Source organism: Phyllostomus hastatus, unplaced genomic scaffold (assembly GCF_019186645.2).
Source record: "Phyllostomus hastatus isolate PE091 unplaced genomic scaffold, TTU_PhHast_1.1 phas_contig_210, whole genome shotgun sequence".
Lineage (NCBI taxonomy): Eukaryota > Metazoa > Chordata > Mammalia > Chiroptera > Phyllostomidae > Phyllostomus > Phyllostomus hastatus.
In genome coordinates, this window is record NW_025333737.1 from 21,162,660 (window position 1) to 21,448,564 (window position 285,905).

General features: G+C 46.9%; 5 protein-coding genes and 4 pseudogenes across 8 annotated transcripts; 3 read left to right on the top strand and 6 right to left on the bottom strand.

The window, feature by feature from the left end:
• Window positions 1–19,280: 19,280 nt before the first annotated feature.
• Window positions 19,281–20,644, bottom strand: LOC123816887 (annotated as a pseudogene).
• A 2,880-nt stretch (window positions 20,645–23,524) lies between these two features.
• SCPEP1 (serine carboxypeptidase 1) lies at window positions 23,525–49,175 on the bottom strand. Its single transcript, XM_045837568.1, has 13 exons — window positions 49,054–49,175; window positions 45,877–46,025; window positions 43,307–43,396; window positions 40,950–41,105; window positions 40,534–40,608; window positions 37,320–37,392; window positions 33,664–33,701; window positions 33,104–33,232; window positions 32,424–32,517; window positions 31,413–31,526; window positions 28,569–28,706; window positions 26,394–26,557; window positions 23,525–24,107 (listed from the first exon to the last, which is right to left on the bottom strand). Exons 1-13 carry the CDS (start codon window positions 49,118–49,120, stop codon window positions 24,045–24,047), a joined length of 1,350 nt encoding a protein of 449 aa, XP_045693524.1. The 5' UTR covers window positions 49,121–49,175; the 3' UTR covers window positions 23,525–24,044.
• Window positions 49,176–50,243: 1,068 nt separating this feature from the next.
• Window positions 50,244–50,536, bottom strand: LOC123817756 (annotated as a pseudogene).
• A 3,705-nt stretch (window positions 50,537–54,241) lies between these two features.
• Window positions 54,242–69,377, top strand: COIL (coilin). 2 transcript variants are annotated; one of them, XM_045837595.1, is made up of 7 exons: window positions 54,242–54,491; window positions 59,936–61,046; window positions 61,173–61,259; window positions 61,684–61,731; window positions 63,834–63,903; window positions 66,464–66,552; window positions 68,467–69,377. In XM_045837595.1, the coding sequence occupies exons 1-7, from the start codon at window positions 54,247–54,249 to the stop codon at window positions 68,548–68,550; spliced, it is 1,734 nt and encodes a 577-aa protein (XP_045693551.1). In that variant the 5' UTR covers window positions 54,242–54,246; the 3' UTR covers window positions 68,551–69,377. The 2 variants fall into 2 exon arrangements, 1 of the variants encoding a protein (XP_045693551.1); XR_006785483.1 differs by lacking the exon at window positions 63,834–63,903 and having other exon boundaries at window positions 68,467–68,485.
• A 20,980-nt stretch (window positions 69,378–90,357) lies between these two features.
• On the top strand, window positions 90,358–153,770 carry TRIM25 (tripartite motif containing 25). 2 transcript variants are annotated; one of them, XM_045837574.1, is made up of 10 exons: window positions 90,362–91,030; window positions 94,989–95,084; window positions 95,889–96,122; window positions 98,562–98,724; window positions 100,253–100,318; window positions 103,196–103,222; window positions 103,555–103,638; window positions 103,719–103,817; window positions 104,447–104,979; window positions 153,672–153,770. In XM_045837574.1, the coding sequence occupies exons 1-9, from the start codon at window positions 90,437–90,439 to the stop codon at window positions 104,977–104,979; spliced, it is 1,896 nt and encodes a 631-aa protein (XP_045693530.1). In that variant the 5' UTR covers window positions 90,362–90,436; the 3' UTR covers window positions 153,672–153,770. The 2 variants fall into 2 exon arrangements, with proteins under 2 accessions (XP_045693531.1, XP_045693530.1); XM_045837575.1 differs by lacking the exon at window positions 153,672–153,770 and having other exon boundaries at window positions 90,358–91,030; window positions 104,447–109,658.
• DGKE (diacylglycerol kinase epsilon) lies at window positions 151,553–174,576 on the bottom strand. Of its 2 annotated transcripts, none has more exons than XM_045837577.1 (12): window positions 174,434–174,576; window positions 173,402–173,874; window positions 165,091–165,250; window positions 162,510–162,629; window positions 159,675–159,818; window positions 159,222–159,379; window positions 158,792–158,843; window positions 156,403–156,516; window positions 155,320–155,391; window positions 154,063–154,190; window positions 153,729–153,840; window positions 151,553–153,166 (listed from the first exon to the last, which is right to left on the bottom strand). In XM_045837577.1, exons 2-12 carry the CDS (start codon window positions 173,854–173,856, stop codon window positions 152,987–152,989), a joined length of 1,695 nt encoding a protein of 564 aa, XP_045693533.1. In that variant the 5' UTR covers window positions 173,857–173,874; window positions 174,434–174,576; the 3' UTR covers window positions 151,553–152,986. The 2 variants fall into 2 exon arrangements, with proteins under 2 accessions (XP_045693533.1, XP_045693532.1); XM_045837576.1 differs by having other exon boundaries at window positions 173,402–173,877.
• LOC123816791 lies at window positions 157,699–158,724 on the bottom strand (annotated as a pseudogene).
• On the top strand, window positions 174,208–210,391 carry CUNH17orf67 (chromosome unknown C17orf67 homolog). The gene is made up of 5 exons (XM_045836106.1): window positions 174,208–174,219; window positions 184,900–184,927; window positions 187,864–187,964; window positions 206,945–207,080; window positions 210,147–210,391. Exons 1-4 carry the CDS (start codon window positions 174,208–174,210, stop codon window positions 207,059–207,061), a joined length of 258 nt encoding a protein of 85 aa, XP_045692062.1. The 3' UTR covers window positions 207,062–207,080; window positions 210,147–210,391.
• A 2,936-nt stretch (window positions 210,392–213,327) lies between these two features.
• Window positions 213,328–222,272, bottom strand: LOC123816889 (annotated as a pseudogene).
• Window positions 222,273–285,905: the final 63,633 nt, after the last annotated feature.

A 285,905-nucleotide genomic window follows, 5' to 3' on the forward strand; every position in this document is an offset into this window, starting at 1 on the left:
TAATAGAACCAAAGTCTCTATTCTACCTAAGAAGTCAAATAAATTATAGTGAAAACTTCTGTGGAGAAAATTAAAGTCTTCGCTGAAATACAAAAAGAATTCCTAACCAAGTGGAGAAAGCATAAACTCTGTGGTTGAGAAGATGCAATGCAGTAAAGAGGTAATAGTCACTGTTTTTCACTATCTCTGCTTCCTGTGTAAGACTTACATTTCTCCTCTTACCCTCTTATTCTCTTCTTTCTTGTAAAGTCCAAAAACATAGATAGTATCAGCTCTTTCACTGTCAGAATACCTTCTGCCTGCATTAGCCAGCCTCCAGAGAGACATGTTTTATCCATCTAAAGATGGCCAATAATATCCTGGTGGTTGTTTGTGAGGTTTCCAGGATGGTGCAAAAAGGTCTTAAAGCATATTAGTATAACATCAGAGTCTATGAGCAGCCTATGTAACTTATTTCTGTCTTCCAACCACTACAAACATCTTGTATACCTTAACTAGAAAGGGCTTTTCTTGTGCTCAACTTGCCCAATTTAATTCACCAAATGGGGTGCATGTGTAACTGAGGGTAGCTTCCTGGCTCACCACAATGCTGCCAGTGGCCACATTTGTGCTACATTTCCTCTGATAACAACCCCAAGGCACAGAGGTGGGCCAGTCATCTCGGCTGGGTCAATTATAATGCCTCCTTCCTCTGGACAGATGGTAGACACGTGACCCACACTGGGGTGATTGATTTTTCCTGATAGAGGACACACTAAAGCTAACAGGAAAATAACAGAAAAGATAACAGGCTGACAGTTTTTGAACCTCTGGCTCCAATCACCCCTGCACTTTCACGGGTTGGAGATATGAGCCAACAAAGGTCCCCTTTTTTGTTTCATTTAGTTCAGTGTGGTTTTCTGCCTCTTGCAACTGAAGAATCTTCACAATAAGTAAACATGTGGAAGCTTCCATGCTTCTATGTCCCAGGAGTCTACACAGGCTATTAGTAATGCAGGGAAGCAGAAACACTACAAGCCACGGGACAAGGACTTTAACTTACACAATGGTGGGAGGAGCTGGGGAAAGGAAGGACCGGGCATAGAGTTGGGGATCAGAGAAGAGGTCACCATTTTGGTCAACCTGAGAAGCCAGGCACATCCAGCACAGAAGGGATGGCAAAGGCAAGGGGCGTGGGAGGTCAGTGGGAAGCTGTGGCTCTGGGCAGCCTTAACCTTCGTGAATTACTGTCCAGCATCCAGCAGTGAGTCAGGGGGCTATGGTCAGCAGGGTCAGCAATTGGTAAGAAAGGGTGGATGGGGAGCAGAGAAGAGTGTGGATGAGCTGGAACCCACAGGCTCCTCTGCACTTGTCTGTTAGGGCTTCTGACCATTCACCTTCAGAGGGTAATTCACCTCCACCTTACACACCTCATGGAAATTCCTCTTCCCACCAGCTCCTGCCTGAGCAATATAGGAAAAGGGATTCTGGGAAATGTAGATCCCAACTTATTAAAATTGACAAACTATACACTGCCCTACCCTTTATTTAAGCAGCCATTTCATGGAGAGGTTCTCCAGTAAAGAAGGGGACCCAGGTGTTACAGCACGTGACTTGACCAGGGGTTCTGCAACAGTCTGCCTGGAGCCACGAGTTACTCTTCTCACCCCCCGCCCCCAAGTTCCTAGCTCTGCAGCCTTCTTCTCTATGTCTGAGAGCCCTCGGTCCCCCTCCCAAATCTGCAGGTTCCACCCTTTAGGACCAATAGGACAAATTCTAACTTTAATTTTTTTTTATTGATTCAAGGGGGGGGAGCAAGAGACATAGAAAGAGGGAGTGAGGGAGGGGGAGAGAGAGAGAGATTGATTTGTTGTTCCATTTCTTTACCCATTCATTGGTTGCTTCTTTTGTGACCTGACAAAAGATGGATCCCACAACCTTGGCATTGGAGGATGAGCTCTATCTAACCAGCTGAGCCACCCAGCCAGAACAGACCAATGGTAACTTTAGGAAAGGAAGATTAAGGATGTTCATTTTGCTGTTCCAGGACATGGCACAAAGCGAAGCTTGCTCTGCAATTAGCTTCGACTTCTTGCCCCTGTACTAGCTTCTGTTGGCTGACTTCTGCCTTGCTCCTGGAACCACAAGTGCCCTTCTGATTATCTACTGCACACTCCCTCCAGGCCTCCCAGAAGTAAGGCTGTGCCCTGCTTCAGCACCTCCCCAAGCCCCACCCAAGACCTGCCGCTGAACTATAGCCGGAGCAACGGCTGCCACCTGCAAACATGCTTTGCTGGTATCAACTCCTACACGTTTGATTTCCAACCACAGCAAACCCATGACAGGCTTGAACAATACTGTTTCAAGCCATTAAAACAATTTTTTTTTATTTACTGATTTTTAGAGAGAGGAAAACATTGACTTATTCCACTTCTTCGTGCCTTCATTGGTTGACTCCTGTATGTGCCCCCACCAGGTAGCAAACCTGCAACCCTGGGGCATCGGGATGAAGTTCCAACTAACTGGCCTACCCAGCCAGGGCCTTCCAAGCCATTTTGAACCCTTCTGTTGTTTGTCCAGGTCACTGTCATCCAGAATCAGAGTCATCTGCTTGTTCTGCACAGCCTCACATCACGTATCCACTTCCTTTTCAAATTTCACAAAAATGGCATTCTCGCTTGATGACCAGTTTTTGTGCCATACTCAGCTTCTTTAATTTCCTCCTCCTTCTCCTCCTCCTCCTCTTCCTTCTTTTCTGTTAGAGCCCAGCGAAACTGAGTTTGATTTTCAGTTACATTCCACTTTCTGACTTAATATCTCTTCAGCTTAATACCAGCATCAGCAACTCACTTTCTTTTCCAAAGGAAAAAACCCACTGCAGTTATCATTATTTTGTAATTACTAAGAAAACATTCTGCACACCCAGCTATTATCAAAAAGCTATAGTCATGCCCCATGAGATGGAATACTGGTCATTCACTCAACTAGTTTCCACATGCTCAGGTGTTTAAGATGTTTGTCCTGGCAAAATGACAAGTGATTGCATGTCATGGATCTTTGGGGTCACTCAGAAGTATTTTAAGTAGTGATTGTGGCACCCACAATGCCAAGGGTGATAATTAATTACCTGCCCTGTTGCTACCCTCTAGCCACCTCTTGTCATGCCTCCTATTACACGAAACAACCACTTATTATCATCGCCTTGCTCCACACAGTCCGTGTGCTGCCTGCCAAACTGGACAGCCTCCCAACGCCCACACGCGTGGGCTGCCTTCCCAGGGCATACCCTGGGCAGGTGTGTCAAGTTCCAGATCCCCACCCCTTTCAGTGCACCTTGTGTCCTCAATGCTCTGGACCAGGTTAGCTAGGGTGGCTGCTATTACCAATAATGCATGAAGCACTGGGTGTACTGACTCATGGAAGCAGTTTTAAATACCTCTGCTTGCTCCAGGGAAATAGATCAAGGGGAAAGAAAGGCATCTGTGAGATATCTTGGGTCATTAAATCAACTCGTATGGGCCATCCTAACCTCTAACAAGTTGAGCGAGATTATCATTGACCACGTTAAAGCCCTCAGATTAAGCTGTGGTTCAAATGCTTGATTCAATGGCACTTTCAGGCACACTATCACTCATTGGACCCCTTGTGTAACCATCGCGTACAGGAGATTTAAGTCCATTTGAATGAAGTTGGAGTGGAACACTTTTATTGTTCTAAGTGATTACAGATTTTATAATCTTTTATCTTAGGATGCATTTTGGTCATATCTTTGACTTACTGTGTGCTAATTCTTTGGTTGGGAGCCCACTGTCCCATTTTAATACTATTCCTTTAAGAAAATAAAATATGTACTTATTTATTTTTCATTGAATACATATTTTAATTTTTAAATGATCCACTCTATCACATCATGAGAGTCCCACCCCTGATGTGGGCACTGGGGCTGTGTGTGCATTGCAGAGAGGGAGGGAATGGGTTTTGTGGAACAGATATGATCCTTGGAAGAGAAGCTCTGTTCTAGGACTTACAACTGTGACAAGTTTCCTAAATGGCAAATAAAAAGGGGGAATCCTGCTGGTTGGGATGACCTTGAGCCAGGTTTCGCCGCAAAGACTCAACGCCTTCAGCTTCCTCCAGATTTCTCCCTATGCAATTTCAGCTCATTCTTTTTTTTTTCTTTTTGTTTTAATCCTTGCCCAAGGATATGCCCATTGATTTCAGAGAATGGGGAAGAGAGGGGGAAAGAGAGAAAGAGAAACATCGATTTGTTGCCCTTTTGTACGTGCCCTGACTGGGAATTGAAACTGTGACCTTCTGATTCATGGGATGATGCCCAATCAACTGAGTCATGCCACCCAGGACTAGGTCTTTTTAAAAAAAATTTATGGAATTGTACACTTTAAGATTTATTTATTTATTTTTAGAGAGAGGGGGAGAGAGGGAGAAAAAGAAGGGAAGGAACAGTGATTGGTTGCCCCAACCGAGGACTGGACCTGCAATGCAGGTCTGTGCCCTGACTGAGAATCGAACTGACAACCTTTGGGTTTGTGGGATGATGCCCAAACAACTGAGCCACACCAGTCAGGGCTCTTGCTTTGTTTTCAATTACAACTTACACTGAACATTATTTTGTATTAGTTTCAGGTGTATAGCATAGGTGTTAGACAGTCACCTACTTTACAAAGTGATCCCCAGTTATTTCATCAGCTCATTTTTGCTCTTACTCTGGACAAAATAGTGCCATTCCTTCTTTTCCTGACCCTGCTTTGACTAGAAGCCTTTTCCAGGGGAAAGATGAAGCCTCAGCCCCTCCTGAGCACCTGTGGTTGGCCAAATAATGCCCTCCAAAGACACGAACATTTTAATTCTCAGAACCTGTGAATATGCTGTCTTACATGGCAAGGGGGCTTGGCAGATGTCATTAAATGGAGGATCTTGAGATGAAGAGATTAATGAGATCCTGGATTGTCTGTACGGGCACAAGATAATCACAAGGGCCCTTCTGCAAAGGATGCAGGAGGGCTATGGTCAGAAAAGCAGATGCGACTATGGAAGCAGAAGCTGGAGTGATGGGACCATGGACCGAGGAAGGTGGACAACCTCTAGAAGCTAGAAAAAACAGGGTAGCAGCGTCTCCGGAAAGAAGGCAGCCTGACCCACATCTTAGCCCGATGAGACCCATTTTGGACTTCTCACCTCCAGAACTGTAAGAGAATACCTCTGTGTTCTCTTCTGCCACTATATTTGGGATGACTTGTTGCGGCAGAACTAGGAAACCAACACAGTGCCACGCAGGCACTGGCTGGGAGGCGGAGACAGAGGGGGTCTCTAGAGCGTGCTGCCCACATGGCAGTCCCTAGCCACATACAGCTCTTGAGCAACTGGGACGTGGCTAGTCTGAACCGAGATGTGCTGCAAGGGTGAAATATGTACCGGGTTTTAGGGCCTTCATGAATATTTTGGACACACTGGGTTAAATATATTATAATTATTTTTACCTGTTTATGTTTACTTGCTCAAAGGTAGCAACTATGAAATTTTAAATGGCCTGTGACTGACAATGTATTGCTATTGATCAGAGCTGCTCTAGAGATTAGCTGAACCTCGCTCCCCCAGCTCATATGCCGCTGCTTCCTGCTGAGCACACCTGCTGAGCACACTGTTGGAAAGGGACCTGAACCTGCCTGGCCTGGGCCCTGGCATCGGGCCTTAAGTTTTTCTTTGTAATTTTTATTTATTGGTTTTAGAGAGAAAGAGGAAAAAAGCGGGGTGGAGAGAGAGAAACACTGATTTGTCATTCCACTTATTGATGCATTCTTTGGTTGATTCTTGTATGTGCTCTGATTGGGGGTTGAACCCCCAACCTTGGTGCATCGGGACAACACTCTAACTGACTGAGCTATCCAGCCAGGGCCCTTAAATTCTGTGGACTGGAGGCCATCTTTAAGAAAAAGAACACAAAATTAGGCTCAGGCCTGGGAATAGTCTGTGCAAATGAGGGAACTTGAAGAGAAACTTCATTGGCCTAATGGGAAATTTGCCTCTGCCCTCTCTGCCCTCTCTCCCAGATCTTCCTCCCTGTCTTTGCTATGCCGGGAATCCCCCTCTCCATAGATCTCTCACCACTTCCTAAGACAACATCCAAAGTGGCCCAGGCAGAAGGGCCCAGGCCTTGAGCTTTAGAAACCTGCATATATCATGGACACAACAGATGGGTGTATTAAGAAATATGAGGGTACCTGTCAGTTGGGATTTGGCACCCGTGCTGGCACAGCACAGCCTATAAACCCTGAGCAACTTTTCTTTTTAACGATTTACACTGTTCAGGTCCTAAGCACTTGCTTCATTACCTTTCTAGCCCCGTGTTCTTGAAACAGAAAAGGGCCGAGACCAGGTGCCGTGAAGATCAGTAGGCTGTGCTGCTGCTGACGCAGAGCCAGACGCTGCTCCAGAGTGCAGGGAGGAGGAAGCACTTAAGAAAAGGAGACAAACCAATTAACTTGTCAAATCGTTCCTCTCAGAATAGATTTTTGTATAGGAGGTATTTCCCTGCGGTATGTGGTTCTGGTGTTTGCCACTGTTGCAAGTGACAGCCAAAAATATTTGTGGCGTTAAATAATTCATGTTACCCTGAATTTTGTGTCTATGTAGGTCTGGGTGCAATAATGGTGGACTCTTATATGAATTGGCCATTAGATGGACACATGTTGGCAACTAGATGCATATGGAGTGCTGGAATTATGAATTTTAATTAAACAGTTAATAAGATGTGAGTTTTCCAAAAGAGTGGATATACATTTCAGCTTTATTTAAATAATTTTGAAAGTGAATACAAGTCAAGATCATCACAGAGACAGACAATACGAAAGTGGAGCTCGGAGAAGACATAGGAAGTGCTTTGCTTCAATTTCAACAGCCTGGGAACAAGGGCGTGAGCCGACCTCTGCTGAGCACCACCCTCATCAAACTTACAGATAGGACTTTCAAACTGTTCGATGAAGATTTCATTACCAACCCGATGAGAATGAAGAAAAAATCTTCCAGCCCACGATTTGAAAACCTCAGAAGAAATCCCTGACACTTCATACTCTTTCAGAAAGGAAGACCTAATTACTGATGAAACAATGAGAACCATTAAAAAAAAAAAGAATTATTCATAAGTCATGACTCAAAGCCAAATGCAAGCCAGGCTTCTCCATTAGCATATAAAGAACACTGCATTTATAAAAGATGCAAATGAATGTGAAAACCAGAAACCTCTAAGCTTATCAGATAGTGATCCTGAAAAGTGTCTGTCACATCCTTCTGACAGTGTGAACAGGTCCCTAGAAAATGCAATCCAATTCAAATTAATGATTACAATGGATTATAATTTTTCCATTGAGCATGGCAGAACATTTAGTACTTAATTTTATAGCAAAGTTATTTTAGCTGGAGAAAGAAATTGTGGAAATAGCTTTTACATGTTTTTATATCCTAAATCCAAAGACAAATGTGTTGTCCCTGCTCTGACAGTTTCACAATGGATTCTGAAGATCAGTCCTGGCCAAGTAAGGTGTTTGTGTCTGGAGACAGGCTCTTGAGCAGAGTGGAACCTCGCTTGCACACAAAAAATACATATGAGCGCTATAACTCATTGTTTAAAAGACTGGATACCTGGCTGGTATGGCTCAGTTGTTTGGAACGTCATCCGTTCACTAAAAGGTTGGGGATTTGATTCCTAGTCAGCGCATGAACCCGGGCTGTGGGGTTGAGGGTTTGATCCCCAGTGGTGGCCTGTATGGGAGGCAACCAATCAATATTTCTCTATCTATCTCCCTTCCTCTCTCTCTCTAAAAAAAATCAATAAATATATTTTTTATTTTATTTTATTTTTTAAAGTCTTTTTTTAAAGATTTTATTTATTTAGTTTTAGAGAGGGAAGGGAGGGAGAAAGAGAGAGAGAGAGAAACATCAATGTGTGGTTGCTGGGGGTAATGGCCTGCAACCCAGGCATGTACCCTGACTGGGAATCGAACCTGCGACACTGGTTCGCATCCAGCGCTCAATCCACTGAGCTACGTCAGCCAGGGCTAATAAATATATTTTTAAAAAAACACTGAATAAACAGCAAAACAAAAATAGTATTTAACAGAGCCCAACAGTGTTCTTATATGATGTATGGTGTTCATATAAAATAATATTAGTGTCCAATTTTTGATCAAGCATAATGATGCTTTTGGTTACAAGCGCCTGGTTTCCCCTGGGATGCTGGCACATCCAGCCCACTCACTAGTGGAGGTTACAGGCAAGGATTCTGTATCCAGCACTGAGACTTCCATAATTACCGTTTGGCTCATGCACTTTGGCTCTCTCTGCCGGGGACCCTTGCTGGTCCCCAGCCACTTGGGAGCACCCTTGAGTTAAGCACAACCCATCCTTCCTCCTGGTGGTTCCCGGCAGCCAACTTCAGTCAGAAGCTTTCACTTTCACAGCTAGGCAAAGCAGGGGAACTGGGTGTGTCCTCTCAGACACCTCAAAGGAAAGCTGGGTCCCAACAGTTAAGAAGCAATTAAAACTGAGGCCACCCCTGCTGGGGAACGGTTTCTAACAGCACAGTACCCCAGCTTCCACCAAGGCGATGCCCAGTCAGATCAGCAGAGATTATAAATGTGATTGGATTAGTATTTCAAAGTTCTGCCTCATCAAATTCTTGGAGGATTCGTTGCACGCTCCACCCTCTGTGACTCTGAGCCCACTCCCTCGGGACCAGAAAACAGGAGGCATAAACAGGACGATTACATGCAAAAGATGCTGCTGGACGAAACAAAGAGGAAGATTGGAAGGCACGCTTGCACGGAAACACCATCCTGTGTTTTTGTCTGTCTTCTTTATGTTTTTAGGACTTCAGTTTTTCTCGTTAGTGTGCCACGAGAATGGGACGGAGTCAGAGGAAATCTGCACTGTAAAATCCTTCTAGGGGGTAACCATTTCTTTCAGTCATTCATCGTTATCTCAAACAGATCTCCTATCAATGATTTTGTAAAGTAATTCTTCCTTATGGAGAAATTCCGAAATATCTAATTGGGGCTTTTTTCTTTTTTAAGAAAAAATGAATTCATTAAAAATTATTTTTCCATCACTATTTATCCCCCCATGCCCTCCACCAAGCCCCCTCCCCCTGGATTTTTTTAATTTTCTTTCCTTTTTTCCTTCTTTATCTTTTTCCTTTATTTTTTTTTCAAGGAGTTTTAGGCTACCAGAAGAATGGAGCAGAAAGTACAGAGAAGGGCCGTCTGCCCCTCTCCCCACATAACAACACACTTTCCCCTCTCATTAACGTCCAGAACTAGTGGGATACAATTGCTACAACGAATGAATCAATACTAATACATTACTATTATCGGAGGTCCACTGTTTACATTAAGCCACATTTTTTGTGTGGCACAGTTACATGGGTTCAGCCAGAGGCACAGTGTCACGCGCAGCATCAGACAGTAGTTCCAATGCCCTAGAAACCCCGTGCTTCCCCTGTGCACTCCTCCGTTCTCGCCCCCACCAAACCCCTGACAACCACTGATCGTTTCGCCGTGTCTTCTATAGTTTTGTCTTTTTCAGCATGTCAGAGAATTAGAATCATACAGGATGTAGCCTTTTCAAACTGGCTTCCTTCTCTTAGCAATACGCATTTAAGGTTCCCCCCTGTCATTTCCTGGTTTGATGGCTCATTTATTTTTACCACTGAAGAATATTTCATGGTCTGGATATCTGACAATTTGTTCATCCGCTCACCTATTGAAGGACATCTCGGTTGCTTCCACGTTTGGGCAGTTATGAGTAAAACTGCTCTAAACATTTGTGTAACCCAACTCATTTGGGTTAGTTCCACGTAGTGTGATTGCTGGATTGTGTATGGAAAGACTATTTACCTTTGTAAGAAATTGCCAAACTGCCTTCCCAAGTGGCTGTACCATTTAGTATTCCTACTTTTTTGGAGTCTCTCTCTTTTTTTTTTTTTTCATTAATGTGCAATGAGAATTTGGAGTCACTCAGAGGAAAACTAAACATAGAGCCCTCCCAGATAATAATTTTTTCTCTGTCATTCAGTTATCTCATACAAATCTAATTCCAATGTTGTTGTTTTTTTAAATAACTCCCCCAAACTGAGAAATTCCAAACTATCTAATTTGGAATCTTCTTCTTTTTTTTCTTACTGTCTTACATTTTCATTATTTTTGAAAAACGTTTTATGATGGAGAATTTTCAACATAGGCAGTTCAAAGAGCAGACAGTCTGCGCGAAGAACTCTATGTGTAAACATCACCTGCCACACCGCCCAGGAACCCCTGGCAAACCCTGTCTCGTCCACACCCCCATCCACTTCTCTTTCCATATTTTCATGTTTTAACTAGTACTTGAACCAAGGTATGTCTTTATTAAATGTATTTCTTTGCTATGGTAAAATTCACATAAAAATAATAAACTGCATTCATTTTAGCATAAAATTCGATAATATTTAACAGATATATACACCATGAAACCACTGCCAGAATCAAAACACAGAATAGTTCTATCCTCCTCCAGATTTCTCGCACCCCTTTTCAGTCCATCCCTCCCTCTGCCTCCGGTCGCGGGCAACCATGATCTGCCCTTTAAATTTTAAAAAAATTTATTTATTTTTAGAGAGAGGGGAAGGGATGGAAAAAGAGAGGGAGAGATACATCAATTGGTTGCCCCTCGCACACGTCCAACTGGGGACATAGCCCACAACCCAGGCATGTGCCCTGACTGGGAATCAAACCGGCGACCTTTCAGTTTAACAGGCCAGTGCTCTATCCACTGAGCCACACCAGCCAGGACCGATCTGCCTTATAAAATTTTTTTTGATAGTATGTATTCCCTCCTGATATTATTTTGAAGCAAATGTCAGATAGCTTATTCTACCTATAAATATTTTAGTATATATCTCTAAGAGAGAAAACCTCCTTTAAACAAATAATGGCGATGCTACTATGCTACAACAAAATCAAAATAATTCCTGAATACTATAAACGAGCTGGTGCAGAGCAGGTATACAGCCTGCACACTAGGGGGACGTCCCCAAGGGCTATGGAAAGGGAGAGAAATGCAGATGGTAAGCAGATCAAACAAGCTTAATCAATTGCTAGCTGCCCCAGGTGTCCCTCCCTTTGCTACACACTGAGCACCCTCCCCCAAGGTTGCCAAATTTAGGAAATAAAAATACAGGATGCTCAGCTGGATAGCTGGATTTGAATTTCAGATAAAATTCAAATGTAATAGGCCTCCAGTATTCTGTCTGGCAACCCTACCTCCCGTCCCTTCCGCCCCCTTGAGAGAGGACAGATGCTCTTCTGGGCCCTAAAGCACACCTCAGCTCCACGTGATCCTGCCTTGGGCACAGGTCTCCGACCCCTAAGTCTAGATACAGAACCGTCATGGACTAGGGGTGTCTAGGGCTGGTAAGTTAGAAAGCAAAGCTCCACTGACCAAGGTGGGACTGGGTACAATGAGTTCAAAGAGACAGAACATCTCCCATTCCCCACCCCATTTCTCCTAGTGAACAGAGACTGGTCTCTGAATCCCTCTCACGTATTTCCAGCTGGCCTGGCTTTGCAGAGCCCAGGCCACAAGCCCCTCTGCCTTTGCCATGGGATCTGAAAGGGAATTTGAGGAACGGGGGAGGGAGCTTTTCCCAGTACTTTCGTGCAAAGCTGTTCTCTGGGTTGTTGGGATCTAAGCGGCTGTTGTTACAACGTGCATCGGGTTTCATTCTGCAGCAGCCCTTTCAGGAATAGGGGGGAAAACCCAGCTTGCTCAGACTCGCTGTATCAAATGGCAACATGTTCTCACCAAGCATGGTCCTCCTCAGAGTTTATTTTGGGTGTGACACACCTTAAGAACCTACTGGTGAGCCCAGCTGCAAAGCCAACTGGGAGATTTGCCAAAGGCAAAAAAATCCTGATGCTCCTTGCTTCTCTGGAAAAAGAGCTCTTTACCTGCCTTTGCAGGTGTCTGCACCTGGCAAAAAGCATCCCATTTGTCACAATTGTTTTAATTGTGACTTTATTTATTGTAAGGTACGTCATTCACACAGAGGAGCAAATAAAGCAGGTATGTACAGTTTAATGCATCATTATAAACTGGCTACCCCATAACCAGCTACCCTGTCTCGAAGAGCACTCAGCCACCCAGAAGCCCCTCCCCATCACATTTCCCTCCTCCTCCAGAGGGCCACTATCCTAACTTGGAGGAATAATGTCCTTACTTTTCTCGTTAGCGTCACTGCTATTTGGGCACTGCTGAAGAAGCCCCTGTAAATGAGATGATATTGTGTGTATTCTTTGTGACTTGTTCCTTCCTCGCGGTTGTTCTTAGACTAGCAATACTTCAGGCTTGTGGATTCAGGAGTCCGTGGTCTTCACGAAGATGACTGGCCTTGAAGTCACACGGACCAGCTTTGGCCCCCTAGCTCAGCCACTTTACTTTCCCATGGTGTGACTCGTCTTTTCCTTCGTTGCCTAATTGGAATGAATTATGCTTCTGGACACGAGCCCCTGGAGAGCAGAGAGTGCACTTCATTTGCCATTCGTTCTGTTCTGAGCAGCTCAGCGGGCCTGGCGCCCGATGAACCTTGGATGGATAAAGCAGTTGTGTTGGGAGGATGTACATGTGAGGACCTATAAGACGACAGCTGACTCAGAGCAAGTGTAGCTAAAATTACTATTGTTATCGGTGTCATTTATTTGAATAAGCACCTGCCAACGGTGGGCAGACTCTAAACTGTCCACCAATGACCCTCACCTCCTGGTGTACTTGTATGTCTCCTGAGTATGGAGTGGATTTATTGACTTGCTTTTAACAAACAGAATGAGGCAGAAGTGATGGGAGGTCACTTCCAAGATCAGATCATAAAAAGCCAGGACTTGTACTTTGAGGCACCCTTCTTACCGTCTCTCGGATTGCTCAGCTGCTGTGTCATAGTCTTATGGATAAGCCCATGTGATGAGGGCCCATGGCCTGCCAATCACCAGGTGGGTGAGCTTGGAAGGTATTCTCAGCCTTCGGATGAGACAGCGGCCCCAGTTACAGCTTGGCTCTAACGTCATGTAAGCTCTTCAGCCGGAGACTCCCAGCCCTGCCTGGATTCTTGACCCCTGGAAACTGGGAGATCACACATGTTTGTTGTTGTTGTTGTTTTAATCTTAAAGTGTGATTTATTTTTTTAAATATATTTTTTAAAGATTTTATTTATTTATTTTTAGAGAGGGAAGGGAAGGAGAAAGAGAGAGAGAGAGAGACGTCAATGTGTGGTTGCTGGGGGCCATGGCCTGCAACCCAGGCACGTGCCCTGACTAGGAATTGAACCTGCGATGCTTTGGTTCGCAGCCCGTGCTCAATCCACTGAGCTACGCCAGCCAGGGATAATGTTTGTTGTATTAAGCTACTACATTTGGGGACAATTTGTTACATAGCAATGGGTAACGAACGCACTGCCTTTTGTTGGGTGAAAGGAGTGCTGGCAATTTTCAGAGCACGGGGCAGGTGAGCAGATGTGCTGTTCAGGTCCCATTTAAGGATGGACTGCTGCCCAAATACAAAGGGTACCGTTAACTGACGGCCTCTGGGGTTCGGCCCAGCTTTCAAGCTGAGATCATGGTCTTCTTGGAGCCCTGTCCTCAGCCAACAGGCGAGCTGGGAGAGTGGGTCCAAGATCTAGCCATACCTGCCCAACATGTGACTGGGCGGGCTTTGCTTCAGGCCCCATGCTGGGCTGGCGGAGACTTTGGCAGGTCTGCTTTGGAGTCTTACCTGACCGTGAGTAACACTTGCCACTAAACCTTCCCATTCTCAACCCCATCATAACCCATGCTTCTTGGATGACCCCTTCTGCCACCAAGGACGGCATCTGCTCTGCAGCAGCCCAAGCTCTCTAGCCATCCCAGACTCCGCCCCTGCTGGCTTTGTGGCACTGGGCAGGTTCTCCCTTCTGAACCTTTTTTCTCCCACGTGAGGTGGGTGATAAAAAGTGTGGGGCTCAGATGGGATGTCGTTTATTGAGTGTGTAACAGAATGCCCAAGTGCTCCTTTTCCATAAAGCTTTATCAGAAGTTAGTTCAATACATTGTCTATTGTATCCATACTAGACTGTGGACATTCATGGGGGACCACACCCCATTATCTTTATGAAAACCCCAAACTACCAAGTGCCACCATAGCACATGCTGTCACACACACAGTACAATTCAAAATTTCACATGACCTGTTTAGACCCTGAGCAGTTCTATAAAGAAGGAGATAAAACTTTGTGAAGCTGTTATGTTATACCAAGGCAAATTGGTGGATTGTACCTCTTCTTTGCATTGGACTTGACCGCATCAGAGGCCTGAACCGCCCCCGAATGCCACCCTTTTCATAAAACCAGACACCAGAATTTTAACATGCCCAAACCTGTCCCTCCCACGGTTGTCTCGCTTTGGTAAATAATTCCAAGGGAAAAAAATGGAAGCCATCCATGGCACCTCCCTCTCTCTTATTCCCTACTTCCAATCCAACATCCTGGTTTATCTATTTGTTCTTCCTTCAAGCCCAAAATCCACCCCCTTTCAGCTCCACCAGTACCACCCCGCCTCTTCTCTCTCCAGCGCCTCCTAATTGGCTTCCTCTTGCATTATCAGGGTTTACAGGCTTTGTGTGAGCTGGTCCCTGCCCTCTCTGCAGTCACACCTCCACTCCCCACACGCCCCCTCCCATTTCAAGCTCCTTCTTGTCTCAGGACCATCCCTCGGGCCCTTCTGTGTTCAGAACTCTCGTAGCCCATCTCTACATTGCAAGCTCCTTTTCCTCCTCCAGGGCTGAGCCTAAACATCACCTGTAACTGCCATCTCAGTCAGGCCGCCTCACTCACAGCCTCCCCAGGACTCTCAACCGCAGCGCCCAGGTCATTTCTTCGGTTGCGTGCACCCCCATTTGTCAGGGCTTATCTGTTTGTGTAGTAAAGGTTTCCCTCAGTTTGCTGAAGCTTCTTCAAGTGCAGGGATCTCAGCTCTCTTGTTCATTCAGTGCCAAGCCCAGCACAGCCTTGGTAAGTATTTGGTAGATGAATGTTCTAGCTAAGAATGTCACTTTTTATTTTTTAAAAGATTTTATTTATTTACTTTTAGAGAGGGGAAGGAAGGGAGAGAGGGAGAGAAACATCAATGTGTGGTTGCCTCTCAAGCGACCCCTACTGGGGACCTGGCGCACAACTCAGGCATGTGCCCTGGACTGGGAATCAAATTGGCAACCCTTTAGTTCGCAGGCTGGCCCTCGATCCACTGAGCCACACCAGCCAGGGCTCACTTTTATTTTTAACAATTATTTTTTCCCCTGTTGCAAAAGCCATACCTTGTTGTCGTATACAAGATTAGAAAGCACAGATTTAAAACAAAACAAAACATGTTATCCCACATTTAGAGAATCGCCATTGGCCTTGACGTGTAGTCTTCTAGGGCATTTTCAGTGCATTTCTGTCCACATACACAGGGACACATGCGCTCCCAAGTCCTTCAGCATTCTGTGATTGCTCTTTCTTGTAACAGCACAGCTAAACTCCTTGGTCTCCAGGCAACGCCCACCGAGGGAAAGCCAGCCATCTGGAGGGGCTATAGGGGCCTTGGCATCCCAGAAGGAGCAACCATTACAAACGACAAAGTCTTCGGGGAGGCCCCAGAGAGCTGGGGAGGGGCAGCCAGCATGGAGGCCTGCCCAAGGCTGGGGGGAAGCGGGAAACGTTTGGCTTGTAGTGAATGTGTTTGGCTGAGTTTATTCGATGTTAGTCAGCTTAGTGTCCCAACAGTTCTCCAAACATCGCTGAAATGACCCAGTCATATTTCAGCCAGCCTCGCCCACAAGATCCCGAGTGAGGCCAGCTGGGCTCCCAGATGACACCCACCGAGTGGGTTTAGCTCCAGCTGACGGGAATGTGGGGAGAACGTGCTGTCCGAGGAGCCCCCAGAGCTGTGTGGAATATGCGCGCGATGCAGCAGAACAGGGCGGGGAGACCCCGGACTGTGTCCCATCACAACGCGTGGACAGGACTGGGCCAGCCAGCTTTCACGGCAGTTCCCCCTCCCAGCAACCCGTCCCGCTGATGAGGTGTGTCTCACCTCTCTCACAGGGAGGGTAAGTGATTCGTCAGCCAGGGGGGCACAGCCAGAGGGGCAGGGCTGGGGGGTTGGACCAAGGATGCTGGGCTCCAGGAAGATGGGGAGGCAGTTAGCCTCGGCACTGCTGAACTTCAGGGCTGTTCCTGACATTGGCCCTGTGTCATTGTTAGGAGACGAGGAAAACAACAACTAACATTCATTGCACTGCGTTAAAATTCTCATGTACGCAGCCTCATTCACTGCACCCATTGACTCTTTAAGGAAGGCACCATCAGTGTCTTGCTTTGGTGGATGAGGAGGTTAAGGTATAGAAACTCTGGATAAGCTGTGTAGGGTCACACGACTAGTAAATGGCCCAGCTAGGATGCAAACCCGGAGAGTCTGACTCCAGAATCCATGTGTTTATGCCCCAAGCTACGCTCCCCCTACCTGAAATAGGGGCTGGCAGCTCTGGGCACTGATTCGACGGTGGTAAAGCCTCGTGCAGGGGCAGGGGGGAGACGGGGTCGCGCTGATAACGAAGGTGAGAGCTTTGGAGTCAGGCAGTGCCGAGTTCCCGTCTGGCTGGCGGCCTGACCTCGAGGACTTCAAGCCTCCTCCTCAGAACAACTCTGGCTGCCATCTCCTTTCTGCCGGTTTCCAGGACTGTGACGTGAACACACGGAGGAACCAAAGGGCCACCCCCCAGCCAGGGCTGTCCTATCTCCTGGGTCCAACTGTCGTGAAGTTTTCAAAGCAGAGCTGGGGGAGGGGACCTATGGCCCATAACTCAAAGGAAATGACAATGCCATTTTATTCTTCAATGCTTCTTTCCAACCAGCTCCCCCTCCCCATGTGTTTGTCACCCCCTCTTTGGTCTTTCCCCCACATTCCTCACCTGGGGTGGCGGGTGGTGGCCCAGAGAGGAACTCCCCCTTCTCCGCGTCTGCTCCTCTCACTGCCCCCTGCCCCGCACCCACCCCCGGGCACACACAGATCCTCTTGGAGTCTTGCCCGGGTTAGCCACCACATTTCTCACCCAGCACTTCCTTTGGTGCCTCCCTTCAACCCAGGCGGCTTGTTAAATTATTTATTCCCAGTAAGTGTCATTCTCCCCCTGTTCCGCTTGGAATCCTGGTTAAGATATTAGGACCCCATTCCCGTGCACCCCTTCCCTGAGGCTTCTTAGAAAAAGTCAGGGAAATGTCTAGCCGGAGCTGTTGTGTCTGTCGGGGGCGGGGTGGGGGCGGGTCCAGCGGCCTGTGCCTGCACTGGCCTTTCCCCCACTTCCCCCTTTTCCAAAGGTCAGACGTTTCAGAGGTCTCAGCAAGTCTGTTTTCCTGTCTGTGGGTGTCTAGCTCCCCGGAACAGCAAAGGGGCTCTGTCTCTGGTGAAGGCTGCCAAAGGTGGGGGGCTGGAATTTCTGAGAAAGCAATTACCTTGAAGGGCCTTCCCTGGAGAACAGGCTCTTTCTCTTCCAAACTGGAAAATTCTCACTTCTTGCCAATTAGTCCAGAGGGCACTTGGAACCCTACCAGCTGAAACACTACAGACCCTTAAAGGGAAAATGAGTAAGGCACAAAGGCAATCTTCCAGGTGCTGCGGCAGCAGGTAAGTGGCTTTTAAAGAAAAAGCACAAGGTAAAAATGAACTGTTACCCTGGTGGAACATACTGGAATATAATGTTAAAACCCACCACTGATGAAAGTTGAATGCAGAACTTTTTTTTTTTCCGCAAGAGAGTGTAGATTTCACTGTCAAGTTCTACAATCATCTTATTCACCCTAGAGAGGAAATAGCCATTCTGAAAAAGACTTATCACACCAGAAACCCTCTGACGTAAATGGCTAATGGGACCTGCTGAAGATTAGCTATTTATCATCATCGTGGAAACGGGTGAGGATGGCTGCATGCTTCTTTTCAATCACATTGGCTTTGGGACACACGACATGTTTCTTTTGAGACAGATTGGCCACCTCTGTCAGGCTTTGCGCAAAACAACGCTCAGCTCCGATTGCTTGCTTTGCCCAGGTGAGCGACAGCCACCAGGAGCCGTCCAGCCTGGAAGGAGGGAGCTCCCTCGGGCTAACACTTTGCCCCCTGTAGTCACAGGCTGGATGCCCCCCTCACCTCTCTTGAAGATGGCTGTGCAAGCACCTGAAGCTTCGATCCGGGGCGAGTTAGGGGGCAGGGAATCTTGCAGAAACTGGCCAGACCCGGGGTTTGACAGAGAGAATGGTGAGAGACAACTCTGGTCCCGGGAGAGTCCTGTACATTAAAGGACATCAAACTAAGCTACACTGCTGATGATATTTAATCCTGGAGAAAGTGGAATCAGCTATTCGCTTGTTGAGCCTGCCCTTGATTTTGACTGCTGACAAACTGTAACGGCAGGAAAGCTCAAGGGCCAGGATTGCAGGTAAACATTGCAGCCAAGTGCTGCTCTCCCTCTGCTGCCCTCTGAAATAACCACTTTCTGAGGAACAGAATAAACCCTGGCTCCCCGGCCCTAACATGCTGCAGATGTGAGCCCCAGAGCGTCCATATTTTCGACAGCTTTGATTTACTGTAAATGACGTATATTCTAACAATACATTCTTTTGACTTGGCACTTTGCTTGCTCCTTTTTAGATCGGCATTTTTAGTTTAAAATATTTTCTCAGTGGTTCCTTTCTCGGGGTTTGACTTGAGCCTTAGCAAATTAAAACAGGTTATTCTTCTCGGAGCAGAGAGATGCCAAACGCCACTTTATTTTCAGTTGCAGCTCTCTCAGGAGGGTCTTTTAGTGGGTCTGGCGGTAGACCCAGTGATCTCTGTTAAGAAGATGAACTGGGAGGTCTTTACCCGGCCCCAACTCCCCTCTCTCCCTTTTCACACGAGGCAACTAAGTTGGAGGTCAGATGTCAGGAACCTGGAGTTTTACTTGGAGTTTCCTGCTGCTGACACTGAAGTTTTATTTTGTGTTGGGATCAGTGATGATTCAGAGGCCAAACTGAAAGGCATGGTCTCAAAGTACATTTGATTTGAAACTTCCCATGGCAGGAATTCTTGACCTCCTGTGTTTATGAAAAAGACTGTAGCAATGCCATTCCCAGTTTCCTTGCTTAGCTGTCCCCCCCCCCCCCACACACACACACAGTTGTATAAACTGTTTATTAGCAGATGAGGCCTTCAGAGTTATTTCTTCATGGGCACACCCACACTGTGACCCCGGGGCCTGCGGTCTTGGTGTGCTGGCCTCCAACACGAAGACCCCAGAGGCGGCGCAGCCCTCTGTGGGCCCGAGTCTTTCCAGCCACTCCAGGTCTTCACGAAGCTTGTTGTCCAGACCCCTGGCCAGGACCTGGCTGTAGTTTCCGTCCTTCCCATCCTGCTGTCTGTGCGAGAACCAGGCTGGGGGCCTGTGCTGGCGCGGGGTCTGCATCATGGTGATCTCCCGTTCCACCTCATCCCCTGGGGGCCTGCTGCCCTCTTGCTGAGGTCGGTGTCTGCTCTCCTCAACACCGCGGAGCACGTCTGCGCCCCACGCCCTTCTCTGCAGTGCTGGCAAAGGCTATTTCCCATCGCCCGTCGATACTGGTGTTGAGTCCTCGCAGAACGTGCTGGCACTTCTCAGGAATCACTGGAGACACGGCTGCAGGGGCGTGGAGGCCTCCCGTGGACGTCTTTTCTTTTCATCGAATTTATTGAGGTGACATTGGTGAATGAAATTATATAGGTTTCAGATGTCCCGTTCTACAATACATCCTCTGTATATTGTATTGTGGGCTCACCACCCCAAGTCAAGTCTCCTTCCAGGGATCCCCTTGACCCTCTCCTGCCTCCCCCACCCCTGCCCTCTGGCAATCACCACACTGTTGTGTCCATAAGTCTTTCTTTCTTTTTGGGGGGGATCTTTTTTTCTCTTTGTTTAATCCCTTCCTCCTTCTTACCCAGCCGCCAACCCCCTTCTCAGTTTCTAAAACCACACTGTGTTAAAATTTTTGAATCCAGTTTGGCTGTACGTGGTAGAAAACCCAAGCGACCAGTGGCGTAAGATAGAAGCTGGTCTTGAGATGGTGCGAAAGTGGTGGCTTCTCTCTTCAACGTTTTCAGGGACCCTCTGGAGTTCCAGTGTCCCCATCTCAGAGAGTCACACAGAAACGTTGTGTGTAATGTGATCTGTAGAATTTGCTTCAAAATAGCACGGGAGGGGAGAAAGTGGCCGAGGTGTGGCTGAGGAGGGACTGGCTGTAGTCAGTGGTTCAGGGGACTGGGCGTTCATCATCTTAATCCTGCTGGGGTGAGCTCCTTGACCCTCCCCCTAGCCTCTCCTCATTCTCTTGTTAATTAACCTAATGTTTTTATTGGAACCTGTAAAACCCACTAGGGGAAGCTGAGACAGCAGATTCAATGTGCTTCTGAAATTATTGCTGATTTTGCAGCGTTAAGGTCACATAGAGTACCCCTGAAAAAGGGGTCACCTTCACCACAGCATTTACCTGAGGAACGGGCATACTCAGCAGGTGAATATCCCGGCGGTCAGAGAGCCAGTGCCACATGGCTTATCCACGGAGCATACCAGCTGCTTTGTGTGGGGTCTTCACTTGACATTCGTGGGGACAGTCAGTTCCCCTTCGCAGAGCTAATGGACCTCACAGCAGCTCTCACCTAGTGCATCTGGCTGGCTGCTTCCCCAGGAATAACATGCTGTGCGTCTGGGCCTTACACAGTTTTGAAAGAAATAATTCAAATGAGTAAATTTGAAGATCTGATTGGCTTTATTGAATGACTCATGAGTCTTGGGCAGCATCCCATCTAGCAAATAGAGAGGTGCTTTGGAGAAGCTGTGCAAGGTGGAGGTTTTGTAGACAAACTGGGGAAGACAAGAAAGTTAGTAGAAATATTCCCTATTTCTTTTGTCCTCAGCCAGCACCATTGTGTAGTAGCAACCCAATTTCCCCTTGACGGTCAGGATCAGTCACCCAGACAGCACTCTGCCTGTTGATTCAATGCCCAGAGAGGCCCAGATGGCAGCTTCATGTTCCAATTCACAGCAATCTTTGACGTGTCTTCTGGTGAGAGCATTTTTCCCTTTGTAACTAAGACCTCTAGAACAGCAGAGGCTGAAGTCACAGGGATGGAAAGCAAAACTTCGGCCATGGATCACTAGGATTAATAGGGAGAGAAATGACTTTTCATTTTTATCCCTTGGTTCGTGGGCTCCCAAATCCAGGGCATGGGAGGAACACCATGCTGATCTGGAGCCTGTACCACTTATGGAGGACATTGCCTCGGTCCTGCCAGGCGTCACCACCTAGCTGGCACTGCAACTGAATCTTCAAAAGGCCATTCAACCATCTGTCAAGGCAGTTGCTTCAAGATGATGGGGAACATGGTAAGACCAGTGACCTCCAAGAGCGTGGGCCCACTGCTTCCTTGCACTGGCTGTGAGTACCGTGATGGCAGATGAGGCATTCTGTAAGGGCACAGATGGTGGTTTCAGTAGAAGCACTGTGGGCAGGGAAAACAAATCCATGTCCAGAGCGAGTGTCAATTCCAGCAAGAACAATTGGCTACCTCTTCCCTAATGAAAGTGGTCCAATGTAATCAACCTAACACCAGGTGGCCAGCTGGGCCCTTTGGGCAATGGCACCATATTAGGGGCTCAGTGTTGTCTTGCCTGTTGGCAGAGCGGGCACTCAGTGGTAGCTTTAGCCAAGTCAGTCTTGGTGAACACAAAGTCCCTGTTGCTGAGCCCATGTGCAACCTATGTCACTGTCACCACGACCACCTGGTACGTGAGTCCACAGGAGCTGCTAGGAAAGAGGCTGATGTCTACAGAAGGGGTCATCTTATGCACCTGATTATTAAAATCTTCCTCGACCCTTTGGGGAGCACTCAAACAGAACACAAGTACTCAGAAAGGCCTGTCATGCCCTGGCTGATGTGGCTCAGTGGATTAAGCGCGAGCCTGCAAGCCAAAGGGTTGATGGTTCGATTCCTAGTCAGGGCACATGCCTGGGTTGAGGGCCAGGTCCCCCAGCAGGGGGCATGTGAGAGGCAACCACACATTGATGTTTCTCTCCTCTTTTTCCCTCCCTTCCCCTCTCCCTAAAAATAAATAAAATCTTGAAAAAAAGAAATATTGGCAACTTTATTTTTTTAAAAAGGTCTGTCCTTATACCTCTTCCTCAGATCTTTCCATTTTCCAGTCTTGTCCCTTGCCGGCCCAACTACCCAGCCAAACCATGATTCGGTGCAGTCTCTTTCCTTCTGGCCACCTCTCCTACCAGGCAAATGAACAAATGGATGCACTGCTCCAAGTTCTGCTCACAGGGAGAATTTCCCTTCATCACTCCAGGTCAGGGCTGTCTTGGAGAGGGACTTCAGTGCTGTAGCTGTCCGCTTTCAGGCCATGCATGCAGATCATGCAGAACCCTCTGTATACCAAGCCTGAGGTTTTCTTACTCAGTCAGCTGATCATAGGGAATTCCTATGAAGGCACGGGTGTGAGCTGAGAGAATGTACAGCAGCAGGAAGAGGGGCCTTGGAAAAATCTGAGAAGTGGCCATAGGACCTTAGGGTAAGAGGTTAACCTTTTCAGGAAAGGATGGAAGGGCTGCCTCTTGCGGTTAAGAAAGGTTTGAGATCCCTAGCTTCATTGAAATCTGCCCTATGGCCCATCCTAATGTTCAAACTTGCATTCCCTCCCAACCAATATCCACCACTTTTAATAAGAGAGACCCTTGGAGACTGAGAACTTAATTGGTGTTGTAAATCAATGCCAGAGGGACTCACAAGACTCAGTAACTGGTTATACTCATAGCTAAAGTGGTTTCCGGCAAAGGACACTCAGCAGAAGCAGCATTGGTCGAGTCCAGGGGGATCCAACCCTGGCCTCTCGCGTTCTTCCTTGTCCAAGGGCACGGAGATGCTCTCCAGCTAACCGCAAACCGCGGGGAAGTGCGCAGGCCCTCTGCCCCTGGAAGCCTGTTTTAGTCTCAGGTCCAAAGGGGCAGGTCACAAAGCAAGGGAATAACTTGCTATTCACCCTTGCCCCATGTTCCGCAGGAGCAGGCTTGTATGGTTTTTAGAATCTCAGCCCCACAACCTATAGGGCGTAGCGTTCCTTTCACAGCGTCATGGAAGCTATCCAATGCCTCATGCAGACCCTGAGCCACAAACGAGAATGTCAAAGTCCTGAACACATCATTTTAATTTTAAAGACATGTAGGAATCCTTTGACTAAACAATTATGCATTTAGGAATTTACTTTAAGAAAACAATGTGTAAAGGATGTGTATAAACCTTTAACTACCAGGGTGGATCACCAGAGGACCGCTTATAATAGCAACAAACTAAAAACTGCTTGCCGGAAACAACTGGGCACTTGGTACACAAATCATGGCACATTCATAAAATGGAATTCTCAGCAGCCATTAACAATGTTATAAAAGAACATTTATTGACATGAAAAGGTGTTGATTGTGTGATGTGTGGAGGAGGCAGTAAAATGATGATTCAATTTCTGTAAAAAAATGTATTTATAGCAAAAAAAAAAAATAATACTGCCAAGGACATACACTGCAGTGGTAGCAAGTGCACATCCCAGGGAAGAGAGTGTATGGGTGTTTATTTTGTTCTTTGTTTGCCAATGTCTGCTCCCCACTTTTAATATAAATCACGTAAGTTGCTTTTATAACAAGAAAAATGTAATTCAACACCTTCATTTTGATTAAAACAAGTCCATTTTAAAAGGTCCCAGGCTTTTGCAGAAGCAGAAGTGATTTCGAGGTTGCCACGCAGGCAGTGAGTCTGTTCTCGGCGGAAGCCGGCGGGGACCTGCACAGCGACAGCCCAAGTCAGGTCTGCGGGGGGAATGGGCTTCCTGCAGCTTCAGTGTGCTTGCCTCGGCTCCCCAGCCCTGAGGCCGAGCAGCTCCCTCCAGCCCAGGGCATCCTATTCCTGCCCAGTCACCACCTTCATCATCTTCAGAGCCATGTCCCCTTGGTCGGAAGGAACCTAGAACCAAGCAGGATCCAAGTTAGTTCTCCGGGTTCTGTTCCTGGGGCTGGGTTTGGGGGTGGCATCCTGAGACCCAGAAGAGTGCCCACTCCATGTCAGCAACCTGGGAGGACAGATGCCCCTGGGTGTGGCCCTTAAAGAGACGGTCATTTCTGTGAAACGTCCACTGTGCCGGACAAAAGCTCTCCTGGGCCCCAACCTTGTTGCGTGGCAGAAGCCGGGGGCCTGCACTTAGGAAAGGACTTTCTCCACGTGGGGCTGATCTATTGATCTGTTCATAAGGCCTCTGCGGATGTGCTAGGGCCCAGCCTGTTCCAGGAAGACAGAAGACTCCAAACACTTTACAGCAGGGGTTCCCCAGCCCCCCCCCCGGCCTCGGACCACACTGGTCTGTGGCCTGTTAGGAACCAGGCCAGGGGCTAAGCTCACCTGAGCTCCGCCTCCTGGTACCCACCACCACCTTGTCTCCCATGAAACCAGTCCCTGGTGCCAAAAAGGTAGGGGACCGCTGTTTTACAGAATTCTTTGTGGAGGAAGCATCGGAGACCGGGAGTGGAGTAAAGAAACGGCCCAAGAGGGAAGCTAAGGGCAAAACTGTAAAGGACACAAACCAGCAAACGAGACCCTTTGTGTGGGTGGCATCCCTATTTTTATGTTGTGTTCAACTTTGTTTCATTTCTCGCTCAAGAGTTTCTGAATAATTCCTGTAAAAAAGAAATCTTCCCGCACGCCACTGAAAGGGGAAGGGGCAGAGGTCCCAGCTTCTCCTCCACGAAAGACTGGGTCAGCCAGTGAAGGACGCCAAGCCCTGAAACCCCACGACTCCGCGCTTCTCCGCGGCACACCGCCCACGGTCCCGATGCTCCTGCCAAGGCCTCCCAGGAATGGTGGGGTTACCAGAATGGCATTTAACCAGCTGAAGGGGAAGTGGTCGGGGTGTGATTTCAGAACAGTCTCCAAGAGCTATTTTAAGGCTGCCCCCAACCGATCTCTTGTTCCTTCTGTGACAAACCAAGAGGAAATGGGTCTGAACTCCAGTTCACAGGGAGCGACCAAGCATGTGGCCAGTCCCTCCCTCCTTCCTTTCCCACGTGATTTCTTGTGTAAGTGCTGAGCTCTGAGACACGTGTGCTCAGACACTCAGAGCCATTAACAAAATGCCCTCTTCGCCCTGTCTTGCTGCCTCCATTCTCTCTTCATTCCTCTTTCTGGTTTCTTTAAAAAAATTTTTTTTTAATTTATTTTTAGAAATGGGAAAAGGAGGGAGAAAGAGAGGGCAAGCGAGACACATGGATGTTTGAGAGAAACTGATTGGTTTCCACTTGCAAGGCCCGAGCTGGCTGGGGACACCACTGGCACCTTGGCAGGGGTGGGTGTGCTTGCGCACACGTGCGTGGCAGCAGAGGATTCAGCCCTCCCCCATCTCCTTCAGCCACTCAGCCAGCTCACAGCATGAGGGAAAAGAGAGGGCTCGGGCCCTGGCTGGTGTGGCTCAGGGGACTGAGCACCCACCCGCCTGTGAACCAAAGGGTCACTGGCTTCATTCTCAGTCTAGGGCACAAGCCTGTCTGTCCTTCGACAAATGACTGGACAAAAGCCTGGGTTGCAGGCTAGGTCACCATTTGGGGGCATGCGAGAGGCAACAGATTGATGTTTCTCTCGCACACTCATGTTTTTCTCCTTCTCATTCTTCCTTCCTTCCCTTCTCTCTACACGTAAACAAATAAAATTTTTTTTTAAAAGAAAGGCTTGCTCTGCAAATGCAGGAGTGTGAGAGCCTCCCTGCCCAGGTCTGCAGGCAGAGCCTCTTCCAAACCGGAATTGTGGAGCCCGGGGAGCCAACGCTGCTCGAAAACACTCCTGCAGCATGTGGCGAGCACTGGCCACTCGGCTTCGCCAAGCGCCAAGCACCAAGCACCACACTCTGGTCTTCGCTTCCTGAAAACATCACGGAAAGAGACTTTCTCCCTCCCTCCCCCTGGGCAATGCGTTCCTTCGGAACAGTTAAGAGGGAAACAACAGTAAATTCATTTAAACTACAGAGTACAGTACAGAGAGCCCAGCTTAACACTCTGAGCAGAAATTAGTCCTTTACATGACAATTTCTAGATTCAAAGGAATGAAGCGCTAATGGCAGAATTTTGTAAGAGGCCTCGAAACACTTCCAATCCCAAAGCGCTTCTCGTTAGACCACCCCGGGCGGTGCGCCCACTGTAACCCACGGCCGGCGGCTTCCCTCTGAGAACAACTCAGAGTCCGGAGCAAAAGCAGACTCCCTCTCACCATGTGTCCAGCTTTGAGAATCCAGTAGAAAGCCAGGTTCTTGTAGCTCTTGACGAAAGCCGCCGTTTCAGAAGACAGAGGGTCTCTGTACAGGGGCTGCCACTTCACCTGAGTGAATTTGGGCAGGTCTGCCCACTTGAGTTTCCGCACCCAGGCCTCCTGACCTGGCGAGAGACACAGAGAAGGGCCTGTCATTAACTGCTGGGTGGAGTAGAAAAAAAAATCTACGTCCTAGAACGTGGCTTTTCCCAAAGTACATGATGTGCACAAAAATTCACCCTTGTAAAATTCAAATCAAAACCACAATGAGACACCACCTCACACCTGTTAGAATGGCTATCATCAACAAGGCAGGGAATCGCAAGTGTGAGAGAGGATGTGGAGAAAAAGGAAATCTCATCCACTGCTGGCAGGAAGGTCAAGTGGTGCAGCCACTATGGAAACCAGCATGGCGATTCCTCAAAAATTAAGGATAGAGTTACCATGTGACCCAGCAAAACCCCTCTTCTGGGTATCTACACCTGAAAAATTTGAAAACATTTGTTCATAAGGATATACGACCCCTATGTGCACTGCAGCATTATCCTTGGTGGCCAAGACACGCCAACAATGGGAACGTCCTTCGACAGATGACTGGATAAAGAAGATGTGGTGCATGTGGGTGAGGCACTACTGCCCAGCCTTAAGAAAAGATGAAGTACTGTCAACGGTGACAGGGATGGATCTGGAGAACGTCCTACTAAGCAAAGTCAGTCAGACAGAAAAAGTGAAGGACCACATGGTTTCACTCGTATGTGGGACATAAAACTAACAGCAGCAAATAAACAAAAACTCACAGACACAGCAGTGTGGTGGCTGCCAGAGGGAAAAGTGGGAGGGGAGAGGTGGAAAAGGATCAACGGGGTCATATATACGGTAGTGAAAGGAGACTTAATGTCAGCTGGTGAACACACAGCGCAACGTACAGATGGTGTTACAGAATTGTACACTTGAAACCTATATAATCTTATTAACCAATGTCATACCAATAAATGTTGTAAATTTTTTTTTTTTAAAAAAAGGCAATAGATCCCTGGCTGGTGTGGCTCAGTGGACTGAGCGCTGGCCTACAAACTGAAAGGTTGCTCATTTGATTCCTGGTCAGGGCACATGCCTGGGTTGTGGGCCAGATCCCCAGTTAGGAGAGTATGAGAGGCAACCAATTGATGTTTCTCTTCCTCTCTGAAAATAAATAAATAAAAAAGCAAGCAAGCAAGAAAGAAAGCAAACAAGCAAGAAAGAACCGCAGCCTTGTAAATATGCAAATTCTAATTCAGTAGGTCTGGGTGGGGCCTGAGATCCTGCACTTTTAGCGAGTTCCTCGTGATCCCCAGACTGACGGAGACACACCTAAGAGCTGGGAAGCCCGGCTTGTTTCTGCTGTTAGCTCTCCTACTGCCGCATGCTCTGTAGAAGGAAATCGGGGACCTCTGGCGGGGACAGGGCTATCAGAGGACTGAGAAGTCTTGGGGTTAGGAGATGGAAACGTCGGTTACCCAAACAGTGTGTAGAACATAGAACTTTTCCATGTTGTCCTTAGTGCCCTGAGTGAACACGTCACAAAGGCCTGCTGACTTTGAGAAACACGTCATACCCGCCAGACCATGTGCCTTGACCGCCTGCTGGTTCTGAGAACCTGCTTCTGTGCTTCTTCGTGGCCCTTCTGAACCCAGAAGGGGGCATGTGGAGACAGCCAGTGTGACAGGGACTCCCCAAAGACCACTTCCCCTGGGTTCTCAGGTTTAGAGTCGTTAGGGTTTAGTCTTAATTAACCCTGCACGATTTTCCCTCAATTCAATAGTCCATCTGTCCAAAGGTGAGAAAAACGTCTTCCGTTTCATTTTTGTGGTGGGGGTAGGTGCTGTTCTCTTTTTTACTTATACTTAAGGGCCTCAAAAACTGGATGGGCCTCTGAGGGGTCACAGCTGCATGCAGTTCCACCGTTTTCCAAGAGTCAAGGTCAGGGGTGGATGGATATACCAGCAAGTCAAGGTCAGGGGTGGATGGATATACCAGTAAATGTTATATCCAAGCATTTCAATGTCACCAGCCCCAAGGAGGACACATCCGAGACCAGTTCCCTTCCAGCTCAACCCATGACACCACCTCCACGTGCCACCAAGAGTGGGTCCCTACCCATGGTGTCCACGATGAGATCCAGCTGTCCGTTATACACGGTCACGTTGACCCCGGCTTCCAGCAACTCGTCCACGATGCTGATGGCGGGCTTCATGAAGTCCCCTTCCATGTTCAGGAAGACGCTCTCAGCCTGGCCTACGTGAGAGGAAGCAGAAAGGGGTAGCAGCTTGGAATCTGCCAGAACGAGAGACCCCATTCAGCCCAGAGCCTCCTGGGCTCCGGCACCCACACGTAAGCCCTGGGCAGCACCTAACATGGTCTGAACCACAGATACCTCACCAGCAGGGGCTGACTGGCCTGGATTCCCCGGACCCTGCGCTGGTCACGCAGAAGGGAGGCACGAACAGCACACGTGCTCTGTTCACTCAAGTGCAGTGAGGACAGCAACGGCATTTTTAATGAGCAACTGTAGTCTAGAGAAGGCCAATGCCCAAGGAAAACAGGGAGGCTCCAAAATACTCATCAGGGCCCTGGCCAGGTGCTTCAGTTGGTTGTTGCATCATCCTGTACACCAAGAGGTTTCGGGTTCGATTCCCAGTCAAGACACTTGCCTAGGTTTAGATTCAATCCCTGGATGGGGCACATGCGGGAGGCAACTGATCGAAGTTTCTCTCTCACATCAATAAACATAGATTTGGGTGAGGACAAAAAAAGTAAATACCCCGTATTTTGCTGTGTATAATGCATACTCTTTTGCCCAAATTTTTGAGGGAAAAATAAGGATGCATGTTATACATGGGTAGTGCTAATTCCTTAATGTACATAAACATTTTTAATTCTTTTATGTTTATGTGTTAAAAGTGTAACTCTAGAAAGCAATGATATCTGTATGCAAAATAATACCTTGGAATACAATAATTGGTTTTGTTTCTAAATATAAACAAATAAATAATTGAATTAAAAAATTAAAGTGAAAGATTTTTCTTCCTCAAAGTCTGGGTCAAAAACATGGGTGAGCATTATACATGGCAAAATACGGTAAATAAATAAAATAAAATACTCATTAGGCTGGTCCTCCCAGGGAACCTATACTCGGGCTGACCTTAGTCTTCCTCCTTTCCCGGGTACCACTAGGGCCGAGTGGTAAGTTCTGAACAAGTGGGGCGACCCAAAGCAATGTGGAGCTAGCCCTCAGGAAAGCTACACAGAGGACCAGGCCCAGGCAAGACCCGGTGACCGCATGGAAGACTAGCCCCAGGCGACAGGAGACGGCCAGTTCAGCATTCCCACTGGACTCCTGACCGCTGCCACCACCACCACACTGCACAATGATGGCAGTAGCAGGTACACTTATTTTCATTTGCCAGTCACTAAACTAAGTACATACTTTATAAGCAACACCCTGTTTCCTCTTCATCACTGCCTTGGGAGGTAAGGTCTCTTAAGTCTCTTGCACAGTCGTTAAAGCAAATGAGGCTCAGAGAGGCTAAGAAACACATCCAGGCCGAAACAGCTGGTCTCGACAGCGAGCTGGGATAGGAACGCAGGCCTGGCTGACGCTGAAGCACGCAGGCTGAACCACCACCAGAACACAAGACACTTGTAGTTATCGGCCAGGAATACTTGGTTCTTTCCACTCCATATACAGACACATATAGGGTCAAAGGGAGTTCTCAATGAGGCACCATCTGAGAAAAAAAGGAGTCACCTGGCTTGTCCAGCCACACTGGGCAGGGAGGGAGGGTCCCTGTCAGCAGGGACGCTGCCCCTGGAAAGCACATCACAAAGACAAACACAGGAGCTGAGCTGAAAACTCGAGCTGGAGCAGGCCCCCGCCTCCTCAGACTGCTCACACCTCTCTCCTCTCGGCGCTGAGACAGGTCCCCGCGGTGGTCCCCACCCCTTGCAGCTCCGACACCGCGATCTTTTTATTTGACCTAATTAACTGTTTTCTTCATTTCTAGAAAACTCTAAGGGGTGAGGAGGAAATGAAGACACCAGGTCCAGGAGGAGTCTTCTGACTGTGGGCTCAGAGGACGGCCCGTGTCCCCCAAGGAAGCCAAGGCCCAAGTCGAGTCTTAGCCTCTCAGCAGCCGACAAGGGGCCACCCTAGAAAACCATGAGTCACGAGCATGACTCTGGGGTGTCTCAGACACAAACAAAACCCTCTTCAGCCTGGAGTGTTTCCCCTCCAGGGGCCTGGGCGTTCCGCTAGCTCCCAGCCTTTCCATAGGATTAAACAGGAACTTAGCTAAGATTTCTACCTGGCCTGGTCTCTGGGGACCCCAATATTTCCTCACTATGACCTCCGGGCCAGAATGCAGCAAACACCTGGGCTCCACAGAGGGCTGCTCGAACCTGTCCAAAAGGACTTCCGTCTGGAAGTCACACCTGTGGCCAACTGTGGCCTTGGGCATGGCTTTCCTATTTTTTATTTTTATTTTTTAAATTTAGAGACAGGAAGGAGGAGAGAGAAACATCAATTCATCATTCCACTTATTCATGAATTCATTGGTTGATTCCCGTATGTGCCCCGACCAGGGATCAAACACACAACCTTGGTGTATCAGGATGACACTAACCAACCGGGCAACCTGGCCAGGGTCGGGCATGGCTTTTCTAGACCTCCACTTGCCATTACGAAAAACTTCAAACTGATAGAAAAGGCAAGAGTGTGACGATCCCACACACCCACACCTGGCTCCAACAATGATCGACTCCTAACCAACAACTTTATTTCTCCCCCAACCAACCCCTTCCTTGGAACCAAATCTGACCCCTAGCTGATGTTAATCACCGCCGAGGAAACCCGTTCTACAGACGAAGGCCTCTGAATTTGCACCTTTCTTCTCGCCTCCCTTCAACTCTATGGGTGGCACTGCGTTAGGGCACGGCGGTTACCTCCCCAGGAGCAGTCCTCAGGAATGATTTTGAGCTTCGCTCTGATGGGGCCATTCATGAGCTGACTCAAGTTGTCCTGGTTCAGGTGTCTCACGTGGCGCTGGTAGAGGTGAACTGAAACAAACTGGTACACAGTGAGTCAAAGGAGTGCGGGTGACACCACAGGGACGTCTTTTCCAAGCTGCCGGGGATGCGGCGGGTTGAGAGGGGGGCTTTCAGCTGCAAAATGAAAAGCGTCACCCTGATTCACCCCGGACAGAGGAAGAAAGCCAGAACCACGGAGACAGTGGAGAGGATTTATTAGTGATGACTGCTGCACTTTTAAAGTACTTCGGGGCCGTGGACACTGTCCAGCACGGCCAAAAGGAATCAGCTGAAAAGCAGACTCTGGAGGCCTCCCGCAGCCTTTACACGCACGCCTCTCACAGAGGGGAGATGACAGCACCTGGCTGGCACCCACAGCGCAGCTGTAGCAGCTGAAAGACAGCTCGAGCCAGCCTACAGGAGGACTGCCGTTGAGGCTCAGTGCACAAACGCTGGTCTGCAAACTTCAAAGCCAAGATGTTCAAAGACTACCTACTGCACGATGCCATTTCTGTGAGAGGCCCTGGAATGGCAAGTCTGGACGAACAGAAAGCAGAGGCTGCCTGGGGCAAAATCAACTGTGGACAGCCACGAGGGATCTTTCTGGGAAATGCTCGAGAACTGGATTGTGGTGGTGGTTGCACAAGTCTGTGAATGTACTAAAAACCACGAAGAGACACTTGAAATGGGTGGATTCTATGGTACGTAAATTATACATCAATAAAACTTCTCAGTCCGGTGACAGACGGTTACTAGACTTGCTGTGGTAAGCACTTTCTAAGGTACACAAATGTTGAGTCACTGTGCTGTACGCCTCTATAATATTGTATGTCAAGTATAATTTAAAATAAATAAAATAAGGCTTTTATAAGGAAACTGGTTTCCTTTTGCACAAAAGATGAGACAGCAACGTCAAGGTTCACTCACCTAGGTGGCTCTGGGTGAATTCTAGGCTTGACTTCATTGCAGACATGGGAGCACTTTTGGTTAAGATGTTATAGAAGTTCACTCCATCTGTGTTCTGAAAGAGAAGTTCACATGGCTGTTTGTTTTCTTTATTTCTCCATTATCAGTGTTGCAAAACCAGAAAAGCACCTGGCCATCCATCTTATTCAAGGACAGCTTTGTCTTTGCAAATTTGCTCGGAACTGGAAAGAAATGCATCTCGGCAGGCTCAGCCAGCCCAGCCTCCTCGGGGTAGGGAGCAGCTCACGAGTGGAGCTCAGATGCTGCAGGAGAAGTCATGAGCCCGTGTGTTCATTTACAGGGAGAAGAGCTGCAGAGGGCCCCGCACCCTCGAGTCTGCAGCCAGTGCATTCTTCCCTCTGGCTCACTGGGGTCAGAAGGCTGCTTGCCAGGGACCCAAACACTCACCTCTGTAAGCTGTATTGTTTTTCACAGAATCCATGCATTCAGTCAAGGGACAAGCAAGTCTTGCAAGGCCTGGGTGGCTTTCTGACCCTGTCACTGCTCATATAGGTCAGATTATCATTTAGTGTGATCTCTGGGGAGTCTCAGGGTAGACTCCAGTCCTGGCAAGACCAACCAGGGACCCTATATCCACGGGCAAAACCCCCCGGACTACCGCAGAATGTGTACCCTTTTACCTGTTCAACGACCATTTCTGCTTGTCCCCACAGCTGGGTGGCCTCTTTGTAGAGTCCTTTATTTACGGCATCCAGGACCTGCTCTGCAATCTGAGACACTTCTTCTAGACCTTGGTCATCCAGAAGAGACTGCAATGCAAATCAAGAACACGAATCTGGCTTTGCTAGAGTCAGGGACGGGAACAGAACGAGTGGGAAAGAGAAAGGGGAGTTCGTAGACGAAAGCGTCTGTCACAAGACACATCTTTATTATGGAAGAGATACAGCAAAATGTTAACTTAGTCTAGATGGTGGTACATGGATGTTCACAGTGATCTTTCAAGTCTTCTGCACAGTTGAACATTTTTACAATAAAAAGTTGGGGGGATTTGAAAAATTGTGTTTCTTGTACCTGGATAAATGGGATAACTGTGCTGATGTTTCTTTAAATTTGCCTCCAAGGGGCAGTGTCACCCACACAGGTGCACTCAGCTAGCTTGGTCCTTCCTGAGGACAGAGCCAGAAGAGGTCTGCTGGGCTGAGACCACAGAGGGTGCAGAGGCGAGGTCCCCCCTACTTACCATGCTGTACAGGTAAGGTCCCCAAGAGAGCACCGAATCTAAAGGAAACCACACAGGCACAAAGTAAGTTCCTCATGGCTCTGTCCTTCCAAGGGAAAACCTAAGCAGTCTCTCTCCCAAAGCAGAAAGAGCCAGAAGCAAGAAACCATGCGGCTTTACATCGAAAGGCTCTGTCATGCCCCAGGGCCCGTGCAGGCGAGGAGCTGATGTCTCCCTGGCTGGAGGGTGGCACGAGGGTGTGGACGCCCGTGCTGACTCAGGGCTAATGGCACATGAACCTGGCCCAGTGGGTGAGTCACGGCCAGGGATGGCATCCCCACAGACAGGCTGTGTTTATGCAGCAGGGGCTCGTCCCTGCAGACCGAGAGGCTTTTTGACAGCTGACAATACTTCCCCCGCCCTCACACTTCTGCTCTGCTTCCTGCCTGCTCCTCCAATCTGGGGACACTAGCTTCTGCCAAGTTGCTAATTAAGGAAGAAGACTAATGATTTCATAATTCGAGTGTCTGTGGTTACACTACCAATCAGTTCATTTCCATTCCACAAATATACTGAGAATTTACAAAGGGTCTGAAGCTGGTAAGGAACTTTATAAGACAGAAATATGAGTAAGACAATGCCTGCCCTCAAAGAGAGCAGTGGGGCTGGCTTTAGACAAGTTCACTACCACCATCAAGCTAGGTTAGAGATGTGCCAGCCAACACAGTATCGAAGTTCCCAAGTCGTGAAGTACATTTAAATATGCCCCTCCTTTGCTTGAAAGCCTTCCATGGTAACCTAAAGCCAAACCTCTCAAAGTATCTATGTTTCAAATAACCTCAGTTCTGCAGAATTTTAATCTATGTATTAAAAGAAAAAAATTCTTCCGTGAAATATCTTTGGGGTTATGCAAAATGTAACACATTCCTTTACTGCAGGCCTTCTCAGAGCCTTTAGTGTGCCGACCAAGGAGGTAGAGCCCGTGGTTAACACTTCCAGAACGCAGGTGACCACAGAGCCCTTTGCATAGCAACGCACTGGACTGGCATTCCTAAGCACCCCCTGAGACATGCAGGTGCACCTGGCTGCACCCACCTACCCACTGCCCTCTCCAGCCGACCTTTAAGCCAGAGTCTTAGTTTCTGGAAACACAAAACTGTCTGAAAGTCTCCACTGCAACCCACTCCCTGCTTGCCCTACACCAGGAATGACAAACTTTTTCTCTAAAGGGGCAGAGAGTCAATATTCTTGACTTTGCAGGTCTCTGTCACAACTACTCAACGTTGTTGTGGCAGCCTTCAAACAATATGTAAATCAATGGGTGTGACGGTCCTAATAAAAACTTATTTAACAAAGCAGGGCCAAGGCCGACATGACTTGTAGGTCATGGTTTGTTGACCTCTGACGTAGGCCTGAGATGTCCAATTAAATTTTCTGCAGTGACGGAAATGTTCTATGTCCGTGTGGTCCAACAAGTCTCATAGCCATGTGTGACTACTAGGCACTTGAAATGTGGATAGTGCAATTGAAAGACTGAAAATTTTATTGTGCCCTGGCTGGTGTGGCTCAATGGACTGAGTGCTGGCCTGAGGCGAATCAGAAGGTCACTGGTTCGATTCCCAGTCAGGGCAGATGCCTGGGTTGTGGGCCTGCTCCCCAGCGGGGGGCATGCGAGAGGCAACCAACTGATAGATACATCGATGTTTCTCTCCCTCTTTCTCTTCCTACCTTTCCCTCTCTCTAAAAATAAATAAATAAAATTTTTCTAAAAATGTTACATGAGTAACTTAAAGTCTTATAAAATCAACTAGACTTTATCAAAAAATTTTTTAAAATTTATTGTATTTTAACAAATTGAAATAGTCACAAATAGTTCTATGGTTACTATGTTGATCTGCGCAGACCTTCTGGAGGACATGGAAACATGTTTATAGCTTTCCTAGCGCCTAACTACCTAGCAAGCAATTAATAATTGTTCATAAAATTAATAGTGCTCCCCCCTCAAAGAGGGAGTACTTCTGGGATGCAGAAGTGATACAAAGTGGATCTGGAAGGAGGGAGTAAGATCTGGACGAAATTTCGTAAGGGGAGGCAGGTCATGACAAGGTGGAGGGGATTTTGGACAAGACGGAAAGCACCTCCTGTGAAGCCACCTCCTGTGAAGCCGTGAGGTCACACTTCCTGGTCTTCTGGAGGCCGGGCAGCGCAGTGGTTACATGCATGAATTCCAGTGGCTGCTGCCCGGATTCGAGTCCTAGCTTTAGCTGTTTGACTCTAGAAAAACTGCTTAACCTCTCAGAGTTTCACCATCTCCCAAATCAGGATAATAATAGCACCTCTCCCATGGAGGTGTTATAAGGATTAAATGAAATTAGCACATGCAAAGTGCTTCCTGTAGTTTTGAAACTGTGATGAGACCCCAGGAGGAAGTGTGGGGGCCGGTGTGGGAATTCTGAGTGAGGCACCTGTCAAGAAACCTGCTGGACCCCCTGCCTCCTGCCTCCGATCAAGGCACCCGCAGCTTCCTGATGTCCTAGGAGGTCCACCCAGGAAGGACAAACAGGAGGCAGCCCTTTTTTCAATGATGACTCAGACTCTTGGTTATGCCATTATTCTCTGAGATGCCAAGAATGAGGGCAAGAAATAACCATGCAAGTAGCACCAGCATATCCTGAATCTACTGGGGACACGGTTCTGTAATCACATATACTCCCAGGTCACAACCACCCCAATCTAGAGACAGCACAGACAACCTAGAAAGTTCCCTCATGTCCTGTTCCAGCTTATTTCCCCCCTCCCCTCTGCAAGCAACTCTCTTCTGATTTCTAACTTTACAGTTTGTTTTGCCTGTGAAGTGTCAGCTTTTGATAGGTAAGAACAGTAGTTCTCAACCAGGGGCAGTTTTGTCCCCCAGGGGACAACTGGCAATGTCTGGAAATATTTTGGGTTGTCGTGCTGACTTGAAAACACTAGCATCTAAGGGGAGAGATGCTGCTAACACCCTACAAGGCACAGCACAGCACCCCACAACAAGGAATCAGGTGACTCAAAATGTCAGCAAGGCTGAGATTTTGCATCCTGTGTTAACAGTTAACTACTAAGATGGCTGCTGCCAGTGTCTCAAGTCACGCCCCTGATGTCTGCAACATAAACAACTTGTATCTGCACTCCCAACAAGGATGGGAATGCTCGGGTTATGCAACTGTGAACCTGAGTGGCAGGGCCTGATGGTGACCTTGTCTCATCATTGACATGAGCAACAGATGGGAATTTCGCCCCAAATGCTCATGCTAACACCCGGTAGGGGGAGGGGACAAGATGACAAACAGGCCTGGGTTTGAATCCTGGCCAGGCCATTCGTTCTGCATGCCAGAGGCAACGTCCACCACCTCTCAGAGCCTTTAGAATGTCTTTTACTGTAAAACTTGATTCTTTTGTTCTGAGAATCCAATGAAGAGAATTCGGTTCAGTCCCCAGCAGCCCACGGTAGGTGCAGTGTAAATGAGTCCTCATCTCCAAATTTCTTGGATGGCCCTGGCACACACACATTCCGTGTTAACGTCTCCAAGGACCCAGAAAACTCCACTGCCTTGACCTTTGATCTGGACACCACAGCCCGAAGTCCCAGGGAAGGCCGGAGGAAGGAAGGAAAGGAATGTCTAAAAGTCGGTACTCACCAACAGGGGAGATCCAGGAGTCACCCAAAGCAACCCCAGAAAAGTTGCACTTGATGGTCCCTTCCTGAATGGCCTGAAACAGGAGGAGCCGAGAAACATCCTTGACAAGAGGACTCACAGGAGGCAGCCCGCTCTTTATACCGCCTTCACGAGCACCCACACTTCTGCCCACCCACCCCAGACTCTGCCGGTCTCCGAAGACCTCAGACGCCCACTGGAGAACAAGAGTAACTCCCTTTTCTGACACCATTTACAAGATGGGTGGGAACTGCTGAGTTTCCCTCTACTCTTTTCACAAGGGTGTTGGCAGGGTGTGTGTGGGGTCTGGTGCAGCACCGGTGCTTTAGGAGGGGCACGGCCACCCCTCTGCCTCGAGGTCTGGTGTCCCACAAGGTGCCCTGGGACCCTCCTCACTGGGTACGCTGCAGTCGCTGAGGGGCTGGGAGGCTCCTCGGGAGGCCCTCGAGGGTGGGACGATGACGTCGGCCTAGGACCGCACGCTCTTCTGCCCCTCTTTCCTCTTTTTTCATTTAACGGTAATGCAGTAGCAGAAAATTGGAAACAATCTGAATGTCATAGGATTGACTACATGAATTATGGCCATTTCCATGGTACATGATGCAACTTAAAAAAAAAATGAGGAGGCTCTTTATGAACTGATATGAAAAGATCTCCAAGGTATATTGTTCAATTGAAAAGAGACATAGAATAGTGTGTACCATATACTATCATTTGTATAAAAATGGGAAAATAGAAAATAACGTGAATTGGCTTCTACAGGCATGACATACTTCTGGGAAGATACAGAAGAAGCTAATAACGGGTCACCTTAGGGGAGGGGGACAGTGGCGAGAGAAAGCATTATTATAGTATGCCTTTCATATTTTTGGAATTTTGAATTATGTGACTGTACAAGCTATTCAGGGACCTAAAATAAGAAAACGCCCTGGCTGGTATGGCTCAGTGGATTCAGCCCTGGCCTATGAACCAAAAGGTCACTGGTCGATTCCCAGTCAGGGCACATGCCTGGGTCGTGGGCCAGGTTCCCAGTTGGGGGTGTGTGAGAGGCAACCCGGCTGAGGTCGATGTTTCTCTCCCTCTCATTCTCCCCCCTTCCTCCCTCTAAAAATAAAGAAATAAAATCTTTAAAAATAATAATAAAAAATAAGTAACACCATGAAGATGTTCCCTGACAAATCCATAAAATGGGACATTTATGCAAGTTTAGTAGTCGGTTCTCCACCAAGTCAGGATCACAGAAAAGGGACTGTGCTAGGCGAAAACACACTTCAGGGACATCATAGCGAGAGCTACAAACAAACTGGCCACAAAGGGCATGTTGGGACCACCGAAGAGGCCTGAATACTTGAGATGAAAATTTTATAAAATGGAAAGATGAGGACTAGTGACTGAAGAAAGCAGGCTGCAGACATTATGTATAATATGCTTTGTATTGGCTAAAACATGACTGATTCATGAGAGTGCAGAAAAAGATTTCAAGGCTATATACACTAAGGTGGTAACAGTGGAGAACTCCATGTGGGAAGAAGGCGAAATTTAACTGCTGTGTTTTCTAATTTTCTGTGACATACATATACTGCTTTTGATTAAAGGTTCATTTTTAAAAATAACGAATTAAAAGTAAAACTCATATAAGCTCACTATAAAAAAAAAAAGAATTTAAACACAGGGCCTTGGCTGGGTAGCTCAGTTGGTTAGAGCATCATCCAGATACACCAAGGTTGTGGGTTCGATCCCTGGACAGAGCACATGCAAGAATTAGCCACTGAATGCATAAACGAGTGGAACAACAAATGGATGTTTCTCTTTCTCTCTCTTCTCTCTCTCTGTCTAAAATCAATCAATAAAATTTTTTAAAATTTTAAACACAGAAAGACACTTCGGCCCCACTTCCACCCTCACATTCACTAGTGAACCAGAGTGAACATGTTATGTATCCTTCTAAACACCCCTTTCTTTGCTTTCACAGGCTATGCGCCTGTGTGCACATATGTGTAGCATATATGTGCACACATGCACATATATAGACAAAGCTATCCTTTCCTTTTTCCCTTCAGGACTATCCGTCTTTGTGAAGGCTGCAGAGTGATCCGTCCTGGAAAGACACACCCATTTTGTTTAAGGGATCCTCTACGAACAGCCATGCGTGTGTTTCGAGTTTGGCCTCACAAGCAGTGCTGTCCGAAATCTCCTCTGACACACACACACACGTGTGTCAGTATTTCCACAGAACAGATTCCTGGAAGCGAAATGACTGGGTCAAAGGCCACATACATTTTAAAAGTTAACAGCCTCTGCCAAACTGCCTTTTTAAAATGATTTACCGATTTTCATACTCACTGAATAGGCGTGAGAGCATTTACAAAACTGGATGTTACCAATCTTTTAAATATTTTCAAGTCTCATAAGTTTGGCTTACTAAAACATTTTGAACATTTTTTCATATGTCCATAGGCTATTTGCATTTCCTCTATAAATTGCTTGTCTGTATTTTTCATCAAATTTCTAGAAAGTTATTGTCCTTTTTAAGTGGATTTACTGATTCAAATACTTTTCCTCTTAAAATTACTTAGAGAAACTTGTGCGTGGTCTACACATGTCAAACTTATCCTTTTTGGCTTCTGGGCGCTTCATCTCAGGAAGGAAAGGTTTCCTACCCAAGACTGTAAAACTTTTCTCCTATAGTTTCAAGTTCTTTTACAGTTCAGATGTTAATCTATCTAGAATTGATGTTTTATGCAAGGCAGGAATTCAACTTCACTATTTTCCAAAGTGACAACCATTTAGTGGATATTCTACCTGTTCCCCAATGACGTGAAATGCCATCTCATCTATACACAATCATATGGAATTATGACACATATGTGTTCTGAGTACCCATATAAATACATATATACACGTAAACATAAGTATACACTAAATCTGTCCCTAGATGCTTCACCCTGGTACATCCCACCTACTTGTCTGTTGCTAAGCCAGCACCACGCAGTTTACACGCTGTAGCTTCACAGCTTGTTTGGTGTCTGGTGGGGCAGCCTTCACTGTTCTTCTTGAAACCTTCCCTGGCTACTCTCACAGACTTGCTGTGCGTGCAACGTCCCACTCAAAGTCCATTCAGTATCAAGTGAGCACGAACAGTAACACACTCAGCTTCCGTCTGGAACCAGAACACCACCGTCATCTTCCTCCTTACCTTATGGAGTTCCAGAGCAATGCCGGCGGCCATTTTCCCTCCGTAGGACTCGGAGAAAATGTAGAACGGAACCGTCTAGCAAGACAAGAAATTTACAGAGAACTAAGCATCCTGCACACCTTTTCATTCACACAAATCCATTTCGAATTTCTACGGCATGTCACAGCCAGACAAATTTGCTTCTCATTGTCTTTCTCCCTCCCCATATCTGAGTATTCCGTCTGATTAGAATCTATCTCCAGGGTCATTCCTTCAAGCTGAACACCCTCTTCAGTGATGACTGAGACAAAACCCCACAACCCAGTCTGGGGCATAAAAAGGCAATCGGCTGGGCCCTGAGCTCTTGGGGAAGTTTATTCCGGCGGATGCAGTGTTACTACTGTCAACCTCTTTGCTGGTCCCGAGGCTTTGCTTACCTGGAACTCCGGGCGGCAGTTGAAGAAGGACTCCAGGAGAACCATCATGTCTGATGCCACCGTGGCGAGGTCTCTGGCATACATGCCGTCCTTCTTCACATAACTGAACCCAGTGCCCACGGGGTTGTCCACAAACAAGAGGCTGGCAGACTGGAGCTACATGCCACAGGGGGAAGTCAAACGTCACAGTCAGACAGTCGGTCACCAACTACCTTTCATCATCTTGTATCCGCACAATAAAAACTACATGTGCACGATGTCGGTGTGCTTACGGTTCCCTTGTTAAAAGGGACTTGAGAAAACAAGGGGCAGGGACACAGACTACTTTGGCCAAGAAAAGGAAAGGCAAGAAGGAAAGATGAACATATTCTTGGGGATCAGAGCATCTCAGCTGTCACTCTTCACACGGCACGAACGTCCTCAATGTAATGTATTAGTGCAGGTGGAGCCATGCAGTGAGTCAGAGCAACAGGGGACAGGACAGCCAAGGTCTGACTACAACACATCAGTTTTCTTCCAGACAAATCCAGTTCCCACACTGGCCTGCCTTCCCTGTGGACTATGAGAACAGAACTTACTCTAACGCCTTCTCCAAAGAGGCTCAGAGTTACAGAATTTTCCATCTGGAAGGATCCTTAGTGACGACACAGTCCAGCCATGTCCTTTACTGATGAGGAATGAAAACCCAGAAAGGGCCCAGGACTAGTCCAAGGTCACAAACTGGGACAGGCAGTGGCAGCATCAGGACCACGACCCAGGTCTCCTCACTCCTCATTCAGGCTCTCTGCCCCAGTCATGTTACCCTCTTAGTTCTGGGAGGTTTGGGGACAAGCCAGTGAGGCACCCTGCTACTGCAAGTGGAAGCGGTATGTCAGCTGGAAGTGAGCACAGGATGTTCCAGGCAGAGGGAACAGCATGTGCAAAGACCCTAAAGCAAGAGTAAGTAAAAGGAAAACCAGTGTAGAGACAAACAAGAGGATCAAAGGACTCCGGGGTCATGCAGAAGAGGTGATCCTGCGGTACATCTTAAAGAACAGTAGGTGTGAATATGGTGAGCTAGGCTGTGAATGGGTGGCCACAGGAATGGCGTCCAGGCCAAGGAAGCGGCCCATGCAGAGGCCTGAAGGTACAGTGTGTGTGGACAGATGTTGGGAGAGGTGGCTGGAGGTAAGCAGAAGCTAGCCCACACCCAGGAATCTGGACCTGGTCTTTGGGGTAACTGAAAGATGGTAAACTGAGAAATTATTTGCACTGGAGAGTTCCACTCAAGAACATGTGGACAATGGACAGAGAGCACAGGAGCACCACTAGCAGGAATGGATGGAGAATATTAACATCTGGGCATCAAACACAGTGCTACCACATGACCCAACAATTCCACTATTAGGTATATACCCCGAAACTGAGCACAGGAGCTCCCCGCACTGATATTCACAATAACCAAAAGGGAAACAGTCCAAACGTCCATCAACAGGCGGGTGGATGCACAAACTGTGCTCCTTCCCTGGAAGGAAGTATCACTCAGTCTTAAAAAGGAAGGTACCTGGCTGAACCCTGTAAATACTAAGCTAAGTGAAAGAAACCAGACACCAAAGGCCACATGTTGTGGGATTCCAGTCTTATTAAATGTCTAAAATAGGCAAATCTATGGAGACAGAGGGTAGATTAGTGGTTGCCTGAGAAGGGATTGGAGGGGTATGAGGTTTTTTTTTTGGGGGGGGGTGGAGGACAAAGAAAATGTTCTGAAATGGATTGTGATAATGTTTACAAAACCCTAAATACACTATAAGCCATTAAACTGTACACTTTAAATGGGGACTTGTGTAGTATGTGAATCATATATTTTAAAGAATTCATGCTCAGATGAAAGTGAGGACAGTGGGCTCCAGCAGAGGCTGGATGTGGGAGGTTGTGGGGAAGGAGGGTAAGGGAGCCAGGGAGCGGGGGTGGGGCGCTGACCGAGAGAGCTCCGGGAGGAGGTACAGCTGGGGGTGAGGAGATGGAGTGGAGATGGAGACCAGAGACACCTCAAAAGGGCAGAGAACAAGGGGCTGGAAGTCCTGGAGAAGTCAAGAGGCAGGGGTGGAGGGGAGGACAGAGGGGAAAGGATGGGGACACCATGGTCAGAGGGTGGGACGCAGAGTCAGATCGCAGACTCAGTCAACATGTGGGTGATGACAAGGTCCCGGGTGTCTGCTGGAGGAGGGTTCTGTGGACAAGTGGAGAAAAAGGTCACTAGAGGCAGGAGAGGAAGGGGGGCAGGCAGTACTGCTGAATGTGACCCCGCCCAATATGGGGTGGGCCTGGAGGGATTGAGCCTCAGAGAGCAGCTTCAGTGGGGGCCACCCTCACCGTACCCAGGTAGTTTTTCGTGGTTTGAGAGTACTGTCAAGGGGCCCGATTTCCTCAAAGTTTCCAAATCCAGTGCTGGATCCGCCCGGACCGCCCTGTGGAAGAGGGAAGAAACAAAAGTTAATCCCGAGAACATGTGAATTAAATCTTAGTCATCACCATGATGACCACACTGGCTATGAACGATTCATGATTTGGTGGTGGCTGTGTCAACCCGGCACAAAGGCACAACCGACCTGGTCAACCAGGGGCTTCTGCGCTCACAGAGCCCCCTGCTAATGGCTGAGGTCTTTCTCAAAGGAACAGACCTGGGCCAAGAGCCCCCAGAGGGAACATTCCTACCTCTGATTCTCCAAACTGGAATCCTGGCCTGCCATGGACCATCAGTCCATCTCGTCCAGCTCCTCCCTCCAAGACAAGCAATAAGGCCCAGGGACGGGGCATGGCAATTAGGGGCCCTACCAGGACTAGACCTGGGGCCTGTGACTGTCCACCCTGGAATAAAAGAGCACTCTCATTCCTACACCCTGCTTTTGCCACGCCACTGTGCCACCAGGAGACGCCCACCCCACCCCCAGCCAAAGGCAATGAGAAGCTCACTGTGGGATACTTCTCTTCCATGCAAAGACGTCCTACTACAAAATCAGTGTCTAGAACTTTGGCAAGGGGTGCCGTCAATGCCAGGGGCAACCCAGTGACTCTGAAATATGGTAAGCATGTCGTCTGCCATGCTGAGATGGCTTGAAAGTACAGCTAAAAGAGCTCACTGCTGCAATCAGACGAAGTGACCTGGGTTCCCAAAGACCTGCCCGGGGAAGTCAGAGTGCATTTCCTCAGTGGGCTGCTAAAATACAACAGGTTTCCTTTTAATCTAAATTAGTAATTATTTCTTCCTTAATCATGATCTTTTTTGGGCCTCTGAGGAAATGAAGAGCTGGTTAGTTAGTTAGTTAGTTAGCCAGCTAATAACCCTCCAATAGCATCTCAGCTCTGAAGGTTAACCTAACCTTGGTCACACACCAGACTATGAACCACGTAGAGAAATCAGGCACCTGTCTGAAGGGGGACCACCGCCACTCAGCTCTGGGATGGAGCATGCAGGCCCCATGTAGCTGCATCTCCTGATTTGGGGGAATGTTGGCAAGTTACTCAGATAAAACAATGACCCTGCTCTGCAATCAACCACAAGAAAGGTTTGCAACTTCTATACATGGGTTTTCAACTTATTTTCTTGAAAACCCAGGAAGTGCCGGAAGGCAGCTTATGACCAAGGGGAGGTTGAATGGGTGGAACTCGGCAGGAATGCCATCTGGCCCTCGGCACTTGTGCTTTTGCTCCTATGTAAGCTTTCACTTGAGGGTGAAAAAACTCTGCTAGTTAATGAAAAGTTAAAGCAAAATCCCCTAGATGAGAACGCCAAAACCCAGAAAAGGGAAATGTCTTGTTATGGCTCTCAGGGGCAGGAAGGGCTCGAGTACCCAGGACCCCAGATTGACAGGCCTGGGTTTGTCCACTGCAGGGCACTCCCTGACAACCTGCTGCCGGGGTGGACAGAGGTTCCAGGGGCTACACATACGGGTTCTTCTTTTGTGGCATTTTCAGATCTACACCCTTGGTGGAGCCTCAGCTCCAGCTCATCACGGGAGCTGCTCTGATAATCCTGAGAGAGAAAGTCCCCTTCTAGCAAACTGCTCATCTTCACTCCATCCCGCCAGACAGGCCACATGGACCCAAGGTACTGGGAAGCTGCTGATGATTACCGACATTTTCACAGGAAGTGACATTGCATCCCATGCAAATGAGGACCTGGGCGCCCTATTAACTGGTGAGCAACCTGGAGCCCCAGCTGGGCCAGGCCTACAGTTTCCAGAGGCTGAAGCAAGACCATGCACTTCAACCCCTCCCTAGAGATTGGTCTTCCAGGTGGGTGTGGACCACCTCTGTGCAGGTATTTCAGGAATGCAAGGAAGAAAATCCTCTGCCTGCCCCCAAATACCTCGTAACCAGTCCCAAGCCTTCATCCCACCATCAGAGCTCACGATTAGAATGCAAACACATGAAAGGAGGAGAAGGCCCCACATCTAATACTAAAATACAAAAGGCTGAGTCCTTTCAAAAGATCAGTTTTCTGGGGGACGAGAAGTTAGGGCCTGGGAAAAGATTGGGGAAAGAGGAAGAGGAGGGACCAGCCAGTGGCTGACTCATTCCATTATATTGTGAAAATAAGCCAGGGTACCTCGGTCTTTGCTGTGGAACCATTCACAGCATTTCCCATTGGTATACAGTCAAACTTGTCTTTGGAAGCTTCTGGTAAAGGTTCCTACCACTGATTGGGCTCATTACACAAACAAGCAAACCGGTAAAAGGCTAGAACCCCTCATTCTCTGATTTGCCCTTAGTATACCACTGCCTCTGCCTGCCTCTGCCTGCCTCAGCAGGATGCTGGACCCCCACCGGCTGCTGGATCAGATCAGTCCTTCACCACTTGCTGAGCTGCGAGCCTTTAGGAGTAATTAATGTGGTAAGTGGGGGAATCTCGGCCTCAAACCTAGCAAAGAAGCGAAGCCACTTTTACCTGAAGCCACATGACCAGGGGCAGTTCTGAGAAGTTCTTGCAGGGGCTGGTGGCATAATAGAGCCACCAGAACATGTGGGCATCCTTCCGGACAGTCACATAATCCCACACTTCTTTGCCCTCGTCTGCGGGCAGGTCGAAAATGGCTCCTGAAACAGAAGCACAGGTTTGATTTTCCCGAAGGATGTCTAACATCTGGATAAATTCCAAGTCCAATACAGGTGGCCATGCCAGGCCAGAGATGATTTGGTTTATATTTTAGCCAACTGACTCATTCCATTATATTGTGAAAATAAGGAAAAAACCTCAGTTATGAAAACAAACGAACCAAACTTAATAGGAGGATGGAGTCTTCTACTTTTCCCTCTATACCCTCTGCAATGTTTGGATTTTTAACAATAAGCATAAAACACTTTTGCAATTCTGGTTTTTTTTTTTTTAAAGAAATTTAGCTCTGGCTGGTGTGGCTCAGTGGATTGAGTGCCAGCCTGCGAACCAAAGGGTCACTGGTTTGATTTCCAGTTAGGGCACATGTCTGGGTTGCAGGCCAGGTCCCCAGTGAGGGGTGTGTGAGTGGCAACCACACATTGATGTTTCTCTCCCTCTCTTTCTCCTTCCCTTCCCTTCTCTAAAAATATGTAAATAAAATGAAAAAAAAAAAAAAGATTTACATTTTGGGGAAAGAGGAAAATCTCAAAATGCAACATGCTGGTTTTTACATCTTATTTAATATATGATTAAAGAGACAGCACAAATTAGTGGGCTCAGATGATTCACTATATTATCCTGGGGCAACTGTTAACTTTTTTGAAGGAAAAAAATAAAATTGCAGGTCCTCTCTTAACACAATAAACCAATATAGGTGTGAAGTGAATCAAGTATTTCAATTTTATTTATTTAAAAAATTTTTTTTATGTTTCTTGATTTTAGAGACAGGGAGAAAGGAACGATGGGAGAGAAACATTGATTTGTTGTCTCACTTATTTGTACATTCACTGGTTGCTTTTTGCATGTGCCTTGACTAGGGATCGAACCCACAACTCTGGTGTACCAGGACGATATTCTAACCAATTGAACTACCTGACCAAAGCAAGTATCTCGACTTTAAATTTCAAATACTAAAAATAATATGAAAATATAGTAAAATGCTTTTTTCTGACCTCTGGATGGGGAAATGATGATAAAGAAATCGTTTATAAACAGAAGAGAGACTATTAAGGAAAATATCAACAGAGTTGAAGATAAAAACTTGTTACATTTTTGTATGACAAAATTCCTGTACATCTAAAGTAAAATGAAAAGGCAAACAACAAAGAAAGATCTGCAACAAATATGAAAATGGCTAATTTTCCTCACTCATGTAGATCAATTTTAAAAACAGAAGACCCTAATAGTTAAATGGATAAAGCCCACGAGGAAATAACTTATGAAAGGGGAATATGAACGTCTGATAAGTATGTGAAAGAATGGTTAACGTTACTAATATTCAAAGACACGAAAATTAAGGCAATAATGAGGTCACTAAAAAAAAATCTTCGCTTATCTGATAAAAAAAATGATGGCACTTGCTCAGTGTCCACCAGGAGACTGGCTCAGGTGCAGTCACCCCAGGTGACTACTGTCAGCAGGTGTAACTTCTAGCGAAGGCAATTTGGCAAAAAAAATGTACCAAAAGCTGTGTGTTTGTGTCCTTTAACCCTACAACTCCAATTTCCTTAATTAACTTCTCTAACACCAAAATACGTATTAAAAAAGAGTATGTTAAATACATTTCTTTTTTTAACAGATTTTTTTTAGAAAGATACTTTTTTAAGATTTTATTTATTTATTTATTTATTTTTAGAGAGGGAAGGGAGGGAGAGAGAGAGAGAGAGAGAGAGAAACATCAATGTGCGGTTGCTGGGGTTTATGGCCTACAACCCAGGCATGTACCCTGGCTGGGAATCGAACCTGGGACACTTTGGTTCCCAGCCCGCGCTCAATCCACTGAGCTACGCCAGCCAGGGCTAAATACATTTCTTATGTGACCTTTGCTAACACCTTTCAGGATACAGTATTTTTTTTTTTAACACCACTCTGGGGCAAAAGGACTGATGTTAAAAGGTGGCTTAGGAATTACCCTCGGTGCCTGGAGTTTTCTGCCTTTTACTTCCTCCTTTCTTGAATTTCAAGCCTCTGCAGCAAGTAAAAGAACCAAAAACTGGTCTCAAGAGGACAAGACAGTAGACGAGGAGACTATGCTCTTTGTGAATGATAAGGCTGCAGAGCAAGAAAACCAAAGGTGGCTTAAGGAGAAAAAGAGAACTGCTAGAATTTAAATGTGGCTCTAAGAGTCTATATGCAAGTAACCCAAGAGTACAGTGTCCTTGAAAATGACAGATGAGGCTCTGGTCCCTTTTGACCTAACCCCTGGCACTCCTCTCTTCCCTGGCCATGACCACTGTTCAAGTTTCGGGGCAACACACTGGACAACACTTCCCAAACACAAACTGAAGGGCGGATGGTCCCCACTTTACGAAAGGGGAAAAACAACTATTAAGCAACCTGCTTAAGATCACAAGGCAAGTTCGTGGCCACTTTGAATTCTCAGTTGATTCAGAACAGGAAACATTTTGCTAGAAAAAGACGACTGAAAATCAATTTACAAGTCACTCTTTAGACACGAATTTGTTTTTGCCAAAAAAGCCTCGGTGCGGGGAGACATATAGTACATGTTCTGATCAGGTAGAGGGAAAAAGACCTTCTCTCAATGAAACGTCCCATTCGCGGTAGGATTTTCAGGGTCTTCGGATGTCAGTTTAAAATATAAAGGCCTCCTAACCCCACTGATCAGCCAATGACGGCAGCAAAACGGAGGTAGGTGGCCTGAAGACCGCGGAAACCTCATTGATCAGCAGTTTCTCCAAATCATACATATGCACAACTGCTTCTGCCTAGATGTAGAAGAAGCACCCTTCTACCCAAGGAAGATGGGAGCATCAGACCACCCAGAGCTAAAAAAGGGTAGAAAAAGCACTTTCACTTAAAAAGCAAAAGACCAACAAAAAACCCAGTGAGGTTCAAAATCACAAAAGAAAAGATATTTCCTTTAAATAGCACAAACGCACTAACACTCTCAGCCCTGGAGAGAGAAGAAGGCATCGGTCACTGACACATACATCTTTCGCCCGAACCTACCTGTACTGAGGCCCAAAAGCAGCAGCAGTACCACCGACACGAGACAGAACCGCGGCGCCACCTCCATGACGAATGCCGTGCTGCAGCATCAGCAACAGGCAGGAGCCAGTGCCTTACCACATGACTGCAGCAGGCGGAGCCTGGACTGGACAGGGTGGGGGCGGGGCCTGGGAGGCCAGGGGCAGGGTGGAGGCGGGGCCTGCGCGGTGTGGCCACTGGCAATGCCCGAGCCTCCCTCTGTGGACCGGGTCAACCAGGACCCCTGCAACGGCTGGGAGGAGAAAGAGGGTGGCTCTGCCCGCCCCATGTTGTCCTTCGGCGTTTTGGGGACAGAATAGAGAGGAAGAGACGTTTGACTTAAGTTGTGTGGCAGGACTGAGACGCTATAGAGAAACAACTGGGAGGACAGTCCCTCCTGCCCATCTCTTCCTTCCCTAACAAAAGGCCTGGCATTTCAAAAACTCCTGCGTCTGCCCCAAATCAGATGAACCCTGGAGCAACCAGCTGGTCCTTGAAAACTATGGAATTCCACTTTCGAGATTTTTAAAAAGTGTTTTTCTTATAAACTTACGTATATTATGGACATTTTGGAAATTTTAGGAAAATGTTAGATCCTACATACCATTGTTTATATTTGGCATATTTTTTCACTGGCCTTCTACTTCATCTTTTTGAATACAAAAATACAAATTTTTGTAGTTCTTTTTCCCCTTGTTAATCTGTCATCAGCATTCTGTGTTGTTAACACTATCTTCACAAGTTATTTTATTTCTTGAGGTCATATAAGATTTTAATATAGTATATTCCGCTCAAAATTAGCAGATATTTTCCATCATTTCTCTGAAATATGCAACATTGCATTTTCTTATATAATATTGTAAGTTACAGTGTGAAGGTTGCTAACCCTTAGGCACTGTTGACCTGGCTTTAGGTGAAGGTATACCTGTTAAACTGCTTAAATTAAATATCAAAACAAAACGATCAGTTTTGGTTGGGAACAATAGGAGTCCAAAAAGATATTAGATTCCTGGAGCTTCAGGTTGAAGAAAGGGCTGAGATGCTGTTTATCACGTACTTTTTCATCCAAGTTGCTTCTGTTTGAAGAACTAAGGAAACACTACATTTCATAATGTGTCCTTTGTGAGAATTTTATAAAGCTTAGGTTTGACATCATAGCATAAGGGTACATGCTACAGAGGAGCTAAAATCCATGAAAAGGAGACCACCACTGCACAAGACGTCTGTCCAGTGCCCAAGGTGAGGGCTTCAAAAGGTATCATTTCTTTTCTTGCTGCTCAGTACGCTGCAGCAATCGCTGTACTTGTCAAGATTCCAGCAGTAATTGGCCCCAGGATGCCCATCAACAGGATGCTTGCAGACATGGACCTACCATGTTTGCGATGCCTGAGGGTGAAGAGGGCCAGTAATCCAGCTGGGACAGAAGAGAGAGGACGCCAGCCCACAAGAACATGCGATAGCACATCTCTGGGCATTAGGTCTGAGTCGCTCAAGAAATCAGACAGATGCAGTGAGCTAAGCAGCAGGGTTTATTAGCGGGGAATGAGAGGAAAAGTGGAGCCAACCTAGGGAAGTTAAGACTCGCTCGATTGCTCTTAGGGCAGGGTTTTTAAGTGCAAAAACCCATGAAGGGTAACTGGTTGGGATGTCAGAGTCTGATTGGCTAGAGCTGGTTGCTGGGTGCCATTTCTGCTGACATTGTTCTCGATATATCTTGTCAGGCGCAAGTTAAAGCTGCATCCTGTTATGCCGGATTGGCCAACCCCAGACCCCAGTCTTAGACGGGCATCTGTTTGTCCTGGGTAGGGTTGGTAGGCAATTTCCCAGGCAGGCATTTTCCCAGGCTTCAGTTTCCCATGGTACAGTTTTACCGCCTGGTGATTTTCAATTTCTCCTAGGCCTACCTAGGTCTGTTACTGGGAAGGAGCAGAAAGAAGGGGAGGTGGGGCACAAGTCCCGTTGCCCAAGGAGCCTGACAGCTTCAGGCTGAGGATCTGCTTCAGGAGCCTGGCTGCCGCCGCTGCTGCTGCTGCTGCTGCAGCACCCCTGGGGTTCTGCTCCCCTTCACAAGAGTCATTTTAAAGAGGGAATTGGGGGTTTTGGAAGGGGAAGAGAGAAAAAGGATGGCAGAGGTGTGTGTGTGTGTGTGTGTGTGTGTCTAAAGGTTAGATTTATCTTAGGGTGCACAGAATAACTCATCTCACGGAGCCAGGAAATAAGAATATGCAGGAGTTGTATGATGGTCAGGTTATACAAGCGGGGACCCCCAAAAACACTATAGTTGGAATTTATCTATAAAAATTGTGTATGTAGTCTTACATGTTTAAACTCCAGTCACCTTCAAAACACTCTCCATTTGATGTAATACACCTATTGAGACATTTTTTCCACTGCTCAAAACAGTTTTTGAACTTGTTGGTTTTGATGCCTTTCAAGTGCTTCTGCTGTTTTTTGTTTTACCTCTTCCACATTGGAAAAATCATTTTCCTTTGGGGACTTTTTAAATTCAGGGAAACAAAAAAAAAATGTAACTTGAGGTGAGATCAGGTGATTAGGGAGGGTAGGACATGGGGTCGTGACATTTTTGGTGAGAAAGTGCTGAACATTCAGCAGTGTGTGGACCAGTGTGCTTGTAAATCACCCATCATGAAATGGACAAATGAGTTGAGTCTTTTAAAAGTTTTTCACTGAAGCTGAACACAGCTTCTCACAACAATGCCAGCTGGTACACTGATACAGATGGGTTCCTGGAAGGCTCACCTAGCAGGGGAAGCCTGTACTACAAAGGGCCTGCCCTCCAGAAGATAATTCCAGGTTCTTTTTTTGTCCCCCCTTGTACTTCTAAATATTGGCTACTATTTCAAAAGTGCATGATGACCCCTGGCCAGGTGGCTGAGTTGGTTGAACCATTGTTCCATACACCAACAGATTGTGGGTTTGATTCCTGGTCTGGGCACGTACGGGAGGAAACCTACTGATGTTTCTCTCACATTGATGTTTCTCTCTTGCGTGCACTCTCGCTCTCTTTCTTCCTCTCTCTCTCCCCACCTGCCTCTGTCTTTAAAATAAATAATAAAAAAACGTTCATGAAGAAAACCACAAAACAGAAAAACAAAGTACATGTGACAAGGCCTCTCCCTGTCCTGTTCTCCTCCGTAGTCCTCCTCATCCCTGCCCCTCATAAGTGGACAGATGTTTTCACCTGAAGCCTTGGGAAACGGCAGTGTCCTGTGAGTGAAGGGAGAGGGCACGGAGATTTCAATTACAGAAAGAACTAGGTAACCAGCTTAACACGGGTGGTGCACAATGCATAAAGTACCAGCAAGTGTTTAAAATGTATACTACTCCATCTGTTTCCTAAGCCAATCTGATTTCCAGGGTAGAAGTGTTTGACCGTGTAAGCAGAGGCTGAGTTAAGGAATACCCAAATGTTCTTGTAACACTAGAATCATCAAACAATGAGTCACTTACAGTGGCTAAAGATGTTGATAAGTGTGGTGTGTGACAATCGGTAGATGCCCTATAAGCTGCATTATAATTTAACCTTTGACACTAGATGGTCCTTCACTAGGGCAAAGACTAAATTTTCCTTTTTCATTACAGCTTATAATCATGGGGCCTAAACCAAATACACACACACACACACACACACACACACACACCTGGAAAACAAGTAAAAGCTGATTATTCCAACAGCAAAGTTCCTCTTAAAGACTGGAATGATCTTTGTTTAAGAAAAATGCCTTATTGATTCCTTGAAGTTGGGAGAGGGAAGCTGAGAGTATAGAACATCAGCTAAGGTAGCGAAATTGCTCACCTGTGCTGCACAGGACCATCAGGGCATTTGCTTTGTTCTCAGGAGAGGGAAGAATGTAGATAAATGAAAAGGAGAGACACCGTGCAGAGAAAAAGACTAGCCGAAGAGAGTCAAAGTTGAAGAGCCAGTGGAAATTTCTCTGATGAGGGAGTGGCTATTGAATATTAAAAGGTGATGCTTGTGGTTTAATTTGAACCTGCTTGCATTTCTGGGATGTAAATCTGTCCTCTTGGGGGCAGGTCAAAAATTAATAGGGCTTTAAGGGCGGCAATAGGATTAGAAGAAAGATACTGGGAACTCATCTTAAAACTGTACTTCTAATTTTTTTTGAATTTTATGAGTTTTTTGAGGGGGAGGGGAAAGGTTTGAGAAACTGATGGAGAATGGTTGGGGCTCATTAAAGGCTCTCCCAGTGAGCTCGGGGTGCAGACGGTTGGCGCTACATAGCTGTCTTCTCCGTGTGTGTCCCCACAACACTCCTCCTCTGTGTGTCTTTCTCTGTGCGCTCACATGTGCTTTTTCACCTTCATGGCCGTTCTCACACCTTTCCTCCCCCTGCACCTGGCTAGTTCCTGTGGAACCTGTCAGTTGACAAGCTCCTTCCCAGGGAAGCCTTTCCCAACTCTGCAGACTTGACTGCGAGGCATCAGCCACTTACTGGTGCAGTGACCTTGGGGGAGTTGCTTAACCTTTCTGAAATGTTTTCTTTTTAATCTCCAAAATGGGAATAAGAATGCTTCATAATTCATATCCTTGTTATGAAAACTAAAGGAATTAATGTGTGGGAGAATGGAATGGGAATTCAAATGATGTAAATTTTGTGATTTAGAGGTTAATATGAGGGCTTATTTTTATATTTTCATGTGGACAGTGCTAGGTTAACACTGCTAAGGTATTAAAATTTTACTGGATACATTTAAGAGAGTGACTAATTTTTAACGTTAATATTTACAATACATTAGGAATAATATCTTTTACAACTCTTTATTATGAGAAATTTTGTCAACTAATGTATTGGGAATTTTTTAAAAAAATTCTTTTGTGAATATAAGCTAACCTCTTAGAAGACAACTGCTGAGAATTGCTTTATCAGAGAGTTTATCCAGAGAGTTGACTACGTTCTCACCCTATATAGTGCCCAAAGGGAAAGTGAAGGGACTTATTTATACGTCCTCTTCCCTAGCACTGTCTAGAACAGAATTGAATTCAATCAACCCCGCTCCGCCACTCACGAAGTCTGTAGTAGCCACTGGCGACCAATAGGTGGCACTCATTAAAATGCTCCAGTGGGCGGGCCGCCTGATCACGCCTTTCAGGAGCGCGGCGGTGTCTCTCGGCTTCCGTAGAGCACGAGCAAGATGGCAGCCTCCGAAACTGTTAGGCTACGCCTTCAGTTTGATTACCCGCCGCCAGCCACCCCGCACTGCACGGACTTCTGGCTTCTGGCAGACTTGAACAGATGCCGAGTAGTTACGGATCTCATTAGCCTTATCCGCGAGCGCTTCGGCTTCAGTTCTGGGGCTCCCCTCGGCCTTTATTTGGAGGGGGGTCTGTTGCCCCACGGCGAAAGCGCACGTCTGGTACGAGACAACGATTGCCTCAGGTGCGCGCGGTGCGGGCGTGGGGTGTGTCAGGGTGGCGGTGGACCGGGGATGCGCCTGCGTACGCCCGGGTTTGGCTCAGGCCCCTAGAGACCGCGAGTGGGTGGGACTCTAAAACTGCACTTTGATTACCCGCAGAGATTCTAATTAGTCAGTTATGAGGTTCAGGAAACTGCATTGTAACGTGCATGCTTCCCCGGGTGCTTCTGATGTAGGTGGCGAGCAGAGCAAACTTGGAAAAACCCTGATTTTCGTGTGTGGGCAGGGCCCAAGTTTCATTCAGCCTTGGTCTAGCGAGCGCTTCTGTAGCCTGGCACTACCTTGCGTGTGCACGATGCAGACGTGCCGGAGACTCGGCCATCCCCTGACGATGGGTCGCAGGGTCGGGCGCGAGAGATCCACGCAAGCACAGGAACAGTCATGTTCTCTTCATAACGTTGCAGCTTGTCCAGACTTAGTGCCCCTGCGAGATCCCCTGAAACTTCTGACGGGTGTCATTCTGCGTCTCACCTGGGTCTTTGGGATCTCTGGATTGTGCATTGGGAAACAACGGTTTTAAATATGCCTTTGGAAATTTTAGAAAAGTGATACTGAGATGAGTATCGAGGAGCAGTTGTGGTATAAATTGCTCACGTGTGGTTTTGTCACAATGAAATGGGTTATTATCTTGTTCTAATTTATTCAGGGCTTTTTAAATGGTCACCTGAGGATATATTTATTGATTTTAGAGGGACAAGAAGGGAGAGAGAGACATAGAGATAGAGGGGCATCTATGTCAGAGAGAAACATCGATCAGTTTCCTCCTTTATGCACCCTAATGGCGCGGGGGAGTGGGGGAGGGCCCGGAGTCAAACCAGCATCCTAGGCATGTGCCTGACAGGGAATCCAACCCAAAACTTTTTGGGGCACCTGAGGACGCTTCAACCAAGTGAACCACCCAGCCAGGTCTCAGGGCTTCTTTTTGAAGCTCTAGCTGCATTGAAACAATTCTCGAGTTGTGAACCAGGCTACTTCCTCTTGCTTGTCCTTTGTTGAATGTTCTTTTCCCCAGAGCATGTCAGGTTCATGAGATTTCTTTAAAACGTCAGGGAATTCAACTTGGGACGATTACTCCGTGTGTGTGTGTTTGTGTGTGTGTCTCAAAATCAGTAACACTAAGATGTATTAACATTTAGCCGTTTCTAATGACAATTTGAAATAGTCCAAATTATTTTTCCTTTTTATTCACTGTGAAATAGATTTTTCTTTTCTTTGCAATTCAGGGACTATTTAAATAGTATTAGAATTGTGAATTCTAAGTTTAGTGAATTCTCTCTTACTAAGAATTTAAGTGAATTCTCTCTTACTAAGTTTACTTTGATAACTATCCCTTGCCTAATGAATGAATAACTTGCTCCTAACTAACCACAATTATACTTCAAATAATGAATCATCTGGGAGTTATGCTTTTTATAGTGATGTTAACAATGTCAAAAGCAAACCATAAAAGTGTGATAGGAAATAAATATAGTACAATGGCAGGCAGAATTCCTTCTAAATGTTTCAGATGAACAAACATATAGTAAATGCCTCTGCAGCTGGCTTCATTCATAAATGGGGCAGACCTTAGGAAAAAAGTGAATTTGGAAAAGTTTTTGTTAGAACATTTTTGTGGTTTCATGTCCCCAGTCAGTCTCTGTCTTCCCCTGACAGACTCACTCTTCTTCAGAGCTGCAGAGGAGAACAGTCTCTTTTTTCAGAGGCGCTTAATATTGTTGGAGTAGACTCTGATAACTAGTTTTGTGCTTTCGCACGTTGTCCTTGGGTGTGGCACAGGCAGCAGGACTGGATCACCATATTGGGCTCTGCCGCTAAGCGCAGGAGTTGGTTCGGGAAGGAGAGATCACTCGGGGGACAGGAATGGCGAGGGAAGGGAGAAGTATCTTGAAGGACGGGTGGGAAATGTTGGCTGGCCTGACACCGGTGAGACAAAAACCAGCCTGCTATGGTGAAGAGAGCAGTCTGACCAGCAGCGGGGTTCGGTCGGGGTGGCTGGGGGTGCTGCTGAGAGAAGTCTGATGGGGAAGGTGGTGCCGACTGTGGGAATCCTGAGGGACAACCCTAGAGGCCTGAGGGGCGTTCTCCGACCTGTAACCAGGGGTGTCCAACTTTTTGGCGTCTCCGGGCCACACAGGAAGCAGGAGCGTCGTCTTGGGCCATACGTTAAATACATTGCAACACATAGTCACAAAAAAATCTAATGTCTTAAGTAAATTTCCAATTTTGTGTTGGGCTGCGTTCACATGCATCCTGGGCTGCACGTGGCCCTCGGGCCCCTGGTTGGACACATGGCTTAAGCCACCCACGGCCCTTTCCTCGCTGTCCATTCTCTGAGGCCCTCAGAATCTGACTCCTTCTCCTCCCAGGCTCTGACAGTGAGCTAGCTCCTCACTGATTATCTCAGGGAGTACTATAGTTGGTATTGTTACCCCATCTTTACAGATAAGAAAGGTTGAGGTAACGGTAGTGGCAGAAGGATTTGAATCCAGACGATCACTGTGGCCTCGACAGACAGTGATAGGGGGTGTCAGGCAGGGCAGATGGGCACGTCTTTGCTTTTTTATGATAGGTCCTAAAAGTGAATCACAGATTTAAAGGGAACACCTTGTTTCTTTCTTTCTTTTCTTTTTTCTTTTCTTTTCTTTTCTTTTCTTTTCTTTTCTTTTCTTTTCTTTTCTTTTCTTTCTTTCTTTCTTTCTTTCTTTCTTTCTTTTCTTTCTTTCTTGATTTTACTTATTTATTTTTAGAGAGGGGGAGGAAGGGAGAAAGAGAGGGAGGAAACATTGGTATGCGAAAGAAACACTGATCGGTTGCCTCTTGCATACCCCCAACTGGGTGCTTATCCCGAAACCCAGGTGTGCCCTGACAGGGAATTGAACCAGTGATGATGCCCAACCCTGTGAACCACACCAGTCAGGATGGGAGCACCTTGCATTTTGATAATACTACCCAGTTTGTCCTGCAAAGAGTTTGAATGAACAATGGAGGTTCTGTTTTAAAATTTCCTTGGAATCAAATCTCCTCCATCACTGATTACAAGGTAATTCATTTCTCTTTGTAAAAGGACAGCTACATCTGTTATCTGACCCAGGTAGAGAAACGAACGTTGCCAGGGAAAGTGCATACCCTGAAAGGAATGGTAACTAAGCAGGCCCAGGGGAACCATTCCTCATTCTCCAGATAGCATTTTGTCTCTCGGTCTTAACATGTTCCATAAGGAAACTGTTCTCTTCAGGAATAGCAGGGAGTGAGGCTGTCGCGGTTGCAGGTCCTGCTTTCCTGGCAACTGTGCACAGATCCATTGTCTTCAAAGTGAGTGCCGTGCTGCCACGAGCTGCTTTGGAAAGCACGTGGGGCCGCAAGCTCCTCTGAAAGGCAGGGGTCCTGTGCATACTAGATGCAGCACGTGCTGTGCTCCAGGATTTTAATAAGCCACAGTGACAGAATGTCTTGCAGCCGTTTTCAAAGTGGATGGAAGGTTTGGTTCTAGTTGGTTGTCTCAGAATTGAAACTCGAACCCAAACAAATTGATTAAGAATAACAAGGAACAGTCGGATGTGCTGGAAGTTCCGCAGTACTTCCTAGAAGCACAGGATGCCAAGCTCGCTTTTGCCGGTTTAAGGAGCACTTCCTTGCTGCTTGATGCTGAAGGTTGCAGCTGGGAACAAAGGGTAAAATGTTTTTGTAATTTAAATCCCTGACCTTTCAGAGTTTTATTTCTCTCTTCATTCTATTCATGATATCAGTACCTTTTACCTTGATGTGTATGTGTCTGTGCATTTGTGTAGCCTGAGGATAATTGAGGGTTTTTTCCAACTATACATTGAGATAAATCTACAGGATTGCTATTTCTTAAAAAATGTATGGAATACTTATACTATGTCTTATTATTCACCAACTGTACCTTATTTTCAAATATGATTGTTCACATCTTTTCCTGGTCACTAAAAAAGAAAACCTCGATGGAATATATAGCTAGATGTAAATGTATTGAAAGCATAATGTGTGTTTTTAGCAGGCATTTTTGAGAACCCACTATGTACTCGACATTGGGGACCCTCAGCTCTCTGTCATGGGGCTGCACACACTAGACTTAGCTGTTTCCAGTTAATGAAGGAACAGAATTCCTTTCCTGTAGTGAAATAATTTTTGATGCGTGTATTAGGGTTCTCCAGAGAAACAGAAGCCAATAGGAGATGATATAGACATAGGTACATAAATATAGATATGAGATTTATTATCAGGAATTGGCTCAGATTACGGAGATTGAGGGGTCCCAGGATCTGAAGTCGGCAAGTAGGAGACCTAGGAAACCTATTGATGTAGTTCCAGTCCAAGTTCAAAGGCCTGAGAACCAGGAGAGTTGACAGTGTACGTTCCATTCTAGTTTGAGTCGTAAGGCAGGAGAAGATTCCTGTTTCCTCTCAAAGACCCTTGGGCAGAGAGAGCGAATTCTGACTGGTTCAGCCTTTTATTCTACTCAGGCCTTCAGAGGATTGGGCGAGGCCCACTCGCTTTGGGAAAGGTGGTCTGCTTTACTCAGTACACTGCAGGTGTTAATCTCACCCAGAAACTCCCTCACAGACACACCGAGGACAATGTCTGACCGAATATCTGGGCACCCCAGGGCCCAGTCAGGTTGACATACAGTTAATAATCACAAAGTGTGATGGAATTTTATGATGCTCCCACTAGCCCAGAGAACATAAATTGTTCAGTCCTTACCCAAATTTAAACAAAATAAAAATAAAATCTGATTTTAAAAAGCGGTCCACATTTGAAAACAAAGTGGATACTTGACATTATCACTGCTGGGGGTTCGCAAGTAATAGAGTGGAGAGATTGCGAAGTTAGACCAACTGAGGTTTGAGTCCCATTTCTGCTATTCTTAGGTATGGATCTTTGGCAGCTTGCTTCTCTGAACTGTAATTTTGTGATTTTTTTTTTTAAGGATTTTATTTATTTATTTTTAGAGAGGGAAGGGAGGGAGAAAGAGAGAGAGAGAAACATCAATGTGTGGTTGCTGGGGGCCGTGGCCTGCAACCCAGGCATGTGCCCTGACTGGGGATCAAACCTGCGATGCTTTGGTTCGCAGCCCGCACTCAATCCACTGAGCTACGCCAGTGACTTGTTTTAAATGAGAAATACATACTTCATGGTGTTGTTTAGAGAAAATGTATAGAAAATGTTTGGGACATAGTAGATATTCAATAGATAAAATTATTCATTTGAAAGTTGACTATAAGTGATACTATATAAGCCATTTTGTCCAAGTGAGTCTTTTGTCCTTAAATGATTTGATGATTTTTAATTGACAGAGAGCAGTGACAGTTTGCAGTCATCTCAGTATGTATGACGATGTCCTGGAGGCATAGTTACTCAGTTTTCTCTCTTGTTCTTTTGATAGAGTGAAATTAGAAGAGAGAGAAGTCGCTGAAAATCCTGTAATAGTCAGTAATGGTGATGGTACTGATTTCTTACCAAGAAAAGCAAAGAAGCGGTCATTTAGGTTGGAAGAGGATCAAGAAACTGATTACAGACACTCAAAGAAGCCCTGGAAGAGGCAAGAGAACAGCAACGAGAACACCTTGGATCTAGAACCGAAAGCTGTCACAGATGAGAGTGTGAAGAAAAAAAACAAGAGGAAAAACAAAGCCACATGTGATGTGGTAGATGATGACGATGGTGATGGTGAAGAGATGAAAAAAAAATCACCAAAGAAAAAGGAGAAACGTGTAAACAGAAAACAGACAAAGAATCCCAAGTCTTCTAAAGCACAGACGGCGAAAGAGTGGACCGTCCAGAAGGGTAGTCCTCCAAGAGGTTCTCCCGCCAGAAACAGCCTTGTTAAAGCCAAAAGGAAAGGTGGCGTGGACATTCGTGCAAAAAATAGTCCCAGTGCCTCCTCAGAGTCTGAGTCTTGTCATGAATCCACCAGTGATGGTCTCAGCAATGTCACCTTAGAGGTCAGGAAGTCCTCAGAGAAAATATCAGCTGCATTATCACAGGAAGGGCCCTCTATAAAAAACACAGCGACAAACAGAGTAGCCACAAAAATTACTTTTAACTCCATCCCCATCGAGGACAAGACAACCAGAACATCATCTTCTAGTTCAGACTCTAGTTCAGAGTCAGAGGATGAATCCGTGGTGCCCAAGAGATCCCTGAACAAGGCTGCGGGTCTCTTAAAGGCAGCAGGCCCGTTTGCGGGGAGAGGCTGTCCAGGCCCAGGGCTGTTGTCACAGACTCCACATGCCGTGGGGTGGAAGCACAGTGACTCAAACAGTGGCAGACAGGCTCCTGGCCCTCCTCCCAACGTGACTCTCCCCTCCAGTCTGGGAAGAGGCTGGGGTAGAGGAGAGGACCATCTTTCTCACAAGGGAGTCAGGGGCCGGGGCATGCGGGGGAGAGGTCGAGGGCGAGGGCTCGCTCTTCCTTGTGCTTTAAATAGAAATGCTGACTATCAGAAGCAGCAGCATTTAAATGAAGTGTTATCAAACTCATCTACTATTATCCAGGCAAGTAGTATTCATTGTGAGTTCACCACTTCCCCCTTCCCCAGTCGTGTGTCTGCAGTTGATGTCATGGGTTCACATTTTCTTGCCAGTGACAAAGTTACATGACTAATATACATTGTTTTTCAGAATCCAGTAGAAACACACAAGAAGGATTATAGTCTGTTACCGCTGTTAGCGGCTGCCCCCCAAGTTGGAGAAAAGATCGCATTTAAGGTATATTTTAAAACAGCAACAGGTACAACATAAAGATTATCCCCCCCTCTAAGCAAACGTACTCATTAGCAGTGTATATACACATGTATGAGTATATGTATGTACACATGTGTATATGTGTGTGCTCGTATACATGTACACACACATCCTTCCTGCCCAGATCATCTCTCATGTTCCCGTGCCTAGCGTGTGGGAGGTGCCCAGGAGTTGTTGTCTAAGTGAATAAAAATGGCTTAGCCTGGTGTCTGGAACACAGCAAGTGCTCAATAAAAGAGAGCTATACACATCACCCCCCTCCCCCAACCACTGGAACCCCTGTTTAGCTGCAGGTTCACGGTCGGCTCCGCATGTTTTCTCAGAGATGGAGGAAAGGAGCCACAGAGCTTGTATATTTGTGGACTTTTCCTTTTTCTTTTCTTTTTAGCTTTTGGAATTAACATCTGATTATTCTCCTGATGTCTCTGACTACAAGGTAAGACTTTGTATTTAAAAATAATTGTCAGGCCCTGGCTGGTGTGGGTCAGTAGCTTGGATGCAGCCTGCAAACCAAAAGGCCGCCGGCTGGGTTCCTGGTCAGGGCACTGGTCTGGGTCTCGGGCAGGTCCCTGGTTGGCGACGTGCACCGAAGTAACCGATCGATGTTTCTCTCGCTTTCTTTCTTCCTCCTTTCCCCTCTCCCTAAAAATAAAGTCTTTAAAAAAAAACAGCAGCACTTTAAAAAAAATAAAAAAAATAATTGTCAGTATCTTAAAGAAGCTAAAGTCATATTTAATATTGCTATTATGCATAATACAGATGTTTTTGAGTAAATGTCATAAAGCAGAAAATGAAGACATTACCAAACTGTAAACTTTTTAATAGCATTACTATGAAGTCTCCCAGTGTTATTTTCCTTACATTTGGGGAGAATGAGAATTACAAGTTTCATTTTTATTTTACTCAGTTTTTTCCTAATCATCTTAGACACACAGATTTATTTGAGGACCCTTCCCCCATGATCCTACACTTTGAAAGAAAATAATAAATAGCCCTTAGCCAGAAAAAGTGATTGTTTTCATCATTGCAATATATTTTATGCTTGTAAATTACTACTGCTTAGTGTAGTCTAATAGGGTTTCTTTTGCACTGTCAGTTATTCACACGTAATTCACAAATACTGTCTTTGAAATGTACTCACTTCATACCTGTGCTGGGCTTCCTGCTGGCACCCGTGAGTGTCACCACAGCCGGTGGGAAGACAGAGCTGCCTGTTCCTCCCCTTCTCACCCAGTCAGCATTGTGTTGACCACCTGGTGAAAATCCATACTTTCTTATTTTGGTGTAATATGCCGAATGTAGGTTCATTTTTTAAAGGTAATACTTGATCATTTTAATACAATATCAAAGATAAAGTACAAGGAGATTTGATTTAATCCAAGTTCGTACCTTGGAAGACTTTTAAAATCTTAGTAGAGGTTTTCCTCAAACACAGGTGAGAAGAAGAATCAGTTCACGAAGGGAGTAGGTGGGTTGCTTCTGGGTATTTGGTGCTTTATCATATTTTCATCTTCTTAGTCCCTTAATACAGATCACCATGTAATTTATCATCTGAGGGCACTTGTGATTGGAAAGGATTAATATTGTACAGATGATTATACAAGAGTGAAATGTGAATGGCCCTGTTTGGGGCAAGTACAGGATATTTTGTCACCCTACATAAGTAACTAATTTAGTTCCATGATATATGAGGAAATGGAAATATAGAATTGATATATCCCACAACCTCTACAAACTAATTCTAGAAGATGCTAATTTTTTAAAATTTCCATTAAGGTGATGATGGTCATCGTAGTTATTACCTTGGAAAGCTGTTTGCTTACTGATTTCCCAGTAATGTTAGAGCTTTTTTGAAATTGCTTTCAAAACCGTTTCGAGAGAGAACATGGGTCCCACTCTCCTGCTTTGCCCACAAGCACTGTCCCCCTGCTCCTTCGCTGGCTTTGCTTTTGTGGCTTGCCTTCGGAAGTCTGATCTCTTCCAAGAGTGCAGTCTCAGCTCAGCTGACTCGGCCGCATTTGTACCCGTGGGATTTTAATTTATGGAGGTGACTGAGTGACGACACAGAGAAGCCAATGCTACCAACAGAGGGATTCATTACGTTTCCTGAAGGGGGGGGGGGCAGTGCCCCGCCCCGTGGAGCCGAGGAGGAGAGCACCTGGGTGTGGTCAGGAGGCCGAGCAGGAGTGAGGGGCCAGCCTGGGCTGGAGCCCTCCCTGGCCTCCCCTGGGGGTAGGCGAGGCAGGGTGCAGGAGACAGTTGGCTAGTGTCAGTAATGATCAGGCTTTGGTCTGTGGGGCTCGTAGATGTGGTACCTGACCCTGGGGTAATTAAGATCAGGGGAAATACTAAATACTGGCTTGGTGTCTGGGAGTTTCATTTGCTCTCTATTTTTAAAAAGGTTTTTCTTTATTGAGATAAAATTTACATCACATAAAATTCACCATTTTCACAAATTTAATTGTTCGATTCAGTGGTTTTAGTATATGCATAACGTTCTGTGTGTTGATTTTTGACTTGGACTTTTATTTTTGAAAGGAGGGAAAAATACTAAGCCAGAATCCAGAGACCCAGCAAGTAGATATAGAAATCCTTTCATCCTTACCTGGTGAGTCTTTTAAAAAAGAATTTTAGAACGTAGTCTTTTCGTATCTGCACTGGTTTCTTAGTAGCTGTGTCCGCAGGGGCTGCGGTCCTCAGCAGCCTCGGTGACTCACTGGTGCCCCCGGCTGGTCAGCACAGAGCACCCGGGGCCTGTGCTCCGTGCTCTGCGGTGGAGAACTGCATCTGCTAATGGTGTTGGATTTGCTCCCAAAGCTGTTAGGCAACTTGTTCTTGTTACTGTAACTATGTAATTTCATAAAAGTTGTATCAACTGATGAGAATTGATTTCAGAAAGAACTGTTTGTATGAAACCTAAGTTGAATGCTGACTCAGGAGTGTGCTGCTAGAAAACTTGCCCTGCCATTGAGTTTCGTGTGGGTGGGTCAGCTATATATGGGGTTGGGAGAAGTTCGATAAGAATGGGGGAAGATTTTGTACTTAATTTGCCTTGCTAGTGTTTGCATTCTTGTATCACTTTAAAAAAACTCAAAACTGGAAATGTGCAAATTGCAGATGTGCATTAAGGGTGTAATTTGTAAAAGAAAGACAGCTCTTATTGGTGGATTTGTAAGATCTATTCAGCTCTATTTCCAAAGATTGACAAATGAACATATTTTTGTGTTAAGTTGAAATAAAGTGTAGAGTATTTGTGTACACACACTCTTCCACCATTCTTCTGCTTTATGCCGGATTGACCCCACCCGTTATCGGCTCTGAAATCCTGGAATGAGAGGGCTTTTACTGTATAAGGCTTAACTTGGGTCGTGCTGTACAGGTCACTGGCCAGAGACCAGGGGAGATCCCCCCTTTTTTCAGCAGACTCTTGGGCAATTAGTTTCTGTTTGCGTGTAAATAAGATAGTAAAATAATCAAAACCACAGTTCTCAGAAGTTAGTTGAAAGGGTTTTTCAACAAAGTTTCTTTATGATACGGAGTAAATGATTAGATGTAACCTACACTGGTTTTCCAACTTTATTCTGATTAGTCTTGTTTGAAGGGATCCCCCTTGGGCATGGTGGACAGAGAAATTTGCCCATAGTCACATTCCGAGGGCATGGCCTGACCACTGCTTGTCAGGTGATTGACATTGAATTAGATATCATCAAATCAGATGACGTTGAATTGGAACTTTTCGTCTTTGGGGCATCAAGGGACAGCTTTATCTGTTTCCTAATAGAAATACAGGTAGTGCTTGCTTTGCAGGGTTCTGATGTCCACGTACTTCAGTGACCGTGGTTTAGGTAGATAACACAGTCCCCCACCGATGGGGGGATATCCACTGAGAGTAACCACATCATGTCCCGCCAGCTCTGTGGGCCGCACATCATTCCGTAGTAACAGATGCCCACTGTGATCAGTGACCAATCATGTCACTTCCTTCAGAGTCTTGGTGATCGGTCACTGTGCTTGTTACTCAGTTCAGTTCCCACACACACAGCGAAGTGTGGAGTTTTGTGCTTCCTTGTCCCTCAGTGATACACCCACATGATGTTTACAAAGTGGATGGTGTTGAAATAGGGAATTGATCAGCAAAGATGAAAACACAACAGAGAAGCAAAAGAGTGACCTCTGAATCAAGTTGAAGTAACATTATAGAAAAAATCGCTAACTCTGGATGCACTGATACCAGTTTATATGGACCTCTCGACATAAATGAGAAGGCTGGTTGTGGGAGAGGGATGGCGGTGTCCTAGAAGTAATAGCAAACAATTTCCTAGGACTGTGAAAAAAACAAACTCTCAGAGCTATTTCATGACATTAAAGGCTCGAAGGGTAAAATATTGAAAGCTGACCCAGACTTAGAAATGAGCGTGACAGCTCTGCAGGGCAGAGAACAGGTGTTTGCTCCGCACTGCTGTCGCCTGGTGAGGCGAGCACTGCGCAGATGGCCTTGGCGGGGGTCTGACAGACACACAGAGCGCTTCAGTTCTCAGTGTTTCTCATGTTTTCGATTACTGTGGGCTCCGTAAACACTGGCTTTACTTCTTTTCATTTCCTTATGCAGGAAAGGTTTTAATGTTTTTGTTAAAAATGTTTTAATGATCGTGAAACAACCATAATTTTTCTCATTGAATGTTAAGATTGTTTTGCGTGGCTTCAGCTTGCATGGTCATTTTTGGGGTCCACACCGCCGTACAGAGTGAGGGCTGCTATGTCACCAAGCAGTACGCATGTATGATTTCTCAGGACAAAGCAAAATGTAAGGATTTTGCAAAATTCAGATTATCTTCCCTTGTTGAAACACATTAGTTATCCTTTAGGATTATCTTGTCGTTGTACATTCTTCTCTGGGGGTAGTAGCAATAGTGTATGAAGCTGATTTCTCTTTGCTGAAGGAGAGATCGTCTCTGGTAGCTGGCCCAGGAGCTCCGGTCTGCTGGTGCGGGGCTTGCTCAGCGTCTCCTGTCACGGAGCGCTCCGTGCTTGCATGTGCGTACCCAGCCCCTGTGTCAGTGGACAGTGTGTTCGTGGTTGTGTTTCTGACGTTACAAATTCCCTGTGGAGGAACGTCTTCACTCCTGGGGAATGACTGACTGCCTTTCCTCCCTGCTGTCTGCTTTCAGCCATGAAAGAACCGGGGAAATTCGATCTGGTTTATCACAATGAAAACGGAGCCGAGGTAGTGGAGTATGCTGTGACACAGGAGAGAAGGGTAGGTGCGCGTCTCCTCTTGGGATTGGTCCATGGTCTGTTCCCTCTCGACTGGGGACTGACCGCCTGTCTGGAAGGGGACATTGCAGCTTCCTGAACTGCCCAGGTTAAAATCACAGAGAGGGGGTGGGTGGGCTGGAATGGGAGTAAAAGGGAGAAAACTGTACTTGAACAATGATTAAAATAAAAAAAAAAAGTACAGTGGAGTTAAGACATTTGTGTACTGAGTAGTACAGACTGGCAGAAGACGGTTTTGTGAATATGAAAGTTGGTATGAATCTAACCGTCCATTTTCTGGAAAAAAAAAGTGCATTTCTCTCAGAATGAACAATAATGAGCTCTTTCAACATTAGTAATTCACACTGAAATGGGACTCCCTTGAACAAAACAGGTTTAATTAAACATGTTGCACAGTTTATAACATTACTCTATGTATTTCTTTCAGTAAAAGTTGAAATGTCTGGCAATTCTGGTAATACAAAAAAAAAGTCACAGAGAGGGTGTCTGTCCTGTCTGCAGGGTGGCATGTGAGCACCAGGTGTCAAGTCGAGGCCCCACTGTGGGCCTTAAAGAGCCTATATGACAAGATGCACAGATAACACACTCTCAGAGTGTGGAGTTGCATAAACTTACAATGTGTGAGGTTATATAAAAGGGTCTCGGCAGAACAGGCTAGCATATTTTACAAGCTTTTTATTGGCGTTCCAATTCAGAAAAGTGAATATAAGTATAGCCCGAACGATTTCCACACAGGAACTTACGCATGTAGTCAGCACCCGGATGGAGAACCTTCACATCCCCTTCCGGAAATCTCCGTCAGGTCTCCTCCTTGTCACTGCGGCCCCTCCACTGCCACCACGATTCTGACCTAAAACAGCACATGGACAGTTTGAAGAATGGCATAAAATGATGATTCTGCCTTTTGACTTTGTTTAAATTCCTAAGTTGCCATTTTAGGAAGAATATTTTTTGGAGCTTTTTAGGCAGCCAGACTAGTTGCTGGTGATGGGCGTCACTATGCTCTGCTAGCATTAGAGAAAAAAGACTTTATGGGCAAGAAAATGCTTCTTGCTACGGTGTTTATATTTGAAATGTTGTGGATATTATCCTATAAGTTTTAGTATTGCAAACTTAACATTTTATCTGAAATGTAGAAACCCTAACATGACTTTTTGCTTTGATTTGTCTCTAAGATTCATGACATTCTTAGAGATTTATTCTAAAAACACGTTTTTAGGGTGTGTGGTAGGGTCAGCAGATTTTTCCCAGTCTTCTCTGCTTCTTTATTTGCAATGTATTTAACCTCATTGTTTTTTGTTGAAATGTGTTCTTGGAAACTGCTAGAAAATTAAACTGTGGAGGCTTTCCTCTCAATGCCTTTTTAAACAGAGGCCTGAAGCAGAGCCAGTAATGACCTTTTTTGGACACTAGATGGCCCTCATTCATCTGCAGTGTTAGAGTTTGCTTTCTGTCCGTAAAATGTGAGCTGCCTCCTATTGTAAGCAGCACAGCGTTAAGAACTGCAGAGCTGCACAAAAAGGCATCAGCAGTCTAGTAATAGCCCTTTTAGGCCACGTCCGTTTCCGCAGAGGTCTGCAGGCTGCCCATCCACAGGAGCTTGTCTGGCAAACCCTCCCGAACCTTTGCACCAGCTACCCCTCACTCCACCCTGTCCTCCACAAGCCCTACTCTAAACCAAAGAAGGATGAAATGTGCTCCGCACAAAATTTAGCTGCTCCTGCAGGAAACAAGTTTTTAACCCTAATTAAACATAGTTTATTGGGACTGAAATTATCCCAGGTCTTCAACCATTCTGCACAAATGGAAATCTACTTGACTGAAGTTTGTAACTGACTGAAATTTACACGACCTCAAAATGAAGTCTCTGAACTGAATATTTTGTATTTTTCCTCAGATCACTGTTTTTTGGAGAGAGTTGATTGACCCAAGACTGATTGTTGAATCTTCAAATAACACATCAAGTATGGAGCTTGCCTGAGTGTGACGTCTCCACCTCATAGTTCATAAATGCCTCGTTTGTGAGAGTGACTATAACCAGAACTTTTAAAAAAGATCTGAAAGTTGTATGCATTTTTTCTTCTCTTTACTGCATAGGAAAAAATATCTACCTCATCATTTAAAATACATGGGTGTGTTGCTTTTCCAGGTTTAATTTCAGTAACACAAATTTAAAATACGACATTCCCTGTAGGTGTTGTTATATACCAGTACATATGGTTTCTTGTGTTTTTTACTTTATTTTTTGGCCATCAAGTAGCCATTGTCAGAAACAGTTTGTGAATACCAAGTACAAGAAAGTGCTGCACATCTTGTCTCAGTAAGATTTATTAAGTAACGTAAAACATGAATGCATGTTACTTGACCTAATTTTTCACATTTGAGTTGTTCTATTAAATGTGGAACAAATTTCAAGTATTTTCTACTTGTAATTGTCAAGAACTAATGAATAGTGGGGTTTGTTACAGGCAGTAAGTTAAGCAATCCTTTTACTTATTTCTCAACTTTAAAGTAAAGGGCTCTCAGGGCCCCGTGTGGAGCAGTGCACGGGAGGCCTGGTCTGTGCACTGGGGGAAGATCTCCTGTTCTGAGTGCTGAGAGGGTTTACTGTGCGTTCAGGCCAGGAATGTGTTATCTTGCCAGAAGGTTGCAAGCCCCCGGCTGCGTGTGCTGGAGTGAGGATCTTGAACAGAAACTTCCGTTCCTGTGATTATTCAATACGAAGCTAAAATGATTAAATATAGACTGTGAAAATCGCTTTCTTTTAACAAAAGATCAGGTCCCTCCTTCAGCTTTGCAGATTTTTAAATAAAGTTATATTAAACTAAACTTCCATGCTGAGTCATTACATTTAGTTGAGTATTGCAAATCACCGCCATTTAGTGTCATTGTCATTGTTTTACAATGATGTGGGAGAGTCGTTTCCGGAACAGGAAGGTATTGCATGGTTCAGTCACATGGATTTGGTAGATCGGGGGACTGTTGGACCAGTGGAGATGCTGTGCAGTTTTAACTTGCATGACATCTTGTGTGGCAGAACATGGATTTCTTGGTTTGTACTGAGACATGTTAGTCCAGAATGGTGGGATTTTGGCACTGGGGTTCTCGTGCAGCCCACTTTCCAGGGTTTGGACAACAAGATAACTAGTAGATGCCAACAGGTACATGAAGAAATGCTCAACATCGCCAGCTGGCAGGGAGATGCAAATCACAACCTCAGTGAGGCATTACCTCACACCTGTTACAATGGCTTTTCTGGAAAAGGCAAAAAATAGTAAACAATGCAGACGTAGAGAAAAGGGAACCCTTGTGCACTGTTGGTGGGAATGTGACTTGGTGCAGCCACCATGGAAACCAGTGTGGAGGTTCCGCAAAATAGTGAAACTGTGTGACCCAGCAGTTTCACTTTGGGGTGTTTATTTGAAGAAAATGAAAACACTAACGTGAAAATATGCATGCACTCCCATGTTTATTGCAGAATTATTTACAGTAGCCAAGACATAGAAATAACGTTAGGTGTCCATTGATGGATGAATGGATGAAAAAAATAGTGAGAGAGAGAGATATACATATTATTCAGCCATTAAAAAAAGAATAACATCTTGGGTTTTGCGACATTATGGGTGGAACAATAAGTCTGAGAATCACAAATGCCATAGGATACATGTGGAACCTAAAAAAAAAACAGCCTAAACTCACAGACACAGAGACTAGATTGGTAATTGGCAGAGGCATGGGGGGCTGGGCTGGGCCAGATGGGTGAGGGGGTCTAAAGCACAAACCCCAGTTGTACAGGAAGCAGGTCGTGGGGATATAAGTGCAGTGTGGCGACTCTAGGTAATAGCACTGTGTTTCGTAGTTCAGAGTTGCTCAGGGTGCAGAGCTGAAAAGTCCTCATCGTAACAAATTTTGTACCTGAGTATGGTGACTGCTGTTCACTAGACCTTCTGTGGTGATTGGTTTACAGTGTATACAAGTGTCAATTCTGTCATACCCCTGAAGGTCACACGATGTTACGTGTCAATTACACCAGAAAGAAAAAAGGCTAACTAGTTGGTATCTGCTCAACCAAAAGGAAGTGCTGATTCAGGGTGTGTTTTCTTCAAATTATAACCAGTTTATGAGTCACCTTTTCCCTCTACAGTGGTATTTTTTAAACAATGAAGAGCAGTCTACCAGAAAGGTCATTTTAGGGGGTCACGACCTGCCTTTTGAGAGATGCAGTACAGAAGAATAGAAAAACAAATCATGCATCCCCTCCAGGAACTCCATTTTGCTTTATGAAACAGTACACATTGCTGTGTGTGCCCTGGATCACCACGTAAAACGTAAGTGTATCTCTTACCGCTTGAAGTCAGAGACATAACTGTCAGGTGTGGAAATCCCAAACTATACCCTTCATTCTGGGAGTGCGACAGAAGAGGGGAGGTGAGAACAAAGTACATCGGCCAAAAGTGCACAGCTGGCCCTAAGTCTTTGCCCCACCGCCCCAGGCTGACGGTCCAGCACTGTTCCAGGTGGGAAAAACGGCAAGCACTCAGGTGCCAGCCATGGTTATTATTGCTCTGTGGGTATAAAGTAATAACTCATCTAACTCCTCGACTCCGTTCTGAGTAACTTGCCAAAGACCACCCAACTAGAAGAGGGAGAGTCTAGTGTAATTTCAGAGCAGTGTTCCTGCCCCCCAGGACGTTCTGGTGGCTGTCCCTACTTGGCTTTGTGCTGGCCTGAGGGTAAGCAGCAGCAGGGGCCTGCCTCCCACCTCCCCCAGAAAGCCTTTCTCCATGGGAACAGGAACCTTCTGACTACCTTTCTGCCCCCACGCATCAGTGTTGTCCGTCTTCAGGTTGTCTACTCACCATTAAGGTTTTTTTTTTTAAATTGTTCAAGTACAGCTGTCTCCATTTTGCCACCACCACTTCCCCCCGTCCCCCCCACGCCCCCCCACCTCCCACCCTCAATCCTTCCCCCTTCTAGCTTTGTCAGAGTTCCTTCACAACCCTTCCCCTTCTTTCCCCTGTTGTCCCCCTCCCCCCGCCCCTCTGTCAGTTACTGTCAGTTTGTTCCCTATTTCAATGTCTCTGGTTACATTTTGCTTGTTTTGTTTTGTTGATTAGGTACCACTTATAGGTGAGATCATATGGTATTTGTCTCTCACTGCCTGGCTTATTTCACTTAGCATAATGCTCTCCAGTTCCATCCATGTTGTTGTGAAGGGTAGGAGCTCCTTCTTTCTGCTGTGCAGTAAATGTACCACAGTTTTTGATCCACTCATTTACTGGTGGGCACTTAGGTTGCTTCCAGCACTTGGCTATTGTAAATCGTGCTGCTATTGTTACAGAAATGTCACACGGGAAGATGATGAAGCACAAACTTTATTACCCGGGGGGGCTCAGAGGAGAATCCCAAATTCTGGGCCCCAAATCCAGGCTCGTCACAGTTCCTTTAAATACTTGTTACAAGGCAAAGGGGGGGGGGCGGAATTCATCTGCTAAAGCAAGGGAGCATACAGAGGCAGAAGCAGAACGAAGGTCAGCATTTCAGCCTTGAGATAATGTTACTTAGCAACGTCTGCTAGCTGGCTCCTTACCTAAAAATAACTTTTACTCAGCTTTTGTCCCGACAAAACTTGCAGGTGTCACAAAGAGCAGAGAGCCCCTTTATGAGACTTTCTACTTTCTTTTCCTGCCACACTATGAACATTGGGGTGCATAGGTTCTTTTGGACTAGTGTTTCAGGGCTCTTAGGTATAATCCCATCAGTGGAATTGCTGGGCTGTTTTTTTTTTTTTAAGATTTTATTTATTTATTTTTAGAGAGGGAAGGGAGGGAAAGAGAGAGAGAGAAACATCAATGTGCGGTTGCTGGGGGTCATGGCCTGCAACTCAGGCATGTACCCTGACTGGGAATCGAACCTGCGACACTTTGGTTCTCAGCCCGTGCTCGATCCACTGAGCTACGCCAGCCAGTGCTACTGGGCTGGTTTTTTTTAATCGAATGTTTATTTTATTTTTTGTTTGGATTAAAATTTTTTAAAACAGTTTTATTGAGGTACAACCGATAGGCCAAAAACTGTACATACTTAATGTATTCAGTCTGATGGGTTTGGATATACTGTATTTTTAGGACCATAAGATGCACCAGACCATTAAGATGCACCTAGGTTTTAGAGGAGGAAATAGGAAAAAAATTTTGAAGCAAAAAAATGCACTAAAGTATTTAATAACCTGTGCCCCCGCTCCACCACTGCCCCCCCCAACAGCAAGCCAGGTAAGCTACATTCGACCTATAAGATACAGCCCGCTTTCCTCCCAAATTGGGGGGTGTGTGTCTTATAGTCTGAAAAATACAGCATGCGCACACTTGTGAAACATTAGCACAATCAAGGAAATAAAGATCCATCACCTCCAAAAGCTTCCTCGTGCCCTGTTTTGTTTCTGTGGTACGAAGACTTAACGTGAGACCTACTGTCTCAGCAAGCTTCTCATGTGCGCCACACGCACAGTGCCGGGGTGCTGGCTGTGTTGAGCAGCGGACCTGCAAAGCTGAAGTTTTGTGCCCATCGAACAGCGGCTCCCCACCCCCAGGCTCTGGAGCCCTCCGTGTTCTCTGAGATGGAGTGTCCTGGAGACCTTCAGTGGGTGGGGCCATGCAGCATTTGTCCCTCTGCGACTGGCTTCCTTCAGCTAGCATGATGTTCTTTGGTTCATCCATATTGTGGCAGGAGTTTTTTCTTTTTTTAGGGCTGAGTAACATTTCATTGTATTTCTGTACTACGTTTTTTTAATCCATTCACCCATGTGTGGATTCACACCCAGGCTATTGTAAGCAATCCTGCAGTGACCCCGGTTACTGTTAAGTTCTAAAGTGCTTTGCCCCCAGATGCTCAGCTCTGTACGAAGGCTCTGACCCTGATGGAATCAGTGCAGCATCCCACTGGGCCTTTTCCCCTTCTTGTGAGATCCTCCAGCTCTCTGCTTCCCTTCCTGGCACTGACAGGACTGGTGTCCATCTTGGACACTGTGGTGGTAACTTCATTACCAGTTAACTTCCCTCTACCTACGTCCAAACCTGGTATGGATGGACCAGCTGTTCCCTGCTCCTCTGTTCTGAAAGGATGGCACCACGGGAACTTTCCACAGGTGAAAGCACAAATCCACTCAGAAGGTAGGTACTATTGGGTTCTAATTTTCAACTTCTTTATTTATATCTAAAGGCAGTTGTCCCAGGCTCTCTCCTTTAACCCATATACTCCTCCTCTTCGTCAGGCAGACAGCTCCTGCCATTCACAAAGAGGAGGAGGGCCGGCAGGGACACCCTCCCCATCCCAGGAACTGGCTTCACTGGTTGGTTTACTGTGTCAGCCTAGATCCAATTAGGAGAGAGAAACTACACAGTAATTCAAACAGGAAAAGCTTAAGATAAAGAATTACTAAGTATAATAGTAATGAGGAACTGGCTGGTGAGCAATAAAGAGAACTCTAAAAAATACAAGAATAGCAGATAGGTGGATCAGCCACCACCCCTAGGGTTGAGATAGAGCCCCCGACAGCTTTGCCTTGAGCTGTGAGCAGACTGTGTTGGAAGGTCAAAGCCATACCTCAGTGAAGGGCAGGGTTTGGTTTTGTTTTTCAGTTAACAGGAGACAAAGTCAATCCAAAATGAACTGGTGAGGGATTCAGGAAAGTGAATACAATGAAACCCCAGAAAAATTTGGGGTATAATGGGAATGATGATGGCTCTTGTCCTCTGCAGGACACTCTTCCAAAACTTGAACTTGGCCATAAGTCATACAACCCCTTGTGTTGAACGAATCAATTTGGGAGCATCACTTACAGGGTTTTGAAGGGTTTTCCTGCCTGAAATGTGGCTCTAAGGTAATGTCTGATTTCAGTCAAAACAAACCCACCCTGGGCTCTGGCTGCCCCGGAGCCACAGGGACCAGTCTGGGAACGCAGGCGATGTGAGCCAGGTGAGCTCGCTGGAGCTGCACGACATAGTGGTCAGTCCAGAAGCAGGAAGTGGGCACGGCATGCCCTGAGCAGCCCTGCCACCACGCTCACAGTCAGGGAGGCCACCGCTGTCGTTCTGGCCCCACACAGACCCACAGCTGGAGACAAGATCATCATAGGGAGCTTTGGAGAACAGAAATGGTAACAATAGCCATGTGCCAGCTGTTTTCTGAGCACTTTACATTTGTGAATTTCTTCACCTAAGAAACCTGTGCGATAGGTACTCTCATTGTTTCCCTTTCACAGAAGAGGAGGCTGACCCGAGGAGGGGAAGCTCCTTGTCTGCGATCACACAGCCGGTGAAGGAGGGAGCCTGGGCCCAAATCCACATTGCCTGCTGCAGAGCCTGTCCGCCTAACCACCTCTCTGGCAGCAGATCCAGGGAAGGAAAGAAAAAGCAAATTGTAGCATGTTATAGATTTGTAGAGTATATTTCCCATTTGCATTTTTTAAAAAAGGCTCCTGCTATGGGACATGTGTAAAAATGCTCCGGAAGGACATCTGTGAAACTTAATAGCAGTCACTTCTGTGAAGAGGGACTGCTGGACAGGAAGCTTTTCCTTCTTAACATCCTTCCCCATAAATGTCTTGCCACATGCACGGTATACTGGATTTTTTTTTTTTAAGGATCCTGCCTCAGGTTTATTTGTCCAAACACCAGAGGAGGACACCAGCCCCATGCAGGCAGCAGCCCAAGGGTCACACCTGTCCTTCCATCTCATCAGCAGTTAGAGGCCTCTATTATGGAAACTTTGTGGGGGCCTGGGCCCCTTTGGGAGCCTGAGCCTGAGCTGGAGCCTGAGCCTGAGCCGCAGCTGCAGTCTGGGGCTTGGTTTGAGCCTTGGCCTTGGACTTTGGCCATCAGAGCCTGAGACCTTTAGTGATATAGGCATGAATATGTTTCCTGAGGTTGGGGTGAGCAACTTTTTGTAGGCAAGGAGATTGAGCTTGTGACTGCCGCACTTTGGGATCTTGGGCTTGACCTCCTTGGGCTTTAGGAGGTACTTGATGGCCTCGGCACTTGTGCTCATGGCCTTGTGTTGTTGGCCTACATCTCCTTAGACCCTTCTAGTTGTGCTTCTTGGCAAAGCCCATGCTCCTCTGGAACTTGGGGTTCACCCCCTTGTTCAAGAAAACTTGGGTTTCTTGATGCCACTTCTGTGCTGTTTTCAGGACTAGTTGTGCGTGGTTTGGTTCCTGGACTTGGCCGTATCTGCACCGAAGCCCGTGGCCTAAGCACCTGGGACGGAAGACCTGCATGGTATACTTTTATAACTTGTAGGATGTTTTAAAAGGGGTATGGTGTCAGTAGGAGTGTTACTTAGGAAGACATCAGGAAGCAGAATCTTAGGCAACAGGAAATGGAGAGGCAGTAGGGTTGGGTGGTGGGGTGAGAAAAGGATGCAGAAACAGTCCTGACGGGATTCTGGCAAGCAATGGATCGACAGCGGACCTTGGCCATCATCGATGTTTCTCTCTTCCTGAGGCATCGCAGTTCTCCAAAGGCACAGAGGGGAAGGAATGAGAGATCGGCTTATACTCCCAAAGCGTATCTCTTCCGTAGAAGAGGTAACAGGTACGGAGCTGCAGTAGGTACGGAGCCTCGAGGAGTGACAGCCCAGGGCCAGCAGCTGCCTGAGGGGTCAGGCCTGTGCAGACTCCAGACCTGGCAGGGGCCGGCCTGCCAACTGAGACTTTGTCCGCTCCAGGTTCCTGTCCCCTCGTCCCTGGGTTAGTAACGGAGTGAGAGGAAATGAACCCAAAACTCCACCATCAGAAATTGAGCAAGAGGTTTGGAACTGAATCCCTTAAGAATATGTGCTCGTAAAATCATTATGTGAAAAAAAGCCAAACACAGTTGAGAACAGGAATATGCCTTTGGCTCCTTGACAGACAAAACCTGCTGCTCTGTCCATGCAACGTGATTAAGGGTTTTGGTGAATTTTTAAAACATCTTTATGACAACATTTAAAAGCTTTTTTCCCTTTCAATATCAGTTCATATGTACTGTATTTGCCATGTGTAACGCACACTTATTTGCCCAGATATTTGAGGGAAAATAAGGATGCACATTATACACGGGTAGTAACTGAAATACCTTGTATCTGTTCTTGTGTTTTGTAATTTACTTGTTACATAACATTTCTTGTACCATAATATGTTTGAAAATAAATGCTAAAATTCCTTTATAACAAAAAAAACAAGTATCTAAATATAAGGAATTTAAAAAATTGAATTAAAATATTAAAACGAAATTTTTTTTCCCCTGAAAGTTTGGGCCAAAAACGTGGGTGTGCATTAGACATAGCAAAATACGGTATGTTTTTTCATGCCTGGTCATATTAAGATTTTTAACAACTACATACACAACATGTCCCCCTCCCATTCTTAAAAAGCAAATGCAGCCTCACACAACCCTTGGAACTCCAAACACTTATCCCATTAATGTTAGCAGTGCAGCAACCTTCGTTAGACCTCCTTCTGGGCAACAATCTTGAGAACCCTTGTCACATAAGCATAGTAATAACAGTAATAAAAATGGAGCTAATTGGCCACATGGCTTCTCACCCTTTAAGCACAGATTTAATTTCTGGAAATAGCCATGTTTGGTGACTCCTAATCCATGTTGAAAAATAGACTTTATTTCCAGAGCAGTTTTCACAGCAAAGTGGAGCAAGAAGTACAGAGAGTTCCCATGTATCCTTGGCTCTGCATCCCCCCACACAACCTCCACCAGCATCAACAATCTACACCAGAGAGGTACAGCTGTTACAGTTGATGAACCTATATAGATTGACACATCATTGTCACCCAAAGTCCTAGTACACATTAGGGTTCATTCTTGGTGTTGTATATTCTATTGGTTTTGCTAATTTATAATGACACAGAGCCATCATGATAGTGTTATACAGAATGCTTCACTGCTCTAAAAATCCTCTGTGTTCTGCCTATGTATTTATTCTCCACCCCCAGGCCCCTGGCAACCACTGATCTTGTTCCTGTCTCCATTAGTTTGCCTTTTCCAGAATGTCATGCAGTTGAAATCATAGCATGTAGCCTTTTCAGACTTGCTTCTTTCACTTAATAATATGAACTTAAGGTTCCTCCGTGTCTTTTTCATGGCTTGATAGTTCATTTCTTTTTAGCACTGAATAATATTCTATTGTCAGAATGTACTATGGTTTATTCATCTATTCATCTACTGAAGGACATCTTGGTTGCTTCCAACTTTTGGCAATTGTGAATAAGATGGCTATAAATGTCTGTGTGAAGGTTTTTGTGTGCACATTTAAGTTTTCAACTCATTTAGGTAAAATACCAAAGAGCATGATTGCTGAATTATATGTTAAGAGTATGTTCAGTTTTTTAAAAATATATTGTATTCATTATGTTATTACAGTTGTCCCATTTTCCCCCTTCACTTCCCTCCCCCCTCCCCCCTGCCCACCCCCTCCCACCCACATTCCCCCCTTTAGTTCATGTCCATGTGTCATAAGTTCTTTAGCTTCTACATTTCCCATACTATTCTTACCCTCCCCCTGTCTATTTTCTACCTGTTGTCCATGCTACTTATTTTCTATATCTTTTCCCTCTCTCTCCTCCCACTTCCCTGTTGCTAACCCTCCATGTGATCTCCATTTCTGTGGTTTAGCTCCTGTTCTAATTGTTTGTTTAGTTTGTTTTTGTTTTAGGTGTGGTTGTTACTAACTGTGAGTTTGATGTCTTTTTTTACTGTTCATATTTTTTATCTTCTTTTTCTTAGATAAGTCCCTTTAACATTTCATATAAGGCCTTGGTGATGATGAACTCCTTTAACTTGACCTTATCTGAGAAGCACTTTATCTCCCCTTCCATTCTAAATGAAAGCTTTGCTGGATAGAGTATTCTTGGATGTAGGTCCTTGCCTTTCATGACTTGGAATACTTCTTTCCAGCCCCTTCTTGCCTGCAAGGTCTCTTTTGAGAAATCAGCTGACATTCTGATGGGAACTCCTTTGTAGGTAACTGTCCCCTTATCTCTTGCTGCTTCTAGAATTCTCTCCTTCATTTTTAACTTGGGTAATGATATTATGATGTGCCTTGGTGTGTTCTTCCTTGGGCCCAACCTCTTTGGGACTCTCTGAGCTTCCTAGACTTCCTGGAAGTCTATGTCCATTGCCGTATTGGGGAAGTTCTCCTTTATTATTTGTTCAAATAACTTTTCCACTTGTTGTGTTTCCTCTTTCCCTTCTGGTACCCCTATGATTCGGATGTTAGAACATTTAAAGATGTCCTGGAGGTCCCTAAGCCTCTCCTGATTTTTTTTGAATTCTTGTTTCTTCATTCTTTTCTGTTTGGTTGTTCCTTTCCTCCTTCTGGTCCCTTCCATTGATTTGAAACCCAGTTTTCTTTCCATCACTATTGGTTCCCTGTGCATTTTCCTTCATTTCTCTTATCGTAGTCTGCATTTGTTCATCTAATTTATGATCAAAGTCCACCAATTGTGTGAGCATCCTAATCACCAGTGCTTTGAACTGTGTGTCTAATAGATTGGCTATTTCTCGGTCGCTTAAAAAAACTGGCTCTGGGGTTTTTAACTCTGTTTGAGCCATCTTTTTAATTTAGTTTAATTTTTTTCCTTTGGTCTGGTCGCACCTGTTACATATGAGGGGCAGAGCCTTAGGTGTTCACCAGGGCAGGGCACCTCAGTCGCTGGGGTGTGACGTTGTATGTGGGGGCAGGGTCCGAGAGGGAACAATTGCGCTCGCTCTGTTCTCTCTAGGACTTCGTCCCCTTTGCCGCTTCCCACAAGCAAATTGGGCGCCTCTGGTGCTGGCTTCTGGGCGGGTGGGTTTGTGTGCTTTCTCGGGCTCTGTGGGTTTCCCCAAGGAGCCTCCTGTGAGGCTGACAGAATCTCCTGGCCTCAACATCCACAGGTGTTTTCAGTCGGTGCCTTCAGGCTTTGTTTCCCGGTGCTGGGTCTGGGTCACTGCCCGTTTTTGCTTAGTTTGTCTGCACGTGAATGTGTGACTGCAGACAGCCAGCTGCCTTGCGCTCCTCACTTGGTCTGCCCCTTGCCTCCAATGTCCAGGGTCTGCCACTGGTCTGTCAGCTGCCCCTGTGCTTCTGGGGTCCACCAACTGCCGTCTGCGCCCTGCCCACCCGTGTCTGCCAGCCACCACTCTTTCCTGCCAGGACCCCTGGACCCCTTGACCCCTCTCCATAGGCCTCCGACTCCACCCCTCATCGGACTGGATGTATGGTAGTTAGACTTCCGTTCAGTTCATTTCTCTCTGTTCTGGTTGTTTATTGTTTGTAAATTCTTGTCCTTAGTTTTGGTTGTGCGAGGAGGTACAGTGTGACCACCTATGCCTCCATTTTGGCCGGAAGAGAGAGTATGTTTAGTTCTGTAAAAAACTGCCAAGCCATCTTGCAAAGTGGCTGTCCTATTTTGCATTCCCACCAACAGTGAATGAGAGTTCCTGTTGCTGTTCCACATCCTTGTCAGCTTTTGGTGTTGTCAGTGTCCCATATTTTGGCCATTCTAATCGGTATGTAGCTTATCTAATTGTTGTTTTAATTTGCATTTCCCAATTGACACATGATGTGGAGCATCTTTTTATATACTTATTTGCTATCTGTATATCTTTTTTGGTGAGGTGTCTGTTCAGATCTTTTGTCCATTTTTTAATTCAGGTTCTTTGTTTTCTTTTTAAAAAATTTATTTATTTATTTATTTATTTATTTTTAGGCAGAGGGGAAGGCAGGGAAAAAGAGAGGGAGAAAAGCATCAACGTGTGGTTGCCTCTCGCATGCCCCTTACTGGGGACCTGGCTCTCAATCCAGGTATGTGCCCTGACTGGGAATAGAACCAGCAACACTTTGGTTTTCAGGCCAGTGCTCAATCTGCTTGAGCCACGCTATCCAGGGCAGGTTCTTACTGAAGAGTTCTTTGTATATTTTGAGTAACAATCTTTTGTCAGGTATGTCTTTTCCAAATATTTTCTCCCATTTTCTAGCTTCTTATTCTCTTGATCCTAATTTTCTTTTGGGGACAGGGGATAAGAGACAGAGTGAAAAAAAAAAAAGGAAACAAAAAATGGAATAGGAGACAGGAGTGGTGCAGAATTATCCAAATGGTAGACCAGGCCTAAGATCAGTACACCAGTAGAAAGGAGCATCAAAAACATGAGACAAAACATTCTGAAAGTATCCAGTGTCACAAAAGAAGTAATAACATCTGCCTTTGGCAATAACAGTGTAATTGGTACAACATTTGTCCTCCCACTGAATGACCACAAAACTGAACAGAATATACAATGCAACTCTTTTTTCAGGCTTGGGTAGAAGGTAATGTAGGACTGTGATTCTGGAGAGAAGGGAAACACACATGGTAAGCTTCACAATCACCCTGGACTTCTGGTGGGATGTGGAAAGGTGTCTTGCTGAGCTGAGGGGGGTTGAAACTGGATTGGTGGGCTACTGAAGTAGGTAAAAATTGGAGGGGGGGGGCAGATAAATGAAAAAGCAGATGTTGCATGGAAGGAGGAAGCCCACAGAATTCTGCACAGGGATTCACCAGGGGCCCTTGGTTGAGGCCCCTGGTTGAGGGCCTGGCTGCACAGGCGCAGGGCGCGGCTCTGCGTGGCCCAGCAGGGATGATCTGTCCCGGAGTCGAGAGCTGAGTGGGGACACTAGAGGCTGTGTAGATCTGCGAGATGCTGGTTTTCTGACACAGCCAGAGTAAGGGTGGAGGAACCTCCACGAGCACCATGGACTTGCAGGTGACACTCCAGGAAAGGCATGATTTAGGCATCAGGCATATGTCTTAGTTAAAGGGCCAAGTCCTAAGATTAAATAAAAACTAAAATATACTCACTCTAATAAAGAATAAAACCAAGGCTGCAGGGCCAAAACAATATGCCCGTAATTTAACTGCCTACCACAACAAAAAATCAGTACCTCTAAGGGAAGACAATATCATCTAGACTTCTTAAAACATATTGTTCACAATGTCCATCCATCCTACAATAAATAAATTAATGTGGAAAAGCATAGAGATTTGACCCTGGATCAAGAAAAACAAAAAAAAAAATTATAGAACAGACTCTCAGAAAACCCAGATATTGAAACCAACAGACAAGAATGTTAAAATAGCTGTTACAAATATTTTTAAGGACTTAAAAGAAAGTATTGTCATATTGCGTGAATGAATTGAAAATCTAAACAAAGCAATGGCAATCATAAAAAAAAAACAAGTGGAAATTTTAGAATGGAAATGTAAAATACCTGAAGTGGAAGTTTAACTGTAGGAAATTAACAGCAAATTGGAGACTTCAGAAGAAAGGATGAGTAAACCTGAAATTAGATAAACAGAAACTATCCTATCTGAGGAAGAGAAAGAAAAACCATTTAAAAAGATTAACAAAGCTTCAGTAACCTATGGGACAATATCACACAAGCTAACATATTTCATTAAAGAGAGAGAATAGGACAAAAAAATTAAAGAAACAAAGGCGAAAGGATTACCCAGATTTGGAGAAAAACATCAGGTTACAAATCCAAGAAGCCTAGCAAACCCCAAGCAAGATGACGACAAAAGACACCTAGGCACATCACAGTTAAATGCTGAAAACCACAAAGAAATCATCTCAGAGCCCATCAAATAAAATACAGTAGTTCCTCCTGATCCTCAGACATATCTTCCCAGACGCCCCATGGACGCCTGAAATTGCAGACAGTACCGAGCCTTATATGTACCATGCTTTCTTCCTATGTGTACAGACCTATGATAAAGTTTAATTTACAAACTAGGCAAGTGAGAGACTAACAACGACAATAATAAAACAGAACAATTGTAACCGTCTACTCTAACAAAAGTTATGTAAATGATATGCTCTATTAAAAGTTATGTGAATATGGTATTGCTCTCTCTCTCCCTCTCTCTTAAAATATCGATCTGGTAACCGATCTGGTAACCAAAGCAGCGATGAAGTGACTGCTGAGCAGGGAGCACATACAGTGTGGATATCCTGGACAAAGGGATGGTTCACGTCCCAGCTGGGATGAAGCCAGATTTCATCACACTACTGAGAACAGCACACAATTTAAAATTTATCAATTGTCTGTTTCTGAAAGTTTTCATTTACATTTTTGGACCTCTGTCGACTGCAGGTGACTGAAATTTTGGAAAGCAAAGCAAATGACAGTTGACTTCTCATCAGAAACCATGAAGGCCAGGTGGTAATGCAGGGTCTGGTGATGCGTGGGTCACCGGCCAGCCGTGATCACGGAACGCTGCGGATGGCTCGTCGAAACGCGAGAAAAACATACACAGAGACAACCAGGTCCTGTGGGGGAATAGGAACAGCAGGGCCACTCCTCACGTGGGGTGCGCCTTGGCCACCCTCTCTCCTGGAGGGCGCCATGGCCACCCTCCCTGGTGGGGAGAATGTGCCCTTCCCCCTCCGGAGAGGCTTTTTATTGGTTTCATTTGCATAAGAATTCAGGTAAAAGCTCATTACTCATTGCTAGGAAGTAAGGATCAAACAATAGATAACAAGGAAGTCTGAGGGCCTATTTTGAGTCAGGGTCAAAGAGCTGTAAGACTTTAAGGAACAAACTAACTTCCTCCTTGGACCCTTCTCATTCAACTGAGAGCATTCTAAACAAAGAAGGTTTCACAGGATTTTACATGTTCTTTCTTAGGCCTGATCACCTGGGGAACCCACCCTTTTCAGCACAGGGCTTCACCACCCTGTCATTGTTTCAGGCTTAGGTGGAGCAAGGGAGCTAAGGCAACCAAGAGATAAGGAGATTTTCTCCCAGATGATGAGGACTCAGGCTATGTCAAAGCCGAGGAGCGAGGGTCCATCACCCCCTTTTGCTGTAGCCCCCAAAGTCCTTTCTTGGGGGCCTCCCACGTGATCATGCCTGTCTTAGATCGTTCCCCCCTTGGGGAATCTTAGCCCGTCTTTGGCTAACTGACCAAGCTTTGGGGTTCAGTTATGAATGAAGCAGCAGAAGCAGCGCTCCTGCCAGGGAGATAAGCTTTTGTCTCCTTGCTGGCTTACGGTTCTAAGGGCGTTCCCTTAGCCTTAGCTTAGGCAGGGGTTACAGCTTCTGATACCAGGCAGGGCGGTTCCCAACAGTCTGGTGCAAATAACACCCCCTTTTTTATTATAAAATCTTTTATTACGAAATCAAAAGCATGTAATTCCGTAACACGACAATGTCACACTCAAGCACACCATGGGACATTTTAGGTGAAATGTTCAAATTGCTGTCCATCTCATGCGAGACATTCACGTACCCTACCCACCACACTCAAGCAAGCCTTCCTTCTGCCAGGCCCTGTAGAATAACATCTTTAAAATGTTGAAAGGAAGTCAGTCTAGAATTACATATTCCGCAAAATTACCCATTAAAAGGAAGACAAGAGAAAAGCATTTTCAGATAAAAGATGGAAGAATGCATTGCCAGAAGGCCTGCGTCACAGAACATGCTGGAGCAAACTTGTATCCACGGGAAGGACTGAAGAGTTCCGGGAACGGTAAATGTGCGGAGAATGTAGCTCTTTCTGTACCCAACTGTATTTTCTTGTTTCATTTTCTTTGAGAGGTGACTTGAAAGTAAATGTAACTATACAGAGTGATACTGTTAAAAGACAAACTGAGGCACATTACATTTTTGGAGAGCTTATGTAAGCAAACATAAATTCTCATCAGCCAGTGCCACATCAGAGGTGGTTAGGGGTGCTCTACGAGTCAGAGCCGGGGGAAAGTCTTTTATTAACTGGCTATTGAGTAAGCAGTTTCCCTACTTGGGAAAGCCTAGTTTGCTCTTTATGAGTGTTGTTCGCAAGTGTTGCTTTCCTGTCCTCCAGTTATTGATAGGAGCTGACTCTGGCTTAGAGCTTGGCTACTTACGTTGGCTGCCAATGTAAGAGCCACCTCTGTCTACTAACTTCCTTGTTTAATGACTTTCGTAATAGTATGGGGTTTATTATGTATGTACATTTAAAACATGACAATAATAGCCCATGAGGTGGTAAATAAAATTTTAATGTAATAAAATTCTCAATATTATATAAATTATTAATGCAATTCTAATTCTAAATAGACTGATTAGCTTAGAATGCATACTATAATCCCTGGAACCAGTAGAAATACTGTATAATAAAAAGAAGTACAGGTAAAAGGCCAATAAGAGAAAATAAAAACAAAGTGTGAAGTATATTTCATTAAATAAAAGAAGGTGGGGAAAGGTGAACATAAGAACAAATATCAAAGGGACAATTGAAAAACAAATATCAATTTGATAGACTTAAAATCAGGAAGTACATTAAATGCAAAAAGATGAACCACTCTAATTAAAAAGCAGAGATTGTCAGATGGGATAAAAAAGCAAGACCCAACTATATTCAGTCTACAAGAGACACGCTTGATACAGAAAAACAGAGAGAAGTTGAAAGCAACAGGATAGAAAGATACCACACAACAGAAAGATCGGAAACCTAGTGTGATGACAATATTGCTATCAAGATTAAGCAGATTTCAAGAGAAAAACTATTATGAGATATAAAGGGTAGCTTTTCAGAATTATAAAGGGATTAAATATTTTAAAATAGTTAAAATCCTTAAGGTGTATGTAGCTGTATTAGTTTCCAAGGATTGCTATAACAAAATACCACAAGTCAGGTGTGAAAAAAACCAAAAAACCAAAAATGTACAGTTCTGGTGGGTAGAAGTCTGAAATTGAGGAGTCAGAAGTGCCATGCTCCCTCCGGGACCCGAGGGAGGGACTCCTTTCTTGTCTCTTCCTAGCCCTGGTTTGCCAGCCGTCCTTGGTGTGGCTTGCAGTTACAGCACTTTAACCTCTGTCTCCATTGTCACATGATGTCCTCTCTTCACGTGTGTTTGTCTTCACATGGCAATTTCCTAAGTCATACTGAATTAGGGACTACCCTAATGACCTCATCTTTTTTTTTTTCTTTAAAGATTTTATTTATTTATTTTTAGACAGAGGGGAAGGGTGGGAGAAAGAGAGGGAGAGAAACATCAATGTGTGGTTGCCTCTCACATGTCCCCTAGTAGGGACCTGGCCTGCAACCCAGGCATATGCCCTGACTGGGATTCGAACCAGCGACCCTTTGGTTCCTAGGCCGGTGCTCAATCTACTGGGCCACACCAGCCAGGGCCCTAATGACCTCATCTTAATTGGTTACATCTGCTAAGACTCTATTGCTGAAAAGGGTGTATTCATAGATACCAGGGGTTAGGACTTAAACATCTATCTTGTTGTTGGGGAGGGGAGTACAACTATTCAACCCATAAAACTACCTAATAACAAAGCTTCACAATAAAGGAAGAAAAAAATGGGACAAATACAAAGTTAATTATCATATTGAAGAAATTAACATCTCCAGCCAGAAGTTGGTAGAACTAGAGAAAAAATTGGGAAGGATACAGAAATTCCAAACATTAATGTAATTGACATTTATATATTCAACAATTTCAACAAAAGTTTTTTCAAGTGTACTAGGAGTGGCCACTAAGATAGACCACATGCTGAGTCATAAGTCTCAACGTATTTCAAAAGACAAGCATCTTCAATAGTAAACCAAAATGGGATTAAGTTAGACATCAATAACAATCAGGTATCCAGGAAAGCTCCAGATATTTGGAAATTAAGCTCTATCGTTACAAGTACCTAATGTATCAAAGAAATTACAAAGGAAATTAGAGTGAAATGATAATGAAAACCCACAAATCAAAAGTTGTAGAATATAACTAAAGCAGTGCTTAAATTTATAGTTTTATAGATCTATATTAGAAATGAAGGAAGTTTAACAATAGTAATCTACTATTCCAACTTCATAAGCTTGAAAAGGAACAAATCAAACCAAAAGTAAATAGAAGGAAGTAATAAATAATAGAAGGAATCAATGAAAAAAGCAGACAAATGACAGCAAAGATTAAAGTCAAAAGCTGATTCTTTGGAAAAACCCCCCAAAATAATCGAGTAGGTGGATTAATCAGGAGAAAAAGAAAACACGAAATACTTATATCAAGAATGAAAAAGCATTATTGCTACAGATTCTACTGGCAGGACGATAGTAATATGTTGGAATCTAAAAACAATAAAACGAGCAGACAGAACAGAAAGGACACAGACTCACAGATACGGAAAGCAAACTGCTGGTCACCAGGTGGGAAGGGGTAGCGGGATGGGTGGGGAAGGTGAAGGAGATAAAGAAATACAAGTTGCCAGTTATAAAATTAGTCATAGGGATGTAATGTACAGAAAGGAATGCAGTCAATAGTATTGTAATAACTGCATCTGGTGACAGTTGTATCCTAGACTTACTGTGCTGATCACTTCATCAGTTATATAGATGTCTGAACACCATGCTGTATACCCAGAACTAACACACTAGGTATGTCAACTATAATTTAAGCATACATGTAAAAAAATTACAAAAACAAAAGACCTCAGGTGGATGAAATTTTTAGTTTTCACTAGGAAATTTATTAATAATGTCTTTTTTGGTTGTTAACTTTACAGATTTAATAACATGATATTATAAAAGGTTATCCTAGGGGAAAAAAGACAGCAAAGATGGTAAAGTGAGGACCTCTGAAAATTTTGCCTCCATGAAAGAAAACTAACAAAAATGGTCAGGGTTGACTTTTTCAGAACTGTGGAAATTAGCAAAGACCTGGTAACAATTCAGGGAATGCTTACTCAAAACAAAAACAAAAAACCCAAAACAAACAAAAAAACAAAAAAAAACAGTGGCTGAGTCTTGGTGAGAACAGCAAACTCTGTGCTGTTTTAACTTGCTCTCTTTCCATCCCTCCAACACTAGCTCCATGGTGGTCTTGAAAACCAATAATCTGCAAATATTCTGTGATCCTAGAAAACACTGGTGAACTTATTGATTTCTAAGCATTTAAGGAAATCTCTGTCTGGTCATTAGCTAACTGACCACTAGGCTAATGGAGCAGAAACTCAAGTAGCAACATAGGCAAAGAATACTGACTTCACAGAATTAAGTTAGGAAAGTCGCTAAACAAATAAGAACAACAAACGGTCATGAAAAACCCTGGGGAGGGGGGACGGGGACTCTAGTGTCCACAGTACCACACTGTATTATTTTAAATATCAGGTTTTGAATGAAAAATTATATATACAAAGAAACGAGAAGGAATGGCCCATATAAAAAAAAATCAAAAGAAATTATCCTTGAGGTCGTACAGTATTGGAATTATAGACAAAAACTTTAAATCAGCTATCTTAAATACTTTCAAAGAATTTTAGCAAATCATCTCTTAAGAAATAAAGGAAAGTATGAGAATGATGTCTCTCTAGAGAATTCCAGTAAAGAGATAGAAATTATTTTTTTTATAAAGAACCAGATATAAATTTTGGAGTTGACATGTACACTAACTGAAATTTAAAAAAAAAAAAAAATCAGCCCTGGCTGGCGTAGCTCAGTGGATTGAGCTTGGGCTGCAAACCAAAGCATTGCAGGTTCAATTCCCAGTCAGGGCACAAGCCTGGGTTGCAGGCCATGTCCCCAGTATGGGGTGTGCTAAAGGCAACCACACACTGATGTTTCACTCCCTCTCTTTCTCCCTCTCTTCCCCATCTCTCTAAAATAAATAAATAAAATCTTAAAAAATATATTAAGCTTAATTCTAAGCCTTCTATAGCTCTACTCTTTAAAAAAAAATCACTAGAAGGGCTCAGCAGCAGGTCTGAGTAGACAGAAGAAAGAACCAGTGAACCTTGCTGGAGGTCAATTGAGATGATCCCATCTATGAAACAGACAGGGAAAAGAAGAAAGAAAAATGAACGGAGCCTCAGAGACCTGTGGGACACCAATAAGCATGTTGACATACGCATGCTGGGAGGAGAGAGGGAGGACAGAAGAAACTATTTAAAGAAATAACAAAGGAATAAAAATAGTAAGAAGGCAGTAATAGAGACAGAAGTAAGAGAGATGTAACACAAAAATATATAGCAAATGCTGATGGAAATCCTACCTTATCAGTAATTTAACGTAAGTAAATGTTCCCATTACAAGGCAGAGATCTGGAGAATGCATAAAACACATGGTCCAACTCTGTGCTGTCTGTAAGAGCCACACTTTAGATTCAAAGCCACAGACAGGTGGAAAGTGAAAGGATGGAAAAAGATGTCATGCAAGCGGCAATCAGCAAGATAGACCACATCCAGGTAAGAAAACAAGTCTCCATAGATTTTAGAAGGTTGAACTAATACAAAGCATATGCTTTAACCACGAAAGAATGAATTTAGCCTGCTAGGTTTTAGTAAATATCTACTTCATGGAATTTGAAAAACATGAAGTATGCCCCTCCTAGTCATTTTTACTGTCTAACCAGCCCTTCCAAACTGATCCTGGAAAAAAAAATTCCACAAACACTCTGGCATGAGTCACCAGGCCACCTCACCCACAAGAGCTAGGTCATAGGGATTTTGTGCTGTTTATTTCCTGGATGCCAGTATCCATTGTGTTAGGCAAGTTATTTAGTGTCTCTAAGCCCCAGTTTTCTCATCTGTAATTAGATCATTATACCTACCTCAAAGATTTATTCTGAGAGATTAAATGAGATACTATCTATAAATCTTCATTCCTACCCACCTCATCCTCTCCCTGTCTTTCTCCTCCCCACGCAAACAACAGGACTAGCACTGGTCCATGGCCTCTTAGGAACCGTGGAAAAATTGTCTTCCACAAAACCAGTCCCTTGTGCCAAAAAGGTTGGGGACTGCTGTTGGAGGGTGTATATAGACTAGAAGAGATTATAAGCATTGTAAGAGATGACATATGTGACTTGTCTAGCACATAGTAGGTACCCCACAAGTGGTAGCTATTACTTTTTTTCGCAATAATCTACACCTATACCTTTTTCTCATTTTTGTAGCTTAGCTTGTCCCCTGGGCCAACTCCAGGCAAGTCCGCTGTAAACACCATCTTTCCCTTTGCCCCCCCCTCCCCTCTCTCTCGCCTTCTCTAACACCCACTTTTCCTACTTCCTGCCCAGAGAGGGGAAACAAAGCTAGAAGAATGGATGTAAACCTCAATAAACAATTGTGAGAAAAGTGTTTAAGTGCCAACATTATTTTTGTCTGAGTGTATGTGTGAGAGGGAAACCTCTGTTAGACTGGTATGTCTTCAAACCCCAGTGAAATAGAACTGGAATTTTTTTTAAAAAAATCATGTGTCCGTGGTATGGAAAGAAATCACCCAGTTTAAGCATGTGGGAGTGACCGTGGGCTCCAGCCTTCAGGGATCCAGTGCTGAGATGCAAAGCGCAGGGCTAAGGAGGAGGAAGTAAGGATTTAGAAAAATAAAAAGGAAATGGGGCAGTTGTTGAACTGTTCCTACAGTTATTTTTTAAAAGTCCTGTCCTGATAGGACTCCCTCGCTCGCCAAGCGCTGGAGACATCGCTGGTCCAGGAGAGTTCTCCAAGGAAAGAACTCGCAACACGCGCGTTTGTACAGAAGCCCAACCAGATCTCGGCTCTGACTCCCGGGATCTGGGAATTCCCACCCGACGCCTGGGCTTCTGCACCGGCTGAGCGGTGGCAGGAATCCACCGGTGGCCGCAGGAATAACCTGAAGCCCCACCCGGGGCTAATTCCCGAGTCAGACCGCAGCGACCCGGGCTCCCCCCCACCCCCCACCCCAGCCCCCAAGCGCTGACTCCGCCCCAGTGCCCCACGTGACTTCCCGAAAGGCCGCAGGGACTGCCCCCTGCCACTCAGTTTCGTTTCTCCGGCGGCCTCTGGGAGAGCGTGAGCACGAGCCGTCCCAGCGCCACCCGTCCGGTCCCCCGAGGAGCGCCATGGCGGAGCTGTCGCTGGCCGATGAGCTGATGTGCTCCATCTGCCTGGAGCCCTTCAGGGTGCCCGTCACCACCCCGTGCGGCCACAACTTCTGCGGATCGTGCCTGGACGAGACATGGGCGGTCCAGGGTGCGCCGTACCAGTGTCCACAGTGCCGCAGAGCGTACCAGGTGAGACCGCAGCTCCACAAGAACACGGTGCTGTGCGCCGTAGTGGACCAGTTCCTGAAGGCCGAACTGGCCCGCACAACAGTGCCCGACGGCTGGACACCGCCCACCCGCGCCGAGGCCCCCAAACCCACCGGCCAGGTGTCCTGCGACCACTGCCTGAAGGAGGCTGCCATCAAGACGTGCCTGGTGTGCATGGCCTCCTTCTGCCAGGAGCACCTACGGCCGCACCTCGATAGCCCCGCCTTCAAGGACCACCCGTTGCAGCCGCCGGTCCACGACTTGTTGCGCCGCAAGTGTCCCCAGCACAACCGGCTGCGCGACTTCTTCTGCCCCGAGCACAGCGAATGCATCTGCCACGTCTGCCTGGTGGAGCACAAGACCTGCTCGCCTGTGCCCTTGAGTCAGGCCAGTGCAGACCTGGAGGTGAGGGGGTGGCTGCGGAAGGCGCGGAGGGGGCAGCCTGGGCTTGTTGGGTTGTGCAGAGGGCGCCACGGTGGGCATGTCAGTGGGCATGTCGGCGTACCCTGGATCGCTTGCGGTAGGTAGGTAGGGGGGATGGACCTTGCTGGACCTGAGATGGGGCACAAGACACAGGTGATGTGGCTTGCCTGAAGCCTAGCATTTGTCTGATGGTGTTAATAGAGGGTTTTGAAGTCAAATATGAACCCTGGAGGTTACCTCTGTTCCCTCATTAAATCCTGGTGGCACCCAGGGGGTGGGTGTAGTTTGTTCCATGTTTCAGTTGAGGAGATTCAGTTCAGAGAAGTTCATTTAGCCCAAGTAACACGGTAAGCGGCCAGGTAGGCTTCGGGACCCGCGTATTTGACTCCCCAGTTTGCCGTTTCTCTGCAGAAACGGGCCTTATACCTGAGTCAGAGCATGGGGTGCTCCCGGAGGTTTGAAGTCATGTGAGCAACAGCCGCTGGAGAGCTGGAGAGCTCCAGGACTAGGGAGCATCCCTAGGAGCCGGAGGGCTGGCAGAGTCCTAGGAATTCTTGCATACAACCTGTGGGAAGAGCCAGCGCCCTGGCACCATGGCACCCTCCCTCATGGCTGTGTGTGGCTGTGAGCCGGGATTTGGCCCCTTGGCCTGGGTCCTCATCAGTAAAGTGAGGAGGTGGGACCAGGTTGCGTCCTAAGGGGCCTTCCAGGTCTGTGATGATTGTAGTGGTTTGGAGGACTGTAACTTCCACTTGTGGACTTAAGGCAGAGGGGAAAAGGAGTAATCAAACTGCCTTTTGTTTAATCAGTCTAAGTTCCAAAGTGTTCCCTGATGTCGCTTCATTCCCTCAGCACTGTCACGGAGAACAGGACTGGACTGTCCTTGTGTTGTCAAAGCAGACCTGAGGCCTAGGGGAGTGGAGGTGTTAGTGGCACCCGGACCTGTGTTCAGGCCTTGCTTTTTTCCAGCCACTGCCCCTCCCCCATGGGCCTGCTTCTCCCAGTCTGAGCAAGGTTCTTCTGAACTTCTTCCCTGAGTCTCAGAAGCCAGACCTCCAGGCATAGCCTGAAAGTTGACCTCTGACATGCAACAGCCACCTGGGTCTTGGGATAGGAAAAGAGCTGTGGCTCTGGGACAGGCTAAGAATAGCCTGGGATAGGAAAGAACCTTGTAGGTTTTGGAGCCAGGAGACCTGCTCTGCCTTTTATCAGCTGTGGTTGATAGTCACCTGGGAGCCCCCTCCTACAGTTGGATTAGTGGCGTTCCCTCCCCGCCTGCCGTGGAGGTAGGGAGGCTGCCGAGAGAGTTGCTGTGTGCGAAGTGCTTGGTAGGCAGACAGGCCCCAGAGTAGGAGGACTGGCTGGTTGGTTGACAGGGGCTCCAGCCAGAGCTGGATGTTGAGACCTGCATTTGAATTCCGGCTCTGCTTCCTAGCCAGGAAATCCTGCAAGGGGATAATGGCAGTTACTTATCTCAGAAGGTTATTGAGAAGATTAAATGAGGCAACCTAGGAGCAGTGTTTTACATTTCTGTTACCCCACCCAGGGGAGAGGAGAGCGTGCTGGGCTGAGGGTGTCAGGCTGCACAGATCTTTGCCTTGGGAGGGTGTCTGGGCCTGCCCCTGAAGACTGAGGCAGCCCAGCTCCTGCCCAAAGGCCTTTCCAGAAGTTCTCATCCAGGGAGGCAGAAGGCAAGTAGGGGCAGGAGGGCCTTTCTTAGCCTGTCCCAGAGCCACAGCTCTCTCAGCCTCCAGGGCCCACAGCTGGAGTCTGCGCCCCGTTTATCTGTGTGCCACACGTGTTTCGCTTTTTCATTCTTGTGACAGGCCTTCCTCCACCATCTCCCCCCTTTCTCCATTGTCCTGGCTGAGTCCTTTAGCCCCGCTGCTGCTCACTCCTGGTGGCAGAGCCAGCCGCAGCTGGACAGTGCCCCTGCCTTGGGCGGCTGGCCTGTCTCCACATCACTGGTGCGGGGTGGACCCAGGATTCTGTACCTCCCACGTGGAGGACAAAGGTCCCCAGTCTGTTCAGGGATCCTCAGAACTTGGCAAGTTCTCTACCCTCAACTAGGGAATTGTGGCTTCTAAAGTCCTGGGACTACTTCCCTTTTGTCTCGAGCTGTGTGGGCCCCCTTCTGCTGTCAGGGGACTGCCATGTAGGTTTGATTAATGGTGGATAAAAATCTTTCAAAATAGACAGTTTGGGAGTTCGGTACTAAGAGTGGCTCTTGGAGGCAAAACAATTGGTAACCGCCCCTCCCCCGCCCACCCTGTGTTTTGAGGTTTCTTCTAGCTCTGAGGCCTGTTGGGTTGGACCTGCCTGGGCGGGGCCTTCGGCCTTTGGCCTACTTTGTCTTGGCCACTCTTAGGGGTCAGGTCAAAGAGCATTGTCACAGAGTTCGAATCTGAAACATTGTCAGTGACTTGGGCTTTCAGGGTCAAGTTAGTGTGGCCTTGGACTCTGTTTCTCCTCTTACATGTGACCATCACAGGGTTGATGCAAGGTCAGGTTCAGCCTTGAATGTCTTTAGTAGAGTGGGAGAGGCAAGAAAGAGGAAGGGAGGGCCAGAGTACAGTTGAGCGAGCCAGATGGGATTAAAATCTTTCTAGAAATTCTTGGTGTACTCAGTTTGGAGGCTTGTCTGGAACTGTAACACCAGGATCTTGTAACTTAAGTTAATAGTGGCATACCTAGGTCAAATCACTTAATTACTCTGGGCTTCAGTGTCCTTATCTCTGAAGAGTGGGTAACTCTGACCTCCTGGTTTTGTGCTCAGCTTTAAGTAAGCACAGCACTAGAGCAACGCCTGGCTCACAGCACGTATCTCATCAACTCTAGCTGTGATTATTGTGTTAGTGGTGGCTCTTCCTTCTCATTTCTGTGCCCCAACAGTTTGCCTGAGCAGGGAGGGAAGGGAGGGAAGGATCTCCGATATTGATTATGAAAGTTTATAGAACTACTAAGAGGCCTTAGAAGATACTGTCTTCCTTCAGGCATAATTTACCTTTGTTTCTAGATATGGCTAGGGACCTAGCAATTCTGAATCAGGGATTGAGCTGATGGTGGGCTGGTCTATTGCTGGCTCATTCTTTTTAAGATTATTTTTAGAGAGAGGGGAAGGGAAGGGGAAAGAGAGGAAGAGAGATACATCAATCAGTTGCATCTCTCACGCCCCCAACTGGGGACCTGGCCCGCAACCTAGGCATGTGCCCTGACTGGGAATTGAACTGGTGACCTTTGGGTTTGCAGAACGTTGCTCAATCCACTGAGCCAGGTCAGCCAGGGCTTGCTGGTTTAGTCTTAATTCCTTGGGAATGGCCGTTAGAGGTCTCCGCCTGTGGGGCTGACTGAATGAGCCTTGGGCTCTGATTTTTGGCCTCCTGCCCCCCTGAGCTGACAGAGGTTCTCCCAGCTGTCTTTGGAATTGGCAGATGGCTCTGGGAGAACCCAGGCCTGTCTCTCTGGGTTTCCTCCTCCTGGATTTTGGCTTTGTGATCCTTCCTCGCCTCAGTTTCATCCCCTGTAAAATGGGTGCTAGGAAAAAAGCTCGTAATCCTGCAAGCTGTCTCGGATCCAGGCATTGTGCTGAGGACTTCTTTTGTTTCAGTTAATCCTCCTGATAGCTCTGTGAGGTGGAAACAGTTGTATCTGTTTGGTCGCCAAGCAGACAGTAGGTGAGAGACCACTGAACGCTGGGAACTGGGCCTGGACCCCTGGCCTGACTGACTCCAGACCTCTTAGTAGTTACTAACTTCTTTGCAGTACTGCCTCCCTAAAAGGATGAAGGGGGTGGTGAAAACGAGAGTGCTTTAAAAAGCTACAAGCAGGCAAGACCAGAGTTGGCGGAAACACCTGCGGGGGAGATTGGCAGGGAGGGGCGGGGGGATGCTGGTGGGGGCTGGGCCGAGGTCTGTCTCACCCTGGTTTGTTCTCCCCGCAGGCCAAGCTGAAGCATAAACTGACTGTCATATACGGTCAGATCAACGGGGCGTCGAGGGCGCTGGAGGATGTGAGAGCCAGGCAGCAGGATTTGCGGGTGAGTGACAGGGCACTTCCCAGTGCATCCTGACTGCGACCAGCCCCGTCTCAGGTGGTTGGGAGCCGTGTACAGCAAGTGGCTACATACTGGACGGTGCAGTTCCTGTGGACGATATTCTTTAGCAGTTTTCTAGAGCAGCTTCATACCCGTTCTTTAAAAAAAAAAATGCCCATGAACTGCTTCCCAGCTTAAGAAAGAAAAGATCACCAATGCAGATGAAACCCTCACTCTACTCCCTTCCCTTTTTATATCTCCCTTTTTTCTTCTTCCAGAAGTAACTACTTTCCTGAATGTATTCACTTATTTCCACGGATTTCTCTCTACTTCTATTATGTATGTGTGCCTCCCTTTAGCTGTAAACAGGACCCTTCTCTTTGTGTCTAAGCCCTTATGGAAAGGGCGTCAGTACTGTGTGTGTCCTACAGGTTGTTTTTCCCTTGTGGGATTTATCCGTGTGTTGCCCCCGTTGATTAATTTTCATCTCTGTGTAATATTCCATCCTACGAATACGCGGTCTGCGTATACAGTCTCCTGTTTCCAGGGTTTTGTCAATTCAGACAATGCTGCTTGTGAGCATCTTGTGGGCGTCTCTGGGGCAGGTGTGTGAGAATTTTTCCAGAGTACGTTCCTGGAGTTGAGTGGTTGGGTCATAGGGTATGAGCACCTTCGAGTTTCCTAGATACTGCCAGGCTGGTCTCCAAAGTGGTCGTGTCGCTCTGTGCTCCGCATCTCGGCAGTGCTGGTCCCACGGGCTTCGCTGTTGGCCTGTCTGATGGATGCCCTCTTGTCTCGGCTTTGTAGGAGGCCACACAAAGGAAGATGGAACACCTTCGACAAGAGTACTTGGAGATGAAGGCTCTCGTTGACGCCTCAGAGTCCAGCTCCACACAAAAGATCAAGGAAGAGGAGAAGAGGGTCAGCAGCAAGTTCGACACTATTTACCAGATCCTCCTCAAGAAGAAGAGTGAGATCCAGAATGTGAAGGAGGAGATTGAACTTGCCCTGAAGAAGGGGGACGAGTTTGAGTTTCTGGAGGTGGGCTTTTTTTTTTTTTTTTACGATTTTATTTATTTATTTTTAGAGAGAGAGGGGAAGGGAGGGAAGAAGAGAGGGAGAGAAACATTGATGTGCAAGAGAAGCATTGATTGGTTGCCTCTCGTATGTGCCCCCACTGGGGACCAATCCCACAACCCAGGCATGTTCCCTGACTGGGACTCGAGCTGCCAGCCTTTTGCTCTGTGGGATGGTGCCCAACCAATTGAGCCTCACCGGTCAGGGCTGGAGGTGGGTCTTGATGAGGACATTGTTGAACACTCTTCCCGCCTAGCGTGATGCTATTGATATAGGGGCCTTAAGGAGTGGGGTCTGCGAGAGGTCGTTGAAAGCATCCCTGAGATACATGCTGTTTGTTTTTTATGCCCTGTGACAGCTTATCACAAATGTAGTGGCTTAGCACATACATTTCCGGTCTCACACTTTCTCTGGCTCGGGACTCTGGGGGTTGCTTCCTGGGGGCCTCTCACAGGCTGCACTCTGGGTGCTGGTGGGGCTGCATTCCCAGCTCACTCGGTTGTTGGTGAGGTCCAGTGCCTTGTGGTGCAGCACCGAGGTCCCCCTCCCTGCTGGCTGTCCCCTCTCAGTTCCTAGAGGCTGCTGCAGTGCCTCGCCCTGTGGCCCTCTGCCAATGTGGCAGCTCACTCCTTCCAAGCCAGCAGGGGGTTTCTCCGGGAAGGCCCAGCCTCTCTTTTCAGGGCTTTCCCCTGATTAACTCGGGCCCGCAGAGGACACATCTTTCTGATGAACTCAGAATCAACAAATTTGGGGTGTTAACTGCAGCTGAAAAATTTCTTTGGTTTTGCCATGTAAGGTTACCTAACCACTGGAGTGATATCCTATCACATCGTTGGTCCTGCTTATTCTCAAGGGAGGGGATTTTATAGGGTGTGTACTCTAGGGTAGGGGTGGGAGTCTGGGGCGCCATGGTAGAATGTTGCCCACTGCACGCGCCTCTGCTCTCTTCCCCATCCCTTCGTCTCACTGCCCTGGAAGTGTCTTTCTAAAAGCACAGGCCCGCCTCCCGACCCTGGCCTTCCTGACTTCATACCCTTAGCATGGCCCAGAGGCCCCTGATAACCGGGTGGCCTTTGCCAGCAGCCTCCTGTCTTGCCACCTACCCACAGCCCATGGTCTGTGCTCTGACCATGGCAGAGCTCTCGCTGTGCCCCGGGCACACCGGGCATTAGACGGGAATGCCACAGCTAACTTTCTCTGCCTACTGAATCCTGGTCTTTTTCCAGGGTGACTCCAGTTTCCTCTGCCTTCCCTGGATCCCATTATTTTGCCATTATTGACAATCCAGGGCATGTGACACTGCCACTGCTGAAACACTTGATGGCATTGTGTTAGGTGTACTTGCTGTCTCTCTTTCTTTTTTTAAAATAGTTTATTTGGTTTAGAGAGAAGGGAAGAAAGGGAGAAAGAGAGGGGCAGAAACATCTATGTGCAAGAGATACATAGATTGGTTGCCTCTCACACCCCCCCAACTGAGGACCTAGCCTGCAACCCAGGCATGTGCCATGACTGGGAATTGAACCGGTGACCTCTTGGTTCACAGGCTTGCACTCAATCCACTGAGCCACACCAGCCAGGGCAGGTGTACTTGTTTTCATGTCTGTTTGGGCAGTCAACTCCTTTTGGGTGTGGCCCATCCCTTATGACCAACAATCCTGGCATGTCCAGCGCCTAGCTGAGTGCCTGGTACGCAGTGGGTGTTCCAGGGAGCCCAGGGATTGGGCGCCGTGCTGTGACCCCTCAAAGGCCCATACTCCCTGCTGAGGTCCTAGGGAGAGTACAAGAGTGACTGGTTGGTCCATCCTAGGCTGGTTGGCATTAACTTACTTCTCACGTGCTCACTCCTGCTTGTTGGAGTAGCTGCCTCAAGCTCTCAGAACGATTCTGAGTCTACATCTGTGTGACCCGATTTGTGCCTCAAAGTTTGGGATGTTCCTTGAGACCCTTTGTTTTCATTGGACGTGCCCCTCGCTGAGTCCTGCACCTTTGAGACTCCCTTGTCTTTATCCAGACGGTATGTTCAGAGTTGGTCCTTGAGGGATGGGGCTGGTTCTGAGTCTCCCGTACTTCTCAGCCACTGTTGGGGGAGCGGAAAGAGCATCATTCATGGGGGCCCCAGCTTTGTTCTTGCCACTAATTGGCAGAGTTCCTGGCAGATCATTTGTCATTTCTAGACTTTAGTTTCCCCATCTGTCAGGGGAGCGACCTCTGAGGGTCCTTCCAGTTCCAGATTGCTACTGTAAAGTGGCACTTGAACCCCCAGTGGCCTCTGGCCTGTGATTGAGCAGGCTGATTGGATTTCCCACCTGCAGGCACAGGGGAGCTCCTCCTGGGGTTCACGAGGCCCAAACCCAGGCCCTGGCTTCCTGGGGCCGCCTGCACTAACCCCCTGGCTCGTTCCAGAAAGGGGCAAAACTGCAAGCAATCGTGACGAAGCCAGTCTACGTCCCCAAGGTGGAGCTTAACCACGAGCTGATCAAGAGCATCTGCCAGAGCTCCACAGACATCAAAGCCGAGCTGAAGCGGTGCCTCAGGCAGACCCAGGACAAGGAGCCCTCCGACTCAGGTGACGTTAGCAACCTACCCCCAGGTCCCCCCACTGGGACCCTTGAATCTGGATGGGTCCCCTTAGCATTTTGGAGTGCGAGCGAAGGCCTGGATCCCGAGCACTGGAGGTTAGCTTCAGGGGCCCTGACACGTCTGCCCTCCGTCAGGAGGTACTGGGGAGTCTCTGCTTCATATCTTGGGATGGTAGCCATTTTTCCTAAAACATTTTTGCAGGCCTCATGTGATCTTGAGGCTGACTGAGATGGGTTTTGAATGGACTCTGGGTCGTCAGTGTATTTGATGGGGGAATGGTTGGTTTGGGGGTCAGAGAAACCTGGAATTCCTCCCCGATACCCCCTCTTTCTTTCCCCATGTCCAAATGTCTCCTGACTCAGTCTACCTGCCCCACTGCCAGCCACCCCTGCCTGACCTCCGTTGCCACCAGTGGTTGGTGACCTCCCAAATAGACCGTTTGCATCTGTTCCTGCTGTAGTGAGCAAGAACTTTTTGGGATACAAACCTGATGTCCTGGGTCCTTCCCTCCTTACCTCCTCCAGGGGTTTCCATTGCTTCTAGATCACAGACTGGACTCCTGACCCTGGCCTCCAAGCTCCAGAGTTTGATCAGGCCCTGTCTCTCCAGCCCCCTCCTTTGGCGCATCTCTCTGTGTTCAGTTCTTCAGATACGCTAAGCTTCCTGCCACTGGGCCTTTGTCCATGCCCTTCCCACTGCCAGGAAGGCTCAGCACCCACCACCTTCACCAGTTAATTCCTCTCACCCTTTGGAGATCAGTCAAAATATTACATTTCTCTGCAGATCTTCCTGTCACCATTCCCACACCTCAGACTGGGCCCTGGGATCCTCCTTGTTCTTTGGGACCCTTTGCACATCTATCATTTTTCTCTTCCTGGCCATTCCCGGCCATCTTCTTACCAGGCTCTGGTCTGCGTGCAGGCAGGGGTGGGTCTGATTTCATCCACCACTCTCTGCCCAGTGCCTAGCTCGGAGCCTGGCTCAGTGCACACCTTGGCTGTGTAACCTGGGGGTGGGTTTGAATTTCAGCTTGGCCAGCCAGGAATCTCTGCAGCAGGGCCTCTGAAACAGGTGTCGCTCGGCCCCATGCAGGAGGGCAAAGCTGTTGGATTTGCTACCCTGCTACCTCAGTGGTCCCCAGTCTGGGGGAGCGAGGTGGGAGGGAAAGCCCAGAGGGAAGGAACTCCCACGCATCTGTCTCACCGCTCTGAGCAAGGGCCTTATCCCCAGTGGGTGCTGGAAGAAACTGAAGCTGAGAGAGGGTTAAGAGGTCAAGGAGTTGGGTGCTGGTGGAAAAAAGACCTGACCCCAACTATATTTGAAGCCAAGAGAAGAGGGAACACCCCTTCCTGGATTTCTGCTCTTACAATGATGGGGTGGTGAGAGCGGATGGAGTGGTTGGGATGTGCTCCCAGCTGTCTTTGTAAGCCCGCTGCCCGCCTGCCTATGGCAAAGCTGGCTCCTGGCATGGTTCGGAGGAGCCACGTAAAGAAAATCCTTCTTCTTTGGCACAGGGGACCCTGCAGAGCATGCCACAGCGCCCACGTCAAAACCCTCACGTCCTGGGAAGAAGGTCCTGAGTAAGTAACCCTATGTCCCCGTGGCAGTGGCATGGCTGTGGCTGGCTAAGGCTCTGGCTGTGACACTTGGCAGCTGTCTCTGCTCCTTCCAGATGGGCACAGCCCCTCCCAAGTCACTGCACGCCCAGAGTGGAAGTTGAAGGGGCTGTGGCAGGAGCTCTGCTAGGGCACCTGTGTGATCTGGCCCTGAGTGTTAGCTAGTTGAGCTGCCTGGAACTGCGGGGTTAGATATTTGAGCTGCCTGGAACAGCAGGGTTAGATATGTGAGCTGCCTGGAACAGCAGGGTTAGATATTCGTGCTTCCTGGAACAGCAGGGTTAGATATTTGAGTTTCCTGGAACAGCAGATTTAGATATCTGAACTGCCTGGAGCAGCAGGGTTAGATATTCGAGTTTCCTGGAACAGCAGGATTAGATTCAAGCTTCCTGGAACAGTAGGGTTACCAAAGCTGGTTTGTCTTGGGAAACGTGCTGACACCCAAGTTCTGGCACTTGGGAGGAGCCCTCTTGCATTTGGGTGGAGCCCCCTGGAGGAGACTGGCAGAAGTGCTGGAGGAGCAGAGGCTAAACCTTGCTCATCTGTCATGTGTCTCTGCTGTCACAGTGCTTCCCAACCGTTTTTACAGTATTGCCTTTCTCTCCCATCAGCCCAGCCATTTAGAAAACGTTTCTTCTATTATTTCCATACATGAACAGCGTATATGTTTATATACTGTGCTTTTATACATAAAAAGAATAAGGTTTTTTATCTGCACCCCCCACCCCCCGAATCAAGAGCAGTGTCACCTTTGTGGAGAAGGGCATGCGCTGCCGAGGTGGGAGCCGAGGGAGGGATGGCCCTCAGTCCCTCCTCTGTCGGATTGGGACTGTAACGACACCGACTGGCAGGATTACTAGGACGAGGGAGGTCCACACGGCACACAGGTTGAGAAAGCTCTTTCAAGGCCTGAAGCATGCCACTGAACTGTCGGCTGTGTGGCCTCCCCGAAACATTGGCATGAACTGTGGAGTGGGGCCCATGCCCCTGGGTGGCTGGGGTGAGAGAACTTCCGGTCTGTGGGTGGTTCGTTCAGTTTTAGTGTTCAGGTTGTCTGTGGCGGGCAAAGGTTTGCAGTCCATCCCTGCATGGAGCAGAGTCAGGGAGTTGGGGTGCCTGGTGCAGCTGAGGGAGGAGCCCCCAGCTCAGCTGGGACATGTGGAAGCACCCTTGGTGTGAAAAGGGAAGTGAAAGTGGGTGAAAAAGTGCTGTCAGACTGGATCCTTCTTGAGTCGTCATCCTCCTCCCGTAAGTTTGCTCACTGCTGCCCCTGATCACAAGGTCCTCTCTCAGTATGAGCGAACTGTGGGTGCCGGCCTTCGGGCCGAGGTGGGGGAGTGGGCAAGGAGGGGTGGGCTGGTCTCACCGCGTAGATGAGGCTCCTAAGAATTGTGGTGACCAGGGAGGGGGTCCTGTGACCTTGGCTGGCATTGCAGCCATGGATCCTCCCAAGATGCTGGGCCAATGGGCCAGTGGCCATGGGTGGGAGAGGAGTCGAAGGTGGGGAGCGAAGGCAACTCCTGAGGGATGTGGATGTGAAGGGGGGGAAGAGCGAGCCACGTGCAGCTGAAGGAGGTCTGGGGTGGGCCCCAAGAATCTGCATTTCTTATGGGCAACGCTGATGCTGCTGGTTTTTTTTTTAACAGAACATGATTATATTTCAACACACAACTTTTGTTTTTACCACCAACAAATAAAACACCATAGTAAAATAACCAAAACGTGACATTTCATTTGGAAGGCATGAGAAATGGTTAACATTTCAGGCATAAACGAGCTCTTCAGAAACCAGTTTCAGAGACACTAATAAGCCGAACAGTGCTTCTAGGTTAGGGCCAGCACTTTGAGAACCGCCATTTCAGTGAGGCAGTTTCCAGGGGCACACGCTCCAGACCGTTCTTACGGGCTGTTGCGATTCTTGGTCGGCACACTGTTGCTGCTGACTACTACTACTACTACTACTATTATTTATTATTATTATTTTGCATTTTCCCTCTTATGGAGATATCATTTACCTCCACTAAAATGCACAGATCTTAAATGTGCAGTTAGATAACATTTTTTAAAAGATTATTCACTTTTTACAGAGGGAGAAGGGAAGGAGAAAGATAGGGAGAGAAACATCATTGTGAGAGAGAAATATCTATCGGTTGCCTCTGGTACGTGCCCTGACCAGGGACCAAACCTGCAACCCAGGCCCGTGCCTTGACCAGGAATTGAACCGGTAACCTCTCACTTTGCAGAATGATGCCCAACTGAGCCACACTGGGCAGGGCTAGTTAGATCAATTTTTTAGAAAAGATTGTGTTTATTTATTTATTACTAGAGAGGGGGAAGGGAGAAAGAAAGAGAAGGAGAGGAACATTGATGTGTAAGAGAAATATCAATCAGTTGCCTCTCCTATTTTCCCAACTGGGGACCTGGCCCACAACCCAGGCATGTGCCCTGGCAGAGAATTGAACTGGTGATCTTTCAGTTCACAGGCTGGCACTCAATCCATTGAACCACACGAGCCAGTACCAGCTAGATAAATTTTGACAAATGCATACATACGTGTTACCATTACTCACATCAAGATAAAGAATTTCCATTGCCCCAGGGAATCCCATCATGTTCCTTATTAGTCAGTCCCTCCCTGACCCCACCAATCACGGATGGGGATTTTGTCACCATAGAGCTATTTGCCTGCTGACCCCTTATCTTTTTTGAGTTAAGGAATTCTGGTTTTATTGGTATGGGTCACATTCATGTAAATTCATGTGAGTTCATGACTATGGTCTTTTGAAAGTATCATTGTGTTGTGGTTTACAGTGTCTTAATTCTGGAACTTTTTTTTTTCAGAAGAAGAAAAGAAACCCAAGAAACTTCGTAAGTTGTGCATTTCTGCTCTGTTTGTTCCTTTGGACTTCCTGAGTGCGGTGGACAGTGACCTGTCGCATCAGGGCTCTGTGGTGGGGCCTCAGTTCCAGGGGTGTGTTCTGTAGCAGCAGGCAGGCCTGAGGGTGGAGTTAAGGACAAGTGTAAATGAGAAAGCTGGGTAAGATGAGTGTAGCGCTGTCTGCACTCGCCTGTGTTGCCCTGGCTGTGCAGGTGTGTGTCTGTAGAAGTGACTCTTGAAAATCGGCTTGGGAGGGAGTAAGTAGAGGCCATAAGGTCAGTTGTGTCATGTCCCCAACACATGTCCTCCTTCCTCATTCCAGCCACCACTGGTGTCTCACCCAGCAAACTTCCCACCTTCGGAGCCCCGGAACAGTTAGTGGACTTAAAACCAAGTGGCTTGGAGGGTGAGTTATTGTGGGCAAGGGGAAGTAGGGTGTCCACTCTTGAGTTTATTCTGAAAATGGCTCTCTGTTTCCTCACCCAGCTGCAGCCAAACCCACCACCTTGCAGCCGAACTCGGGGTCTCTCCAGGCCAAGGTGCTGGAGAACTTCTTATCCAAGTCCAGACCCGAGCTCCTGGACTGTGAGTAGCACTGGCAGCCAGCAGCTGTTGCCGAAACGCCACTGGTCCCACTGCCAGCTCTCCCACTCGGGTTTTCCGGTTGACTCCCTGCCATTCCAGAACCTTTCCGGGTGCCATAACTTTCATCTTCTCCTGTCCCACCCAATCTCTCCTGCATCATAGAGAAGAGACGCTCCAGAAGGGCATGCGCTCACCCTCTCGTGGTCCTCTCACCTGACTCAATGCCCTGTCTCTGCTTCCTTTACTCTGCTTCCCCAAGGACAGTTCCTTGGCTAGAGCTCTGGATCTTACCCCTCTTACTCTCTCTGGAATCTTGTGTTCTCAGTTAGGCCTTAGTTATGGATGGATGGGTGGGTGGGTGGGTAGGTGGATGGGTGGATGGATGGATGGATAGATGGATGGATGAGTGCATGAATGGATGGATAGATGCATGGACAGATGTGTGGGAGGAGGATGGGTGGGTGGATGCATGTGTGGACACACAGGGAAGTAGATGGATAGATGGGTAGCTGGATGGATTGGGGGGGAATGGATAAAACTAATGAATAACACATCAGTTGAAGCAAGGTTTAAAAGGAAGAGCACCTTGGGCTCCTCGTAATTGCTTTCTCGGTGTAATGCTGTTTCAGATGCTGTGAAAGTCATCCTGGACTACAACACTGCCTACAGCAAGGTGGTTCTGTCGGAGAACTACACTGTGGCCTCAGTGGCCGACGTGCACCAGAACTACCGGCCCCATCCCCAGAGGTTCACGTACTGTTCTCAGGTGCTGGGCCTGCACTGCTACAAGAAAGGGATCCACTACTGGGAGGTGGAGCTGCAGAAGAACAACTTCTGTGGCATGGGCATCTGCTATGGCAGCATGGCGCGCCAGGGCCCCGAGAGCCGGCTCGGCCGCAACAGTGCCTCCTGGTGTGTGGAGTGGTTCAACACCAAGATCTCTGCCTGGCACAACAATGTGGAGAAAACCCTGCCCACCACCAAGGCCACGCGTGTTGGTGTGCTTCTCAACTGCGACCACGGCTTCGTCATTTTCTTCGCTGTGGCCGGTGACAAAGTGCACGTGATGTATAAGTACAAGGAGGACTTCACTGAAGCGCTGTACCCGGCCTTCTGGGTGTTCTCCGCAGGTGCCACGCTCTCCGTCTGCTCCGGCAAGTAGGTAGGCCTCAGACACTCTGGCCGCCTGCCTGTGGAGCTCCTGGGACTCTAATGAAAATGCGTCAGGGGCCTGTCTCGGAGTTCTTCTCTGAGAGTCCCCAGGGGGTGGCAGGGTGGGAGGGGAGCTGATGGAAGGTGAGAGGGTGGGCAGAGGGGACAAGGGATGCATTTTGCCAGGGAAAGGCGGGGTGGGGGTTGATTGTACTGTGAGCAAGGAAGCCGTCCCATCTCCTGTTGTATATCAAGGCAGGGTAGGCCTCTTCCCTTGCTCTGGTGGGTCCCTGGGCTGCTGGGTGGCTGGGTAAGGCTCTCTGGGTAAAGTCATTAGCGCCTCTTTCCTCTTGGAGAAAATCTCTAGTCACTGCAGGTTCTTTCTCAGTCCATTTGCTGTGTGCCTCTGTGTGCTCTTCTGATCTTGGTGTTTTGACTACTCTCTGTAGGGCTTTTCAGCTCTGTGGATCAGCAATTTTCAACCTTTTTCATCACATGGCACACATGAACTAATTACTGAACGTCGTCGCTGCTAGAGATCTGTTGTTCCGTGTATTCATGCATTCATTGGTTGGTTCCTATGTGTGCCCTGACTGGGGATCAAACCCTCCACCGTGATGTGTCGGGATGACGCTCTAACCAACAGAGCTACCCAGCCAGAGCTGCTCCTATAGGTTTAAAAAAAAGAATTGCAAGCTGTTGAGTTTCAATATTACTCAACCTTCCTCCATGCCAGTTCCCACATGTGAGGATTCGGGGAAGAATGCTCAGATTCCCGGTTATCTTCTGTGCTTGAGGGGAACCACCCAAGGCAGGTCTCCACCGAGACCCGAGTTTCCCAAAGAAGTCGGTCCTCTTCCTCCACTGGAAAACAGCCTTGCCTCCTTTCCGTCTTCATCACCCCAGTAACAGTGTTAAGGTGTTTAATCCAACAGGACCTTTTTCTGTCTCTGGCTTCAAACCATGATCTGAATCAGCCTATGCTGAATTGCTGATTCAAGATCAAGGTGACCGAGGTCCTATGTGAACGGAAACCCCTCTCACTCGCAAGGATTAGGAAAGGCATCTCAAGAAAGATGCTTTGGCTGCAGCCGCGGAACCTTGCTGGAGGCTTCTTCCCATATCCTAGGCTTTGGGGCGAGGGACCCCACTGGGCAAGGGATCCTGACCAGGGCTGCTGGAAGTGGGGTGGTTTTGCTCCTGTTAGAGTGTCTTGCCTTCTTATTGGCAACTATCTGTCTGCAGTGATCACTGTCTCTCCCCAGGACTGTGGGAGGCCGCGCTGGCTGGAGTACACGCTACTCCGATTGGCACAGTTGAGTGGATAGCTGAGCCCTCATATCTGAGCCCTTGTGTCACACGACAGGTTGTGTGTGGCTGCCTCAGGGACCAGACTGTGTCACCTGCTGGGGTGACTGCCTACAGCCAACAGGACCTCCTAGCAGATGCCATGGGAACACAGCCTCATGCCCGTTTGTCCCCGCCATAGGCTGTAGACCCACTGCTGGCTCTTGCGTGCGTCACAAGCCTGTCGCTGGCCCTAGTCCCTTTTGCTGTCTTCTTCGTTTGAGTCAATTCCAGGTGCTGGGATTGACCAGACGAGGGGTCAGGAAGACTTTTAAGGATTAGCGAGGGAACGAGCTATAAACACTCTAGCACAAGGAGCTATTTTTCCTGTCGTATTTCTGCGCAGTGAAAATAACCCCAGTCCACTAAGGGTCGGGAGTGAATGGACAGCTGGAGTCTCCCGAGTTTGCTGGATCCCGGGGTCAGGATGTAAGGGGAAGAAATTTCACCTTTTGCAGTGAAGTGAGTCCTGCTCTGGTTTTGCCCAGAAGAGGAGCTCAGGCCAGGCTCCTTGTGGTTTGGAAAAGCGGCCACCACTGGGGAAGTGGGAACTCCAGACCTTATTTAAAGTGTCTCTGGCTTTGTGCTGGAATTCCAGGGCCCCCTGGCCTGGCCCGGAGCACGTCATCCTCCTGCCAGATGTGTGGATCTATGTCATCTCCCGACAGGGACTCTCACTTCCTTGGGGGAGGGGGCCACGTCTGTCAGGAAGACCTTCCTGCAACAGTTGAAGTGTGGTTTTTAAACGTCTTCTTACCTTGATGCTGGGAGGAAAAGTCCTCTGGTGATTCTTCTCCATTTTTGGAGATGACCAAAAGCATCTTCATTGACCTTCTGAAACAAGAGCCTTGTCTGAAGCCAAGGGCTGCTTGGGAAACAGCTGGGCTTTGAGGAGAGCACCAAAGATGGACCCAGGGGTCCTACTGCGGCTCTTCTGCAGCAATGAAGGCAACAGAGAGGGCCCTTCCCTGGCAATCTACAGCTCAGGAGAGGGAAGCACGAGTCCCTGTGTTTATGAGAGGCAAGTAGGTGACTTGTGCAAGGCGCTTTAGAGATGTGGACCGAAGCACACAGCCTTGTGTCTCCGCCTTACGTTCTCCTGCCTTGCAGGGCTGCTGCCTGACCTGGAGTCCCAGGACTGGAGGAACCTTTGTGTTCATCTGACTTCTCGCTTTGCAGAGGAAGTCAAATGGGGAGGCATGGATGGCTTGCTTACCACTTTTGCCAACCCATCGTGTTGCCCTGGAGAAGTGTCAGAAATTCCCAGAAACGGAAACACAGAAATACCAATCAATCCCAGACCTGGGTCTCAGGGCCTGTCTCGGTCAGTCTGGCGTGATAAAGGGGAGGCCAGGGTCGAGTTTTTGTGTTACTCAAGACCGGTCGGCTGGTTTCTCCTGCTTGAATGATCTGCAGTGGATCTGTGATCTATAACTGATGTGATATCCCGCACCTTGTTCTGCCCCCCATTGATTTTAATTAGTTGGCGCTGTTGTTTGTTGAGCTGATTTACTTCAGGGTTGATTCTCCAGGAGATAATCGGGGCCGCAGACAAGGATCTTTGGGAACCTGTGAGAAACACCAGGACCGAAGCTGGCTGACTCGCCTTAGAGGCTCGGAGTGCAGCAGCGCGGTGTTTGGTGTTCTGTCTTGCCTCTCAGGTCATGTGGACAGTGTCGCTCACCTGTCACGCTGGGGTGAGCGAAGGAGGTGCCCAGGGGCCCCTGGGCGCTCAGGCCCCACCCAGCTGCTCCCAGGGGTTGAGATTTCAGCAGACCTAGAGCCCAGTCGAGACTGGCCATGGGTGGGGATTCTTGAGAAAGAATTCTCAGACCGAGAGGATGTCCCTCTGGGCTTTGCTCCGGGGTCATCTGGAGACAGGGGCAGGGAGACGGGTTGGGGTGCGGATGAAAGGGTGAGCCACGAGCAGGTGGTCAGTGAAACAGTGAAGGGACACGACAGTTCACTGAAATGTTTTTTCTACTGTGGCACATTTCGGAAAGTTCCCTAGTAAAAAGTTTTAAAATGAAACAAAGCATAGCCCAGGGCAGAGATGGGCCCTGAAGGGTGGATTCCGTCACTGCATTGGGTAGGGGGTGTGGGTTTGAGGCGGTTACATCAGGTCATCCCCCCCCCCCATCTGTGGGGAGTGTGTCCCACCCCCGCCATGGACGCTTGAAACCAAGACGAGTCACTACCCAAGGGTAGTGCCAAACCTTATGGATACTATGTTTCTTCCTATACATACATACATACATACATACATACTTATGATAAAGTTTAATTTATAAAATTGAGCATAGTAAGAGATTAGCAATAACTAATGATAAAATAGAACAGTTATAACAATATTCAGTAATAAAAGTTATGTGAATGTGCTCTCTCTCTCAAAATATCTGAGAACTTCCCTGACTGGTATGTTTCAGTGGCTGAGTGTTGGCCTGTGAACCGAAGGGTTGCCGGTTCAATTCCCAGTCAGGGCACATGCCTGGGTTGCAGGCCAGGTCCCCAGTTTGGGGTGTGTGAGAGGCAACTGATCAACGAAGAATTTGACTGACCTTTGGTTTCCAGAGGGGTGATTCTAAATCCTGGGCATCACCTTAGCAAGAGGTGCGTCCTTGTGTTATTCACGAGCCCCTTGGATCCCACCTGAGTCCATGCTCAGGGTTGAGATGACCCAGGATGGGGGCCAGTCATCAGAAAGACCAACCATGAGATTAGAGGTTGGGACTCTCAGCCAGACTGACCTCTAGGATGTGATAGGGGCTAGAGGTTGTTTCAATTAGTTACATCTTTGTAATGACCAGCACGCGCCCCCCCGCCACTAAAAAAAACCCAAAACCCTCTGGACACCAAAGCTCTGCTGAACACAGTGAAGTGCCAGGAGGGTGGTGTGCCCTGGCTCCATAGGGCAAGGGGGAAGCTCTGCATCCGGGTCCCTCCGACACTTTGCTCCACGTGTCTCTTCATCTGGCAGGTCTTGATCTGCATCCTTTACAAGAAAACTGTAATCACAAGTGTGCCCCTTCTCGAGTTCTGTGAGTTCTAGTGAATTGTTGAACCTGAAGGAGGTTATGTGCTGTAGATGGATGTCTGTGTAGCCCCCAAATCCATTTGTTGACACCTAACCCCCAATGTGGTGGTATTGGAAGGTGTCAGGTCATGGATCCCTCATGAGTGGGGTGAGTGCCTTTATAAAAGGCCCCACAGAGCCCCCTTGTCCCTTCTGCCATGTGAGGACACAGCCAGAAGACAGCTCCTCACCAGTTACTGAATCTGCCAGCACCTGTATCTTGGACTTCCAGCCTTAAGAATTATGAGAAATAAATGTTGTTTGACCTACCCAGTTTGCAGTGTTTTTGTTACAGCAGCCCCGACTTAAGAAACCATGGGAACCTCCTGGGTCTGACACCTGTCGGCCAGAAGTGCTGGTGGCCTGGAGGCCACTGAGGTGTGGCTGGTGACTGGAGTGAGGCCAGTCTCGTTGGGAGCACACCCTGTAGCCTGCAGAGCCTGACCCTGACTCGAGGAGATTAGGCCCAGAACTGTGTGGCCCTGTATGTCAGAACGGGGCAGTGTGTGTGTGTGTGTGTGGGCGGGGGGGGGGTGCTTGCCAACTCTGAAGAAGCCCTTCTTGACCTGCCTGTCAGGATAAAACGCACTGTTTTCGAAAGGAGCTTCCTGAGTGCTTTCTCTCCAGGGTCCGATCTCCAGGTTTAAAGTCATGGACTTTGTTCCTTTCACCCCCACCCCTTGCAGTGTTTCTTCCTCACTCTCACGGTGCCCACAAAAACACTCAGCTCCAGACTCGTCCTCCCATTCGGAGATGCCACTTAAATTGTCGTGAGACACTTCTGCTCGAATGAAAAGTTCAGACGGTAACTTAGGGCTCCTCGGTAAAAGTACAAGAAACCTGTGAGTGTGTGTGTGTGTATGAGGGGCTAATTTTAAAGTCAAACTTCTGTTCTGCCAAAGGGGCCCACTCACTGATACCGGATTCTCCCGTGGGTTTTATGTCTGTTTTCTTGCCAGTCCCCGGAGGCCTTGAAATGCCACTGCATTTAGAAAGATGGGTGGATTTACAGTCTTTGTCGACCGTGGGGTGGTCGTATGCCTGTATTCATTATTATACAATCTTAATAGTAAACTATAAGCAGCCTCTAATAAAAGGCAGTTCTAAGAGTGAGGGGGAGGGAGGGATCGTAATCTAATAAGAAAGGCTAATCGAAAGGAGATAATATGGGTGAAAATGCCTCCTGATCAATGGTTCCCCCTGCCTCCCTTTAGTGACAAGATTTTCTTTCTGAACAGTGGTTTCCTCTCAGGAGTTCAGGCACTTGAGTTTTTTTACTTTTCACCCTGTGCTCCCGGATTTTCTTGGTTAAAAATGTGCAGGTGGAGGCACATCTCCTCCCCGTTGAATTTTGGAAAGGTCCTGATGGGGTGTCCACAGGCTCTCCTGCCGGGCAGCCGGGGCCCTGCCCTCAGACGTTTGCCTTGCCGGTGAGGGGCTGACGCATGGGGCGGGCTCAGAGGCCGTGTTCGCGTCCTGAGTAGACAGTGTGGGAGACTGACAGTCACGGGAGGTGTCCGGGTCATTGGCATCTGAGAAGTCCCAGAGCCTGGATATTTGTGTCTCATCCTAGGGCATGAGATTCCTGTGGGGTCCCCACGACGGACTTGGTGGGCAGACACAGACGTGGTGTGATTCTAGGTCCTTCAGGTGACTGGCTCTGTAGGGCTTTCCCAGAAGGTTTATGCCTTCTCATCTACAGCTGGGACATGAGTCTAGGATTTGGGAACCTGCTTCACTGCTAACTGGCTCTCAACCACATCATTTCCAGACCTTTCCATCAGTGATTAGGGATGGCACCACCGATCATCAGTTCCGCTCACACTGGACTCCCTTCTGGACTCCTCTCACCCATGTTTTCCACACGGGTCCCCTGGCCGTAAAGCAGGGGTGACACATTCATTTTCACTGGGGGCCACATCAGCCTTGCAGTTGCCTTCAAAGGGCTGAATGTAATTCTAGGACTGTGTAAATGTAACTACTCCTTAACTAGGGTGAAGGAGCTCAGTGATGCCGCCAGGTAGAAACAAGGTGCCTGGATGGATAAAACAAGGTGGAGGGCCGGATTCAGCCCACGAGCTTCGTGTTTGCCACCTGTGCCTTAAAGGATTCCGTTCCAACCCAGCTTTCTCGGGTGTCTCCATGACAAGAGAGATCTCTCACTCTTCTCATGCCCTGGCCCTTGGCTCATCTTCACTGGGTCCCTGGGAGCAAAGCCATTGCACCCACATCCAGCCAAGTCCTCCAGGGTCATGTGCACAAAGCAGGCCTTTGCCCGATGGGCAGTTTATTCCAGGAAAAGTACATAGGACCTTTGCAGCTGTGCTACATCTATGGTGCCGTGTCCAGGCTAATCCATCTGTTGGAAGTCGGTAACGTCTCCCGCAGCCTTGACACCAGACAGTTCTTCCAGGTAAGTCTTGCCCAGGGGACAGATGACCAGCATTTCGAAGGCACTTCTGTCAGACTCCTGAGTTTTGCTCACCACCAGGATCCACTCCTTGCTGGCTGGATTGGCCCACTCTGGGACTGGACCTCAGTGTTTGTTTGGGAGCAGGGCCAAAATACCTATTCTAAAGTCACCTGAAATACAACTCTGACATCTAAGAGTGGAATCATGGAAATTTTCGCTGGGCAGATACGTGCTTTGCCTGGATGAAGAGAGCCTGTGTGAACCTGGATCATTGATGAACTAATCCAAATGCAAACCCTTCAGGCCGGGCTGCTAGGTGGTTATCAAAATGTGTGGGCGTGGAGTTGCTCTGTGTATTTCATAATTTACACTTTAAAGTCCACAGGGTCAGTGTTGATGTCCCTTCTTTCATTTCTGATGTTAGCAATTTGTGTGTGCGTGCGCTCTCTCCTTCCCTCTCCCTCTCCCTCTCTCTCCTTTGCCTGGCTAGGGGCTAATAGATTTTATAAGAGGGGAACAAAAAAATCCAGAATTTATTTTTTAAAAATTATGTATTAATTCTCACATGTTTAAACTCCAGTCACCTTCAAAGTACTCTCCATTTGATGCAATATATCTATTGAGACATTTTTTCCAGTGCTAAAAACAGTTTTTTGAACTTGTTGATTTTGATGCCTTTTAGTGCTTCTGCTGTTTTTTAAAAATTAGTTAATTAATTAACTTGTTTTTAGAAAGGGGGAAGGGAGGGAGAAAGATAGGGAGAGAAACATTGATTGGTTGCCACTTGCACAATCCCAACCAGGGACTTGGCCTGCAGCCCAGTCATGTGCCCTGACTGGGAATCGAACCAGTGACCTTTCAATTTGTAGGACAATGCCCTACACCAGTCAGGGCATTTCTGCTGTTTTTTGTTTCACCTTTCCCATATCAGCAAAACATTTCCCTTTGAGGACTCTTCATCTAGAGAAACAAACAAACAAAAAGTCACTTGGGGTGAGATTTGGTGAATAGGGAGGGTGGGGCATGGGGGGTCATGCCACTTTTGGTCAAAAACTGCTGAACACTCAGTGCATTGTAGACAGGTGCACTCATAAATCACCCATCATATAAATGGGCAAACATGTTGAAAGTCTTTAAAAAAAAAAAGCCTGGCTGGCATGGCTCAGTAGATTGAGTGCTGGCCTGTGAACTGAAAGGTCGCTGGTTCGATTCCCAGTCTGGGCACATCCTTGGTGACAGACCAGGTCCCCAGTTGGGGTGTGTGAGAGGCAACCTATACATGTGTCTCTTGCACATTGATGTTTCTATCTCTCTCCCATCCCCTCTCTCTGAAAGGAAATCTTAAAAAAAAATTCAGTGAAGCTGAATGCAGCCTCTCACAACACCACCAGCTAGTACACTGATACAGATGGGTTCCTAGAACACTCATTTTGCAGGGGAAGCCTGTACTACAAGAGGCCTGTCCTCCAGAAGATAATTCTGTTGTTTTTTTTTTGGGGGGGGTACCCCTTTGTATTTATTTGTTTCAAAGAATCAGCTTTTGGTTTCATCTATTTTCTCTATTTTTTTGTTTACAAATTTTCTGATTTCTGCTCTACTTTTTTCTCTCCCCTCATCTGAGGACATGCCCACTGCTGCTAGAGAGAGGGGAAAAGAGGCAGAGAAAGGGAGAGACATTAGCTGCTTGCCTCTCCCATGCTCCTGACCAGGGACCAAACCCACAACCTAGGTCTGTGCCCTGCCTAGGAATTGAAAGCACTGCCTTTTGGTTTACAGGATGATGCCCCAACCAACTGAGGCACACTGGCCAGGGCTCTGGTCTATTTCTTATTGCATTCTGTTGATTTAATTTGCCTCCTTTTATTAGTTTCCTAAAGTGAGAACTTAGATTGTGGATTTTAGATCTTTCTTCTTTCCCAAGATATGTATTCAGTATAAATTTTCCTCTAAGCACTGTTTTCACTGTATCCCACAAATTTTGATAAATTGGGCTTTAATTTTCATTTAGTTCAAAATATTTAAAAATTTCTCTTGAGATTTCTTCTTGGACCTATGGGTGCTGTTTAACCTCCACATTTGGGCAGTGGGTGGGGGGGGAGGGGGGATTTTCCAGTTATTTTTCTGCTACTGATTTCTAGTTTAATTCCATGGTGTTCTGAGAGCAGGCATTGCCTGATTTCTATTTTTTAAAATTTGTTAAGGTATGTTTAGTGCCCTGGAATGTGGTCCATCTTGGTGAATGTTTCACGGGAGTCTGGGAAGAATGCTACTGTTGGACGAAGCCGTGTAGAGATGCCAATGTACCTGGTCCCTGGATGGCGGTGTTGAGTTCCGCTGGGTCCTGGCAGCCACATCCATTTCTGAAAGAGGGATGTTGGAGTCCCCAGCAATGATAGTGGACTGATGTGTTTTTCTTTGCATTTCCATTAGTTTTGCCTCACACAGTTAACACTCCACTATTAGATGCATACACATTAAGAAATGTATGTCTTCTCACAGAACAGACTACTTAATCATTATGCAATGCTTTTTTTTCTATCATAACTTTCCTTGCTTTGAAGCCTGTTTTGTCCAAAATTAATATAGCTTCTGCTTTCTTTTGATTAATGTTAAGATAGTATATTTTTCTCCATCTGTTTACTTTTAATTTATGCACATATTTACATTTAAAGTGGGTTTCTTGTAAAGAACATATACTTGGATCTTGTCTTTTGATTCACTCTGACAATCTCTGTATTTGAACTGGTACATTTAGACCACTGGTGTTCAACGTGATTAGTGATGTATTCCATCAATATTATTCTTCATGGGATAATATTCATCATGGATTATTGTTCTTCATGTATTCCATCAATATTATTCATTATGGAGTAATATATACCATATCCATTATTGTTTTCTATTTGTCACTCTTGGTCTTTGCTTCTATTTTTGCTTTCCACTATTTTTCTGCTTTTTGTGGTTTTTGTTTGTATGATTTCATTTCCTCTCCTTTCTTAGTTTATTGTTTATGTTTTGAAAACTTTATTAGTGGTTAACCTAGAGTTTACAAAATGTGAGGTCCAGCAGAAGGAATGCCTGTGTGAGTGTGGTCAGCTGGGTAATAATATGTGTGTCATAATTTATGGTTTCAATGTGAACATTTCACCTAAAATGTCATATGGTGTGCTTGAGCATGCTACTGTTATGTTACAGAATTACATGCTTATGATTTTTGTAATAAAATATTTTGTAACAAAAAGGGGGGTTATTTGTGCTGGACCCTGTATATTTATAGCTAATCCAAGTCCACTTTCATACAGCACCACACTACTTCCCAGGCAGTGTGACTACCTCATAATAACAAATGATCCCAATTTTTTTTCTCTTGTCACTTGAATCATTGCTGTCATATATTTCACTTATAAGCATACAGAAGCACACATATGTATGTTATACACATTATATATATAAGCATACGTAATCAAATACATCATTGGTATTATTTTGGACAAACTACTCTGTTAGAGCAACTAAGAATAAAGAAAGATGAACATGTTTTTATCTCACTTATTCCTTCTTCTTTATTCTTCCTTACTTTATGTAGTTCTGGGCTTCTGATCATATTATTTTCCTTCTCTAGAGAATTTTGAAAACACATTTCTTGCAAGGTAGGTCTATTGGCAACAATTTCTCTCTCTCTTTTTTTTTGTCTGAGAAAGCCTCTCTTTTTCCCTTACTTTGAAGTACAATTTCACAGGGCACAGAATTCTAAGGTGGTGTTTCTTTTCTTGCAACGCTAAATATTTCACTCCTCTTCTTCATTGCATGGTTTCTCAAGGAGAAATTGGATGCAATTCTTATCTTTGTTCCTCTGTAGAGAAAATGTCATTTTACTCTGGCTTCTTTCTGGATTTTTACTTTATCTTTTATTTTTTTTTGGAGTTTAAAAATGATAGGCCTAGGGGTAGTTTTAGGGGGCATTGATGTTGCTAGATGTTCTCTGAGCTTCCTGGATATGTGGTTTGGTGTCTGGTATTAACTTAGGAAAAATCCTCCCTCATTCTTTCAAACAGTTCTTCTGTTGCTCTCTTTCTTCTCGTCCTGTTGTTCCTGTTATGTGTACGCTGTATGTTTTGTGGCGGTCCCACAGTCCTTGGATATTCCGTTCTGTTTTTTTTTCTTTGTTGTCTTTGCTTTTCACTTTTTGGGGATCCACTGATATATCCCCAGCTCAGATTTTTCCCTCAGTCATGTCCTGTGTACGAATAAGCCCATCAAAGTCATTCTTTATTTCTGTTATAGTGTGTTTGATCTTGGGCATTCCTTTTCGATTCTTTCTTTGGACTTCCATTTCACTTTCACTGCTTACATTTCCCGTCTGTTCCCACATACTGTCTCCTTTATCCATTAAAGCCCTTAATGTATTAATCAGAGCTGTTTCAAATTCCCAGGCTAATAATTCCAACTTTCCTGCCACAGCTGGTTCTCATGCTTGCTCTGTCTCTTCATATTGTTTTTTTTGTTTTGTTTTGTTTTGTTTTGCCTTTCAGTATGCCTTGTAATTTTTTCTTGTTGTCAGACATGATGTACTGGGCAAACGGAACTGCCGTACACAGGACTTCGGTAACAGGGTTGTGAGGCGTGTGGGGGCGGGTGCTCTCTAGGGCCCTCTGATGAGGTCTCCGTCCTTCAGTGACGCTATGCTTCTGGAGGTCGACTTCCACAGGTGTTTCCCAGTGCTTTTCCTCCCCTCCCCCAAGCGGGACAGGATGGCGAGAGTGGGCTGGCGCTGGGTATTCCCTTTCCCCCAGGTCCGTCAGGCTCTGATAAACCCTCAGCAGGCCTGCCAGTGAGTCTCACTTGGTGGGCGTGTCATCCCGTAACCCAAAGTCTGCAGGTTTGATTCCCTGTGGGAGCACATCCCCTAGGTGCCGAGTTGGGTCCCCAGTCAGGACACCTAAGATCCCAGTGTCCAGGCGCATCTAGGAGGCAACCAATTGATGTTTCTCTCCAAAAAGCGGTGGAGAAAAACCCTGCAGCAGGCCAGGCTCTGGTTAATTGGCGTCTTCTGACAGCGGGCCTCGTTAAGAACTGAGTGCTCTGCGGTTTTCAAAATGGCTCCCTCTGCCCTCCCACTGCCGGAAGCTGGAGGCGATTTTGCCCAGATGGTCGCCGTGGGAAGCGAGCTGAGCTCTTGGAGGGAGCTGAGCTCTTGGAGGTGAGTCTCACGAGGTGGTGGGCGTCCGCCGTCGTCGCTGGGTCGCAGCCGCGCGTCCGGCACCCCTCAGGCGCTGGACCCTGGTCGCTGGGCCGCAGCCGCGCGTCTGGCACCCCTCAGGCGCTGGACCCTGGCCGTGGTTCCGGAAGTGGCTTCAGCTCTCGTCTCTGGTGAGTCTCTGCTCCGGAAACGCCGACTCCCTGAACTCGTCTGTCTGCTTCTCCCGCCTTGGGGGCTGCCATTGGCCGTGTCCTGCTCTTCCCGACAAACCCACGAAGAGTTGTGGAATTTCCAGTCTGTTCAGCTTTTTACTTACTGTTTGGATGCAATGTCAGCTTCGAAGCTTCTTACACGCTCAGGTGGGCACCGGATATTCGCGACTTCATTTTTCATGCCATTCAAACTTCTTTTCGTGTCCTTTATTTCTATTTTGACCTACTGGTTATTTATTTATTGCTTTTCGATGACAGCTTGCATTCAACTTTACTTTATATTAATTTCAGGTGTACAGCATCGTGGTTAGATGATTACATAACTTACGGAGTGGCCCGCCCAGTAATTTCAGTGCCCACGTGGCACCTCACGTGGTTGTGACAATATTATTGAGTGCGTTTCCTACGCAGTACTCTGTATCCTCACCTATCGGTTCTTTAGAAGTGTTTAGTTTCCCCCATTTGGGGGGTTTCCAGATACCTTTCTGTTGCTGGTTTTAAATTTAATTCCACTGTGGTCTGAGGATATAGTCTGCATGGTTTGCGTTGTTTCGAATTTATCAGGTTTTGTTTGATGGCTCAGAATGTGATCTAGCTTGGAAAATGTATGTGCATATGAAGATATGTGTGCGCTGCTACTGTTGGATGAAGGGTTCTGTGAAAGTCAATGGGTCCAGTTGGTTGACAGTGTTTGTTGTTCAAGGCTTTTCTGTCTTTACTGATGTATGTCTACTTGGGTCAACTGTTGTGAGAAGGGTGTTGAAATTTCTGACCAAAACTGTGGGGGTATCTCTGTTAGAAGTTTTACCAGTCTTGGTTTTGTGTAATTTGAAGTTCTCTTATTATTAAGAGCATAAATATTTAGGATATTTATGTCCTCTTGACAAGTTGGCCTCTTTATGATTATGAAGTGACTATTGTTATCTCTGGTAATATTCTTTGCTCTGAAAACTACTTTGTCTGATATATAGACATACTATCGTCCTTTTTATTTTTTTTTTAAGATTTTACTTATTTATTTTTTTGGAGAGGGGGAAAGAGAGGGAGGGAAACATTGTTGAGTTGCCTCTCCTATGTGCCCTGACCGGGGACTGAACCCACAACCCAGGCAGGTGCCCTGACTGGGAATCAAACAGGTGACCCTTCACTATGTTGGATGATATTCAACCAACTGAGCTACACTGCTCAGAGCCATACCACCTTTCTTTTGATTAATGTTATCATGACATAGCTCTTTTTCCATCCTTTGGGTTTTAACCTGTGTCATATATTTAAAATGTATGGTGCTTCTTATAGACAGTGTATATTTGGGTCTTGCTTCTTTACACAATCTAATGATCTATTTTAAATCAGGTTAGACCTTTACATTTAATGTAACTGGAGGGGTGGGAAGACACCTCCCCAAGATATGCTACATTGGCATGTGTATTATTTTTTTAAATTATATTTTATTGATTATGCTATTACAATCATCCTGATTTTCCCCCTTTGCCTCACCTCTACCCAGCACCCCTCACTCCCTCAGGTAATTCTCTCCACCTCTGTTCATGTCCATGGGTCATACATATAAGTTCCTTGGCTACTCCATTTCCTATACTGTACTTTATACCCCCATGGCTGTTCTGTAGCTACCTATTTGTACTTATTTGTACCCATTCTGCCATACCCTGCCTCCCATCTGGCAGCCATCAAAACACTCTCTGTATCTGTGATTCTGTCTCTGTTTTTGTTTGCTTAGTTTGTTTTTTTAGATTCAATTGTTGATATGTATTTGTTGCCAATTAATTGTTCATAGTTTTGATCTTTTTCTTAAATAAGTCCCTTTAACATTTCATATAATAATGGTTTGGGGGTGATGAACTCCATTAGTTTTTTCTTGTCTGGGAAGCTCTTTATCTGCCCCCTTTGATTCTAAATGATAGCTTTGCTGGGTAGAGTACTCTTGGCTCTAAGTCCCTGTTTCTCATGACTTTGAATATTTCTTGCCAGTCCCCCCTAGCCCGCAAACTTTCTTTTGAGAAATCAGCTGACAGTCTTATGGGAACTCCCCTATGGGTAACTTACTGCTTTTCTCTTGCTGCTTTTAAGATTCTCTCTTTATCTTAAACCCTTTGGCATTTTAATCATGATGTGTCTTGGAGTGGGCCACTTTGCATCCATCTTGTTTGGGAGTCTGTGCTTCCTGGACTTGCATGTCTATTTTCTTCACCAAATTAGGCAAGTTTCTTTCATTTTATTTCAAATAGATTTCCAAGTTCTTACTTTTTCTTTTCTCTCTGGCACCCCTAGATGTGAATGTTGGAATGCTTGAAGTTGCCCCAGAGGCTTCTTACACTATCCTCATTTTTTTGGATTCCTTTTCCTTCTTGTTTTTCTGATTGGTTGGTTTTTGCTTCTTTATGTTCCAAATCATTGATTTGAAACTTGGCTTCATCCACTTTACTGTTGTTTCCCTATAAATTGTTCTTTATTTCAATTAGCGTATCCTTCGTTTCTGACTGGATCTTTTTTATGCTGTTGGGGTCCTCACTAAGTTCCTTGAGCATCCTTATAACCAGTGTTTTGAACTCTGCATGTGAGAGATTACTTATCTCCATTTTATTTAGTTCTTTCCTGAAGTTTTGATTTGTTCTTTCATTTGGGCCATGTTTCTTTGTCTCCTCATTTTGGCATCCTGCCTGTGTTTGTTTCTGTGTATTAGCTGCTTTGACTCCTTGTCTTGGTAGTCTGGCCTGATGTAGTGGGTGTCCTGTAGGGTCCAGTGGCACAGCCTCCCCTATCACCCTAGCTGGGTACTTGAGGTGCACCCTTCATGTGGGCTGAGTACACCCACCTCTTGTAGTTGAGCCTTGGTTGCTGTTGGCAGGTCAATGGGAGGGATTGCCCAGGCCAGTCAGCTGCAACAATTGGATGTGACCACTTATCACCAACCTCCACTCTCCATGGAGGATCAGCTGTGCAGGGGCAGGGTGGTGGTGCTCCAGTGTGGTCTGTAGCTGTCCACTGGGTGTGCTGGTCCTGGGGTTTCTTGAGTGTTGCAGGCCAAGTTCAATCCCTACCTGTGTTTTGCCCAGGAGCATCCTGCCTGAGCTATAAAGCAATCTCAGATGGCTGCTACTTGTGCTGTGCTTGGAGATTCTCAGGCGAAGCCCAGCTGTGAATCTAGGCTGACTGCTGCTAGTGCTGGGCCTGAGGCCATGCTAATACCGTGGCTCACTGAGGCCAGCTGATGATTATTTGATAGGACTTAGGAAGTTGTGAAGCAAAAGCGAAGACCAGCCATTCATGTGGAAAAGCACTTGCATGGGCCCATAATTTGGGTTGGGAAGAGTCTCTTGAGATCTCCAAGGTGGGTCAAACAGTGTTAACTAGGTTGACGGAATCTCAGATATGACACCAGCTTGCCAGCTCTGTGTGTGTGTGTGTGCGCGCGCGCACATGTGTGCGCGTGCATGCACGGGGCGGGGGGTGTTGGGGGGGTGGTTAGAAAAGGGACAATGGCCTCTGCTTGCCTTGATGTCAGACACTTCAGTTTCTTCCTGTATTGCACTGGTGCCTTTTAAGCTGCTCTCCTGGTGCTGGAGCTCAGGGGGAGTGAGTCTGAGTAGGTGACTCCATGTGTGGGTTCTTTAAGAGGAACTACTTGGGGCTCCACAAATTTCTTCCATTGGCTTAATGCCTGCTGGCTTTTGCAGCCAGACGTTGTAGAGACTTATCTTCCTGGCACTGGAACCCTGGGCTGGAGGGCCTGATGTGGGACTTGGACTTCTCGCTTCTGAGATACCCCTCCCGAATTTTTTATCACACATGAGGGGCCAACACATTCTGTGTCTGTGCCCCTCCTACCAGTCTGGATGGATGTGGTTTCTTTAATTCCATAGTTGTCAGACTTCCATTCAACTTGGTTCTGACTGATGGTTGTTCTATATTTTAGTTGTAATTTTGATGTGGTTGTGCAAAGAGATAAGCCACATCTGCCTACGCTGCCATCTCAATAGGAAGTTGGCATGTGTATTATTTTGAACTGAAGGCAATTGATAACCTGCAGGCTCATAAGAAACTTTCAGTGCTCCCTTAAAAAATTTAAATTGGGGGTCTTGCCCGTAATAACTTTTTATGACCTAGCTATAGGACAGAGCAAACAAGTAATTACTCCACATTTTCTTGTCTTATCTTCCTACCTTTGAAGTGCCAAGGCATCTTGCCTCATCCTTACCTCTGGTTGCCATGTAGAACTCATTTTAACTTTCTGTCTCTGAACCTGTTGTATATATGGGGGCCTCTGATTCTCCTGTGTGTGGAGTTCCCATATTACATATGTTATTGCATTTGGTTATTTTCTCTTGTTAATCAGTCTCATGTCAACTTGATTATTAAATCAGCTTACCTAGAAAGGTAGAGGACAGTTTCTCCCTCACCCACATAACTAAGCATGTAGAATAGGAAATAATACTGTAGTAACATTTGGAAAACAATAAGCCATAATTCTCTCAGTCTTTTTTATTTCCCCCCTTGAACACTTAGATACCAGTTTCAGGTTGGCCAGCATCTATGTTAATTTACTGTTATTCTGTGAAATGACTGTTGTTTTACTCTTGGATAGGAAAATATTCATAAGAAAAAAGCTGCTTGGTTTGCTCAATTTAACATTCATCTGTGTGTGTGTAAAAGATTCACGGGCATACAAAAATAGCATTTGCACTTCAGTACCAATATCCATGAATGGTATTGGATTATTAACCACCTGATGCAACTGGGACTCCCAGGTGCAATAACCCTCAAAAAGACACAAAGATTGGTGTTACTTGTTTAGGGCCCAGAAACTAAATTCTTAAAATGCTAAACCATTTTGGTGCTGTTTTAACATAAGTTGTTTCTTAAAAAAAAACAACAACTCAGCAATGTACTCCCACTTTATGAAGCTTTCATTGCTTTTCTGAGAAGTGATACCTCTTTCTCCCACACCTAAAGAAAAGGCTCTGAATGCAATCTGTGCTGTGTTTCCTTTCTGGAAAGTTTTAAAATACAAACCTAAATTTACTAATGAGATAGGAAGTGGCAACTATCTTTGGTTAGAAGTAAGTGCCAGCAACGTCATTTTAGAAGAATTCTGTGAAATGTACGCCCCGAGCTTCTGCATTTCTTTCCTGTGGTGGGCTCTGCACAAGTCTGTGCTAGTCTAGGAAAAGCCCTTTGCTCTATTAACAGAAGCCCCACCTAGGAGGTGGGGTGGTGGTTTCTGTTTGCTTTGTTATTCCGTCATGATTCATAATGAGACACTGCTGATTGTGTCTAACTGTTCAATAGGCCTCCAGTAGGGTTCCTTCAGCCCGTTCCAAGAATGACACACAGTGAGTGACCTTTCATCTGTCACTGTTCTGGAAGGAAGCCAGTAACCAGAGAGGAAGTGTAGTAGTACTGGGCGCTGCTGCATGCTTTTGGGAAGGAGCAGCCTTTGCCGTGAGCAACAGGAGGGAATGAATACTCAAGCAACCGCCCCTTGCCTGATGGCAAGGTGGTGGCTAAAAGCAGGTACAGAGTAGATGCTAGAATTCTGTTCCACAGTTGTCTCTTTCTTGTTTTCTTGATCTTTCCCTTTCTATGGGGTAGTTCCTTTCTCCTGTGCTGCCAATTATGCTCCTGTATTCCTTAACAAAGTAACAATATTTAATTAAAAAAAAAACCCTGAAAACCTCACCAGCTTGCTTAATCTGGTGTAGCCCAAGGTTCTGCCTCCACAGGTCATGGGTCATCTTCTGTTGATCTATTTAGGATGGCTTTGCTGCTGCGTACCTTGTCCTGTCTGCCTTGTCCCCCAGTGTAGTACATGCAGACCCAGGGAAAGACCCCAGGACTAAAAATAGACCTCCATAAGCAGAGGACAGGGAAAGACTAAAGACGGAGGCTGGCCACTCCACTCTGGTAATTAATAGAGTTTTTAGAGAGAAACGTACATATAAGGCATGTCTTGTGCAGTTAGAAGATAAAATGGATCCCCATCCTCCTTGGCAGGTGCCAAAGAATTACATATAGGGTAAAGGGAGGGAATAGTTGCAGGTAAGTCGTACGTGAGTGCTGCTGTTACAGAAAAGACGACTCAGACGGCCTCGGAGTTTGCGAAGTGGGGTTTATTCATGCATGCGGACCCAGAGGAGATAAATTCCATATTCTGGGCACCAGCTTAAGCTGGAGTTTGCTTATATTCTTGTTACAAAGCAAAAAGGAGGTGGCGGCGGGGCGGGGGGGGGGCAACTGCTAAAAGCAAGCATACAGAAGCAGAAAGCGAAGGTTAGTGTATGACCTTGAGACAACCGCTTATCTGGGAAAGGCTGCTGTCTGGGAACGGTTGCTGGTCAACTCCTACCTAAGAATGGCTACTGCTCAGCTATGTCCTGTCACACTACCAGGTACATACAAGAAATTACATGCTCAGCCAGGTCAAGGCGACAGCCTCTTCCAGGAGCCAGCATGTGGTGGGAAGCAGGGGAAGGGCGCTGACTTGTGTCAGAATGAACATTACGATCAGATAGTCTCTACGGGCAGCTTTACCAGCAAGCAATCTCTGTTCTGGCCTGGGTCCAGCAGTGGTCACATCCTGGAACATTCTCTCCTTCATACTGTCTCACACTATCTGTGGCGAAGAATCGGGTGTTTTGTTTCATTTTTCAAAAAATTTCCAATACATGTATTGATATTTTTAAAAACAGTAGAAGAAAATGACATGAAAAAGACATAAAAAGACAAGCCACATTTCACTATTATTAGATTCAATAGTTGACTGTTAGAATAGCTATAGACATTTCTAAACTCTTACACTCAATTTCTGTACTGATTTCCTGGTGGATCGAAAGCAAACAGTTCCTGGGCCATACTTTGAGTAGTGCAGACATAAAGGATACCTGAAAAAACGAAGTCCAGCGGGGGACTCTGATGGGCTGCTGGTCAATCGATGGGCTCCTTGGGACCCATCAGCCACAAGGGAGGAATGATCACATGGTAGGAACCGGCCCCTTTGTCAGTGTCTTTGGTTGGGGGCACTTTCCAGAGAATGAGGCATGAGATGTAGGCAGGCACACTCTAGGAGCACACTGCTCAGCTGTGTGCGTGGCTGCCTTGTGGGTGTCAGTGCCTCAGCGACTTGATTCGTTCAGCTGGTGACATGAGTGTCCCCATCCCCACATGCTAAGAGTAAATGTTGCAGAGCTAGTGTTCCATGACACACAGAACAGGATCTTCACACAAAAATCTGAAGTGCTCATGAAGTGAATGCAAAGATGAAAAAGCTAAAGCTCTCTGTCCTCAAGAGTTCAGTATTCCAAGCTTTTTCATAGACTAATTTACTTTTCTATCTACTCACGTGAGAAAAACGCTGTTTGTATTTCCCAGTCCCAAACCCTACCGAAAAATTAAATTCTTTATAGGCAATGTCTAACACTTTCAGCCCCTAAAAATGTCTGAATTTCTTCCACAAGTAATTTAACTTTGCATGATCAGTTTCCTTGTGTGGGGAGTCTCTTTGAGGGCTATATAATAAACCCTGGCACTCCTAGTACCAAGCTCAACAGCATGCCTGCCTGTATAAAACATTTTCTTGTAACATTTTATTTATTTATTTAGAAAGAGGGGTAGGGAGGAAGAAAGAGAGGCAGATAAAAACTGATGTGTAAGAGATACATCTATTGGTTGCCTCCTGCACACCCCCAACTGGGGACCTGGTCCACTACCCAGGCATGTGCCCTGACTGAAATTGAACCAGTAACCTTTAGGTTCACAGGTTGGCACTTAATCCACTGAGCCACACCAGCCAGGGCTCAACATTATTTTTTTATACTGTGGATGATGGTTGTGTTGATGATGAAAAAGCAGCAGTGATGAGGACTTGGGGTCAACATTTAGCTCCTAGTGACCAATCTATAAGATGGAGTTAATAATCCTTACCTCCCAGAACTGTGCACTCTAAGAGATAAAACTAAGTAAAAGCATCTGGCACAACACCCAAGTGCTCACTGAGTGTGTGTCAAAGCTGCTTAAGAAGTCAGAACACAGAATTGTCGGGGGTTGCTTACACAATAAGAGAGCTTCCCTTGTGACTTCAGTGGGTCTCACAGCCAAGCATGATGATTCATGTTTATAATTATTGACTAAGAAAAGGTGCATTATACCTGGCATCATTTAAAAAATAAAGCAGGAAAGTGAGCAATGCACTTTGAGTTATTTCAAAAAAATTGTAGAAATGGACTTCTGGGTAAAGATGACAGGATGAAGCTGGACCAGAGTCTCTTATCTGTAATACCTAATTGTGTTGTGACCATTTGAGGCTGGACGGGTTCACGGTACTCAGGCAGATGAAGAATATTCATGGAGCCGTTGGGATGTCTGATGTGTGCTTATTCATGGGTGGGTAGTCCGTGCATGCTGCAAGCTGCATGTCTCCATGCATGACCCCATGTGCCTTTGCATGTCACCCGTCCCCCAGGGTGGCTCCCCAGTGTGGCATCCAGCAGGGAGCCCCTGCTCTCTTACATGCTCAAGACGAACAAAGCCTGGAGGGAGCCAACACAAGTTGTGTAACATAGTGAGATTCTGTGCATGTGAGCCCACTCAAGGCTGTGTGACGCGTGCTCACCGGCCTGCATTGGGCACGCAATGCTGTGGATGGCTCGTTGACACACGAGAAAAACATACACAGAGACAACCAGGTCCTGTGGGGAAGTAGGAACGGAATGGCCACTCTCTCTAGTGGGGAGCGCCCTGTCTCCATTCTCAAGCAGATTTTTATTGAGAATCCAGACTTATTTTGTGGATTCACAGTCTGGCAGAAAAGATCAAAAGAAGTAGATGACTTACAAAGATGTGGACAGAACCCCCGCTGTGATTCTGGGCAGAGCTTGGAATTTTATCATTTGAAAGGTCTAACAGGGCTCAAAGGGCTAGTTTAGGTTTCCTGTTTGTGCCTTCAAATTCTAATCTAATAACATCCTCCAGCAAACAGATCTCACAGGACCTTGCATATTTTGTGTCCCAGGCCTGATTACCCTGGGGGTCCGCTGTTTCTGGTCTGGGCTGCACCACCCCTGCTATTTCCACAGGCCTGAGTTAACAGAGAAGACAGAGGCAGCCAGGAGACTTGGACTACTCACTTCTAAGAACAAGGGCTCAGGCTTTGACAAAGCTGAGGGGGCAGGAGTTGATGTCTATCACCCCTTCATTTCCATAGCCCCGAGTCTCTTCCCTGAGGCTGCCATGCCACGTGATCATGCCTGTCTTAGGCGATTCCCTCCGTGGGAAATCTTACCCATCATTGGCTAACTGATCAAGCTTAGGAGGTCAGGCACAGAACAGGCAGCGTTCATGCCAGGGAAATAAGTTTTTGTCTCCTTAGCGGCTCCTGGTCCAGAGGTCTCTCACTCAGCCTAAGTCACAGGGCGTCACAACTTCCTGAGACCAGGCAGGGCGGTCCCCAACAGCTGAGGGAATACTCATTGGACCCAGTCTCAAGGCTATGAGAACACTATTTATGAGGCCCATTCTCAAGGTTGTGGGAAACTGCTTCCCTTAGGTGCCCAGACAACCGCGGGAGGAAGCCAGCCTGCCTCCATTTACCCTACACTAATGAAATGAATTAGGACACATATATGCTGTAAAATGTTACGTGAAATCCTGATCACAGCAGATAAAAACACAATGATATATAAAAATTTAAATGGAAGGAAATGCACATTTTTGCTAGGTATCTTAAGATGCCTTCATCCCCCCACCCCCCACTCCCGCCAACCCCCCACTCTAATTATCATGCAATCCCGTGGGAGACTACAGGTGATCAGTTGTTGCCAATCAGTACATAAAATTAGATGATGAAAGTCTAAGTTTCTATCTTTTCTAGAAGAATTAGTTCTGTCCACACTGCCCCTGCTTTCCTGTCATCAGCATCTCTCTAGTTTACTGCAATCTCTCACACTCCTCCTACCTCGTTCCTCTGAGCATCCGAGTTTGCAACCTCAGGTGGGCATTCACTGCAAGTTTATAGAGAAAATTGAGGCTCAGACAGAACAAGTAACTTGCACAATGTTAAAGAGTGGCAGAGGCTGGGTTTTCAACCTGGATACTTCAAATAAGTTCTGTACTCTTTTCCCTGTACTGACTGAAAATGAGATGAATTCACCTCATCTGTATCGTTCCACTTCTCTGCTGCAGCATGAGCCAGTCTTCAAGTGTGGGAACGTATGTGTCTCCTATGTGTCATTCAAGTGTGTATATACTCTGTGCCCCTAGGCTACAAAAGCCATGTAAAAAAATTATATTGTCCTTTTTATCCAAATGTATCTGATCTGGGATTTGCCACACATTGTACATTTGTCCAATGACTATATACTGTGAAACTAACTCAAAGCCACTTATTTTCTTGTTGTTGTGTCCAAAAACACTGAATCATACTTTTTAAGTGCTGCGTTTTCAATTTTATTCAAAAACAAGCAAATACCTTTAGCATATCAAGTGCTTTAGTTCACATTTCTGTCTGTAGGCAATGACCACAACACAAACCCAATACGACAAAAGCAATTAACACAGGTAATTAAATGGTAGGTATGAACTTGGTGGCCAGAGGGGTTGAAAGAGCAAGAGGCCAGAGGGCTGTTTTGGTGCAGTCCTACAAGTGTCCTTTGCACTGTGGATTCAGAGATCTGACTCAGCCAGTTCACTTGCAAGGGAGCTCAGGGCCAAGGATCCAGGCTTCGCTGAACTGGCATAAAATGGAACTCCAAGTCAGATGCCAGTTTGCCTGGAGAGCTGATTTAAGCACATTAAAGTCAAGATGAAGACTGCGGGCAGAGCTCAGAACTAGAGCAGTGAGAACAAATGTCCTTGCGTCACAGTCATCCAACCACACACAGGCCCTTCCTTCCTCCAGGGATCTTCTCCTGGCAGCAAAATCTGCTCCAGTGATCTCCATGCCAGCTTGCATGGGCAATGCCAAACAAGAAATGCAACCTCACTTTCCGGCTCCCTCTCTTCATTCCACATCACTCATTCAAAGGCACCACCTGGTGGAAATTTCCTACATTGTAGTCACTCTTCTGTTAAGTGGATTCAGCTTTGACATTCATTCAAAGGTGAGGTAGCCCAGGGTGTCCTTGCAGAGAATGAGGAAGCATCATATCTCGAATACTCCTCAACTCCTGAATTAGAGGGTGACATGTTTCTCGATGCTTTCTATAAAACAGGGAATGTACCCTGGCTAAGAACTGCAAGCCTTGAGTGAAAATGGGATAACAAGGACAGGGGGATAAACATGGACGCCCATGTGTGTGAGGATCCACAAACATAAATGATATAAACAAGGACAATCTACATACCACTTAACATTAGAAATACAAACAGGACAGGCTCAACAAAGTTGCTTTAAAACTTGTAAAAGAGCCAAGTGTCAGTTTAGATAGGCCAGAAGCATTTTTTCAATAGTTGCTTGAGACAGGTTTGTGGGGAAGAGGGCATTTAGTATACTGAAGAAAATACAGTTTTGAGCACATCCAACTAATTCCTTTTTCTGCATTTTGTCCATCTGTAGCAAGTGCTGGGTAAACAGTGGTAGACCAGGGCCTTTAAAATTTCAGTGTGAATCAGAAGCCTCTGAGATGCTTAGAAATGAAGCCAAAGATGCCTGTGGCCCACTCATTCATGAAGGCAGGGGCTGCTGGCTCATGTGTTGAAACTTTGGGTGTGCTCCTAGTTGGTTGTGAGGTCTCAGACAGCCTGCAGAGAGCACTCTGAGAAACTGGGGATAGGTCTTAAAGGGAAAATGTGAGACGGGCAGGGGCACACTTTCCAAAGGAAACCCCAAACAACAGTTCGGTCTCCTTGCTGAGAAAGCACCTTCACTCAGATTGGGATAGGGTAACAGTAAGTAGTTTTTCTTTTTGGTCATCTGTATGCCTTGATAAGAGCGGAAATATAAGGAATAGAGGCTCAACAGAAGGCCTGTAAAAGGTGTGAAATTGTCCAGTGTCCATGTTCCAAGCAGCAAAAGAGACCTTCAAAACATTCTTCTTATCAAAGCATATGAGCTTTCTGAACTCACGTAAAAATCAGTGGAAAATTCAGCATGTGTCCGTGTCGTTAGGGTAGTGGCTACTGAACCCTTGGAAAATGAGTGGAATCCCTTTCTTGTCATTTTCTTTTTTTGAAAAGAAGAATTTTACCTATTGAAGTCTTATCTGACCCGCAGGGGCGGCACTGACTGAAGTGAGCTTGCAGGCGCCGCTCTGTCTACTCCACAGGCCCCTGGAGCGCTGCTTGTCCTCTGAGAGCCCGCAGCGTGCATGGTCCACAACCAAAGAATCTGAGGCAGGCAGTTTCATGTCATAGAGTTGAGCTAAGCACGTCAATTGGGGTAGGCCAGAAGCATTTTTTCAGTGCAGTTGCTTGAGAACAGGTTGGTGGGGGAAGAGGGCATTTAGTATATTGAAGAAAACACAGTTTTGAGCACATCCAACTAATTCCTTTTTCTGCATTTTGTCCACCTGGAGAAAGTGCTGGGTAAACTGTGGTAGACCTGGGACTTTAAAATTTCAGTGTGAATCAGAAGCCTCTGAGATGCTTAGAAATGAAGCCAAAGATGCCTGTGGCCCACTCATTCATGAAGGCAGGGGCTGCTGGCTCATGTGTTCAACTTTCGGCGTGTTCCTTTTTGGTTGTAATGTTGCAGACAGTGTGCAGAGCGCACTCTGAGAAACGGGATAGGTCTTAAAGGGTAAATGTGAGACGGGCAGGGGCCCAGTTTCCAAAGGAAACCCCAATCAACCGTTCAGTCTCCTTGCTGAGAAAGTACCTTCACTCAGATTGGGTTAGGGTAACAGTAAGTAGTTTTTCTTTTTGGCCATCTGTGTGCCTTGCTAAGAGGGGAAGTAGAGGGAACACAGGCTCAAGAGAAGGCCTGTAAAAGTTGTGAAATTGCCTGGTGTCCATATTCCAAGCAGCAAAAGAGACCTTCAAAATATTATTCTTATTAAAGCACATGAGCGTTCTGAATTCACGCAAAAATCCGTGGAAAATTCAGCATGTGTCTGTCATTAGGCTAGTGGTTACCGAACCCTTGGAAAATGAGTAGAATCTCTCTTGTGTTATTTTTTTTTAAAAGGATTTTTACTACTGAAGTCTTAACTGACCCGCAGGGGTGGTACTGACTGAAGTGAGCATGCAGGCACTGCTCTGTCTACTCCACAGGCCCCTGGAGCGCTCCTTGTCCTCTAGAGCCCGGAACGTGCATGGTCCACAACCAAAGAATCTGAGGCAGGCAGTTTCATGTCATAGAGTTGAGCTAAGCACATCAATTGGGATAGGCCAGAAGCATTTTTTCTTTTTTTTTAAAAAATATATTTTATTCATTATGCTGTTCCAGTTATCCCATTTTCCCCCTTCACTCTCCTCCCCCTGCCTATCTTCTCCCCCCCGTATTCTCCCCCTTTAGTTCATGTCCATGTGTCATAAGTTCTTTAGCTTCTTCATTTCCCATACTGTTCTTGCCCTCCCCGTCTATTTTCTAGCTATTGTCAATGCTACTTATTCTCTATCTTTTCCCTCTCTCTCCTCCTCCCAATTCCCTGTTGCTAAGCCTCCATTGTGATCTCCATTTCTGTGGTTCCGCTCTTGTTCTAATCGTTTGCTTAGTTTGTTTTTGTTTTAAGTGTGGTTGTTACTGTGACTTTGATGTCTTTTTTTACTGTTCATATTTTTTATCTTCTTTTTCTTAGATAAGTCCCTTTAACATTTCATATAAGGCCTTGGTGATGATGAACTACTTTAACTTGACCTTACCTGGGAAGCACTTTATCTCCCCTTCCATTCTAAATGAAAGCTTTGCTGGATAGAGTATTCTTGGATGTAGGTCCTTGTGTTTCATGACTTGGAATACTGCTTTGCAGCCCCTTCTTGCCTGCAAGGTCTCTTTTGAGAAATCAGCTGACATTCTGATGGGAACTCCTTTGTAGGTAACTGTCCCCTTATCTCTTGCTGCTTCTAGAATTCTCTCCTTCATTTTTAACTTGGGTAATGATATTATGATGTGCCTTGGTGTGTTCTTCCTTGGGCCCAACCTCTTTGGGACTCTCTGAGCTTCCTGGACTTCCTGGAAGTTCATTTCCTTTGCCAGATTGGGGAAATTCTCCTTTATTATTTGTTCAAATAACTTTTCCACTTGTTGTGTTTCCTCTTCCCCTTCTGGTACCCCTATAATTTGGATGTTGGAATGTTTAAAGATGTCCTGGAGGTCCCTAAGCCTCTCCTGATTTTTTTTGAATTCTTGTTTCTTCATTCTTTTCTGTTTGGTTGTTCCTTTCCTCCTTCTGATCCCTTCCATTGATTTGAAACCCAGTTTTCTTTCCATCACTATTGGTTCCCTGTGCATTTGCCTAAATTTCTCTTATTGTAGTCTGCATTTGTTCATCTAATTTATGACCAAAGTCTACCAATTGTGTGAGCATCCTGATCACCAGTGCTTTGAACTGTGCGTCTGACAGATTGGCCATTTCTTGGTCACTTAAAAAATCTGGGGTTTTTAACTCTGTTTGAGCCATCTTTTTAATTTAATTTTTTTCCTTTGGTCTGGTCACACCTGTTACGTCTGAGGGGCAGAGCCTTAGGTGTTCACGGGGGGGGACACACCTCAGTCGCTGGGGTGTGACGTTGTATGTGGGGGCGTGGTCTGAGAGGGAACTATGGCACCCGCTCTGCTCTCACTAGGACTTCCATCCCCTTTGCCGCTTCCCACAAGCAAATTGGGCGCCTCTGGTGCTGGCTTCTAGGCGGGTGGGTTTGTGTGCTTTCTCGGACTCTGTGGGTTTCCCCAAGGAGCCTCCTGTGAGGCTGAGAGAATCTCCTGGCCTCAACTTCCACAGGTGTTTTCAGTCGGTGCCTTTAAGCTTTGTTTCCTGGCGCTGGGTCCCTGCGTTGCGCAGTCAGTGTCGCTGTGCGGACTGTGTCGCTTCCCGTTTTCATTTAGCTTGCATGCGAATGTGTGGCTGTGGACAGCCAGCTGCCTTGCGCGCCTCACTGGGTCTGCTCCTTGCCTCCAACGCCCAGGGTCTGCCACCGGGTCCTCAGGTGCCCCTGTGCTTCTGGGGTCTGTCCGCCAACTGCCATCTGCGCCCTGCCCGCGCCTGTCTGCTAGCCACCCCTTTTTCCTGCCGGGAACCCTCCACCCCTCTCCAAAGTTCGACTCCGCCCCTCCTTACCGGTCTGAATGTATGGTAGTCAGACTTCTGTTTGGTTGATTTCTCTCTGTTCTGGTTGTTTATTGTTTGTAAATTCTTGTTGTTCTCAGTTCTGCTTGTGCGAGGAGGTACATTATGACCACCTATGCCTCCATCTTGGCCAGAAGCCCAGAAGCATTTTTACAATATAGTTGCTTGAGAACAAGTTTGTGGGGAAGAGGGCATTTAGTATATTGAAGAAAACACAGTTTTGAGCACATCCAACTAATTCCTTTTTCTGCATTTTGTCCACCTGGAGAAAGTGCTGGGTAAACTGTGGTAGACCTGGGACTTTAAAATTTCAGTGTGAATCAGAAGCCTCTCAGGTGCTTAGAAATGAAGCCAAAGATGCCTCTGGCCCACTCATTCATGAAGGCAGGGGCTGCTGGCTCATGTGTTGAAACTTTGGGTGTGCATCTAGTTGGTTGTGAGGTCCCAGACAGCTTGCAGAGCACACTCTGAGAAACTGGGGATAGGTCTTAAAGGGAAAATGTGAGATGGGCCGGGGCACACTTTCCAAAGGAGACCCCAAACAACAGTTCGGTCTCCTTGCTGAGAAAGCACCTTCACTCAGATTGGGATAGGGTAACAGTAAGTAGTTTTACTTTTTGGCCATCTGTATGCCTTGATAAGAGCAGAAATGCAAGGAACACAGGCTCAACAGCAGGCCTGTAAAAGTTGTGAAATTGACCAGTGTCCATATTCCAAGGAGCAAAAGAGCCCTCCAAAATATCCTTTTTTCCGAACCACATGAGCTTTCTGAATTCACGTAAAAATCAGTGGAAAATTCAGCATGTGTCCGTGTCGTTAGGGTAGTGGTTACCGAACCTTTCCAAAATGAGTGGAATCTCTTTCTTGTCATTTTTTTTGAAAAGAAGAATTTTACCTATTGAAGTCTTATCTGACCCGCAGGGGCGGCACTGACTGAAGTGAGCTTGCAGGCGCCGCTCTGTCTACTCCACAGGCCCCTGGAGCGCTGCTTGTCCTCTGAGAGCCCGCAGCGTGCATGGTCCACAACCAAAGAATCTGAGGCAGGCAGTTTCATGTCATAGAGTTGAGCTAAGCACGTCAATTGGGGTAGGCCAGAAGCATTTTTTCCAGTGCAGTTGCTTGAGAACAGGTTGGTGGGGGAAGAGGGCATTTAGTATATTGAAGAAAACACAGTTTTGAGCACATCCAACTAATTCCTTTTTCTGCATTTTGTCCATCTGTAGCAAGTGCTGGGTAAACAGTGGTAGACCAGGGCCTTTAAAATTTCAGTGTGAATCAGAAGCCTCTGAGATGCTTAGAAATGAAGCCAAAGATGCCTGTGGCCCACTCATTCATGAAGGCAGGGGCTGCTGGCTCATGTGTTGAAACTTTGGGTGTGCTCCTAGTTGGTTGTGAGGTCCAGACAACCTGCAGAGCACACTCTGAGAAACTGGGGATAGGTCTTAAAGGGAAAATGTGAGATGGGCCGGGGCACACTTTCCAAAGGAGACCCCAAACAACAGTTCGGTCTCCTTGCTGAGAAAGCACCTTCACTCAGATTGGGATAGGGTAAAAGTAAGTAGTTTTACTTTTTGGCCATCTGTATGCCTTGATAAGAGCAGAAATGCAAGGAACACAGGCTCAACAGAAGGCCTGTAAAAGTTGTGAAATTGACCAGTGTCCATATTCCAAGGAGCAAAAGAGCCCTCCAAAATATTCTTATCAAAGCACATGAGCTTTCTGAATTCACGTAAAAATCAGTGGAAAATTCAGCATGTGTCCGTGTCGTTAGGGTAGTGGTTACCGAACCTTTCCAAAATGAGTGGAATCTCTTTCTTGTCATTTTTTTTGAAAAGAAGAATTTTACCTATTGAAGTCTTATCTGACCCGCAGGGGCGGCACTGACTGAAGTGAGCTTGCAGGCGCCGCTCTGTCTACTCCACAGGCCCCTGGAGCGCTGCTTGTCCTCTGAGAGCCCGCAGCGTGCATGGTCCACAACCAAAGAATCTGAGGCAGGCAGTTTCATGTCATAGAGTTGAGCTAAGCACGTCAATTGGGGGTAGGCCAGAAGCATTTTTTCAGTGCAGTTGCTTGAGAACAGGTTGGTGGGGAAGAGGGCATTTAGTATATTGAAGAAAACACAGTTTTGAGCACATCCAACTAATTCCTTTTTCTGCATTTTGTCCATCTGTAGCAAGTGCTGGGTAAACAGTGGTAGACCAGGGCCTTTAAAATTTCAGTGTGAATCAGAAGCCTCTGAGATGCTTAGAAATGAAGCCAAAGATGCCTGTGGCCCACTCATTCATGAAGGCAGGGGCTGCTGGCTCATGTGTTGAAACTTTGGGTGTGCTCCTAGTTGGTTGTGATGTCCAGACAACCTGCAGAGCACACTCTGAGAAACTGGGGATAGGTCTTAAAGGGAAAATGTGAGATGGGCCGGGGCACACTTTCCAAAGGAGACCCCAAACAACAGTTCGGTCTCCTTGCTGAGAAAGCACCTTCACTCAGATTGGGATAGGGTAACAGTAAGTAGTTTTACTTTTTGGCCATCTGTATGCCTTGATAAGAGCAGAAATGCAAGGAACACAGGCTCAACAGCAGGCCTGTAAAAGTTGTGAAATTGACCAGTGTCCATATTCCAAGGAGCAAAAGAGCCCTCCAAAATATTCTTATCAAAGCACATGAACTTTCTGAATTCACGTAAAAATCAGTGGAAAATTCAGCATGTGTCCGTGTCGTTAGGGTAGTGGTTACCGAACCTTTCCAAAATGAGTGGAATCTCTTTCTTGTCATTTTTTTTTGAAAAGAAGAATTTTACCTATTGAAGTCTTATCTGACCCGCAGGGGCGGCACTGACTGAAGTGAGCTTGCAGGCGCCGCTCTGTCTACTCCACAGGCCCCTGGAGCGCTGCTTGTCCTCTGAGAGCCCGCAGCGTGCATGGTCCACAACCAAAGAATCTGAGGCAGGCAGTTTCATGTCATAGAGTTGAGCTAAGCACGTCAATTGGGGGTAGGCCAGAAGCATTTTTTCAGTGCAGTTGCTTGAGAACAGGTTGGTGGGGGAAGAGGGCATTTAGTATATTGAAGAAAACACAGTTTTGAGCACATCCAACTAATTCCTTTTTTCTGCATTTTGTCCACCTGGAGAAAGTGCTGGGTAAACTGTGGTAGACCTGGGACTTTAAAATTTCAGTGTGAATCAGAAGCCTCTCAGGTGCTTAGAAATGAAGCCAAAGATGCCTCTGGCCCACTCATTCATGAAGGCAGGGGCTGCTGGCTCATGTGTTGAAACTTTGGGTGTGCATCTAGTTGGTTGTGAGGTCCCAGACAGCTTGCAGAGCACACTCTGAGAAACTGGGGATAGGTCTTAAAGGGAAAATGTGAGACGGGCATGGCACACTTTCCAAAGGAAAACCCAAAGAACCTTCTGTCTCCTTGCTGAGAAAGCACCTTCACTCAGATTGGGTTAGGGTAACAGTAAGTAGTTTTACTTTTTGGCCATCTGTATGCCTTGATAAGAGCAGAAATGCAAGGAACACAGGCTCAACAGCAGGCCTGTAAAAGTTGTGAAATTGTTCAATGTGTCAATATTCTAAGCAGCAAAAGAGCCCTCCAAAATATCCTTTTTTCCGAACCACATGAGCTTTCTGAATTCACGTAAAAATCAGTGGAAAATTCAGCATGTGTCCGTGTCGTTAGGGTAGTGGTTACCGAACCTTTCCAAAATGAGTGGAATCTCTTTCTTGTCATTTTTTTTGAAAAGAAGAATTTTACCTATTGAAGTCTTATCTGACCCGCAGGGGCGGCACTGACTGAAGTGAGCTTGCAGGCGCCGCTCTGTCTACTCCACAGGCCCCTGGAGCGCTGCTTGTCCTCTGAGAGCCCGCAGCGTGCATGGTCCACAACCAAAGAATCTGAGGCAGGCAGTTTCATGTCATAGAGTTGAGCTAAGCACGTCAATTGGGGTAGGCCAGAAGCATTTTTTCAGTGCAGTTGCTTGAGAACAGGTTGGTGGGGAAGAGGGCATTTAGTATATTGAAGAAAACACAGTTTTGAGCACATCCAACTAATTCCTTTTTCTGCATTTTGTCCACCTGGAGAAAGTGCTGGGTAAACTGTGGTAGACCTGGGACTTTAAAATTTCAGTGTGAATCAGAAGCCTCTCAGGTGCTTAGAAATGAAGCCAAAGATGCCTGTGGCCCACTCATTCATGAAGGCAGGGGCTGCTGGCTCATGTGTTGAAACTTTGGGTGTGCTCCTAGTTGGTTGTGAGGTCCAGAGAACCTGCAGAGCACACTCTGAGAAACTGGGGATAGGTCTTAAAGGGAAAATGTGAGATGGGCCGGGGCACACTTTCCAAAGGAGACCCCAAACAACAGTTCGGTCTCCTTGCTGAGAAAGCACCTTCACTCAGATTGGGATAGGGTAACAGTAAGTAGTTTTACTTTTTGGCCATCTGTATGCCTTGATAAGAGCAGAAATGCAAGGAACACAGGCTCAACAGCAGGCGTGTAAAAGTTGTGAAATTGACCAGTGTCCATATTCCAAGCAGCAAAAGAGCCCTCCAAAATATCCTTTTTCCGAACCACATGAGCTTTCTGAATTCACGTAAAAATCAGTGGAAAATTCAGCATGTGTCCGTGTCGTTAGGGTAGTGGTTACCGAACCTTTCCAAAATGAGTGGAATCTCTTTCTTGTCATTTTTTTTGAAAAGAAGAATTTTACCTATTGAAGTCTTATCTGACCCGCAGGGGCGGCACTGACTGAAGTGAGCTTGCAGGCGCCGCTCTGTCTACTCCACAGGCCCCTGGAGCGCTGCTTGTCCTCTGAGAGCCCGCAGCGTGCATGGTCCACAACCAAAGAATCTGAGGCAGGCAGTTTCATGTCATAGAGTTGAGCTAAGCACGTCAATTGGGGGTAGGCCAGAAGCATTTTTTCAGTGCAGTTGCTTGAGAACAGGTTGGTGGGGAAGAGGGCATTTAGTATATTGAAGAAAACACAGTTTTGAGCACATCCAACTAATTCCTTTTTCTGCATTTTGTCCATCTGTAGCAAGTGCTGGGTAAACAGTGGTAGACCAGGGCCTTTAAAATTTCAGTGTGAATCAGAAGCCTCTGAGATGCTTAGAAATGAAGCCAAAGATGCCTGTGGCCCACTCATTCATGAAGGCAGGGGCTGCTGGCTCATGTGTTGAAACTTTGGGTGTGCTCCTAGTTGGTTGTGAGGTCCAGACAACCTGCAGAGCACACTCTGAGAAACTGGGGATAGGTCTTAAAGGGAAAATGTGAGATGGGCCGGGGCACACTTTCCAAAGGAGACCCCAAACAACAGTTCGGTCTCCTTGCTGAGAAAGCACCTTCACTCAGATTGGGATAGGGTAACAGTAAGTAGTTTTACTTTTTGGCCATCTGTATGCCTTGATAAGAGCAGAAATGCAAGGAACACAGGCTCAACAGCAGGCCTGTAAAAGTTGTGAAATTGACCAGTGTCCATATTCCAAGCAGCAAAAGAGCCCTCCAAAATATTCTTATCAAAGCACATGAGCTTTCTGAATTCACGTAAAAATCAGTGAAAAATTCAGCATGTGTCCGTGTCGTTAGGGTAGTGGTTACCGAACCTTTCCAAAATGAGTGGAATCTCTTTCTTGTCATTTTTTTTGAAAAGAAGAATTTTACCTATTGAAGTCTTATCTGACCCGCAGGGGCGGCACTGACTGAAGTGAGCTTGCAGGCGCCGCTCTGTCTACTCCACAGGCCCCTGGAGCGCTGCTTGTCCTCTGAGAGCCACGCAGCGTGCATGGTCCACAACCAAAGAATCTGAGGCAGGCAGTTTCATGTCATAGAGTTGAGCTAAGCACGTCAATTGGGGGTAGGCCAGAAGCATTTTTTCAGTGCAGTTGCTTGAGAACAGGTTGGTGGGGGAAGAGGGCATTTAGTATATTGAAGAAAACACAGTTTTGGGCACATCCAACTAATTCCTTTTTTCTGCATTTTGTCCATCTGTAGCAAGTGCTGGGTAAAAAGTGGTAGACCAGGGCCTTTATAAAATTTCAGTGTGAATCGGAAGCCTCTGAGATGCTTAGAAATGAAGCCAAAGATGCCTGTGGCCCACTCATTCATGAAGGCAGGGGCTGCTGGCTCATGTGTTGAAACTTTGGGTGTGCTCCTAGTTGGTTGTGAGGTCCAGACAACCTGCAGAGCACACTCTGAGAAACTGGGGATAGGTCTTAAAGGGAAAATGTGAGATGGGCCGGGGCACACTTTCCAAAGGAGACCCCAAACAACAGTTCGGTCTCCTTGCTGAGAAAGCACCTTCACTCAGATTGGGTTAGGGTAACAGTAAGTAGTTTTACTTTTTGGCCATCTGTATGCCTTGATAAGAGTAGAAATGCAAGGAACACAGGCTCAACAGCAGGCCTGTAAAAGTTGTGAAATTGACCAGTGTCCATATTCCAAGGAGCAAAAGAGCCCTCCAAAATATTCTTATCAAAGCACATGAACTTTCTGAATTCACGTAAAAATCAGTGGAAAATTCAGCATGTGTCCGTGTCGTTAGGGTAGTGGTTACCGAACCTTTCCAAAATGAGTGGAATCTCTTTCTTGTCATTTTTTTTGAAAAGAAGAATTTTACCTATTGAAGTCTTATCTGACCCGCAGGGGCGGCACTGACTGAAGTGAGCTTGCAGGCGCCGCTCTGTCTACTCCACAGGCCCCTGGAGCGCTGCTTGTCCTCTGAGAGCCCGCAGCGTGCATGGTCCACAACCAAAGAATCTGAGGCAGGCAGTTTCATGTCATAGAGTTGAGCTAAGCACGTCAATTGGGGGTAGGCCAGAAGCATTTTTTCAGTGCAGTTGCTTGAGAACAGGTTGGTGGGGAAGAGGGCATTTAGTATATTGAAGAAAACACAGTTTTGAGCACATCCAACTAATTCCTTTTTCTGCATTTTGTCCACCTGGAGAAAGTGCTGGGTAAACTGTGGTAGACCTGGGACTTTAAAATTTCAGTGTGAATCAGAAGCCTCTCAGGTGCTTAGAAATGAAGCCAAAGATGCCTCTGGCCCACTCATTCATGAAGGCAGGGGCTGCTGGCTCATGTGTTGAAACTTTGGGTGTGCTCCTAGTTGGTTGTGAGGTCCAGACAACCTGCAGAGCACACTCTGAGAAACTGGGGATAGGTCTTAAAGGGAAAATGTGAGATGGGCCGGGGCACACTTTCCAAAGGAGACCCCAAACAACAGTTCGGTCTCCTTGCTGAGAAAGCACCTTCACTCAGATTGGGTTAGGGTAACAGTAAGTAGTTTTACTTTTTGGCCATCTGTATGCCTTGATAAGAGCAGAAATGCAAGGAACACAGGCTCAACAGAAGGCCTGTAAAAGTTGTGAAATTGACCAGTGTCCTTATTCCAAGGAGCAAAAGAGCCCTCCAAAATATTCTTATCAAAGCACATGAGCTTTCTGAATTCACGTAAAAATCAGTGGAAAATTCAGCATGTGTCCGTGTCGTTAGGGTAGTGGTTACCGAACCTTTCCAAAATGAGTGGAATCTCTTTCTTGTCATTTTTTTTGAAAAGAAGAATTTTACCTATTGAAGTCTTATCTGACCCGCAGGGGCGGCACTGACTGAAGTGAGCTTGCAGGCGCCGCTCTGTCTACTCCACAGGCCCCTGGAGCACTGCTTGTCCTCTGAGAGCCCGCAGCGTGCATGGTCCACAACCAAAGAATCTGAGGCAGGCAGTTTCATGTCATAGAGTTGAGCTAAGCACGTCAATTGGGGTAGGCCAGAAGCATTTTTTCTGTGCAGTTGCTTGAGAACAGGTTGGTGGGGGAAGAGGGCATTTAGTATATTGAAGAAAACACAGTTTTGGGCACATCCAACTAATTCCTTTTTTCTGCATTTTGTCCACCTGGAGAAAGTGCCGGGTAAACTGTGGTAGACCTGGGACTTTAAAATTTCAGTGTGAATCAGAAGCCTCTCAGGTGCTTAGAAATGAAGCCAAAGATGCCTGTGGCCCACTCATTCATGAAGGCAGGGGCTGCTGGCTCATGTGTTGAAACTTTGGGTGTGCTCCTAGTTGGTTGTGAGGTCCAGAGAACCTGCAGAGCACACTCTGAGAAACTGGGGATAGGTCTTAAAGGGAAAATGTGAGATGGGCCGGGGCACACTTTCCAAAGGAGACCCCCAAACAACAGTTCGGTCTCCTTGCTGAGAAAGCACCTTCACTCAGATTGGGATAGGGTAACAGTAAGTAGTTTTACTTTTTGGCCATCTGTATGCCTTGATAAGAGCAGAAATGCAAGGAACACAGGCTCAACAGCAGGCGTGTAAAAGTTGTGAAATTGACCAGTGTCCATATTCCAAGCAGCAAAAAGAGCCCTCCAAAATATCCTTTTTTCCGAACCACATGAGCTTTCTGAATTCACGTAAAAATCAGTGGAAAATTCAGCATGTGTCCGTGTCGTTAGGGTAGTGGTTACCGAACCTTTCCAAAATGAGTGGAATCTCTTTCTTGTCATTTTTTTTTGAAAAGAAGAATTTTACCTATTGAAGTCTTATCTGACCCGCAGGGGCGGCACTGACTGAAGTGAGCTTGCAGGCGCCGCTCTGTCTACTCCACAGGCCCCTGGAGCGCTGCTTGTCCTCCGAGAGCCCGCAGCGTGCATGGTCCACAACCAAAGAATCTGAGGCAGGCAGTTTCATGTCATAGAGTTGAGCTAAGCACGTCAATTGGGGGTAGGCCAGAAGCATTTTTTCAGTGCAGTTGCTTGAGAACAGGTTGGTGGGGAAGAGGGCATTTAGTATATTGAAGAAAACACAGTTTTGAGCACATCCAACTAATTCCTTTTTCTGCATTTTGTCCATCTGTAGCAAGTGCTGGGTAAACAGTGGTAGACCAGGGCCTTTAAAATTTCAGTGTGAATCAGAAGCCTCTGAGATGCTTAGAAATGAAGCCAAAGATGCCTCTGGCCCACTCATTCATGAAGGCAGGGGCTGCTGGCTCATGTGTTGAAACTGTGGGTGTGCTCCTAGTTGGTTGTGAGGTCCAGACAACCTGCAGAGCACACTCTGAGAAAACTGGGGATAGGTCTTAAAGGGAAAATGTGAGATGGGCGGGGCACACTTTCCAAAGGAGACCCCAAACAACAGTTCGGTCTCCTTGCTGAGAAAGCACCTTCACTCAGATTGGGTTAGGGTAACAGTAAGTAGTTTTACTTTTTGGCCATCTGTATGCCTTGATAAGAGCAGAAATGCAAGGAACACAGGCTCAACAGCAGGCGTGTAAAAGTTGTGAAATTGACCAGTGTCCATATTCCAAGCAGCAAAAGAGCCCTCCAAAATATCCTTTTTTCCGAACCACATGAGCTTTCTGAATTCACGTAAAAATCAGTGGAAAATTCAGCATGTGTCCGTGTCGTTAGGGTAGTGGTTACCGAACCTTTCCAAAATGAGTGGAATCTCTTTCTTGTCATTTTTTTTGAAAAGAAGAATTTTACCTATTGAAGTCTTATCTGACCCGCAGGGGCGGCACTGACTGAAGTGAGCTTGCAGGCGCCGCTCTGTCTACTCCACAGGCCCCTGGAGCGCTGCTTGTCCTCTGAGAGCCCGCAGCGTGCATGGTCCACAACCAAAGAATCTGAGGCAGGCAGTTTCATGTCATAGAGTTGAGCTAAGCACGTCAATTGGGGGTAGGCCAGAAGCATTTTTTCAGTGCAGTTGCTTGAGAACAGGTTGGTGGGGGAAGAGGGCATTTAGTATATTGAAGAAAACACAGTTTTGAGCACATCCAACTAATTCCTTTTTTCTGCATTTTGTCCACCTGGAGAAAGTGCTGGGTAAACTGTGGTAGACCTGGGACTTTAAAATTTCAGTGTGAATCAGAAGCCTCTCAGGTGCTTAGAAATGAAGCCAAAGATGCCTCTGGCCCACTCATTCATGAAGGCAGGGGCTGCTGGCTCATGTGTTGAAACTTTGGGTGTGCTCCTAGTTGGTTGTGAGGTCCAGACAACCTGCAGAGCACACTCTGAGAAACTGGGGATAGGTCTTAAAGGGAAAATGTGAGATGGGCCGGGGCACACTTTCCAAAGGAGACCCCAAACAACAGTTCGGTCTCCTTGCTGAGAAAGCACCTTCACTCAGATTGGGTTAGGGTAACAGTAAGTAGTTTTACTTTTTGGCCATCTGTATGCCTTGATAAGAGCAGAAATGCAAGGAACACAGGCTCAACAGAAGGCCTGTAAAAGTTGTGAAATTGACCAGTGTCCTTATTCCAAGGAGCAAAAGAGCCCTCCAAAATATTCTTATCAAAGCACATGAGCTTTCTGAATTCACGTAAAAATCAGTGGAAAATTCAGCATGTGTCCGTGTCGTTAGGGTAGTGGTTACCGAACCTTTCCAAAATGAGTGGAATCTCTTTCTTGTCATTTTTTTTGAAAAGAAGAATTTTACCTATTGAAGTCTTATCTGACCCGCAGAAGCGGCACTGACTGAAGTGAGCTTGCAGGCGCCGCTCTGTCTACTCCACAGGCCCCTGGAGCACTGCTTGTCCTCTGAGAGCCCGCAGCGTGCATGGTCCACAACCAAAGAATCTGAGGCAGGCAGTTTCATGTCATAGAGTTGAGCTAAGCACGTCAATTGGGGTAGGCCAGAAGCATTTTTTCTGTGCAGTTGCTTGAGAACAGGTTGGTGGGGAAGAGGGCATTTAGTATATTGAAGAAAACACAGTTTTGGGCACATCCAACTAATTCCTTTTTCTGCATTTTGTCCACCTGGAGAAAGTGCCGGGTAAACTGTGGTAGACCTGGGACTTTAAAATTTCAGTGTGAATCAGAAGCCTCTCAGGTGCTTAGAAATGAAGCCAAAGATGCCTGTGGCCCACTCATTCATGAAGGCAGGGGCTGCTGGCTCATGTGTTGAAACTTTGGGTGTGCTCCTAGTTGGTTGTGAGGTCCAGACAACCTGCAGAGCACACTCTGAGAAACTGGGGATAGGTCTTAAAGGGAAAATGTGAGATGGGCCGGGGCACACTTTCCAAAGGAGACCCCAAACAACAGTTCGGTCTCCTTGCTGAGAAAGCACCTTCACTCAGATTGGGATAGGGTAACAGTAAGTAGTTTTACTTTTTGGCCATCTGTATGCCTTGATAAGAGCAGAAATGCAAGGAACACAGGCTCAACAGCAGGCGTGTAAAAGTTGTGAAATTGACCAGTGTCCATATTCCAAGCAGCAAAAGAGCCCTCCAAAATATCCTTTTTTCCGAACCACATGAGCTTTCTGAATTCACGTAAAAATCAGTGGAAAATTCAGCATGTGTCCGTGTCGTTAGGGTAGTGGTTACCGAACCTTTCCAAAATGAGTGGAATCTCTTTCTTGTCATTTTTTTTGAAAAGAAGAATTTTACCTATTGAAGTCTTATCTGACCCGCAGGGGCGGCACTGACTGAAGTGAGCTTGCAGGCGCCGCTCTGTCTACTCCACAGGCCCCTGGAGCGCTGCTTGTCCTCCGAGAGCCCGCAGCGTGCATGGTCCACAACCAAAGAATCTGAGGCAGGCAGTTTCATGTCATAGAGTTGAGCTAAGCACGTCAATTGGGGGTAGGCCAGAAGCATTTTTTTCAGTGCAGTTGCTTGAGAACAGGTTGGTGGGGGAAGAGGGCATTTAGTATATTGAAGAAAACACAGTTTTGGGCACATCCAACTAATTCCTTTTTTCTGCATTTTGTCCATCTGTAGCAAGTGCTGGGTAAACAGTGGTAGACCAGGGCCTTTAAAATTTCAGTGTGAATCAGAAGCCTCTGAGATGCTTAGAAATGAAGCCAAAGATGCCTGTGGCCCACTCATTCATGAAGGCAGGGGCTGCTGGCTCATGTGTTGAAACTTTGGGTGTGCTCCTAGTTGGTTGTGAGGTCCAGACAACCTGCAGAGCACACTCTGAGAAACTGGGGATAGGTCTTAAAGGGAAAATGTGAGATGGGCAGGGGCACACTTTCCAAAGGAGACCCCCAAACAACAGTTCGGTCTCCTTGCTGAGAAAGCACCTTCACTCAGATTGGGTTAGGGTAACAGTAAGTAGTTTTACTTTTTTGGCCATCTGTATGCCTTGATAAGAGCAGAAATGCAAGGAACACAGGCTCAACAGCAGGCCTGTAAAAGTTGTGAAATTGACCAGTGTCCATATTCCAAGCAGCAAAAGAGCCCTCCAAAATATCCTTTTTTCCGAACCACATGAGCTTTCTGAATTCACGTAAAAATCAGTGGAAAATTCAGCATGTGTCCGTGTCGTTAGGGTAGTGGTTACCGAACCTTTCCAAAATGAGTGGAATCTCTTTCTTGTCATTTTTTTTGAAAAGAAGAATTTTACCTATTGAAGTCTTATCTGACCCGCAGGGGCGGCACTGACTGAAGTGAGCTTGCAGGCGCCGCTCTGTCTACTCCACAGGCCCCTGGAGCGCTGCTTGTCCTCCGAGAGCCTGCAGCGTGCATGGTCCACAACCAAAGAATCTGAGGCAGGCAGTTTCATGTCATAGAGTTGAGCTAAGCACGTCAATTGGGGTAGGCCAGAAGCATATTTTCAGTGCAGTTGCTTGAGAACAGGTTGGTGGGGAAGAGGGCATTTAGTATATTGAAGAAAACACAGTTTTGAGCACATCCAACTAATTCCTTTTTCTGCATTTTGTCCACCTGGAGAAAGTGCTGGGTAAACTGTGGTAGACCTGGGACTTTAAAATTTCAGTGTGAATCAGAAGCCTCTGAGATGCTTAGAAATGAAGCCAAAGATGCCTCTGGCCCACTCATTCATGAAGGCAGGGGCTGCTGGCTCATGTGTTGAAACTGTGGGTGTGCTCCTAGTTGGTTGTGAGGTCCAGACAACCTGCAGAGCACACTCTGAGAAACTGGGGATAGGTCTTAAAGGGAAAATGTGAGATGGGCCGGGGCACACTTTCCAAAGGAGACCCCAAACAACAGTTCGGTCTCCTTGCTGAGAAAGCACCTTCACTCAGATTGGGTTAGGGTAACAGTAAGTAGTTTTACTTTTTGGCCATCTGTATGCCTTGATAAGAGCAGAAATGCAAGGAACACAGGCTCAACAGCAGGCCTGTAAAAGTTGTGAAATTGTTCAATGTGTCAATATTCTAAGCAGCAAAAAACCTCCAAAATATCCTTTTTTCTGAACCACATGAGCTTTCTGAATTCACGTAAAAATCAGTGGAAAATTCAGCATGTGTCCGTGTCGTTAGGGTAGTGGTTACCGAACCTTTCCAAAATGAGTGGAATCTCTTTCTTGTCATTTCTTTTGAAAAGAAGAATTTTACCTATTGAAGTCTTATCTGACCCGCAGGCCCGGCACTGACTGAAGTGAGCTTGCAGGCGCCGCTCTGTCTACTCCACAGGCCCCTGGAGCGCTGCTTGTCCTCTGAGAGCCCGCAGCGTGCATGGTCCACAACCAAAGAATCTGAGGCAGGCAGTTTCATGTCATAGAGTTGAGCTAAGCACGTCAATTGGGGTAGGCCAGAAGCATTTTTTCAGTGCAGTTGCTTGAGAACAGGTTGGTGGGGGAAGAGGGCATTTAGTATATTGAAGAAAACACAGTTTTGGGCACATCCAACTAATTCCTTTTTTCTGCATTTTGTCCATCTGTAGCAAGTGCTGGGTAAACAGTGGTAGACCAGGGCCTTTAAAATTTCAGTGTGAATCGGAAGCCTCTGAGATGCTTAGAAATGAAGCCAAAGATGCCTGTGGCCCACTCATTCATGAAGGCAGGGGCTGCTGGCTCATGTGTTGAAACTGTGGGTGTGCTCCTAGTTGGTTGTGAGGTCCAGACAACCTGCAGAGCACACTCTGAGAAACTGGGGATAGGTCTTAAAGGGAAAATGTGAGATGGGCCGGGGCACACTTTCCAAAGGAGACCCCCAAACAACAGTTCGGTCTCCTTGCTGAGAAAGCACCTTCACTCAGATTGGGTTAGGGTAACAGTAAGTAGTTTTACTTTTTGGCCATCTGTATGCCTTGATAAGAGCAGAAATGCAAGGAACACAGGCTCAACAGCAGGCCTGTAAAAGTTGTGAAATTGTTCAATGTGTCAATATTCTAAGGAGCAAAAAACCTCCAAAATATCCTTTTTTCCGAACCACATGAGCTTTCTGAATTCACGTAAAAATCAGTGGAAAATTCAGCATGTGTCCGTGTCGTTAGGGTAGTGGTGTCCGAACCTTTCCAAAATGAGTGGAATCTCTTTCTTGTCATTTTTTTTTGAAAAGAAGAATTTTACCTATTGAAGTCTTATCTGACCCGCAGGGGCGGCACTGACTGAAGTGAGCTTGCAGGCGCCGCTCTGTCTACTCCACAGGCCCCTGGAGCGCTGCTTGTCCTCTGAGAGCCCGCAGCGTGCATGGTCCACAACCAAAGAATCTGAGGCAGGCAGTTTCATGTCATAGAGTTGAGCTAAGCACGTCAATTGGGGTAGGCCAGAAGCATTTTTTCAGTGCAGTTGCTTGAGAACAGGTTGGTGGGGAAGAGGGCATTTAGTATATTGAAGAAAACACAGTTTTGGGCACATCCAACTAATTCCTTTTTCTGCATTTTGTCCATCTGTAGCAAGTGCTGGGTAAAAAGTGGTAGACCAGGGCCTTTAAAATTTCAGTGTGAATCGGAAGCCTCTGAGATGCTTAGAAATGAAGCCAAAGATGCCTGTGGCCCACTCATTCATGAAGGCAGGGGCTGCTGGCTCATGTGTTGAAACTGTGGGTGTGCTCCTAGTTGGTTGTGAGGTCCAGACAACCTGCAGAGCACACTCTGAGAAACTGGGGATAGGTCTTAAAGGGAAAATGTGAGATGGGCCGGGGCACACTTTCCAAAGGAGACCCCAAACAACAGTTCGGTCTCCTTGCTGAGAAAGCACCTTCACTCAGATTGGGTTAGGGTAACAGTAAGTAGTTTTACTTTTTTGGCCATCTGTATGCCTTGATAAGAGCAGAAATGCAAGGAACACAGGCTCAACAGCAGGTCTGTAAAAGTTGTGAAATTGTTCAATGTGTCAATATTCTAAGGAGCAAAAAGACCTCCAAAATATCCTTTTTTCCGAACCACATGAGCTTTCTGAATTCACGTAAAAATCAGTGGAAAATTCAGCATGTGTCCGTGTCGTTAGGGTAGTGGTGTCCGAACCTTTCCAAAATGAGTGGAATCTCTTTCTTGTCATTTTTTTTGAAAAGAAGAATTTTACCTATTGAAGTCTTATCTGACCCGCAGGGGCGGCACTGACTGAAGTGAGCTTGCAGGCGCCGCTCTGTCTACTCCACAGGCCCCTGGAGCGCTGCTTGTCCTCTGAGAGCCCGCAGCGTGCATGGTCCACAACCAAAGAATCTGAGGCAGGCAGTTTCATGTCATAGAGTTGAGCTAAGCACGTCAATTGGGGTAGGCCAGAAGCATTTTTTCAGTGCAGTTGCTTGAGAACAGGTTGGTGGGGAAGAGGGCATTTAGTATATTGAAGAAAACACAGTTTTGGGCACATCCAACTAATTCCTTTTTCTGCATTTTGTCCATCTGTAGCAAGTGCTGGGTAAAAAGTGGTAGACCAGGGCCTTTAAAATTTCAGTGTGAATCGGAAGCCTCTGAGATGCTTAGAAATGAAGCCAAAGATGCCTGTGGCCCACTCATTCATGAAGGCAGGGGCTGCTGGCTCATGTGTTGAAACTGTGGGTGTGCTCCTAGTTGGTTGTGAGGTCCAGACAACCTGCAGAGCACACTCTGAGAAACTGGGGATAGGTCTTAAAGGGAAAATGTGAGATGGGCGGGGCACACTTTCCAAAGGAGACCCCAAACAACAGTTCGGTCTCCTTGCTGAGAAAGCACCTTCACTCAGATTGGGTTAGGGTAACAGTAAGTAGTTTTACTTTTTGGCCATCTGTATGCCTTGATAAGAGCAGAAATGCAAGGAACACAGGCTCAACAGCAGGTCTGTAAAAGTTGTGAAATTGTTCAATGTGTCAATATTCTAAGGAGCAAAAGACCTCCAAAATATCCTTTTTTCCGAACCACATGAGCTTTCTGAATTCACGTAAAAATCAGTGGAAAATTCAGCATGTGTCCGTGTCATTAGGGTAGTGGTTACCGAACCTTTCCAAAATGAGTGGAATCTCTTTTTTGTCATTTTTTTTGAAAAGAAGAATTTTACCTATTGAAGTCTTATCTGACCCGCAGGGGCGGCACTGACTGAAGTGAGCTTGCAGGCGCCGCTCTGTCTACTCCACAGGCCCCTGGAGCGCTGCTTGTCCTCTGAGAGCCCGCAGCGTGCATGGTCCACAACCAAAGAATCTGAAGCAGGCAGTTTCATGTCATAGAGTTGAGCTAAGCACGTCAATTTGGGTAGGCCAGAAGTATTTTTTCAGTGCAGTTGCTTGAGAACAGGTTGGTGGGGAAGAGGGCATTTAGTATATTGAAGAAAGCTCAGTTTTGCGCATATCCCACTAATAATAGTTTTCTGCATTATGTCAATGTGGAGAAAGTCCTGGGTAAACAGTGGCAGACCTGGGTTGTTAAAATATCAGTGTGTCCCTAAAAAATTAGATGTACCTCAATTTTTTATCAATAAAGCTGGAGATGCCTGTGGTCCAACTCCACCCTGAATCATGAAATCCAAGGTTGTTGGCTCTGGTGTTCAGATTTTCGGCGTGGTTGTAGTTGATTCTGATGTGGCAGACAGCCTGTAGATTGGGCTCGAGAAACAGTAGATAGTCAATTAAAGGGAAAAGGTGAGACAGGCAGGTATACACTTTTCAAAAGTAAACTCTAAGCAACCTGTTTGGTCTCGTTGCTGAGGTAACACCTTCATTCATATGTGGATAGAGTAACTATATATTTTCTTATTAAATTTTCAGTTTTTTCAATTAAATATACGTACATCTCATTGTCCTCAATTAGGTGGAATGAAAACAATCCTGAATATGAAATGTTCATCTTGGTTCCAAAGTATCACTTGAAGGAAACCACACAGAACTGTCATCCATTCCAGTGAATTTTTTAGCTCAACAATATAAATTATGCATTTTGATCCCCATAAATCTGTAAGTTAACATAACCTTCAAGGTTTTCAGTTAGTGCCAATTTAAAATTCCATAAAATCAGTAAATATAGTTTTAGTTTCATTAAATATAGTTTTACGTCACATTAGAAATGGAAACTATGTGTGTTTGTATGTATGTGTGTGTGTGTGTTTAAATGCTGGTGGTATTAATTTTTACAGTGCAAAAAGTACTTTATAATTTTAGAGTCACTATATTTTATAACTCTAAGTAGGCAAACAGATTTCAAAAAGGGAAGATTAATCATGTATCTGAGAGAGCTAAAAAAAGTAGATAAAGAATTTAGAGTCTAAAATTGTTACAGATATGGGCTCTATTAAGTCTTCACAGGTAATTGTTGCCGAGAATCTAAAACACACCTAAGGTGGTCTGGTCGCAACTGTAAACCGGCTTTTGTGCACTTGTGTTTGTAGAAGGTGATACCTGTAACAATTCTGACCACGAATTAAAGAATAAAACTCACTATACTCAAAACATAATCAACCCACAGAAGAAAATCTACAAAACTCTCCCATCACCGCAATACGTTTGAACAAGGCGAAAACAGGTCTGCTCACAAAAATCTTTGTGAGACAATGTGTCTTTTAAAACAGAAGTCAGTCTGATTTCTATTAAACATAAGAAAACACGTAATTTATCACCATTAAATACTTATATAAGGGATCCTAAGAGCTGCTATGGACCGGTATTTTGGCCACTAAGTTTACTGGGAGTTGGGATGTCCAAGAGGGGGACAGTGGGAGACGAAAGAGCTCAACACAGGCGTGGAGCTATGCTTTACTTCAGATATTTCTTCCTGAGGATATAGAAGCTATTATTTGAAAAACTCAAGACAATTTCAAGTGGATCAGGAAACTCTTGTGGCAAATTAGCTTTTGGAAAGTGAAGAATCCCCAGTAACATAAACAATTGCTACCCTAATATACAACTTGTGAATTGTAATCAGATAAAACAAAACACATGCCTATACGTGTATTTGAAATGCTGGGTAAATGTGCCAAAAAAGTGAATTTTGCTAAAATAAGATGTTTTATAATTACGGTGGTATGAAATAACTTTCCTAAATAAATATTAATTCTGAATGAGTGAATAAGGGAACAGAAAAACTTCATGACAAGTCAGGGAAAAAACCTCACTGATTATGAAAACTGAAAAACCAATTTGTTTAAATCAGTGACGGCTGTATATAAACCTGTTTTTAAATCCAGTGTAACAGTATGATTAGAATATAGTTTTAACAATTTAAAAAAACGTATATAGTTATTTTGATTATTTTAATTCTGATATCCCAAAGTAACGCTGTACTTTGATTGTATAATTAGCACTAAGAATTATCTAATAGATAAAATATAGTCTAAAGCAAAGTGAACTTGACAATATACAGGGGTTGGCAAAAGTAGGTGTGCAGTTGTTTGTATGGAAGATACAATTAATAACATAATAACACAAGAATAAACTGTGCACTCGCAACTGTAAACCAGCTTTTGTGCACTTGTATTTGTAGAAGGTGATACCTGTAACAATTCTGACCACGAATTAAAGAATAAAACTCACTATACTCAAAACATAATCAACCCACAGAAGAAAATCTACAAAACTCTCCCATCACCGCAATACGTTTGAACAAGGTGAAAACAGGTCTGCTCACAAAAATCTTTCAGTCTGAGAATTTAGCACTTCCTATTGAGATTGGGAAGATGTTAATTTAAGCAACATAAATGTGTTTTACCTAATGTACTGACTACTGTATACAGCACTAGGTGGTTCCTGGGCCGGAAGGTGACTAAAATTTAAGTTCATAGCAATTCATGGATGGCAGATTCGTATAGCAGATCCTTAAGGAGGGCTAATGTTGTTTGGGGGGATATGTTTTAATGCTGCAGAGACTAATGCTGTGAAAGACCCCCAAGCACACAGGCAGGCCCCTGGGCAGAGAAACGCTGGGCTGCGGGCCCAACGGGTCTGCCCAGCCAGGGGCCCAGAGGGAGCAGGCCGGCTAACAACAGAAGAGCACCCCGTAATGGGCAGCTATGAGACTAGGCCTTCAATAATTTTGCTTTTAAATTGTATTTTATTGATTATGCTATTACAGTTGTCTCAATTCCTCCTGCCCTAAGTTTTTGGCAATTAAGGGTCAAATAAAACAATGAAACAAAACTTTTAGTTATCTAAAAGTAGTCTGCCAGTACTTTCACTGCCCCCACCACCCTTTTAAATTGAGGAGTATTTATTTATGAAGAATGAGAATATCTGACAGGAGAATTAACTTATGGGTTTTAATTAGTCAATAGGCTACATTTCTATCTGACTGTGACTAGAATTTATGTGATCAATTTAAATTATTAAAATAAAGCCATATATTGTAAACACTAAACATAGGTTGCCACAATAAGGAAATAAATAAGTAAAAAAATATATCTTATCTTAACATAAATACGATATTAACATTTTAGCGGAGGATTCTGTCACTTCCCCAAGGGGAGGCTCTGTTAAATGTTTTGGCTATAAAAGACTACTGTATTCAAACTACTGTAAGATCACTGAAATTTTAAAACTTATCAATTATTTTTGAACTGTTTTCAAACAATATGAATAGTAAACTTCCTTTAGTACACTTTTTGAATTGCTGATATTGTCCTTTAATGAAAAGAAAGTTGGCGAACTGTCCAGCTTTGAACCTATAACCTTCAATCCACAGTGTTCCAAGTGTTAACTTTTCCCAGTGCACCTGTGTGGTTCTCCTTTGGCCACCCTGCATTATACACAAGATGCTCAATTTCAGCAGCTCAACATGGTCGCTGCCAGGGTTAACCAAACAACTTTCGGGGTCCGAAAATGCTCCTAAAATAAAAATTATGACACAAACGTTAAATATCATCTTTTACAGTTCTCCTTTCAGGCTTTCTTGGAAATAAGTTATTTATGGACCCGCTTGGTGCTGGGCTGTAGGAAACCTTCAGAGGTGTGCTGCAGGAAGGGGCCCTGCACTGGCCATGCTGGCTGGAAACCAGCCATCTCCTTCCAAAGCAGCAAGTTAACTTTTTAAATGTTGCGATGTCACCACATTGAAAATTAAGATGGGAGTGGTTTCCACCCACACCTTGCCGGGTGTGTGACGTGCTCAGCAGACGCGTGGTTCAGGAGTAAGGAGGTGCGGGGCTGCCTTCAGTGAGCCTCGCTCTCCAGCACAAAGCCACGGAAACAGCACTTCACCTCCACATAAAGTTCAGTGGCTTTTTAAAACGAGCACTATACGATCCACGTGTTTTGTTAAACCAAAAACAAAAAACCAAAACCCCCGCAAAACAGGCCTAGAAACAACTGGATGTTTGGCTGGTTTTGGAATGCTATTTACAGAAAAGCATATTCATTATACTACTGGTGACATGAAGACTAAATAGCTGATAGAGAATTTCTGCTTTCGGATGAATATGCATTTACGTGTTTGTGAGGATTCCATTCTAAGCATTCATTTCCTCATCCAGCTACTCAGTTTCCTTTATGTCCTCTTGATCTGAAGCACTAGAGACGTCATCATCCGTTTGTTCTCCGGAGAAATACAACATCAGCGCGTGTGTCTTGTGAGTTATGGTGACCGTGCAGGGCCCTTGGGCCCAGGGCTCCCCGTCCACCTGCATTGGCATCATCGAGCACTTCAAGATCAGCTGCGATTAGGGAACAAAGAATTAGAAAGAAGTCAGTCCCAACACAGTTCAGGAAGGTCTTCCCTCACTATCTCAGCCATAGTCTTTTAACCCTCCTTAGGGACATTTCTTAGCATTTCATTCTGAGAAAATTAATCTGTGTTTATTTTTATTCCTTGATTGTTCCTGGGAGGGGTGTCTAACCTTTTGGCATCTCTGGGCCACACGTTAAATATATAAACACTAATGAAAACTGATGAATAACAACAAAAAAAAGAGGTTTTAAGTAAATTTACAATTTTGTGTTGGGCTACATCCATAGCCATCCTGGGCCACATGCAGCCCTTGGGCTGGACACCCCTGGAAGGATTCTCTTCCACTGAACACTTTGTTTCTTCATCTGGACAGAGGGTCATACTTCCTGTTTCTTGCCCATCCCAATCAAGCCCTTGGGGAGGGTGATCGACAGCATGGATTGTAAACCTCTGTTTGGGGAAAACTACCATGCATATGTTTTCTCCTGCAGATCAACGGCTTAGAAATGGACTGGGGCAGATTGGCCTGCCAGAGCCCTTCCACCTACCCGCACTGTATGTGCTTGTCCTATTCGGAAAGGGTTTGCCAGTTTCACCTGGATCTGAGCACAGTGGAAGGACCCATATACTCCAACGACTTCCAGTAAACCGTCGTCATGCCTGAAATTAGAAAAAGAAAGTGTGGATTGTACAGTGCAGTAAAATCATATCAACCAAATCGGGACAATTATTTTAATATGGCTAGATGTCAACTTATTAAATATTTATATTAACAAGGTATACAAAAAACGGAAATCTGAGGGAAAGAAGTCCATGAAGAACAACAGACTGCTCAAAAGCAGCAAATGGCGACATAAAACAGCAGATCGCAAATGTACCTACCTGGCTAGGGGGTAAGTCTCGTCTCCCATCCCTTCCCACAGTCTGCAGCCGCCGCCCCAGTATCCAATGTTCAGAACTATAATACCTTCCAAATTAGGCAGTTCTACTCGCTCACCATCCAGTTCTAGCTTTAAAGAAATCCAAGCAGTTAGTTACTACAGGGAATGTGATTTACAGACGTATCCACTTAGAATTCACGTTCCTTTTCTTAGCACAGAACAATTTTTACCGACTTTTTCACTTAGCCGATTCTTATTTAATTTTCAGATTCCAGCTTGTCACTTCTTCCGGAAAGACTTCCTTGTCATAGTCACTGTCCCTAGACACTTCCTCCAGCCCCTGGGTTTGTGTATCTTACTTGTCCCTGTAAGCCAGCAGGCTTTCCTTATCACATCACTTCTCATGCTGTATTGTAATATGGTTTAAATGCCGTTTTCTCTAGACTACAACTTAGTAAGAACAATTTAACACTGTATCCCCAGTACCTAAGGGTCTGGCATTTTGTAGGTGGCTTCACAAATATTTTTGTATAAATAAAATATCAAATAAAGAAAAAAGTCCTGCCTGCCCTGCTTTACTGTCCCAATGCTATCAAAGCCTAAGACAAAGGAAATATGATAAAGCAGAAGGAAAGTTTTTTCACAGAAAATCTTGCCATTCCCTCTGTGCTGTGCCTGCAAAGGCTGAGCTCTCCCGTTTGTGCTTATCTTATTAGTTCTAGGTTTCTCTGCATGAATGTCTTTGTTGGTGGTATTAACCACTACAGATTCTTTTTAGAAGCGAAGCAAGGAATATGCTCGTATATAAGACTTTGCTGTATTGTGATGTCAGGGATATTATACCAATCAGCAATCATCAATATCCTGTTTTTACTGCTCATATATTTTTGTTTTGTAAGAGAGGGCTATCACCACCATACTATGAATTAAACTTTGGGTTTAAACTTCCTTCTGAATCCATGATGAGTCAGGCACTGTATTAGGTAACCTCACATCAGTCATCATCCATGAATGGAAACTGTTGATCACAGAGTCAGACAGACTCTGGAGTTACATAAAATCGAGGTTCAAATCCTGATTATGTGTGTGTTTGGGCAAATCACTTAGTTTAGTGGGGTACTGTGTATAAAGCAGTTAGTAAAGTGTCTAGGCACAGTAAATATTCCATATATGTTAGCAAAATATGTTAATAGAAAATTTGGCATTTTTGCTTAAAAATGTTCACAATCCAGAGACCACCTAAACTTTGAAAGCTTACCTCAACTTTTTTATTCAAATCTTTACACTCTTGCACTAAGCAATCTTTGGTTCCATAGAACAAATAAACAGCCTGTGAGAAATGAACAGAAAATATGACATTAAAGCAATCCAACAAGCCCTGTAAGCAAGAGGTGGGCACTGCACCAAAGCCCCTGACATGAAGCTGAGTCATGGCCCCTTAGAGCACTCTGGGCCCTGTTGGGAGGAAGGGGCGCCATTACTTTTGAGTTTAGCTTGTTTTTCAGGGAGAATATGGGAGGGGTGGTTTGTGCTTAAAAGGTGTTTTCTCCCACTTTGACAAAAAAAAGGTACATTTTATTAAAGTTAGAAAATTCCACCTTTTTCTAAAACTTCAGATTACTTAATACAGATAAATCTAGTGAACATTTCATAATTACTCTTGAATATTAAAAGGTTGATGGAAGCACTGAGAATGTTAATTACCAATTGTATAAACAGCAATACTTATTTTATTACTACACATATTAATAAAAAACCCTGTAAATTTGAAGTAGTTGAAAAACAGAACCAGGAACAAAACTGTTTTGCATTTATTGTTCATCATATTGCTTCATTGCCAACAGTCATTAAAAAAAATTCTGTAACAAAACTTCCACCAAAGGAATCAAAGAAACCAGAGCGATACCTTTGATTAAAAGCAGGGGTGAACAAACTGCCCCTTCTCTTGCCTTATCTGCCTTTTCAAGTTTTTTTGCACCAATGAAATTTATTTTTCTATTAACGACTTTCCAAAACTGTGTCCTGCCTCAAATTTCTTTGCATTATCAGCTGCCATTTCAGTAAGATAAGCTATTGCATATTCTACTAGTTGCCCTCTGAGCAAAATGTGCTGTAAAACATTCCAACTTTAAATTTAAAAAAACTTTGCCACAGTTATAAAATACTTTAGTAAAATACACTTAAGGATCTAATTTGACCGTCTTACACAAAACAGAGCAGGTCAACGTTCCCACAAGTTAGTTTTCTCTGAAGCTACTTGAAAGGGTGCTAGATATAACGGAACTATTGATTTTTACTGTACCTTCAGCATAAGCAGGAAATGTTATTTTATCCAACACACCTTATTAAGAATTCTGCTAGAAAACAGAGATGGTGCCTTCTCACGATGAGCATGAAAATTGAGAGCCATGAGGGCATCTGGTCCAACAGAAAAGTAGTTGTTCATTGTGAATTCCTGTGGAAGAGGTTAAGAATGAGCCCCAGATTATGCTTCAGTCTAAGCCTGTGCTGTGTACTCAGTATGTACATCTTAGTCTTTATGTTCTTTATGAAAATTTAACACTTTCTGTGTCTATTCTTCACATAGGGCTATTTTATGCTAGCCAGTGACATATTAAGAAATAAAGCTTCAGTTCAAGGCTGATAGTTATAGATAAGAATTTCCCTTTCCACTTCTGTTCAACATGCTACATCTCTGATCTTATCTAGAACGGCTCTACTTAGTGCCCGGGCTTTGTACTCCTGTGCTCCTGTTACATTTGTGTCTATCAGTCCCAACCCAGGCTCTCAGGACCCCCTAGTTTATCTGACCTTCCAGCCCAGCCTGGATTCCTCAGTCTGTATCCAGCTCTGTCTTGTTCCTGACCAATAAGCGTGAATTTCCGCTTTCAATGATACATTGAACAAGTTATGCTCAAAATATAACTCATTTTCTTCCTATTCAAATCTTAAGCTCGATTTTTCTTTTTTAGATTTTATTTACTTTTAGAGAAAGGGGAAGGGAGTGAAATATCAATATGTGGTTGCCTCTCATGCACCCTCCACTGGGGACCTGGCCCACCATCCAGGCATGTGCCCTAACTAGGAATTGAACTGGCGACTCTTTGGTTTGCAGGCTAGCACTCAACCACTGAACCGCACCAGCCGGGGCTGACACTCTATTTTTCTTATCGTAGTTAATGTCAAGTCCATACATGTAGTCATAAAAACTAGAAATTTGGTAGTAATACGCATGTATTTTCTCTCTTCCCCTAATACCAATTGGGTGCCAAGTCTGGATCAATTGTACCTCTATGATGTCTCTGAACTGCCCTCACCCAAACATTCCCCTTGTTTTGTCCTTGTGTAGGTTTCTACACTGTTTTCACACTATCTCCAGAGCATCTTTTGTTCCTCCCACTTTCCCGAACTTTATTAAAGAAAAAACAATGATGGTAAATCTCTAGAACATAGTCAATTTTCTGACATTCTTCCCCTGAAAATGTGATGTTTGATTCTGAAACACATACCAGGGCATACATGGTTCCCAACTGTACTAAGTAGGTAAAAGGCTGAAATCCTAACACATTCATCTTCCAGCTTTCCTCAGGCTGTGGTCTTTGGGTCAGCAATCTATGCCCGAACAGCTACTAAAGCTTCACTTGATTTCTGTCTGAGGCTCTCTGAGTTCTTCTACATATAGCAATCACGGGATCTGAGCAGCTTCTTAAGAACTGCATCGCCCGTGTCAAAACCAAGACTATGCTTGTCTAAAGTGGCGGGCAATCCCACTATGGTTTGATTTACTTCAGCAGCTGCATCCTGTAGCAGGCACTCCTGGACCAAAATGTGAATTGCCTTAAGCATTACTAGGTAATCATTGTGGCCTTAATCTGAAGGTCAGTCAAGGCCATTATACCAGCCTTAAAATCAGGATTGTTTATATCCAAATTGATCAATGGCTCTGCATTTTTAGCTGTATCGTTGGTGTTTTTTCTATTATTGGGTTTTAGTCTAACAGCTAAACCAAGAAGCTAGTCAATTCCTTCTTGTTGATCTTGAATTTTGAAAGGACAGTTAACATCTGTAAGATACTTTTCAAAGAGCTTGGGCCAGTCACTGCTATGGATGTTTCTTAAATTACTTCTGTCTTCAGTCTTGTCGTGTGTGATTTTCTGGTCTTCTAGCCAAACAATGAAACTTTACAATTCTGTTTCACCTTTGCAGTGGAAGCCAGGCTGTGGTAATCCAGGTCCTCGGTGTACATTGGAACACAGTCCCGGCTTCTCACTCTGGTCCCCTGGGCTCCAGCCAGGAGAGGATAGGGGAGGTGAGGAGCTGTGGGTGGCACAGGCACCAGTGACGTTGTAAGAGCCAGAGCATCTTTTCAAAAGTACAAATCTGTTCTCTTTGTGTTATTTGCTACTTTCCTGGAAAGTCTCGATCCTTTCTCTGCTGATCTAAATTGTATTTACAAGGACCAACTCACACGTGACCTCCCCTGAAATCCTTCCAGCCTGACCTACCAAGGCAGCACTGAGTCCCCTTGCACTGGTTCGCCCCACAGCACTCTGCACAGTCCAAGCCAGGAGTTGTGCTCATCTCCCCAGCACCTGGGGCTCTCCTGCTCTACCACCAGTGCCCGGCAGGAAGCACCAGGACCCGTGCCCACCACAGGCCACATCTTGCACAGTGGAGGCACTCCATTGTGTTCGCTGAAACTACTCCCAGCTGAAGCCCTGAATACATACCTTGGGTTTTCTCAGGTTATAGTATCCCTTACTTGTCACTTGAACTTTCCATCTAAAAAACAGAAGTTAAAAAATTTTGTGATTATTTCCAGTTAACTGCTAATTAACTATAATTATTACTAATCAACTCTGGACGCCTGGGAGATAAGGTCCTTCTATTATAATAGCATTTGAAAAAATAGCACATCTGAGTGAGTGTGCAAATTTTGAGATAAATGTTTAGCCTAACTTATGACTTCAGTCCTTATATAACAACAACATATTACAGCAACTAAATAAAACACTGGCATCTATGCATAAGTGCAACTAACATAGTCTTTCACTTTTAAATTACATTTAACTTTATAACTTACACAAGACTTCATTTATAAACCAAACATCATATTCTCCAAGTTCAAAAATCTACTTTTTGGGAGGAGGTGTAACTTAACTGTCCAGCTTAATTCCATCTGCTTCCATCACATTTCTCAAGACCTGTGTGACTGGGATTTCTCCCGCGTAACCTGTGCCCCAGCCCAGTGTATTGGACAGATCGTTGCCTGTTCCCAGAGGCAGGACCGCGACTTGTGGGATGTATTTTTCTTGTCCCTAGAACATGGAAGAGAGAGCTTAGATTTTTCTCTCCCAGCTACTCGTAGGGTAATAAAATTTGGTGAAACTGAGAGGCCAAAGCAATAGAGATACAAATATAACAACTGTACGCTGTTTTGCTCATGTTTATGCTAACTGCTTAATCTTAATACTCTGAATTGGAAATGACTTCTCATATTCATCACAATAAAACCAGAATAAAAATATTATATAATTATCTGAGAAGTGCTTCTGTGGAAGGCGACTATCAGCCTAACGTTTGACTTATAACGTAGGTCTTAGAGGTTGGTACCTTGATCTTCATTTCATCAACCGCGTCCAGGACCCAGCCCACAGTCCCATCCCCTCCGCAAACAAGTACTCGAGCTGAGCAGTACGGAAGAAGAGTACAGAGTTGCAGGGCTTTGATTGGGGGGGTTTTAGTTACATCAAAAACCTAGAAATGGGAGAAGAAACAAGTATGTTTATCCCACACTCCCACACTCCCCTCCATTTGTGAGCACGACTCCCTCGCGAGGAGTGCAGACGTGGCTCAGTACCAAGACTGGAGATAGTGCATTTATCTTGAGCAATATACCAGGCTCTAGGCTGGACTTCTCTTTTTCTTCACATCCTTTTTACCTAAAAAAAATTTATTTTCCACTTACAGTTGGCATACATTATTATATTAGTTTCAACATAGTGATTGGACATTTACATAGCTTACAAAGTGATAATCCGGATTAGTGCTCACCTCACACCACACGTTTATTCCAATATAATTGACTATATTCCCTCCGCTGTGCTTTACATCCCATGACTATTCTGTAAATACCAGCTGGTACTTCTTAATCCCTTCTCCTTCTTTATCCAGTTGCCCAACCCACTTCCCATCTGGCAACCATCAATTTGTTCTCTGTATCTGAGTTTGTTTCTGTTTAGTTTGTTTATTTTGTCTTTTAGATTCCACATATAAGTGAAATCATATGGCATTTGTCTTTCTCTAACTTATTTCATTTAGGATAATACTCTCTAGGTCCATCCATGTTGTCAAAAATGGTAAAATTTCTTTCTTTTCTATGGCCAACTCACATTCCATTGTATATATGTACCATTTCTTCTTTATTCATTTATCTATTGATGAACACTTAGGTTGCTTCCATATTTGGCTATTGTAAATAATGCTTCAATAGACATATGGATGCATATGTCTTTTCAAATTAGTGTTTTGGGTTTCTTCAGCTAAATACTCAGAAGTGGAATTATGCCAGACTCGTTATATTCATTTTGGCTCAGACCAACACTGACCAGACAAATCACAAGTAAGCCTCACTGTACTGACCAGGAAACCGAGGCACAGGAAGCTTAAATAACTTGCCTATGCTTCCCCAATAATTAAGCGCTGCCACACAAATGCAGCCCTGCAGTCTGTGTATTATACAACACTCCCTCCTTCCTGTTTACATGAAGCCAGAATGTGTGAGGTACACTTTTGACAACAATGCAAAGATCCTTCATATCTATTAATTCTGTAAATCATCTAGGAGAGTATTTTAAAAGATGAAAATAGCATGTAAAGGTATTCAATGTGGCATTATTTGTAACTGTACAACCTTAGAGACAAATTTGACCTCCAACAGCAGTAGACTGGGTAAATACATTATGAGATATTCATTTGATTAATTACTTTAGTCAGTACATATATAATTAGGATTATGTTGCAACATGGAAAAATTCTTATACCTTTAAATAAAGAAAACAATGCAAATCTCCATAATGATTACTGTTATAGTATGTTAACATGTAAAGCATAGACAATTCATGGGAAGAACATGGGCAGATACAAACATTTTTTTCCCCTATGGTTGTCTGTGAGTTTTGTAGCTCATGCTGAATGAGTCCCTGGTTTATTTTATGTCACTGGGCAGATCTCATACTCATCTCTTTTTGTCTTTTTTAAAAAAAATATTGTTTATTCCAGGGGTGTCAAACTCATTTTCACCAGGGGCCATATTAGCCTTGCAGTTGCCTTCAAAGGGCTGAAATAATTTTAGGACTGTGTAAATGTAACTACTCCTTAACTGGTAATGAGTTGAAATTACATTCAGCCCTTTGAAGGCAACCTCGAGGCTGATGTGGCCCCCGGTAAAAATGAGTTTGGCACCCCTGGCTTATGCTATTACAGTTGTCCCAATTCCCCCCCTTGTCCCCCTCCACCCAGCCTGCCCCCACTTCCATAGTCAGCCCCCACACTGTTGTCCATGTGCGTGGGTCCTTCATCTATGTATTTGATGTATTTTTTTGTGGGAAAACTGCAGGCGATTTTCTCTTTCCTTTTTTATTGCTTGTATACTTTCAAGTTGTATAATGTTGAAAGGGAAAAATACAAATTGGAAGGAAAAAAGTTATTGCCTTTCTGATGGTTGCACAATGGGTTGTTTAGTTTTTCAAAGCAGAAGCTGCTAGCATCAAATGTCAATCTTAAAGACGTGATCCTTTTATTCTGATTTTTTAATTGAAGTATAATTTACAGATAATGAAATCCACCCATTTCAAGTGAACAACGAATGATTTTAGTCAGTGTCCCGAATTGTGCAGCCACCCCGTGGTCCAGCTGAGACTTCTAGTTGCCCCAGGGAGGTCCCTCAGTGTGCACGTCTGGTCCCTCTGGTTTCCCAGCCCCCAGCGCACTCTCTGTGTCTGCAGATTTGCCCTTTCTGGGAAGATCACATAAACCACATCATACAATATGAGCCCTTTGCATCCGGCTTCTTGGACAGTGGGTTGTTTCTACTTTGTGGCTACAATGCTGCTATGAATATTTGCATAAAAGTCTTCGTGGGACGTATGTTTTCATTTTCCTTGGGGAGATTCCTAAAAATGGGATTGCTGAGTTGTATGGTAAAGATAGGTTTAATTTTTCAGAAACTGCCAAACTGTTATCTAATGTTGTTGCACCATTTTATATCCTCACCATGACCTCCTCTTTCTCAATATATCCAAATGGCTTGATACTTTCATAATTATTACTCTGTTCTATAATCAGGCAATTACTGGTTTAAAGCATGAATAACCATTACAACCTAGGAAAAATGAAAAGCTAAAATGGAAAGATTAATATAGAAAGGAAGGTTTTCTCTTTAGTTACCTGGACTGGGTTTAAAAGAATCCTGAATTCTCCTAACAGTCCTTCCCCCATGTTCGTTCCACTGCGAGAATTGGCCAGGATTATTAACGGAGTCCATTGCTTTCCAAGCTTAGAGGCTAGCTGAAAAAGCAAAAAGGGTTAAATATCACAAAAGTGGTGAGTGATAAATTTTTCATTGCTTGGTAACAAGAGTGCTGTAATTTGCTGAGAGAAAAACCATTATCCCAGTACCATCAATACAATATAAAAATCAACGAGCTCTAAGAACAGAAAGGAACCTTAGAGATGAACTAATTTAACTAAAACTTAAAGCCTAATTCTCTTCTACATCATTCTAGATAAGTCCTCCAGTGTATGCTTGGATACTCACTCGAGAAGGAACTCACTAAAAAGGCAGCCCATTCCACTGCTTAATCAGGTTATTTGAAAGTTTTGACTTTAACTGAGTTAAAAATCTGTCTTTCAATAACATTTATTCATTGTTCTAGTTTTGTGTTGGGAACCGCCCTGCCTGATATCAGAAGCTGTAACCCCCACCAAGGCTAAGGCTGAGGGAACGACCTTGGACCATAAGCCAGCAATGAGACAAAAGCTTATCTCCCTGGCTAGAGCACTGCTTCTGCTCCTTTTACTTCACCTTGGCTGGCCCCCAATGCTTGATCGACTAGCCAATGACGGGTAAGATTCTCCAAGGGGAAAATGATCTAAGACAGGCACAATCACATGGGAGGCCCCCAAGGAAGGACTTTGGGGCTACAGCAAAAGGGGGTGATGGACCCTTGCCCCTCAGCTTTGACAAAGTCTGAGTCCTCATTGTCTGTGAGAAAATCTCCTTATCTCTTGGTTGCCTTACTTCCCTTGCTCCACCTAAGCCTGAAACAATGACAGGGTGGTGCAGCCCTGTGCTGGAAAGGGTGGTTCCCCGGTGATCAGGCCTAAGAAAGAATATGTAAAATCCTGTGAAATCTGCTTTGTTTAGAATGCTCTCAATTGAATGATAAGGGTCCAAGGAAGAAGTAAGTTTGTTCCTCAAAGTTTTACAGCTCTTTGACCCTGACTCAAAATAGGTCCTCAGACTTCCTTGTTATCTATTGTTTGATCCTTACTACCTAGCAATGAGTAATGAGCTTTACATGAATTCTTATGCAAATGAAACCAATAAAAAGCCTCTCCAGTGGGGAAACCGGGCACTCCCCACTAGAAAGAGTGGCCATTCCGTTCCTACTTCCCCACAGGACCTGGTTGTCTCTGTGTCTGTTTTTCTCATGTGTCGACGAGCCATCCGCAGCGTTCCGCGGTCACTGCCAGTAGGTGATCGCATCAGTTTTGCTTTCTGAAGCAACTAAAAATGATTTCATTTGTTTTTCCACATAACTGCTGTGCTCAAACACCTGAAGCATAATATCTTTTATTGACTAATAAAAGATACATTTGCCCAGATATTACATTACATATATGTTACATTACTCCTGGGCAATACATTTCAAGTCCTTTCAACCTGGACTGCCCCTTTCTAGGTGTAGTATAATATATTTTCGTTTGCAAGTTGTTTTTAATGGGGTACTCAGAAATAGATTCAAGAATCCAGATTTGTGCAAAGCCAAAGTCAAGTGAAATTAATCTTTTTCTAACCTATTTCCTTCCTCTCCCCTTCTCCTTGCGGATGCGAACACTAATGGAGATGTTTGGTGGTTTTCCTCAGTGACTCTCACCACTGGTGATCTCAGATTGACTTTGGACACATGGGGGCTGTACTAAGACTGTACTTTCTGGGATCATTTCTATAGTTCAGTACATAGGGGCCGTACATTTAAAAATACGTTTCACAACATTAAACACAATGTTTAAAAATTTAAAAATGCTTATTTCTTTTGCAGGAATATTGACAATGATGTCATTTAAGATATAAAATCCTACATTGGAGAAGACACAATTTAATTTTAAAATAAAATAGTTCAGCTTATTTTGGCACATTAAAGTAGAAAATGTAAATTTTTGTAGTTATTCCTTAAGAGCTACATAAAGACTGAGAGAGACACGCATATAAACTTTCAGACACAAACATACTGCAAAGTGTTGCCAGTAGTTTCAATGTTCCACATTATTTATGGGACCATGTGATGTGCAATGTAAGTACATCTCTAGGCTCTCTATGTAAAGTGGCAAATGGAAAAATTCTAGAACAAAGTGTGAGGAAAATGTTTTCTTTTCACCGGCAATCATTATGAATCCCAGACCTGGTTGTTCTTTAGAATTATCTGAAGACCTTAAGAAAATATGGGTTCCTGGGATCTACCCACTAAATCAGATACGGTGATGAAGGTGGATTTAGGAACCGGTACTTTTACAGAGCGCTGAAGCGATTCATAAGTAGGCAGTGATTTAGAAACCACTAATATAACATTTCCACTTTCCTTTTAGACATGAGAGAACTCAAGAGCCAAAGTTTGTGGCACATCTCTAGGAACTGGGTGCAGTTTTATGTTTCCCATAATGATTCGACTTACATACACACTGCTGTAATTGAGTTAAATAACTTTCTGGAAAATCAATTACATAAGAACAAATAAACTCTGATTACCATTGCATAATCTGTTTTTTTGTCCTTACGCATCTGATTAATAGAGGTTAAATAACTTGGTGGAATGATGAGGTTTCTGAATTCTCCAAAATCACACTTCTCATTCCTTAAGCTACTTTTCATGCACTCGTCGTGGACCGTTGTCTGACACCAAATGCACCTGAGGGACAGAGAAACAGAGATCACAGTAACTTCAAACCATAATCTTACCGATCTGCAGACCAACTGTTTTTGTCAAAAAAAAATCAAAAGTCATTTCATCACTATTGAGCATAAAATGCGGCAAATAAAAGATTTGTAATTGTATGTGCACACTGAAAATAAAGCAATGAAGTCTGACCATATTTGGCAGGTTCACAGTGGTTCTTATGGCCTAGAGCCCCCAAGATCCCTTCAGAGTGTCTTTGAGGTTACAATCATTTTAGTAATAATAAGGTGCTATTTTACCCTCATTCTCTCAAAAGTGTACAGTGAAGTTTTCCAGAAGCTGTTGGACATGCACGGTATCAATAACCTGAATGCAGAAATGGATAGGAGAAACTTGCTCACTTCAAGCCAAAGAAATGTACCAAAAATGTAAAACAAACATCACACTTCTCATTAGATTTCCATTTATTTTATTTTGATAAAAATACAATATTTATGTTACCATGATCAATCATTTTTCTTTAAAAGTATTTCATTTATTTATTTTTAGGGAGAGGGGAAGGGCTGGAGAAAGAGAGGGAGAGCAACAACAGTGTGTGGTTGCTGCTCATGGACCCCCTACTGGGGACCTGGCCTGCAACCCAGGCATGTGCCCTGACTGGGAATCCAACTGGCTACCCTTTGGTTCATAGGCCTGTGCTCAATCCACGGAGCCACACCAGCTAGGGCACCATGATCAATCTTTAAAAACAAGTATTTAGCCCTGGATAGTGTGGCTCCATGGATTGAGTGCGGGCCTGAAACCAAGGGGTCTCTGGTTCGATTCCCAGTCAGGGCAAAGGCCTGGGTTGCAGGCCAGGTCCCCAGTGGGGACGGGATGGGGGGTGGCGTTATGCGAAAGGTAACCACACATTGATATTTCTATCCTTTTCTTTCTCCCTCCCTTTACCTCTCCAAAAAATAAATAAGAAAATCTTTAAAAATCAAACAAGTATTTAAACAAGTGCTGTTTTAATTTATAACATTGTAAATACCAATAGATATAATCCACATAAACAGAAGCTAACCTAAACAATAGTTCTGTGTATTATTTATTTGTGCTTTGGCTGGATTAAGTTCATGAGGCCTGAAGCTTTACTGCTTCAATGCCCCACTGGCCTGGGTGCTCAGAGTCTAATGCAAAATATTTTCACTTAAATAACCATCTGTGGGTACTAGTAAATACGGCAAAGTAGTTCATTTCTTGGTAGTTAATACAAAGCTAATTGATATATTTGCATGTGAAATACAGACAGAAGGCATGTACAATCAGATCTGCCTCTGTGTTTGGGGCCATGGGGGAAACCAGCAGGCAGCAGTGCAGGAAAAGGTCCTGGGTTTCTATCATTAATCTGCTCAGTAGTCAACCCTCTCACAGATAAGGCAGCTCTGACTACAGACAGAGGCAGGCCAGCTGGAAATAATGGTCACAGTTAAATGAATTAAAACAAAGACGCTAATTACTCTTTCACCCCAAGATCAAAAATCTTGGCTTTCTATTTTAAGGTTGTTTTTTCTGGCTGGATGTTCAGATTTGTCAAGTAATTATTCCTATTTAATGCTGAAAGAAGAGTTATTTGCATGTTCTGGTAAAGAGAAAACTGTAAAATAACTTGCACAATAACCTTCATTATACCTGCTTTCCAACTATGAGAGACTGCTTATGCAGCTGAAGTGGGGTACCTCCACCCACCGCTCTACTATTAACTTTAAAGTAGTATGCCAGTGACCAGAGGGGAGAGGGGAGAGAATCTCAGGGGAAAAGGGGAAGGGTTTACAGGAACGAGTATAAAGGACACACAGACAAAAACTAGGGGGGGTGGAAATGGGAGGGAGGTGGAGAGGACTGGGGGGGTGGGCTGGGATGGGGGTAAAAGACAGAAAACTGTACTTGAACAAAAATTAAAATAAAGTATGTTATCGTTGAAAATAATCTGACAGGATGCCCACTGAATCATTTTACAGTAGTTTCCTCTGGGAGGAAAAGTGGGACTGAGAGATGACACCATTCACTTTTCATGCTACTTCTTTTACAAACTGCTTGAGTTTCTAAAAACCTGACTATATTATATTCATGAACTACTTGCATTAATTTTAAAATATTTTAAACTAGATAATATCAGCTTATGCTTGAGAAAGACCTAAAATAAAACTCACCCAGAGACAGTTACTCTTAACTTTTTGATGAACTTACTCTTGGTTTTACAGTGCATAAATGTTTGGTTTTCAGGTTAGGGGTATAACATATATATACCTGGATACCTTTTTTCTTCCCACATTGTATCATGAATATGGACCTATGTCATTAGTTTTTAAAAACATGGTTTGTAAAGAGTGAATAATGTCATATGGATACACCATAATTTATTGAATCCCTTTTCTCCCCCGCCCCCAAATATTTAGATAGTTTATTTTTCTAAATAACATGATGAACAACCTTAAACATAAAGGAGACTATTTTTCTGGACTCTTAGAAGTTACTGAACCGCATTTTCCTAGGGTTCTTAATATGTTTGTTCAATATGCTTCTCAGTGTATGAAGGTGTCCATTACATGTAGTACTTGCTCATTAGGACCTAATATTTTTTCTTTGATAATTTGATGGACAAAAAAGTATTATGCTATTTCTATTTGGCTGTCTTTGACTACCAGGTGAAGTTGAATATTTTTTGGCCTTCCCTGTGAATTGATTCATGCCCTACATTTTAATAAGTGCATGCACTTTTTATTTATGTAGGATATCAACCTCTTTCCTGACATAATTAGTAGTTTTCTTTTAAAGTTACTTTTTAATGTACTTAAGTTTATTTTGATAGATCTATATTTCCCTTTGTGATTTATTTAAATGCTTTTATGCTGTGAAGACATATACCTCTGCTGCCTGACTTTGTGAATAAACTTTTATTGGAAAATAACTATACCTATTCATTTATGTATTGTCTATGGCTGGTTTTGTAGAGTTAACTTATTATAGACTATATGGTCTGTAAGCCTAAAATAACTTAGTTTTCTCTCTTTACAGAAAAAGTTTGCCTACTTCTGTTCTAGAAGATGATTTGCTATCTTCCCTGTTTTGGATAATTAATAAAATAAACAAACACACACCAACAGAATAAGAAATATAAAATTTAAGATCAAAGCCAAGACTAAAGCCGACCATGTAATTACCTGCTAAGAGTCAGAAGCTTTCTTTTATGAATCATGGTGTGTGGGGGTGTGTCTGGAGGGTGGAGTGGGATGTACTGAAGATAGGCCTTATAAATAAAAAGACATCTAACATTTTCTTTTTTTTCTCTTAGTGAAGCAATTTGCTTTTATTTGGTTTGAAAAAGTTTTTCTTTTTCATTTTAAGTATATATTTTTGATTATGTTATCACAGTTGTCCCATTTTTTTCTTCCCTTTATTCTCCTCTGCCCTGCACCCTCCCTCCCTCCCTCCCTCCAGCATTCCCCCCCTAGGTTCGTGTCCATGGGTCATGCATATAAGTTCTTTGGCTTCTCCATTTCCTATACTGTTCTTACCCTCCCCCTGTCTATTTTGTACCTACCAATTATGATTTTTTTTAAGATTTTATTTATTTTTAGAGAGGGAAGGGAGGGAGACAGAGAGAGAGAGAAACATCAGTGTGCGGTTGCTGGGGGTCATGGCCTGCAACCCAGGCATGTACCCTGGCTGGGACTCGAACCTGCGACACTTTGGTTTGCAGCCTGCCCTCAATCCACTGAGCTATGCCAGCCAGGGCTCCAATTATGATTCTTATTCCCTGTACCTTTTTCCCTCATTCTCCCTGCTCCCTCTCCCCACTGATAACCCTCTATGTGATCTCCATTTCTGTGATTTTGTTTCTGTTCTAGTTGTTTGCTTAGTTTGTTTTTGTTCTTTTTAGGTTCAGTTGTTGATAGTTGTGGGTTTGTTATTTTACTGTTCATATTTTTTATCTTCTTCTTCTTGGATAAGTCCCTTTAATATTTCACATAATAAAAGCTTGGTGATGATGAACTCCTTTAACTTGACCTTACCTGGGAAGTACTTTATCTGCCCTTCCATTCTAAATGATAGCTTTGCTGGGTAGAGTATCTTGGATGTAGGTCCTTGCCTTTCATGACTTTGAATACTTCTTTCCAGCCCCTTCTTGCCTGTAAGGTTTCTTTTGAGAAATCAGCTGATAGTCTAATGGGAACTCCTTTGTAGGTAACTGTCTCCTTTCCTCTTGCTGCTTTTCAGATTCTCTCCTTATCTTTAATCTTGAGTAATGTAATTATGATGTGTCTTGGTGTGTTCTTCCTTGGGTCCACCTTCTCTGGGACTCTCTGAGCTTCCTGGATTTGCATGTTTAATTCCTTTGCCAGACTGGGGAAGTTTTCCTTCATCACTTTTTTCAAATAAGTTTTCAGTTTCTTGCCCTTCCTTGTCTCTTTCTGGCATCCTTATGATTCAGATGTTGGAACGTTTAAACTTGTCCCAGAGGTTCCTCAGCCTCTCCTCATTTTTTTAAATTCTTGTTTTTTCATTCTGTTTCAGATGAATTTTTATTTCTTCCTTCTGGTTTAAATGGTTCATTTGAGTCTCAGTTTCCTTCCCTATATCCTTCACTTCCTCCTCTATTTTGCAACTATATTCAACTATTTCTGTGAGTACGCTGATTACCAGTGTTTTGAACTCTGCATCTGATAGGCAGGCTATCTCCTCGTTGCTTAGTTCTTTTTCTTGAGTTTTGATCTGTTCTTTCATTAGGGCCATATTTCTTTGTCTCGGTGCACCTGTTACATTGTAAGGGGCAGAGCCTTAGGTACTCACCAGGGTGGGGCAACCCACTTTGCTGCGTTGTGGTGCTGAATGTAGTGGGAGGAGTCTGAGAGGGAACAATGTCACTTGCTTGGCTCTTGCCCAGCTTCCAGTTATTTCCTCTGCTACCCACAAACAATTTGGGCCCTTCTGGTGCTGATTCCTGGGTGTGTGGGTTTGCGCACATTCTAGGACTCTGTGGATCTCTCCAACAAACTCTCCAGTGAGGCTGGGAGTTTCTCCTACTGCTTCAACCCCATGCCCCCAGGTTTTTACAGCTAGAGGTTTTGAGGCGTTATTTCCCCGTGCTGGTACCCTGGGTTGTGCTGTCTGTCTCAGTCCCCAGTTGTTCCTCCCAGTTTATCTGCATGCAAATGTGGTATTGCCCCATCTGTCAGTGGCTGCCTTGCCCGCCCGGTCCTCTGCCTTGTAGCTCGTCCTCACCACCCAGTTGCCTGTTTCTGCTCCCCTACCAGTTTGGATGAATGTTTCTTTTTTAACTCCTTGGTTGTCAGACTTTCATACAGTTTGTTTTTCTGGCAGTTCTGTTGCTTTTTAGTTTTTAAATTTGTTCTTCTTTTGGTTGTGTGAGGAGGCAAAGTGTATCTATCTAAGCTTCTGTCTTGGCCAAAAGTTCCTAACATTTTCTTAATGGGACAGAACACTATAAGGAACAAAGGTTAATTAAAAACCTATAGGAAAATAAGAATCCAGCACAGTGTATGGGACAAAATAGATGCTTACAATGTGAAAACTAATAATGACTGATTGAGTATGAATTTAGTGTCTTTATTACTTATCTGTAGTTTAATGGGGCTGCAGACTTTAAAGTCAGGTATCACCTGTCACTACTGCCCTTTGAAACGCTAACTTGTATGGTCTTTGCAGTTCATTTAAAATCTCAGACTTCCCAAAATTAGGATTCCCCACAGTGCTTGATAAAAATCCAGAGAGAGACAGAGACAGACAGTCTGGTCTGTGGTTAAAAGTTCTAAGTAGATATTTATCTTGTTTCTCTTTGTAAAATAATTCATTCCTACAGAAGGTCATAGCTGACTGTAATCCTAAATAAAATTACTGACTAAAATAAATCAGAACATCACAGAATACGTACCACTTCAGGACAATGTGCCCTTTTCTTCTGTGAACAATAAAACTTTCCTAAATTATACAGAGGCAACTTCTACCATGGGTGGAGGGCTCTAGCATGCTTAGAATAAACTGTTCAGTACCAGTAAGAACAAGCTACTGAGGAAACAGAGCTCTATCATCACATTCACTGTGCTCAAGGGGACATGGAGGGGACACAAGATTAAGGACAGAAGCTCAGGCTTAAAAAGTTACATAAACATAGCAGTGGTTTCTTCAACTTCAGAAGTACCTGCAAGCCCCGTTAAACCCAAGATTGCTGGTCCCCAGCCCAAAATTCTGATTCAGTGGGTCCAGTGTTACCAAGAAAAAGATAAGATGCTCACTTAAATTTGAGTTTCAGATAAACAAATACTTTTTTGATATGTCTCAAATATAGTAAAAAAATTATTTTTACTTTGCTAAATCTGACTACCCTAAAATTTGCATTTCTAACAAATTTCTAAGCAACCCTGCTATCGCTGTTGGTTCTGGGGACTTTATTTTGGGAACTACAGAGAAACAGGATATTATGTCATCAAGAAGGAAAAATTGGGGGGCGGGGGTGAGTGGAAGATCAGGCAAAGGTTTCTAGAGGAAAGGGCTCGAAAAAGGAAACCACAACCCACCTGATGTTGCTGGGGCATGAAAGATTAATGCAGGTGGTGGCAGGTAAGATGAAAAGGACAGGCAGGGTCCAGAGGGCATTTAGGGCCATGTCAGGCCTTGGAGTTTACACTGAAAGACCATCAGTGTATGTGAAGGGAGCAACTGAAGGGTTTAAAGCAGAGCAGAGACTCTGTCTGATACAAATTTCTAGAAAGATCATTTGGGTGGAGAATCAGCACTATGTTTATTTGTGAAAGAGTATTTGAAACGCAGTTGAGATACTTATAGAAGCCATTTTCATCTAATTCTGCACAGACAAAAGAAGGGAAGGAAATAAGACAATACTCAGTTCATGTCTTCTTTCCAGCTAATCCCAAGCCTTAAAGACAAAGGCTTACCTACTGAGAGGATTATAAAATTTGAAAACATTGGTAACCTAGCTCTCACAGATACCGAAAGGACAACATCTAAATTTATAAGAGAGCAAATAAAAAATGAATGGTCATAAAACTCTGTAGTTGGAATAGTTTTTTAAGTCTAAATCTGATGGTTAAAGGCTAATCTGATGGTTAAAACTATTTAAAATAAGACTTAAAAACAGGTGTGAGTTAGTGCTCACACTAATTAAAGAAATAAGGATTTTTAGATAGAGAAAAAATAAAAAAAACAAACAAAGCCACTCGCTATCTAGTGCCAGCTTTCTATTTTGGTTCTTAAACATGTTTAGGGGCCATTCTACTCAAAATAAAAAAACACATCACAATAAAGACATCTAGATTTAAGGCTAAGATAAGACTACATAGCAATTCCTAACCCTGTCCAGCGGATTAGAATTCCTGGATGGATACTCGTTCTGTTTTCTCACTGAATACAATTCTCTCAACTGTAAAATGAGTTAGAACAGCTGATCTGCAAAGCACATTCCCTTTTATTACCAATCTCTAACATAACCCTCACCTATTTTCAGACAATATTTAAGAACATAAATATATGTTGTCTGGTGTAAATTTAAAAGCCATTAAAATACTCTTGGCTTTTAGTCACAAAGTCACTTGTTTAAGACGCTACATGTCCTGAAAGACCACTGACAAAAGGAGTATCCCTTTAAGTGTTAAATGTCATGATAGCACCGATACCTATATTTGAAAAAGGTAGTTAAAATGCTGCTTTAGAATGACACTTGTTTTCCTTGTGCAGTCAATACAGCACTGGGGATGAGTCAGTTTTGTGATTCTAGGGAAAAGTTAATTTGTCCATACTTCATTTTTTCTTATGTGAAACAGAGATAACAGTAACAAGAGTTAAACTGTAACATAGTGGCCATAAGGTACGCAGCCCTTACAGACTTCTGGATGAAAGCTGTAGGCCCACAAAACAGCAGACAAAAGGACAGGTTGTCTGAGGAACAAGTCTACATCATCTCAGCATATGACTATTGCAAAGCTGCCCTGCATGTACAATACCAGGAATGTTTATTAGCTTGTTTTCTGCAAGTGGGCAGTTCAGGCCATTTGCTGAGATTCAAGCAGGCCTCTATACCCACGCCCTGAAATCCTGACTCTTGCGCATCGTGGGACAATCAGTACCCACAGAAGGCCATACCTGTAATCGCAGAGCTTCGGCTGACTGCCGCACTGCTGCTTGCAAACCACACAGTAACTGCACAGGGGGACGTTGCCCCGGATCCAGTGGTGAGGCATGCTGTCCAGGGCCCTGCCGTCATTCTTGAGCATGATTTCCTTGCACTGGAAGCGCTTGTCGGCCTTCTTGAGGCAGCCCTCGTCCACACGCAGCCCACAGCAGTCACAGAAGGCGCCCTGCAAGATGTGCTGCCCGCACACGCAGCAGTAGGTGGGATGGCTGAACAGGTCGGTGTCGCGCCACCCGTGCTTGCTTTTACGGAAGATGTCCCTGCGGTGCAGCTGCCGGCGCGACCGCTGAAGGCTGCACCAGAAGGTGATGAACACGGGCAGCAGCACCGAGCACAGCGTCCATAGGATCAGGTGCCCGTCCGCAAATAGGCCCACGTAGGGCTCCCGCCGCTTCTCCCCTTCCATCTTCTCCAAGGACGATTCCTACTACAGAGACACAGGCGGGTCCACCTCGGGCTCGGCCTGCCCCACCCCCACCTTCCTTTCTTCTTTCAGGGGATACGCGGGGTGCGGTCTGCCCAGGTGGCCGCTCTCTCCAAAGAGAGGAACGCACACACCGTCTTCCCGCAGCAGAACCCCAGAGCTTCCTGTTCGACCCAGACCTGTCGTGCGCAGGGGGCGGTGCCGTGTGGTCACGCTCCGACCCTCCCTCCTCCTCTGGCCCTGCGGCGGCCTCCTCACCTCGTCTGGCACAGGGTAGGGGGCAGTAAAAATTTACTGCCTGCCCTCTGTGGAAAGCCTGGGGTTCTGGGCGCGATGGCGCAGCACGTGGGATGCGCAGCACCCCGGCTGGCGTCCTTAACCGTTATCGCACGCCACACACTCCCCTCCAGGCAGCCGGTTTGCCAACAGATGCATCCAGCCGCTCCGGCCCTGGCTGGGCTCCCGGCTGGGCTCGGGCCCCTGCAGCCCCCACTACCTTCCGGCCGCACCCGACCCTTCACGAGGCCTCAGAGACCTTCCTCCGCCCCTGCGCCCCTACCTCGCGGAGGGGCGGAGGCCCCGTTCCAGGGGGATAGGCCTGGGGCGCCCTCCTGCCCTGGCGCGGCGGTGAGCTGAAGCTGGATTTCTAGCCTGCCAGGAGCGCCGACGTCAGTGAAGACTCCAAGACAGCCCACAAGCCCTAAGAGGGTGGGTACGCACCCTGGGTGAGGGGGGGGCGGGGCCTTCTGCGTGAGCAGGGGGGGTCGAGCGGGGCGGGGCAGGGCAGCGGTGTGAGATGGACTTGAAGGCTGGCAGGCCTCAGGGGGCGGGGCCTTAGGAAGATGGCGGGGCTAGGTGGTCGCCGAGGGCGTGGCTTAGGGAAAACCGATGGGCAGAGCAACAAGAAGGTGGAGCATTGGAGAGGATGGATGGTTGAGCCCTGTAAGTCTGCAGCTGTAGAAAGTTCTCGTATGAATGATTTACTAAGCTTTCAGTGATCTTAAACCTACTCTTTTTCGCTTGTGGATGTCAGAGCTGGCAGTTTTGAATGTTGGAAGGTAGAAAACTGCAGTTTTGAAATTCTTATATACTAATAAAATGGGACAGTCCAAGTCAAAAATTGATAGATGTCATCAGAGCACTTGCTAGTTATTTATTAAATTCGTACTGATAGAAAGCTTACTAAGTGCCAAGCACTGTTAAGGGAACCCCAGCTCTCATAGAGTGCCAGGCCTGTTGAAACAAGAAACATTTGTTAGCCTGTTTATAAAGCCCAGCTTCCACCTCTGCACTTGCCAGGCACCGCGCTGAGTTTATCATACCCGCTTTACAGATGAGGAAAACCAAAGCATGGACTGGCTGAGAAACATGCTTGATGTCACAAAGCCAGGGAGTGTTGTCCAGACTTGACCACTTTGTTTTAAACTTGGTCACTCAAGTGACCTTCAATCTAAATTAAGTATCAAAGAGAGACTTTCTTTTATTTTGTTATTTCTGTAAGAAACTTGCCCCAGAGATCTTGTTAAAATGTAGATTCTGATTGCCCTTCTTGGGGAAGAGGCCTGAGGGTCTGCATTTCTAACAAGTGATGCTGGTTTTGCTGGTAAAGGGTGTAACAATCGTGATTGTGAAGAGTGTGGGGAAAGTGTGGTGAAATGGGAAAAGGTTAGACGGCATGGGAGGGCCTGGGATCAGGTCCCAGCCCTCTGTCTTCTTGTGCTTTGTCAGTTCACCTCTCTAGGCCTCCGGTTCCTCGTGGGTAACATGGGAGGATCGAATGAGATCCCTGAAGCCGCTCTTCTGCCCTGGTGGCTTGCACTGTGTATGGAGATGTCATTGTCTTTAATAAAGCCTGGTTGAGGCAGGGCCCTCAAATTAATTTAGATTTGAAAAGGTGAAAAGAAAATATAGTTTTAAAAAGTAAGATTTTAAAAAATCCTGTTATAGACATTTGGAAAGCACAGAAAAGTAACAAGGAAGAAAAAACAATCATCTCTCTCTCACCCCAAAGACAACCTATGTTTGAACACTTGGCCTATTTTCTTTTACTGTTTTCTAAAGAAACTTTGTTTTACCTTTTTGTATGTATAGTTTTGGTCATATGGGCGATGTAGTTTCTATCTGGCTATTTTTTCATTTAGCATTACAAAGTAACTTTTACATGTTTTTATAAATTTGTATTTAATGGTTGCTTAATATTACATTCTATGACAGTGTCACAGGTGGGCACCAGTAACCAGATTCTTGATGATTGCAGAGAAAGAACTAAACCGAACACAGAGTTTATAGCAGAGAGAGAGAGAGCAGATTTATTAGGCGATAGTACACTCGACAGAACATGCGAGCAGGCCAACTCCAAGCAGAGGTTGACCTCAGGGCCTGGAGGGATTCTATTCTTACAGGGCAGATCTTTCCCGGCTAGTTTTAGTGGGCTTTTATTGCGCATGTAGAAGTAGTTATACTATCTTAAAGCTACTGAGTACATGGTCTCCCATGATTTTCCTTGATGGGCCACCAGGGAAGGGGGCCACATGATCTTAATTCATTATAATACTCTTGTAACGAAGCAGGGGTCCTGTAGCATCTTCTGTGCAGATGCATTCAGGGTTCACCATGTTTCAGCTCCTTTCCAGAAAGCAGAAACAACTGGTTTTAGAACAGGGTCTCTGTCCTGTATCGAAGTCCTTTATCTTAGCCTTGGGGCTCCTCCAGAGTTTCCTCCCTCCTGACTATCTCCTGCCTCAACAGCTCACAGTTAGCGTAACCTTACCTCTCTTGTTGGCTATTTGTTTCTAATATGTTGCTATTTTATGTAATTACTGTGTTTATGGTATTCCCCTTAGATTCTCATTTAGCCAAAGGATATAAAAAATGTGAAGCTTATGGAAAAGTTTTTAACAGTAATAGTCTGTTTTTCCTAAGTGAAAATCATCAGGAAAATTTATCACTATAGGAACAGGCTAATAGATATTACCACATCTGGGGAAAATACTCTTAGTCCACTAAAGGTAATAATTGTAATTATTATTATAGCCAACCTGTGTTGTCTGATCATTAGGTCTTAGGCACTGTGCAAAGTTTATCATCATCATTTTACAAATGAAGAAGACTTGCTTGATGTCACACAGCAGAGTCACCTGAGTTGGGGCTTTGAACCCAGTCAGTCTGATGCCAAACCCTGTGATGCTCTTAACTGAGGCAGGTGCCTGAAGGTAGTCTTTGACCCCTGCGGCAGCACCGTCTAACCAGGCCTTGACCAAGTCTCTGGAATCAGAATTGTAGTGGAGCTAGGAATCTATCTCCTTCTTAGTTTCCCCAGATAATTCTTTTATGTATTTATTAAAACTTTTTTTGATTTAAATTGTGAAATATGTGATACATGCAACAAGTTGTATAAAGCATGTGCACAGTTAAAAAAAGTAATAAAGGAAACACCTATGGGCCCACTGTAGAGGTTAACTTACTGGACGTTGGGAGAGGAGGAAGAGGAGGAGACAAAAGGGAGAGCGGCCCAGGTCAAAGTTGGTGGGCTGAGACCCTGAGTGCCCTGGGTCCTGCCTGCTGCAGGAACCCTGGCTTTGGGGAGAGAGAGCACACGGAAGAAGGGGCCTCCAGAACCTGGTGCGACAGCCAGGTACACCAGTGAGGAGGAGGGAAAGAATCTTAAGCAGCTGCTGCCACTCTGTCTGCACAAAGGCTGGCTCCAATTCAAAGGAAAACCTGCTCAGAAGAACATAGCTACATAGGGACACTCACATACCATGGCCCCAGGGAGTCCTGACTTTCAACATGCTGAAGGCCCTTCCCGCACTTGCCCCACATCTACAGTTTGTTCTGGGCTCCCTCAGCAGCCCAGCCTTATCTCTGCTTTGCAAGGCCTCCTGGGCTGAAAGGGGAACACTCTGCTTCACTCAAGATAGGAGAGAACCGTCTAGATGACTGCCTGAATTTTCCCCAAGCCTTGGCACCCCCCTCCCTGCGCCCCCAGGATTTCCCAGGGAGCATCCTGAGTGAAGCTTATCGGTGAAGCATCAGGGCACCATCAAGTTGCCTGAACTTTGCAGTTACTTGAAAAACAGCATCAAATCACCCTAAAAGGCACTCATTTTAAAGGTACAATTTGATGAATTTTGGCAAATATGTACGCCTGCCTAACCAGACTTAAAGTCTTCCTAAATGCATAATTTCTGTGGGTTTTGAGCCTATGAATTAAAAACATAACACTGCAATGCTTTCCAATCAGTGAACAAGATGAACTGACAGCCACCAGGGAGTTTCCCCACTATGTGAGGGAAACCTTTGCATAGCTGGTGGGTGGAACTGGAAGGGGAGCCCATGATGCCCATTCTCCATGTGGATCCATGTATCTTTCTGAAGTGCCTTTTTAGCTATCAGAACCATGAAACCAAGTGTTAAGAGCAAATGACCTCAGAACCAGGCTTCTGAATTGTTGCATCACTGAATGCTAACCAAGGTTTTCAAAAACAAGGAAGCACATTTAATCACATTGCCACTCACTAAGAATATCATAATTTATACCTGGGTGAGAGCAAAATGATTGTTAAAAAAAAAGTTATCAAGAAAAACACTGGGAGTCTCTCTTGTGCCCACCTGAAAGCTCCCCCTCCTCCTGCCATCTGGAAATTACTATTCTAATTTTTGTGTTCTTCATTCCCTTGCTTTTCTTGATAGTTTTACCACCCTGGAAAGTATCCATGAACAATATAGTTTTGCTTCAAACAATAAACCCAAATCCAGTCCCATCAGGAAATAACAGTGAAACCATTAATACATAAAGTCTCCGTGGACGAGATGAGCTGAGTGGGGTGTGGGCCAGAGTCAGGCTCTGGATTCCCCAAGGTCAGCCTTCTTGGGGAAGGTTCAGCCTTCAGGGAAATCAGTGGGCAGGGTCCTGGGAAGACTGTTAATCACAGTGGGGACAAATGGGCAGGGCTGTGGTTTGAACATCAGGCAAAACCATGGCTGGGAGAGGGGTTGCTTTCTATTTTACTTTCTTAGCTTGTTCGGACCTCCCTCAAGTTCTTAGGAAAAGGTCAACATGGCACGCTCCTCAGGGAGGGATGAGTATCTTCTGCTAATCCAGGGGTTCGGGGAATGGAGTCTTGCCAGCTAATGGTCAAGATAAACGAAATACAAATATGGTGTAAACTATCCCAGGCCGGTCCAGGCAGCCTGTGCCCAGCATTTCTGCACCTCACGGTGCCAATGGCACCTTGTGCCGACCCAGGCCACCTGCCCGCTCTGATGGAGTGCAGTGGTTGTCCTGGAAGCTCCCTTTGTCACCCTCCTGTTTGTATCTTCTGTTTCCTAGGTCTCGTGGCTTCCCCTTTCTTGGTAAATTCTCTTGTTTTTGTGGAGCACATCTGTCAATAACTTTTAGAGCAAGGGTACTTGGGAGGCATAATTTTGAGTCTGTGTGTGTCTATAAATTTCTTCATTCCACCCTCCACACTTGATTGTTTATCTGGTATAGAATTCTAAGTTGGGGAAATCCTTCACAACTTTGAATACATCGCTTTGTTTCTGTTTGCTCTTAATGTTGCTGCAGCTTATTCTTATTCCCAATCCCTCGAATAGGACTGGTTTTTGCTTTCTGGAAGCTTGTAGAATCTTCTGTTTTCCTCCAGCGTTCCGACTCCACAGAGGCGAGCCTGGGCGTGAGTCTGCCTCTGCCTGGTTTGCCGGGTTAACCAGGTCCCTTCCGTCCAGCAGATCATGTTCAGTTCTGGAATTGCTTCGTTGGCTTCCTTTTCTCTATTATCTATGTTCTCTTTTCTGATACTTCTGTTGTTTGAATGCCAGAGCCAGATGGCCCTCTCTACTTCTCCCTTTTAAAAAAATAGACTTTATTTTTACAGCAGTTTTGGATTCACAGCCAAACAGAGAGGAAAGTACAGAGTTCGCATAGATCCCTTGCCCCGTGCATGCACAGCCTCCCCAATATCATCTTGTGACACCTGAGGTACATTTGTCACAACCGATAGACCTTCAGCGACACACCGTTATCGCCCGAAGGCCATAGTTTATGTTAGGGTTCACTTCTGGAGTTGTACACTCCATGGGTCTGGACAAATGTGTACTCGCATGTATCCATCATGACAATGTCGTACAGAATAGTTTCACTGCCCTCCAAACCCTCTGTTCCCCAGTTATTCATCCTTCCCTCCACTCTAAACTCTGGCCACCACTGATCTTCTTTTCTTTCTCCTGTTTTGTCTTTTCCAGAATATCGTGTAGTTGCAACTATACTGTATATAGCCTTCTCAGATTCGCTGCTCTCACTTAGTGATATGCATTTAAGCTTCTTCTTTTTGTGGCTTGATAGCTCATTTCCTTTTAGTGCTAAATAATATTCCATTGTTTGGGTTGTCTGTTTACCCATTCACCTACTGAAGGACATCCTGGTGGCTTCCAAGTTTTGGCAGTTATAAATAAAACTACTGTAGACCTCTGTGTGCAGATTTTTGTGTGGACATAAGTTTCCAACTCATCTGGATAAATATCTTCTCTTAAAATTTTTTTCTTGTTTTTTTTTTTAATCTCGCTCTCATTTTTGCTTTATTTTTCTGAAAAAATTTTCATAGCTCTAACCTCAAATCTTTCTATTGAATTTTTTTGTGTGTGTTTTTTTTAAGATTTTATTTATTTATTTTTTAGAGAGGGAAGGGAGGGGGGGAGAGAGAGAGAGAGAGAGAGAGAGAAACATCAATGTGCTGTTGCTGGGGGCCATGGCCTGCAACCCAGGCATGTGTCCTGGCCGGGAATCAAACCTGCGACACTTTGGTTCGCAGCCCGTGCTCAATCCACTGAGCTACGCCAGCCAGGGTCTTTTTATTGAATTTTAGTTTATGTTATGTTTTTTAATTTCTGAAGATGTTTTTGTTGATTCCTTTCCTGAATATTCCTTTTTATAGCATTCTGTTCACGTTTTGCGAGAGCAGAACAATTTCTCTTATCTGTCAGAGGATACGGTTAGTTAGTTGTCACTATTGTCTGCCCTCTCAACCAGCATCATCTCAGCCCCAGTTTGCACTTTATTTTGGTTGCTTTTGCCGTCATCTTCCACTTCCAAGGTTCTCTGAAGTCTCGTGAACCCCCAACTGACTCCAGATGCACCTGGAGGTTTGAGGACCATTGCTGGAGTGTCTCTCCATCTCTCCGAAGCTCGGCCCCCCTGAGATCCCACAGAGACAAACAACACACGTCTCAGTATTTTTCCCTTGAAGAACCAGAGCTTTTCTCTCCCACTTAAAGGCACAACACTTTTCCTGAAGGAAATGTAATACGACAGTGGCCTTAGAGGTGGTTCCACAAAGTGTCCTGTCCACGCCCCACTCCCCTCGTGTGTTTATTTGTACCAACTTACAGCCCCGCACCTTTGCCAGTGCCCCTGTCATTCCTGTTTGGGTTGGAGAGAAGTCTGGCACCTGCCATCAAGAACCTGATGCTGACCTTGGCTCTCCTTCCCTGCTGGGCAGACTTAGGCCAATGTCCTGGCCCAGAGCAGAAACGACAGCCCTCCTGGGGAAGCATGCTGCGGCCGGATAGGCCCCTGTGCAAGGCCAGGCCATCTTGCCATTGTATTGCCGCCCTAAACAGGAAGCTGTGTGTTTGTGTAGAGTGTGGAGCGCACGAAAAGGGAAAGGGAGCCCGGGGGCATGGGGTGTGAATGCAAAGGGGGGAAATCAACTCATGTTGAGAAAGGGCTATGTTTCCTTTTCAAATAAAGATGTATGTTTATTTCAGCAACATGTAAAAGTGTAGATCTTACTATGTATTTGATTAATCTCTCTATCATTTGGTCATTCAAGAGATATTTACAGACTTTCTATCGTGTATCTGAGAATGGGGCGTATGCATAAATAAAAAAGGGTGACTGCAAAGAGAAGGAATAATCACAACAGTGACAACAACGGTGGTTTCCAGGTACTAGGTCCTTACTGTATTTGTCAGGGACTTGGTGTATGACTTTCTCTTTTAAGTCTCAAAATTCCTTAAGAGGTTAAGCTTTACTATAATTACCATTCTTTTCTTTATCAAAGAGAAAACAGTGATTTGGACAGTTTGCTGAGTGTCGCAGCTTACACTGACGTAATGCAAGTAATACGTTTCAGAGCCAGGATTCAAGCGAGCCCACGTCTCTGGGCGACCCTGTAGCCCACAATCTTCACCATCACACCACACAACCTACCTGGTAGATCGTTATTCAGTTTTGAAGGAAGCGTCTGTCCGCTTGGATGCTCTGATTAACTTAGACCCAATAGCCCCTGATTTGGACACACTAACCATGCCAGCAGACCCCCTGTGTCAGTTAGCCACTGTCAGAGGAAGGCCGTGCAACAAACCACTCCTAGACCCAGTGACTTAGAATAACAGTGCTTTAATCTCCAGGATTGGGAGGTGGACGGAAGCTCTGCTTCAGGCTGTGGTAGCTGGTGGTCCGCGGGGCTAGCTGGGCTGGCGTGAGTGGCTCTACTGTAAGCTGTACCTCGTGTAGACTTGGTTCCTGGCTCAGGTGCTCTCCACGTGAGTTCGTTCTGAGCGTCAGTGTGAAGGGGCCATAGTTATCTAGCAGTGGGGGGCTTTTTTGGTGGCAGTGGCCGAAATGCAGGAGGGCACATCTAGCTGCACAAACATACTTCATACCCCTGTTTGTGTCATGTTTGCAACTGTGCCATTGTCCAAAGCAAGTCACTTGGTTGAGCCCAAGGTCAAGGGGCAAGTTATATGGCAAAGAGCATGGGGATGCCGTGGTGGTGATGAAGAACTGACGCTATTAATTCAGCCTGCTGCAGCTGCCCAAGTTAATGTGTGTGTGTGTACATGCAGTTTATGGAGTTATTATTAAAAAAATTATAGAAGAATTATGTGTACCACATTGTAAAAATACAGAGTTTAGAGGCTAGTGGGAGAGGTAGATAATAAAAAAAGATAAAAACAACTACAAAAGGGGATGTTAGAATTTATTTGATAGACTCCGGGCCAAACAATGTGGGTGCATAGTAAGTCTCTTGGGATAGATTTGACATCTTTCTTTGTTAAAACAAGTTGTTGCCTTGTCCTTGAAGTTTCTTCAGCTCTCAGGGTTTGAAATCGTGTCTTACCCTTTTAAAACAGTATTCAGTGTGACAATGTGGAGACTTGGTGATGTTGGCTTTATTGCTGGCCCCTAAAGACCTTCAAATCAATTAAAACCATAGGAAAATAGTCCTAGGCACTGCAACGCCATCTTTTCCCATGTCCACTGGATTCCTGGCAACTTCTAGAATAGTTAGCCTTGGTGGTCTTGGGTTTCTTTCCCTTGACCTTGGTTGTCCCTGGTTCTGCTCTTTACCCTGCCACCTTGCGGATTTGGGGGGCATTGCGTCTTCTGTGAGCCTTGCTGACTCATCTCATTTGATAGGGCTGCGGCTTTTCCTGGGAACAAGGGTAGGGGGTAGGAGAGACCTCTCCCCACCAGAGTGACGCTCACGACAAGATGACTTTGCTTCTTCAGTTTTCCTATAGTCTCCCCTTTTGGGACAATATCCTCAGGGACCCAGCCAAGGGACATTTGAATGGTCATGCCAGTATCACACCCGAAGGGTTCTTTCCATCTGAGACCTCGAACCAGCACCCTAAGGTGGGATACAGGCCCCTCATTTTCTCTAGTAGTATCTCTCTAGTGCACTAGAGGTCCTTCCTTCCTTCCTTCCTTCCTTCCTTCCTTCCTTCCTTCCTTCCTTCCTTCCTTCTTTCCTCCCTCCCTCCCCTCCCTGCCTCCCTCCCTCCCTTCCTTTCTTCCTATTATGAAAGTAATACAAGCTTAGAGCTTACAGTCCAGTGGAGGAGACAGATTTAAAAAAGTAAGCATGTAGACAATATTTGCACATTATGGTGAGTGCTCTGAGAGGGACAGTAATGGTGGTGAGGGCAGGGAAGCTTCCTTAAGTAGGCTGGTAAAGGCAGGCTTGCCTGAACAAGAGAACTTTCACATTGAAACCTGAAGCATGGCAAGGACCCAGTCATTGAAAGAGGAAGAGAATGTGCAAAGGTCCTGAGGTGGAAAGAGCTTGTGAAGTTGCAAGTAACAAAGTGTGGCTAGGTTGGAGTGAGCTGAGGGGAGTGGTCCCAGTGGGGTTGCAAAGGACACCAGGCACAGGGAATACAGGGTCTTTTTTTAAACTGAATGTATTGGGGTGACATTGGTTCACAAAACCATAGTTTCAAGTGGACAACTCAACAAAACATCATCTGCACGCAGCATCATGCGCCCATCGCCCCAGGCAAAGTCTCTTTCGGTACAGGGTCTTGTAAGAACTCTGACTTTGTTTTGAGTCCAGTGAGAAAATAAAGAAGCATTCCCATTTTTTTCTCTTCAAAATGGTTTTTATTCAACAATGGCAAATAAGGGTCATATTCAAAGGAGACCAGTAAGCCTCATTTTGATAAATAAGGCATTTCAAAGTTCAGCAAAAAGTAACATCTTTTGTACATTTGACTACACTTGGTTGATGTAGCCCTCATTGGGTTCACCCCCAAATCGGTACCGTATTGTCCCCTTACTGGCAGTCTGGCTTTCCGCAGTTTGTTACCTGTGGTCGGTAACGGTCCAAAAATACTAAATGGAAAACTCCAAAAAGAAACCATTCTTAACTTTTATTTTATTTCATTATTTTTAAAACATGTCAGATTTATTTTTCCTTTTCTTTTTAAAAATTTTATTTTTCACTTATAGTTTGCATTTCACACTTTTTTTGGTATTTGCTTTTAGTGTACAGCCCACTGAATACACGTTCATACAGGTGACAAAGTGAGGGAGGATTCTTACACAGAGAAGTGACGAGGTCCAATTTATATATTGCATTTCTGTTTCAGAAGATCATCGTTGCTGTTGCACGGAGAACGGACTGAAGTAAACAGGGAGGGAAGCTGGGAGACCATTTGGGGGCCTGGCCCAGGGCAGTGGCAGTAGATAGAGATGGGAGGATCTAGACCCACGCCGGTCAGCGTGGTATCAACAAGCCGTGTGTGGCTACTGAGCCCTTGAAATGTAAGTGTAAAACACACACCAGGCTTTGAAGACTTGATATTAAAAAAAAGAAAGTAAAATGTCTAATTAATAATTTGTTTATCTTAATTACATGTTGAAATGATAATATTTGGATATTTCATGTGAAATAAAATATAATAGACAAAGTTTCACCTGATTTTTAATTTTTAAAAATGTGGCTACTAGAAAAATGTAAGCTACACATGTGGCTTGCATCTACAGCTCACATCATGTTTTTATTGGAAGCATCGATGTAGACAAAAGTTACTGGATTAAAAAATACTTTTTTAAAACAATTTTTTAAAAAGATTTTATTTATTTATTTTTAGAGAGGGAAGGGAGGGAGATAGAGAGAGAAACATCAATGTGCGGTTGCTGGGGGTTATGGCCTGCAACCCAAGCATGTACCCTGGCTGGGAATCGAACCTGTGACACTTTGGTTTGCAGCCCGCCCTCAATCCACTGAGCTATGCCAGCCAGGGCTTAAAAAATACTTTAGAGTAAAATTACTTTGGACACTAGAAACTTATAGCTAGGTCCAAGTTTTCTTCTGGTCCACAGAAGATGTTTATTCGATACAACAAAACAGTACAGTCAGTGTTGGATCCGATCACAAAGAGGAAAAGAAATGAGCCCATCGACAATGCATCTGAAAACACCAGGACGTTTAATGTGGCAAATATATGTTTCTAAAATAATACCCTAAAGCTCCAGTTACTGAAAAATTTATAAACCCAGAAGGATGTTACTAGCGACAAAATACATAAGACCAAACATCTAATTTTGGGCAAATTAACACATGAGGCAACTTTGCTAACAGTGCATGATTTTTTTTTCTTGCTTGCAAGTCCTTCAGACTGTCTTTATACCAACAGCGGGGCAGAGCATTTATGTTTCGTATCAGTTACACAGCATTAGCATGAACTCGGACACCTATAGACAGAGTGTTTTTTTTTTCTTCTGAGCGTGCAAAGGAACCCCAGAAATATCAGATCATGTCTCTGAACTGAGAATTTTATCCCAAAGAAAATGCCACATACCTCCTAGGCATATTTTTAACAGTCTCTTCATGTGACAGTGGTAGGTGAGGTAAGTGTAAAAGGACTTCGGCTTACTGAGATTTTACCCTTCGTAACAATGACAAGTGTGGAGTAAGGCTGCACACAGTCTACCGACAGCACAGTGTACCAGGCCCTTTGGGGGCTTCACAGGCAGGGCACTAGGCTTCAGAGACACAGAACTTGGCTCTACTTTGGCATCTGTGATGTGTGGCCTTGGACGTGGCTTCACCTGCCTGAATCTCACCTCCTTATTTGTGAAGTGGAGACGGAGAAGGGTGGGCAGTACTGGCTGCCATGCGGTTCATACCTTATCCCTCGTTCGAATCACACCCCACAGGATAGGTGCTGTTACCTCCTTTTTTACAGGAAACCGAAGTTTGAAAAAGGTAAGTGACAAACTGAAGGTTATGTTGCTAGCAAGAGGCAAGGCCAGGAGCGGAACCCTGGCCTCACCTCTTTCCTGGCTTCAACGTCAGCTAAAAATATTTTTTCATCCTCTTCATGCTCTTTGCTAGTTTCTCTGCCTGCCTCTGAATTTCTTGAGAAAGTCAAATTAGATTGGTGAATGGGCTTTGGGAAAATGCCATAAAATAGGCAGATGTAAGAGGTTACTAATGCCCAGTGAAGCAGTGGGCGCTACACTGAAGCTACCGATGAAAACGCGAACTTCTGGATGACGACGTGTATGTATCTGTTTAAGTGACGTGGGTTTCACCTGTCGCTTTCTCGGGTTCAAGCTCTGAAAGTCGTAACAGAGGGATAACTTCCTGCCCCAGGATGAACATTTACAGGAATTCGGAGGAAAATATTTTCGTGGTCATACTAAAAACTCTGTCAGATGTCCTTAGCGTCACCCGGTAAGCGCTGTTAGAGCACAAACAAGCCTTGGGCTGGACTCCGCCTCCTTCAGGAAGGCTGGCTCCCCAGGCGGCGACCCATTCTGCAGCGGGCGGGCGCGCGGCTGGGGGAGAGAGGATCCGAGGCAGGATGAAGACGCTCCTCGCGCTCGCGCTCGCGCTCGCCTTACTGGCTTTCTTCTCAGGTGAGCGTGGGCTCCGGGAACGCAGCCTCTCTCTATGTTCACGTGATAAACCGAAATAAGTCTATTTTATGCTCTTAAGTTTTTTTTTTGTTTTTCATTTCAAATAAGATGTATGTTATTTGTGTAAGTATATATAAGTGCATAATGTATAATAATTCAATACTTTTTTTTTCTTAGAGCAGGCACCTAGAATTGCTATCGTTAGGGAAAAAGTCTTCTTTAATATTTCAATGCGTATGAACACTGACTCTCAAAAATGCTGATAAATCTTCAACTATGCCTTTTTTTAGAGTTCATATGAGATTACCAATGTTTGGTAGACATATTTGATGATATCTTTTAGAGTGTGTGTGTGATCGTCAAAACTTAATGTAATGTTATCATCATAATATCTCTTTTGAGGGACCGTGCGTGATGATCAAGTTTAACATAATGTTGTTGTCTCGGAGGGTCTTCCAATAACAACTTTAACTTGATCTAACGTGCTGGGATTTAAAAAGATCCCACAAAGCAAACCTAAGCAGCGGGAGACACACTGACCAGAGAACTGAAGAAAATACGATTTAAAAAACAGTGCATTAACACCCACTTCCAGAGGAAGGGCTGTTGTGGTAGGTGAAGACGTTTGAGCTGTGCAGCCTGGTCCCGAGGTAACCATATTAGAGACCATTTGGAATTCCTCTCCGAGCCGTCTGGAATGCCATGTCCTCTGGGACAGGTCCCCATGAAAGAACTTTTGTGTTTTGTCTGAAATTGAACTTGCTAATCATTCGCCTTTCGCTGTGAACTCATGTGCCCCAAGCGTCCCTAAGGCCCTGTCCTGACTTTTTCAGGGGCCTCCCCGATTGTGACAGAAAAGGAGGCCAAACAGCTCCTGCGGTCCAGGCGCCAGGACAGGCCCAGCAAACCCGGGTTCCGGGACGAGCCCATGCGGGTGAGTGCTGGGCTCGGGCTTTTTAAAGGGAAAGTGCGATCACTCAACATTTCCTTCCAGGGGAAACCAAACTGCGTGCTGGTCCCAGCCCAGCGGGGGCTGCAGGTTCGAGGTTCTGTTAGAGACTCAGGCGTAAGGTGACCTCCACCTCTCACAGATGCCTCAACTCCTCTGGAAGGGCAGGTTCCTTCACCTACTGCTCACACAGTATTTAGAGTGCAGACAGTGGGACTCATGGTGCGGCCCCGGACTCTGAGTCGGCGGCTGCTGGCACCCCAGCACGGGCAGCTAGGGAGCCGTGCCCTGTAGCTGGTGCCAAGCCCACCTTCTCCGTCTTCCCCTTGGGCGCCGGGCAGGCTGGACCAGCGCTCTTGCTCAATGACCCCCTTTCTGGGCAGGCGGGATCTCTGCCCCAGCGGCCTGTGGGTTACCTCGTGCCTCTCATGTTGGTCTTTGGCCTCAGCTCTGCCCTTTGGGTTTGTGGAGTCTACAGGCTTCCCCCTCTCTCCATTCCATCTTGTGATTCCTGATGGGTGTTACTAGAACCCGCCACACTGGCTCTAGGCCAGTTCTGGCCTGGCTTGTCCTCCCTTTGAGTCACGGGAATAATGACATTCCTGTTATCTGTGTCCTGCCCAGGGGAGGGTGAGTCACGGTGACCCAGGTGAAGCGAGCGCATCTGGGAAGCTGCGTCTGTGCCCCGGGCTGGCCTCTCACCCTGCGCCCCCTTCAGCTGGGTTCCCAGTTCACCACCTTCTCACGTGTCTCCCTGTCGGGGTCTAGAGGGACCTGCAACAGCATTTACGTCCACTCCCTGCAGAACCGTGTGGATCATTTGATCAGCTCACTTGGAAGGCTTTTGTTAAGATTGTGTATCACACACAGTGACGAAGAATGCGGACTGTCTGGGTTCAAATCCCTCACCCCCTTTTGTAACTGTGCAACTTTGGGGTGTTTCCTCACATTTCTGCATCTCGGGACCCTCATTTATACAACGGGGGTAGCAACAAATACTATTACTCACATTATTATACTAATATAATCACAATGATACGTAACAATGGAAAACAACCGCTTTGTGAGGTTAATGTAAAGTAATTCATAGGAAGGCACTTAGAACAGTACTCAGCAAACAGCAACGATTCCATCGGGTATTAAGTACCAGGGTCCTGGCGAGGCTCAGAGGCTGCAGGTAGTTGCCTGGGTTTCTGCTCAGAGTTTGGTGGCAGAAACAGAGAACTCAGCACATGACTGTTGCACGGTGTGGTTTAGACATGAATCAAGGCCTTCTGGCTGTCACGGTTGGACGTGGCTGTGTTTCCTTTGGTAGAAGAAATCAGAGGGGGCACGGAGTGTCTGAGTGCAGGGAGGAAGGGCGCTGGGAGGTGGGCGGGGGCAAGGCCAAGAAGGATTGGAGTCCATCGGACTTTGTCTTGTGTTCGGTAGAGGACAATTGAAGGGTTTTTAAGTAGGGTGGGGGGAGTGTGGATTGGGACTTTACACAGATGGTCTGGGAAGCAGTGAGAAGAGAAGGGAAGACGCTCTGGATTAAAGTCTGGAGACACCCACACTCAGGGGTGGGCAGAGGAAGAGGAACCTGAAGGAGCTGTGAAGGAATTCAGGGAGTTTTAGGGGAAACCAAAAGAGTGTGGGGATCAAGCATGGGGGCAGAGGGTTTGGGGGCGTGGGCGTGGGTGTGGGCAGGACGCCTGGCTCCAGGGTCCTTGGGGGCTCTCACTGGTGGAGGCGGGAAGGCACTGTTTCCATGAATCAAGGGGCCTCGCACCCCCGGCTCCTCGGTCCCTGTGTGGTAGGACGTGAGCCCATGAAGCACTTCTACCTGCCAGCCCCTGAGCTCCCTGCCTTCCACTTTCGACCTTGACTTGAGGATCTGTGCTGTATGCACTGGCCACAGAAGGCCCTCTCAGAGCAGGTTGGAAGGCCCCGGCCAGCTGTCAGCATGGAGCCAACTTCTGTTCTCTGCTCTGCGGGAGCTGTCAAGGGGCTTTAAGCAGGGAGTGATGTGATTAGCACTGGTTTACCAGGACTCGGCCTCTGAAACGCTGGCCTTCAGATACCCACGCACGGTAAATGGAAAGCGACGTTTTTGGACACACCATCGCACCTCCCTGCCATGGTACCCAGGAGACAGACAGGTGGGCTGGGACAAATAAGCAGAGGGAGTGACCTCGGAGGACCGCGGGTGCCCTTGGGCGCGGAGCCCAGAGACTCTAGCACTCGTTACCAACTTGAAATTACCGAGAGATGACTAAGTCGGGCTGCTTCATTCTGCTTTCCCCCTCGGAGGGCCTGTGCAAAACAACACCCTGTTTGAGAGGGAGGGCCACGGATCCGTGGGGGGCGGGGGGAACGAATGATGCTTTGCGGGGGTATTAAGAATTCAAACAGAAAACAAGTGTGAAGATTTACAGTGGTCTCTCCCCAAGTGTATCTGTTAAGCAACGTTTCTCACTTTGACACTTGGCTTAAATATTAGCAGATGTTGGCTTCTGTGGAATCATAGGCTTTTTGGAAGCAGGTTCGGGGCTAGGGAATTGGATGTACTTTGCCGATTTCTCGCAACACGTGTTCTTTTCTGACTGTGGTGGGAGGGACAGAACGCTATCGGAAAGATCGCTGGTGTGCCCTGCGTTTGGGAAGGGCTGGCTTGCACACAGAGGACTGGGAGTGCCTTGTTGGCACCTTGCTGCTGGAAGGTAAGGCCCCAGCGGGGGAGGGGAGAGACCAAGAAGGAGACATACTCTGGGGAAGAAAGCAGAGGGGTTTTGGAGCTATGAAAGCAGCTGGGGAGGAAGAGGATGAAAAGTGCAGTGGTAGGGGATGTGATGGGGGGTCTGGGGGGCAGAATAGGGGCTCAGAGACATTCCCTGTGGTAGGAAGTACATGATAGTAATTTTATGGCAACGCTTGACGTTGAGTTTGGAGTGGTTTCCTGCTTTGCGCCGTTACTATCCTCTGCAACCTCCAAACCTTAGAAAAAGCCTGCTAGACACAGTGACCTTGTGTTAGCGGCTCTTTGGAGGAATGAGGGATGGCAGGTGTGTGGGGTGAAGGTGGCTGACGAATGACCAAGGAAACCGCTCGAATCCGGAAGCTGCGGTGGTGGAGAGAGGGGCTGTGAGACGAATTCAGGAGAAGCACAGCCCCCAGCCTTCAGAGATGTGGGGGTGTTGGGGTCCAGGCAGCATAGGAATGGGGTGCGCACTCCTGGCAGACCGGGATTCTGTTGGGACATCCTATCTGGGACGTCTAGGTTTTATCTCAGAGGACTTTGGGTTCTACTTTAGGACTCGCTGCTTTGGTTCCTGAAGACGCTGTGGAGCGTTCTGGGTGTAAGGAAGCCTCAGGAGCGTGATGGAGGGGAAATCACCTGGGGAAACTGATGGAGGCGGGGCTGTGTGGGAAGAAGGGCTGGGTCTGTATTTAGAGGGAAGAAGGTGGAACACTTATGCTGAGCTTTCCCTGGACATGTCCTCACTTATGACTGTGTGCATGTTGATTTTCGGGGTTTGGGTCTAAACGCGTGTGACTGAACTGGGGTCCCAGACCAGCCTCCAGGCTCTTGGAGCCCCAGGCTCCTCCCCATAGCTCCCGAAGGCAACGCTGCCCCTTCGCAAGACCCCCGTGACCTGGGTACACATTAAAGGTTAAGGAGTGCTGACCTAGGCAACTGCAGAGGCGCCTCTTGGCCTCTGTTGCTGCAGCTCCTGGGGACCAGGAGCCAGCCCTGAGCTGCTTTGTTTTGACACAATCGATCTCTCTCCCTTCTTGTGCCCACCCCCTGCTTCTCCTCCTGCTTTGTGGTTTCTGCTGCTCTGTCTCTTTTGATAGATTCTTAGCCTCTGACAGTCCTTTAAATGTCTAGGGTTCCAGGGCTCTGTCCTCCGCCTCGTCTAGTGCTGAGCGTTTCTGTGTCACCTCTGGGCTGATGGTCGCACCCTCCTGTCTCCAGCCTGACCTCTCCCGTGAGCTCCAGACCCCTGTTGTAACTGCCCACTCGACAGTTTACACTGGGACGTTTAACAGTCAGTTTGGGCCTGACAGCCCCTAGTGGGATTCCTGATCGTGCCCTCGCAACAGCTGCTGCCTTTGCCTGCTGCCCTTGCCTGCTGCATGGTGCTAGGTGTGCCACTTCCTTCTGGTTGCATGGACCCCAAATCCAGGCTCAGACCCCCTCTCATCCTTCACTGCCACCGCCACAATCCCTAGAGTGGACTGGGCAGTCCTGCCTTACCCCGTCTCCTGTTTCCTCTTCAGACCCTCAGGGTCTTCTGCCAACAGAGCGGATGGAGTCTGTTCTTAACCATGTACACTAGAGGCCCCCTCCCCTGTGCAAAACCTTCCAGTGACTTCCCGTCTTACTTCGAACAAAACCCATAGTCCTACAGTGGCCTACAAGGCCCTGGACGTCTGTCCACTCCCTCTGTCCCCACTGCAACTTGCTTTTTCTCCTGTGACAGTGTGTTTTATTCCAGTTCCTTTTTAACGGGAGCACAGTGCACATGTATTATGGCACGACTGGCATATTTGCATTTCCTCACCCCCCTGGATTTGTATGTTGAAATCCTAATTCATAAGGTGATGGTTTTAGGGGGCGGGGCCTTTGGGAGGTGTGAGGTCATGAGGGCAGAGCTCCCAGCGAATGGGATTGGTGCTCTTGTAAAAGTGGCTCCACAGGGATCCTTCTCCCCCTGCACCATGTGAGGACACACAAGACGTCTGCGACCCAAAAGCGGGTCCCCGCCCCACCATGCTGGCATCCCGATCTCAGACTTCCACTCCAGAACTGTGAGAAATACGTTTCTGTTGTTTACAAGCCTCCCAGTCTGTGGCGCTTTGTTACAGCAGCACCAACCAACTAAGACCTATTACAACTCAGTTTATTCAGTCCTCCTGGAACAATGGCCATTGCAGTCATTTCCAGTGGGGATGAAGGTCCTTGCACACGTGTGTAATTCACTGGGTTTGATGGTGAGAATAGGAATCGCTGCGTCAGAGGGTGCTGCTCAGTTGCCAAATTGCCAAACTGCCCAGGCGCCTGGAACCACTCCCATAATAATGACCGTATTTTCTCAACGGTGAGATTCGGGGTGAATTTATACTTGGATCTCCCTATGTTGTGCTGTTACTCGGTGCGTTAGTTTCCTGGGGCTGCCGTAACAGAATGCCACAAGCTAGTGTGCTCGAAACAACAGAAATTTATTCTCACACAGTTTGGGAGGCTAGAGGTTTGAAATCAAAGAGTTGGCAAGTTCTGTTCCTTCCGGGGCCTCTGAGGGAGGGAACTGAGGGAGAGTCTGCTCCGTGCTTCTCTCTCAGCTTCTGGTGGGTGATGGAAATCTTTACCATTTCCTGGCTTGTAGCTGCATCACTTTAATAGGTCTGTCTACCAGTCTCTGCAGCTGTCTTCACACGGCCTTCTTCCCTGTGTCCACATTTCCTTCTGAGGAGAGCAGTGTTGCTGGCTCTAGGGCCCATCCTAATCCAGTGTGAGCTCATCTTAGCTTGATCACATCTGCGAAGCCCCGTTTAAAAATAAGGTCCCGTTTACAGGGTCTAGGTAGACATGAATTTTATACCGTTCAACCCAGTAGACTCCATTTTTATTTACTATTTTAAAAATATTTTATTTGTTTATTTTTAGAGAGGAGGGGAGGGAGGGAGGAAGAGAGGGAGAGAAACATCGATGTGAGAGAGAAACGGCAATCAGCTGGCTCTCATACGTGCCTGACCGGTACCGAAGTTGCCCGGTAGGCATGTGCCCTGACTAGGAATCGAACTGGTGACTTTTCGCTTTGTGGGGTGACACCCAACCAGCGGAGCCACACTGGTCAGGGCTTCATTTTTATTTTGAATAAACATATGTATAATTGTCACAAAAACAACATAGGAGAGTGGTTAAGGTCAAGGCAGCAGATTGTCGGGTCTGAATCAAAGCTCTCCATTTCCCGGCTATCACATCTTGGCCAAGTTGCTTACACTCTCCGAGTCTCAGTTTTCTCATCTATAAAGTGGGATATGACGATAAAACCCACCTCATAGGCTCATTGTGAGGGAACGCGTGCAAAGTGCTGGGCACAGTGCCTGATACTCCGTAATACTGTCAGCTCTCCTTCTTTTTAATCATTCAGAGGTTTATTTTATTTCCATTAGGGGTGGGGCGGGAGAGAGAGGAAAGAAAACAACACTGATCAGCTGTCTCCTACAAGCGTCCCAGCCGGGGATCGAGCCCACAACCAGGGCACATGCCCCGATCAGGAATCAAACTGGCGGCCTCTTGATTACGGGACAACGCTCCAGCCAACTGAACCGCACTGGCTGGGCTCTCATTTATCTTGCTTTTTAAAAGCAGCAGCTTAATAGATTATTTTAGAAAAATATAACAAAATAAAAACCCCTGTGGCTCTTCACTGCTTCCAGGATGAAGGCCAAGTATTGGCTGGGAGACGAATCAGCCTCGAGCCACCACTCTGACCATTTCCTCCGAGGCTGCTTATGCTCCAGCTCCCCAGAACTTTTCACTGCTTTGCAGCCAGGCCGTCCTCTCTCTGGTCTCAGCTGCTTCTGTCTCTGGTCTCAGCATCCTTTCACAAATGGCTCCCTTTGCCTGCAGTGCCTGTCTCTGTTACTGTGCCTGCCCCCCTCCTCTTCATTCTCAGTGTTCCCTTCTTTCTTTTCCCGATGGGCCCCAGCTCCTGACACACACAGAACAGCACTATATATTTAATAGGTCCGTCTACACAGATGTGCATGTCTAGAAGTGTAATCAGTTGAACGTTAACTGGATCATCACATGGAGGAGACTAGAATTGCAGGTGGTGATTTAGGGAATTTTATAGTCAATGTTTGAATTTTAAACAACATTGAAATTTAAGCTGTTTGTATTTATTATAGAAAAATTGGGAACCAAGAAAGAGTCACAAGAAGAAAAAAAAATCCGGTGTAATCTTATTCCCTCTTTTCAAAGGCAGCTTTGCCATTTTTGATGTATTGTCTAGTCTTTTTGTGTATATTTTTAAAAAAATGGAAGCCCTGGCTGGCATAGCTCAGTGGATTGAGCACGGGCTGCGAACCAAAGTGTCGCAGGTTCGATTCCCAGTCAGGGTACATGCCTGGGTTGCAGGCCATGACCCCCAGCAACCGCACATTGATGTCTCTCTCTCTCTCTATCTCCCTCCCTTCCCTCTCTAAAAAGAAATAAATAAAATCTTAAAAAAAAAAAAGGGATCATATGCTACCATTTTGTATCTTGGTTTTTCTCTTGATATTATAACAAACATACTTTCTCCTGTTATTATAAACTCCTTATACCAAAATGATGCTGAATTACCCTCTTTTGTTAGATAGTTGGATCATTTCCACCACTTTTCTATTATAAACAACACTCTGAACCATTTTTGTTCTAAAGCGCCTTCCGTATTTTCAATTCTGTGCTAAGGACATAGTCCCCCAAAACAAATTACTGGGTCCAAGGATATGAATAATTTAAAACCGTTTGGTATTTATCATTCAATTGCTTTTCAAAAGGTTTAAAAAAATCAATTTATTCTCTTGTCCTCCAAGACACTGAGTAGAGGTTTTGTGATGGGAGCATGATTATGGTGCTGTAACCTGGAGACCAGCCAACCAGTTCTGGGGCGGGCTGGTGGGGTTCGTGAGGGAGGGATCGGGACCAGGAATGACTCACAGGTGTCTGGGTGGGCACCTTGGGGCAATGCACTGGCATGAGGAGCCTCTGAGGAGAAGCAGGTTGTCTGGAACGATGGTGTGTTTGGAGTTCTCCTCTCACAGCTCCTGCCTCTGTGCCCGTCTCTTCCGCTCTTACTCTCAATGCCCTCGCACCCCCCCCCCCCCCCCATGAATTAGAGCATCCCTGTTGTGGCGCAGTCACAGCACAAGCTTGCTATTTTTGATTTTAAAAAAACCCCAATAACTCCGTCTCCCTACTAGACTGCTCTAAACTACTTGAGCAGATGGACTGTTCCTTTCACTCCTGGGTCCCCAGCACCAAGCACAATATTTGACATTTTCTAAATGCTCATTGTATGCGTTTCCATTTTTTTCTTTGCCTCTCTGCTGGGAGACATTTTACAGGACACAGCTCTGCCGCAGAATCTGGAGATTGTTTCATAGAAGTCTTTCCTACTGCCTCCCTTAAATTCATTAAACTTCTCTTAATCATCTCACATTTTATTTTTTTATTTCTTATTTATTTTTTTTTAGATTTTATTTATTTATTTTTTAGAGAGGGAAGTGAGGGAGAGAGAGAGAGAGAAACATCAATGTGCAGTTGCTGGGGGCCATGGCCTGCAACCCAGGCATGTGCCCTGACTGGGAATCGAACCTGCGACACTTTGGTTCACAGCCCGCGCTCAATCCACTGAGCTATGCCAGCCAGGGCTTCATCTCAAATTTTAGGGAAGAAATTATTTGCCAACCGTTGGGGTGAAGCCTGGAAATTCTTCAAAAGGATGACATCCCAGCTAAAATTATGTCTTTCGTAAGCACTTGTGTGTCCTGGGAATATGCTTTCCACTTTGGCCTGCCTTCCTTTAAGGAATGTTCTTGTTGGGAAAGTATAAATCATATTAGCTTTATTGTAAGTTGTCTTTGTAAAATATGCTTTCATGTTTAGCCCCTTGACAGATGGATGTAGTAGTTCCATTACCCTGTTGTTCCCCGTGCTCTCAGAGGCCAGTTTGGAGTGACCGAGATGTAAATTGTGCCCATCACGGACCTGCCTTCGTTTAGCTCAGCCTTCCAGTGCCCCAGTGCAGTCCACTTCAGAGCCACTGCTCTGCCTGTGTGACTACCTTGCTTTCACTGATGAGCAAAATAATTCGTCCAAATGTTGATGGACCTTTCCTTCCCTGCAAATGTCCCTGGAAGGATTCTGCCGTCTTATGAGAAGTTCCCTTTTTGATAGATGAACTGTCCAGTTTGTGATTCTCAGCTGAGATCAGGTTCTGGTGGGTATTTAATTTGATTATTACACCGCTCCAAGGCCAGAAGTAAGGAGCACTGCCCATTTCTGCACTAATTGCTGAGAAGTTATTTACCTCCATGATTACCCTTGGCATTGAACACAGAACACAGATACTGGTTTTTGTTTTGTTTTCAGTTTTTTTTTCCCCCTTGAAGAAAGGAATCTAAGAAAATTAAACTTTATTTTCCATCCAGCTCTTCTCTCTTGGTCCAGGAACATTTGAGATTATCATTAATGCTGGGTCATTGCTAACTCAGCCAACACAATTGTTGAGTTTGTGGTTTTCAGCAGATTTGCAGTTTGGCTTTTCATCCTTGACTAATGATCGCTGGTAGGCCTTTGTGGCATATTTATTTTCCTAACGTTTTAAATAAATAGTGAAATGTCATGGAAACCGGTGCTCGTTTCTTTCTCCCTGTGTGCACGCGTTTTGGTTGTTTCTCTGCCACTGTGATCTCAGCTGCTGCTGAGGAGTGCGGAATACACATGGGCCTTTGGACGGGGCCATTGTACTGGGCAGATTGACACAGATACTGGGGAACCTTCCAAGGAGGATTTGGTAAGATGATGGAGAAAGGACAGTCGATTCATTTATTGATTCACTCATTTGTGTATTTTGCCAGTGAGTTTTATTGAGGTGCTATTATGTGCTAAGCACCAGATATACCTCTGTCACTATCATCAAAAAGACAGTTGGATGTTGGCTGAGTGGGACAGGGATTGAATGAGTGAGAATGCAAACAAGCATATACTTGTAAAAGGTATGTAAGTATGGTACATCAGTGGTGACCTTTGTTAACATCCCCACTACCCTCATTGGGAAAGTCTTTAAGTATTGAAAAGCTGTCAGGCTTCTGGGAGTAAATATAACTTTTCTAAAGTCCGAATTTGCCCTCGGGAGCTTGAATTTTTATCGTTTTGTGTCAAGTCCTGTCTGCTGTTTTCCTTGAAGTGACAAGCTCACGTTCCTCGTTTTCGAGAGGACATCTGCCACACGAGAACATAACACAGCTGGTTCCACCCTTCATGCCGGCTGCTGAGGGCTCTTCCTCAGGGAAACCACAGCGCTCGATCGTGCCTCCAGCGCGCTTCCTGCCGTGTCTTTTCGACTTGGTTCACTGGGGCGTTCTCCGGGGAAACTGGCATTTGAAGAGCATTTTATATTTATTTCTCTACTTTAACCTGTGAGCGTGTGATGGTGAAGGATACAGTAACTGCTAGGGTGGTCGGTGCCACTGACTTGGCTTCTGTAGGGGTGAGGGTTTTATCCGTCAGTGTACACCATCAGAAGGCAACTAGTGTTTTAGTGTTCTTCTGGAAAGGATCTGGACCTCGTGGACCCCCAAGTGGGGGGGCAGACCACACGCTGAGGCCATCCGCTTAGCCTTTTGTTCAATAGGCATTTATTGAAAATTTCCTGTGGACTAGTTGATGGGAGAGGTGTTCAATGCACAACCTGAAGACATGCTCTGGTCTTTCTAAATTTTACTTATATATTTACTGATTTGAGAGAGAGAGACAGAAGGTGGGGAGAGAGATAGAGAGATAGATAGATAGATAGATAGAGAATGACATCGATTTGTTGTACTTATTTATGCATTCGTTGGTTGATTCTTATTTGTGCCCTGACTGGGGATCGAACTTGCAACCTTGGAGCATAGGGACGACATTCCAACCAGCAGAGCTACCTGGCCAGCGTCTGGTGCACAAATTTATTTGTATCATTTCATTAAATCCTGGCAACCCAATGAAATAAGTGTTAGGGTCACCCCCATTTTGTAGGTGGACAAACTGAGGCTGGAGGAGAACAATACTGGCAGGGTCTGGCTTTGAACCAGTCTCGGACCCAGACCTCTTTGCCTTTCCACCATACTGCCCGGCAACATGGTTCCTTCAGTGCACTGCTTACAAGGAACAGTTGAAGTGAGTAAGGCTATGTGCTGGTAAGTCTTTGTTTCTTATTTATAAGACTCCACATTGCCTTTCTGTTCCTCCCAATTATTATTCTTCTGGCCAAACACTCCCCAGAAAAGGCAGGACAGGGCAGGATTCAGTCCAAGACTCACCACGGAGTCCGGCACGCCGCCGGGCACCGCTGCTGGGTCCCCCGAGGAGCCTTCCCACCACCCGCTCCTACTGTGGCTGCCGCAGAGATGCCGTGCCCAGGACTCGGGGTGCCTCTCAATGAGTTTAAAACAACAACAACAACGATAATCAAAACAAATTCAAACTTCGTGAGTCTTAGGGGAAAAGAAAAAAAAATTCAGGAAAATTGGATACCTCCTAATTCGTTCTTTTGCACAGTCATGAAAAATTTTAAACACAGCTATACTTAATATAGAGTGCAGACTTCCTAGAGGGTTTTCTAGAAACCTAGAAATGTAAAGTTCTAAACTGGAGTCTTTATTAAAACTCCATCAGTACCATAGAAGGGTTTTCATGATTTAGGGTTTTTGTGATATCTGTACACACGAAAATAACTTAATCTTGTATAAATATTACCAAATACAACTTCTTTCCCAAGGGGAGACACCACTCCTCTGGCCGATGGCCTGCTGCTCGGGGTCACCCAACGACGTCCATACGGAGCTGCTTCACGCACACTGCGCGATGGTTTGCACCCCGTAGTTGCAGCACCCAGACTTCTTTCAAGGGCATGTCCGTAAGATCCATCCTCCAAGTTAGAAATCATTCCTATCTCCATCTACTCTCTTTCTGGGGCACAAACATGAAGTTTGCATGCTAATAGTGGAGCCCACCCATTAAATTATATGACGTGGGCCAGTTAAGTCCCTACTCTCAGTGGGAAGTCATTGCTACACAGATTGACCCCCAGGGCTATACCAGGGGAAGTGCAGGGAGCTCTGCAGTCACGGGGAACCTGAGAAGGCTTCCTGGAGGAAGAAGCATTGAAGTGGAGGCCTGAAAAGTCAGGTAGGAGTGAGACAGGACGAAGAGAAGGCAGAGGGGAGTTCCAGGCAGAGAGAAGAGCGTGAGCTCAGATTGATGTGCAAGCATGGCCTCTTCAGGGAGGGGTGGCGTGCAAAGCTCGAATGGGTTGCTGGTGACAGAAGAGGCTCTGGAGGTGGGTGAGGCCGGATTACAGACAGTCCCGCAAACCACGCCAAGGAATTAGAACTTCCTCCTGAGCCCTGTAGGTGCCATTCAAGTATTTTAAGCAAGGAAGCAACATGGTTTGCTTTGTTTTTTTTTAAAAACATTGCTTGGCAACAGGACAAAGATATAGACAAAAAAGGAAGAGGGAATTTTCACTTCTTTATTTTACATAATTTCAGAATGGCAATATGCATCACTGTTATAATAGAAATAAAGCCAATAAAGCCAATAAAGCCATTTTCATCTTTAACATTTTAGAAACTCACCCTGGTAAAAGACCTAAACAGACACCTCACCAAAGATCTGCCGATGGTGTGTAGGCATGTAAAAAAGGTGCCGTGTACCACAAGTCCCTGGGGAAAGGCAAATCAAAATATCAGTGAGCTACTATCACACATCTGTGGCAGTGCTTTAAACCCAGAGCACCACCGACACCAAATCCTGGCACCAGCGTGGAGCAACAGGAACTCTCATCCCTGCTGGTAGGAATGCAACATGTCACGATGAAAGAGTCAAGTTAGAGGGAGGATGGTCTGTGTTTCAGTTTGGGTCCTTAGAGAGAGAGAGAGAGAGATGCTGGTCCCAGAGATGGTCGGCAGCAGACAACCAGCTGCTTTTTCTGTGGTGGACACGTCAGCCCACAGCACCCGCCACATTTCATAGAAATGGAATCCTACAGTACTTGGCTCTTTGTGGCGGCTCCCTCCCCTCAGTGTAGTGTTTTCAAGGTTCGTCCGTGGTGTGGACTGGATCAGGGCTTCATTCCTTTTCATGACCAAATAATGTTCCATTTTGTGGACGTGCCACAATTCATTCACCCGTTTATCCATGATGGACACTTGGGTTGTTTATACTTTTTGGCTTGGATGAAAAATGCTGCTATGAACATGTGTTCAAGGCTTTTTGTGGGCATAAGTTTTCTCTTGGGTGCACAACTGGGGGGTCACATGGTAACTTGATGTTCAACACTTTGAGGAACTACCAGCCTGCTTTTACAAAATGTCCCTCAATCCTTAGTAACGAGTTTCTCTGGAAGGTTTTAAAGTCTTTTAAAGTCTATTTACTTGATAATAGTATAGCAATTTAAGCTTTTCTTACAGTTATCACTTGCCTTTTAAAAAAGATGATTTTATCCTAAATGCATACAGCCATAACTAATGCATTATTAGTTGTGCATGTTTTGAATTTTATAAAAATGGTGCCACACTATAAATTGCCGGGGTCCAGCCTCGGCGGGGTCTCAGGGTCCCCGAAGCATGCATGGCTAAGGCGAAGAGACTGGAGCGAGACACCCGGTGGGGTGCCGGAGGACAGCCAGGCTTTTTGGGCCCGACTGACTCACCGAGAAAAATCAATCTTTATTTTTATAGGGGAAGTTATACAACATTCAATACATAGTGTGATTATTAAAACAGAAACGGTTACCACAGAAATAATTTCTAAAAACAGAAGATTTTACAGATCAATCATGTTAAACAAAGAAATAACCGAAAAGTACAGGAAGTCCCACAGATCAACCACATTAAACAAAGGTTATTTTGACCAAGAGGGTCATTAATCAGCCAACAAAGCTATACAGGCACAAACTTTCAGGTGCCAATTATTAACTAGGTATCTATTAAAATTATAGGAATTGGTCTAAATTAAAAGGGTGCAAGGGGTATATAGAAATCAACTATTATCAATTAAAATTAAATTTATCTCGATCAAATAACTAATTTTTGGCCTATATTTTTTGATTTATACATCTTGGGGAGGGGCCATGTTTTGTGTTTGTTTCCATGTATTGAGATTATTATTCTCAATGAGAACTCCTTGTTTCTATACACTCCTATCCAGGGTATGGGAGGGGTAGTGGCTCTAATAAATCTTAAGCTTTCAGGTGGTGACTCCCTAAGAAACATTCCTAGCAACAGCTTCCTTCAGCATTCTGGCAGTTGGTCTGCCCATAGTTTAATTTTGTCCTTAACTTCCCAGGTGGGGGAAGTAAGCAGCATTTGGGTTTCTAATGGTCTCTATTCTGTGGTCAACAAGTCATTGCGCGCAGAATCAGAGGCATCATGCAGATTTTTTATTATAACACACAGTTATCTAAAAACCCCACCACCTGTTGCTAGCAGGGACAGGCATACAGGAGGAGACAGGAGATCCGGCCACAGTCGCCTCTGCTGTGCAGTTGCGTCTCACGCGACCCGACTGTGTCAAAGGTCAGCTGTTGGTCGGCTCCCTACAATAAATGTCTTCTTGAACTTGCCCTTCTTATTCAACATGGTATTTCTAAGACTCACCCATGTTGTTTTGTGTAGCTGTAATTCATTTATGTTCATGGCCGTATACTATTCTGTAGCACGGCTGCCCGGGCGGCCGCCATCTTTGGTAGACCACCCTCTTAAGCCGGAGCAGCAATCGTTTTATCAGCGCGCCGACTTCCGCATTCTGCTTCGGTAACCGCTTCCGGCCGGAAACTGCGCTCCTCCCCTCTCCAGCCCCCGCCTTTACAGTGAGTATATAAGCAAGCCCCAGACTGGGCTTGCGGCCTAGAATTTGGAATTTATCTCCCCTGAGTCCGCATGCGAGAATAAAACCCCACTTCGCAAACTCTGGCCCGTCTTTTCCGTAACGTGTGGGCAGCGACTCGCCAGCAGACTGTTGCCTGCGGTGAAGGCGGCCTCGGGGAGGCTGGTGGGGCCCCGCGGTGATAAGGAAGCGCGCGAGCCCGGGTGATTTTGGGTCCTGAACATCCCGGGCTCTGCAGGTTTGGCCTCCGGAGCGATCCTTGCCACGGGCTGGTGGAATGCGAACTGGTGGAATATGGGAAGGCGCCAATCTGGTAAGTGCCCTGGGGACCAGGAGCCCGAGACCAGGCCCACCCTTTGTGGTGGAAGGAGGGACTGCTCATTCCTCAGGCCGGAAGGCCCAGGCAGGGCTCCCACAGGTCGGGCGGGTGGGAACGTGATAAACTCGGTGTGTTTGTGTGCATGACTGTGTTTGTTGCTCCACGGGCGGAAGCCTACGGAGCGTGAGTGAGCCTTAACCTGCGCTTCCTCGGTCTGTCATACAGCATAACGGCTGGGAGTTTAACCGGAATTCTACAGGGGTAGCCTTAGCTAAGACAGAACCTAAGTGACCCGAGAGGGGAGAGGCCAGGCGGGAAACCTGAGAGTCCCTTCCCTTGTCTGTCAGCGCCGATGGGGAGAATTCATCATGGTTTGGGGGGGGGGGGCGGTTCTGCCAGAGTACTAAATTGCGTGTATGTTGGAGATCGGACAGCAAGCCATATGGGTGCACCACCATTTTGGGTAAAATGGAGGATGAGCCACATGAGTGCCTCACCATGGAGGACTGAGTGTGCATAGGCACTGCCATCTTAGCTGACCCAGTATGGGCGCGTGCCGCCATCTTGGACAACTCCGCATGCTTGGGCGTTGCCATCTTGGATGACGGGTCATGTGAGAGCCTCTCCATCTTGGAACTAGGCAAGGTGCCAGACTAAGGGCTCTCTTCAGATTATAGGCTGTATGCTGCTGCGGTGTGGGCACTGTATCAGTCAGGTTCTCTGTGTAACTGGTCTGATAGAGATGGCTCTGGTTCTGAAGGTCATGAACAGAGGTCCAAGGGTGAGCATCTGACCTATAGGGTGTTTGCAGGGTCTGAACCTCAGAAAGCTGCAGGATGCCCCTGCAAATCTAGGGAATTTTAGTGGAAGGTACCTGCAGTGCCAGGGACTTTCGGCTGCCGCATGCTGAGTTTAAGTATAGTCCTTCCCAGTGCGGGAAAGGAATCAGGATTAAAAGAGATTAATGGTTAAATTTGGATGAGTAAAATATGTAGAAAGGATGTGAAAGTTTTAAACCTGGAATAAAGGAAAACTCAACTACCTGTTTTGTGGTGTTGTGGGAAAAGAGCAAATTTCTCACGTTTGGTTCTGTTTCTGATCAGAAGCCTGTATCTGAAGACCTAAGAAAGGTCACCTGTTACCCATTGGGGGGCATGCTTTTGCCACTCAGGACCCGGGAAGGGTCATTTGGGGCTGACGAGTGCTTCAGCCAGAGGCAAAGGAGCATGTCTCTGCCATGAGACCGGACCCGAAGGAGCATGTCTCTGCAAGGCACTGATGGACGCATTGGTGCAAGAGAATGCCTCTATCTGTGTATTGTTCTGTAACTCTGTGTTTTGGATTTTGCTCTGTATCTGCTATGAAAAGGAAATTGAGGATTCCAGGGAAAGTTGAAACTTCACACTCTAGGAAAGTAAATGGGAAACTGTAAAGATAAATGGAAAAGTGAAAGTTTTAGGAAGGAATTATGTGGTGTTAGTAATTGAAGGTATAAGGCATGGAGATGCAATCTTGGTGGATATCAGAAGGTGTATGAAAAATAATAGAGGGTTTGTGAATATTGCAGAAGGTCTGTGGAAGTGAAAGTTTTGAGAAGCTGGTGTATATCAGAAGGGAAAGGATTTTCCTTCAGGCTTTGTATTTTTCTCCCTACCTGATCCCTCCAGAATTTGGCATTCAAAAGGAGTGGGTGATGACATAAGGTTTCTTTGTATAAAACCAGTAAGACCAGTTGCTAACAGTGGTTTTGTTAACCAAGACTTTGGAACGTCACGTCTGATGGAGGCATGTATGTGTTCTGGTTGTCACCAGAAAGCCCTGAGGAACTGGGATTGACTTGTGAAGCTAGTGAAAGCCCACAAGAAAAGCCTGGTACTTTGGCTGGTTGTGTGGTTCATGGCACTCTTTCCAGGGAGGGAACGAAGGTTGCTTTTCTGAAAGATGGCCAGAAAGGAACCTGTAGGCACAGTGGAAGCTTCAAGGATTTGAGTGAAACAACCGGTACAGGTGAAGCCAGATGACGGATGCATGGCTCTGCTTCTGTGCCCCGAGGGGCGGACTCTAAAGCCAAAATCTAAAAGTTCCCTGTGTGAGTTCCAGCAAAGCAGACTTAAAGATCATAAGTGATCCAGGCTGCTCTTGGTGTGTTTATGCAAACGAACAGTCAACATTAAAAGCTGGACTCAGCGTAGTCCCTTTAATAACAGTGAGGGTGATCTTAAGGAGAAAAATTGTGGTTCAAGGAAAATCACAATGCTCAGTATTGGACATCAGAATGGCACAGCTAATTGTCTTGAGAGTTTGTTTTCATTTGAAAGTTGAAACTTGAGTTTGTAATATCACCAAAGATGTATGATTTACAGGTGTGGACGACCTGTCAAATTGCCATTGCTAAATGTCATTGCAGAAAGGACCTTGCAACTTAACGTCTTCCCAAAAGACAGTCTCACAGGCACAGAGACTGGTTTGGGGACTATTGTGTGAATTAATCTGTGTGCTCTTCTGTTTTCATAGGGCGTATGCCTATGACTTCATTACCTGAGTGATTGGTTGCAATATAGGCCTCACTTAAGGAGCCCGTTTTTCATCATCGCCCCCTGAAACTCAACAGTTTGGCTGAACTAAGTGGCTGGGTTGGTGAACGGTTTGGGTGATCTGTGGGCTTCACTTTAGAACTAATTTTGCCTTTTCTGCCTCGATGGCTTGGACAGAAAGGGCCCAGGTATCTGAAAGGAGGGAAATCCTAACATTCCCCTCAGCCCGAGTGAAGTATAATGGGCCACAAGAGTTTTGGATAGGTGTAGCACGCCTTGTACACCTTCCTCCAAATAAGCTATTCTTTACTTAAGTTCCTGCCTTTGTCATTTAGTGGTTATGATTTAATTGTGCCTTCGAGCCCTTTCCAAATCTGTCATCTCCAGAATATGACCAGGATGCCAATGGCCCAGTAATGCCAGCCTTTGGATACCAAGCCTGCGACTTCCTGGTGACAGCCAACTGACCAGGATTCTGTAAGGTCCTTCCCCTTACAGGAAGGACTCCCTCTGTGCTGCACCCCCCCTCCCCTTCAGGGCACCCCTGACCCACCGGTAGGTAGGACGATGTCCATGTCCAGCCAGAAGTAGTTACAAGAAGATAAGACCTTCGTCCATTGTCCTTTAAAAGAATTTAAAGTGGGTGTATATTTGAAAGGAGGGATTGTTAGAGGGTGCAGCCAAGGGGGGGACCCCAAATGGGCATTTAAAATGGGGTCCAGAACTCAAGGTGTCCAGGAGATTTTAAGATGTCTTCACCCCTTCCCCCACAGGTGTGAGTTGGGGGAAGGGACACACGGAGCAAGAACATGCAGGGTCATTTTGTACAGCAACAGCTTTACAGCTAATCCATGGCATAGTCCTTTGACATACTTATAGCCTTTGGCTGGTCACTTAGATATGCTGAATAGCTATGGCCATGCTCTGGGCCGGGGGATGGAAAGAGACTCCCCCCCTGCCCAAGATGTGACTGGGGGGCAGGTCCCCCAAGTTACAGCGCCTGCGTGGGAGCTTGGAGAAGATTGGCTCAATGATATGGGGCCACACTTGCCCAACTACTCCTTAACTGTTAAGGAGTTGAAATGACATTTGACCCTTTGAAGGCAACTGCAAGGCTGATGTGGCTGCCGGTGAAAATGAGTTTGACACCCCTGCCCTAGGGTGTAAATGGGGAGCGTGATCTCTGGATCTCAGGCAACCGTTTCCCAAGGCGGCTGGCTGGCGTTTCTGTCCATCAGCGGTGTACACCAGTTCCTGTGGGCGCAGGCGCCTTTCAGCCTAGGCGTTGTCAGATTTCTTCACTTTGCCCATTGGTCTGGTGGATTGGTCTCTACTGAGAGGCACAGGCGCAGGGGTTCCTCCTCTCTCCGCCGGGCGGCGCCCTGCCTCAGAATCGCAGCCTCGGCCTCAGAACAGCAGTCGCGGCCTCAGCAGCTTGGCTGGCACCGTGGAAAAGCCTCCCTTCCCTGTGGGTTTGTTTTGCCAGGAGTACATGCACCACCTGCTCCGCCTGGAGCGCCGAGCGGAGGAGCAGTTCCTGGAGCACTGGCTGAACCCGCACTGCAAGCCCCACTGTGACAGGAACGTGGTGCACCCCGTGTAGGGCTCGGGACCAGCCTCCGGTACGTTCCTTTTCCCAGGCCTTCGGTGTCCAGCGGTGGACACCTGTGCGAGGGCCCAGGGGCCTTCCAGCATGGGACGGCAGGGGAAGCAGCTAGTTGGCTGGATATGGGTTGGAGGGATGGAAGAGCGAGGCGGAAGACTTCGGTGGCTGTTGGGCTGAGAGGGACCAGGGGACACCCAGGGGCGCCTGGCTCTCATTAGGAGATCCCAAGTCAGGGAGAGATGTGACCCTAATTGCTGTCCAGAAAGGTCACCCTGGAATACAGATCTGGACAAATGTACCTTGTGGAGTCTTGGGTCTGTTCAGGTGGAGTCAGCACTCCTGGGCTCAACTGGAAGCCTGCGTCACAATCCTCACCACTGTCACGGGGAGCAGTGACCTCCTTACCGCCATCTCCTAGCCCTCCAGGCTGGGGACGTGCTTGCCCTTTTGCTCTTCCTCTGGGCTTGGTTCTGCAGCCCCAGGCAGGAACCGGACTGCTCAGCATTCCCCACGTCTGCTCCCTCCCCCAGCACTGTGTGCCTGCAGGATGCAGTTGGCTTCTCCCCTCCCCCTTTCCAAATCCTATTAGATGGAGCAGCAAATCCCTTCTGAGGTTAAGCCTAGTGAATGTCATTCCTCCTCTATAACACGTGTGGACAAAGCAGGACAGGAGAGAATGCGGCAGTTTGTCATCCCTGGTTAAGGGGAATCTCACGTCCTTGGTCTTCTGTGCTACTGTGAATTAACACGGGAACACTCCCTTCAGAGTATCACTGTCATTTTCAGGGTGCTATCACCTAAATTCTCTCATTTGGTCCTCTTGAGACCCCTGTGTCATTTCAGGGCATGCATTCTAACCCCGTTTCACAGTGGCGCTAACTAAGCCTGACAATGCTACTGACTTGTGCTGGGCGGTTGGTGTGTGAGTCTTCTGGCCACTCCAGTTCTGTGTGCTCTGTGTGGACGGTACTGCAGGGTCCTGTGCATGGGTATTGATGGGCACAGAAGTTCTGCTTTGGAGGCGTGGCGGTGGGCTGACATCCCTGTTCTCGCTCTTCCGGCCTCTGGAGCCTGTTCTCGGGCAGAGCTTGCCGACACCCTGCACCAGGAACCTTGGTCCTCCAGCGCTGGAAGTGCTCGCTTGGCTTCCTCAGAAACAACTGTGGAGCAGTTAGGAGCTTGGACTCCGGATTCAGGCAGACTCTCTGTGTTCCTGCTCTGTGAGGCCTTGGGCAAGTCACCTGACTTCTCTGACTGTTGGGAACCACGCTGCCTGATATCAGAAGCTGTAACCCCACCAAGGCTAAGGCTGAGGGAATGGTCTTGGACTGTAAGCCAGCAAGGAGATAAAAGCTTATCTCCCTGGCAGGAGCGCTGCTTCTGCTGCTTCATTCATAACTGAACCCCAAAGCTTGGTCGGTTAGCCAAAGACGGGTAAGATTCCCCAAGGGGGGAACGATCTAAGACAGGCACGATCACGTGGGAGGCCCCCAAAAGAAGGACTTCGGGGGCTACAGCAAAAGGGGGTGATGGACCCTCGCTCCTCGGCTTTGACATAGCCTGAGTCCTCATCATCTGGGAGAAAAATCTCCTTATCTTTTAGTTGTCTTGCTTCACCTAAGCCTGAAACAATGACAGGGTGGTGCAGCCCTGTGCTGAAAAGGGTGGGTTCCCTGGGTGATCAGGCCTAAGAAAGAACAAGTAAACTCCTGTGAAACCTTCTTTGTTTAGAATGCTCCCAGTTGAATGAGAAGGGTCCAAGGAGGAAGTTAGTTCCTTAAAAGTCTTACAGCTCTTTGACTCTGACTCAAAATAGACCCCCAGACTTCCTTGTTATCTATTGTTTCATCCTTACTTCCTAGCAATGAGTAAGGAGCTTTTACCTGAATTCTTATGCAAATGAGACCAATAAAAAGCTTCTCCAGAGGGGGAACAGTGCACTCTAGCCACCAGGGAGGTGGCCAAGCAGGTGCCCTCCAGGAAGGAGGGTGGCCAAGGTGCTCCCCATGTGAGGAGTTGGCCTGCTGTTCCTATTTCCCCACAGGACCTGGTTGTTTCTGTGTATGTTTTTCTCGAGTTTCGACGAGCCATCTGCAGTGTTCCGTGATCACTGCTGGCCGCTGACCCACGCATCATGAGTCTCCATTTCTGCATCTCTAAACTGGGGCAATAATGATATTTACGGAGCCTGACGCACAGTAAATGCCTCCCTAATTGTGCAGGCCAGGCACAAGGAGCGGTTTCGGGGTTGAGTTCCATGGCAGCACCCTCCAAAGGGCAACTGAGGCCTTTGCTTCTGGGGAGGAGAGGCCTTGCTGGTGAGCTGGTGGGGCTGGCTCCTGGAGAACACAGGATTCCACAGAGGCCTCACTCCAAACAGCTCCATTTACACGAAGACAAGGAAGCTCGAGGGACGTATCCCCTTGGAATTGGGAGCCCGAAAGCATTCAGGTCGTGATTCTCCTTGGGAAGAATCACCCAATGTCTCTCCCAGTTTCCCCACCTGTAAAATGAGAATAGTGAGAGCTCCTTCCTCATGTCATGGTTCTGAGCATTGAAAAGTTGATGCACAGGCCCTGCCAGTGCGGCTCGGTTAGAGTGTTGTCCCGTACCCTGAAGTTTGGAGGTTTGATTCCATGTCAGGGTACATGCCCAGGTGGCAGATTTGGTTCCCTGTCTGGGCACATGCGAGAGGCAACTAACATGTTTGCTGATGGTTCTCTCTTGCATAGGTGTTTATTTCTCTCCCTTCTTCTTTCTCTTAAAAAAAAAAAAGGCAATGAAAAATATCCTTGGGAGAGAATAAAACAATGTCAGCACATGGAAAATAGCGCTTCCCTGGCACAGCATAGGGTGTGCTCGGGAAGCAACATCTGGGTGACTGCTTCCTCCCTCTCCTCCTCCTCCTAAGTGTCCTCTTTCTCCACCTCCCCTTCCCTCCTCTGTTCCTTTTCTTAAAAAAAAAAAAATCAGCATCGTGTTAACATAATTTTCTACCTCTTTTCGGGAAAGCCCTGCGATAAGCATCGGCCTGGATAATGCTGGGCTGGGATGAGGCTCCTTCTTTGATTTATTTTTTCAGCTGCGGAAAGGGATGTTTTTGGACCTTGTGAACTGTGGCCATGGCCAAGGCTGCTGTGGGGATTGATGGCGAATGCACGGGCTGCTTCATTCTCCTAACCTGCCAAGAGCTTCAAGTACGGACCACGCCTCCCCCCCATGGGCTTCCTACCAGGTTGGAAGGGTGGGCAGAGTGAAGATCTGGCCTGAGCTGATGGAGCTGGACTTCCAGAGTGTGGGGCCAGGCGACCTGCACTGCCTGGGGCTGTGGAGGGTTTTGGTTATCTGCTTTTTGCCTCCTCCTTTCCTGCTCTAGTAAACATCAGTGTTCAACCTGCTTTCTGTGGTGTCTCCTTTGCTTTCCCTCCAAGAACAGTAGAGATCTCCCCATTGTTTATCTGCATCAATCCAGAATCAGAAAACTCACTGCTCTTGGAATAAATGACTGAAAATACAAACACCCAGCAAATTTTCACAAGAGGCTTTTTTTTTTTTTTTTTTTTGGTAGAGATTGTTTGCTCCATGGCTCTGGAAACAGCCATGACTCATTACCAGGTGCCCACTCTGGCCTTCTAGCCAAGGAAAGTGGGTGGCAGCCTCTGTGTCCCCAGGGCTCCTTGTTCACCCACAACCCCCAGAATCAAAGCTTGGGCTACTCAAGACCAACAAGAGCGGAAATGGGAGGGCAAGGGAAAGTAGGCAGAAGGGTCTTAGGGAGAATCTGGTGTCCTCAAGAAAAGGTAAGAAGAGATGCTCACAGCTCTCGAGCAACAGGGAGGGCCTGTCCCAAGGGAGCCCAGGTGGGCTTGTCCGGGAGAAAGTTATGGAACCTAACAATGATGATACCGATATTTATTTTATGTGGGCCAGACTCTGCACTAGGATTTTTACATACAGTAAATTTAATCATTGTACCTACTCTGTGCAGTAGCTGCGGTTGTCATGCTTACTTTATAGGTGGGGAAACCAAGGTTTACAGAATTTAAACAGTGTAACAGTTTTCTATCTAGGCTATAACAAATTATTAGAAAGGTAGCAGCTTCCCCCCGTTGGATTGAGTGCTGGCCTGCAAATCAAAGGGTCACTGGTTTGATTCCCAGTCAGCGTTGCAGGCCAGGTCCCGGGGGAGTGGTGAGGAGAGTGGGGGAGATAAGAGGCAACCGCACATTGATGTTTCTCTCTTTCTCTTTCTCCCTGCTTTCCTCTCTCTCTAAAAATAAATAAAAACTTAAAAAAATTAGTGATTTAAAGCAATACAAGTTTCTCATCTTACGTTCTGGAGGCTGGAAATCCAACACGGGTCACACTGGGCTAGAATCAGGCTGTTGGTAGGGCTGTGTTCCCCTCTGGCGGTTCTAGGGATGAATCTGGTTCCTCATCTTTTCCAGCTTTTAGGGGCTTCCCGAGTTCTCAGCTCATGACTCTCCTCCTCCACCTTCAAATCAGTGATGACAGGGTGAGTCCTTCTCAGGTCATGTCTCACCCTGACGGCCTCTTCTGCTGCCTCCTCCCCCCTTTGTAAACCTTTGTGATTACACTGGGCCCATTCACGTGGGCCAGGACAATCTCAGTGTCTGAAAGTCAGTTGATGAGCAACTTGAATCCCACCTGCCACCTTAACCTCCACTGCCACGTAAGATTACGTATTTATAGGTTCCAGGCGTTAGGATGTGGGTATCTTTTGGGAGGGGGCATTATTCTGCCTACCACAGGCAGTTCATTCAAGTTCACATAGCTGGTAGGTGGAGGAGCTGGGATCTGAACCTAGGGAGGTCCTCATGCTCTGGGCCCCTCAAATGCTCTGCACCTGTGTCCTAAACCTGACGTCTTCCTGCTTTCAATGAAGTGGTTTGCTCAACTGTGTTCCAAGGACTCTGGATGTGACTTTATTGACATCCCTGCAGCCTCACCTCACGGGGGCATGAGTTATGTGCCAGACCCATTCCAATACAAAAAAATTAAACTAAGAACTCAATTTTCGTGTGGTTCAGTTTTCAGGGGGTTCAAATCTCTCACTTCTTCCCATGGAATAACATGCAGGCCCTGTTTTTTGTCCCTCCTGGTCATGTTCAGGTTCTTCTCTGGAGGTTTAACAGATGACAGCAGTTATCCGGTGCTAGCAGGGAGTGCACTGGACATGCAAGTTCCCCGGCCCTACTTAGAACCTCAGACTTCAAGCCTCTGGGGCTGAGGCCCAGCAGTCTGTGTCTTCGTGAGCCCTCCGGGCGGTTCCGAGGGGCCCGCCCGAGAGTCTGAGACCCACTGGGCTGCAGCTTCCTGCAGCTGCCTGACGCTATGGGGGACACTCAAGAATGAGAGCTGAGCGGCCTGGGGTCTGGTCCGGGTTATTAATTTCCCCCACAAACACATTGTTAGTGTCAACTGTGTGCCTCATACTGTCCTAAGGATCCGGAGATGAACAAGGTAGACAAGGCTGACTTTTTTAAAAAAGGTAAAATTTATATCACAACATTCACTACGAATTTTAAAGGGTGGAATTTAGTACAGTCAGGTGTGAAGAATGGTATTTTGATCAGTGACAGACCACATGCATGATGGTGGGGGCGTGAGATTTTAATGAGCTGAAAAGTTCCCATCGCCTGGTGACGTCATAGCAGCCTAGCTGTCTCAGGGTCACGGGGCAATGCATTCTTCTCGTGTTCGTGGCGCTGCTGGTGGAAACAAGACCACAGCACTGCTAGTTCTGTAAGAGTGTAGCATGTACAGTTCCAGTTGTGGGCTATCCCATCTACGATGTTCGCACAAGGACGAGATGGCCTAAGGCTGTGTGTCTCAGAAGGTGGATATTGTTATTAAGTCGTATGTGACTGTTGGGTAACCGTCCCCACTATCTAGTCCGAGAACATTTTATTGCCCCCAAATGACACCCTCAATTTTTTCCTTGCAGCCTGTGGCATTCACTAGTCTGCTTTCTATCTGTATGGGTTTGTCTGGTAGGGACATTAGCGTAAGTTGAATGACATAATATGTGGCTTTTTGTGTCCTGCTTTTTTCACTGAGGATTTTTATCCCCCCTCCCCCCCTGCAAAAGGCTTTGTTTCCATTTGGTCCAATGCATGGGAGAGGGCTCCAGGGTGCTTAAAAAGATACCTAGTAGTTTTTGGAAGAGGTTCAAGCAAAAGCTAGATGCTAGGGGAATGCAGAGGGGGTCCCCCCAGAGGCCAGAGGGTCTCCAAAGGCTCCTAGTCATGCTTGAGCCTTTCGAAGAGATACTCACCCAGCCCAGCCTGGGGCCTGGTCAGCCTGCAGAGGTGAGTCAGGTGGTTGCCCATCTTTTTGATGAGTTTCACCTCTTCAGGAAGTGGTTCTCTAGGAAGTCACAGAGATGAGGGTCTGCGTGGGTAGAACCCAGGGCATGCAGATCTCAAAGGGCCTGGTTCAGGTTCTTCTCCAGGGCCATGGTGGCTTCCGTGATGTCCTGAGTCTCACTCCACTCACCTTGGGGCGGCTTCCACACATCCCGGAAGAGAGCGAGGCCCTGGTGCTGGTTTTGCATCTTTAAGAGGCACTCGGCTCCTTCTCCCTTCTTGGCCAACTCACAGAAGCAGTGGTGCACACCCTCCAGAGCCGCGTTGTCCCAATTGAAATAGAAGCCCAGAGTGAGGAAGGTGTGGGAGGGCCGCAGATGCCCATTGGCCAGGCGGTGTTGGCTGGTCTTGAAGGCTGAGGATGGCTGAGGCGGTTCTGAATGTGGCGGCTAGAAAAGAGGTTGGGGGCGGTCAGACGCTGGAAGAAAAGGCATCCTTGGGTCTGTTCTGTCCAAACACTGATGATGCAAGAGACAGATCCAGGGGATCACCCATGGTGCTGCGGGCACATGCTTTAGAGAGTCATCCGTCTTGTAGCGTGTCTTTCAGTACTCCATTCCTTTGTATTCCACTATGTGGGTGCAATGGAATATTACATTCCATTATATTGTATTCCACATTTTGTTGACCCATTTGGGTTCTTTCCACCTATTGGCTGTTGTATTCATTTGGGTACATATTTTTGTTTCAAGTCCTGGTTTTCAATTCCTTTGGATATTTACCTAGGAGTAGAATTGCAGGGTTACATGGTAATTCTATGTTTAACTTTTTGAGAAGCCACCAAACTGTTCACTACAGCGGCTGCCCCATTTTACATTCCCACCAGCATTATATGAAGGTTCCAAGTTCTCCATGTCCTTGCCAACACTTGTTGTTATTATTTTTTTTAAAATTATGGCCATCCTAGTGGGTGTGAAGGGGTATCTTCCTGTGGTTTTGACTGCATTTTCCTAGTGACTAGCGATGTTGAGCATCTTTTCCTGAGCTATTGGCTATTTGTGTATCTTCTTCGGAGAAATGTCCATGTACATCCTTTCCCCATTTAAAAATTCAGTTTTTTGTTCTCGAAGGACTGATGTTTTTTGTAGTGGCTAAGAGCAGAGCTTACTGAGGGCGGAATCTTGGACAAGTCATCGAAACTGTCATGCCTCAGTTTCCTCCTCTGTCAAATGAGGATTAGAATAGAACTTAGGGTAAAGGATGGTTGTGAAGACGCAGTGACTTCCTGTGTGTGAAGATCTCAGAACTTCGCTTGGCACACAGTATGTGCGTGCTATGTAATCGATAGCCCTTGTTACACAGGAGCTGAGCCTAACAATAGTAACTAAACAAGAAATCGCCAGATTAATAACTGCTGGGAAGAAAATACGACCGTGATGCAATGGAGAGTGACTGGAAGGCTATTTTTGGTGGGGTGGACAAGGAAGGCTTTTCGGAGGAGGTGACACTTGAGCTGACACCGGAATGACAGGAAGGAGCCAACTGCGTGAAGATCCACAGACAGGAAGAACATTCCAGGCTGAGGGAACGGCTAGGCCACAGGTCTTAAGGCAGGAACAAACCCGGCCAGTTCGAGCAACTGCTTGTGAGAAGGACAGGGCCTCTGGGGTGGTGGTGGGGGGCTGGGCTTTCCTGGGGGCGGTCCTGGTTGGCAGCAAGAGCATGAACGCACGTGAGCTTTGGAGTCAGGAAGTCTGGGTGCTCAGCTGTACATATTAGCTGGGAAGCCTGGGACAAGTTACTTACCCACCTGGGAAAACCCTCTTTTCTGGTGGTATAAGTGGGGCTGGTTGTACCTACCATAGGGGGCTGCTCTGCCTTTCAAATGAGATAAAATGTGCAGGGGGATACACATTTTCGATGTGTTAATGTCAGGAATGTGGCACAGGGGATGTTCATACAGTTTAGTTGGTCATCTTGCATTGGTCAAAACGGAGTGTGGGTGTGTTCGAGAATACCTCTTCGCAGCGTGGTCATGGAGAGAGACCTGTGCTTTTCTGCCTCAGGGTTGCGGTTCATGCAGCCCTCTTGGGCTCCCTCTCTCCTTCCCACCTTCCCTGAACCTTCCTTCAGGGTCCCGTCCAGGTGGGCCCTGACTGAGCACCTCTTGCGTGCCAGGCGTGAGGCTCTGAAGGTGGATGGCACTGTCTGTGACTTCAAGGAGCTTCCAAACCATGAGGCTTCTTCCTTCCTCCGCAGTTAGAATGGCTGCTCCCTTTCCTGCTGCAGCACCTTGTCCTGTGGGGGATAAAGCAGGGCTGGAGAACAGTTTGGGTTTTGACTGCTGGAGAGCTTCCTGGAGAGCACTGGGAAGCCAGACTGCTTGGGCTTAATGCTGGATCCACCACTCACTAGTTACTTAACCTCTCTGTGCCTCTGCTCGTCATCTGTGAAATGGCAGCACCTCATAGGGTTTTGATGAGGATTCAATACAGGTACAGTGCTAGAAGAATGCCTGGCAGATAAGTGCTAGGTAAATATGTGCTTATTGAAATCAATAAAGTCAATAACAACAGTTGCTTTGTAATCAGGACAAGCCCTTTGACGGCCAGAGCCTCAGTTTCCAAACCTTGGTACATTGGGGCTATTTTAAGTCTCAGTGGGATAATGTGGGCCCGAAGGAGTCTCTCCATGAATGCCAGCTTCCTTCCTCCCTGTCAGCTGTGTGACCTCCTGGGACCCGGTCTGCCTTTTCCACAACTTCTCAAGACCAGAGAAACGGGCCTTATTTGTGGCTCAGGGCCAGCACCCTGAAGGTTCTTAGCAAATCTATACTCTATGGAATTGGAAAAAGAAGAAACTGGATGTGGGTGTGGGTGTGAGTGCGCGATACATTCATGCAAGTGTTGGGGCAGGCGTTGTAGACAAAGCCCCCACCACGCCCCCGGGGCCCCACAGGCTTGCTCCAGTTTTCTCCCGCCCATTGAGGGCGGGGCTCAGGCGACCACTAGGGGTCAGTGTGTCTCTGCCTCAGGCGCCGCCGCAGGCGCTTACCTGATTGGGGCAGGCGCCACTGACAGTTCTTGACAGTTTGCAACATCTCCTGCCTAACATTTAAAAAAAAATTAATTAATGTATCTTTCTCTGAGGCAGAGAAGGGAGCCCAGACAACCGAAATAACAAGCCGACTCTCTTTGCAGGAAAATGCAGAAGGTGGTTAAACCGTCCCGTCCTTTGCATTCCTGGGCTGAAGGAATAAGAATCCAATTGTGGTTTCTGCTCTGGTTATCTTGGTGCCGCTGAGGGTGCCACGGGGGAAAATCTGCTGAATTCTTCCTTTTCTATTTTCTGCCTCGGGGAGGCGAGGAGGAGGGCGTGAATGCCGGCTGGCAGCTACATGAAACTGAGATGGATGGTAATGGGGTGTGTTAACAAACAAGGGCAGGAAATAAAGTGTCATATTTTCTGGAGGGCAAACCGCTCCCTGGAGACCAAGGATTCTACTGAGGAGACACTTAGAAGGAAAAACAAAAAAACAAAAAAACTCGGCATAATCTTCTCTGTCTGTCTCGGTGTCTCTCTCCTTCCCTTTCTGGTGCCTCTTTGGTGAGACATAAATTCAGTCTCCTCTCCAGCCTGGCCAACAGGCAAATAACTGGGCACCGAGAAGAAAATTAAAAAAATAACCCACTTAAATATTTAGTTATTCCTCTGCCTCCAGCTGAGTCTGGAGATAAAGATGACTTCAGGACTTGGAGGCGGACTTCTTCAGAGCGGAGCCTCCTGCCTGGAACCCAGTCCTATGTGCTGCAGCCACCACCCGAGGCCACCACCTTGAAGACTGGGTGCCATGACGCTGGCCCTCACCAGTGCCTCTGCACATGCAGAAGCACCCTCACCCCGTTTCCCACATCCTGTCACTCTCCTCTGTGCTGCCTCCTCTGATTCCCTCTGCAGGGGCCCCAGACGCCCACCAGCCTCGCGCACCTCCTTCCCCTCTGTCCTCCGTGTAGACCTGCGTCACCGCCTCTCTCAACAGCGCCTGCTCCTTTGCAGGCCTGGCTGCTGGCTCATTCTGTGCCTGGTCCATGGTGAGGAGGTGCCTCATGTGTGTTTGTGAATGAATAAATGGTGATGCCCGGATCTTTCTGTTGGAAATAACAATGGCTAATGTTTATGGGACACATTCCCTGTCCCAAATGATCTGTATGCTTTCTCTCGTTTAACACCGACACCAGCCCCACAAGATTCCAGCTAGTACATCGTCATTATCATCCTCCCCATTTCACAGATTTGAAGGTGCAGCCCCAGACAAGGAAACCACCTTGCCCACAGACACAGAACCTAGCATCCACAAGGTGGGGATGTACCCAATGATGGGTGCTTCAGGACCTCTGCCTGCTTGGATGGCCTGCTTCCTGGCACATGGGTCCCTTGCATGGCACTTCACACTTGCTAACTTGTGCTACAGTGAACCAGATGTGCTCCTTGAGGCCGGGGCTGTGCTTCCAGCTTCTCTGTAGTCTTCAAGAGAGAAAAGACTAAATCAGGGCAGGGGCCTGAGTCCTCTGGAAGTGGGTCCTCATTGGGCTTTGGTTTGGGCTGAATGAGTCCCCAGAGGACCTGATGACTTCCGGACTCTGGAGCCAGACTGCCTGGGTTCAGATTCCAGCTCTGCTGCCTACTGACTGGGCCTGTCTTATACCTGTTCTGCACCTCAGGTTCCTTGTTTGCAAAGGGGGGTCATAGTAGCGCCCGCCGCTTAGAGCTGTTGTGAGTTAATGACTCCTGTTGAATGGAGCTGGTTTGAGGTGCTGGATATAGAATTTGCATCCTCTGCTGCCACTTCTGAACTGTGTTTGTCCCTATACCGGTCATCAAATGGCCGTGGGCCTCACAACTCCCTCTTCTTGGTTTAAAAAAGTAGTCCCTGCATTAAAAGCAAACAATACACCACAACCACCACCTCGCGCCTGGAGATGGCGGGGAAGGCAAACACTTGGCATTGTGCCTTAGCCATCCACTCCGTGCCACTTATTAACAACACACGGATCAACAAGGATGCCCATATAAGGCCTGGTATTCAATACATTTGGTGTATGGCTGCTTTGGGTGGACATGCGCTCACAATTAATGAAGCCAGCCGCTTCTCCGGATGGCTATAAATACTCTAGGAAGAGAAACCCAAGACCAAAGGCTCGGGACACCCCGCGCCGTCGGCACCAGCTCCAGCTCTTCCTGTGCGGGATGCAGCATGACTCGTACTCACTCCTTCCTGAGAGCCAGTGACCCCACTACGGCCACATTTTTGTCAGTGTGCCCAGTGGTGTCACCAGATACCATGTTCTCTAAGACCAGCTCGCCTGCCGTTGAGTTTTCCTCAGAAGCTGCACCAACAGGAGCGGGGGCGGGGTGCTCAGCCTGCTGGGGAGTGACTCTCAGAGTTATTGCTCAGTCTCCAAGCATTCAGGGAGCACTCGCTGTATCCTGGGGCACGGTACCAGGTGCGGGGGTGTGGGTGGGTCCCTGTCTCCATGGAGGGTGCAGCCTAATAGGGGGCAAGTAGTGGACAAGAAGTGCTGTGATGCCGAGCATTGTCAAGTAGAAGGCCAGGGTACTACAGAGTTTCTGTGAAGGTGAGGGGGGGCCTGCTTTAGTGTAGAGATCAGGGAAGGCTTCCTAGAGGACGTGCTGTCTAAGCTGAGGAAGAAGGAGATATCTAAACCCGTTCCAAGCTTGTGTAAGACTCTGAAGTTGAGCTCTGGCTGGTGTGGCCCAGTGGATTGAATGCCAGCCTGCAAACCACAGGGTTGCTGGTTCGATTCCCAGTCAGGGCACATGCCTGGGTTTCAGGCCAGGTCCCCAGTAGGGGTGTGTGAGAGGCAACCACACATGCATGTTTCTCTCCCTCTCTTTCTCCCTCCCTTCCCCTCTCTCTAAAAATAAATAAAATCTTAAAAAAGAAAAGACCCTGAAGTTGAGGAGAACCCAGCTGCAGGGCTGGAGTGAAGGGAACAGGGCAGGGAGGGTGAACTGAGGTGAACAGGCAGGGCCCACTGCAGGGAGCACAGGTCATACAGAGCCCTGACAGCCATGTCAAGGAGTTCAGGATTTATTACAACAGCAATAGGGTGCAATAGGGTACAGTTGAAGGATTTTGAGCAAGGGAAAAAGAAGGTAATACAGTTTACATTAGAAAAAAAGTTGCTTGTAGCTATGATGTGTATTGGAGAGGACTGGAGAGAAGCCAGGGGCCTGGGGAGACCAATTAGGAGCCTCCAGATCTATAGTGGGCTGGGGGAGAGATGCGGGTGGACTGGAGGGGGGTGGATCCTTTCTACAAACACATGGGCGATAAAATCGATAAGATTGGGTGTCGGGGAACAAAGAACAGAGAGGAATCACAGAGGGTCCCCAGGTGTTGAGTTTGGGCAAAGGACTGGGTAGTGGAGAGGAAATGGGTTTGGGGCAAAGCAGGTTGCGTGTTTAGTTCTGGACGCTTCTGGACACGTGTTTGAGATCCCGGTGAGAAATGCCAGTGGGGCATGGGGTGGGGTCTGGAGTGTAGCAGGTAGGCAGGGCTGGTGTTGCAGGTTGGCAGTCATTGCATGTGGGTGGCATTTGAAACCACAGAGTGAACGAGTGGCCCAGTGGAGCGAGCAGGCCAGTCCCGGCTTGGGAAAGTGGATGGCGCTCTTGGAATTGGAGGAGGCGGGTCAGCGGAGGCAGAAGACAGTGGGTTGGGCTCTGCCGCAGCACGGTTCGGCATTGGCCTGGGTGAACGCTCTTCAGTGGCAAGCCAGTTTCTGCATTCTCACGGCTTTGAAAGAAAGAGTGGTGACTTGGGCCTTTAAAATTTCAGCCACATCATGAGTATTTTTTTTAATACTTACCCAAGGACATTTTTTCATTCATTGCTTTTAGAGAGAGAGGAAGTGGGGTGGGGAGAGAGAGAGAAGGAGAAACATTGATATGAGAAACATCAGTTGGTTGCCTCCCGCATGTGCCCTGACCGGGGATTGAACCCAAAACCTAGATATGCGCCCTGACCAGGAATGGAACTGGCAGCCTTTTGGTTTATGGGACAACGCTCGAACCAACTGAGCCGCACAGACCAGGGCCATGTGATGAGTGTTTATGGTTGTTTCTTAGCGCACTTTGGGGAGCTGCCTAAACTTTGTTAGGATCTAAAGGTCACAGGTCCTTTGATGCTGCTTTTTTTTTTTTTTGCTTTGTTGAAATTCTTCCCACCGATCTTGTTGGAACAAGGGCCTCTCCTGGGGGCTTTTTCTGTCTCTTGGTTCATTGCAGTCCTCCCTTTGGGGCAGCCTTTGGGGCAAGGTGGGGTCCCTGATAAGTGAAAGGTGGGGGTGCGCCCCTCTCGGCTACTGGCCTGTCTGACTTGGTGTTAACGAATGGTTAAGAGCTGCTTTGGAGGGAGGGGTGACTCTCTAAGGTTTGAGCATTTAAATGCATGACCTGGCCCTCGCCCTCTCACCTTTACACCCTGATTCTCTCTTTCTCAGTCTTGCTGTGTCCTTTGCTGGTGGCGTGGTTGTTGACTTTAAGTGGTAGTCATCTACCACCAATAACATTAAGTAGCATTAAGTCACAAGGTGATAAACTTGCTTCATTTTCAATCCTGCTTATGGAAAGGAGAAAACCCCAGCGTGTTTTTCACCCCCTACTAATTTTTCCTTTCAGCAAAGACTGAGCAGGTCCCTGGGGCTAGACAGCCACCAGCCAGCTCCACTATCAAGTGCCAGTGCTTTATTTCCATCGATTTTTATTTGTCCTTTATGTCACGTGGTGCTGGTTTGCTCGTCCAGTTATAGTGTCATTTACTGCATGTTTCCTGCTCTCTGTTTCGTGGGGTTGCTTGTCACCTCAGCTGACTTGGCTTTTCCTGACTACTCCAGCAATAATATAAAATGTTGGTTTTGAAATACATGTACTTGAGTAGTTTTACAGTTGAAACAGCGATGGTAAACATAGGAGGGTGAGCACATGAGTGACACAGTTTGGAAAATGATGAATGAGATTATAGAATTTTCTTGAAAAGCAGCTGACCTAATTGGGGTGGTCAGCTGTCCTTGTCTTCCTGGGAGTGCGTTTCTGGGAGGTGAAACTTTCAGCATGAGAACCAGAAAGTCCCAGCTAAACTGGGATGAGTGGGTTAGCTCATGCAGACTGAAACTAACTAATTATCTTCACTGGTTGGGTTTAATCAAAGTTGGGGGCTGGTGTACTCATCAGAGTCTCCCAGGCTGCTGGGTCAGCGGGGGGTGGCAGTGGGTCAAGCCTCCTCTGCCCCGGGTGGGTTGATTCTCTCACCACACAGGTGAGGAAACCGGGGAGGAGGAGAGTGGCTGATCTGGCCCAGGTTGTGCAGACAGGAAGGGGCAGAATGCAGAGCCCAACCACACTTCTGCTCAATCCAGCTAGAGCTCTTTGCTCTGCTCTGTCCTTCCTTCCACAGCCTCTGTTTGCCTTCAGATACTTCTAAATAATGTCAAAACAATGAACAGTTAGAATGCCTTTATTAAGTGGGAGACCCGTTCTAAAAGCTTTCTATATATTAGCTCGATTACCATCGATCTTCACAACAACCCCATAAAGGAGGTACCGTTATTGTCCCTCGTTACCCAGGAGGAGATGGAGGCAGGAAGAGGTTAAATCATTGGCCCAAGGCCATTAGCTAGTAAGGGGCAGAGGTAAGACTTAGAAACCAGACTGTTTGGTTCAAGTGTCCAGGTGCTTAACCACCAAGCTTCCCTGCCTCCCTGGACTGCTGTGCTTTACCGATGCTGCCCCGTGCAGAGGGCGAGCTCCTGGAGGGCGGTGTCCACCTTCACGTGGAAGGACTCAGGTGTGGGCATCATGAGACCTGCCTTTGACTCCTGGCTCCCGCAGGCGCTTAAAATGCACACGAATCACGTTAATTGTACGCAAAATGAGAAAATAATAACAATCGATAATATATCTGTTTTCTTTTCTCTGATAGTCATAAGGATCACACACAAGTAAGTCTCTAGTAGGACTTTGTGAACACTAAGTAGAAAACAGATCCAGTTAGTTCTCATAAAGCAGACAGCGGCATGATAAGATGCTTGTGAATGATGGGAAAGCCTGCTGGGAAAAGGCCGTGGATGGGCTAATTAAAAAGGTCCGGATTAAAAGTCTGATGGTGCTGACATAAATAGTAAGTGCTGAGTAACATTTGTTGAATGGACAAATTGAATGATGAAAGTTGGAAATGAGAACCATGACCAAAATAAAGCATACATGTTTGGCCAAAGCACACTGAAAAAAAAAAAGAAGAAGAAGAAAAAAAGCCAGCATTATATTGCCATTATTGGCTATATTCCCCAGGTGAGGAACCAAGGTGACAAGTGCCTGAGAGACACGCACCAGACTGGACCACCATGCCTCGCAGCCCTGCCCTGCCCAGCTGCAGACTCAGGACAGCTCTGGGGCCTCTCTGAATCTCATCTCCCTCCTCTTGCATTCAGGATGGGATGAAATAACACCACCAGGTGCTCGGCACAGAGCCAGACACGTGGGAACCCCTCAGTCAATATGAACTATTGTTGTTAGTGGTGGAAGTACCTGTTTAAATGTGAACCAACAGTCCGTACCAGGAAGATGTTGATGTCTATTTCTCCATCTCCACCAAGACGCTGGAAAGAGTTGGTAAAGGAGGTTGTGAAATCTCCCTCTGATTCCAGAGCCCGTGTGGTCCTTTCTGGAGGCAGAAGGATGCCTGTCAAGATTCTTTGCAGCCTGTCTTTGATTCCAGTCCATCTTCTGGGCTTCAGTCTCTTTTGCAGCCAATCCTTTAACACCTTCGCATCTCAGTGAAGGGCTAGCAGCTAGAGGAATGAGCATTCCCCTAGATGCCTGCTTCTCCCCTGAAAAAGCTAAGTGCTCAGCGCCAACAAAGTGTTTTTCAGACACGGAGGCACAGAACACCCAGGGGGCTGGCCATGGGTGCTGGCTTCCAGCTTCTGGGGGTGACGTCTGTCTCGCCCTCCCTGACCCCCAGCATGTTATCTATGGCGATCGGAAAACATGATCAGAACAGGCCCCATCTGTTCCCAAGGCTGTGGAAGAAGACTTGTGTGATAAATGTGCAGGGTCACTGGAAGACCCTCTAATTTTCTGGGAAATGACAAGGCGTCTGTGGCCACGTTGTGTAAAATTTCCTCTTTTATACCCAAGTTACATGCCACGGACTATTTACTCGGAGTCTGAGGGTATATTTACCATTCAGGCAACATCACAAGGCATCAAAGAAACCTCCTCAGAGTAGGATGTGTTGGGTGTCTCGCCTTTCTAAAAATGACACTCGGCTCCTTTTTTTTTTTTTTTTAAATAAATCTTTTTAGGCGCTATGTTCACAGGGCAAATAGCTCAGGAGAGACACTGGGAGGGAGTCAAGTTTAAGTCGGGGCAGACGTCTTACATGGAAACAAGATTCAACCCAGCGGCTTCGCCAAGGAAGGAATACGTCGGATTCCCGCTCCCGTGCCCTCCCTCGGTGGACGACTGCTACACGGATCTGCTGAGTAAGCACCTCATGTGTTCGAAGCCTTGGAGTGTCATTCAGAGCAAGCCTGGGACAGCCACACGACAGAGAGAAGCTGACTCCAAAGTCAACAGCTGAAGGAATGTTTTGGGGAGAGATTGAAGAACGTGGTTTTCCAAATTTAGAACCCACTCACATTTCGTGGGTTCTGCCGTGGATATTGCACTCGAACATAAAGTCCTGGCAAAACACAATTTCCTGATTGAAAATGAGACACTCTGTAAGGGAGCCTGTGAAGGTGTCTTGGAAGTCCTCGGTTTCTTACAAAACAGCCTGTTTAAGGATTCAAGTGTGAACGAACCAGGGCCAGACTGATCTCATTGCCCTTGAAATCCACATGGCTTTGAGAATCAAGCAGCAGTGCAGTGTGTGTGGGGCGGGGGAGGGTAGTGGGGGTGTGGGGCGTAGGAAAGAACTCTGGAAAAAGTGCGTCTGAGGTTTCGTTGACCTGAAGACATTTGAAAATCAGTTTGAATCCTTCTGCCAGGTCCATGAATCTTGCAGACTTTGTTTTGGGTCTGATAACAAATCCCCAGGAGCAGTTGTTGAAGAGTGGGTATGAGGCCACCTCCCCAGGGACACAAGGACAGCCACCCAGGGCTCTGCCTGCCTGTGTTCATCACGAGGCCTTGTCCCCAGGGCTGACTCTGGTCTCAGACTTGCTCCTGGTGGGGGTGAAGGCGGGGGGAGGAGAGAGCTACTGCTGCCTTGCTGCGATTTGGTGCTGAGCAGGAGGCTTCCCAGCTTTCAGGCTGTGGTTGAGTGACCCTATCTCCACCCCTAGAGCCTTTCTAAACTCTCATCATGTCACTTCTAGGCGTAAGATCTCTCAGCAGCAGCCCTGCAGCCCTAGCTTCAAGCACATGGTCCTCAGCACGACCTGTCTAATCCTTTACAGCCTCCCCCCTGCCTCCATTCCTGCTGCTTCTCATGCTCGATTCTCCAGCCCTGCTGAACCAATTTTATACCTTGGAAATTTCCATGCCCACTCTACTTGTTTGTCCCTATCATTTGTTCTGCTTGAAATATCCTATTCTGATCTCCCTCTCCACCCAGGGTCCTTCCCAGGGCCCACCCCTCTTCCAGGCCACCTGGCATGGGCATCCTGAACTTGCCCTGGTGCAGTGTTCGCCATTCTCTGTATCGCAGTAGTCCCCATATGCGAGTTGGGACACGTTGTATTTGCCAGGCTCTGGAGACAGCCAACAGTCCTGGGGGATGTGTCAGGGCAGGGAGTGAGGACCAGATGGCCCTCCCAGGGGGCTGTGCACTGGAGAGGGCTCCAGGTGAATTGCTTGGGCTTGGGGAAGTAGAGGATTATTAGTGGGAAACCAGCAAGATGGCTGTAGAGTGCAGGGCATAATCCTTCCCATTAACTCTTTGGGTCTATTGTAAAGTCACCAAATCCACAAAATCACCACGAGGGTTGCCTTTCTTATGGAAAAACGGCAAAGGGGCCTAAGGCCTTGTCCCAGTTGGCTCCAGGTCATACTGGGATGTCACCCAAGGGTGGGAATAGAGACCAGATCCTGAAGAAATAAGTGGAAATTTGCATACATTGTGGGGAGGGAGTCTGGATTCATACAGCTTATGAAATTGGGGGGCCGAGCAATGGCAATACTTGTTGTCTTTCCACTGGACTGTGAGCTCCTTGGGGAAGGGAAGGGTGGCATATTCATCTCTGGATCCCCAGTGCCTACTGTAATACTGGCATGTAGCACAGCGGGCTCAGTAAATAGTTGGTGGATGGATCGATAGATGGATGGGTAGATGGATGGGAGGATGGATCGATGGGTGGATAGAAGGAACAAAGGACAGATGGATGGATGGCAATCCCAAGGATATAGTTAGACTAGCCATGATTTCCCCTCTGCCTCAGATGCCTTTCCTTATCCTTCTCGCCTTCCTTCCTGAGCTGGCCAACTTGAAGTCACCCTTTACAAAGCATAGCATCCAAGGCAGAGGAAGTAGCGTAAGCAAAGACCTGGAGGCCAGAGGGAGCAAGTCCCAGTTGGAAAATTGCAAGAAGGCGTGTGTGGTTGGAAAGCACATTTTGAAGGAGGGAGCAGAGGGGGCAGTGCAGCTGGAGAATTTTAATCAGGGGTCAAACCACAAGAAGATCCACATCAGTGTAAACCTTGGGACTTTTTCCTGAGAGCAGCCAGATCTGTTGAAGGGCTTCATGCAGCATCTTGAACATTCTCATTCTACTTCTTTGTCTGTACTGCTTTTCAACCAGGTGCTTAGAACTGCCCTGCCGGGAACATAACCCAGAGCAGAACCGCAACCCAGAGTGACGCCAGGCCAATCCTATTTCAGGAGACACCAAAGACCTGGAATCAGAAGGCCTGGGCTTATTTTGGTGCTCACTCTTTCAGTTGCTAGCTGTGCGACATTGACAGAGTCCGTTTCTGCCTCAGTTTCCTCACCTGTAAAATGATTGAAATATAAATCTCCTGGCTTCATGGATGTGTAGCTCGTGCTGCGGTCACACAGGAATCCATCCTTACAGCCATCCTGTTCTTGGTTTAATGCTCTGCCGTCACTGTCACGAAATTCTTACTGGTTTTTGAACAAAGAACCCCATATGTTCATTACACACTGGGCCCCACAAATTATGTAGCTGGTCCTGAATCTACCTCACAGGGATAGTGTGAGGATAAAATAAGATGCAGCATGAGAAAGATCTTTAGAGATGATAGTGCACAAAATAAGTGTAAGGCCTTATTGATATTATCTAAAGTGATACAACCATTCTAAGTTTATGGATTCTCCTGTGTGCCAGGTGCTGGGGACCCAAATATAATTAAACCTAGTCACCAACCTCTAGGAACCATGGGTAATTCAGTTAAAGACAGAGCTGAGACATGAACCTATGTCTTCAACACCCAAGTGCAATAAACTCTTGCTACCATGGCTGCCTCCTTCACTGTTCTATAAGAACCTTAGTGCCCAGGGCAGATTCCTGGTCCCCACAGTGCCTGGCACGGCGTTTTGTACATATAGGATGCCCTGTAAGTGGTTGTTGAATGAATGACATATGAGAGAATGAAAAAGCTATGTCCCAAACATCCCTGCTTAAATCAGCTTGAAGATTTCCTACAGTTCTCAGGATAAAACCCAAACTCCTTACCTTGGCACAAGGCCCTCAATGGCCCGGCCCCTACCTGCATCCCTGTCTCTCCAGTTGGGCCCCTGCCCCCTGGCAGCCACTTCCTTTTGGTTCCTCATATCCACCGTACCCCCTCGACCCCAGGACCTGTCGTTTTCCGTTCCTTCTGCCTGGAACACTGTGCTTTGCTCTTATCAATAGCTTGCTTACCCCCAGCTCACGGTTCACATTGCATCCCAAACTTGACCTTCTCAGGGAGGCCCATGTTGCCCTCTCCAGCCAGATCACCTGCCTCCTGATGGCCTCTCGAAGCACCGGGATCCTCCATGACCTAGCACCTCTTGCAATTGTTTGTACCTTTGCACTTCCTTGTGTGGCTGTGTCAAGAGTTGCCCAGCTTGTGCGCTGGCTTGATTTTGTTCCCTGCTGTATTCCCCGTGAGTAGTGCAGTGCCTGCTACAGAACAGGTGCCTGATATATATTCGGTGAGTGCGTGCACAAGCACAAAGCGCTGGCAGTGTTTATGCACGTGTGTTTTCTCCAGCACGACGGGAGAAGCTCTTTAGAATGTGAGGCTTATGGGAGCAGGGCGGTGGGCTGTCTTGTTCATTGCTGTATTTTGAGCTCTTGGGAGGAGCGCAATGCACATTTGCTGAATGCATTGCACGATCGATAGGATGATTGAAAGAGTGAACAGGTGCATAGCTCTGTGTCCTCTAAAAGGGTAGGGATGTAGTGGGGAGAGAAGGCCAGTTAAAACTAGAGCCACTTGGTGCCATTGTCTGAAGCTCAGCCCCAGCCCCATAAGCTCACTTCCTGGAGCAATGTAAGTGCCCAATAAATAGTCACTAAACACGTGAGCTCACTTAACCTAGTTGGCTTCGGCCTGTGTTGTGCTCGCAAAGCCAATACAAATGATCCTGGAGGCGGAGCGCAAGTCCAAAGCAGCCCCGATGAAAGGGCTGCCTCCCACCCCCACCCCCTGCCCTTCTCTCCCTTCAACAGGAGAATGTCAGAGTCCAGCTGCCCAGAGACACGGCCTGTCTGAGTCTGACCGCGTCACCCAGGAGTCTGTGTTCAAATTTTGGGGACGTTTCCAGAGCTCTCAGATGTTCTGCTAGTAGAAAATCTATAGCTCTCCAGGGTACCGAGGTTCCCATCGGACGTTTAAAAGTGTTCCCCTGCAAGAAGAGAATGCACTTTCCATCCCACCCCTCGCCTGCCACTGCCCTCTCCCTGTCTCCCGGCCGGGCCGCTACCCACCACCCTGGCTTACCCTTCGATCCTCCAGAGCGGCCCGGGGACCGCCGAGAAGCAGATTTTGTTTTACATCCCACAGCTGCCGCAAAGCTGGAGCTATTCAAAATATTGAAAACAGTAAAATGGCTTCCAGGCTAAGAGTCTTTTTTATTCACCTTCTGAAGATCTGGAGCTAACTACCCTGTTGACCCATCTCTGAGAAATTAAATAGAAACAAAAAATGCGAAGGCTTCATCTATACCTGTCGCCCCCTTAAAATTGCACTTAAAAGCAATTTAGGCACAGCATGGTGACTATAATTACACTATGTCGCCTATTTGAAAACTGTGAAGAGTAGATCTGAAAAGTCCTAATCATGAGAAAACATATTTTTTCTAATGAGTGATGTGGGGGAGAAATGTTAACTAGACTTATTGTGGCGACTGTTTCTCCACATATATAAATGTCAAGCCATTATGTTGCACACCTGAAACAAATAGAACATGATATCTCAACTACACCTCAATTTAAAAAAACAAATATGAGAACCCAAATGAGAAAAAAAGAGCAATTTAAGCAGCAATTACTATTTGCTGTCTTCATCTGCTTTCTGAACCTGCTGTCCATCCAGAAAAGTGAGAAAAAAACTTAGTTCTTAGGCTGGGAAGCAGCTCCTGGGGTGGGAAGAAGGGGCCCGAGAATTCCTCGGACCTTGGTATCTGCCGCTGGGCTGGCCCTCAATCCACCGCTCCAAAGAGACAAGACTCTGACAACGCTGAGAGAAGGCGATTTCACAGTCTCTCTAGGAGTCCCCTTTCATGGTCCAATAAGCCCCCACAGTCAGGAAGTCATTTCTTGGTCTGACCCACGGCTCTTATGCTGCATTAAACCGTGCTGGTCTTAAAGGGCCCGGGTTTCCTGCATGGCACCTACCTTGTGCTTCCCTGGGGCCCACGGAGGTAAATGAGCTGCCTTTGAAGGCATGTTTCAGAGGAAATCTGTCTTCCACCGTCTCAGGTCTGGAGGGCTCCCGCTGCTGGGCCTTTGATGATTTCCTTGCTGGCCCAGGCTGCCTGCCCCACAGCGGGGAGGTCGCCCGAGAGATCCGCGGGGTCCTGGAGGTGGTCTCTGAGGCGGGGTGCAGATGAGGCTCACTGTGATGTATACCAATCCCTAACCCTCCTCCGAGGCAGGCCCGAGAGTGTCCTTCATGTTGTTCTTTAATTGCTTTACTAGCGCACCGGCTCCAGCTCATTCTTCACGCTTCTCTTTAGGACAGCCCAGCTGGGGCCCCAGCCTCTAGGCTGTCCCGATGACGGTGGCAGCCTTCTCAGAGACCAAAGGCACCCCCCCTTCTCTAACCACTCTGACTGCCGTCGGCTGTCCTTCCCAGTTTTTAAAAAATGTATTTTATTTAATTTGTTTATTTCTTGAAATTTGGGTTATTAGAGTGACAACCTTAGAGAGAGAGAGAGAGAGAGAGTGATTTGTTTTGTTGTCCACTTATTTATGCGTTCACTGGTTGATTCGTATATGTGCTCTCACTGCGTATTGAACAAACAACCTTGGTGCATGGATGCCACTCTGACCAACTGAGCTACCCAGCCAGGACCCTTTCCAGTTTTGAATGAAACTTCTAGACCTGAAAGCCCTTGCACAGCAGCCGCACGCAGTGGGCAGGGGTAGGTATTTGTGAATAGAGATGTAATGAATGAATGTGGGACAGCGCGTTACTGTGGACCAGATCAGACACGTCGGCATGTTGACTTTCCAGGTGCTCCCCTGTTTAGCGGTGGGTTTTCTGCCTCCCACTAACCGAGATCACGAAGCACATTTAGTAAGCAAAGTGTATGCCAGTAACTCAGGACAGGGGAGCCCAGCCCGGGAATCCGGGAAAGAGTTTGACCAAATTTTGGCTTCATCACTTAGCCATGAACCGGGCAGGACATAGACCCGAGAAGACAGAACTGCCTTTTTTATCGGTGGCATCCACACCAAGGTGCTATTATGACTCCACCTTGGGGACCCAGCAAACTCTTCTGTCTACCCTTCTCCTAGCCCCCACCTCTGCCTTAAGCCTAACAGAGCCAAATTGAGGAAGGTAGTGTCAAATTCAAGGTCCTCTGAATTAAAAGATCAGCTCACTTTCCTGGAATTCCTAACAGGGGACATGCTACAAATACTATTTCTGCTTCTCCCTGTCCTCCCCAGACAAAGCAGCTCCTGCAGCTTGGAAGCTGGTTTCTAGAACAAAAAGTAATAACATGAACTATTGGAATGGAGGTATTGACGTGGTTTCACAAAAGCCAGGAATAAGCAATGAGCTTGGTAACTGATCGTCCTAGGAACCAAATCCTACTCCACACGGTAAAAGGGAATTTTAACAAAAGACAGTTGACTCTTTAATATTTTCTATTCCTAACACAGAAACTCCCCTTCTCCAGACCAGGTGGGACACTACAGCCTCTTGCTCACGAAGCCCGCGGGCTGAAGTGGGTGGTCGTCCCCAAGCCTGACGTGGGAGCGCCCTCACGGAACAAACCTCCACGCCAGCCCACAGCTGTCAGACTGGATATCGCCCCCGAGGCCACCAGAGAACACATGGTGTGCCAGCAAATTACCGAGTCAAGGAACCAGTGAAATAACACATCTTTGTCTCTGCTCTCTAGTTAATGGAGCTAATTAATTTGTGATTCTCCTCAGCTTTTTGCAGCTTAAAAAATAAAAAACGGTTAGGTAAATGTTGACTTTCTCTCTCTTGGAAGGTGCTTTCAACTCCTTGGTTTCCTCCCATCCTGACGTCCTCTGTCTCCCAGGAAACAGGGTGCTGCCCTAGCGTACGATGCTCTTTCCTGAAATTGACATGCGCTCCTAGAGGACTTCCCGTTAATCTTCAGGTCATAACCGAGTTCTCTCAAACTTGTGGGAAGCTGTCTTCAGTGTAGGACATTTTGTCCTTCTGAATTTCTTCCTGCTTACTGCACTGGATGGTCCCTAGGGAAAGAGGTTGCCTTCCCCAACCGAGCCTGCGTCACTTGACGGCAGACCTCATTATCTTTCCTTTGTTCCTCGGTCGCCAGGAAACTCAGTGCAATCTCTTGCCCAGTTGTACTTGTTTTTCTTCATTTGAGCTTTTTTATTCTGGTTGTTCTGGATGGCAACTCAGAAGGAGGGTTCTGGGAGGGTTGCGGGTGAGAGCTGTTAACCAAGGAAGTCTGGAGAAGCCACGCAATGTCCGACAGAGTCATAAAGGAGAGAAGACCAAGGCAGCAGCAGGAAGATAAGGCAATGTTGCATCTTACAGCAGGGCTGGAGCCTAGGGGTAAGCTCAGGCCCAATATGAGGGTTCATTCAGGTGGAGGGTTCAGGATTTTGCTTATAAGTTTCCATCCATCCATCCACCCACCCACCCACCCACACACCCATCTAGCCAACCATCCAATAGATATTCATTGTGACTGTATTTCATGCAGGAGGCCTTTCCAGTCACTGGAAACACAGTGAACAAATCTGATAAAAATCCCTCCTCTCATGGAGCTTACATTTTGCTGGGAATGGAAGGTAATAAACAAAAAAAGTAAGTTAAATATATCATGGAGCGACAAATAAATGCTAGGGAAGCCCATTGACATGGTACCAGGCATGAGCCCCAGAAGTTGAGATGGTTTAGGCAGACACTCCTGGAAGGAGAAGGAATGGCACAGAAATAATAATCACTACGAAAAGATCGCCACACCTGCCTTAAGCACTCACCTGAGTTTGCACCCACTTAGAAATTACTTTGCAACTTCTCCTCTGTCTCCTGCCCTAAGCTTCAGATGTTCTGAGCAAAGAGAGTATCTATTGCACCCTTTCAGCTGGACAAAAAGTCTCCTAAAAAAAATTAAAGGTGTGAGGAGAGGAAGAGGGGTAAAGGGAGTGAGGGAAGAGAGAGAGAGAGAAGAATATGAATCCCCATAAGAACTGTGGGTATGTTTTGTGGCTCTAGGATTGGGTAGAATAAAATGCACAGAAAACTTACAAAGTTTTTGGGAGAGTTGATGGTCAAAACTGCCACCAGACTGATGTGAAAGAAAACGGTGCTTGGCGAAGTGAACGAACGTCTGGGTCTCCACCTGTCGCCAGGCAGGAAGCAGACCAGCAGTGCTGCTTGCCGCTCAGGACACACTCCCCGATGGCCCTTCAGGAGCGGCCGAGGCCCACAGAGAGGGAGGGCCGCTTGGGGGCAGAGCCGGGGCCCCAGAGAAGGAAGACCCGGCTGCGAGTCTGAGAGTGTAGAACAGGGGCCACCTCGGGGACGCTCTCTGCTCCCAGGCCACTCCCCTTCCAAACGGGAATGTTTTTGCAGGGATTCTGTCTCTGCTCCACCAGTGTATTTGGGGGTACACGGGGCAAACAACTTGCCCTTTTGCTTCTTAGGCCCCTGTCTCAAGAAGAGCCTCAGTGAGATCTGAGGTAGACTGCAAGCTTCCAGATTTCCAGGGCGGCGTCAGGATTGAATGGGATTGTTGGGAGGGTCTTGGGAATGGAGTGAGTGAATTCTGCATGTGGAAATGGAGTGAATGTCTGTGATCAGAATGGCAGACGGTGGGCATTATCTGTAAATGTTCACTTTCTCCTTTTTACGCCCATCTCCATGAGGCAAGTACACCTCCCTGCCCTTGACATTGGGTTTTGTTATTTTACCTGTTTTTGAAAATGACACATTAATGGAGGTGACATGAGCAGGGGCTTGAAATGTGCTGATGCTTTGGAGCGTGCACTCTCGTGCTTCTGTCATTGCCGTGGGAAAAATACGACCTGGGCCCAGGGGAGTGGGAGACCTGTGCCGCTGGCCCCGCTGACCTGGGGACCTGTAGCCTGGAGTGAAGCCGCCTCAATGGACCCCCATGCATGTGGTGAGAGACGCTTATTTGTGGGTGCCACTGTGATATTTGTGGTCGTCACACAGCAGTAGCTGACTGAGACAACCCACAAAGCAACCCGGAGCCCCACGGTTTCCTGAAAGAGAGGAAGTGAGGTTGCCTAAGGAATCGAGAGTGGGTGCCAGTGCCAGCCTGGGGTGAGCTGAGGAGGCTCTCCAGAGGCCTTTGGGATCTCAGCCTAAGTAGTGGGTCCTGGGAAAGGTGGGGGGCTGTACAGAACCGTGTACCCCCATCTCCCATGCTGGTCCAAGGGAAGGAATAGAGTTGGTTGAGGTTGCGGGTGAGGTGAGCGGGTTTTTAGACTGAGGCCGCCCAGGAATTCTCAGTGTGTATATACAGTGTACACACTTGCTGTTTGATATATTTGTTATACGGTAATTTTCTGATAATTAAACTTCTTAATATAACTTTGTGGTAAGAGTGCTTTCCCCACATTCCAGAGATTACCAGGAGTCTGACCTTTAAAAAAAAATCTTGTTGTATTGTATATATTTTTAGAAGAAGGGAGAGTAAAAATAAATAGATTAACCAGGAGTGTTGGAAAAGGGGGTTGGCTGGGAAAGGAAAAAAAAAAAGCCATTCAGAAATAGACCACGAAACTAACTACCTGGATAAACCAATGTGAAAAAAAATTATTGTATAAGACAGAGGTCATAAACTGAAATACCTCAGGGGGCAGGCGGGTGACATAAATAAGCAAAGCAGGCTGGTTGGGGACCGTGGTGACATGGAGAGTGTGTGCCCTTTCCAGGCAGGGCGGCTGTGACTTGGCTCCCTCCAGTCGCTGGCGTGTGGGAATGGAGTCTGGCGTTGCCAAGTCTTCTGAGTTTTTCTGAGAAGCCGGGCTGCCGTGTGTGCTTGTGTAGATCGTACACCGCCCAGGAGTGCTCAGCTGATAGGGCAGCTGGAGGCGGGAACACAGGCCACGCTCCACTTACCAAGCTCTGGGCCAGGACACGTGACCTGGGGAGCAGAGGCAGGCTCCCCAAGGTTTCAGCCCCCAATCGCCTCCTTCAGCCTATCTTTATGTAGTGCACAGTCATATAAGGCGACTCAGGGATGGAGACTCCCACTCCCATCGTGGAACTCCTGCTTCTCCCTTCCCTGGGCAACCCGGGCATAGGTGTACTTCCTAGGTTCAGCCAATTTGATGCTCCTTCTCAGGACCTGGAGTCTTGTGTGAGCGATAATAGCACAGAATCGGAGAGATGACATGGGTGGCATCCACCTGTGTCTGAATGGTGACTGATAGAGCGCTTTTGAAAGCACTGTGCTGCCAAACAAAACTCACAGGTCTGCTGCAGGAGCTGGCAGGTCTCCAGCTAGCCCCCTCTGGACTGCTTCCTCCAAGTGCAGGAGGGGGATGATGAGCACACCCACCTGCCCTTAGTAACCTTGGCACGAGCGTAGGTTTCTGCTTCTCGAAGATCCCCTGGACTGTGTTGCAGCACAGGGTGGTGTGAAGCTCCCTTTCCCAGAAGGCTTGCATTCGGTCCTGGAGCGCAGCGGCTTGCTGTGGTCTTGGTCGGGGGTTCGTCATGCTGACCCTCAACTTCCTCGTCTGCACAAGGGGAATTTGGAGGCTGGTACTCCTTGCCTCCCAGAGACACTGTCAGGATGAAATCCAATGAGATGATGCATGAGAAAGCTCTTTGCAAGCTCTGGCTCACCATATACATGTAAGGAAATATTAATACAGCTGCTGGGACATGAGAGAATGTGTTGCTGATATTTCATCCAGAGACGGACGAATCTGGCAAGGAACAGATCATTTGATTATTATCAAAATGTCGATAAAAGACTTTGCAACCCACTGCCTCCCCAGGCTACCCACTTTGGCAAACCTGTGCCTTTCCCATGATAATAAATATTTGTTCTGCACCTTAACATTATTTCATCTGACGCTTACAACAGTCCTATGGGGTATGGATCATCATTCCCATTTGCTGATGAGAGAACTGAGGCTCACAGAACCAAAGTTTGTGCAGCTGTCAAGGAGCCAAATTAGGCGGTGTATCCACGTCTTCCCATTGTGGAAGTTCTAATTCATGGTGCTCTCTAACATTGTCCTGGGACCGTGAGAGGCCAGCCTGGAGCTCAGTAGCACCATCAACAGCAGTAAAGACTCCTATGAAGTGCTCGGGGCTCAGGAGTGGCCACTAAATCTCCTGCAAGTGGAGGAGCCCCAGGTCAGAATCCCTTCTCTCCATTTTCTGGAAACAGTGGCCTCCACTCCCAACTTTTGGGGAACTGCCTCCTTCTATTTAACATTGTTCTATGTGAAGTGGCCACTCTCTGCCAGAGAGGGACATGTGATTTAATTTAGACCAATGAGATACCTGCTCCCAAGCATTTGATAGGTGACACAAAAGGATGGAGGGGGGAAGTTGCAACTAGGGCTGAGCCTAGTACAGCAGTTCTCAGAATCAGACAGAAGGCTTGTTAAATGCTGGGCCCAACCCCAGAATATCTGATTCAAAAGGTCTGGGATGGGATCTGAGAATATTTGTATCTAGTATCTAGTGGGTAGAGGTCAGAGGTGCTGCCAACCTCCTACACTGCACAGGCAACAAGGAACTATCTAACCCCAACTATCAGCAGTGCTGAGGTTGGAAACCTCGCTCCATGAACTCCTACAACTGAGGGCCCAGAGCTTCCCAGTCTGTGCCTCTCTCCAAGCTCTGCCACTGAGTCTGTGGGTGACCCCAGGATCCTTCCAAACGTTCCTCTTCCTTTTACTTAATCAGAGTCAATTTTTTTTACCTGCAACAAAAGATCTGATAAAGGTGAAGAGTTAACTATTTTAGAGGAGGCTGGTTCCTGGGTTAGATCGATTTATAAGCCACATGCCTTCACTTCTTTCCTCTGATGGCTCTCCTCCTTCCATCGGTTTGCTGCCCACGATTCCCTTTTAAACATATGCCACAATTTGTTTATTTATTCTTCTACTCTCGGTCATTTAGATCATTCCCTTTTTTCCTTCACTTTGTTTTCCATTATAAACAGTGCCACAATGAACAATCTTATATAAATGCTCCTGCTTATATGCAAGAGTTTCTCTAAGGTTTGTACCCAGAAGTGAAATCGCTGGGTCATGCCATTTGGACATCTTTGGTTTTACTGAATATTGATAAATTGCTCTCCAAGATGGTTGTGTCAAATTTCTCCTCCCACCTGTGGTGTGTCAGTATCTCCCCACATCCTCATCAATATTCAGTGTAGACAGATGTATTAATTTTTTGCAATTTGTAGGGTGACTCAGTATTTTAATTTGCATTTCCCTCATTCATTAGTGTTGTTGACTATTTCATATGCTAATTACTCATGTGGGTTTTTCATTTTCAGAATTCACATCCTTTGCCCTTCTCCTCATTTATTTTTTTCATCCTAACCCAAGGACACTTTTTTCATTCCTTTTAGAAAGAGAGAGGAAGGGGGAAAGACAGAACGAATGAGTGAGAGAGAGAGGCTTCGATGTGAGAGAGAAGCATTAATCGGCTGCCTTCCTCACGTGCCCGCTGGGTGTGTGCCTTGACTGGGAACTGAACATGTGACATTTTGATTCCAGGACGGTGCTCCAACTAGCTGAGCCACGCCAGCCAGGGCTCTGCCCTCCCCCTTTTGGTTTTATTCTTTTTTTCTTGTTTGTTTAGTTTCTTGGTGATTTGTAGATGAAGCTACGTAATCTGGGTACCAGTCCGTGTTTAGTCATGTGAATTGGACATCTATTCTGTGACTGGCCATTTAACTGTGTCTATGATGCCATTGTTGTACAGACTTTATAATTTTACTTGGTCCAATGTGTTAACCTTTTTCTTTTTGGATTATTTTTTTGCATCTTGTTTTAAGGATATTTTCATATGTCAATATAACAAAGATGCCCTCCTCTATTTTTTAAATGTAAAGCTTAAAAATATCTTGTCTTTAATCCACATGGAAATTATTTCTATCGGTAGAGTGTGTCAGAAATCTCATTTTCATTTTCTCACTTAAGGAGCTAGTTGGTCCCGCGCCAGTTATTGAACAATGCATCTTTCCCCCATTGATCTGTAATGTTGCCATGGTATGTAGTTAGTTTCATTATCTGTGGGTCTGTTTCTGGTCTCTCCATGCTGTTCTATTGGTCTGTTTGTTAGTTTCTGTACCAGAACCGCACAGATTAGGACACTTGCAGGCTGTCTAGGTACCTGGCCTAGAAGTGGGGCGGAGGAAGTATTCATTTCCTATCCCTCCTTCTGAGAGCTCCTTGTTACCACCAGGAATGTCCACTTTTTGGCTTCCTTTCATTCATTCAGCCCCTGACCTTGTGCCCCGAACAAGACAACAGAACTGCTGTGCTGAACTCTGGGATCCGCCTTGTCACAGGTAGTCTCCTTCCACATATGACCCCAGCTCCGGACATATAATAGCAGTCATTAAATATTTGCTGAAACTGAATGAAAATGCCTAGAGAGACCAAATGCCCCAAGCAGGGTCTGTCTGTGAACTTCTCTCCTTGCAGCACCAGAAATAGCACCGTGTTTGTTCGTTCAGCCTGTGTTTGTGCAGATCCTACTATGTTCCTGGTAAGCCAGTGAGGCATGGCCACAACCTTCATGGAGACAGACATTCAATACATTGGTGTGTAATTACACACTGAAAAAGTGCTATAAAAAAGAAAACTGGACTCTCGAGAATGATGTTATTGGAGGGTTAAGGGAGCCCTTTCTGAGGAAGTGACATAGGTGTTTAGGATGAGTAGGGCCAAGTCAGTTCAAGACAGAAGAGGATTGTGCTAGGCAGAGGGAAGAGCATGCGCAAAGGTCCTGAGGTAGAAAAAGCGAGATGTGCAATAGTGATGCTTCTCATGCTTTCTTGTGCACCTGGGGATATTATGAAAAGGCAGATTGTGGCTCAGTAGGTTTGGGGTGGGACTAGACTCCTGATTTTCTAGCTAGCTGCCAGGAGCTGCTGATGCTGCTGGTGCATCCAGCCTGAGGCTGTGGCTCACATTTAGGGTAGCACTGTGCTGGAGGAGCTGAGAGATTTTTGAAGGTGTGACGGAGCATGGTGAGCAAGGATGAAGGTGAGGAGAAGGGACTAGGACCAGACCATGCAGGATCTTAGGGACCACCTTCTAAATGTAAGGAGGATAGTCACATAGTCTGGCATGGCAACTGATGAAATACTTCTTGAAATTCCTTTAATGCTTTGTAACATTAAATGCATTAATGCTTTGTAATGCTTTTTCCTTGGTGCCGGAGACCCCTAAGATCCAAAGGGTTGCTAGAGCTGTTTAGAACAGTGGCAGGTAAAGCACGCAGCTGAAAGTCTACCCTGCTGCTCATCTCCCGTCCCATCCACCCTCAGATCTGCTGCTGTGTCTACAAGGAAGCAGTGTGGTGTGCTGTGAAGGGGGAGCCTGAAGACCTGGGGCGAGGGAAAGCTCAGCCCCACTACCCACCAGCTGGGTATCTGCCTCAGATCAGATGTACGCCCTCAATCAGCCTGAGCCTCGGCTTCTGCGTCTGTAAAATGGACATGCATAAACCTCCCTGGCAGGCAGGGCTGTCGGGAAGACTGCAGATAATATACGATAAGCGTGGCCATCCAGCAAAGGAGTTGTGTTTTTCCTGATTCCTATGGCCCAAATCATGAATTTAGGAAAAGCTCACAACACGCCACCTTGCGATGGTCAGGACCTTCTTCATGGTGAGATGCCACTCCACCTGGGGAGGGTTCCCTTGTCTTAAGTAGGCCGGTAGTATCTTGGGTTAGACTGGCAGAGTGTGGGCCAAAAAAAAAAAGTGAATATTTTCCTTTTGAAAGAGAAAATTCTCCATAGGAAAGAGTTAGCTGGGCTCCCCTGCTCAGGTCTGTACTGACCCTTTTTCCCCTCTCTTCTGTCTGTCTGTCCATCCCGTTTCCACTCAACAACAGGATGTCCTCCTTCTCCCCCTCCTCTGGCTGCAAACAACCTGGAGCCGCTCTGTCTGCCATGCCGCGCTCTGTTTAAAGGAACAGACACCCATTTCTCACAGAGGAACCGTTAGGTAAACAATAATATATTTTTTTAAGCCCAGAAAGTTGCTTAACATACTCAGTGCAGAGTGAATGTCTTTCACATTCCCCAGCTAGTGTCGGGACAAATGTCTCCAGAGGAGTGATGCTTCTTTTCTTTTCTTTAAAAGAGTAAAAGAGGACAACAGGAAACCTTGGCTGAGAGGGGCTGGGAGGCCTGAGGCCGGCAGACAGGAGCCTTGTGTGGCCTAAGGAACCCGGGCAGCACCCCTGGCCAGCGTGGGCGGGCCAGACGTCTGTCACTCTGATTTGCCCTGTGCCCCAGGTGCCCCTCCCATTTGCTGGGCACTCCCGCACTGTGCAAAGGTCCCCTTGACATGACCTCGTGGCACTCTCCTAATGACACCTCGAGGTGTGCGTGATAACCTCTACCCCACAGCTGAGAAAAACCGAGGCCCAGCACATGACGTAATTTGCCCAAGGACACACAGCTCAAAGTACTGTGTGTGTCAGACTTAAAGCCAAGGCTCCAAAGTTCATCTCTGAATCACCCTCAACGTGGTCTTGGTGGCTCCCATCTTTCTGAAGGACTTCGCCTCACCCCACTACTCTGCGAGAGAGGGAAGGACCCTTTTTCTAGATCTATATTACATAGGGGCAGCATCTGGAGGAATGAGCCGCTCCACCAGTTTACGCGTGGGGTCAGGAAGAGGGCTGAGATTTTCAGGACCCTGACTCAAGTACCCAATGTTGGCAGTTTCAGCAAAGAAACATCCAAAGAACAAGATGGAGTCAGCACCGCCATTTCCTCGCGTGCGTGCCGCCCTGCGCGGGAACTTGTCCTCCCGCCGCCCTCCCTCTCCCGGCGCCGTCTCCGCAGCTGCCAGCCGTGGGGGCCGCCTGCACGCCCAGGTCCCCATCCGTCCGTAACAACCAGGAAATAGTCACCGGAACAATAAAGGCACAGAGTGTATTCTCCAACCAAGTAGGAAGGAAATCATTTTGGCTTTTTCAAAATATAGGGACCATCCCCTGAAGGGGATTGGTCAACTGGGAGAGGCAGTGTGGGGTGGGTTAGGGTGGCTTTGGACCAAGGCAGACCTGGATTTGAGACTAACTTGCTGGTGTGGGTCCACGAGAAACCCCTCCCTGGTTGCGATCCGTGTTTCTTCACCTGTCACACCTGCAGGGTTGACATGGGGAAGAAGAGGTTATGGAAGGCTCCTTATGCGCTGTCTTCTCTGTTTAACCTCATGGTAACTCACAGAAGGGCGGCATTATTATTTCTATGACAAGGGTGGTGAGGTTCAGAGACGTCCACCAGCTTGCCCAGGGCTGGCCTGGTTCCCCAGGGAATGTTCTTTCCAAACGGCTGAGCAACACAGGGTATGCGAGTAGAATGTACTGGGTGCACCGAACAGCTTGACCTATGTGACTCATTGCCTTGATTCCTCGTCCCCAAGGGACAAAGTGCACATTAACACAATAAAGATGGAAGCCCTGGCTGTCAGCCTTTCGTAGGGGTCTAAACTCTGGCGGACACACGGGAGCTTCTGAGACTTCGCCACCCCCTGTAGAAGAAGACCTGGCTTGAAATCGGGACATCAGAATGGAGCTAAGTGTTGTCCACTTTATCAACTATTTTCTCCCTGAGAAGACGGCATAATCAAGGCCTTCGCCCGGCCTGGAGGAAGAAGGGCAGGAGAAGCGAGCAGAAGGCTGGTTACTCAAGAAGAACAATGTGTTGATAATGACGTTGGTGAGAACTGGGGCCGGTTGCTTCTCCCAGCATAACAGTGACGCTGCGGAGAGTGGGATGATGGCTTCCCCTCCAGATCCACTCTTTGCCCTTCTCTCTCTATCTGGGAGGCTGGGCTCCTTCAGGTAGCATTACCTAGGCTTGTTTGAGATGCTACGGGGACATCGGAGACCTGAAGAGAGCAGTGGGGCACACCCTTCCCTTCCCTCTGGGCCACAGGTCAGGGTCCCTAGGCAGCAACAGCTCCTGTGCAGGGTCCCTCCTGTGTCTGTAGCTCTTCCTGGGGCCTTGGATCTGGGGGAGGGAACAGCTTCCTTCCTTCACTACGTCCTCACCTTCCCGCCGAGCACATCTTCTGTTCCCTGCAGCCCCTGCATGGATACTGCCAAGTGCTGCTTTCTCCATTTCACAGAGGAGGTGGCTGGGGCCCCAGATCACAGATCTTGCCAAGGCCACAGGGCTTGTGAGGGCCAGGGGGAGGATCCATACTCAGGTCTTCTCAAATCCACCACCCAAAGAGGCTGGCAAGCAGGATGGATCAGCTTGGACTTGCATAGGGATCGCACATGTTGCTTCTGAAGCAGGTTCCTGAGTGACGGGGCAGGGAGGGTTGGAAAGCACGTGGGGAGGGAGGTCAGCCGGACTGGCTGTGCGTCCTGACCACGCGTTACCTGTGCTGAGAATAGATCGCATCACTCTGCCTGACCCATGGATTCCTGCATGAAGGGGCCCCAAATCTATGTATTTCCTTCCTGCGTGGAGCAGCAAGCTCCCAGGGAGCAGGGAGCATGAACACACACCAAGTTCTGCCGCCAGGAGCCATCACGTGTCGCTCTTGCTGTTACAGGTGTTTAAGCACTGTTTCATGTTCACAAAGAGTTTCCTCTTGCACCTCTGTCCCCCACCCTCTTCTTTTCTTCCTGTGGCTATTGCCCCAACCCCCTTTCCAGAGGGGGACACCGAGGCACCGAGAGATGCCGAGCTGGCCTGGAGGGCAGCAGGGGATTCAGGGGTGTCGCTGCTCTGGGAGCTGACACCCATGGGGCCAGTGATATCTGTCCCAACAGCCACCAAGCTAGAGGAGCAGTGACCCTGGTGAGGAAGACCTAAAGCTTTGACAGGGATAAGAGTGTGGGAAAGAGGAAGGAGGGGGAGAATCAACATTTTCTGGAGTAAATGTAGTGATACACCAGACCCCCAGCCACCTCACGGTATGTATTTGACCACCATCTATTACAATATACCCATGGTTCAGATGGGAAAACAGAGGCTTGGAGGGGTTCAGCACCTGGGGCCTGGCATAGGTATTTGCTGGCATGCATTTATTTGCCGAATAAATATGTGTTGATTGAATAGATGAAGTAGCTTTACCCGGCTAAGCAGTAGTGAAGCTGGAATTGCAATTTCAGCCTGTCTTTTCCCAAAGGCCTGTGTAACACTGTGCCAGAAATAAAAGAAAGAAAGAAAGAAACGATGGAGGACCAAGAAAAGCGAGAGGAAGTGCAAGGTGCTACCAAGAGGCTCTAGCGGAGGTGTTAGAGCACTGCAGTTTAGGTGGTGGATTCTAATGCCCACCTCTACTTTTTAGCTGTGTGATATTGGGCAAGTTGCTTAACTTTTCTGTGCCTCATTTCTTCACAGATACATGGAGGTAATGATAGTCCTTATGCTGGTCTGGTCTGGGTCGATTTGCTCCCCATTGGAGGGTGGCTGACCCTGGCAGGCTGTGTTTGCCAGGCTCGTGACATCTGGTTTCAGGCAGCGTTTAGCCAATGGGAGGCACTGGCAGGAGATTGGTGGGCGGGGTTAGAGAGAAGCCAGCATATTTCTTCTCCCTCTCTCTGTCTTTGGCCTGGTCTCCTTCTGATTCACAGTTTCGCTCCTGCTGCACAGGGCCACCGTGACTCCAGCTTCTGGATGACCCAGAAGCCGTTGCATCCACCCTCTTGGCCTGCTCATCCTCGGTTGTGAGGGTGCGGCTCCCTCCTATGCTAATCTCTGGACTGTCTCACTAGCCTCGTTCGGCTGCTCTGCTTAGAGCCCATCACCCAGAAAGTCAGTTCTCTGCATTAAATCCCCTCTATTTGAAGGACATAGAGTGATTTCTCTTTTCCTAATTGGTATCTTATGTAGTTTACGTGAAAACTAAGTTAATCAACATTTAAGCACTCAAACCATGTCGGCTTCTGTTCTCGTCATCACTGAGGCCCCAGGTTGTCAGCCCAGCTCCCAGGTCCCTGAATTTTAGGCCCCTGTGTGGCTGTTTCCCCTTGGGGTGGAACACTCCGTGTCCATAGCAGGGACGGGGCATGTGGCAGCTGCAGGTCGCCTCTCCTCGCCTCCGCCCCACTGCCGGAGGGTCACCCACACTGTCTGCCCCTCAGAGAAGCCCGTAAGGCAGCGGTGGTCATTCCCACCATGCAGATGGGGAATGGGCTCAGCCCTTTGTGCGGCTTGCTCAAGGTCAGTGGGTGGGAAGGCGGTTCAAACCCAGGTCTGTGAGGTGCAAAGCCAGTGTCCTCACCACCATGCTGGGCTCTGGAGGGACGAATGTAATCACATTTTCTGTAGGTCAGAAGGGAGGCTGGGCCAGGTGCTTGGGATTTCTCTTAGACTTTCTAGATGCTGCTGGTACTAGCTGCTGTGTGTGTGTGTGTGTGTGTGTGTGTGTGTGTGTGTGTGTGTGCCTGCATGTCTATGTCTGGCGTGTTTATGTTTGGCATGTGAGTGGCTGTGTGTTGGGGGGTGCTCTCCTCTGCCCCCACCTACTCCTCCCAGCTACCTTCCTTGAGTCCCGCTGGAACTGATGCACCTTTGCCACTCCGTATAGGAAGGGAAATGCCGGATCTCAACCTAGAGTCTTTGCATGTTAGTGGAGGGTGCCCCTCCCTGGGGTGGGAGTAGAGGAGGCTGCTGTACTAAGCAGGAGAAACTCATCAGGGGTTTCTCTTTTTACTTCTTTGGGGCAGAGTTGGAAGGAGGAGAGTAAATAGCAAACAAAGTGCCCCATCATAGAGACGGGTTGAGCAAACTGTGGTAGGTAAGTCCATACAACAGATCCTAGCAGGCATCGATGATCTCCATCCACATTTGCTGCTGTGGAAAGCCCCCCACAGCCTGCAGCGTGGCGAGGAAAGCAGGCTGGAGGCCTGTACAGCAACTGTGACCCTATCCGTGCTGAGCTGGACACGAGTCCGTGTCTGCGAAGAGACGGACAGGTGCCTGGGAGCAGTGTAGCAGCAGGTGAAACCGAGTTCTCTCTAGCACAGGAGGTTTTGGCTTTGGTATTTCAGTGTTCCCGCAGGGTTTGGTGCACATAAATAACCAGCAAGCACACACCCTTTTATTGTAAGGAAGAAACACCCTCAAAGATGTTCACTGTAAAACCCACCAGTGGAAAATAAGAGTCGTAGACCTGTGCCTGCTTCCAGGGTTCTCGGCCGGGGAGGTGGGGAAGGTGTTGGGATATAAGTTGTCACTAAAGGCAAGGACAAAATCTAGGACATTGTTTCTCTCCAGAAGGGAGACATGTGATCAGGCATTTGTGGTGGAAGGTGCCCATGGACGGGGGAAGAGAGAGAGAGAGAGAGCAGGGTGGGGGTTGGTTCTCCTAGGTGGGACAAGGCCTTAGGGAGGTGGAGGTGGGGTGGAATCTTGGCACAGGTGGTGGGATTAGCCCTGGACAGGGGGAGGAGCACCCCTTTCATGAGACAGGAAGGGCTGTCAATGTGCAAAGCTTGTAGGCGGGGTGGCAGGAAGGTGAGGGCGTCCCTTCCTGGTCGCCTCTATTTTCTCTGCAAAGTAGGAGGCGAGGTCATCCCATGAGAAGGAGAAGTCAGCTTCCCAGGCTGGGGGCTCAAAGGGCCTGGGAGAATTTGAGAGGCACTGTGGGGGGTGAAAGAAGGGCCGCTGGGGATAAGTGGAGGGATGGCCAGTCTTCGCTGGGGCCAGCGGCTGTTCAAGGCCTTTTACTTGGCACCTGTCTGTGTAGCTGGATGTCCTTCTCTGGTGGAATTCTGGTCCAGAGCTGGGGATGGAGATGGCGCATTGTTGGGTTGGCTGCAGAGCTGTAGGCTTCACGGGAGAAACGTGACCGGGGACAAGGTGGTGGGGGCCGGCAGTGGCAGCAGGGGAGCAGGTTGAATGAGGAATCATGACCCGTAGGCCGGCTAGGAAAGGAGGGGTATCGGCGTGTAGGAGATGGCGGTCTTAACGAGAACAAGGTGGGCTTAGCTGGTGTAGATGAAGAAGAGCCATGGCCTGGGCTGAGATGTTGATGGTGAGGCTTTAGGGACAGGCGCTGGAAGGTTCCCGTTGTGATCATGGGGGCGGGGTGGGGGGAGTCATTGGATTGAGGCCAGGGTGGTGGATGGGTCTTCCCCATGGTGGCATGGGACGTGGGATGGGGAGGGGGCAGTGGGGGCTAGGGTCCCTTGGTGGATAAATGTGGGGGAGGGCTGGGTGGTGGTGAGATGGACGCAGTGAGGAAAGCTGGGGAGGCTCCGGATGGCGAGGAGGAGACACTTTTGTTTAAGGTGGGAAGGTCAAGAACAGATGGAGCCTGGAAAGTGAATGCCAGAGGGGAGACTGGGGACCATTAAGCACATTTCATAGTAGGGGAGACAGAGGTGACGTGAGATGTTCGTGGCTCATTAGCAGCAGAGAGCACGTTGCCCTAACACCAGGCTGGAGCTTCTTCACTGCGCTGGGATCTGGAATCGTGATCTGGAATCGTGGGCCTTGGGGGCCGAGCTGCTGCACGCAGATGACTTCCAAGTCATTCAACGCTAATATCTGGGTTGGATGTTTTAGCGGCTCATGCTTGGGAAGAAGGAGGAGCCCCGGCCGGTGTGGCTCAGTTGGTTAGTGTCGTCCCACAACCAAAAGGCTGTGGGTTTGATTTCCCATCAGGGCACATACCTAGGTTGCGGGTTCCGTCCATGGTCCAAGCATGTATGGTCCCTGGTCTGGGTGTGTGCGGGAAGCAACCAATCCACGCTTCTCTCTCCCTTCCTCTCTCTCTAAAAGCAAGGAAAAAATGTCCCTGGGTGAGGATAAAAAGAGAAATTTAAAAAACAAACAAGAAGAAGAAGCCCTGGCTGGTGTGGCTCAATTGGTTGGGTGTCATTCTGCAGAGCGAAGGGTCGCCAGTTGCAGGTTCAGTCCCAGTCCGGGTGTGTGCGAGAGGCAACTGATTGAAGTTACCCTCTTGCCTTGATGTTTCTCTCCCTCCTCCTCCCTTCCTTCCCCTCTATCTAAAAATAAATAAACAAAATCTTTAAAAAAGTTAAAAAAAGAAGGAGGAGAGAAAGGAGGAGAATAAGAGGAGGAAAAGTGCAGTTTGTAAATACTCTTTGCACGTTGTCTGCAGGAGTGTGAGGAACTCGAGCAGAGATGGGAGTTTTTCCTCTTTGGGTGTAAAGCTGGGTCATGCGGCTCTTCTGTTTCCCTTTGTCTGAGGTTCTGTCCATTCTACCCTCAGCATCAAAGCCATTTTTAAACCTTCTCGGCTTATGCTGCCCAGCGGCATAGCCACGAACCACAGGGAAATGAGAGTGTGCTCGAGGTGCGAAATATACTCCAGACTTCAAATTCTTAGTGTGAAAACAAAGAATAAATGTCACATTAATAATTTTCCTTTGATAGCATGTTAAAATGATGATATTTTGAATGTACTGGGTTATATAATATACGGGGTCCAGCAGCAGTAACACCATGGAATGTGGTTGGTAGGGCACGTGAAGGTCTCACACGAGATGGACAGCAATTTGCACATTTCACCTAAAATGTCCCATGGTGCGCTTGAGTGTGATATTGTTGTGTTACAGAATTACATGCTTATGATTATTTAATAAAAGATTTGGGATAGAATACCCCAAAGATTTGAATATTCTATTTGTGCCAGACCCTGTATATTATTAAAATCATTTTCACCTGTTTCTTTTTACTTTTTTTTTTTTAAATTGTGGCTACTAGAAAATTTCAAGGGGCTTCTGTGGCTCACATGGTCTTATCTTTCTGTTGGATGGTGCTATTTAGAGTCCAAAGCACCACGGTCTAGAGCTTGTCTGCAGGGCTTGAATCTTGGTTTGTTACCGACAAACTGTGTGTTCTCAGATGAGACACTTTGCGTCTCAGGCCTTTGTTTTCCTCTTCTGTGAAATGGGTGTCATGGGATTATGACTCCTGCCCCACCTCCCTCTGGGAATCACTAGGAGCATCAAAGGAGAAAACGTACGTGGAGAGGCTTCATGACGACAGTGCAACTCGAATGGGGTTTTGATCGGTTCTCAGCTGCAGCAGCAACAGCAGCATCTGCACTGTCCCCCCGCCCCACCATCACCATCATCTCCATCTGCATTGCCTCCTCTTTGAGCCAAGAGAACGAGGCCACCAGGGCAGGAGCATCGTACCAGACCCGGGGCTGAACACAGCCCGCAAGAATTCCTTCTTTCAGCTCTTTCCAAACTCTGTGGCTGGATTCTAAGTGACTTACCCTCTGCCAGCTGCCAACAGTGCTTTTGTCTGCTTGGAGGGAGTGGGGTGGGGCAGGTCTCCGAGAAAAATGTGTCTTCCACCTAGTACTTTTCAATCAATACAGCATTTATGCATGCTTTTGGATTAGAATAAGACATCCAGCTTTTTATTCCCCCCGCAAAAAAAAAAAAAAAAAAGCATTTCTGTTGCATCAGACCACCAAAGCATTTCCCCTCTCTTTTTTTGGCCACCAAATATTTTTATGATTTTCCACATAAACAGCTAGGGAAAATGCTAGCAGCCACTCAGGCGGCAGTGGCAGGCACACTATGTCTCCCAGGAGAGTAAGGGATTAAAAAAAAAAACAAAACGAGACTGATGCTGAGGGAGGGGGTGCTAAGGGAGAGGTAATTAGTCTGAGATACAAGGATTTCTATGAATTCTTCTTGGGAATTCTGGGATAATTATCTAGAACTCACCCTGTGGCTTCAGGCAGCCAGTGCTCACTTTGGGAAGATTCAAACATTTGCAGATGAAATTAGCCATTGGTGAGGTTAGGAGGTGGGTGCGGAGCACCCCACCCATCTGAGGGCTAACCCTGGGGCCAGCTGACCCGCCCGTCCTGGCCCCTTCTCCTCCCAGCCGGACTTTCTGCTCCCTCCCCCTTCCCTTACTAAGTGACAATCCTGATAAAATTGGGGACCTGCCTCCTCAAGGACACTGTGTGGAGATGGCCAAGAGCTCATGGTAACTCTTGATTATTTGGTCTTCCTTTCTTTCTTTCTTTCTCTCTCATTTCCACCCCTGGCCGGCTTTCCCAGAGACATAGCGGGGCCTCTTGTAGCCAGCCAGCTGCTCTGTGCTGAGAGATTTAAAATCCTTCAATTGATTCTGACTGTGTCCAGAACAATAGGCGTCTGAATCTGATTTATTAATCTTCTGGGGACTGAGGGAGGCGGGCTTCATGTCCGGGCTGTTTACTGCGATGACAATGGACTGGCGGGGACCAAGGTTTGCTGCGGGTAGAGGCTTGGGAGTGGCGGACGGAGGACACTTCTAACCTGAGCGGGGCAGTGAGCACCATTGTGCAGAAAGAGGAGTAGGAGGGGTGGGGGTCAATTTAGGGAAGATCCCCAAAGGGTGACTACAAGAGACCTAACTAACAGAGGTGGCAGGTGAGCCTCTGGTGGGTGCTCAGCACAATTTATTCCACTATCTCTGTGTTGTGGTCCAATCACTTAGGCCCCTGGTAGATGTAAGTCATACAAGCAGGACTAATATATTCTGTCTCAAAAGCAGAGGGCTGGCTGAGACAGCCTTTGAGTAGGTTGACCAGCCTGTGGGTAAAGGCCTAGGCCCAGCTCTAGAAAGTCTGTGTCACTGCAGCGTGGGGAACTGGATTGAGTGATGGGACACTTGGTACCCAGGTGGCCACAAGGCCAAAGCATCCTGCACCACGAAGAAGTGGAGAACCCTTTAGTATTTGGAGGTTGCAAATGGAAGACAGTAACCAATGCATCCCAGTGCTTATGAGAACTGGCTTTGGAATCAAATTGCCTGAGACCGAATCCTAATTCTGCCAACTGTTGGCTGTAAAATGTGGGATGAGTTCCGTAATCCTTCCAAGTCTCGGTTTCTGTGTCTCTGAAATGGGGGTAGTAAAAGGACCTATTCTGAGGGGCCAGTACAAGGATTACATGAAAAAATACATGCGAAGTTCTTAGTGCAAAATAAAAACTGAACAGCATTTTACCTCATCCTCCGTGTCATCCTCATCACTGTCATTGTTTTTATTTATTATGGATGGATTCTGCTTAGCCCCCGAGGGCAGAGCAGGAGCAAATGGGTAGAAAGTGTAGGGAGGCTAATAGTGGTTCAGCTCAAGAAAGAACAGCCTAACGCAGAGGTCCCCAAGCTTTTTGGCACCAGGGACTGCTTTTGTGGAAGACAATTTTTCCACGGACCAGCGGCAGGGGATGAGGGAGGTGATGGTTTTCCGATGATTCAGGTGCATTACATTCAAGCTCACCTCCTGCTGGGCAGCCTGGTTCCTAAAAGGTCTGGACCTGTACAGGTCCACGGCCTGGAGGCTGGGGACCTCTGGAACTGTTAGAATTGTAGGGAAGAGGAATAGGGAGAAAGGGGGGAGGGAAGAAAGGGGAAAGGAAGGAGGCAAGGGTGGAAGAAAGGAGCTCACACTCGTAGACATTCGTCGGCAAACCTGCCCTCAGCAGTGATACACCCGGCGAAGGCAGAAAAGCGTGGGGTCGACCCCAGCCCTCGTCAGGGGTATCAGAGAACAAGGGCCAGGAAGGGCTTCCGGGCCACCAGTTGTTGAGAACATGACTAGTCTTACCGACTCCTTCCCCTCCCCTCTCCCCTTGGTGGTGGGATCTTCCCCCAGGGCGGCCTGGAAAGTGGGTGAGGAAATAAAGGCTTGGCATTCTTGAAGGATGGCCCTGCAGGACTGCTGGGCTGGTGTCATCAGGGGCGGCGCCCAGGCCAGGCCCCTGGGAAGCTGAGCCTGGTACTTGCAGGGAGGGAACGCTGGGCCCAGCCAGGAGCAGCCTACGAGGGCAGAGGGTGTGCTCCTCCCGCAGCCTCCTGGATGGCCTTGGCCCCAGCGTTGCTTGGAAAAAACCGACTACCTCTTTATACATCGCTCTTCCTCTCTTTGCCTCTAGGTTGGAGGCACGCTTCTTTTCGTCTTCCTTTTCCCTCATCTCTCCAAGGCTGCCTGGTTGCTTCTGAGTGTATCCCAACCACCCCCTTCTCTCTGCTTGCACCACCACTATCTTGTCCCGACTTTATCTTCCGCTGCTCGCAGTGGCCCTCCCAGCCTGACGTGGGTGGCCCTGGGACTCACTGTGTACACGGAGCCCCAGGCACCTAGGCCTAGCCTTGACCTCCTCAGCCTCTGCTGTCTTCCCTGAGAGACCTGCCCCCTTTCAGCCGTAGGTTTCTTATTTGTATAATCTGGCTTCCATGCAGACTCAGTGAGGTCATGGATCTGAAGCGTGTAGCTCAGGGCCTGCCCAGCACAGTAAGTGGAAGGGCTGATTATATGGTTATTAGCATTGTCAGATAGGGGGAGAATGGAGCCAAGCCCTCCGTGCAGGCTTGAGGATAAGCCTGAAAAGAGACACCACGGACAGTGAGTGTGAGACAGGGCAGGGGAGGAGAGAGATTGGAGGGGGCGGAAGGGGGCGGCAATGTGAACGAAGTTCATGCTAAAGATACTTGGCGGCAGTGAAGCCACAGGCCTGTGGCTGGGCGCCAGGCCCAACCACGAGCCTCATTTCCATATGCGGGTCAGCCTGTGGCATGTTTATAGCTCTCCTCTCCGCAGAGCTTTACCAGGAAGGTCCGGCCCCCCAGGTCCGTGGGAGGTGGGCCGCGTGCCTTTGGCCAGGAGAGCACGGTTCCCATCACAGTCAATTACGGCGGCCGCCTCTGACGTGAGGTCAGGAAGCAGGCCCCGGGCACCTGGGGGGTATGTGAAATGATGTAGGTGAGATCGATATGGGGGGCTGTCCACACATAGCTGTGTGGTTATAAATACACACAGACCGGCTCGTAGAGCGCTGCGGGTGCCCAACAGCCCTGCACGCAGCTATATATGAGATGTAAACACACAGGCGAGCCTGTGGCGCACGGACTGTGGCTGAATGGGAGCTGGGGGCTCCGCCGACCTTCTCCGGCGATCTTAGCGAGTGCTTCGGTTCCTCCGCTGCGCCGGGCTGCCAGGGCGGGGCTCAGCCTCACGTCTGTACCCTGGGTTGTTAACTGAGGCCATTGCCCGCGGAGGAAGTGCAGAGCCCGGTCTTGGATTCGGAGTGCTCTTTATAAATAGCTCTAACTCGGGCTGGGAGGCATCTTTCTCTTCCTTGTCTTTCTCCCGCATCTCTCCAAAGCTACCTGGTGGAGTAGGTTCTAACCCAGCCATCACCCACTGTCCACTGAGCCCATCACTGCCCGAGCGCTGGCCCACCTTCATTCTCCGCACTCCGCGGTGTGCTCCTAAATGGTGGACGACCGATGAAAAAGGCCCTGATTCTGTAGCGTGCGTTCACGTCTGTGGCCGATTTCAAGTTACCAGTGTGAGGTCAGCGGATGCAGAATTGGGGAGAGATGCATGTGGCCGGTCATTATGTAGCATTTCTACCACGGGGACACATGAGGCGTAAATAATCTGAAGAGCACAGATAATAAGAATCCAATATGGGATCATGAGAAAGTGATGAGCTTTTGCGTATTGATTACTTTTGTTTTAAATGTCATTTGTTTAATTATAACTTTATATAATCTAGTTGAAAAATAATGACCATGTTCAGCAGCTGGCTTACACAAATTCTTGAATATTTAACGACTGGCCTTTGCAGGCCCGTCAGCCGCATCCAGACCTACACTGCTTGCACCAAAGTTGGCGCGGTTTAGTCACCTGTCTGTCCCAGCCTCGCTTCACTCCTGAGTTATGTTCCCAGACTACAACTCGATTACGTCTTTACCCAGTTTAAAGCTTACGTGAATTCTGTAATTTGACAGATAAGGCCCTTCTTCATTGGACCTCCTCGACCTCTCCAGGTTCAACCCAGCCCCCATCCCCACCCTCACACCAGCCTCTTTCCATTTAGCATGTAAACTGTGTTTTCATGTGTTTTTAAGACTTTGTGAAGGTTGGCACACTGCATAGGCATCCCTAATCCATTCCTCTGCCTTCATCTGGAATGTCCCAACTCATCCTTTAAGACGGGGGAAGGCAAGCTACAGCCCGAGGGCCAGCTGCATCCTGACACCTGAGTTCCCGTGGCCGATGAGGCAAGCGTGTGTTTACTTTTTAAAATTATACGTATCTGTCTTGCAGAGAGGTGACTGGGCCTGTCCTGGAGCTTAGAACTTTAAGCCCCAGGCTGTGGTGGGGGCTTAGAACTTTATTCTGAGGAAGACGTTGAGCTGAGGAGGAATATAACCTAAGGGATATGTGAGAACACTCTATAAGCACAGATCTGGTGGGGGCGGGGGCCGGAGCGGAAGCGGAAAGGACAGGTAGGAGCACATCCTACCTGTAAATGTCCCAGTGAGAGACGTGGCGGCCCTCACCAGGGTGTAGCGTCGGGAGTGGTGGGGCATGTCCAGGTTCTGGAAATATTTTGAAGGGAGAGCCAACTGGTTTTTCTGATTGCATAACAGTCGTGACAAGATGAGGCACGGGCCTCATCTTAAAGTACCGGCGGCGTGTGGTAGCTTCCAAGGGAAGAGGCCCTGAAACCTGATCAGGGGATTAGAGAGGACTTCTCTGGGGCAGGTGCTTCTGAATGGAAGCTAAGGGAAATGGCAGAAGATGGGGAAGTGGGGAGAGCATTTGGGACTGAGACAATAACGTGAGAGGGGTCACTGAAGTAAAAACGCACTAGGTGCACGTGGGGCTGGAGCGTGGCCTCATGCAGCCGGGGGCAGGTGAAAGGAGGGGTGCAGTGGGAGGAGCCTGGCTTGTGGAGGGCTTTCTTGGCTAAGCTAAGGAGTTGAGCCAGTTCCGCGTAGTCAGTACGGAGCCATCAAAGGTTTTTGGTAATGAATGACACTGTCTCTGATGACACCACAGGAGGTAGGCTTTAAGGAATTTGAGGCAGCAGCATAACTCCTAGCCTCTGTCTCAGGGTGAAGGGTGGTGTGCAGGTTAATGGAGGTCAGACAGATCTTGGGGTAAGGTGTGAGGCACACAGCTTAGGACCTGCTGAGTGTCAATGTGCGGTGCACATCAACTCGTTAAATGAATGAAAGAAGAAATCAAGGTCAGACTTCAAGTGCCTCGTGATGAAAGAGCACCATATCCCATGGGGGCATTCCTGGTGTGACCCAATCTCCAGTGACTTGGATTAAGCTGGACAATTTACAGCAACAGCTGCAAGGATGCTCCCTCCTGCCCAGCAGGGCAGGTGCTGGAAGAAGCCGGAGTTTGTAGGGGAGGGCATTTGTTTACTTTGATGACCTTTAAAAATAAATGTTTCATTGAAGTCTAACGTAATGAAACTGCACACATGCTAAACACACAGCCTGAGGACCCTGGCACAGTTATGGCACCTGTGCAACAGCACCCAGGTCAAGAGCAGAACATTGCCGGCACCCTAGCAGCTAGCTTTTTGATGGCCGTGGTGGAAGTCATCCCGGTGACTTCCTCTCCTGCTCTGGCTGAAGGTCAGAGCCCCTGACCTTCCTTCCTCTGGATGGAGGTTCTCTACTAAATGGTCATGCCTTCCAAAAGCGCGGCCAGGGGCAAAGCCCAGACTCCCAGCCCAAGGATCTGGGCAGGGTGTGCAGTCATGAATGGGAGTAGGCAACCCTCCCTTGAAGCATGCCTGCCCTTCTCTGTCCCCGCCCTTTCCCCCACATCTCCAGGACCCTTCTCTTCTCAGTGGTGAGGGACTCTGGCCATGGACCGGAGTGAGAATTTGTGGAGTGGCCTGTGGATGCCAGGCCAGGTATCTGCCACACTAGACCCCGCCTGAGTGGGAGAAATCGGAGCCCTGAGAACGTCTCCTTTAATCTTGATGATGTTCGAAGCACAGTAATTATCACCTTCATTCTGATAAAAATATGAATGATTGCAGTCACTTACCGAGCACTCACTGCACTAGGGTAAGTCCTGGGAGTCCATCAGTGCCTTTCATCCCCCTGTCCACCCTCTGAGGCTGCTGCTGCTGCTGCTTGTATGTCCAGTGAGGGTGTAAGTTTCCCCACACTCTAATCATATATGCAGTGAAACCTTGGGTCAAAGACAATTCTTGATCATGGATTTTGTCTTCCTTATGAGTTTTCTCTTCTCTAGGAAGGTAGAAAGGAAAACATCCCTTAAATTTAGGTTTAAACACGTAACCTTAGTCCAAGCCCGTAACTAATCTCTTAGGGAACTAGCCTTTAGCTTAGATTATTCAGGTGCCTGGTGTGTCTCTCACGATGCTTCTCCCTCTCTTTGCCCCTCTCCAAGACGGCGCTGTGTGAGGAGGCTGCCGGGCCAGTGTGAGGCCTGGTGCCGACGGCCGCAAGGGGAGCGGCCATGCTGATCACAGAGATGGGCTCCAGGCCTAACCTGCCTGAAGTGGTTCCCGAGCAGTGGCTGTCCCTCCACATCTGTCCCCTAATATGCATCTTTTTCTGGAACCAGTGTCCCAGAAGGGACTGTACTGAGGCATGGGACATGGGTTTCCCCTGGAGAAGGTTGGATCAGGGCCTTCGGGCAGGAGAGACCAGTGACTGAAGGGCAAGGTGAGCGGCAAGGGACAGACATCAGCCTCCGGACATGCTTCTCATATACTCTGTAGGGAGACCCCGTGGGACACAAGCTACTCTCCCCCCAGCCAGGGGTGCCTGTCCTCAGGGTCCATTGGCACAGACTTGATCTTCAGGCAGGTGGAGAGCTGGTGCCCTTCCACGGAATCTATAATAGCTAATCTATAATTGCATTTTACTACCCAGAACCCTGCCAAAATATGGGCCATTCTGTTCTGACATGGAGGCTTGGGATATAAAAAAACCCCACAAAGGCCAGTGGATGCCCCCATAGCTTAAACATGACCTTGCCATTCTCCCCAGTCTAGGCAGAGAAGTCATGTCCACCTTTACAGCTTCCCCACCAGATCTGAAACTAAGAAGGTGACATGAATTATCCCCTGAGAACACGGACCTGAGTGTCTCTTGGTCCCACTGGCTCTGAACGAGGAAGGGACAACTTCTCCAAGGGATCGGGTAATTTTTCCTCTTTCTGATAAAGAAGAGAGCAGGAGCTGTCATGGTATGAGTGATGTGTGAGTGTGCTGGGCCGGCAGCCCCGACCCTGGGGAAACCAGCTGCCCCTGGAAGGACTGCAGCTGGAGGGCTGCGCGGGACCCCAGGAAAATGCAGCACGCTGTGGCTCGGGTCCTCGCAGGAGGCTGGGCTCTCTCTTCACCTCTAGCCACTACCAAGGGAGGGCGACAGAGCCTTAGGTTGGGCTTGCTCCCGGCTCCCGAGTAGGCAGAGCACAGAGCACTTAAGGCTGTGCATGAAACAACCTCAGTGCATGACTGGAGTCCGGCCATGGAATGCCAAGATACACAGGCCCCACTGTTCCAGTGCAGGTCTCTGGGGACTGGGGCTCCAGGGAATGAATGCCTGCACATTGCCTCCTCCCCAACAACCCGAAAGCACTGTGCACAGGCTGGGGTTGTGGAGGGCACGACTAGGAACGGGGATGGAGTTAGCCCATGGGCTACAGAGCGTGGCCCCAAAAGACGCTGTTCCAAGGTGAAGCCAGAGTCAAGAACTACCAGATAGTGGAACAATGCATTACTGTGAAGGGGTTGAGCAGAGAGGCAACAAGGAGATATCTGGCAAGATGAGCTGTAGGTTTTGGAAGAGTGGGGAGGAGTCAAAGACTGCAGTGTTCCCTGACGTGTTGAAATGAGGCATGTACTGGGGTGTGGTGGAGCTTTTTATAGGGACCTGGCCTGTTTGGCTTATTCATCCATCCATCCATCCATCCATCCATCCATCCATCCATCCATCCATATATCTATCCATCCACTAAACCATTCATTCATTCAACAGCACTTACAATGTGCATGGCAGTGTGCTAAAAGCAGTGGGGGGTATGAGTGAAATAAGGCCTCCAATGGTCTCTGTCCCTAAAATACATGGTCTGGAGCTCAAGGAATAGCTCCTAATAGCACCACATCTCGAATTGATACCCTACAACATGCTGCCTCTTGTGCCCATCTGGATAAGAATAAGTCACTGAACTTTTGAGTGCCTACTGTAGACGCTGCATTAGGTGTTGTGCACACATTATTTCAGTTAGTGTTCATGACAACTCAGAGAGTGAGGCAATGCCTTGGAAGGTGGAGGGTTTGCTGAAGTCACTCTCCAGGTCAGTGCGGGATGGAGCTGAGACGTGAACTGAGCTCTGACTCCGGAGGGTGCGCTCACCCCCCGCTGCCCCGCTGCCTCACTATCATGGGACCCAGGGGGCATGGATCAGTGTCTGCAAAGCAGAGTCTTTTCATTTGAAACCCGAAGAGTCTATGGTCACATCTTCTGGTCAAAGCAAACCCACCCTCTCATCAGTAAAAGAAAGTAAACTTTAACCTGGTCCGCATATTGGATTTTCATGGAAATAACTGCCTATTACATAAATCTGCTTATCTGTAGCAAGTATCTAACCTAGAGGGCTGCTGTGAGGATTAAGCGAATTAACACATGTGACACACTTAGACATATGCCTAGTATGCAGTAAGTGCTCAATAAGTGTAAGTCATGAGCGCTACCCAAGATTTTGTTTCCACAAAGGTTTCCATGGTGGACATGCTGGCACAACTGGTGGTGCAGCTCCTTCTTAGAGATGAGGAAACCCATCCAGAGAAGCAGACCCCATCCGTGGTTGCTCAGTGAGCTCTGTGGCCATGGGCCTCAGCTGTCTGCAGCGTCAGAAGGGTTTCCGGCCAGGGAGGCCAGGCTTGCTGGGCAGGGGGTGGCAGAGGGTGGTGCTGAGTTACTGCCAGGAGCTGCCCCCTTCCTTCCAACTCTCCTTGGAACGACACCTGGAGCAACAGCCAGCCCCCCTCATCCAGGAGCAGGTGTCCACTTTGTGCCCTAGCTGTGGTCCCCACTCCCTTCCCCCTCCACTGCGTCCAGGCTGAGCTCCTTCAGAGCAACGAGGCTGTCTCAGCATCTCTGAGCCCACAGGGCCTGGCCAGTAGCAGGCCTCCAGTAAGACTCTTGGTGGGGGATACGACAGAGTTGCTCTGGCACTCAAGAAGTGACCATGTGGCCCGTGCACATACAATGCCGATGTAAGGTCAAACCAATGGGGACACACCGGGGTGCTTCTAATACTTAGGATTCCCCTTCAACAGAGTGAATGGCCAGAGTGAGTTGTCAGATGGAGGCAGTGGGCTCAGTGACTAATAATGGAAGACCCCACAAGAGCCCCAGGATCATTCGATTGAATTGCTGCTGCTGCTCTCTAGAATTCGAGATTCTTGAGGTCAAAGAGCATCGCCCATTTGTCTCTGTGCCCTAGTGGCACAGCACCAGGCCAGGCACGCGATGGGCACATCCATACACAGCTATAGTCTGGGAAACTGCCGAGGGGAGTCAGCAGTCCCTAAGCCAGTGAGAACCCCTCTCCAGAGCTGTTGCTTTGGGTCCAGCCAGACAGGACTCTTTTTTCCTAGTTCATCCCTGGCCACTTCATTATCTTCCATGTCCTCTGTCCCTGACCAAACCCCCGCCCCCGCCCACCCATCTCCTATTAGAAACACGGGGAGTGGGGCTCTGGAGAAAGAGTGGCCTGCCCAGATTTGATCAAGACACAAGTGAGAGGCAATGATTTGTGAAGAAATCCTGGTCCCGTCTAATGGAATTTTCCCAAAATAAATTCATGTAAACAACTTCCCACAAAGAGGCAGTCAGGGGAGCTGGGTGGGTAAACAGCGTGAACAGTCGCAAGTACTATGGGCTCCAGGGGTGCCGTGTCGTCTGGAGGGGGGGCTGTGAGGAGACTCCCTTTAGCAAAACACCTTTGGCTCCAGTCCTTCTGACATCATAATGTCAGCCAATTCATTAACTTAAAAAAAAAGTCCTTATTTTACTATCATCCCCAAAACATAGCAACTGCCAGTTTGTAGCTAAAAAAGACTGCAGCGTGGATTTCACTTAAATTTCTCATCCCATTTTGAAACCAATCAGACTGGGCCGGAGATGATCTTCATGTCTGCAGAGGGTGGGGGCAGCGATGGGCGGGGGGAGGGGAGGGCAGAGGGAGAAGGTGGCTGGAGGAAAAAAATCCCTGGACAAATAGAAAATGACATCTCTCTGGTGCGCAGTGATGGATATGAATAAACTCATACAGTTCCTAGAATTAAGATGAAAATTTGCTCTTCTTAAGGCCCTCAGAAGGACACTGAATTCTTGTGGCCTGGACGTCTCTGGCCACGTCCAGATGGAGGATGGCTTTGAGTTGGGCTGTGTGTATGGCTGTGTAGACCACGCTTCCGGAGGGAAGTGTGTGCAGGGAATCTGTGCGGGACACACCTTCCCCCAGACATTTTCCACACTGAGTCTGACTGTTCCAAACCCCGGCTGTTTTTGGGATCTTGGTTTGGAGACTTTCCCTCCCTCCCATTACTGGGGCCTGGAGAGAGCAGACCTGTATTCAAGTTCAGGCTTGGGCACCATGGTGAGGCTCCGATGAGACTTTCAGCAAATCGTGTCACTTCTCTGAGCCTCAATTTCCCCATCTACACAGTGGGAACTCAAATAACATTCCCAGCCCTCTGAACCTCAGAGAGTTGTGAAGTTCAAGGCAGGCAGTGGTTGCAAAGTTGAGGAATTTTATTTACTATATAGTGAATTTGATTCTGATTTTTGCTTTAGCCCTATCTTGGTGCCACTGAATTTTGATGGGCACCTGCCTGTCTTTGCAATAGTTGAGAGGTGGTGGGAGGAGCCCACATGTCCCTGGGGGCCGGAAGGAGCAGAGGGAAGGGGAGACTGGCAGCCATCTGCCGGACAGATGTGCCCCCACAGGGCTCTGGAGGGTCTCAGGACTGTCCTCTGCTGACCTGCTCTGGTTACCAAGGTAGAAGCCGGCTGGTAATGATGAAGGTGCTGACTGTGGCTGACTGGCTCTGGGTCAGAATTTTTCACCCCCTTGCAAAAGATCGTACTTCCCTACTCTTTGTCATGGGACTTTACACTGTCCTGCCACTGTGGGAGGGGATCACTTCCTCACCCCAGTGGTGTTCACTTGACCATCTGACTTGTTTTGGCCCAGGAAATGCTAAAAGGGTATTCAGAGGCCTTAAATGTGCTTGTGCAATTTGTCATCTTTTGCCTTGAGAAGAATATGCCTCGGAGCTGCTGGTCTAAGAAGAAAGCGTGAACACACGGATCAGATGCAGCCCCAAGCCTGGAGTCAAGCACAGCTGACCTGCAGCTTCGGCCAGCATACAGGCCTGCGAGGGGCACAAATACGTGCTTGTTGGAGGCTGCTGAGTTCTGGGGAGGCTCAGAATGCAGCATTGTCAGATCCACTGACAATGGCGATGCGCATCACACAGGCAGTCCTCACTTTACAGTTCCAAGGCGGCTGGGATTTGCAAGGGAGGACCTGGTTCTGAAGTCCACAAGTTTCAGTTAACATAGGACCATACAAGCTGGGGATGGCCTGTAATAACTTATAATAATACATTGTCCTTTTCAAAAGTGCCAGAGCCCCTACCTGTACAGAACGCCAGATGCCTGTGATGACGTAAACAGAACACAGGATGCTGTAGAACTGAGTGAGGAAGACCTTGGCCTCTGAAGGCAGGTAGTCTGAGTTTTAAATTCTGACTTTGCCACATTTAAGTTTTGTGACCTAGGACAAGGTCCTTAGCCTCTCTGAGCCTCGGATGCTTCACCTTTGAAACGAGGATAATATTTTTTGTGGGAGGAACGTGAAGCATGGTGTGAATATTTTTAGCACAGTGCCTGCCAGCTGGTGAAGGCTCAATAAATACACAAATCATTAGTAGCTATTATTCTGAATGTGGAGTTACGTTTGTCGGCTTCCATAAAGCAATGACTCCATTAGGGCCAACACAGCAAAGGATGTAAGCGGCCGTGGGGTGATGTTGGGCCCATTTCCTGAGAGCCTCCTCTGAGGGGAAGGTTCTCTCGTCCCTGCATGGGGCTGAGGGGTGGGCACTGGCTCAGCTCCGTCACCTGGGTGAAAGGATGACACCCCTCAGCTTCCTCGAATTCTAGTCCTCCATCCATGGCCCCACCTCTCGCCTGTCACCTGCTGCAGGGTGATCCCAGTGGCCACTGATGGATCCTTAGGAAACAGGGCTCTTTTTGCTTAAAGGAGGGGGTAAGGGTCAAGGGATGGAGAAGGAGCCATGTCTTCCAGATGAGGGCCTGTGGATTTGGGGCCTGTAGGGTCAGGACTATGGGCCCTAGCCATGGACTGGACACTCTTCTTTTTCTCCCCGGCAGGGAGAAAGGCATGGCCTTCATGCTATAAAAACTCCCTGCGCTGGAGGCTGGAGGCTGGTGGCTCCTTCCCCTTTGGCCTGGGCCAAGCTGATGATGACAGTGAAGATGTTGATGATGATCAGTCATATTTCAGAGTGATGTGGTTTCCTGTGAAGCGCATGATTTGATTTTGGTTCTTACAACTCTGTGAGGAAAGCAGGACAGGATTTTTAGCCCTGTGATTGCTGAGGCAGCAAGCAAACATCTCAGTCCACAAGCTTAGGTGTGCAAATATTCCGCTTAAATGTCTACTTCGCGCTCCCATTGTGTTGGGGGAAATGCGATTTCATTCTTGGTCAATTCCATTTCCTTGTGAACCCCTGCACTGCCATGCAGAGTTTCTCTCAAGTTTTGTTTAAGTTCCAAGGGGCAGACTGGTCTTTGCCAGTCTCCACTGAGATGTCCCTTTTACTCTCTGGCCCTTGGCCAGTGCAGTCACCATTGTGTTGCCATTGCTTATTCTCCATCGTAAGAGGTCAGGCTCTCTCTCAGCTAACTTCTAGGACTTTGTCAGCCACACAGGGAACAGGCATTTGCCTGCTTGCCACTCTGGCGGTTCTGAACTCAGTGTGGCTACAGTGGTCCTTTACTGAATATGCCACACAGCCACTCAACTATGGGTTGGCCATCACCTCCTCCAGGGCTCCATGGAGGGAAGAGGACACAGGTCTCCTCTATTCTCAGATCCTACAAATCTAAGGAGAAAGAGCCTGTTATTTCTGTATCCTACCCCTACCACAGCCAAGGGTTCATCCATCATTAGTTTTTTTCTCCAATTGTATTCATGGAGGCGGCATTAGGTGCGAATCCCCCAAATGGACGATAGTTCAAATACTGTAGAAATTTATTTCTCAGTCACATGAAATCCAAAATGGATGTTCCTTATCGGTAGGTGGCTCTTTAGGCACCTACCATCTGTAGCTCCCTCATCCTCAACAAGTGGCTGCCGAAATTACTGGGTATGTCAGTATCAGGCCAGGGGACAAAGCAAGAGCATAGGAGCATCAGCTTGGAAGGTGTTCCTGGGCCAGGTCTGGGAGTGGCATGCGTCATTGCTGATCACATTCTGTTTGCTGGAGCTTAGCTGCATGGCTGTGCTTACCTGCAGAGGTGTCTGGCAAGTGGAGTCTACCTGTGTGTCTGGGACTAAGGGGCAGTGGCCTTGGTAAACAGCTATGTCTCTGCCATGTCGTTACTTCTTTATATGGGGGAGGGGGTCCTTCAGTGAATCTTGGATCAAGAATCCCAATTCTGACTCATGATGAAATAGCTGTATCTATTTTTGAAACCCAGAAGCTTTTTCTTTTTTCTGCTGTAGCTTTTCTCCCCTGAAGACATGGATGCTGCAAAGTCCAGTTTCAATGGGCTAAGGGACCTAGAAACAGGAACTGCCAGAGGAAAACACATCAATAAATATTTCGAAATCTTAGAGCAAAGTGACTTGTTGACAACTGCACAGCCAGTAAGTGATGGAGCTGGTTCGGATCCAGAATCCAACCTCTTCATCAGGGATCTCCAAACCATGACATCTGGCAAGCCAAGAGTCCAAGAGAAACCCAGTCCATCCATGTTCTGGGGTGTGGTGTCTGGACCAAAGACATTTAGGCACACTTATTGATGAAGTAGGGATGAAACAGGTGAGCTCAGAGACCAGAGAACTTCCAGGAGCCCTATGTGGGGATCTGCCTCCCAGTGGACTTATGCTAATATTATTGTTCCTCTTTTTCCTCTTTCACCTGCCCTTTCGCCTCAATTTTATCTTAGCCTACCTCCTCCTTTCTAAGTGACCCGCCTCATTATCAACCCCTCCTGCTCCCCTGAGCCCCTTGCTCTGCTGCTGCTAAGAGATTCAAATCAATATCTAAGTTGGGTTGGGAGTCATTTCATGCTTACAACCAACACTTTATTCAGCCACCACTTACTGAGCACCTCCTCTGTCATGGGCACTGTTTTATGAGCTTTTCAGGGTGGTGGGCCACGGAGAACAATCTTTAGTTTGGAGAAACTCGAGTTTGAATTCTGGTGTGGCTGCTCAAGAATAGGATGGATGATGGGCCAAGTGATTTAACTTTGCTGGGCCGAATCCCCCTCATTGCTGGAGTGGGGGGAATAAAACCAATGCCCCAGGGTGTTGAGAATTACATGTAGAAGGGCCTCACTGGGTCCTCACTCTCCTACAGCTAATGTACAGACCCTTCTCCAGCTGTCCCCGTCTTCTCCTGCAAGCCTCTTTCCTCCATCAGTGCTCTGGCCCCCAGCCCCCAGGACTTTTCTGAGCCCTCTCTCTGTCTTTATCTCCTTTCTTGATTGTATTGCCCTTTTCCCTGCCCTCCTGGATTATTCCAATCAACACTTAATTTTTTCAGCTTTTTAAGGGAAGGAGGAACTTCCCTTGACCCTTCCCCCTAATCCTGCTCCAGCTGCGCTACTGCTCATAATTCCCCACTCACCCCAGGTTTACACTGCTAAAAATAACTGCCCTCACCTGCTGCACGTGCACCCGCTCAATCCAATGTGGTGTCCACGCCACTACTCCATGAGGCTGCTCTTGCCCAGATCACCAATGACCACCACGATGTCGTCCACAATGGCTCCGTCTCTGTCTACTTAATAGCTACTTAACCCTCAAGTAGCTATAGACCCTGAGGATCACTCCTTCCTTTTTAAAACATTAGTTTCTCCTGATTTTTCTCCCCTTGTGTGCTCTTCCTTCGCAACCTCTTTTGCCAGCTCTCGTTTCTTTACTTGCCTTCTAAATGTTGGGGACTCTGGGTCCTGAGCCCTCTTCTCTTCTCTGTCTACAATCTCTCCCTAAGTGACATGATTCTTTCCCGTGACTTGATATAATATCTCCACGTTCTTACTCCCAATTCTATTTACTCCGACATTCTATTTCTTTGGAATTCCAGATTTCCGTAGGAAACTGCTGCCTGACATCTCAAAAGAGGACTCTTTGCTCGACATCTACCCCTTCTTTAGTCTTTCTCCACCTCAGTTAAATGCTATCCTCATCCTCTTCCTCCCTCACCTCTCTCATCCATTCCATCACCAAGTCCTACTGATGTTATTTGCCAGTGTATTTCTAATGTCTCCACACCAGCCAGCCACCTCTTTATTGATAACTGCTTCCAGCAGAGTGATCTTTTGGAAATGTAAGTTAAATGACATCTCAACAATATACTGGCTCCCAAAACAGTTCCTTGGCTTCCCACTACCTTAGAGCTGGGCTCTGCCCGCTGTTCCGATGTTAGCTCAGGGCCCTTTCTCTCATGCTGCCGCACCAGCCCTCTTCTCCCACTTCCCGATGGCACGGCGTTCCTGGCCTTGGCATGCTATTCTCAGCTCATCACCTCATGCCTGCACATCCTTTCTGTCTCAGCTTAAATGTCACTACCCCTAATTTAATTCCAATGCCTCCTCTTAGTTCTTTTATTCTCTCCATTCACACTGTTCATTTTCTTCATAGCATTCGTCACAGTTGGTGATTATGTGATTATTTTTATCTGTACTTACCACTCGGTTTTGTCTCCTCAGCAGACTGTAAACTCTGAGTCAAGGCCCAGGGCTCCTTGGTTCATGGCTGCAGCTCCAATCACGGCACACAGTTGAAACTCAATAAATACCAGTAGTTATTGTTGAATGACAGTTAATAGTTAATGAGGTTTTCCTCTCTGTCTGGCAGTGTTCTAATACTTTGCTGTATTATTTTATTTAATCCTCACCATAGCACTATGAGGTAGGTTGTATTTGCCACTTTATTGACTAAGAAATGGAGGCACAGAGAATTTAAGTAATTTGTCCAAAGCCACCCAGCTAGGAATTAGTGTAACTTGGGTGTGAGCTCCAAGCCCTAAGGTCTCTATTGCTTTGCTTTGCTACCACTGAAGAATGAATGAACACAGTAGGCACTTGGGACATGGAGCTGCCTGTGGGGTGGTTTCTACTTACTTCTCTTGGACTGAGGATGAGAGGAACTTGGGACCTGTGGTTCCTCACCCTCCATGGCTCCTGTGTTGTACCTCCCACCCAGCCTTCTCCATTTGGTCTGTCAGAGCATGGTGGAGCCTCAGGTGGGTTGGGGGTTGGGAGAGGCTCAGGGCTTCTAGACACCAGGGAAGAAGATGGACAGGGTTGTTGTTGAGGAGGTTGCCTTGGAGAGGAGCATGCTAATACAGAAGGAGCAGGGGGTGCTTGCCGGGGCATGCTCTGCGTGCTGTGGTGCAGTACTTGCCGATCTGGGACCCTTGGAGAATGAACCGTAGTGGAGGATAAGCAGGTTTTAAAAATGGTGATGAATGAAAAAATACTTTCATTTCTTGAATCCTGAAGCAGGGAAAGCAGCTCAGAAGTTGCTCAGGAGTTGCACTGGGTAGGTGTGTAGAAGCCAAGAGGTGATCCTGCTCTGTCCCACCTTTAGGTCTTTCTTTGCTCAGGCTGTTCCCTTTGTTTCAAGTTCCCCAAACCCACACCCTCTGCAGTCCCAAACCACAGATCATGTCCTCTGCATCCTTCCCTTACCCCAGCCAACCACAGCCTCTTTGGGGACAGGGGTTGGGATTTATTCCTCCTGTATCTCCAGGTTCTCACATTGTATTTGGAACTTAGTAGGTAACTGTTGAATCCATTCAACTCTTCCAGGTTGAGTTGGCTACTTTCTCCTTCGTGTTACCTTCCTCAATGGTACAGTACCTGGCCCATTGCGCATAACTATTTCTTTATTTTTCTGCCTCCACAGTTAGAATGCTGACTCCTTGAAAGCCAGGAGCCATGTAAAGAGCATTTTTGTATTTCTGATGTTCGGCACTTTTTTAAAAAATATATTTTATTGATTATGCTATTACAGTTGTCCCATTACCCTCCTTCATTCCCCTCTACCCTGCACACCCTCTCCCGCCCACATTCCCCCCTTTAGTTCATGTCCATGTGTCATAAGTTCTTTAGCTTCTACATTTCCCATACTATTCTTGCCCTTCCCCTGTCTATTTTCTACCTACCATCTATGCTACTTATTCTCTGTACCTTTTCCCCCCTCCCCTCCTCCCACTCCCCTGTTGCTAACCCTCCATGTGATCTCCATTTCTGTGGTTCTGTTCCTGTTCTAGTTGATTGCTTAGTTTGTTAGGTGTGGTTGTTAAGAATTGTGAGTTTGTTGTCATTTTACTATACATGTTTTTTATCTTCTTTTTCTTAGATAAGTCCCTTTAACATTTCATAAAATAAGGGCTTGGTGATGATGAACTCCTTTAACTTGGCCTTATCTGAGAAGCACTTTATCTGCCCTTCCATTCTCAATGAAAGCTTTGCTGGATAGAGCAATCTTGGATGTAGGTCCTTGCCTTCCATGACTTGGAATACTTCTTTCCAGCCCCTTCTTGCCTACAAGGTCTCTTTTGAGAAATCAGCTGACAGTCTCATGGGAACTCCTTTGTAGGTGACTGTCTCCTTATCTCTTGCTGCTTCTAGGATTCTCTCCTTCATTTTTTACCTTGGCTAATGTAATTATGATGTGCCTTGGTGTGTTCCTCCTTGGGTCCAACTTCTTTGGGACTCTCTGAGCTTCCTGGACTTCTTGGAAGTCTATTTCCTTTGCCAGATTGGGGAAGTTCTCCTTCATTATTTGTTCAAATAACTTTTCCACTTGTTGCTCTTCCTCTTCTCCTTCTGGTACCCCTATAATTCAGATGTTGGAATGTTTAAAGATGTCCTGGAGGTTCCTAAGCCTCTCCTCATTTTTTTGAATTCTTATTTCTTCATTCTTTTCTGATTGTATGTTGTTTTCTTCCTTCTGGTCCACTCTATTGATGTGAGACCCAGCTCTCTTTCCAATACTATTGGTTCCCTGTGCATTTTTCTTCAGTTCACTTATCGTAGCCTTCATTATTTCATCTACTTTGTGACCAAAATCAACAAATTCTGTGAGCATCCTGATCACCAGTGTTTTGAACTGTACATCTGATAGGTTGGCTATCTTTCAGTTGCTTAAAAGTATTGGTTCTGAGGCTTTCATTTGTTTTTCTATTTGAGCCATCTTTTTTTTTTTTGTCTTGTCGCACCTATTATGTATGAGGGGCGGAGCCTTAGGTGTTCACCAGGGTGGGACAACCCAGTTGCTGGGTTGTGACCCTATATGTGGGGGTGGGGTGTGAGAGGGAACAATGGCACTTGCTCCGCTCTCTGTTGGACTTCAGTCCCTTCCTTCCCCTACTTCCCCCGAGCAAACTGGGCCTTTCTGGTGCTAATTCCCATGTGGGTGGGCTTGTGCACCCTGTGGGTCTTTCCAATAACCTTTCCTGTGAGGCTGGGAGTCTCTCCCTGTGCCTCAACCCCACAGGTGTTTTCAATCAGTGCCCTGAGGCTCTATTTCCCAGCACTGGGACCCTGGGACCCTGGGACCCTGGGACCGCTGGTCAGCCAGCTGCCTTGTGCTCAGTGCCTTGCTTCACAATCATCACCTCACTGGGTCTGCCGGTTGCCACCTCTCGGCTGGAGTCTGCCAGTCACCACTTGCATGCTCAGGTTCTGCCCACTGCAGTCTTGTGCACCCAGGATGCCTTATGCCAGTCCCAATGCTCTTCGTCCTGAGACCCTTCTCTGCCTGGCTGCCCGACTCCACCCCTCCTACCGGTCTGGATGAACAGGTCTATTTTAACTCCTTGGTTGTCCGACTTCCATACAGTTCAATTTTCTGTCAGTTTTGGTTGTTATTCTGTTTCTAACTTGTCATTGTCCCTATCTTGGTTGTGCGAGGAGGCACAGTGTGTCTACCTATACCTCCATCTTGGCCGGAAGTCTTGATGTCTGGCACTTTTGATAAATGAATGAATATATACATGAACGAACAAATAATTTTCCTTCTCCACTCTCCAAGAAACCCTGCTTCCCATGGGCCCTTCCCAAGCACGTCTGACTTTGAGGCAGTGGCCCCTAGAAGCAGGGAGGTAAAAAGCAAGTGGAAAGCGGCTGGCCCAGCATAGCTCCCTGCTGGCCGTTTTCTCTGAGAACACTCAGGACACATATCCTGGCTGATGTCTGTGGACCAGGTACAGCTTCAAAGGGTCAGGCACGTGCAGATGCTGCTTGAATATCCAAAATTGCTTTGAGTGTCTATTAGATGTCACTGACCTATATTTATTCATTTTTGATACCTACGAATAGGTATCCTTGTTTTCATGCATTTGAAGATCCAGAGGCTCAGAGAAGTGAAATGTCTTACCTGTCTCGTCTCGTCTCATCCCGTCTTGTCTTGTCTTGTCTTATAGGGGGACAGAACCAGTTTTTTTCTTCCATCAGGGAAGGCTTATCAATAAATCAGGTATGTTCTCTTCCTCCTGATTGCCAGGCCTCTTTCAACCAAATCCTTTTTTGAAAGCAGTCTTCTTCTTCTTCTTCTTCTTCTTTTTTGGTGATGCCAGGCTCCTTAGGACCACCCGAAAGAAATCCAAAGACAGAGGGGAGGTTTGCTAAATCTTATAGCTGACCGCCAGGTGGTGCTGACGGCCCAACATATACTCTTGCAGTAGTGGGCTTTTTAGGAGTACTAAAGTTCTCAAGGAAAAAGCCTACACTGTTAGAATAAGTGCCACCACTCCTTAGGCTCTGCCATTTGTCTGAACTGTGTTTCCGTTAGTCACCTCAGTTGAGCCTCTGAAACTGCCTAAGGAAGTTGTCATTGCGTTCATTGGAGCTTTGGAGGAGTTGAGCAATTGGAAACAAGTTCCTGGAGTTACACGTCGAAGAGCCTGGATTTGAAACCAGGTCTGTGTGATTCCATGTATTCAGATTCTTGTAGTACAAAGGGATCGTGTCCTAACCTGCAAGTCACACAGTCACTGTCCAAGATCCATTTTACCTAGCTCAGCTGCAGATGGGTTGTCTTGGAATTGCCTATGCAATGTCAGGCCCCTGGGGGCTGACTTTTCAAGAACCAGGGCCCACCAAAGTTTCTGGTGGCGGGGGTGGGAGTCAGGCATCTCTTTACCACCTTAGGTCACTGTGCCATTTCTTTTTGTCAGAGAAGATGTTACTTATGGCCATTTTCACATCTTGGAGTTCTCTGGATAGAAACAGCAAGTTCACCTTAGAGTTTATGGGATAATTCATGTGACCCGTTGGAAAATACCATTTGCATCCTCTTGTTATTGAACTTCCAAGTCAGGTTTTCTTTAGTCTCCTCCTTTTTTCCATGCTCTATGTGACTGTTGTAATTGCGTAAACAGAGATAAATTCATTAAATGATGGAGCTGTGTAGACAAGGGGAGAGATGGTAGATGCATATGCCATTTATCAGAATAAGAATATTAATACCTCATTAACAAAATGATTGCTCAGCCTTCGACGTCTTGTGAGACAGATAAGACTCTAGCCTGGGATCAGCCACATTGGCCATGATGCATACTTTTGTGAATGGTCTTGGGTGGTCTAGGGATGGTGAGGTCATCATTTATAATCCTCAAAATAGCCTGTGGGGATGATATTATTATCTTCATGTTACAGTTGAGGAGGGAAGACACAGCTTCATGGGCTGCAAAGCTGAGTACCTAGATTTAAATGGACCTTTTCCACTGACCTACAGGGCCAGGTCAGCCTGACCCATATGAATACTGTCAGGTGATGCACTGCCTCCTGGTCCTGCAACCACTAGCCTTGGCCCCACCAGAACCAGCTGGGTACTTGGAAGGGGAGGCCAGGTGGACTGGGTAGGCCTGGCCAAGATTAGCCTTGAGGATGCCTTTGGGATCTGGGACATCAACTGCCCGTTTCTCACCCTCCAGTTTCCCCTGTTGTCTGGAGCTCCGATAGCTAAGGCCAAGGCCAACAAGAGTTAAAGCTTAAAGGATGCACGTTTCTAGTCTATATAAACGAGAGCTTTCAAGTAAGTCAGAACTAACCGAGGTGGCCCGTGTCCCACGTGGAAGCAGCATGTTCCCATAGTCGGAGGCGAGCAATGAGAGGCTGGACCCACAGCTGACTTATCCTTTGACATGGTGGGTGGGCACAGGGCATATACTGCTTTTAGTGGCCCGTGAACATAATTTAATTTCTTTTAAAGTCAGGAAAAAAAGATAGCTTTTAGGTTGAATACAGTGTTTTACTATATAATGTTCATAGATTTGTCTCTATACCCATGCAGTGGGCAAATATGACTTCTGTATTTTTCTTTTTCCTTTTTTTTTAAAAGATTTTATTTATTTATTTTTAGAGAGGGAAGGGGAGAGAGAAAGAGAGAGAGAAACATCAATGTGCGGTTTCTGAGGGCCATGGCCTGCAACCCAGGCATGTGCCCTGACTGGGAATTGAACCTGGGATACTTTGGTTCACAGCCCAGGCTCAATCCACTGAGCTACACCAACCAGGGCCTGTATTTTCAATTGCAGTTAATCTTCAGTTGTATTCTGTATTAGTTTCAGTTGTACAGCATAGTGGTTAGATAAGCATATACTTTCTAACATGTTCCTCCTGGTATAACCAGGCACCACATGTAGTCATTACAATATTACTGACTACATTCCCTATGCTATACTCTCCGTCCCCATGACTATTCTGTAACTACCAGTTTGTACTTCTTCATCCCTCCACCTTTTTCACCCATTCCCCGCCCACCTGCAACCGTCTATCTGTTCTCTGTACCTATGAGTCTGTTTCTATTTTGTTTGTTTATTTTGTTCTTTAGATTCCACATACAAGTGAGATCATATGGTAGCAAATATGGCTTTTAATATTTGTTTGATAAAGGAGGAGGTTCATGAAAGTACAAGTGCCTGCAGCCCATGAAAGTCGTCACGTGGCCCTGGCCAGACCACGCACGACATCGTGGGGACAGGTGAGGGAGGAGACCAGAGGGCTGAAAGGGGGCTGTCACCATCCCAGCACCTTCATTCACACTCCGACACTTGCCTTGGTGTCTCATCACCCTGGAATGAGTGTCCTTCGGAGGACAAAGTCCCCTTGCAAGGACACCTGTTCTGGATCTCTTAGAGCTGACACTTTAGAATGGGATCCCCTGGCAGCTTGTCACTGATGGCAACTGAACAGTGCCCACCATTTGTGGGCATTTGTTGAAGCTTAAACCATGGGAATAAGGCATAACAACCCTTTGTGAAAGAAGAAAAGGGACCCAGCATATCCTGAGAATCTGCTTTCTTCTGGACACAAAGTCCTTTCATTTACAACAGGGACTTTTAACATCTTCAGGGCATGTCTTTAATCTCGGCTTTTTACAGCGAGGAAAGTGAGGCTCAGAGAGGTTAAGAAACGTGCCCAAGTTTCCTAGTTAATAAGAAGTAAACACAGGGCTATCGGAAGCCAGTTCTGTCTGATTCCCAAGCTGGGTATCTTTCCATGGCATGGTGCTGCCTCCAAGTTCCTGGACAGTATGTTGCAGAAGAAAAAAAAAACAAAACACAGTAGGTGGTGGGGAGGGTGGGGCTAGAGTGGGGATGAAGCTTCTCATCCTGGATTTTCAGATTCCAGGGCCCAAGTGTGGTTGGACTGAAAGGAAACCAACTGGGAGGTCAGCACGCCCAAAGCCTTCATTCATGCTGCAAGGCAAGAAGACCGTGGCCCGGGAGGCTGGCACGGGGCTCTCCCGTTGCTTCTGCTGCTGGCCGCCCTGTGGCGCTGGGTTGCGGCCTTCCACTGGGTGAAGCGGAGGAGGCGGACGTGACCACTGACACCCTGGGACAGAATCCGTCTGTTCCTTAGCTCTTCTACAGCTTGTCTCCCCAGCTAGCTTAGAATTCCCCGCCAAAGCAGGGAATACATCTATTATTTTATGTCCTCAGTGGCCTCTTTCTAATGTTTGCCTCACTGGGTACCCTTTATATTCCTACTTACATTATATGACCCTTTACATTAACTTACTTTGGAATAATGTGACTCCTGTCCCAAACAATAACATTCTTGAAATCCCGGGCTTGGCTAATTAGTCCCTTCCTTCACAAATCTTGATCGAGTGCCTGTGGGCTGGCAGGCTTGTCTGGATGTTAGGGACACAGCAAAGAAAAACCAGGCAAAATCTCTACTTTATGGAAGTGACATTCTTCTAGAGAAGATGGGAAATAAATACAGTTGCCCCTCAGTATCCGCAGGGGATCGGCTCCAGGACACCCGCAGTTACTGAAATCTGTGGATGCTCAAGTCCCTGATGTAAAACATGTAGTGTTTGCATATACCTACACGTGTCACCCCATAGACTCTAAGTCATCTCAAGATTATCCATCCCACCTCATACAATGTGTATGCTGTGTAAATAGTTATCAAAAAATGTTTAGTGAACGATGACAAGCAAAACATCTGTACATGTTTAGTACAGATGCAGCCGTGGTGGGCGTAACTACATAGTACACATCAGCAATAACGAAACATTTTTTCCCCGAGTATTTTTGACCCGTGGTTGGTGGAATCCGCGGATGTGGAACCCTCGTATACGAAGTGCTGATGGTACTACGTACACGTATGAGAAAATTTCAGGTAATGATAACAACTCTGGAGAAATTTTGGCAGGGCAACAGATTAGATAAACAATTTTGATCCGTGGTATGGAAGTAATTCTACATTGCAACCCCCGATACATATAAACGCTCACAACACAGAAAATGTTCTGAGAAATATGTTGAGGAACAGTACTTACCTATGCTACATGTGACGTGGCCTATTTTCTCGTTTGGTTTTAAAAATGCCGATTAGGAGCCACTGAAGACTGATCCTTTGATCTATTAATGGACTGCAGCCTGCAGTCTGAGAAACTCTGGAACAGCAGGGGACTGGTGGTGGGGCACAGGGCACCGGTTTAGAAAGGGCAGCCAGAGAGGGAGCCTCCGGGGAGTGAAGCCTGAGCTAAGAGAGCTGAGGAGGAGAGAGCTATGTGAAGGTCCAGGGGGAGAGACCTCCTGGCAGAGGGAGCAGCAAGTGCAGAGACCTCGAGGCAGGGTTGAGGTCGGGTCAGATGTGCTTGTACTCTGTGTGTGTGTGTGTGTGTGTGTGTCCTGGTCCATGTACACCAGTGCAGATGAAAACAACTGTGTAAGAGCCTGCATAGAAAATTTTCTCCTGTGAACTGTGTATGTTGGTTTCCTGTTGCTTCTGCAACAAATCACCACAAACTTAGTAGCTTAAAACAACACAGATTTATTCTCTTACAGTTCTGGAGGTCAGAAGTCCAAAATGGGTTGGCAGGGCTGTGCTGCTTCTGGAAGCTCGAGGGGGACGCCATTTCCTTGCCTTTTCCAGCTTCTTGCGGCGCCTGCATTCCTTGCCTCCCGGCCCCAGGTCACTGCAACCTCTGCTCCCGTCATCCAACTCCTTCTCTCACTCTGACCCTCTTCCCTCTTGTGATGAGCACCCTTGTGATCATGTGGGGTTCACCAGGATGGTCCAGGACAACTGCTTATGAACTTTAATCACATCTACAAAGTCCCTTTTGCCATGTAAGGTAACATAGTCCCAGGTCCTGGGGTTAGGACGTGGACCTCTTTGGGGACGGGGGACACTGTTCGGCCTGCCACACTGTGTAGGATCATCTCGTGTGGGCTGCTGGGGAACTCGCCACCGTTGGCGAAGCTGCTGCACAGGCTGTGTCCAACGTGCTGTGAGCACCGGCAGCCTGATGTGTTTGCCGAGTGGTTAAGTGAATGAAAAGAGTCTCCTTCCTCCTTTCCTCCTGCCACCCTACCCCTCCTTTCCTGCGCTTCTGGAACTAGATCTGCTCAGTGGGGCCACCTGGGCCAGAGACGAATGAGCTAGTGCTTGTTGGTTTGCACAGGTCTAGAAAACCCATCCCTCTCTGTCCCCGTTCGCGTGAGACTTCTTGCACCTTGAACCCGCCTGGGAGGGACTCTGGAGGTCACAGACTCAGCTCTCTCCACTAGCAGAGAGGAAGAGCATCCAACCCCCTTCCCTTCTGCGGCTTCACTGGGTGCTTTTAATTATAATTCACTTTTATAGGATTGTTTGGCCCTCAAAATATTTTATCCCTTTTTCTTATTTTCTCCTCACCCCACTGGTAAAGGGCAGCCATCAATCTTCCCATTTTAAAGATGAGGAAACGGAGGCCCTGAAAGTCATGGATGAAAACTGGGCCTGTAATACCAGTGTCCTGACTTCTCCTCGGCCCCGGGCTCCTTCCATTAGATGCAGACGGTCGAGCTCCTCCTTTATTTGGAAGGGTGCAAAGTCTTTGTAACCACGAGGGCTTCTAGAAGGGCTGGCTCGAGGGAGGACTGAGCCAACGCATCCTGCGTCGTGCCCAGGAGCAGACGTGAAAAGCTTCGCAGAGACAAAGTTTAATTCAACCTATGGGGGACATTCTAAGAATCAGTATCTCCACACGAGTGGTATCAGCTGCCTGGGGAGAAGCAGGGCAGTGATCCTGGTCACTGGAAGCTTCTTAGCAGGAGCCGGACTTGGACATTGTCAACCTTATTTACATAGTCTTTGAGTTAAAGCTTCGGCCACAGGCCTGCGGGGCCCTAGGAGAGCAGACCCCTGCACTGAGCTCCTGGTATTGTTCTCATCCGCCTTGTGCCCGTCCCACCGTCGGGCTTCGGAAGAGGAGAAGGGGAAAGGAGGGGTACAGAAATGGGTCTTACGAGGGCGGGGGGTGGCTGATGTAAAAGGAAACCTCCAAGAGGGGCCCTCCCCTATAGGAGATAACAATCAAATTACATACATTTTAAATGGCATTCTCAGGGTCTTAGTGATTTTCATATGAAAACTCAGCCTTGGCATCTGTTTCTCCTTTTAGGACCGAAACCAAGAGACTATTTACATATTCTTAGGGCCCTATCACCAATAAAATCATTTCAGAACCTCAGTCCTCTCTGACTGCCCCCACCCCCACCAACTCTTTCCACATTTGGGATTAAATTTCTTGGCAGACGGTGGTTGCTGCTCTCTTTGGTGATTTATTTATCCAGTTGGATTATTTTTCATCCCTAGCCTGGGCATTTCAGGCCTCGGCGTCCACCTTCTGATCATCAGGAATTGACCCTGCTCGGGGACCCTCCCCGAAGTGGGCCGTGGGGCCACGCCGGGAACACATTCCTGCAGGCGCCGAGCGGCGAGAGGCGGCCTGTCTCCATGTCATCCCTAGGCACCGCTGCTCGTCCCACCCCCTTTCCGACTGTGACAGAGCTTCCTCTGGGAGATGAAGGAGCACAGCTGGGTGACGTCACTAGGAATGCACGGGGCCTCTGCGGGGGCCCTGAGGGAGCAGAAGCAACATGTCACTTCGAGTAAACGGATGGTCCAGTTCATCATTTGCCCCAGGGACAGCATGGTCCTACAGGGACTTCGGACTCTGGCTGAAGTGTCTGAGAGAAGTGCCTCTGTTGGAACGCACCTCCCAGCCCCCTCCTCCTCGCTGCCCGCACGCTCACTCCTCTGCCTCAGGGACTTCTGCTCCCAGGACGCAGCCCTACAGGCCTGGGCACACGTGATGGTGCCTGGTGCTGTGAGCCAGCTGCAGCGCCCCACTGACCCTGCTCCGACCAGCTCTGTGACCTTGGGCACATCACACAACCTCTCTGAGTCTCCTGTGAGACATCTGAAAAACAGGGCAAGCAGTGGGACCTGCCTCGTGGGATGTGGGCATAAATGGATTAGAGCCCATGGAGCCTAGGCATCTGCCCTGGCACATCACAGGGAGGTGATAGCTGTTGGTCATTGGTAGCAATCTGTAATCTTCATCAGAGGTAGGGGCCTACGAATGAGACGGACAATCAATTTAATTCAACGGATCACTGAGTCTTGACTTTTTGTCTTGCCTGTGTGCTGGTGGAGGGGGGTCAAGGGAAGAGGTAGGGGTAACCTTGGATCTCACAAAGCCTCATGGAGAAATCAGATGATTTAGCTACCAGACGAAGCTGTTGAGGGGTGGAGAAGAGAATGCATGGGAAGCTCAGGCCATAGAGAGAGTATGTCATATATTGGAGTTGTTATTTCTATTAATACGGTCGTATACTAGTAATAACAACAACAATAATAACAGTAGTAGTCATAATAATAATAATACAATACTTATATAAAAATAAGACCTGCACTCGAGGAGCTCAGCACTAAGTGGGTGAGCCGGGCCGGTACACAGAGAAACAGAAGAAAGCACCGCATGGTGGTCTCCTGCACAGCGGGCTCCGGAGTCACTCAGCCTGAGTTCAGTGCCTTCTTCTCACCGAGCGGTCGTGTGATCTTGTGCAAGTTACTTCGCATCGACACACCTGTGTTTTCCCACGTGTAGAACGTGGATGTTGACAACGCCTCCCTTGAAGGTTAGGGGGTGGATGAAATACATGAGGATATGGAAAGCCACGGTAATATATAGTGCCCATCCCATGGTTGGTAGGATTGAAGTACTGGCTTTAGCTGTCAGCAGGAGGCAGTGAACACTGTGTCTGTGGGGCGTGAGGGAAGTCTTCTGAGGAGAGATCATGTGGATGATGGGCTTTGCAGGTTGAAAAGGAAATTTCCAAGTCTGAGCAGGAGGCACCCCAGGAGGCAGTAGCCACTCCAGGTCCAGGGAAGAGCCTGAGCCTGAAAGCTGAAGAGGTGGTTTGTTGAGAACAGGAAGATGTGAGCCGATGACTAGCGCGTAAGGGAGAGTGAAGAAAGATGGGGCAAGATGAGGAGGGCGAGTCAGGTGATGCAAGAGCTGGCGGGCCGAGGAAAGGGGACGGGGCGGGATCCATCCCCTTGGAGATGGTGGTGGGTCTGTGTTTCGGAGGGAGCAGCTGGACTGCACTGTGAAGGATGGACTGTGGCCGGGGCTCTCCATCCTGGCTGCCCATTTGTGTCCTGGGCTGCTTTAAAAAATACCAATGTCAAGGTTCTGTTCCTGACCAAGTCAACGTGATGGGATAGGACCTGAGCAAGATCCAGTTTTTCAGCCCAAGTTGGCGGATCCCTGCCTCTGAGGGAGAGCTGCTGTGTCTTAATACAATGTCTTAGTCCAACTCAGAGTTGCCACGACCTGAACCAGAATAGCAGCGTGGTGCCGGAGACAGAGACAAAGATACGGAGGTGGTGGCGGTGGCTGGGAAGCCACCTGCCTTTCCTCTGAGAGCCATGGCCTCGGCCCTGGGGCTTGGGATCCCAGTCTCACGCAGACAACAAGAGGTCTTCTGTCGAGACCAGCAGTCGTGGGCATGCGCATTTTTGACAAGCAATCGGAAAGTGAGCTAAGCCAGGAGGGATTCCCGCATTCTCCCCAATTGGCAAGCTTGTAACTCCATCCTCCTCCTCTGCAGATAGTGCTAATTCACCAGACTCTCTCCCTGGGGCAGGCTCTGATGTCCCGGGTTAGTTGTCCTGGTGGGGTGGGCTGGGGCTGGGTAGGGTGCCGGCTCAGGGGTGGGCTTGCTAGCCTTTGAAATCAGAGCTGATTGTTTTTAATAATGTCAAGTTTTAAAATTTATTTCTCATGTTGGTGCTTTGGAAAACATTTCTCCAGCAGGCCAGGGGGTCTGCTTTTGGGCCCCCCAGCCGGACGGCCTAGACCCAGAACACTGGCCTAATCCCCTTTCACTTTCAAGGCGCACAGACACCCGCCATTCACATGATGTCATGGCTGGAGGCGCCCTTCCCTAATGACTCTTGTTATGGCTAAGCCGGGACTGGGCTTTTCCAGGTGGCTACGCCGTGGGTCTGCTTGTCACTGCTCTCCCACCCTCTCTGGGCATATTGTCTTCAGGTCCTTCCTTTGAGTCTTCACAGGGACAGTTCTGGGAGTACAGGTGTGTGTGTGCGTGTGTGTGTGTGTGTGTGTGTGTGTGTGTGTGTGTGTGTGCGTGTGCGTGCTTGATGGCTGGGCAAAGGGAACCCCAAGTGGAGGAATCTACTGAGGCAGGTCCCATGTGGCATAAGCATAGGACTGGAAATCAGGAAAGGAGAAGTCTTTTTTCTGGGGGTTAGTCACACTTTCATTCGGGTCTATCGTTTCTTGTCTTCAGGCCTCAGTTTTCCCCATCTGTAAACTATGAGATCACCTGATCTCCAAGATTCTGGTCTGTTCCACCATCTTGTGGCTTCTTGAGCATGAGTTTTTAGCACATGACTGGATCTAGTCCTTGAGGGCTGAGCCCTTTATGGGATGCTTCTAGAGGTTTGGTGTAGGCGGGAAACTGCTTTCTTAGGAAAACACTCAAGGAACACCATGAAGAATGAGGGTGGGAAGGGGAACAAGCATTTGTGGATATCTAGTATGTACCATACCTGACCCACTGACTTCTTGCACCGTCCCCGTGAGGCAAGTGTTAGAAAACTCTTGGTATAGACGGGGTCATTAAGGCTTGGAGCTAAGAAACTTTCTCAAGTGAAAGAAATGGAACATGAGCCGATTCTACCCAACTCTGAATAGTAATAGCAGCAGTAGCTGTGGGTGCTGAGCGTTTACTATGTTTCAGGCTCTGTCCTAATCACCTTGTTTACCCTGAATTACAACTGAATGAGGCTGGTACCATCGGGATTGTGATTTATAGAGAAGGAAGCCAAAGGACCAAGAGGCTCCTTGCTCGAAATAGAGTTGGTCAGGGGTAGGACTGCGATTCACGTCCCAGTCTTTCTAACTCTAGGGCCTGTGGGTGAAGAATAATTACCCTCTGAGACTGCAGGAGGAAACTAATGGGAAAGTGTCAGGGTGTCCCCACATGTCAACAATGGGGCCTGCCTTTTAGGAAAAGCTGTGTCTCTCAGCCCCTGCTCCGGGGGCAGGTAAACAGGTGGCTAATATATCCTGCCCCCATCAAATCACTTCAACCCCCAGGGCTCAGACCACAGGGTGGGACTCAACGTCACCCAATATAGAAAACCCCATAGGAGGTGGCTTCGAGGATGAATTGGTTTAATCAGATTTCCTCCTTGGGGAATCTGACCTTGGAAATCATGAGCAAATGAGGCAGCGGACAGAGGAAGCTGAAGCTGAAAGTCTGTGATACACAGAGAAGGTGGCGAAGCTCGCCGGGCCTTGTGGAAGCAGCAGCTGCCCACTGGAGGGGAGACGCAGAGCCAAGGGAGAGTGCTGGTCGGCTGAGAGCACGTGCAAGAAAAGCTGGGCCCCGGGGCAACCCCGTGCCCGGGAGAGAGACACGGTCAGTGTGGCCGTCCAAAGGGACACAAGGCCTCCGTTCCCACAAGTGCCCACTTCTGGTTCTGACGAGGCCTGACTCTTGCACCCCAAATAAGAACTCTCCTTCCCTACTGGTGTCTTTATAGTAGCCACTCTCCTGGACCCATCCCTTGCTTTTCTAATATTGAAGAGATTTTTCTGATCCTGCAGTCAAAGGAGCTTGACTGAAACACAGGCCAGACTGGCTGCGTGCGGAGCCTGGGCAGAACACACTGGAGTCCTCGCTTCACTGATCACACTTGTTTGTTTTTTTTGCACCTGCTCTGCTTGGCAATAGTGAGGTGGATTTCAGCTCCCTCCCACAAGACAAAACCAAAACTCTCGTGTATATGGCATGTGCCTGACACATAATGGGTGCTCAATAAATAATATCTATCCTCAATATCTTATATATAATTTTATACATTCTCATTTTATCTTCACCACTCCCCAAGAGGCAAGGTGGCTATTAGCCCCTTTTTCCTGATGAGGAAATCGAGGCTCATGGACTTTAAGTGACTTGCCCAAGGTTCCACGGCCTGAAGGAATGATGCGCAATTAGCTCTGAGCACTGCTCGTAGCTAATGCAAAAATGAAGACGTGGCCTGTCACGTTCCCATCATGCCCTGGGCTCCAGGCGAGCTGCTGCTGGAAGTCTCCTGGACCTTCGCGTGGTGGCAGTGGTCGTGGGCACTCTCCCTGTGGGTACACGGAGAGAGGAGGCTGTGGGGTGAATGCTGGCCTCCTCCTTCCCCCATTTCTTCCTGAGGGCAAACGAAAGAACAAAATAATCAGAAGTATGGGCCACCTTTTGTTTTCTGTGTGACACAAAATCACTCTATCAAGTTCCATGAGGGGACAAAAGGTGACTTATTCTTGGGACGTACACCTCCTACTTAAGAGAAAAATGTTCACGGTGACAAAACCACTGACTTTGACAATGAAGTGAGCGCCGTCTGCGTTTATGAGAAGCAGCGTTCACCGATGCTGCCCTTCCACCGTTCATCCCACATTCAGTTTCAAGCCAATGAAATTCAGATCGGGGGGCCCTGTGGACCTCGAGGTGGGTTGCTCATCGCGGCCTTGCATATTTTGGGTAGAATTCACTGAGTGACTTGGTGCTGAGTCCCCAGGAGCCCCCACCCAGCCCAGCTGTTCGGAACGTGAGGAGTAAGCGTATTTACAGACAGTTGGTGGCCTCATTCTCTCTTCAGCCAAACGAGCAGATACCAACTTTTACGTGCACCCCCTGTCCCAGTGCCCACGGCATCGCTGGGAGCGCGCTGGAGCCAACTGTGGCCTGCTGCCCGGGGTCCCGGCTCCAGCCCGGGCGCCTTCCCCTGCTCCTCCAACCTGCACTGAGTGTCCGAGCCTTGGCTCTGGGCTCCACTCCCTGTGTCTGCTCTGGCCCTTTGCCTCCCGCTGGCAGCCCTTTCCTCCCCTTCTGGCTCGCTGACTGGCACCTGGCCCCCAGCACTGCCTTGATCTTACCGTCACTTGTGGCTCCTCATAAGAGACAAGCTCCTGCCCGATACAGGCCCAGCTGGGGCGTCACCAGCACCCGGACTCAGGACGTGAGCTTCAGAACCAGGGGGCGTCTGGTTCTAGTGCTAACTTACCATTTGTTAGGCTCTGTGCAACCTTAGCCTTCCCATGCCACCTTTCTGAGCCTCAGTTTCCTTGCCTGTGAAATGAGGGTGACGAGATGTACCACATGGAAGTGTGGAGAGGGTTAATGCTGGTTTTTTGTTACTGAAATGGGAGATTTTGAGTACATCCACATATAGGGTGTAGGAATAATCTAAAACACCATGTCTCTATAGCGCTGTGCATTCTCAATAAGACTAGAATGTGCAGCCTCATAATAATCGTTTTGAGTGTTATAACACTCTCCATTGCAGTTGAGGAAACTGAGGCACAGAGGGAGAATTGAGGACACCTAATGTCACAGCCAGCTAGTGGGGAAACCTGGATTTGAACCCAGGTCTTCTGACTCCCTTTCCGGAAAGCAGCGCAGGCGGCCACTTTGATCTCAAGCTGCTGTCCAACAATGTGCCAAGGGAAAGGGAAGACAAGGAGAGGCACTGCCCCCCTGCAGCCCCTCCTCCCAGAGCGGCTGGCGGCTGGGCAGGAGGAATTCGAGCGGCTGGCTTGTGCTCATGCTTGAGGAATGTCTTGAGAAGTCGTGCCTAAGCCCTCTGTATCTGACTCATCATCTCCCCGTCTCCAGGAGTGTCAGAGAAGAGCTCCCTTAATCCCTCCTGTCCTCGGTCCCAGGCTTTCATTTGTCAAACTAAAAATATTCCCTCCGGGAACCTCCTTTTGCCAGAGGCTGAGGAGATGTAAGGGGAATGGCGGTTCAGTGTCACTTCCTGACAGCGCCTCCGTATTGTTCCCCTGCCAGGGAAACGGAGATGGGGCAGCGGGAGCAAGGGGCCTCTGTCATTCTTGGGCCAGGGCCAGCCTGCTCACCTTTCTTCTGCAACCTGGCTTCCTTTTCCCCGCTCTCGAGGCTCCAGACAATAGCCCTTCAGCCTGACACCCAGCCTTGGCCCAGTCCCTCGGGGCTGTGTCGTGATTCATGCCAGGTGAGGGCTATGACATGCCAACTTCATTTCCTCTGCAGCCTGAAGGGAGGGTGGGCTGGCACATACCTGTCTGCAGGGTTAGTTTACCGATAGAGGGGTGTAGAGCTTGAAGGTAAAGGGAGAAATAAAGTCCTGGCTCCTCAGGTTAAGCAGATGGATGGGAACTCACAGTGTGGGACAATGGCTCTATTGGGATGCCACCAAGGTTTGTCTCCTGTTTCCCTTCCTCCTTTCTTTTTTTTTCATTTTGTCACTCCTGGCAGTCTCTTGGTCCTTGGGGCTGATCCTGAGTGTCCATGACCTTGACTTGGCTCCAAACGTTGGCTCACAGCCATTGAGTCGTCTCCCTGGGCCACCAGGGTGCCCACCTGCTCAGTGGGAATAGAGCATAATGAAACTGGGGGTGCAGGGACTTGGGACCCAGCCTTGGGTTTAAGCTCTGGCACCACCCAGCAACTGGCTTGAGGAAGGCACCCCATCTCTGAGCCTCAGTTTCCCCATCTGTACTAGTGAAAAGTCATATCCACTATCCTGGTCTTGATGAAGAATAATAAAATGGTGTCGAGAAAGTGAGTCTTACAATGCCTGCCACACAGTGAGGACTCACCATCATCACCATTCCTTCAAGACCTAGCAACCAAGGCCACTACACTCTTGGAATCGGAAAACTGAGTTCTAATGTCCGCTCTCTGCCACACACTAGCTGTTTAGCCTCAAGCAAGCCCCCTAACATCTTTGAGTCACATGTGCTCACTTGTAAAATGGGGAGTTTGGCTTGATTTCCTCTGGAATTCTCAGATCTAAAATTTTGGGGTCTTGAAAATTCCTGGGAGTCAATGTTCATGGAAAATTTCATTGTTTAAAGAATAGAAGAATAAGGTAACTATTTGCTATGGACTAAATTGTGCCCCCCCCCAACCAATTCCTATGTTAAAGCCCTAACCCCCAATGTGACGGTATCTGGAGGTAAGGTCTTTAGGAAGTGATTAAGGGTAAATAAGGTCATAAGGGTGGGGCCCTAATATGATAGAACTGTGGCCTTATAAGAGGAGGAGAGAGAAATCTCTCTCTCTCCTCCTCCTTTCCCTCTTTTCTTTTTTTCCTTTTCCTTTTTTTCTTCCTCCTTCTCTTTTTACTCCTCTTCTCCTCCCCTCTCCCTCCTCATTCTCATTCTTTTTTCTCTTGCTCTCTCCTCCCCACCCCTCCCTTTCCTGTGAGGACACGAGAAGGCAGCCGTCTGCGAGCCAGGAAGAGAGCTCTCAGCAGAAACCAAAACCTTGGTTTTGAACTGTTCAGTCTCTGGAACTGTGAGAAAGTGAATCTCTGTTGTTTAAGCCATGCAGTGGCTTTGTTATGGCGGCCTGAGCTGACTGAGACTTTGCTGAAGGAGAAGCATCGGAGGCAGAGAATGGGGTCCACAGCAAGCCCTTGATCAAGTTTATTGAACTAAAGGGGATTGATGGACTTTCTTCAGGAAGAGAGGGAACCCACATTCACCCAACTGACTCTGCAATCAGGTAGCAACTGGAACACTGCCATTACAAGAAGCGGCTCTGCTTTCTACCATGAACAGTGGTTAACCCAGGCCCTGGAGTCAGGCGAGCTGAATTTGAACCTGAGCTCTGCTGCATGCCAGCTGTGTGACTATAGAAAAGTTCATTGATATCTCTGGTCTCATTTCCTTGTCAAATGAATCCCTGCTTCCTCTTCTCACCTGCGTAGGGTAAATGTGGTAATGTATACATGGTGCATAGCCCAGTGCTTTGCACACAGTAGGCACTTGTGACATATTGGCTGCTGCTAGTAATAACGCCATGTTATAAAAATTATTATTAAGTAATAATAATTGATTGATATTGATTAATATAAACATCATATGAGCAAAATTATTGTCATTAATTAATAATTTTGCTCATATGACTCTCTTCACCTGCTTGAACCAAAAACAAGGCCATGCTTCTCTTGTTATTACAACTGGAACTGGCTGTAGGCCCTGTCTACCCTCCCACAATGAGCTGAAAGTCCCCAAATGCTTCTTTGTATGAGACCCAACCCCACTGGGGATTCCATTAGGTGAAGATGTGCCACCAGGAGGCTGGTGGCATCCTGGCAGCGCTCAGCTCACCTCCTTCATATGAGGTGCTGGAGCAACTTGTCCTCCTGTGACGCTCTCAGCTCTGGGCTAGGGTAACAGCCCTCCTCCCCACTCCCACTGGGGAGCTCCTCCTTGGGAGGCCCTTCACGGGCCATCCTTTCTGTTCAGATGACCTCACCATGCAATCTCAATTCTTCAGATACTTGTATAACTTTGAATCAAAAAAAAAAAAAACAACCAGAAAAAAAAAACATTACTCTTCATCTGGGTCTGCTGGACACCTATGCAAGGTTGCCCATCCCTTCAGCAGAAGCCACTGAGTTCCATGAACAAGGAGCATTAGGCGGTGCGGCCTTGGGCAAGCCTCCAAAAACCCTTCCCCGGTGATGATGAGGTGCCCCCTTGCTTTCTACATCATTCTGCCTTTGGAATACTCAGCCGGTCCTATTCCCAACAAGGAGGTATTCTCTAATAACAATAACAGCCTTATTGTTCATTGAATCCAAGATGCTACAGCTGGTAAAAAATAATCCTTGGTTGACACATCATCAAGAAAGAAAAAAAGTCCTTCTACTTACCTATGAAATGCCATCCTCTGAAAGACACTTCATGATTTCAGAGTTGTTGAAAGTGTGAAATTATGTACCGCTAAGAATCAATGAAATTATTAACAATATTAGCTAATATTTAAAAAATATTTACCATGTGTTGGGCATTTGTTTTAAATAATTAATTTATTCCTCAAAACAGCTCTATGAGGTAGAGTCCATTATAACCTCCAAACTCCACTTTACGGATGAGAAAAGTGAGGCACATGTAGGTTATGTAACTTCATGTCACAGGGTTAGGGAGCAGCTAGATTTCAGCTCGGGCAACTGGATGCCCTTCTTATTAGACATGAAGCAGTAGCAACTTTAAAATAGGATCTCTCTCTCTCTCTCTGTGTCTCTTTCTCTCTCTCTCTCTCTCTCTCTCTCTCTCTCTCTCTCTCTCACACACACACACACACACACACACACACACCCCTTAAAGTCCTATGTTGCTGGTTCTCCAAGTGCAGTTGTGATACCAACTTATACTGAATAGTAAGAAATTGGGGTTTGAATGATCTGGTAAATCCTCTTGAAAGGAGTTTTGGGCTAAAATTCATCCAGGGGATGAGATGGTCCCCCACCACACACACTCTCACCACCCAGTAGAGTACAGGCTGCCTGGAGACCACTTTATTTAAAAAAGTTTAGTTGAACTCCTAATTTCCTGGCTCTTTGCAGTGGTCTTTTCTGGGGCTGGGATTCATTCATTCTCCACAACGCGGCTCAGTACTAATAACTGTCCTCTCAGACCCTTCTGGAATGTCCTCAGCGGCTAGTAACAGAAAACCCAATTAAAAACATCCTCAACAAATTGGGCATCTTTTTGTTCTCACCTGATGAGTGCCTAGAGGAAGGCGGTCCAGCTCTGGTGCTCAGTGGCGGCTCAGCGGTGCCAGCGACTACTCAAGTTCTTTTAGTCCTGTGATCTTAGCTTGTTGACATGCTGCCTCATGGTTTTAAATGCGTGGCTGCACCTCTAGGCACTTTGTCCGTGTTCCAGTAAGAAGAAGGGAGGATGGCAGAAAGGCTTTGTCTGTTTACTGGGGAAAGTTCTTGCAGTTATTGAGCCAGAACTGGGTGACAGGTCCATATGCTTAGGTCAATTACTGGCCAAGGGCAATGAGATGATCATGACTGGCTTAGATCTGTAGTAATGTATGCCCTGGCACTAATGAAGGTGTTTCCCCTCCTCACGATCAAGGGATCCCTGGCCTCTTCCTGAACAACAACAAAGCTGGAAAGCATGGATGGTGGATGGGTAGGCAGCTGCTGGTATCTGCCACGTATCTCCCTTTATAGAAGGGGTTCCCCTTATGCTCCTTCTATAACAATCTCTTCCCCAACCCATTTTCCACTCTTCTCTGTTTACTTAGGCTCAAGAATAGAGGGTGCAGGGCTTGCATTCCTATCAGCCATGCAGCCCACTGGGATGTACGTATTGTGAGGGGAGGGACGACCTCTGTGGTGCTCGCTCCTTCATTATCCCCAGAGCTTATCACATGCCTGATGCATTGTGGGCGCTCAGTGAACACTGGAGTGAATGGATGAATGAATACTGGCCAAGAGCCCACGTGACGTGGGCTGTCACTCTCTCAAGAGCCAACATGGAAAGATCAGGCCTCCTCCCACCACTGGTCTGGGAAGGCGGGGTGTGTGTGTGTGTGTGTGTGTGTGTGTGTGTGTGTGTGAGTGAGTGTCAGTGTGTGAGTGAGCGCGTGCGTGCATGCACACTTGCAGCTCCTCCCTGCCTCAGATTGAATTACTTATAAACAGGCCTGCGCCAACCTGGCAGAGGCTGTGTTTCAGCACAACAGTTCTTATAATTTCCCCAATTCTTTTGATTTGGCAAAATCCAAAAATAAAACAAAGCTCCACCACCCCACCCCATCTTCCGCTCAGCATGTCTCTGGAGCCCGGTGCCCTGCTTGAGCAATGGGTTCCGCATGTTTGGGATGTATCTCCAGAGCCTGCTAATCTGCCTTTTCTCCC

Bases quoted from the DNA above. Each gene is read 5' to 3' on its own strand.
- SCPEP1 (XM_045837568.1), bottom strand. From the start codon at position 49,120: ATGGAGGTGGCGCCGCGGTTCTGTCTCGTGTCGGTGGTACTGCTGCTG. The intron at 33,702-37,319 runs GTGAGTACCGAC...GGTTTCCTTTAG, and splicing joins CTCCTGGATCTCCCCTGTTG to ATTCGGTGCTCTCTTGGGGA. The intron at 26,558-28,568 runs GTAGGGACCCAC...GTCTCTCGCCAG, and splicing joins TCTCATCGTGGACACCATGG to GTCAGGAGGCCTGGGTGCGG.
- COIL (XM_045837595.1), top strand. From the start codon at position 54,247: ATGGCAGCCTCCGAAACTGTTAGGCTACGCCTTCAGTTTGATTACCCG. The intron at 54,492-59,935 runs GTGCGCGCGGTG...TTCTTTTGATAG, and splicing joins CGAGACAACGATTGCCTCAG to AGTGAAATTAGAAGAGAGAG. The intron at 61,260-61,683 runs GTATATTTTAAA...TTTTCTTTTTAG, and splicing joins GAGAAAAGATCGCATTTAAG to CTTTTGGAATTAACATCTGA.
- TRIM25 (XM_045837575.1), top strand. From the start codon at position 90,437: ATGGCGGAGCTGTCGCTGGCCGATGAGCTGATGTGCTCCATCTGCCTG. The intron at 100,319-103,195 runs GTAAGTAACCCT...TTTTTTTTTCAG, and splicing joins TCCTGGGAAGAAGGTCCTGA to AAGAAGAAAAGAAACCCAAG. The intron at 103,818-104,446 runs GTGAGTAGCACT...ATGCTGTTTCAG, and splicing joins CAGACCCGAGCTCCTGGACT to ATGCTGTGAAAGTCATCCTG.
- DGKE (XM_045837577.1), bottom strand. From the start codon at position 173,856: ATGGAAGGGGAGAAGCGGCGGGAGCCCTACGTGGGCCTATTTGCGGAC. The intron at 165,251-173,401 runs GTATGGCCTTCT...TCTGTCCCTCAG, and splicing joins CCGAAGCTCTGCGATTACAG to GTGCATTTGGTGTCAGACAA. The intron at 156,517-158,791 runs GTATGTATTCAG...CCTCTTCCACAG, and splicing joins ATAACCTGAGAAAACCCAAG to GAATTCACAATGAACAACTA.
- CUNH17orf67 (XM_045836106.1), top strand. The intron at 184,928-187,863 runs GTAAGTGTAAAA...TGACTTTTTCAG, and splicing joins GGCTACTGAGCCCTTGAAAT to GGGCCTCCCCGATTGTGACA. The intron at 187,965-206,944 runs GTGAGTGCTGGG...TTGTTTTGCCAG, and splicing joins TCCGGGACGAGCCCATGCGG to GAGTACATGCACCACCTGCT.